Source organism: Pogona vitticeps, chromosome 5 (assembly GCF_051106095.1).
Source record: "Pogona vitticeps strain Pit_001003342236 chromosome 5, PviZW2.1, whole genome shotgun sequence".
NCBI lineage: Eukaryota > Metazoa > Chordata > Lepidosauria > Squamata > Agamidae > Pogona > Pogona vitticeps.
In genome coordinates, this window is record NC_135787.1 from 41,039,522 (window position 1) to 41,327,879 (window position 288,358).

A 288,358-nucleotide genomic window follows, 5' to 3' on the forward strand; every position below is an offset into this window, starting at 1 on the left:
CAAGGTTACACAGGCTGGTTCCTCTCCCAGAAGGCTCAGTGGGGAATCGAACTCCCAACCTCACTCGCTGAGTTAAACTCTTCCAAAAAGCCACTACAGTATCTAGCCAAGTACTTTGTTCCAGCGCCTCTATCCTCACTTTGCCATTTCTCCTGCTAAACAGAAAGTCATTTCAAAAGCTTGCCCCTTTGTGTTTGCCTTAATAAAGGCATGACCTTAGCACGAATTTTAAAAGCGATGGATTCGAATTCTGAGAGCGGAGAAGCCAAAAGTTACTTTTTGAAAACGGGAACGGTTCACGGGACTTTGTAACTATAATTGTAACGCATCCACTTTAAGAAGTTCATGTGCAAGTTTTGGCCCCGAGACGTACGGGAAGGAATTAGTGATGAACGAGGAGTTGAAGGGAAACCCCTTATGCAATCAGCTTGACTTCCATGCCGTCCCCGTCTCGAGACATGCGAAAGGGCCTCCCCGATGCCATGACGCAATTGGCCTCGCGCCCCCACCCCCGCGGCGCGCGCCAGCCCCACTTTCTTCTTCTTTAGCCAAACGCAGCGGCGGAAGTTGCGGGCCAACCGGCACCAAACGGTCCCGCCTACTTTGTTTCCCTTCCCCGTAGCCCAATCAGGATTCGAAGCCGAAGAGCGTCAGCGTAGTACCTCGTTCTCCGTCCGTCTCTCCCCCCCCCTTTCTCTGGGCTTCGACCTCCTCCTTCCCCCGCCCGCCCCGAGCCGTCCACGAGGAGGAGTCTCGCGAGATTCGAGAGCCGGCTCGGTTCCTGGTTGGTGGGCTCGCGCTGAGAAAGCCGGGGCGGCAGCGCTGAGGGGTCCCTGAGAGAAGACTCCGAAGAAGAAAAGAAGAGAGAGAGAGAGAGCGAGCGGCCCGAGCGACGTTGAGGGCCGGTCGCGCCTCGCGTCGAGAAGAAGTGCCCGAGCCCTCGGGCGCCGCCGCCGCCGCCGTTGCCGCCGCCACCAACACCACGACCCGTGGGGACGCGTATCCATGATGTCTGCGGTGGGGCAAGAGGATGAGAACGGGAGCTGCCTCCCTACCAGCCCTTCCGTGCCCGGCACGGAGAACTCGGGAGGGCCCCCGCCGCTGGCCGCCGAAGGGACGCCCGGCAGAGACGCCGAAGGAGCGGTAAGCGACGGAGGGCGGCAGGGAGGGTGAAGGGACCTGAAGGAGCCCGCCAGCCTGCCATTTCCCTCTTCCTTCCTCACCGGCGCGATGGAGAGGCGCCTCACTCCCTGTTCCCCCGAGTATTTTTTTAATGGGGCGGGTGGGGAGGGAAAGGGAAGCGGAGGCAATCGACAACCCCCCCCCCCCTTCAGCCCTCCGAGGGTGCTCCCCAGGCTTCTCTCCTCTCCGATCGAGAGCGTGACGGAGGAGGAGATCCCCTTCGGAGGTGGCGGCGGCTCGGGCCCCGAGCGAGCCGCGTGGGTCGGAGACAATAGCGAGAGGCGGCGGCCGCCGCCGCGAACCCGCTGCTTTCGGGCAGCCCCGCCTGTCCCGTCTCTCCCGCCTGCGCTCCCCTTCCTCCGAAGGAGGCTCGCGACGGGCGGCGGCGGCGGCGGCGGGTGGGGAGGGGGAAAGAAGAGAACGGGACAAGTCAGGCGCGCGCTGGCGTGTGGCGTCTCGTGAGTCGAGAGAGCCGTTGTTTCTCTCGCCTGCCTTCAATCCCAGCAGCTTGGAGGCTTTGTTATCCCGCCCGGGAACTCGGGAGGCAGCGGCCTTGCAAGCGAAGTCTTCCCGCAAGAGGAGGGCGCGCGCACAACCTTTACCTATTTAAGAAGCATCATCCCTCGTCCTCCTCGTCATCCCTCTCCCTACTCCCCCTCCCCCCCCTAAGATCCTCAGAATTAGAGTCGGGCCGACAAACCGTGCAAGTTTTTGCTATTGGTAAAGTGTGCCTCTCAGGGGATTTGTTCTCCCAGACCCTTGCCGTGGATGTGCAATGGGATGCAGAGCAAAAGATCGGATGAGGGTGAATAAACTGGAACCTAATCCAGACTAGACAGAGGCGCTCCTGGTCAGTCAGAAGGCAGAACAGGGACTAGGGATGCAGTCTGTGTTGGATGAGATTGCATTCCTTCTGAAAACCCAGGTGCGCAGCTTGGGGTTGGCCCTGGATATATCTCTGAGCCTGGATGCCCAGGTTTTGGGGTTGTAGCGGTGGCCAGATGTCTGTCAGCTGCACCCATTCTGTGAGAGGTCTGATCTCAAAGGCCTTAGTTACATCTCAGCTCTCTACGTGGGCCTGTCTTTGGAATGTTTGGAAACTTTAGTGGATCCAAAATTCAGCAGCCAGATTACTGACTGGGGCTGGTATCAGGGATTGCATAACCCACCAACCCCTGATCTGTTTCCAGGCTGAATTCAAGGTGTTGGTTATAACCTATAAAGCCCGAAAAGGCTTGGGCCCAAGCTATCTTAAGGACCACATCCCCCCTCATGAGCCCCTTTGAGTGTTAAGATCACCAGGAGAGGCCTTTCTCTCGGTCCTGCCACATTCACAGGTGCATTTGGTGGGGACACGGGAGAGGGCTTTATCTGTTGCTGCTCCAGTCTTTGAAACTCATTTCTACAGGAGGCTAGGCTGGCCCCATTATTGCTATCCTTTAATGAGTCAATGAAAACCTGTCTCTTCAGGTAGGCTTTCCCTGAATTGCTGCCTAAGTGGGGTTTTTTAATGGACTGTTGGACCTAAATGCTTTGAATGTGTTTTGTTGTTGTTTATGGTTTTTGTGTGGTGTTTGCTTGAGCTTTGTTGGTATTTGTATACTCACTCTTGTTAAGCTTTAATACGGTCTTCTAATGATGTAAGTTGCCTTGGGTCCTTCTAAGAAGAATGGTAGGGTAGAAATATTTTAAAACAAACAAACAAATGAATTGCAGCCTATTGCAGGTCTTTAATGCTCTGGACCTGCAGCACAAGGGGAGCTGGAGTACTTTGGATACTTTGATGTAGCAGCTGTCCCATCCTTGTGCTGCTCCTATCTCTCTATTTGTTTTTGTTGTCATTATGTGCCGTCAAGTCAGAACTGACTTACAGTCATCCTAAAAGGTTTTTCAGATAAATGAGGCATTTAATGAGTGGTTTTACTAATTCCATATGCACACCCAGTGAGTTTTTATTGCAGAACCAGGAAATGGAACTCAAATTTTCTGAGACCTAGTCCATTACTCTGTACATTACACTAAACTGCCTCCTCCACTGGTTCTAATTTCCAATGATGAAAACCGAATAAACTAAACTTCCCACCAAACAAAAATTAAGAAAACTGGTTTTGATGGTGAAAGATCATTTGAATACAATTCTTGATAAAGTTTCTTTCTTATTTACAAAAGGAGATGTTGCCTACCATTTTGGTAGACACCATTTTTTGCTGTCTGGTTATGCACCTGTTTGCTGAATATACATTTCCCAGGCTTCCCTTTAATTTGTTGAAAAGGCTAGGAACAATGATGTATTGGAGCCAGTGACCATAAAGTCACAACTCTAGGTTTGATTACTAGGAACACTGCCATAATTTTCCCCACCTCCCCAGCTCCACTGTTCCCTCTGAGTTTAGCAGCATATTGCACAGTACTTGTGGGGAGCAGGATGGATTTTTTTCCCAGAAGTACAGTAGTATAGTATTATGAGCTCCTCTCATTTATTGCAAAAGTGGTTTGGTCTTAAATGAGCTTATAAGAACTATTTACAAACAACATGTTATTGTGGAGAGGGGATCTGCTTGCATTTTTGAATTCAGGTTTCGGGTGGTTATGAAGACTTACATGATTGTTGCTGTTTAGTCGTTAAGTCATGTCCGACTCTTTGTGACCCCATGGATCAGAGCACGCCAGGCCCTCCTGTCTTCCACTGCCTCCTGGAGTTTGGTCAAATTCATGTTGGTAGATTCGATGACACTGTCCAATCATCTCCTCCTCTGTCATCCCCTTCTTCTCTTGCCTTCACACTTTCCCAACATCAGGGTCTTTTCCAGGGAGTCTTATCTTATCATGACATGGCCAAAGTATTGGAGCCTTGGCTTCAGGATATGTCCTTCCAGTGAGCACTCAGGGTTGATTTCCTTCAGAATAGATAGGTTTGATCTCCTCAAGAGCCTCCTTCAGTAGCACAATTCAAAAGCATCAATTCTTCAGTGGTCAGCCTTCTTTATGGTCCAGCTCTCACTTCCATATATTGCTACTGGAAAAACCATAGCTTTGACTATGCGGACCTTTGTCGGCAAGGTGATGTTTTTGCTTTTTAAGATGCTATCTAGATTTGTCATTGCTTTCCTCTCAAGAAGCAGGCGTCATGACTTTCATCATGGCTCTTGCAAAATTGTTGACTAGAGATTATAGTCACTAATCTGAGTGTGGAGCATTCTCCAAATTCATAGTCACTTATCTAAAAGCATGGATTATGAACACAATTATTGTCCTAAATTTTACTGAAGTATTCATTGTATGTAAGTATGTTTTAGAAGATCAGCCTTAGTGGTGGTAGATAGAAATATTTTCTTGACTTTCACATTGATGTGTGCTTTTTATTTTATTTTGAGTCATAATGATACAGTAATACTAAGCCACTGAGGGGTTGTAGCTTATTATTTTCATTAATTATTATTTTTCTATTTATATTTTCTCCTTTAAGAACTCAGGATTACAAACAGTTCACATAAAAATCCAGTTAAAACCACAAATTAGAAACACTTGAAAACCCCAAATTATATGCATCCCAAACTGGAAGTGTTAAAATTGCAAATTACAAATGCTTTCTAAAGTATAGTTAGACCCCTGTATCTGCACAGAATCTGTTCCACAGTGTATTGCAAATTTCTGAAACCACGGATAGTAGCAGACCTTATATACAATATACAAAGAGGCAAGACAAAGGCCACAAGTATGTTTTATATAGGGCTGAAGTAAGCCGCAGGTACTGATTTTGTGGATACTGGGGTCCTACTATACAACAAAAGTTCCACAGAAGTGGCAGTCAGAGTCAACTAAAATTTTGAATGTCCCCTGAAAGGTGATATGTTATAAAAATAGGTATGTTTTTCACAGGGGCCTGAAAAATAGAAGTGTGGAAGACAACTGGATATCTGATGGAAAGAAATTCCATAACCAGAATGCCACCACCAAGGAAGACCTCTTCCTTGTGGTAATGCTGTAGGTCAAATTCTCTGGAACACCACAGAGATTTCTTGACTTGGTAGTCCCTGCTGTGTCTCTTGCCACCTGGAGAGCAGACCTCTGAACCAGGTACAACACACACACCACATGATGAGAATCCTCATTGCAGTAATGGGATCAGGAAGTTGTAAGAACATGGAATGGGAAACTGGTCGGATTATCCCCAGCAAGGAAATGGTGGTGAACCAGCATTTAAGCATCCTCCATCACTCATTCCACTTGATCATCCAGTGACAGTTTTAAGTCTGTCTACTCCCAGACACGTACCTGCTGTGGAAGAGGAATGCTACATTCCAAAACAAGCCACCTGCTTAATTCATGGACCTGGAAACTATCTACTCACATTATGGGCTACCGGGTTGTTTATCTGCATCTTCCTGTATATTCTTGAGAAGCAAGGTTTCTCACAGATCCTTGGCTTGTCATGTCATGTGTCCGTCTGAAGTAAATGATGTTAAACAACTGAGGCCTTGTGCAATTTGATGAATCCACATTGTTCTTGGATTGCAACTCCCAGAAACCCTGTACAGCACAGCTAGGCTTCTTGGAGTTAGAGTCCAAGAACACCTGGATTACCCAAAGTTGAGAGCTACTGATTTAAAGTGTTAGCCTGAAGCTCCATCAAAGAAAAGTGTCTAGCCTCTGCTTGCCTCTTTTAATCCATCTTTAATTTTTGCTTCACTATCTATATCTACATAGTCCAAGCCAGCTATCAAAATGCTTTGATTTTCTTACTGGTTGGAAGTAGATGGAAATCAACTTAAATTATCCATTTTCTCCAGTTTCATTCTTAATTTCATTTTTTGGTTATTCTAAAAATTTGATTTGTGTTGCTAATAGAACTGACGGTTTCGGATCGTCATATCATTACAATGACTGTTGTCTCCTTTGTTATAGGTGTAGACTAGGAAACATAGTTGAGCTAGAAAATCTATGAAAATAGTCCTTCTCAGAGACTAATGGATCTCGATAAGTTTCTGGTTTCTCTGAGAAATATATGTGTGGCTGGCAGTCCTTTTTGTTTTAACTGACCCCTAAAATGATGAAATATCATAGTAGTTGACCCTAGTTGTTAATTAATGTCAACTCTTGTCTTTTAAACTCTGATTTTCTTCTGAGAGCTTGGAGCAATAATTAGGGCCAACAATTGCAGCAGATTCATAAACAAGTATTAGCAATCATAGATGAGATTTATCTTAGCACCTGTTCTGTGACAGCCATAACAGCAAAGAAGCCATACTTCGTCACTATTACACTTGCGTGGTCCCCTCTGAAGGAATTGTTCCAAGTGGTTAGTTAGTTCATAGTCTTTTACATATTGACTTGTGAGGAGGATTTGGAGGAACTGTCAGTGGCGTATTGTTACATTTCTGCATTGCATGCCAAAATTCCTTGATTCAGTTCTAACTTGAATGCCATTGCCATTATATGAAAGGAAGTTTCATTTTGGATACCTTTTAATTTGTATGTGGTCCTTAGAACTATAGGATCAATACAGTATGTGAGATACATGCCCATCATTTTTAATTAATTGCTAACTGACTGTTTTTGTAAAGGCAACTTCATCAAACCCTTCTAACTTTATATAACATTTGGACAGCATTATTCATCTTTATTTGAGAATGATGTTGGTGTGTATGACAGTAATTGAGCTGCAGGGTTCTATGACTGGTGCTGATTATATAGGTTCTTTCACTCTTGCTTTTAATATAGTTATGGAACAGAAACAGACTTAGATACCTTCTGCTGGAGGTCTCATAAGGTACAGATGAGAATCTGATGGAGTGGATAAAGGTGAACAAGCTGCAGCTTAATTCTGACACAATAATTGATTTGGTTATGTATTCAGTTGATTCTGGAACTGGAATACAAGTTACTTTGGGTGGGATTGCATTCTGTTTGAAAGCTCTGCGTCTGTTCTTGGAACTGTCATTTTCCCGATGCTTAGGTAATAACAAGCAAATAGTACCTTCGTGCTCTTCTTAATCTTTTGTCTTTCTTCATCTCCCACAATTGCACATTTTATTATTTTCCACAGTTCCTGTCCAGTTTTCTAAGCCACAGAAAAAGCAAGTGTTTGGTGTAGGAATTCTGGTAACTTATATAATCACCTTCACACTGCCCTAGATATTTGTTGTGTGCAAAGCTTCTTGTTGTTCATGCCAGTCTTGCAGTATTGCTATAGCACCAGTGTTAGATGAAAAACTGAATACTGAATTGTATGTCCTGCAATATTCTGAAGTTGCTAGCTTAAACATTTCAAAGGGATGCTGAAAACAGACTTCTGCCAAAATATATACTAATATAAAATTTATAGACAATTTTTATATTAATTTTTTAGTAGAAGCTTCATAAGGACTAGAAACTTGGTGATAATAACATTCAGTAAAGATTGGAAGAAAGTAATTTAATCATGGGTAATTCAAACTGGAAAAATTGAGATAAAAGCAAATCATTTTATCTGCCATTAGAGCTAGAAAAGGTAGATGTTAAAAATAGATTAGAAGTAGAATTTTAATTTTCTCCCATGCTCCTGAAGTAATATGGTGTAGTATGTGATTTTGGATGTCAACAGCTGGTGGAGACGTGCTGTTTTTTCAAAGTATTTCATCTAGTTCCAATTTTTAAGTGTAAGAAATAATAAAGTAAAAATAGCCATTTAAAAATGCTGTTTCTCTCTTAGGATGTGGTTGATGATGAATCAGCAGGAAAACAAAAAGAGAACCAGGAACCAGATCCTACATATGAAGAAAAAATGGTTTGTAATTTTTATTTATGGGCCATGGTTCATCTGGCTGCTTTCAGTACATAAATAGGAAGTTGATAAATAAATTAATCTGCTATTTTCTCATGTTTCCTTTTAAAAATTGAGCATATCAGTGGTGCCAATGAAATAGTAGAGAATTATTGTATATCCCTTCTCACTGAGTTTTGTTCCCAAAACTCTGTTCTTTTGTCCTTCATCTTCACTTCCTTGCCTCATGGTTTTCTGCTCCACCATGCCCTCAGTATTCATAAATGCAAATTATTGTTTATATTAGAACAAAGCAGAAAGTGTGTTTTAAGCAGAGGTCCCCAACCCTTCGTCTGTGGACCATTGCTGGTCCGTGGCCTGAGCTGGACCAGGCTGCTGAGACAGACCTCCCACCTCACCCCCTGCACACATTCACCCCCTGCACAGCCCGTTTGCACCTGCACGCACACTCTGCCATTTGCACCCAGACAGGCGCCGCACCACCATTTGCACATGCATATGGGTGCATGTGCATGCTCACATGCATGCACAATTGGTGCCGCAGCACTTGCATGGGGGCTTGCTCGTGCAAGAGAGTGCTGCGCTTGTTCACACGTGTGCGAGCACAGGGGGTGCCCCGCCTTCCCCAGCCAGTCCGCGGACCAAAAAACGTTGGGGACTGCTGTTTTAGCGTGTGCTTCTGGAGGCCCCCAAGGAGTGCATTTCACCTCTGAATGAAGCTTCTTCCAAGCATCTTCGTTTGCCTGGAGAATGCTATTCAAGGATTTCAGAAATATTTTGTTTCCCTTTCCTACGCTGCCCTGTGAAAATTAGAGTAGATCAACAGCAGGGACAAATGACCCACAGTAGGAGTCATGGGGGATTGACCTTGAACACATCAGAGATGCAAATTCTTCAACTTCAAGAATGCACATTTATGAATATACCAACATATGTGATGAATTTTGAACTAGAAGAACATGTATCCATACATAAGTACATATACAATTATTTAGCACTTAGTGTATTTGGGTTATGATCTTTTCTGTTAATGGTACATATTGACTGAAATCCTGTTGTACTTGGCATAGCATAAAGTTATGCCTGTGACAGTTTGTGGGAAATTGTGCCTAGGCAGTCTGAGTGTCTCATTGCTCAACTATTTACACAAATAATTATGCAGCTGCCTGTGGAACTGCTTGCTGGATATGACTTCTGCGTTGGTGCATATTTCACATCTGCTTAGACAATTTACCCAGTTGTAGCTGTGTAACAGTTTGGCCACTGGAAATGCATTTATCCTTTTCACCTCTGAATTCTTGATCCTACCTGCAAAACCTGGGCTGATCAAGGTGACATAAAATGCAAACTCTGTGGACCTTCCTCCCCCATGCAAATATAAATCAGTGCTTTGAGCCATGGTAGTTTCAAAAGATTTGTTTCACTGAAAACAACTGTCTTTAAAATTAAGTTTGAATGTTGCGGGGGAAGTTTGTTTTTAGATTAACTAGAGGTCTGTTTTTAATTGACATAGTAGTGCCAACCTGAGCTGAATGCTAATATAATTCTCTGAATTCTTCATATAAACCTTTTGTTTTTGTGCATCCTTCCCACAGCAAACAGACCGAGCAAATAGATTTGAGTATCTGTTGAAGCAGACCGAGTTGTTTGCTCATTTTATTCAACCTGCTGCACAAAAAACTCCAACTTCACCCTTGAAAATGAAGCCCGGACGGCCACGTATAAAGAAGGATGAGAAACAAAACCTGCTGTCAGTTGGAGAGTGAGTACTGCCTGTTGTAATGGATGTTACCAAAGTTATGGCTTCTTTTGCAATTACTGTAATTGTCAATCTCACCTCCCAAAGACCAACTCCATAGTCCTTCTTGAAAGTTCCGGGTAAACGCAGACTCATTTTATAGAGCTATGGGATCAACACTGATTCCTTGCTCACTTTTGCCTCTGATGGAGCCAAGCATTTGATTAAAGAAAAAAAAAATCAGTCTTTGCTCTAAGTGGCTGGATTTGTGTGCCATCTCACAAATGTCGTATTCTCATTGGTTCCCTCAGTACAAAACATTGTTTGGTTTGGAGAATTATTTTCTTTAGCTAACCTTAGCCCCTTTAAGAAAAGTATTCACATCTTTGTATTTTCAGTTTATGCTTTCCATTATTTATTAGGTTGCCCTTTATATGAGCACCCCAGAAGCCAACTTCTTGCTGACATTCTTAGACTCCTATGTGATAGAACCCCCCCCCCCCCGGCTCAACTTTTCATGCTGCTTGTGGGTAGGGATGCAAATACTACCTGTTAAGTAGCAAAATTGCTTTGACAGCAAAGAAAATACATGCGAAGCATCAAAAAGTCTTAAGAAAAAAGGGAGGTTATGTCACCTTGAATTTATGTATAGATATATGGGGTCATTGCAGTTTTGTGTTGCTGTTGATATTGCAGAGACCTATGGTTTTAAACAATGAAGCTTGTTCTGATACGACATTTACATGCATTTATATGCATTTGAACAGAACAGAATAAAACCAGAAAACCTCATAGCTCAGAAAAGAAAAAAGGCCCACACAGAGAACATTTTGGGGAAATGCATTCTTGATATTATTTTTCTAATAATTAAGACCTTTGTTTCTGTGAAGCTTTGTGAGTGAAAAGAATTAAAAGAAAAGCAAATCTCTCTTGTGTTTGGGGACAGACACATTGCAGTATTTGTCATGAATTGAAGCCTGCTGGAGCCCAAACCTGTAACCTTTAATTTTCCATGGTGGTGTATGTGTGAAACTGACTTAAATTTGAAGTGCATTGCAGTTTCAAAAGTTATACTTCTCTTCTAACACAGTGATTCCAAGCCTAAGGTAAGCCAGTTGTTCTTGGACTGCAGTTCCAGAAGCCTTTATCGCCAGCTGTGCTGGCTGGAGTTTCTGGGAGCTGCAGTCCAAGAACGATTGGACTTCTGCCTGGGTTACTTGAGGCAGAACGACTGTTCTAACATAGTTTTTAAATGAATTTCTGTTTGTGTGCACTTTTGGGTGTTGGCATGATGGCCTTTTATTAAGATCCTTCAAATTAGCTTTTCTACATACCTTGATGAAATGAATTTTTTTGTGAATGTTATACTGTGGCTTTCCTTAAGGCTGGATTTTAGGAAGCTGTCTACTCCACTGAATGAAATCAGCATTTCTTAGCATCACATACTGGGAAAACTTTTAAATTCAGAAATAATTGTTGCTACTACACAATACAGTGGTGCCTCGCAAGACAGCTTCTTCTATGGTCATGCTTTGTAAGACTTTTTTTTTTGCAATGCATTCCTATGGGAAACCACTTTTTGCAAGACGATTTTTTCGCAAGACAACACTTCTCACGGAACGAATTACATTCGTCTTGCAAGGCAACACTGTATAAAATAAATGCACATGTTGCAGGAACCTACTATGTTTTGGCTGCCCACATAGTTGATCAGCCCAAAATGTATTGTTACCAGGATCTTGTAGCCTTGGATGGAGAGCAGGGACTTTGCCCAGACTCCATGCCAATGCCTGCTGTAATATGGATTCCAGAGGTTACCCTTAATACTGTACTTGCCAAAAACCCTACATCTGACAAAGAGCTGTGTTGATTAATGCAGGGTGCTCTTTAAACAGGGGAGTGAATTAGGTAGATTGTAGTGATTGGTAAGTTATTCTAGTTTTTATAATTATATTGGAATGCATTGTAGCAGTTACTGTAGAGTAATGTCTTTTTTAGCTATCGCCATCGTAGAACTGAACAAGAAGAGGATGAAGAGTTGTTAACAGAAAGTTCAAAGACCACTAATGTGTGCACTCGATTTGAAGAATCTCCATCATGTATGTAAAACCTTGTACTCTTACCAGTGTTATTCTGTGTCTTTCACTTTTAATTAAAATTGAGATAATTCAGTATTAATTTTTCTCTAGATTTCACTAAATACCGTATTTTTCGCTCCATGAGATGCACCTTTCCATAAGACGCACCAATTTTTTAGGAGAAGAAAACAGGAAAATATAATCTGTTTTCTTTGCTCCATAAGACGCACAGACTTTCCACCCCCCTGTTTTGTGAGGAAAAAGTGTGTCTTATGGTGCGAAAAATACAGTGACTTCATATTTTAGTAATGTCTCTTACTGTCTTTCCTGCAGATGTGAAATGGGGAAAACTGCGTGATTATCAAGTCCGAGGATTGAACTGGCTCATCTCTTTGTATGAAAATGGTATTAATGGCATTTTAGCAGATGAAATGGTATGTGAATTAACTGCATTTGTTTACAGTATTTGTGGCAAAGTTTCTGTTGTGAATTGAAGCTTAAAACGTGTTGTTGATTAAAAGGAGATACATCATAACAAGCAATGTAGTCAACAGCAATTAACTTTGCACCACAGAATAACTCATATGGTGTTCTTCAAAAAAAAAAAAAAAAAAAAAAAAAAAAAAAAAGCCAAACACAGAGGATTGTGACTTCAGATATTTACAGAATTCAGTAGCTTTAAAATGTGGTTTCTGGTTACTGAAGGAAATCTAAATTAATGGCTTCATAAACGTTCTTTCTTTAGCAGAGCTCTTATCTGTTCTTCATCTACAGTGATGTGTAGCAGGAAATGGAGCAGGAATCTTAGTTGAAAATTTAGTGTACTTGTATATAGAAACCTTAGCTTGCTGTTTTGATTAATGTATGTGTAAAGGAAGAAATCATGTTGATTTCCCTGTGATATAATGTATCATAGCTTTGAACTGAATGTTTCTAGGGGAGGGGGGTCCTATGTCAACATATGCATGTTCTACCATAGGTTTGGGAGCTTTCTTCAAATTTCAGATTTTTAGAACAATTTGCTCTAAGAACCTGTTATTGTTGAAGGGACAAGTAAAAACCTTCAGATGAATATACATTTTAGTATAGTCTTTACCTCATTCACTGATAGGAATTCCCTGGATGTTTCTGAAAATAATGTTGAAACATATCTTGTTACCAGGGCCTAGGAAAGACACTGCAAACCATTTCTCTCCTTGGGTACATGAAACACTACAGAAACATACCTGGTCCTCACATGGTATTGGTTCCCAAGTCCACTTTACATAACTGGATGAATGAGTTCAAACGATGGGTGCCAACTCTTCGGGCAGTATGTCTGATAGGTGACAAGGATCAGAGAGTGAGTATAAACCTTCTGTGCCATCTGCAGTATGTTGTTGTGCCAAACTGTTGCCATAGGTTGCCTTAAGAGTCCCTGTCAAGTGGAGTTCAGTTTTATGAATGGTGTCACAGACACAATTTGCACTGTGGCTTCATTGAATTTTAAGATTCAAGGTAGTATGATGTAGTATTGACAATACTTAAATATTGTCAATTGCCAATGTGAAAATTAAAGTAAATGAAGGAAAACTGTTATTCAGTCATGAATAAAGACACGTTGTGCATGTTTTAGGATAACGTTAGGGGTTCTTTTGCAGTATTTCAACTCCTTCTTTCCTTTTGTAATAGGCTGCTTTTGTGCGAGATGTCTTGTTGCCAGGAGAGTGGGATGTTTGTGTAACATCATATGAAATGCTCATTAAAGAGAAATCAGTGTTCAAAAAATTTAACTGGAGATACCTGGTTATTGACGAAGCTCACCGGATTAAAAATGAAAAATCTAAGGTAGTTTTCAATACACAGTGTATGTAATTGTTTGAATCGGAATGATAATAATTGGAACATTTTACTGTAAATACTCAATTACAATTCTTGTCTCTTAAGTTGTCAGAAATTGTGAGAGAATTCAAGACTACAAACAGATTGTTGTTAACTGGAACACCACTTCAGAACAATTTACACGAACTCTGGGCACTTCTTAACTTTTTATTGCCGGATGTCTTTAATTCAGCTGAGGTAAAATCTTCTGGTTTCTAAAGTTCAATATACATTTTCACTGCTGTGTAGACATGAATGCTCACTTTTGGTGTACATGTTCATGAGAACTTGTCACAGATTACAGGAGTTCTAAGTCGCAGACATCTGAAGGGCACCAGCTTGCCTTCTCTAGGCCAATAGTTTATGTAATTTATTAAGATTTTTTTAACCTTTAATTTTAAATTCATGCATTTATGATTTAAGCTGTTAGAGCAATGGCAATGCAGTTCTTGGCTAAACAGGTTGCAGTCCTATTCTATGAAGAGATTTTGGACAAGACAGCATATGATGCCCAGCAGATTGCCAGTTATAAAAACTTTTAGCTTTATGTGCACAATCTTATCTTTAGAGTTTGATCAAGATGTGAGCTACAATAGATTTTTCCTCACTGATGCAGCGATCCTGTGCATTTACCTAGTTACAGTGCATTTGAGAACTGAAGGCCAGTTAGTATCACTGTCAGAGCTGAGACTATGCTTGTGGATGTATCTTAAAAATAATATTCCATGGGAACTGCTTGAAAAGAGAACATTTCTCATCAAAGAGACTGATTTTATGTCTGAGCTAATTTGTTAGGAGAAATCAAATTTGCAGATTCCTAGAGTGCATGTAAGAGAAAAATAAGCCTTCTAATGCTGGCTTTGCTGATGGAGCAACTGGCTATTCTGACTCTCTGGAAACCCTGGTTTGCAAGTCAGGCACAAGCTTTTTAAACAAAAACTTTCTCTGTTCTCAATGTTAATGTTGCTTTTGCATACGAACCGATATCAGTTATAGCTCCTTTATAAATTTCTGATATATGATGGTTTGAGGAGATATGCCAAGAGTTTTTAGGGAGGAATCGAACAAGTCTAGAGTTGGAAGGAATTGAAAGTTCATCTAGTCCAATTTCCTGCCAATGCAGGAACCTGGGTTGTACGTGTCATTCTGTGTTTTATTGTGAAGCTGTGGTTAATACAAGGAGGGGGAGAACATCAGTTCACATTTCTAACTGTGACTCTGCTGCACGTTCTTGTACAGACTTTCAGAAGAGAATCAGGGTACAGTCAAAAATTTTCCTATGGGAATGTTGACGTGTGTGGTAGTTTCAGAGAAAAATGTATATATGCTTAATGGAAATTTATGTTTAGGTTTTGCTCATTTCTGTTATTAGATAAATCGGGGAATTTAAATGCTATGTTTACTATGACCATTATGTTTTAATACTTCAATACAGGATTTTGATTCATGGTTTGATACTAACAACTGCCTTGGGGATCAAAAACTAGTGGAACGGCTTCATATGGTGAGTTTTTTGAATGGGTTACTTCAGTCTGTTGAACTGTCCAAAAATACTGTATTTTTTATTGTGTAGCCTGCAGAAGTTGGGTTCCGTTTTTGATACAAATGCCTATGTGCGCATTGAGATTTCAGATTCCTCCCACCCAAACATCATCAGATAGCTGAAGACCTGTGAGCGCTCTGTGAAGCTGTAGTTAGAACTTAAAAATCAGGCAAACCCTTAGGTGGCAAAGCATTTATATATGTGCACTTGCTTCTTTTGATTCTCGTTCTTATAACCTGGCTTCAGTAGTGATGCTCTGTCATCTTGAAAAGGAGAATTAAAATGTTTTCAAGTACCAGTAATGTGGAGACGTTGTAGCCCAAGGCTATCATGTTATGTATAATGTCAGATGGTGTGTACTGTTATGGACTGAAAGGTTGTATTGTAATTTTCAGGTGCTACGGCCATTCCTCTTGCGTCGTATAAAAGCTGATGTAGAGAAGAGCTTGCCTCCAAAAAAGGAAGTTAAAATATATGTTGGCCTTAGCAAAATGCAGAGAGAATGGTAGGTAATAAAAATTATTATATTACTGGTTGCATATGCAAACACAGTGAAATGATTGTGATCCGCGCTTTCACTGCTTTTTTAAAATGCAGGTACACAAGGATCTTAATGAAAGATATAGATATTTTGAACTCTGCTGGAAAACTGGACAAAATGAGGCTGCTGAACATTCTTATGCAATTACGAAAATGTTGCAACCATCCATATCTTTTTGATGGGGCAGAGCCAGGCCCACCCTACACTACAGACATGCATTTGGTTACTAACAGTGGCAAAATGGTGGTTTTGGACAAACTGTTGCCAAAGCTAAAAGAACAAGGTAATGTCTGTTTTAATGGAAAATAGTAAAAAGTAAAAGTAAAATAGTAAAAAGGAAGCACAGTGGCTTCTCTCTCTCTCTATTTGAGGAAAATCAGGAAATTTCTTATTAATATTTTAGTCCTGTTGTCCCTCATTCTCTACTTAGGGCTCATTGGAATTGTGTTTGATGGGAAGCAGATCTCTATGCCTGCATCAACTATAGCTTAGATTGCGCTGGGATTGCTTCTGTATTATAGCTCCTGGTGTGAGGCTGTTTCCTGTTATTTGGGAAAGTCAGGGCACTGGCCATCTCAGCTTTTCCTATTCTTGCCTGATGTATAAAAATAATATTCCTGATGCTCTTAATGTTCTTATGTATGAATAGGTTCCCCTAGAGCAGGGGGTGTCAACCCCTGGTCCACGGCCCAGTGCCCCTGTCCCCCCATGCATGGAGCTCACTCCCCTCAGCCGGTCCGCGGCCCAAAAAAGGTTGGGAACTGCTGCCCTAGAGTACATTTTATATTGGCTTTGAAGTCATTTTGAAATCTTTTTTCTTGAATTAGGAATTGGAATTCTAATCAGTTTCACTCTAAATCTTGAAACAGGATCACGAGTCCTAATCTTCAGTCAAATGACCAGAGTGCTGGATATCTTAGAAGATTACTGCATGTGGCGAAATTATGAATATTGTAGGCTTGATGGGCAGACACCTCATGATGAGAGACAAGTATGTCTTCAGAAGAATTCAATTTATATTTCTATATTTTCCGACTACTGATATACATTGACTGACTCCTTTAAAAAATTCTTATTTATGTAGGCTTCCATCAATGCCTACAATGAACCTGGCAGCTCAAAGTTTGTGTTCATGCTTAGTACACGTGCTGGTGGTTTGGGAATCAACCTGGCTACAGCTGATGTCGTAATTCTATATGATTCTGACTGGAACCCACAAGTAGATCTCCAGGCTATGGTAAGAATTACAAGAGTGCCTTTAGAAACCATGAACCTGAGTCTGAGTTTCAGTTTGGCTCACAATGTTTCTGTTCAAAGTATGTGGCATGGCAGCTTCATATTTTGACTGTTCACATATGTGAAAGGTCGGAAAAGAGTACACAAACTCTAAGATTAAAATTAAAGCTTTTCTCAGGATGATTTTATGTAAACTGAAAATTTTCACTTATCGGTTTGAATAGTATTTAACTTGATGCATTAGTTAGATAAAATTATAGTTATAAATGTAAAGAGTGGCATCGTAATATAAATAACCTGAGTACTGGGTGTGTGTGTGTGTATGTAGGATCGAGCACATAGAATTGGACAGACAAAGACTGTCAGAGTATTTAGATTCATCACAGACAACACGGTAGAAGAAAGGATAGTAGAAAGAGCAGAAATGAAACTTCGTTTGGATTCTATAGTTATTCAACAAGGTAAACAGGATTTTGTTTCCTTTGATATATGTATACTGTTTTATAACTAGTGTGCTTGATAATTTGCTATATAACTGTTTTATGATGCATATTTCAGAAAAATACATATCTGGCAAATTTGGGAAACTGATAAAAGATACTGAAAGTCTTGGGGAGGTTATGTTAGGACTATGACATGAAAGTAGAATTCTTGATGGCAAAGAGAATTACTTGACTTTAAGTGCAAAAAAGTGATAATCTGCAACCAGTTGTCAGCCTTTATTCAGTACAGTACCTTTATTTTGGATGTGTTTTGTTCATTATTGGAGTAGCTATTCGGGATATTATGAATTAATGACTTTATCCCAGGGTTTTGCATGAGAAAACTTTTTTCTGGAGTAGTATTGTCAATTAAAAAAGGGACGTGGTGGCGCTGCGGGCTAAACCACAGAAGCCTCTGTGCTGCAGGGTCAGAAGACCAGCAGTCATAAGATCGAATCCACACAACGGAGTGAGCTCCCACCGCTTGTCCCAGCTCCTGTCAACCTAGCAGTTCGAAAGCATGCAAATGCGAGTAGATAAATAGGTACCACCTTGGTGGGAATGTAAAAAAGCGTTCCCTAGTCACGCTGGTCATGTAACTACGGAAACTGCCTTCGGACAAGCGCTGGCTCTACAGCTTGAAAACGGGATGAGCGCCGCCCCCTAGAGTTGGACACGACTGGACAAAAAATGTCAAGGGGAACCTTTACCTTTACCTTACTGTCAATTAAACAGGAATAGATTAGAAATTATACTTAAGGTAGAGAATGCTTTGTTTTAAAAATAGTTTAATGGCACTTGAAATAAACAGCACTGCTTATGCAATAGCCCAGATTTCCATTGCATACTTAAAAACAGAAACAGCAAACCAACCCAAGACTGGCAAGCATCAAACTGTAGCTTATATGTCATGATATTAAAGAATTGTGTTTATTGATGACTTCAAACTCTTCTGTCTTTGGCTTTTTGACAACTACCTGTTTTCATATTCAGGAAGATTGGTGGATCAAAATCTAAATAAACTGGGGAAAGATGAAATGTTGCAGATGATTCGACATGGAGCTACTCATGTCTTTGCTTCCAAGGACAGTGAAATTACAGATGATGATATTGATGGTATTCTAGAAAGAGGTGCAAAGAAAGTAAGTTGGTTTTTTTTTTTAGGGAGTGCCATAACCCAGAAGAATGTCAGTTTGTTTTCCCCCAACTATCTGAAACTTACAAAAACAAGAACTCTTACTTGATTTTTTTGTATAATCTAGCAGATGTTATTTTCATCATCGTTTCTAATTTGGGTGTGAGAACTTTGTACCACATTTGACTGAAAATTGTTTTTGTATTTGTAGACAGCAGAAATGAATGAGAAACTCTCCAAAATGGGTGAAAGCTCACTCAGAAACTTTACCATGGATACAGAGTCTAGTGTGTATAACTTTGAAGGGGAAGATTATCGAGAGAAACAAAAGGTAGTGATGACGTTCCAGTGTCAATAATATTTCACACATTGCCATGAGGCTCTGTTGATTGCTCTTGATTTTCATTATAACATTTCAATAAAATTGCCTATTGCAGATGGCATTCACAGAATGGATTGAGCCACCGAAGCGTGAAAGGAAAGCAAATTATGCTGTTGATGCTTATTTCAGGGAAGCGCTTCGTGTCAGTGAACCAAAGGCACCCAAAGTGAGTTATATAAACCTTTTTCAGGTCAGAAATAATTTAAGGAACAGTTAGCATTCTTATTCAGAGATTAGAGGGCAGGGAGGCGGAGATAATACTTTGCATTTCCAAAATGTTCATTTTGTGTTGATGAAAGTATAAGGAGAAAAATGCAGTTTGCTTTTTAAAAAGTTTTCTCAGCTGAAGCTGCCATTAGTTGGTTCTATAACACTGCATCCAGAAGGCTCTTTGTTCTAGCAGAGTCTCCTATGAAAAGAAAGGGGGAATAATTTAAGCAATTCCCCGTTTTTATTGTACCACCCATGCCAACTTTCTGCTGTTCCAGTAAAACCTTCAACCCTTTAGATGCAGGGACAGCAAAAGGAAGACGTATCTGCTAAAATCACCTCCCTCTCTCATTCAGGGAAGCTCAGTTGGACTGGTGTTCTCTTTGACCAGAGAGAAACAAATTATATATGGTTGTTCCAACTGAAAACTCTTCTCTGATGGACACTTCAGCAAAATGGTTTAGGAGTAATTTGTTAACGTGTAGTTCTTTTTCTCTAGTACATATAAAGAATGTGTTTTCCACTGTTGCCTTACTTCATTCATGGATTCGATTTTCAGATGCTAGGTTGTTCTCTCTCTTTGCTTTAAAGGCTCCGCGACCTCCAAAGCAGCCTAATGTTCAGGATTTCCAGTTCTTTCCACCACGTTTATTTGAGTTGTTGGAAAAAGAGATTCTTTATTATAGAAAAACAATTGGATACAAGGTAATTACACAATGGCCTATGTTTTGTTTTCATTTTAAACATTTAAGAAGTTGGTATATTATTTTGGTTCTATATTTGACACAGATTTATTTTATCTTGCTCATAAAGCCAAAGAATATATCCTGTAGAAAATCCTAGCTACTACTAGCTGAGCTGTATGAATAATGACATTTGGAAATCTGTATGTTTTAGGTACCTCGTAATCCTGACCTGCCAAATGCAGCTCAGGCACAAAAGGAAGAGCAGATTAAAATTGATGAAGCTGAGCCACTTAATGAAGAAGAGTTAGAAGAAAAGGAGAAGTTACTTACCCAGGTATGGTCAGCATTCTGTGGCAGTTCTGACTAAATTTGCATTTTATTCTTTCTCTGATGAAATGTCAATAGTGCCAGAAAAACAGTGATGGTCTCGAAAGGACAACAGATAAATTCAGTCTTTATATATTGAAGCAGGCCATCATGAAGAAAGAGTTTTTCCTCCTCCTTGCTAAAACAGGCGTGATTTGAAAACAAACTAGATTTGTTCAGGGCTCCCTGTTCCTTTCTCTGTTTTGCATAGGTTCTGTTTACTTTGCTTCCAGCTCATCACTTCTTTTTCACTTCCCTTATGTATTCGAAGAAAAAACATCCACAACAACAACTTACCCTTTCTTGAATTTCTGTCTTCTTCTCTACCATCTGTTAAAAATCTACCAGTGGATACAGATCATGGCTGAGGCTGGAAATGAGGAGACCACCTCAGATTGTGGCAGAACTCACTGTCTTTGGAAGAAGTGATTATATTGGTCCTGGCTATGTTAATCAAGGACACAAGAGGGAGTTGTGAAGATGCTTGATTTCATTGGATCCCTAGTAGTTATCTCCCATTTTTGTTGAGCCAGTTTCACCAACTGTGCCAGAATTCCTTTTTGGCTTCTTCTAGGGCTACAGGAAAAAACACATGGAGCACTGACTGCCTATTCTTCATATCCCTTATATTCTTCCATTTTAAAAGAGACAAAATAAAAATGTATTTTTCTCTACAATACTGTCATCCCATGCCAGGTTATCTTAAGAGGACAATTTTGAGTATGTTTTAAACTTTTAACTCTTAAAATTGGCTCCTGTACTGCTCTAGATTTCACTCTTCTCATCTTTGCTCTTGTGCAGTCTTTGTTGAAGTGAAGATAGACAGAAATTATAAATAATGATTTCATAATTTCCCAACATTTCAATGAATTGATGCAAAATAAATGTTGCACACAGTGCAAAAGAGCAATGGGTTTGAATGCTACTGATGTTATAATCACCAGAATCAGTGGGAGAGTGTTTTTGATCTGCCAAGGAAATTTTGGATCTTTAGGGAAGTTTTTAGAACAAAATGGTTGAAATAGGACCAAAGCAAGGAAGGAGCAACACTAACACTAATATTCCTGAATATGATATTAGATTTAGGAAAGATTCCCATTGGAATCAGTAGTTTCGGCTTCGTATTAGCAATTGGAAGCAAAAGTGTTCTTTATGCTGTAGCTTGAAATATTGTTGTAGATTAACAGACTGGAATTTGTTTTGGCAAAAAACACTTTTGCTAATGATGGGTTTGTACTTCTACTGTGTAAAGTAGCAGTAGTTTGTAGTTTACGTAGCTTATAGCCTGTTTGCTGCACACGCCACTGCTATAATCAAGCTAGGAGTGGTCCAGCCTGAATAAGAGTAATTGCTAGGGTATTGCCCAGTTCTTGGAGTCTTCTGTCCTTGAACCTGTAGACGTTACTTGAATTCCGTTTAGGCTGTGCCATTAATTATTGCCAAGCAGTATCAGTCTGGTATGTTATAAATATGGAAAGAATTATAAATGCCTTGGGAAACCTAACTGGAATCCAGAATCTTTTAAAAAATCTGTTACTGTCAGCTGAGAAGGCAAAATTCAGTAAAGATTAATGGATATGTATCCCCTGAGAAGAAACCAAAATGGAATTGGACTGAAAGGAAAATGTGACTAAACAGTTTGCCTGTCTTTCTGTGGGTAGAATGTAGAATTGGCAGCTGTGTATGGTGGTGAAAGTTTACTTGTACAGCATAATATTCGCATGCAGAGCGCAGATACTCTGTTTAACACTGGTGCCTTGTTTACCAATCAACTCTGATTTCTACTGTGGTGCTTTCAGATCTGGCAGAGTAGGTCCCTAAATTTTCTGTATTGGCTGAACTTAACAATAACAATTACAGTCTTGCTCCGCTGGACGATTACCCCGCTCTACGATGAATCCGCTTTACGTTGACATTTTTGCGATCGCTTTTGCAATCACAAAACGATGTTTTAAATGTGCAGTGATTGGTTCCCTGCTTCTGGAGCTGATTTTCACTTTACGACGATCAGCAAACAGCTGATCGTCAGGTTTCAAAATGGCCGCCGGCTGAAGAAAATGGCCCCCCGCTGTTTTCTAGGACGGATTCCTCACTTTACAGGCACCGAAAATGGCTGCCGTATGGAGGATCTTCACTGGATGAGCAGGTATTCAGCCCATTGGAATGCACTGAGCAATTTTCAATGCCTTTCAATGGGTTTTTTTATTTTGACGACGTTTTAGCTCTACAGTGATTTCGCTGGAACAAATTAACGTCATCAAGCAAGGCACCACTGTATCATCATTTTATGGCAAATGTCCTCTAATAGCAGCCCTGCTCAACTGTATGGCTTCCTTTATGGAGTCACTCAACAGCCGGATGTACTATTTCATTTATGCCTTTGCTTTCCAAGCTCCATCCTATACCACTGGAGGTGTTGCCATTCTCTGTACTGAGTTGTTTAATAGCTCTACCTGCCTAAAAGAAAATAAATATGTTTAGGTTTTTAAAATTTCTGATTCAGCTATTTTAACCTTTTTTTCTTACTATGTGGTTTCCTTGTTTTTATTATGTTAAGCTTTTTTGCCAACTACCTTGGAGATGTTTTACATGAGACACAGATATATGTGAAAAAAGCTAATCTGATTAGGTTTATCACAAATGGATTGCTGTAAGGCAGCAGCCAAGTAAGTTAAACCTTATGTTTTTTAAAGAAAACACAAATGTCAAACACCTTTGTTTCTAATTTTTGAAGGGATTTACAAACTGGAATAAGAGAGACTTCAATCAGTTCATCAAAGCAAATGAAAAATGGGGTCGTGATGATATTGAAAATATAGCCCGAGAAGTAGAAGGAAAAACTCCTGAGGAAGTCATTGAATATTCTGGTAGTGTTTTCTTTTTCTTTTTAAGACATTTGGTGCACTTGTAATTTAATGCTATAGCCATACAGACGTAAACCCCACTGGCTTGTGCATGCAGATATTTCTATTGCTTGCAGTGCTGTCCCCAGCTGGCCAGGTAGGGGATCCTGATGAATACAATATACTGTAAACTGGAGAATAAGGGAAGTCCCTTAAAATTGGGTAGAAGCACTTTCTGCTCACAAAAAGGATTGAAAACATGTGGATTCCATTTAAAAATATTTTATAATTAACTGTAACAGGTAATTTTGAGTAAGGATTTGACTAAATTATTTTTCCCTAGTGGATATTTCTAAGCTAGTACATGTTTTTCTAGAGAAAGCCTTTCCTAAGTGTCTTCATGTGGTCCCTTTTTGCTTCTTAGTGACAAGTTACAGGAAAGAGGTGATGTAACAATAGCACTGACAGCTTTGGTAAAGTCAGTGTGACCAGTTACTGAAAAAAGTATGCTTGCTTCTCTGATTACCTAGATGGGAACTAAAATACAAATCTGGGTATCGAGAAGCATTTTTCAGGGGTCGATCTGGGTTTTCAATTGCATTAGCCAACCTGTTTTCCAAATGACAGTTAACCCTCATTTGGCAGCCAAAGGAAACCCTAACAGCCAAAACATAACTCTAGTAACATTGCTAAAAATGCCAGCAGCAGAGTAACACCTTCTTCTTGTTTTTCAATCACATAATGAAGCTGTTATGAATAGTGCTGTAAGTATGAATGTTTTCAAAGCAAGAGATACCGTGGGCAAACTTCACACATAATTAATGGCCTTAGATTTGATCGTCTGTTTCAGAGAAGCAAGGGAACTTCAATTTCCCCGCTGATGAGTTGAAATGTAGAAGTATTTGCGCTGTCCTGAAACAGAGCTCTCACATAAACTACTTTTAGGCCTTTATCCCCAGATTATACTTACCTATGCAGAATTTCTCACAGCTGCATGCAAGATATGCAAAGATTTAATGGATAATTATTTTAAGTTATAACTTTCCTTTAACTCTCTCCCCCCCCCCCGTTTTAGCACTGTGACTGTTTTATAAATGTAATATGTACAGTGGTGCCTTGCATAACGAGCGCACCGTTTAACGACGAATCCGCATAGCGATCTATTTTTGCGATCGCTAATGCGATCGCATTGCGATGTTTAGATAGGGAAAACATCGCATTGTGATGATCGGTAAGCGTTTCGTTTGCGATGTTTTTAGAACAGCTGATCGGCGGTTCCAAAATGGCCGCTGCAAGCATTTTCGCACGCTGCCCTCGCTTACCGAGGCGGCGAAAATGGCAGCGCTATGGAGGATCTTCGCTGAACTGTGAGTTTTTGCCCCATAGGAACGTTTAATGCGTTCCTATGGGGTTTACCTATCCGTATAGCCATATTTCCGGATAGCGATGATTAATCCGGAATGGATTGATGTCGCAGTGGGAGGGGCACCACTGTATTATGTTCTTTTTTTTTGCTGGTCACAGACTGTAACAATAAATGAACTGAACTGAAGTATTTCACAATAGCTGCCACTATGCTTTTTATGGTAAAGAATGAGTTCATGTTTGAGAATAATCTTAATAGATGAGTAGTTTGAAGCCCACATGCACAACAGATGTATCAGTTTACAGCTGCAAATCCTTGAGACTTGACTTAATAAATGACTTCTTTTTCAAGCTGTTTTCTGGGAACGATGTAATGAACTTCAGGATATAGAAAAGATCATGGCACAGATTGAGAGAGGTGAAGCTCGAATTCAAAGGAGGATTAGTATCAAAAAAGCACTTGACACAAAGGTAAGTGAGTTTTTTAATTGTTAGAGGAAACTCTACTATTAGAAATAACTAGCACTTTGCTACAGTAATAATTGTATTGTACCAGGTAACTTTGTGGATATCATTCAGATGTTGTCTTTCTGATTTTTTAACTGATGTAATAATTTTGGTGAATTTGTAAATTGTTAGTCCATTTTAAGAAGATAAAGCTATCCCTTTCAGAAATGTAGTTTGACTTCTCCAGGCTGATTGGCTGCAAGAGATGATTTTCAGAATTTTCAGAAGAGTTTAATAAAATATTAAGAAAAACCAAGCTTCCTGTGTTAGTGTAGCACATATAAGGTTCTTTACGCTCTATTGAATTGTTGTGTTTCTAGTTCTGCAGCTTAAATTCTAAATTTGTTTAGATTGGCAGATACAAAGCACCTTTTCATCAGCTGAGAATATCTTATGGTACTAACAAAGGGAAGAATTACACAGAAGAAGAAGATCGCTTTTTGATCTGTATGCTTCACAAGCTGGGATTTGACAAAGAAAATGTTTATGATGAATTGAGACAGTGTATTCGCAACTCTCCCCAATTCAGATTTGACTGGTTCCTCAAGTCTAGAACTGCAATGGTATGTTTTCGTTTATGTCCATATTATACATATTTTAAAGAGTAGTCCTTTGATAAGCCTGTTAACTAGCATTTACACTTACGTCTTTTGGTGAGCAAGATCTGTGGCACATCAAGCTTTAAAAAGAGCATTTGCAGCAGTAGTCTAAAACTCGTCTTCTGAGATACATTCTAGTAGAGGACTGTATCTTCCCATTGAAAATTATATTGCAGTCAATAGCCATAGGAGCTAGAATGTTGCCTCCTCCTGTGTGTTTATTTTATTTATTCCCATTACAGGCAAGGTTAACAGCCAGGTCTTCTCCAAACTCAAATGTAAAAATGTTTTAGCTTTCTAATCAAGGAAAATGTATCCTATAGCAAATTTTAGGTTTGAGCTTTGCATATGCAATTGTCTAATGCTTAGCTCTAGTCTGACTCTTTGAATGCCATTGTTTCATACAATGTTGGTCCAGAAGGATCAACATTGTTACTGCTTAGAGAATCATGGCCTTCTTCCTAGTTCTGTCATTCCTTCTTATCCTTATAAAATGGTGTTTCTTTATTATTACTGTGTGTGATGGGTATCATTTGCGAAAAATAACTTTCATCCCTATAACTCATTCTTCAGAAATGTCATGCCGTCCAGCTCTTTGGGCTGAGACCTACCTTAGCAGCCCACAGCTCAGTTCTAGCACAATCTATACTAAGTACAAGGGGCTCTTCCACCTTTTCTTTGTAGAATGTTGCCTTGTTCAGGCTGCTGTCTAGTTCTGGCTACAGTGCAGTGGAAGTCACTGAATGGACAACTTCCAAGAAAAGAGTTACAGAAAATCACAACTGTCCGCTTTCCCTCACCAATGAGGATACTTTGATTTTGTAGCCTCTCTGGCTTCATCTGCATTGTGGAAGGAAGTGGTTCTAACTAGGAATAGGACAGAGAAAATTGTTCGATGGCCACTGGATATGTTTTCTATCTTCATGTTTCAGGAGTTGCAGAGAAGATGCAATACTTTAATAACTTTGATTGAAAGGGAAAATATGGAGTTAGAAGAAAAGGAAAAGGCAGAGAAGAAAAAACGTGGACCAAAACCATCTTTGGTAAGCTTTAAAATGTGTTCCAGCTGCTTGGTGTGAAAATAAGCTGCTAGTTTCTGCAAATAACTTGAAATCAAAATCCTTCCTGCCCGCCTCCCCAACGTCTGAGTTCCTAATGGAACTTAATGTTTACCCCTGAGGTAGTATTTGTACAACATTGACTCTGCTTAGAAGTATGAGATTTAATGTGCATATTAGCTCCATTTTTAATGGCTAGTGTTAACTGCCATACTTTTAAAGGCCCATTTAGTGCTTTAAAAACTCCCCTCAAATTCAAAAGCACTGTGCAGTTTTCTCTTTGATTACCAAAAGTTTAAAACCTTGGTTTCTTTTCAGGGTAGTTGTGGCTCACTGAATCATGGCCAATTTTCTTCTCTTTCTTTCGTCCTGCACAGGCACAGAAACGCAAATTGGATGGCACTCCTGATGGTAGAGGACGAAAAAAGAAATTAAAGCTGTGAATACTGAATCCTTGTAATCACTAAATTGAAAGTAGTTCTTTAATTTTACGGGTCTTCATAAGATGTACTGTACAATTCTCAACTATTATGTCATTAAAGGACATCAGGTTCATGCGTTTACTTACTGAACTAGAAAAATAGTAATGTAGTTTCACTTTTTTAAATAAAACAGCTGTGCTGAACTTTTTTTTACCATTAACACTTGAAATAAAAAATAGGATTCATGTACCTGTTGTTAATCCTTTTATGTAGTGTCTCAATGTTTGTCTTTCAATAATAATAGAATGTTGCAAGTCAAGGTACATTTACCATGTAAATCTTTGGACCATTCATACTGTGCCCTAGAGTATAAGTCTTACACAGAGCGACATGATGGGGTATCCCTGGTTAGCTCAAACACACCGTGAAACGAAGTGTCTATATCTGTATAGGTATCATTATTCAGTTAAATGAGAGAAGATAAGAAATATGCTTAAGAAATGAAGCCAGCTTGAGAAAGTGTAATGCCTTATATTTGAAATATAAAAATAGGCTACAGACACAGGTATGAAAGAAAACACTTTTATAAAACAATTATCTGAAAACATTTTGGCAATTCCACAATAAAAAGTATACAGTTACGATTATAGACTGATTAATATTATACAGTACAGGTCAGCAATCAAGGGTTTCAGTGCTTTACATAATGCTTGACTAAACCTGCTTCATTTACATCTTGAAACAAGTAGCGTAACAATATTTTAGACATATTACACCATTGTAATGTATATTTTTCTTCCCTCCAATTACATAAACCTCAGGAAACAGCTGTTCAGTACAGCCAGAATCATATACTACAGAAAGGTGATGAAGGAATGCTTGCATTTTAGTCCCTTTGCATCTCCTAAGCTTCCAGAGAAGGAAGCAGACTCCAACTGCTGTACACTGAGTGGATTGGTGGAGTTTCTTGGATGATCAAGTTTGTGTTCTAAGACACCTTGGAGGGAACAAGAGTCCCACTGCAATTAAAAGGAACAGCAGCTGCTTACTTGATTTAAAATGCACAGTGTAGTCCTGTATGCATTTATTAGTGGTTATAAGTTTAACAGTACTTAAAGATAAGAAGTCTATCTGTGAAGATTCTCAGATAAGAAGGTGTGGCACTGCAGCCTGAAACAGCTAGCAGTTGCTCTTGGAGGTATAAGCAGGTGCAAAAATGTGTCGGAATACCATTTGCAAACAAAGAGTATGAAGGGCTCTGTGATCTCTGGCTTGCAGTTATGGAAGCTGGCAATCTTTCTGTTGAAAGCAGCGGGGATTTATATTTGCATGGTGGGTTAGTGGATTTTCCCAAGAGCAAGCAGTATTGAAAGAGCCTGCTTGTGGTTCATAAGCAACAGGGGACTGGGGACAATTATAAATAAGGGAAGTAGCAATGACTCTTCTGGGCAGGCAAAGCAAGGGAAAGCATTCCTTAAAGCCCCTCTGCTACAGTCACACTTTTCCTTCCTGTTGCTGAAATACATGCTCCTTCCTCTAATAAGACAGGCTGAAAGGAAATACATACACACGTGCACCTTATTTAGAGGGGGCAGTAATGTGAACCAGTCCAACACAACATGGCTCTTGGAGGTAGGCAGATTGTTGAGTAACGTGCCCCATACTGGAAAATTGGATTCATGAAGGCGCACAGCTAATATGCTATTGTAAAAAATATATATAATTGAAGCATGTGAATCAATGATGGGACAATGATAGTATTCCTTCCACACACACCCCATTACAGTGATTTTAACAGAAGCACCAAATTTGAGCCGATTATTAAAATTAAAAGGAAGCCAAGCTTGCAGAAAGCTAGTTGTTCATAATAAGTAATTGCCCCCAGCTAGAGGAATTCTCTAACCTGCAGAGCCCTCCCTCCCCCAAACTAATTTTGTACAAATTACTAAGGAATCTAAGGCAGCTGCATGCCATAATGAAATAGTTGTTGACTTCCAACTCTACTATGCTGTCTCTTCCTTTTTCTGGCCAGCAGAAGGCAGATCTGAGAAAGTACTTAACCTTCCCTTCGCCATTTAAAAATATTTACAGTGTTTAAGGTTTTTACCACTGAAGATCCAGATTTTAAGTCAGTTAAGCTGCATATATTTGCATACACAAAACTGCTAACTATGCAGTAATGCAGACATGTTTCTCTATTCAACATCGAGAGGATTCCTTTCTAAATGAGAAAAAATGTTGCATTATTAATAACTTAAAATTTAAATCATTAAAATGTCTGATTACTATCAGGTCTAGCTAATTAAGATATTTCTTGTGCATAGAGCTCATCTGAAGCCACAACATATCCCAGACTCCTGGGCAAACATGCATGAACTGGAAAATTTGTAAAACTTCTTGACTGCATTTCAATAATTTGTTCTGCAAATTTTCAGTCTTTGAAATAAAGTCTTAAAAAACAAAGAGTAGCATCTAACATTCCTTCAGAAGGGTGAGTGCTTTTCCACATTAACAAACAGAAGATGAATTTATCAAGAAAATGGGCTAAACCCTTAAACACATGGTGCTGCTGCACAATAAACAGAATGAGTGAGGAAGCTAAGCTGCACAAGGATTCCTCTTCAGTGACTGAACATTAGAAGAGAACCATTACCAAGTAACCTGTTCATCCAGTATTTGATAACAATTCTAAGTCCCTTCGTTGCAACAATTGTATTTGATTACCTAGAATTCTGTATGACTGCAACCTTCAGAACACTGCCAAAGAGCCCGAAAAACCCACAACAACCATGAATAAGAATTATTTGTGCGGACTGAATTTGACAACAAATTACAGGAAATCAATACCTTAAGTTATTCACACTATCTTACAGTAGTTGTCAAGTTCCCTTTAAATGGAACTATTTGAAACAAAATCAAGATTTTACTAACTGCAGGCAGTCCAGAAAGAAGGGCCATCCAATAATGATTTCAATTTCTCTTCAGACATACGATACAATACTAAGGATTATCATGGAAGTCATGATATATGTCAACTTTGGGACTTTGTATTAAGATGTATTCAGAATACCTTTAGGTTAAAACACTCAAGAAATAATCATGAAATAAGCTTAGCATTTTTCCAGGGCAGTTATCTCTGTCATCCACACAGACAATACAAATTCTACACAAAGATATGATTTCATTTATTTTGCTTCTACCCAATCTAGTTTAAACTCTTCTCTCAGTTCTCTCCACCCTCTTTCCTTATACAAGGGTATACCTCTAGACACTATGACCAGTTAAACAAAAATAATTCCAATTACGATCCATTTGAAGAGCACCAGGCTTTTGTGATGGTAGGTAAGGCACACGTATAGCTGCTAATTTGTGGGGTTTTTTTAGCACCATTTATTTTAAAAATAATAACACTAGGTTTTCGTTTATTCCACGAGCAGGAAGAAGTTATAAATAAGTCACTCACACTTCTATACATTTCACCTTACTTCCTTTTTCTTTTCATATGCTGGAACTAGACACAACCTAGCAACAAAATTTCAGCAGCCAGTTATAACTGTGCAAATACAGCTCCCTAAATACTGGTTTCAATGATGAAACAAAGTATCTTCTAAGGATAACCCTCACCTTTGCAATGTAATTAGACTTCAGAGCTGTCACTGTTGCTGCGTTGTGTAGTCACCGTTTCATTGCTGTTGGAATAGTTGATGCATGTGTTTGTCTTCCCATCAGCGGAACGCCGTCTTCGCTTCAGAAGGAAGACAATAATCAAAACAGTGCAGCACAGAAGTAGGAGCCCTGCTCCTCCTCCAATAATAGGTACAACTGTGTCCTCCATATCGCTTCCAGTGATTTCTAATATTGGTTTTTCATAAGATTTACCTTCTAGAGACTGATCTTTCTGTTTGGTAATGATCTTGTTAGACCGGTCCAGAGCTATATGCTGGATATTGGTGCCCCTGTTCTTATCTGCGCCAATGTCTTGTGCAAGAGCAGGTGTGTCTGAGATGGCCCTCCGACTGCGGCCAAGAGGTACAGCACCAGGACTTCCATTAGTTGAATGCAAAATGTTGCGATACTCAACACTTCTCTTTCCTAGGCCTTTGTGGGCATTTTCACGTGATCGAACCATGTAGATAGTGTGAATGTACCACTCCCTACCTGCTGCTACCTGTTAAATTACAAACACATGAAAAGGATAAGTAAGAGAAATTCTCAGCTAATTCCTCATGTTTCTGCTCTCACACATAAAAATAACATGACAAGGGATGTACCCACTATAGCATGAACGTTTTAACCATGCTTTAATCTGAACAAGATTATTGGGAGCTGGTCACAAATAGAATATCCTGGCTTATGTCCAATATTCTCAGAAAAACACCCAAAGGATAGTCAATTCTTTTTGGTTTTGAGAATACAGTAGCTCCTTCCACTTCCTCCTATTGTTATGGCACAAAATGACTGGTCTTCTCAGGCCAGCAGGCAAGATTTTATAAAAGAATCTTCTCCAATAAGAACGAAATTCAGAAACGTGTCTGTTTTTGAAATGACATAACTCACATAACTTACCTGGAATAGAGGAGTTGACAACAAACTGAATCCATCAGAACCAGGCTGCTTTACTAAAGGATAACCATCTACATGATCAGCTGCTAATTTAGCATAGAAGGGCATATTTCCAAATACTTTTGCCTGAGTATCAGGTTGAGCTTTGTCCTAGAAAATAACAATCAGACACTGGTTATTATGTTCATGATTTCAATTTTGACTTGTTGGGTCTGAGTTATACTATGTTTTACATTCATATACATACCAGAATCTTGAATCTGTACAACAGGGAAGGAGAATCGGCTAAGCAACCATACTCTTTGTTATCTGGATTATACTTTGGGATGTATCCATCAGCCCCAGTGCACAGAAACACCTTCTCAATGTTACAAATGAAGGATTCCCCTAAATTCTGAACAGGATCCACCATGACCCGACCATAAATTTCCGAGTCTAAAAATAAAGAGTATTTTCATTTATATCATTTATGGCCCACACCCTCAAGCACTATAATGTGCACAGCATTTTACATGATAAAAACAATATACAAATAATGACCAGAATCCCACTGGTGTTCATGTGAAGTCTGCCTAGCTTACCACAGGCAATTGACAAGGTATCAATCAGGATGTGTCTCAATGGTATGCCACTCACACACCTGTGCAACTGAGATGCACCCCAGCACTTAGTGAATTAACTGCAAATAGGCTCAGCAAGTTATGCAAATCTTACATTAATTCATTAATCTTCATTAATCAACCAATTAACATAGCAAAAACATACAAAATCCTTGACAACTGTGTGAAAACTGCAGAACTGCTTAGAATTTTTAAAAACTGCAACTGTCTTAAAGACTCTCAAAAGCCTGAGGGGAAAATGAACAGTTTTGCCTATTGGCCCAATGATAACAGCCTGGGCCTTACCCCCTAAGCCGCTCAGAGAGGCAATTCAGAGGCAAAGAGCCATCACAGCAAAAGCTCTCTCTCAGGTCACTAGCCAGCACGCTTCAGAGAGCAGAGCACTCTGCAAAAGGACAGAAATGAAGATCTCACTGATTACAATGGGAGAAGATAGATGGGACCTCAGCTGTATAGTTTTAAAGACTGAAACCACCAGTTAAAAATGAGATTAGAAATATTCCATCAGCCAATAAAATTGTTTCATTAATGTTGTGATATGATATTTTCATTTTGCTCCCACTGACAGTCTAGTCACAGTATTGGAGATAAGCTGCAGGTTTCAAAGTCTTCAAAGGCAGCTCCCATATTTGAATGCATTGCAGTAACACAGTCCAGAAATAACTGGGCATGGATGACTAAGGCCATTATGTTTCTTTCCAGAAAGGAGTCATAAATGTATAACTTCAGGTAATAAAAATGGTACTTCAGGCATTTGTGTTTCCTGAGCCTCAAGTTTAAAAGATACATCTACCAGCAGCCGACAGCACAAATGATCCCTTGAGGAATGATCCCTCTCCTTCCTGCAGAGGAAATGTTGTAGTAATCCTGTCATTCAACAGGGAGTGGTGGGACCACAACAATGGGGTTATCAAGAGGTCATCACTCAGAACTGCTCAGAAAACATCAAGTTCTGCCCAAAGGGTGCTCTGCTGCATATGTCAGTTTGGCTGTTACTGGGACAACCCTACATTTGTTGTAGAAGCCATGAGGGCCTAAGCCAACCCTGATGAGACTGGTCCAGCACGTATGTGAAATCCCTCAGAACTATCTTGGAGTCCTCAGCCCTAAGCCCAAGAAATCTCATTTAACTCAAGGAAAGAGACTTCCGGGCAGCAAAGTTGCTTGTGCCATACCAGGTAACCTCTAAACAGGTATGTGATTGGGTAGAAAGCTTGAGGAGGGAGACAGAATCCCTTTACAAGTAATGTCACATTTCTGACCGCTGGTTAAGTAATGCAGTAATGAAGTGAGATTTTTTTTCCAATATAAACTCTTGGTATTGCTAATGACTTTCCCCAGAGCTTGGAAAAGGTACTTTTATGGACTATAACTCATAGAATATTTTAGCCAGCATGATCTTTTTGGCTGATTTATTCTGGAAGCTGCAGTCCAAGGAGAAACTTTCCCAAGCCCTGACTCTCCCACCCCATTTCAAGTAGAAAAAAAATCTTGAAAAATAAAGGAATTATTGTGTGCCAATACCTATTATTTACACAGAAACCTGTCCATGGGAATTTGAAATCATGGCAGCAGAATCAGTTCCCCTCCTGTCAATGCTGCTTCTTGTTTAATATTCTCTTTTTTAAAAACGGGACACAACCACATGAGACTAATGCTTAACTCTCAGTTCTGTTCTTCCTCACTAGGGGGCAACCGATACCCAACAACACAAGCCCAAATGGTTTATTAGTCTGAAGTTTCTTAACTGAGGGATCTTTCTGGACCCTTTCATCCAAAGTATTTTAAAACTCAACAATCAGTACAAGTATAAAAATAAACAGAAAATAGTGCTTTGCACTAATGGGGCAATATATAAAACAAACATTTCTATTTCTATAGCTCTACGATTTTTTTAATGCTTAACCAAATCTTACAGTAGCTTTTTATTATGACATTTTATTCCTGTAACTATTTGCCTATCCGAAGCAATAATATTAAACCATGACAAACCAGATCATAGAAAATGGTCGGTTTATAACTCTTGAGCTACCTTGTTCTGGACCCTAAGGTTGGATATTGGCATAAAACTAGGGCACTAACTTGGTAACTGTCATTGCTGCATGTTAGAACACATCCCCAACTTTTTGCAGCCCACTTGTGCTAGACCTGTCACAGTAGGGTGGGAATTATGGGGCCCACAGGCCAAGGTGTGATGTCCAGAATCTTAGGAAATTCAATCCACAAATGATAACTTGCTGCCCTGGAAGTCTCCAGGAGGGACTCTCCTATTTAATGAGGTGAGTGTGGATGGACAATGAATGGGGAGGGGAATCAAGCCCAAATTAGAGTATTGTTTCACCAGAAGTCTCCAGTGAGCTCAACTCTCCTAATTCAAAGCTACAATAAACCACATTTTACTAATTACCTTTTGGTAATTTCCAGTTTGGTAGAAAGGGGTGGGTGCAGCCTGTGGGGATATGGAATTATGGACATGACATTGGGTACGGGCAGTCTTTGGTCTCTCTGCATTTGTCCACTACAGGGTCTACTCTACCTGATCTCATTTTATGTTACTTCTCACTTCAGTCAGTTCAATCTAAATTTAGACTTAGAAAGGGGGAAAATATTTGTGGGCTACCCGTGCATGCAAAATGGCACTGTGGATTGAGTGAATGACTGAACAAGAGTCCAAAAGTAAGGCACTATTATCTAGAATTCCTCTATGTAGATATGTCAGGCATGCACTAGAAAGCTAAAGCTAGTGGTTCCTGACACCTGCTTTGTATTCAACCAATGTATGCACAAATTCAGGAGTTGAGCAGAAGAAGGGTCTAGGTTTTTATTTTGAAATTACTTTGGGAACAACCCAAGACCTTCAATTGTAGAGGCAGAAGTTCAGACCATTCCCAACTTTCAATATTCTTCAATAAGATAATCAGGCAACATTAGAAGTAGCTTGATTCCACTTCTGTAATACATAGGGAATAAAGCTAAATTTACCTTCTGTGAATGCAACATCAGTTCCTTCTCCAAACCCTACGGACCCATCAGATAGCCAAAGGTCCTTCTTAGACAGCAGGAACATTTTGGTATTGAGATTAAATTCAGCTGCTACTGGATCACTGACCTGCATGAAAGAAAACAGTTGTTGGGATTCATTTCACATCCTGCTTTATGACATCCAAAGTTTCCTAAATTTCAGCTCTTTCATATGTTCACGTCATACGTCACCTTGGCCTCTCAAATGAAGCTAAAGCAAAAAGTGCAACACATGTTTACAGGCAGAAATAAAATGCTTCACGATCTGAGAGTTTCAGCTCCTGTTGATTCTACCAGCAATATCCAGCAAAATCACATCTTTAAATGGCAGCATAATCTGTAAAGGTACGCTGAATCCATGAGTTGATTTAGTAGAAATATACTTGCCAGAAGGAATTTTGCTCACAAACAAGTGCCTGATTTATGCATGCACGTGCGTGCGCGCGCACGCACACACACACACACGCACACACACACACACACACACACACACACACACACACACACACACACACACACACACACACACGTGTGCAGACACACTCTTTATGAAACGGTCTCATTCCCAGTCAGAAGGCTGACCAAAGCTGACTGTCAGTTATGTCCAGCAGAAGCTTTCCAGGGTGTCTAGAAGGAACTTTCCGTAAGAAAGCAAGAAAAGCCCTAGGAAGGAAGAACAGCTCTATGGCTGCAAACTGCAAGCCTGTCCAGTTTACTATCCTGTTTCCTACTGATGCCTCATGCCCACCAGCAGAACACAAGTGCAAGACACTAGAAATGGATGTAAATGCCTCCAGTAGTTGAGGTAATATACAGTCATCATCAACAGCAGTCATTATTTTTTACCACTTGATTGTCTGGTCCTTTAAACTGGAGATGTCAAGAATGGAACATGGGGGGGCGTTGCTTTCTCTACAAATGGCAAAGGTGTGCCTTTCTTTACCTTCTTTACACTTGACACAGCTCTTATCTCAAATCTGATCCCTCCCAGTTTATGACACTTTGAGATGAATGGCTCTACTTTGAGATGAATGGGTCTACAAAGTGATTGTGCCACTTTCCACGCTCATTCTCCCAGACTGGGGATTGGTGATCATCAGTGGCACAGTTTAATCTGTTTACTGCAATCTCCTTACTTTAATTAACACCCTTCCTGGCACTTGTATTTCTCCCACCTGCAGGGTGGACTGGGATCTGAAGCTGCTGTCAAAATGGGAGACATGTGCCAGGTCTTTCCCTCACTCTCTGCTACAGTTTAGGCACACATACCTGAGCCTTCCCATACTCTTGATAACAAAAGGTAAGGGGAAGAGGCAGAGAAATACAACACAACAATATATGCAGAAAAGTGTGCCACATGTGACAGCAAAGAATTTGCCTGAGGGTCATAACTTCCAGTGGCAGCTTTAAGTCAAGAGTAGTTGGTGGGACTCAGTGGCCTTATAGGCCCATTCTAACTCCATTATTAGAACTATGGATGGAGGCCTGTAACACTGTACAGGAGGCAGCACCAAAACCATCCCAAAGAAAAGGAAATGCAAGAAAGCAAAGTGGCTATCCAACGAGGCCTTACAAATAGCAGAGAAGAGAAGGGAAACAAAATGCAAGGAAGATAGGGAAAGTTACAGAAAATTGAATGTTGACTTCCAAAGATAGCAAGGAGAGACAAGAGGGCTTTCTTAAATGAACAGTGCAAAGAAATAGAGGAAAATAATAGAAAGGGAAAAACCAGAGATCTATTCAAGAAAATTGGAGATATTAAAGGAACCTTTTGTGCAAAGATGGACATGATAAAGGACAAAAATGGTAGGGACCTCACAGAAGCTGAAGGCATAAAGAAGAGATTACAAGAATACAGAGGGATTATACCAGAAAGATCTGGATGTCCCAGACAACCCAGATAGTGTGGTTGCTGACCTTGAGCCAGACATCCTGGAGAGTGAAGTCAAGCTGGCCTTAGAAAGTATGGCTAACAACAAGGCCAGTGGAGGTGATGGCATTCCAGTTGAACTATTTAAAATCTTAAAAGATGACGCTGTTAAGGTGCTACCCTCAATATGCCAGCAAGCTTGGAAAACTCAGCAGTGGCAAAAGGATTGGAAAAGATCACTCTACATCCCAATCCCAAAAAAGGGCTGTGCCAAAGAATGCTCCAACTACCATACAATTGGACTCATTTCACACACTAGCAGTTATGCTCAAAATCCTCCAAGGTAGGCTTCAGCAGTATGTGGACCGAGAACTCCCAGAAGTACAAGCTGGATTCTGAAGGGGCAGAGGAAGTAGAGACCAAATTGCTAACATGCGCTGGATGATGGAGAAAGCCAGAGAGTTCCAGAAAAACATCTACTTCTGCTTCATTGACTATGCAAAAGCCTTTGACTATGTGGTCCACAACAAACTATGGCAAGTTCTTAAATAAATGTGTCTGAACACCTTATCTATCTCCTGAGAAATCTATATGTGGGACAGGAAGCAACAGTTAGAACTGGATATGGAACAACTGATAGGGTCAAAATTGGGAAAGGAGTACGACAAGGCTGTATATTGTCCCCCGGCTTATTTAACTTATATGCAGAATACATAATGCAAAAGGCTGGACTGGAGGAATCCCAAACCGGAATTAAGATTGCCGGAAGAAATATCAACAACCTTAGATGTGCAGATGATACCAGTCTGATGGCAGAAAGTGAGGAGGAATTAAAGAACCTCATAATAAGGGTGAAAGAGGAGAGTGCAAAAAACAGTCTGAAGCTCAACATCAAAAAACCGAAGATCATGGCCACTGGTCCCATCAACTCCTGGCAAATAGAAGGGGAAGATATGGAGGCAGTGACAGATTTTACTTTCTTGGGCTCCATAATCACTGCAGATGGTGACAGCAGCCACAAAATTAAAAGATACCTGCTTCTTGGGAGGAAAGTGATGACAAACCTAGACAGCATCTTAAAAAGCAGAAACATCACCTTGCCGACAAAAGTCCACATAGTCAAAGCTATGGTTTTTCCAGTAGCGATGTATGGAAGTGAAAGCTGAACCATAAAGAAGGCTGACCGCCAAAGAATTCATGCTTTCGAATTGTGATGCTGGAGGAGACTCTTGAGAGTCCCCTGGACTGCAAAGGAGAACAAACCTATCCATTTTGAAAGAAATCAACCCTGAGTGCTCACTGGAAGGACAGATCCTGAAGTTGAGGCTTCAATACATGAATTTGACCCAACTCCGGGAGGCAGTGGAAGACAGCAGGGCCTGGTGTGCTCTGGTCCAGGGGTCAAGAAGAGTCAGACATGACTTGACTAAACAACAACAAAACTCCATTATTATATGATTCTACGATAATCATCCAAAGCTGGGTGTGAAATTCTCTGTACTGATGCAGCTTCAATGATAACAGAAATATCTAGATTGAGTAGGTGTGAAAATATACTCTCAGTTGTTGTGCTTTTATGTATTAATCACCAGCTCTTTTAAGTTAGTTGAAAAAGTTTGTTGTAAAATTACTTCATATGATCTGGTACTGATTATCTCCACAAGAAAGCAATTATAGGCACTTTAATTATCAGGGGAGTGTATGTAATGTGTCAGATAAATGCAGCTACAATACTTGTGTTAGCTGAACACACTGAAGTGCTGAGAGGATTTACCTGCTGAAATCTGATATCTAGATCAAAGGTGATTGGTTCCCGTGGGCTACAGATGACAGCCTGAGTATATTCTTGGCTGGGGGCAGCAATACAGGGAATAAGTTTCACCGTATAAGTACCAGAGTAGTCGCGCACCTAAAAAAAAAAAGGAATATAGTATCAGAACATGAACAGTTTTGGGTTTAAAAGTGCTTCTGCTTAAAAAGAAGAAAATAAATTGGCTGGATAAAAAAGAGGTATATTTCTCAGTGAGATCTTTGGCACAATATTGTTTCCCTCCACCCCTGTCTATAATTGGATTTTCTCCTTCTCAAGCAACCATGAGGACACTCATGAATAAAACATCAGCAGCTTTAGCTGTTTCGTATTTCCACATAACAAAGTGATTCTAATGTACAAGACACGAAATATTCAACTTTCAACCTTCTAACTATCTGGAAGTAACTCTCAGTGCATTCCAATGAATATTGCCTAAGAAGAAATTCTACTGAACTCAATAAGATGTAGTTCTGAGAAAACATGCTTACAGCTGGGCATGCTAAAGATTCAGGATTTAAACTTTCCACATGTACCAAAAGCTAGCATGTATTTTACATGCTACATTTTAATTAAGGCAAACTCACCATAGCTTTCCTTCTAAACGTAGTAATATATATAAAAAAGAGGGAACTAAAGTTCTAAATTGAAATAAGTGCTGATACATCTTTTTAAAAAGCTATACCCTTCTTTCTCTTCTCTCAAAAAGCTTCATGGAAACATGTATTGACTGAAATCTAGTGATAAGTTGTACCTGTATTCAGTGGGGATTTGGTGAGTCAATTTCTATGCAAGTTCCACTAATTCAATGGGCCTCCTTTACTTGCAACTTACTACTGGATTTCAGCCATTAATTTGTAGTTTAATATTTTAAAGTCAGATGATTAATCTTTAATCAGCTGATATCACCCTGATACGCCTTACCCATCAAGAGATGGTATAAGCACTGGGCATATCATGCTTCAAAATCAGTGTATTTTGTTGGGGCTGAATAGCAATATTGAAATGCCCAACAATTTCTATTTATTTTATTTATTTTTTTATTTATCTATTTCCAAAACAAATACAAGAATACAAAATACTTACTAATACAATCTAAAACACAGTGCACCCCCATACCCACAGGACCCTTTGGAGCAATACTTTTATTGTGAACCTCCTTTCCCAAAATTGTATTGTTGCTTGGAGATTTTCCCCTTTCCTTTCAAATAATGCAAATTCAATAAATCTACCCCAAATAGGATAAAAATATTTAAACTTATTTCCTCTTTTTTCATCTTAAGTTCAGTAGTCAATTTAACACAATGTCCCATAGTTCATTATACCAATCTTCTAATTTAATATCATTTTTATCTTTCCAGAATCTAGCGATTAATATTCTAGCACTTGTCATAAAATTGAAAATCAATTCCTTTGAGCAATAATCACATTCTATCTTATCAAAAATTGACAAGAAAGCAATTTTAGAATTGAATTTGATATCTTTTCCAAATATATCACATATTTCCTTAAAAATCAGTTTCCAAAATTTCTTAATCCATTTATACTCCCACCACATATGATAATACGTGCTAATTTCTTCATCACATTTCCAACAGGCCTTAGAATACTATGAATTTATTATGTTCAATTTCATCAGAGTCATGTACCACCTTATACTAATTTTTTAAAATTTTTCTTTTATTTTTACCGACCTTAATCTTAAAACTCTCATCTTCCAATTTTTTGTCCAATTCTCTGTTTTAATTTCTGTCCTTAAATCATGTTCCCAATTTGATTTCAAACCTTCTATTTCAGTCTCTTTTTCCTCTTGTTCCAAAATTAGGTTATAAATTCTACTTACTACTCCGTTCCTCAAAGCATCTTTCTGCAGAAACATTTTCTATTTCTAATATACACGTTACTGTCTGATTCTGATATAAAAGATGCACATGTTCCACTTTCTTTTCTTTATTACAGTCCCTAAGTAAAATTTACTATATAATTATGATGGAACAAACAGGTGGCCATGTTGGTCTTGAGCAATTCAGTCTTTCAGATAAATCAATCAATAAGCTAGAATCCTGTTGATGTTTATGTAAGTTTTGCCTAACTTCCTGTAACTAATTTTGGCTAACTGATGACATTGCTAGGGCAAACCTCAATTGCACAACTGGGCACATGAGCAGCCATATGACTGAGACATGCTGCAGCACTTCTTCAATTAACCATAATCGTCATAACAAGTTATACAAGCCTTACCAGAACACCAATAGGATTCGAACACAAGAATAAATGATACAAAAACCATACACTTTTTTTTAAAAAAAACAGTGAATTGTATTACAGAATATATCATGTTGTAAACTTACAGCAAAATCAGAGACAAATTTCCATTGCTGCATGGGCTGGTGGAAGGTTTGCTCACTTTGTGAAAGGCTCAGTGTGAATGTGAGACCAGGGTGATCAGCAGACATGACCATAGATGAGAGAGATGTTCCTGCAAAAATTAAAGACACATTTTTATGATGGAATGAACAGTGATGTCCTTTACCTGTTCTCCCTTCCCCATGCAACCACATACACCCTCAGAAAATTTGGTCTGGATGGATGGTGGAGTCTATAAGGTGAGGAACCTCTTTCCGTAGAAGGGCCAAAATCAGTTCTAAAGGTTTTCTCAGGCCTATAGTGTGTATTCCAAAGGTAAAAAGAAAAAAGCCTTTACTGACAGTCAAGTTGTTTTGCATGGGAAAAATAACACATATAGAAGGTGAGAAATCAGCCAACACTACTGTCAGGAGAAAGGGGTTATGTCCATCTCTCTAAAGTAAAACTGAAAAGCCAAGGAGGAGAAATGTTCACTTTTTCCAACTTTAAAACTGGGTAAAAGAAAAAAACACTTTTGCCTGTAAGGAAGAGCAAAATGTTTCTTAAGAGATGGGTTTGCTTACTTAAAATGCTAGGATTTCCACAGAATAGAGATTTGTATGAAAGACAGATAGAGAATAATCTTTCTTCACATACCATAGACATGGTTAATTCTCAAATCCAAGATCCATTTCTTTATCTAATGGCCCCTGCCTTCTCCATGACAGAAGCATAGGTGGTCTGGGATAAGGGGAAAGCTTTATGACTTGTAGACGGCAATGAACAGGAATCAACAGTTTGCTGCTCTCTCTTTATTGTAACACATAATCAGTTTCTTTGCTTTTATAATTTTAAATATCATAAATATATTGAAAATTATTATTTCATATTTTAAGTTATGAAAGAAAGATTTTATGTTGTTAAAGAGGTACCATAAGTTTAGGTTGATATGAAAATAAGTACTGCATATATTTTTCATCTTCCCACAAATACTTAATTGCCCCTGAACACTACTCTACCTAGAAGAAAAATAAACTTTTTCACCCAAATAAAAAATAAAAAAATAAATAAACTCTGATCATATCTGCCTCTCCTCAACCTCTCTGTTCTCTGGAACAATACTACCAATACTACTCACAATACTACCAAGGTTTAATTAATAATTACGATTCGTATGTACTGCCAAATCAATTTTGACTTATGGCAACCTTTCCCAGGGTTTTCCAAGTTAAGAGTAGTCAAAAATGGCACACGATTCTCTTCTTCCAGGGGCTCCCTGGGACTGTACAGCTTCCCCATGGCTACACAGACTGGATCTTCTCCAAGGAGGCCCAGTAGGGAACTGAATTCCCAACCTTCAGCAACCAGATACCTAACTCACCGAGCTTCAGTGTTCACTCAGGAGGCAAAACAAAAAGCTGGTTTTACCTGGATGAGACATTACAAACAGCCCCCTGAATCGAATTTCAGTCCTGAAATAGACCACTAGTCTCCCATCTTCGTTGATCTGCATGCTGGTTGGGTAGAGAGCACCTGGATCCAAACAGTCATCATAATTATTATGCAAAACAAACAAACAAACAAATAAGTTTTGCTAACAACATTCTAAAGCACAGGCTTCCACATCTGAGTTTATTATGTGCTATTTAAATTGTTTCTCTTTCATCAACGATTAAAGTAACAGACTTTTAGGTTACATGCAAAAATGTGGGGCTAATCCCTTCTGGCCCAAGTTCCTCCCCACCCACTCCTCTATACTAGCATAAGCATGCAAAGAAGTGAGACTTTTAAAGATTTTATCTTCTCATTCAAAATATCTGCTATGATCCCTAAGCCATTGGCACAATTTCTGAAGAGCAGTCGTAAACAGGAATTTTACATCTCTACTCTTCAGAGCCAGACTGGAGGAAATGCAACAGAAGGAAAGTGGGAAAGGTCTTTGGGTTCAAATTAGGAAAGGCAAACAGCACATCATTCAAACTCTTCAAGTACTGACTGACTTTTATTGTCATGGCAAGAGCTTTTCACATCTCCAGTAGTTTGTAAATGAGCTTACTTTGTTTTGTGACCTGCCTTCAAGACATTCAGTGGCCTTCCTTTGTAAGTTTGGTTTTTCAGACATAAATATCTGCCTGATTTGCTTTTCTGGAAAACTGATTATTTCATCTTCTAATGATGTGCTGTCTGTAAACTACAACTTGGTACTTAAGAACATTACACATGAGGAAAGGAGTTTCTAATAAGGCACCCTCATTCCTGCTTTACACACACACACACACACAGAGAGAGAACAACAGTAGATCTGCCTTTACACTGGTTCACGTTTCATTCTAGAGGTAAGAGATACAACTTAGTTCAGTTACACACTCCCTTTGTGGGTCTAAGTCCAATTTAGCAGTGGTGGAATCAAAATCCATGCTATGCAGAATTCTGTGCAAGTAGGTTTAATTGTCTTTCCTCTCTGGTGTGTGTTTGCTCTGGAGTTGCTGATCTTCAATAACCAGGATTTAAAAACAAGCTGCTCACTTGGGAGAAGTGAACACTACAGCAAAGAGAGAGAATGTCCAGCTAACTACAACAAGCAGCTACTTAAACATCCACACGATATAAGGCACAAACAAGGGCTATGGAGATATAGCTGTGAAGATTCTCAGTCATCCAAATGAGGTTATCTGGAAGGTGAGTCATGGCAACTGGATTTCTTTTTTATTAGGTTGAAACGTTTCACTTGAATGCTGCTTGGCACCATTCAAGTAGTTTCTTCAGTCTGAGGAGAGTTGGTAGGAGACACCCCCCCCCCCCCTTAGATCCCTGTCTAAGGCCTCCACTCCTGTTGAGTGAGAGATTTTCTATATACACATGTATGGCCTCCCTGAACCCTCTCTCAAATCACCTATCTTCCCAGTCCAAAATGTTCCTTCATTTGAAGGGCAAAGGACCCTCATTTGAGGACCAAGATGTACTCATTTTGGAGGCCTTAGACACAATTTGTTTCCTATTTATCATGCTGCCCTTTCATCCATTCCCAGAAAGATCAGGACCACACCTACCAGAAAGACCACTGTTAATTACAATTAATGACAATGGGTGGAGAAGGACTGCAGAGGTGGGATTTTCACTCTGCCTCCCCCGCCCTTTGTCCATAACGAACCTATTCAGACCCGGGGGGGGGGGAATGAAACCAACATGGAGGATATATCAGGGGTCTCTTACCAACTCTCCTTCTAATAAGAAAGAAGTCCAGTTGTCATGACTCAACTTGGAAGGGGTAGGGAAGATAACAGGGAGTAATCCTTCCATATGAACCTACCTGGCAGTTAAGAGCTAGCCAGGGGGGCCTTTTGAAAGAGCCGTCCCTCAAGGAGGTAAGGGGGATGGCTTGTAGGAAAAGGGCCTTTTCGGCAGCTGCCCCCAGACTATGGAATGCTCCAGAGGGAGATTGGTCTGGCACTGACACTTATGACATTTCAGCGCCAGGTCAAAACCTTCCTCTTCCAGAAGGCTTTTAACTGAAATATATCAACTGCGGATCCAGATGGCAATTTTTAGAGTATATATTTTATTGTATTTTAGTTGTTTTCTTTTTTATTGCATTTTAATTATTGTAAGCCGCGCAGAGAACTTTGGGTAGTGTAGGCGGCATACAAGTTAAATAAAAATAAATAAATAAACTGCTCATGAATGTAAAGTGGAAAGCAGCACTTCTCTAAGGAATGCTTCCTTGCATAAGCCTGGGAAAGTTATAACTGCTCCCCCAACTGGAAACAGACAAGCATATGGCCATGACTGCACCTGAACTAAAAAGTATAATTAGTTCAGTGCTATCACATCCCAATTGAAACCTACAACTTGGAGTGAAGGCATTAGCTTTTTGCCACTGTTTCCTCCAAACCAATGGTATTCAGTGATACACTATCTCTTAAAATGAAGGTGACATTTACTCATAATAGCTCGGCATCCCTGATAAACTTCATCACCACAAACCTGTCTACCCATCTTAGCGATCAGCTCTCACCCCACCCTCTGGCAGCCAGTTCCATAAACTAATTAGATTGATGTATTCACCTTGGAGCTCTGCTTCTGGTGGGCTTCCTATACCATCCTTCCATAGGATGGCCGTATCGTACACAAACGTGAGCCGCAGTTCAGACTGGAGGTCAAAGTGTTGCCAGCCTCCAACAGCAGCGGGCGAGTGGAAGACGTAGGAGACATAGAGGGGTACTCGCAGTGTTACATACGACTGAACTAGATTCAACACCTGCAAAACACCAAGAGCTCTAGGTTATGCAAGGTTCTAAGAAGATCTCCAGGTGTTTGGTTCACAGTTATCCCTAGAATGGGATGAAATATTGTCACCATTCCCTTCCAGCTATTCTCAGTTTGACAGATGTTCTGGCCTGTTCTGCTTTTCTCCTTCTGGTCTCGTGTTGGCTCCTGAACAAGCTTTATTAGCTTGAATGAATGAATTACAGTTTGCATTGATGGGTGAGAGAATGAAACGCGGACCAAATCCAAGCAGAGAGACAGGCAGGCAGGAAGAGACTCTTGCTGGCTTCTAAGATAAAACCCTGGCACAAAACAGGAAAAAAACCATAGAAAAAACTCTAGAATTGACTTGACAAGTCATCCACAAGGATATGGTAATCCGAGGTTACAGCAAAGTCTCTATTATAGGATTAAGTAGATACTAACAATCTTGCATTCATGTGTAACCTCCGGTTCATTTTGGCCCAGCTTTCAGGAATTGAAAGGGTAATGACTGAGCCCTTGTTCAACAAAAGCTCCTTTTTGGAACATTACAATGCTGATGGTTTCTGGGAGTTAACCATAAGCCCACTCCCATTTCTCCTTCAATTGATTTCAGAATTGACTACAAATGAGATGGTGGTTAAGAAAGTCCAGATTCTAACAAGTACATACTTCAGCTTGCTTAAAATCCAAACAATAACTAGAACCCAGCAGTGAAGGGAGACACTAGGTTTGCAAGCAACTGAAATGAACAAAATCAAACTACCAATGAAACAAAACAAAACAAAAAAACAACCTAATTTGTTCTTCCCTTATTTCAGCTACACAATCAATTCAACATTCACTCTGAAGATACAGTAATACATATTTCTCTTCAGGAATCATTCTGGAGATTGGGAATCCAGGATATTTATGTTAACATTGCATAGGGGGAGTTTGTGCAGTATTAGCTTTATTATGTTAATCAAAAACCATAGAATTCACAAAGAAAATGGCATGCTACATTTTGGTAAATGCTGCTGCCTAGGAGTGGCATGTTTTGTTGTTGGCGTCTTCAGAAGTGTTTTTTCAGGAGTTTTAAATTGCCTTTCCAAATCATGTAAATGCATATACATTTCCAGATGTATATAATTCCTATACATAATCTGACTGCTAGCTGAGGATGGTGAGACTTGTCATCCAACACATCCAGGAAGTACAAGATTGGGAAGGGCAGTTTTGAAGCCACTGAAACAGTAAGGTGTCAGGGCTCATCAGCTGCATCTCTTCTCCTTGTTCCTCCACTGCAAGATACTGTATATTTTATACACTCAGCCTTCACCTATGGACTGTTTAAGAGAGAGAAAATCTGAAAAACTGCTGGCAGAAAGTCTGTAAAAATGTCCTGTACAATTTTTTTTTTTAATAAGACGTTTTCATGTTTCAGCAGAAATATAAGTACCAAAAATGGCTAGATTCCCTCTTTTTCATCTGGAACACTGCTGCTGTTGTGCCCCAGGTGCAAAAGGATGACAGAGTCAAAAAACAAGGATTTCACCTAGGGGAAAAAACCCAAAAGAAATCCAGTTTACCTATAGATCTAGCACACATCTTTTAGTAAAGTACAATTTAAAAGTTTAGTATCATGTGTCCTAAATAAAAAGCATAGTGTTTTTGATCCTTTTGTTTGCCTTTGAAACAGAATCCATCTGGTCTTGAAGGGAAAAAAATCTAGTTTTCTTGCTACAAAACTTCACAATTTATTTATTTTAAATATTTTTATCCTACTTTTCTCCTTAAAAAGGACCCAAGGTGGCTTACATCACTAAAAAGACAATATTGAAAAGCTAAAAACAATAAGCATATAATATTAAAAAAAAATTAAACAAGAATTAAAAATGGTAAATAAAATAAATGCTAAAACACATTTAAAACAACAGTGCACAACAATCCATTTAACAATCCCTCTCAGACCATTAAGGAAAAGACTGCCTGAAAAGAAAGGCATTTGCCTGCTTGCGGAAGAACAACAAAGATGGGGTCAGCTTAGCTTCCCATGGGAGGGAGTTCCAGAGTCTGGGAGCAGCTACAGAGAAGGCCCTCTCCTGTGTCCTCACCCAGCACACCTGTGAGGGTGGTGGGACTGAGTGATCTTAATGCCCTGGCAGGCTCACAGAGGAAGATGCAGTCTTTTAGATAGCTTGGACACAGACCACTTAGGGCTTTGTAGGTTAAAACCAGCACTTTGAATGGTGCTTTCTACAATTGTTCTTGGAGGGAGGGAGGGAGGGTGTGCATATGAATAGAATCAAGTGGATGTGGCTATGTGGAAGTGACTAAAATGGGAGCCATACACCTTTGGAAATGACTGAAAAGCTGAACTGCAGACATAATGCTAGAGCAATAGCCAACCAGGTTTTTTTTTTCCACTTGCAAAGTGAACAAGACTGCACAGGTGAGTTTTCCATTATCTTCATCTTGTTTTGCCTACAATTATGAAAGAACTGTTGATTTTGCAGCAAGATGCAATGTCATATCTTTGTTGAAAGATGTCAGCTTTCACTAATCAACGGAAAGCTGCCAAGATTTAAGCTGGGAACCAGCCTTGCTATGCACTGGCTAAGGACAGATCATATTTGTCTATCATTCCTTTCCTTTTTCTTTAGGGCTGGCTCTTTACATGGGTACAAAGTAGTGTATCCCTTCCTTGTCAATCACAGATATGTAATCGACCAGCACAGTCTGCTTGGGCAGAGCTTACTCTGACATTTTTATAATGAATTACCATTAATAATTTTTATTTTATCATATGCCGTCAAATCAATTCTGATTATGACAACCATTTTTTCAGGATCTTCCAGGTAGCAAATACTCAGAAGTGGTTCACCATTCCATTCTTCTGGGGGCGTCCTGGGATTGTGGAACTTGCCAGGGCCAAACAGGTTGGCTACACTCGTAGGAGACACAGTGGAAATCAAACTCCCAATCTCTGGCTCTGCAGGCAGATATTTAAACTACTGAGCTATCCAGCCAGCAACCCTTGATATTAGTGATGCAAAAATAACAAACACAATTATCAGTACATCTAACTTTAATATTTTGAATAGCTAAGAAAGTGGCAGAAAAGTGTCTTATAAATGGTTGTTGTGGGTTTTTCGGGCTCTTTGGCCGTGTTCTGAAGGTTGTTCTTCCTAACGTTTCGCCAATCTCTGTGGCCGGCATCTTCAGAGGACAGCACTCTGTGCTCAGAGTGACAAAAAGAACCAAAGAGCATAGAGAGCTGTCCTCTGAAGTTGCCGGCCACAGAGACTGGCGAAATGTGAGGAAGAACAACCTTCAGAACACAGCCAAAGAGCCCGAAAAACCCACAACAACCATTAGATCCCGGCTGTGAAAGCCTTTGCGAATACATTGTCTTGTAAATGATTGCGAAAACATCCTCTCTGGAAACATGTGTGTGTTTTATATTAAAACCAGGGGAAGGGGATTTTGACAGAAAATTAGCATCCAGACAAATGTGCATTTCAGAGGGCAAAATCTAAGCTTGTTCTAATATACCTGTCCATCTGTGCCAATGGAGCCACTGCAGTCTGTCAGGAGTTCTGACATGTCATAGTAGCTGTTGAACTCCCAAAGGCAGGCCTCAAGGTTGAGGTTACGGTAGAAACGCAAAGTCTTAGCAGACCGCATGGCGCTGCTATACTGGTAGGGTGACGCTTCCCCAATCACTTCTGGGTTCTTGATATTCTCTGTGATGAATCCACGTGTTGTTTCAATCTCATTATAATCAAGGAGGTTGGAGCATTTGTGGTTGCCAACACGAGTGCCATCAGGACTAAGAGTCAGCTCGAAGTTGGAAAGAGGTCTGGTTGAGACAACTGGCAGCATCCCTGAAACCACAAGCACACAATAAGTATCTGCAAAATAACACTATTACCTGGTATGCACAAGAGTTTATTCTCCCTAAGTATTCAGGGTACTTTATATGTAAATATCATCTCAAGGGTCATTAAAGCAATCCACACTGCAGAATGAGAGGGGTTGGCTTCTGATTTGTGAAGTGGCGAAGCACAGACTTCACCCTGATCTGCCTCTACAGTATATAAAAAGGCTGCCTCAGCATGGAGAGACATGTGTCAAAAACTTGTCTGACATGTCATAGTAGCTGTTATCTTATCTTAAATCTTATCTTATCTTAAATATCAATTGTGCTGATAACTTGTGTAGCATCCATGCAATACTTTCATGTCTAAACAAACTGACGCAACCGATACTCACCATCCATATGAGGCATTGTAACAGTTAATTTGATCAGATTAGGGTAATCAGGATCATCAGGACCCGTGTAACGTATTTTGGCTGAGAAGGGTTCTGCTCCAACAGTGCCTGGTATACGTGGCTGGCACAAGCCTATGGGAAAAAGAGTAAAGTGGGAAGAGTGGGTTAAAAGAAAAATTCTGTCATGTCTTTCTTTGGAAGACTTTGGTGCTTTAATCACAGAAGCCATCCTATGATTTACACCAATTTCCTCCAACCTGGTTTCCTCCAGATATGTTGGATTTCTGTTCTAATCATCCACAAGCAATGGTGGTTATTTTGCACAGTAATAATGGGAGTTATTTTTGTTGTTGTTTCATTGTTAAATCATGTCCAACTCTTCGTGACCCCATGGACCAGAGCACGCCAGGCTCTCCTGTCTTCCACTGCCTTCTGGAGTTGGGTCAAATTCATGTTGGTAGCATCGGTGACCATGTCCGACCATCTCGTCCTCTGTCGTCCCTTTTTCCTCTTGCCTTCACACTTTCCCAACATCAGCATCTTTTCCAGGGAGTCTTCTCTTCTCATGAGATGGCCAAAGTATTGGAGCCTCAGCTTCAGGGTTTGTCCTTCCAGTGAAGGGAGTTATAATGGAAGTTATAGTCAAACTTATCTGAAAGGCACTGGATTGGGGAAGATTGATTCATTCCCTATATTCTTAAAATGATTATGATTTCTGCCTGATTGAGTGTGACCTCTGTTTACTGAAGAGCAGAAGTGATACAACAATTTCTGATTCCACACAACCAATGAGAAGATGATGCCTTCTCTATTCAACAATATAGGATGGGGACAATGTTCACCTTTCTTCGCCTTCTTTCTTGAAAATATCTCAGGGATTGGATGAATGGATGAAGATTGCCATTTATCCCAATTCTTGGTAATGAATGTCTGCAATTCATGGAGTTCCTATTAAGTCACATTGTACTCATTTTATGACTTTTCTCTTTTATAAGCACTCCAATGCTAGCCAATGCCTCCTCACCACCTCAGTTTTAGGACCTATACAACCAGGACATGGATGTCAGGAAGTTGAATAGAGAGAAGAAGCAAAGAGGGCAGCGTACAATAGATACATGGAAGGGGAAGACTGTCAAGGGTGATTAAAAGAAAAAGGAAGACAGCAAAGTATGGATGGAAGAAAAGGGAGGATGTCAGAGGAGGTTAGAAAGAGCAAGCAAGACAGCAGAGGATGGAAGGGGAGAGGAGGGCAGAGATTTGTCTGGAAATGAAAACCCTTATTTTAACACTGACTGCAGAAATGATGGCTTACTTCACAACCGGTTAAGTTTTAAGCATGTGAGTCTCATGTACAAAGAACTGCACATATGTAGATGTGAACAGTATGGTTTAGTTGTTCTGTTTCATTTTGAAAAAGTTTCAAAACAATGGAGTAGTAATGTGTAAGTGAAATATTATCTTCTGCTAGGGCAGTGGTTCTTAAACTTGGGTCCCCAGATGTTCTTGGACTGCAACTCCCAGAAAGCCTGGCCAGCACAGCAAGTGATGAAGGCTTCTGGGAACTGAAGTCCAAGAACATCTGGGGACCCCAGTTTGGGAACCTACTGAGACTAACACCAAGGACAGTAAACAATAATATAATTGAAATAACGAAGAATATGACTGGACAGGTGGAGAAGGCAGGATAGGAGGAGGGATATGTGCAAAGGGTTTTTTCCCTCCAGGATTTGGTTCAAGGACTCGACTTGCGGGTGCACTAGTGTTTGGGGGGGGCAGGGCATGGGGAGCGAGACCTGCCTGACTGGGGGGGGAGGGAGGAAGAGAGGGGTGTCAGAAGTCTGCAAATGCAGAGAATGCAAAGGAATTGAGGGGGGGGGGGAGAGAGAGAGACTATTCCACTAGTGCTGGTTTTTGATGGAGAGAAAGTGTTCCTGTACCGCTTCCTGCTTTGAAGTAAATGCCTTCATACAGTCAAGGGTCTTGGATCCTCTTTGCAACCTCTACAAATACTGGCTCAGAAAAATACTGTTCTTGTTCTGTACCCTCCAGTTGCCCCTGATTTATGGCAACCCTAACAGGGCTTTTAACCCTAAAATGGTCTTACATTGTTAACAAGTGTAAGAAGCCCACCTTTTCCAACCCCCCCCCCCCCAAAATAAGTGTTCCTATCCATGTGAGAGTTTGAACCCTGGTCTCTAGTGTCTCTGTCCTACATAACATCTGGATGGAGGGATGGAGAAGCAGCTCTAATATTGCTCTTATTTATGAGTTTTAATATGACATCTGTTTAATGCTTTAACATTGCAATAATTTATTTTCGCTTATAATTTTCTTTTAATACTGTAAGCCGCCCTGGACCCTTGGGGAGAAAAGTAGCATGTAAATATTTTAAATAAATAAATAAATATTTCCTGAATAGCATATAAGATTCAATGGGATCATTTAATCAGAAGGTGGTCAGTGCAGAGAATCTAAGGAAGAAAGAGGAAGCCAGTAGGAAGCAACCACTGAAGGAAGAGGTTAGAAGATGTTGGAAAAAGTCTAGATTTCAGACTACCATCATTAGTAGATGAAGTCTGAGGACAAACCAATGGGCAAAGCTGATACAGTGATGCCTCGACTTATGAACATCTTGACTTGCAAACATTTTGAGTTATGACTGGCTCCGGCCGCAAAATTTTGCTTTGACTTGCGATTGGAGCTTTGAGTTACAACCGGAAAAAAGGTGGGGAACTCAAATTGCTAACCATTGGTGGCGAAGAGGCTGCTTCTTTGTAGCTTTTTTGCCCCAGCAGTTAGAGTGTGTGTGTTCGGAAAAGGCTTTGGACTGCCTGGTGCTGCTTTCTGCTTTTTAAAATGCCAGTTCTGAGTGAGTACAGGGATTTGCAGTGTGGGTTTGGGCTGAGAAGTTTGCATTGTGGGTTTGGGCTATGCTGTGATGGGTCTTGCAGTCTTTGTTTGCTTTTTGATGGGTTTTTTTCCATATTTCTGATGGGTCTTCCAGACTTTGTTAGCTTTGGTAGTTTTTTGTTTTTTTTTGCATTTCCAATGGGTCTTTCAGTCTTTGATTTTTGGTGTGTGTGTGTGGGTTGTGTTTCCGATGGGTCTTGCAGTGTTTCGTTTTTGGGGTTTCCCCCCTGCATTTCCAATGAGTCTTGCAGTGTTTGCTTTTTGGTTTTTTTTTCTCCAGCCAGAACGGATCAATCACATTTCCAATGGGTCTTGCAGTCTTTGTTTGCTTTTCTGTGTTTTTTCCCCCAGCAGGAATGGATCAATCGTGTTTCAATGTATTCCTATGGGAAATGGTGCTTTGAGTTATGACCAATTTGAGTTATGACCATCTTCTGGAACCAATTAAGTTCGTAACTCAAGGAACCACTGTACTGCTCAAGAAGACAATTGGAGAGGCAATCTTCGAGATAAGAAATGCAGGCAGAGGTCAGCAAAAGGCAGTAAACCTGAAGCAACAGCACATAGTAGACCACAACAAAGATTGGCGAAGCAGCCTTGTACATCCATGTGCACAGTAACCTAAACAGAGGAAAAACTGTAATCTAAGACCTCCTAGCCAGTCAATGAGTGAAATAGGATTAGATGATAACTGGATGAAAGTTGATAAGAGAGGAGAATCAGCTTTTTGATACAGTCAACTTCTTGGAAGCGATAGTAAAATATTTAGTAGGTTTTGAGATATTATTGAATTTTTCATGTTGCAGTCACACAGACGAGCAAACATTAGTATCTAAAACTCTAACCCATTTTATTAGGAGAAAAAAGGCCCTAGTTTGTAGTAACGATGTGTCAAATTCTTGTTACATAATCACACAGAAAACTCCTGATGAGAGTTTCTCTGATCAAGCAGGATTTCCTGACACCCCTGCAAGAAGGCTTTTGGTCATGTTCTTTCCCCCATTCCCTCTTCCATTTCCTGCAATTCAATCGCCAGTACCTCAACTATTTCTGTGCCCCTTCAGAAATACAGTAACTTCCTGCTTAGTTCTCAGGAGATGACCCAAGAAAATGGAGTGGCAACTGAATCAGCACTAAATGGGGTCATTTTAAAAAACTGTAACAGAGCAGGTAGGTGGACCAAGCCTCTGCTGAACATTACAAAACAGCCGCCCAAGCATGTACACTGTCGTGAATCAGCATTGAGCAGTGCTATGCAAGGCATTGTTGTACTTTCTAAAATTTCCTGGAGGTTAGTGAGACTCCTTTCCTGGGTGATCTGACTATGGGGAAATCTCAGGGAAGTAATTAAAACTGATCCCACTCTTTGTTTTTTGGGTAGAATGACAAGCAAGAAGATTCACACTCCTAGTTCGTAAAACAGCAAGTCTGGCAATTATTTTATGCAACATTTCTGGGATATAATTTTCATGTTAGGAGCAAGCTTACCTTCTTCTCTATTAATTGTGTAAATTGGGCTCAACAGTTCTAAACCCACATCTCCATTGGCATTGACAGCACGTGCTGCACATTGAACCCTTGAACCAGCCTGGAAATATATGGAATCTAAGGCAATTGACTTGGTGTTGGTGAAGAAAGTGTTGGAGTCCACTTCACGCATGGGGCTGGTGACACCATCAGAACCACTTGGAGCACTGACAAGCCAGCGATACAAAGTCAAGGTGTCATTGATGTTTTCAGCAGCACAAATAGATCCCGTCTTGTCATAGTCTGAATACTTAGGGTTACATGCCTGAGGTTTAATAAGAACACACAATAAAGCCACTTAATCATATTTAAATCAGGTTCAGGAAAATTAATTATTAAGATCAAATACTACAAATAAGTTTCCCACAACCACCACCTTAGTATTTAACAAATCTTCTTGCTTTTGAGTTTTAACCATTGCAAACACTGCATTTTAATTTCTTCTAACACAAGTATTAAATAGTAATGTTTGTAGCACTAAATTTATAAATCCGATAGTGTGCAGGGAGTATATCATTGTTTGGCAAAGGAATATGTTGTGCTACTTATGAAAATCACATTGTACTTTAACCCTTCAGAAAGAACAAGACAGTGAAGGGTCATAGCACCACTACAAGATTACTAAATGTCCAAAATGGAGGAGAATGTGAAAACTAAATACAGAACAGTAAGACCTGGATCACATTCCAATTCTGTGGAGGACTTGGGGTGCACTTCTGATCAGCTTAATATCTCTTGGCCTCAGATTCCCACTGGTGAAGTGGAAGAGAAATGTTTTCATCTCTAGCTCTTTCATAAAGCACCGTTGTCAGAACATACACACCACCACTCATAAAATCATCTGGGAAGTGGAAATATCAAGGAAATGCTTGCTTGGTTCTGAATATTGAAATGGAATGAAGTACTTTAAACTTCTCAGTAGTCTGGAAGACTGTATGCCCCCATTCCTGAATTTTCTAGTCAGCAGGAGACATTGAGATATTATAATCTGGAGAAAAGGTGGAAGGAACAAATCATACCGTTACACAAACAACAGGATATCCATTTGGAGGCTGTGAGTTTTCTTTGCTTTTAGCAGTGTCATCATACAGCAAGAGAGACACAACCTGGGGCACAGCTGGGAAGGTCACATCTGCCACACTGTCCATTTCTTCGATATACACAATAGCTTTATTCATCTGAATTGAAAAACAGGGGAAAATATTCATGAATGGAAAAGGGATATAAAAGGCATGCTTCTGTGTAAAGAAATCCTTCCAATAGTTTGTCCTTTATGATAAAATTGATGCACAAATATTATCAGAATGCAACATATTGACTTGTGGGAAAGAAAATCATTCTATAGCACAAGCCAACCCAAGAAATTTTACTGCCTCAGCCAGGCTAGCCACTGACATCCCTCTTGCATAATCAAGATACACAGTATTCCCCAAATACTGTACAATACAAATGTAATAACAGATCACATAGCTTTAAAATATGCTGCCTTTCATCATACTGAAAACCAGCTGCCTAAGGTGTCTGCTTCTTTCTGTCTAATTCTCCAAATCCATGCAAAGGTCTGAACCCAAAAGTTCCTCTCCACTGGGGAAAGGGATATTTAGATCCAGAATAAAAGAATATCAGTAACAATAACAACTTCACCAGTGGCGTGATTCAAAAAAATTAACAACAGGTTCTATGTCCTCCCTTCTTGTCCTCCTCCTGCTTCTGCCCCACCTCCCATGGGGCAAGGCGGGCCCACTTCCTCTGATTGGTCGGCGGCAGCAAAGGGGGCCGGCAGCTCCCACAGGCCAATCGGGGCGGAGGAGCTGACCGAGAGAGAGGGATTCTGGGAGTTGTAGTTCCTCCTCCCCCAGGCAGCACCTCTGAGGGGCGGCCCTCACCTCTTTCAGAGGCACGAGGGAAGGAGAGGCTGCCTTTCCCTGGGGAGGGAGAGAGGGTGCCCCCCTCTGGTGGCCAGCCCACTGAAACAACCCTGAAAAGGAACACAAAAGAGGTGTGGGTGCGTCTGGCTGGGGGCTCCCTTCTGCATCACACCGGTGGTGGAGCTTCATGCCCCATGGCCAGGGCAGTGGGAGAGGTGGAGTCTGAGTCGAGGGCAGCTGTTGCTGCTGCTGACCGCCCACTCCACCCCAAAACAACTCAAAAGCTCCTTTAAATGCCCCCCTCCTCATCTTCCTCCTCCTCCTCCTTCCACCACGGTGGGAAGAAGCGCATGGCTGCCTTGCGCCTAGCATGCTGGTGAGAGCGCTCACGGGCAGGCGAGGGAGCACTCAGGCACCAAACTGCCCAAGTGGCTGATGGGGCAGCCAGCCGGAGGCACTGTGCTTCCTCTCGCCCTCTCTGAGGTGGCCGCCCCTCCTGCTTTCTTCCTCTTCCTCCCTTTCTCGTCGGTTGGCTCTTGTGTCTTCTTCGCCCTGAGAGTGCGCCGTTCTCCCTTCACACCTCCACACCCTCCCTTCCCCTCTTCTGCCCATGTCTTGGCTTCCTACTCCTCCTTGCTCTGCTCTGGGTAGATGGGAGGGAGGCGAGAGGGTGAGAGAGGAGGGGGAGGCAGGGAAGCTGGCACTTGGGCGCGGTGGGGGGAGGCACCAGCAGCAGCAGGAGGCAGGTGTTGGCTGCTGCCGCCGCTGCGGTGGTGAGATTCAGCAAGCCAACAAACGGTTCTGCAGAACCGATCGTACATTAGCTACCAGTTCTATAGAACTGGTGCGAACCTGCTGAATCCCACCACTACTTCAGACCCACAGTGCATACAGGAAATTATTTCTAAAACAACAGGAACATTCATAGCTCATTTGACTCTAAATGTCTAAGTTTCATGTGTGAAAAATATCAGGTTATTTTAAAAAAAGCTGGCATTCAAGCAATGAATTAAAGCATAATCAAAATGGGCATTTGTAAAATATGCAAATACATACTACTGTATTGTATGTGTTGGTACTACCGGATGGTTTGTATCTATTTGTCCTGCTCAAGTAGATAGACTCTTGGTATGGGATTTTAAATCAAGGGCCCATACATTTTAAAAAAATCAACAAAAACAATAGGATCTCTGATCATAGGTCTCCTCTCCAGTTTGGTCTTTAAAATTGGCATTCTAGAAATTCAGAGAACAGAAAGCCTTTTATGCTTTGATGTTTCCAAATCAAATGCAAACTGACCCAAGCATGATATATCAAATCACTCAGTTCTTACCTGTGTCTCAGCTACCATATTCTCATCAGGTTTCAAATGTACTGTAAATGCTTCACGCATTTCTCTCACTCCATCGTACAAAACTTCAACTTCAACAAAGTGCTCTGTTTCCCCTTCTTTGAATTCAATATCTGAAATGAAAAGCAGCTTTTTTTCCCCCAAGAAAAATGGAAATCCTTTGCTCAAATCATCAGCAGACTTGGGCTAGGATCCAAAAAAGCAACAGGCTTGGCTTCTCACTGAGAGTGCCAAATTTACTTTGGGCCCATAGCCAGCAGAATGGCAGTTCATAAAACCTAAAAACAAAAACAATATATCTAGGCTATTTATTCTGCATTATGCCAAATTTGTTTTTTTTTTCATTGTTATGATCATGAAGGGATGAGAAATGGTTATGTTCTGGTCATGCCTGCATAGTATTGTTGTCTTGTTTTTCATAGGTTTGTATCCATACTTTATAGGCATGCCGCAATTTCCAGACCTTATTGTTTCACACCAGCCTTCTAAAACTGACGTGTTGGACTATAACTCCCATTATCCTCCTCCAGCACACTAGCTGAGGGTGACAGAAGTTGTAAACTGCCCAACACCACCACAGGGCACCACGCTTGGGAAAGCCATAATAGATTTCTGTAATTTTCCTAAAGTTCAGGTCAGCATCTTACCATCAGACATTGGATTGTAGTCTTCTCCAGAGACAGCGGAACCGTCTTTTGTATGAATTCTCACAATGGAAACTTTAGAACTGTCCCCAAGACGCAGGACAGGAATCCTTACAACTGCAATTTCCCCAGGTTCCTGAGGTTCTTGAATGCTGTATTTGATTTCAGAGAATTTAATCACTGGTTCTGGAAAAGAACTGAAAAGCGTCAATCTCTCTTATTTAATCAAGTGTAAATTTTATTTACAGACAGACAGAGAGGCCTGAGGGAGAAGAACAGATAAAAACAAAACAAAACAGGCAAAACAACATTTTTGTTAATCCTCCAGTTTTGTTTATTGCCTAGCTACACAATGTATTTGTTGGCAGAGAGAATGCTAATTATGAGCATCCATTAATCTGCTCAACAGTGACAACAACATGATAGTGTGAGTACTGCTTAAAGAGGAAGAGTGAAAGATAGATAATAAACTCACTGTCTTCTTCATCTTTAATCTTCACTAAAGTCTCTTTTTGCTCCCCAACAGAGGCACCAAATGCAGAAGTAGTGCTTTTTGGTGTTCCAAGCACTAGTCTGAACTCTTCCTCTTCTTCATAGATAGCATCATCCTCCAGAATTACCACACAAGGCTTCTCAATCTCTCCTGTGATAGTAAAAAGAAACAGCTTCTATGGGCATCTTTGGTAGCACCTAACATTGATGATGACATCCATTTAAACATAAAAGGGTTAAATCCTATGGTTCACTAACATAAACATATTGAAGCAATGAAACTTCCACAAATTTTTACTTTAAAAGTACTGTTTATTCAACGGATGTAGTCTAGCTGAGATTAACACACGTTTAGTTTGTATAATCACCATATTCACAGATAAAGTAATCACTGGATGCTGGTACAAAGGTAAATAATCTAATTTTGGGAAACTGCAAACACATATACCTCTCATTTAGTGTTTTCTGGATTATTTAATTTACTTACATTGTTTATATTATAACATTTACATCCCACCTTTCCCCTAAGGAAGTTAGAGTTAATTTAAAACAAATGTAATATAACAAACCAGCAAAAGTGACAGAAGATGAAACCTAGAAAGTACAATCATTGAAAGCAACTTGACCTGACAACTTCCAGAAAGTTAAAGACAGTTCAGCAAAGAAGTTCAAAAACCATTCATGGCCCAAAGGCCTTTCTAAAGAATGGTTTCCCATGAAAGTGGATTAGTAACAAGTACTCTGGCTTAATTGGTTTATAGATACCATCTTAGGAAACATCCTTATTAACGGAAAAGAAGAAAAAGAAGACAGTCACTGAACAAGTCACAATGGGCATGTTAACATCAGTGAAAAACCCAAACTGTGAAAAACCATACCCATCTGTATGAAGCAGTTAGTCACTTCCCTTCGTATTAGCACACAAACACTGAAAAGGCACATACCACGATTTAAAGATATTGCCCATTCACATGATCAGAATCTGTCTTGGGGCTGGCCTAGGGTAATTTCAAGCTCTGTTTTTCTATTGGTTCTAATAAATGCACAGGTGAGTAGGTGGTAGCCAATTACATGCCTATAATCTGAAGACCTGCTTACACCATTTTGGTTTTGATCAAGGCAGGAGAAGCAGCAGGAAAGGATATCTTTAGTATTGTCGTCTTTCTTTCAAAGACTAACATTTAAGATTAGGAAGCATAATCCACTGAACTTCACTGGATTTCCTTCTGAGCAAACATGTTTAGATTTGTGAATCATATATCAAATATAAACTTGGTACACATGCCTGCTTGGATATTTGCTTGAAGAAGGTCCTAAAACACAGAGTCTGGTCCTAGGTTCTAACACACACACACAGCATAGCTCCTTAAGGTGTGCACAAGTCATTTCTGAATAGTTTCCAAGAAAAAACTACAACTTATTAAGGTTTTATAGCAGAACAAATGGGTTAAAGAAATAAAAATAAAATCTTGAGATTAGATATTGGTACTTGAACCTGGAATCTCTGTTGCTGTCAATGTCATTGACTTTTATAAACTGCATCTGAACATTGCTTTCCAAGAACAACCAGAGGCATTTATTTATATACACCAGCCTGTATATGTCCCATTCAATTTAGTGGCAATCACTGCCTAGTAAATGCACATAGCACTGAAATCATAGTTATCTATAGTGCCTATCAGTGCTTCTGAGAGACAAACTAAATGATATTTTAATGATATACAGTAGTAACAGCAATGTTCTCTCCCTTACTCGAAGACAGAGATAGTGCATTCAATCCAGATAGCACATGGAAAAAGCACTGTGGGCTTTAACTTCTTGTTCTCCAAAGTGATTCCCAAATAAATGCACCCAAATAAATGCATAATCATACTGTTATAAGCTGCACAACTGAAAAACAATATTTTTTTTAAAATCCATTTTTAAAGGAATGCAAATTGCAGACATGGACCCTCAGCACAGACAAAGGGATACTATCCCCACTCCCTCATGCTAGCTTCAATCTGGATTAATTGCTCATGTTTACATGGGAGACAACAAAGAGATGTCACTGCTTGCTACACCCTTCAAGCATCATATAGGCTGCTGTAATCCAAAAATTTCCAGGACAAATTCTGAGAATGCAACAGTTTGATTATATAGGAAACTTCTTTTAAAAAACAAAAAAAGATGAGATCTTACCTGGAAGAAATACTACTATGGAATCATCTGTGTTTGGTCTCTCTTCATAATCCATCATAACCTGGGCAGAACCCTGGCGAGTATAGCAGCGCACTGTAGATTTATGGTTAACATCACCACTACGGTAAATTATAGCTGACAGCTTCCCATCTTTTTCATTTACTGTGTACAATGGTTCCTTAAATTGGACTTTTGGTACTACCAAAAAAAAATAAAAAATAAAAAAAAATTCCAGAAGAATGAATAGTTTTATTCACATTCCTCTTTGATCTCTATACAATTCAGAGGCACATAGAGTGAGGTCCCTGAACTCATGGAACATTTGTCTTATATCAAGCATAGAAAATAAATTATCTATAGCTACATATGCACTGTAATGTATATATAGAGAAGTGCCTATAGTATACTGACTGGGAAATGGTGATACGGAACTTGCTAACTATAAATCAGTCTTCAGTTCAATGGTGCCTCTACTCTAGTAGTAAGTATACAGAAGACTGCAGTCTAATACTTTGGTAGATGGTCATAGATGATGGAAGTATTCTTACAGTCACAGAATTTTTATTTAAAATGATAGCTAATCTTTGTATTCTCTCCCAGCAACCAGAGTAACTATTGCTCAGGAACTGCAAAACCAGTATCAAGGGATGGGAGGCTACATGAGGCTACTTTATTGTGCTAAGATTGTACTGTTATTTGAAAAGACCTAGAAAGGTTCCAGAGTCATGAATAAACAAGCATGTCAAAGGCAATGCAGAGTGACTTCATGCCCACTTACAAATGCTTTGAAATGCTTCCGCTTTATATTGCCAACATGCATTGCTAGCAGTTGCTGTTGCATTTAGCATTGATGCTTCCAGCAGCCCTAGACTCATTCCCTACTGCAAGTTTTCATAGCCAGGGAGGCTATTTTTGCCAGGTTGAAATAAGTATTGGTACGGGGTTTATAAATTGTGTGTCCTTTTAAGGAGAAAGGTGGGGTAAAATATTTTTAATAAATATGTGGCAACAACCTTGTGATATCTTCTACTATACTTGCAGCACAGCAATGAAATGTAATATTAAAGAGGCTTCTAAATCTACTAGAAAATGTGAGGAGACACCATCAAAGCAAAATAGCAAAGTGTGCTGCTTATATACTACCCTTTCTGGGTGGTTCACAAGTTAATTATGCAGGCTACACATTGCTCCCCCACCCCGCCAGTGAGCAGGGTACTCATTTTACCAACCTCGGAAGGATAGAACTTTAGGCACCAGCTCTGAATAGGATAAGGGGGGAATAATTTCTAACATTTGCTTTTATTTGATTGCTTTCTTTTTTAAAATCTTAACATCAGTTCTGGTATGAATTTGAATTTGCTTTCCTGAGAATTTTAAGTGTGCAGGACAGAATCTATAGTACTTACAATCAGTGATGGTATCGTTGATAAATATGGTAGTTTTGCTTGGCTCCCCAAGTACTGCATTCAAAGGCATACGAAGTACTAGTTCAAATTTTTCTGGACCTTCGAGGACAGGCTGCCCCAAATCATCCAAGATTGTCACACGGAAAGTCTGCATATTTACACCGGGAGCAAAATCCAGGTTTCGACTGATCCCGACATAATCAACACCAGCTATATAAAAAGCAGGAACGGTATTCAATTATTTGCAGGATATAATCATAACATCAAGATATGCTGGGGCATATCCAGGGGCAGCTTTTGTCACAGAAAAGCATTCTTGCTTAATTAAGCAAATAAGAGCTCCTGGTCTTTTGCTGATCTACCTAAGTAACTTAACCCTGTTAACCCTGAAAAGATGCTCTTGAGGGTTAACTACACAGGAGGGATACAGAACAAAATCTTTCCAGAATGAGACATGTCAGGGAGGTCTGCCCTGAGGGGAAGGGTCAGGAAAAATTATGCCTTGACTTATGCAAGCAAAAGGACTTCCTTCTATGACAGAGCCATCTCCGGGGACAAGCAACTGTTTTTGTTTCACCTTGATATCATTCGTTTGAACTCATGCCATGAAATCAACACGACTTCACAGAAATCATGAATGTCTTTTTCCAAAAATAAAATAAAAACATTTGCAGTCACAAAGTCTCACTTGAATCAAAACTATTTTTCCTTTCTTTTTTTCCTTCATGAGAATTTGCATTAATCACACATAGACTGACATACCTTACCTTACCCTAGTTTTTCTCTAGTGTCTTTGTAATACAGGAGAAGCTGACATATAATATTTTTGGCAGGTTTCTGTGTTATAGTTTGTGCTTAACTGATGTAGATCAGTTCTGTGCAGACACCTGCACTATAATACAGATAACTCCCATGGCTTTCAGTAAATTCAAAGTTTATCTCTCTTCATCTCTTACAAACAGTACACATATGCACAAGTTAAGGATCGCCCTTGAAAAAAATCTGCTCATCTTTTCCCTGACTAAAAAAACTCAAAGCAGACAATTATGTATGACTTCATAGAACCTAAATCAGTGGGAAGAAAAACCCCACATTTATTCTTCTATCCTTCCATGCTGTCTCCATGTCCCTCAGAAACGGCTCTTCTCCTTTCATGTTTTCCTTAGCTTCTTACTTTGCTCAAATTTTCTTTCCTGGCTTTCCCCTCCCCTTTTTCTGCACTTCATGCATCCCTTTCCTTTCTGCCCTCCCACTGAAAACATTTTGTTCATCCACAGTCTTATTTTCTTAACCCATCTATTTTCTGTGACTTCTCTACTTTTCTTCCTGAATTACTTCAGTCAACATCTAAGGTGACATTAACCAACTGACAAATAGCAGCAGCCTGTGTTTACTGCCCTAAGCAGAAAGAAATCCTGTATATTATTTTTATATTTCTCAGTTACTTTTACATCTTACCTTTTCTCCAGTGAAATGCTGGTATAGCTCAGTGGGTTGGGGTGTCTTGCTATGGACTATGCAACACTGTGCAAGACACTGTGCAAGAACTATGTGAGTTCAAATCCTCACTGTGTTTCCTGGGATAGAGACTAACCAAGATTACCCATACCATATGTGGCTGATGGGGCAGTGTTTCCTGCCACCTATGCAACCTTAAGAAAGCTGCATGACCCTAGATCTCCATGAGAATGAGGGAGTGATTATCATTTCTTGAATATTTTATACCTAGCAAACCAGGGATGTTGGCAAGTCTTCGCGTCCAAGGCTTGAGGGCCAACCCCCAAGTCCAAGTCCCAAGTCGTTTTGGAAAAACAAAAACCCAAGTTGCCTGTGTAACTTAAGTTGAACTCAGCCATGAGTCACATGTCATGAGTCCCCATCACTGCAGCAAACACAGAAGGGTCACCATAAGTCAAAGTCAACTCCATAGAATATTCTTCCTAAGAGTTCAAGATGGCTCTTCTGGCTCCCCATTTCATACCCTGAAAGGTAGTCTAAGACGTGTCTGAGTAACCCATAAGGAAAGAATGTATTGGTTATACTATATAACCAAATGGTACCTTCCCCACACAACAAGGAATATCTGCAAGTTGTGGGCAATCCTTACATTACCAAGAGAAAGAAAAATATATATTTTTTAAAAAATATTATATCAGATCAGCCTAAAAAGAGGTGAGTGTGTTCTGTGGTTACAAAATGTGGACAGGTGGGGCTGGGTAGATGGAACAAAGCAGTCCTTGCTGCTCAAACTCTAAAACAGAAGCACTCCATGTTTCATAATTTTGTTCTAGAGCCCACTATTATAATCAGAAAACACAAAGATCAGAAAAATATTCTAAAAGTAAGTATCTGGCGTTCACATTTTGCAAACGTTTTCAGAATGGTCTATATTACATGCTTCCTTGCTTCCATTCAAACTGAGGAAGAGACTTTTCCCTTTCTAGTCTTCTCTACTATCACCTATGTTTTCACATTCTGGACTAACAACGTACATACTAAAGCCTAGACTGAGAGACAAGGAAGACATTTATTGAAACTGGAGCCAAACTTCACTTCTGTATCACTTTCCTGTATATCTGCAAGTTTTTTGAACAATGCATAAGGATGCGAGGTTAGAAACTATATACAAAAAGTGATACCAGGGAAAATAATTCACCTTCTGCAGATATTGGTTCTGTTTTTCTGGAACGCACAGTGACAGTGGCTGCTTTGGACAAGTCTGTACCCGTTCTCCAAACACGAACTTCCACATAACCAGCACTCTCAGATACATGATATTCGGTATCCCCAAAATAAAAAGCAGGTTCTAGATACAGACACAGAAAAGAGAGATAAAAAATACTAATTAATTTTTCAAAAGACAGTAATCCCACATCTTCTTATGTGAGAGACAGAAACTAGACATCTGGTCAAAAAACTGAGCTCAGTATGGAAAATTTGCCTAGCTATATATATTCCTAACAATAAAGTGCAGAGACTGTTTACTAGCTGACTTTTAAATAATCAGATATTTTCACAGGGTGACAAGATGTCCATGTTAAGTGGTGGGAATCACTCTGTATTTTATATACACACACACTATACTGTATATATCTGGTGCAAAAAATTGGGACCTAAATGACCAGAGGCCAATCTCACCTCTTTTTTTCTGTGATAGAAAACCTTTCCTCACATATGAGGAAAGGTATTCTATCACAGAAAAGGCTTTGAGATATTAGTACTGTATTTACAAAATATGTGACTAAAAGATGACACAGCAGTAGTTTATAAATATTTTAATTAATTGTTGGATGTATATTTCCCAGTAAAATGGGACTCAAGGCAGTTCACAATAATACTGAATAAAAAGAACAATTAAAGCACAAAATAAGGTAAAATATTGAAAAACAGGAATTAATTAAAGTCCCATAATGTCCATATATCTCCAACTGCATATATCCAACTGGGAAGAAACCCTACCCTCAGCAACCAGTCAATTGCCCACAGCCTGCCTGAATGGAAAAAAATTCACCAGCCAGAGGTGATTTTTTCCCCCCATTAGCCAGTACAACAGGGAAGGAGGCATCTTAGCCCTTCTTGGTATGCAGGTTGCAGACCCTGGAAGCAACACTCAGAAAGCCCTCTGCTGCATTATTGCCAGGCATGACTCCAAGACTGTAAGAGGACCAAAAGAAAGGACACCATGGAAGATCTCATATCCTGGGGCATATGGGAGAACATGAGTCCTCAGATAAACCTATGCATTGCATGAAGTAAATAGAGGAACAAGTTTCAATCAGTTTCAATCAGTTCACAATAGTAGTGCTTTAAAGGAGCTACAATGATGGCTGCACATTACATCTAGTATTGGAAGGGGTATGTATGCCTCTCTGATTACCACTGATTTGGGGAATATGAACAGATTAGACATGTCTGCACTTCTGCATAACACATAAACTCTTCGGAATATCTGTAAATGCACAAGGAAAATAACAAATTTTGGAAACCTGCAGAAAATAAATCTGGTCTACTTATGGGTTTTCTTTGCTCATAAGATTAAATTTTAGCAACATAGTTACCAGAAACTTTGAGGAAATGATTAAAATAATAATGAGCTTAAACCAACAAAGTAATGAATCAATCAAGGGAGCAATTCCTTTGAAAAAATATTGGAAAGATAAGACTATGCCAATCAAAGGAACAAAATGAAGTTAATTCCTGCTTTTTTTTTCTTTTTTAAAGCGGGGTTCAGCAATTAACAAAAGTTGTTACCAAAATATCATCCAATATTGACTATACACATTGTATTGTACGAGTTTGATCATTCTTAATTCCTCGGAATGAAAAAGTGACCTTGCCTTTTGTAGGAAAGAAACCAAAATCTTGCTATTCAGGTCAGGGAAAAGGTCATAGTAAAATGGGCTTAAGTAGTCACCCTATTGTTTAGTGGTGGAGATCAAACATCACAAGACTGACTGAAGGCGGCACTAATTTAGCAGCTCAGCACATTAATTAGCTTGGCCTGTGGAAGCAGAGCATCTTCATCTCCAGTGAAGAGTCAACAGTCCCCAATGGGACCCTGCAATACCAGTCGCAAGATAAAATGCCTCCAGCTACAGGAGGTGCAACAAAACTGATTTAATTGAAGGCCAGATCTGTAATACAACAACTCTGGAGGTCAATACTGTAATTTGAAAGACAGCGTACACCCTCCAAAATCACACTTTCTTTTCATCTTGCTGTGTAGCTCAGGCCCCTTATCTCTCCTTGCCTAGCTCATTCTCTGAGAGGTTCTCTGAATCAATCAGTGTCTCAACAGGGAAGTGCATTTTATGCACTGAGTGTCTTCCCTCTTGCATTATTTTTTTCAGTTAAACTCATATTTACCCTCCATTGGCCAATCACAAAAGTTAAGTAAGCTGGAGGACAACATATGGAGGTGAGAAAAAGTACTTGTCATGGCAGAGTGTGATGTCTTTCATTATTTGTGCTAAGCAGAGATACATCATCTAGTTTGATCCTCCATGCTAATTATCAGAGATAATCCAGTTCTCTTACTAAAAAGAGGATAATGTTCCCATGGAGGCTAACAAAAATCTATTGTATCTTGCGAGTAAAAAGGTTACGTAATTTTGAACTCTAGGCCTCAACTAACTTGTGCATGTAGGATGTAATGTTATACCATAATGTAGGCCAATAAACTGTGATCATCGGTGTTATCAAGGGTAACAGATTGTTTCCATTTATTCCATGGGATATTCTGCCTGTCACAGGATATTTTTCCCATTTTAAGATTTAACTTCCTGCAATTTGGCAAACTGCACCATAGACACAACAAGAATAAAAGGCAAAGGAACTGCTATTTTCCAAAACAGCAGCCTGGAACTCACATTGTAAATTGCAATGAACAGCTGCTGGGATATAAATATGTCTCTGCTTCTGTTGCTATGTGCATATGCTATGAGGTATTTATGTTGCGCATATTTTCATTTGTGGCAACCCTCTGCAATTAAGATCCATTTTCAGAATAATATATTTATATCAATATTTGTGGGCACAAGGCCAGATCCTGATCTCATTCGTAAATCATTCCCCCAAAGGTAACCCCTCACCCAACAGCTGCATCAATGTAACTGCACTGAAACATCTGCACAAAGTTTTTGAAGCTGACACATAACGACTTAAATAGTTATGCTCTCTTCTATCTTGTCAGTGATCAAGCATTAGCATAAACAGAATGAGACAGAGTCGGTTCCAAATTAAGCCTGATGTGTGAACATTAGTCTTATATCTTGTTCCCAACTTTTATCTTTCAGAAGTGAGGATGGGTCCCTAATTTTTGTGCCTTGAGTGCACAATCATATCTTAAACAAGCAAACACACATATTTGTTAGCTCCTCCTTCAGAAAAATCACACAATTTAATTATCATGAAATCTCAAGAGTTGGAAGAAACACAGGTTAAAGCCTTGTTCAAAGAGAGAACCTTCTGCCTGCTACTTGCACATTGACCAGCAGGAAGGATGGCCAGCTGGAACCCTCTAGATCAGGGGTTTTAAACTCAGTTTACCTGGGGGCCGCTGGAGGCAGAGTCTGGGTGAGGCTGGGCCGCATCAGATTTTCCGCCAAGCGGAGCAAGAGCCCGAGGAAGCCGCCCAGGAGTTTCCTTAGCTGACAGACAGGTGGGCTGGCTGGCAGGCTGCAGTTCTGGATGGAGGGTGCAAGAGGTGCTGTCTTGGGAGAGAGCCAGCAAGCAAGGCAAGGTTTTTTTTAAACTCTTGACAGCAGAGAATGTGTGGGCGCTTTGGGGGGGCAGGCAAGGCGAGGGCCACAAACTATCATCTGGGGGCCTGCAAATGGCCCCCGGGCCGCATGTTTGAGACCCCTGCTCTAGATGTTGTAGAACTGCTATTGCCCAAGCAGCCCTAGTCAGCATTGTCAGTAATGAAGCACAATGATAACTGCAGTTAAGGGTACCTGAAAGGCTAGTTGCTCCCCTTCATTTATATACTGTAATTCCAACTCATTAGAATGATGAGACTATGGAAAGGAACGTTCAAAGCTAAGTGATCTAATCAAGAGAAACAAACTAAAGCGGATAGCAAAATGTTGCTAACACTTCTAATCAACTAATAATGTAAGGTCCTCATTTGAAAAGACAATATATTTCAACATGCTGAACTGTTCATATTATGTTATAGCCTGAATATATGACCAAGAATAGACAGAAACGGCTCTTAAATGCTCTCCTAGCTGAGTCAGTGTCATTTATCCATGAGACTCTGATCTAGGGCTACATACCCTGATGGGTGACATTTGATCATGTTCACTGAAAAAAAATGGTTCATATGAGCTTGGGAGAACATTTAAACGGCACTGGAGAGAGTGATATGGAACTTATGGGTCTCCATGTGTCTCCACTGTTATCTTCAAACCCAAACCACAGCTTTGGTCTTTCATCACGTTATGGTAAACTGGGTTAAATGGCTAATCGTGGTTCAGAATTATGCTTCTATGCTACTGTGGTGGTGGAGACCTAACTTTTAATTCTAATACAAACAATAAGCACTATTTTAAAAGGGGATTTAAAAATGATTTCTTTTTCTTTTAACTGTACAAGTGTACTTGCTGGTATAGTACATACACTGCCATGTGGACAACAGTTTCTTGTATTCTTTTTATACACTTTGTTCATTCAGGACAGATGAACCCACTTAATCTATTATAATGCTGTCACTAGGCCCCTTCCATTCCAGTAGGAGGGCTCCATTCTGGGCCTCCTAAACAAGCAGCAACAACAACCTTTAATGAGCAGATTGCAAAACATGCAAGCCACAGTGAGCAGGTTGTGTGCAAAAACTACGGAGACTATCACAGCGCAATTCTTTGGTTTCATCAATGTTTTAATTAGACATACTTACACTTCCCCCTATATCAGAATTTTCTTTAAAAAAATTAATTAGGCAACTATAAAACAGACATAACTGGAGGCCTTAAGAACATGACACTAGTCATGCCTCAGTTGTTACAAGGATTTAATCACTTGTCTCTGAAATATAATCCACCTTGCTAGGTGGACCCAAACATAACTGCCAGCAAGCTTTGAGGCGGAACCCACTAATAACTGGAAGAGAACAGTTATCTCCTCATCTGTCTTGGCAATAAATAACCAGCTTAGCGAGAGCTACATTCCTGATAGAAGAGAAAATCGCTTTTCTAATTTGTTCTTTTCACATTTCTATCAAGCAAAACCAATATAGTTAAATTACATTAAATTAAAGCTGAGATGGTATGTCATGATTGATTTCAATTGGTTTCTTTCTCTCATATATATGCAAATGCTGACATGTAAGTAGTATTTACATGTCAAAATTTGCATAAATGTAAACAAATCAGACTGCCAAATTTCTTGCTTCTTCCACTAATATCATACTATTAACAATGAAATCAACTGAACTTTTTGTGCCTATGGCCCTCCAACATAGATGTTTGAAGACATGTTACTACAAACAAGAAGTTTCTTATTTTTCATCCTACAAGAAACATTTATATAGTATGAAACAATTTCCTTGCTACGTCCTAATAAAGTTGTCAGTAATGTATTATTAGAAAACCAAAATAAATAGACCAGTACTACCAAATCATACAAGATACAAATTTTGATAACAGATTCCTGTCTCTTGTATGGGACTGTAGTTTAAATTAGTATGGGGGAGGAAGGCTAACACTTTAGCCTCTGCTGCCCTATCAATCTGAATCATTCTACTGTTCCTCTTTCCTAAAAGGAAAGTTTAATGGGGCAATTAAAAATTGAGACATTATCTTTCTAATCTAGGCCACAAACATAACAAAGTTAATGTATTAAACTATTCCCTTATTAGGGCTGCAATATGGATTATATCTCCTATGTTCACTCTGAAGAAAGAAAAAATGGAACTGCTAGCTATCCTTTTAAAACACTGACTAATCTGGGCCCCATTCTTAGCAAAACTTAGTAATAAGTAGGTTTAAGGAAAGATAGCAGCCATTTCTCTCTGCAGCTTGGATTCCATATACAATCATGTACATATTATCTCAAATTAATGGCTGAAGTCCTGCCGTACAACTTTATACCATGCAGCAAGGATGATGTCATCAACTATTCTGAGGCCCTCACCCCACCCGCAGGTTTTGGGAATCCCAAGGGATCATCTTCTTCTTGGGGAAGCCTTGGAGAGCTGGGAATCAGAATGGGAATGATCTAAAGCTGGAAAATAGCTGCAGGATTGGGACCAGCAGCAGTGCTTTTCCAGTTTTAAATAGTTCTCCTCCTGTTCTACAGCTCCCAAAGGCTGCCCTAGGATGAAGGGGATCCCTTAGGGTCCTCCAGACTTGGTAGGACTCTAGAACGTTTTTTTATTGGCCCAAAAAGGCCATGGCAGAGCCATGTCTGATGATATCATCCTTGTTCATGGTGTGAACTCACACAACAGTATGTTATTTATTCTGACTGTACACTAGCACATGTTTTAAAATGCCTTTATACTTAGCAGGAAATTTATCAGTAACAGCACAGTTAAATTTAAAAGCGCCAGAGCTATAGAGTAATGAATAGAACAGACTAATACTAAAAGCAAACATACAAATGGAGAAAATGCCCAACAGGTATCTGTGTTATGTCTGTTGCAGTGAAAATATCATCTATTGATTTTGCATCCAATCTGATCTGATGAAGTGGCAGCAGTCCATGAAAAACCTGAATTTTTTAAAGATATCAAAGATAGTAATTCTCTTAAAACAGCTTATTGATTTTTCCATATTTTTCCATCCATCCATCAGCCACTTTAGTGTGTAAGAATAGTTTCAAAAATTAGTTCACCACTTCTTCAATGGCAAAGAAAGTGTCTTGAACAAACTGCTCACTTACAAAGTATTCAGTATTTTAAAAAGAGGCCTTTAAAGTGTTTGCTCAGGTTGAATATTCCTGTTATTTTTCTTCATTATTCAGAAATACACGTGCTGTTCTCAGAACCTGTTCTACCTGCCATGCCACTTAAACATTGCTGTGGAGAGCCATGGTAAGATTTCCACTTCCTTATAAAATCAAAAGTTGTTTGCATCTCTGTCTTCAAAGCTCATTACCGTACAACTGGACCCATTGTTCAGTTATACATGATCAGAGAGCATGCTTCTGTGTAGTGGGAAAATAATACATAACCCACAGTTTACTAGTGTATGATCAAGGGCCTATCACAAAACCGATATTGTTCAGTTCTATGTAGAAAATTAAGATCAAAGAGTTGGCTTTTCCCACATCACTACCTAATTATGCTATGTGCCTTTTTTTTCAAGGAAACACACACCGTTTCCTGCACTTAAAGATTAGAAAACAATTCCCCAACTACCTTTTGAAATATTCATAATTTGAGTTTTTCATAAATTACGTGCATTACTGGAATTCAATGTGAAGTGTATATAAGTATACCAATAGCACACTGTTGAATTGTATATTAATATTGATCCAACTAGTGATTTACACGTGTGCAAGTTAAACTGTGCAACTCATCAAGGCAAATCACCATCAACTTATGAGGAACCGACTGCATTACAAAGCACGCGCCTGCAATGCAAGCAGCTCTCAGTTAGTTAGCAGCTATTCATCATGGTGTGCCACAGAATTTAACTTATATATATGTAAATCACCAGCAGGTATTTGGACACTATAACCTATTAGCTGAAATCCTATTGTGCAGTTACACAAATGTCATAACTTTTGGAAGCAAAGTGCCATAAATTATCAAATCTCTGTAGACATTTTCTGCTGCCTACTGTAATTACACAACTGTGTGCAACAAATAATGTCTCAGGAGCTTTCAGAATTTAACAGCAATTCGTGCCTAAAATAATTGGGCAACAGGGTTTCAGCCATTGTTGTTTTGTGTGTTTCTATTTTTAATAGATTAACCAGGGATAGGGCAAGTGTTGTATCTTTGACTTTCAAAATCATACATATACAATGGACATTGTATTTAAAATAATCCATTAAGGGGCATATTTTAAATCTATAATAAGAAAATGAAAAAACATTAATAGCTTTAAAATATATTAATAAAACTACATTATTGGAAGAGTTCAGAAAATATGCAATGATTTCTACATGTGGTAATTTATTTTATTCGTTTACATTTCACCTTTCTCCCCATGCAGACTAACAGAGTACACCAGCTATTACTTGTGTTTACAAGAAAGACTATGCAAATCACCCTTGCTTAATCCCCTACTTGAGCTTGGTTTCATTCCAAATGTAAACCTATAAATGCATTTATTAAACAATATTATGCATAGAAGATTGAAAAACAGTACTTTTCAGTTGTATAAATTCCCATGGAGGTGGTAGGTGTAGTAGAAACTTGATCAATGTGACTTCAATAGTCATGCAGGTGATTAATGTTGGGGAAGGGGGCTGGATAATTTTTATTTAAGGCAGTGCTTTCATTAACAAAAAGAGTACTTATGAAGGAACCACTATTAAACCTGCTATTAGTGGTCAACAGTGATCATCTACTCCCCAGTCCTGGTAAATCCTACTATTTATTTCAGAACTAAAGATTCAACAATGAATAGCTCTCCTAATGTCTTCAATTTAATATTAATAAATTAGTGTCCAATTCTAATGTTCTAAGCTCTGGTAAAAAAAAAATCTAAGACTTAAAATGGATGAGAGTGGCACACTTTGGTTCTCCAGATGTTTTGGACTACAACTTTCCCTTACTGCTGGCCATCCCAGCTGGGATTTCTGGGATGAGAGCCAAATGTGTTGGCTTGAAGAAATGCTTTCTAATGACCAAGGTAATAACATACTCTCTATTTTCTTTAAGATTTGGTTTCTCAGATCTTATATCATACAAATCATGTAGTACATCATTAGAGGTTAGCAGCAACTTTCTCTCAAGGGATATAACTCTTTAGAAAACTCTGTGTCTGAGCAATCAATTTGAAAATGATCCCTGTGCTTACCTCCTGATGATCAATCAAAAACAAGATTAAGTTAATTTGCAACATGCTGAAGCAAAGAAATCTCATGCTCATGCAAGCAGCTATCTCTTAACTCATTAGGGAGCTCCACTTCTAATGACAGCCAACTACAGTGGTGCCCCGCTTGACGACAATAATCTGTTCCAGGAAAATTGCTGTTAAGCGAAATCATCATCAAATGGGAAAAAAAAACCACTGGAATGCATTGAAAACAGGTCAATGTGTTCCAATGGGGAAATACCTCATCATCCAGCAAAGATTGCCCATAGAGAACTGCTGATCAGCTGTTTAAAAACACTGTCTTTCGAAGCAGGGGTCCGGAAAGCAGCCATTTTGAGAAGGGAGGGAAGCCATTTTACGAAGAGAAGCCATTTTGAGGAGCCGGAAAAATCATTGTTTAGCAAACAAACAGTTCGCGAAGCAGGCTCCTAATCAACGTCAAGTAAAAAAACCCATTGGAACCATTGTTTTGCAATTGCAATAGTGATCGCAAAAAATTCATCGTAAAGTGATTTCGACGTCATGCAGGGTAAGCATCAAGCGGGGCACCACTGTATATTGTATCATCTGTTCCTCGCTTTCAGATGGATACTTAGAAAGAGGCATTAGATGTCTGAGGAGCAAGATGAATTCTGGGATCTTGGGAGGGACTTGCTGTGGTGACCAAGGTTCTTTCCTCTGTAACTTTATATGGAAAATTGATACAGGATTATTTGGGCTTAGTCTGAAACTCATTCAAATTACTTATAATAACAAATAAGCATTATACAGCTAGATCAATAGTAACAGATAGTCCAGTTTAATACTGCTTTTAATAATGGATAGAGATCTTACATTTGAACAATTTCCTTATGAGTTTCTTACTTCTGCATCTAGCCTCAATAAACTCAACACTATAATATTTTCCTGCCTAGATACAGCAATGCAACATGATACTTCGTGTATTTTAATCTTCCTGATACACCTCAAGTTTTATTTAGGATTTTTTTTGCCACTTAATATTATCTCTTTCAAGCTCTAATACCAGATTTACAGAAAGGAAATATGGTGTATAATTACTTTGTTGCTGAGTGAATAGCAGGTAGGTACCAGATAGTGATCTTTGAATTACAATGCTGTCTGCTCTCCGAACTTCCCCCCTCTTCAGTCACCATTCAGGTAAATGGAAATAACTGCAGTTTTGCATCTTTCTACAAACACCTGAATACTTATTAATGACAAGTAAAAGCTACTTCCCATATATCCTTTCCTAAATTTTACTAAAATTGTATGAAACTGAATCCTGGATTTTTGAAAGCAATTGTTATAAGCCAATCCCATGAAAACAAGATAAAAGGATATTCACTGCATTGTTCTTCACTGTGTTGTAAATGTACACATCTATGCTTTTTTTTCTTAGATTTATTTTATAATAGATTTGTACAGAATTTCAAAATGTTTTTTTTTGAAAAAGCGCTAAAGAAATGGATGACATAAGTACAGAATGTTCTTCATATTCAGTGGATATTTATAAACCCATTTAATTATTACTGTTTTCTTAATTAAAACACGCTTTTCTTTTCTAACATAGACTAATTTGTCAAGGAAATATTTATATTCCAAATTAAAATGATTACTCCTGGATTCCCACCATTGACACAATGCCAAATTCCAATCTGGATTTCATATTAAGTGCACGGTATGCAAGCAGCACTTGACATCACAGTTTCCTGATTTGAACATCATAGACAACTGGAGTTTACCAAGTCACAGTATATCATCATGGCCGCAACAAAGGTGAGGAGATAAAGATGGTTGGAGGGAAGCAGGAGGCCAGGAAATAAGGCTTTTTAACTACATCTGAAAGAAGCCAATTCACAATAAAAGTCCAAGGTTTTTGCATATAGCAACAATTTGAATTCACATTATTTAATATTTCTTGTTATATGTCACTAAGTTCCTTACAATTCATGGCAACACTATGATATCTGTGACATCCTATTATTAACAGCCTAATTCAGGTCTTACAACTAAAGGCTGGGCCTTCTTTTACTGGGTTAATCAATCTCATGTTAGCTCTTCCTCTTTCCTACAGCCTTTTTCAGTGAGTCTTGCCTTATGATGGTATGACCTCAGTTTAGTTGATTTAACTTCTAGTGAGAGTTCAGGCTTTGTCCCTTGTTAAGTTCTTTCTACTCATATCAGATTTGGTAGAAAGTGGGAAGAGTTTTCCTTTCCTCTCTGTAATATTCAAATATTTAGATAATGAACTATTCATATACCATTGTTGTGATATTTTATAATAAAATTATTTGCTTTCCAATTGCCATATTTAAAAATGCACTCATTTCCAAACTCATTTTTTTATTATCAGTCCAAATATCTTATTGCCAGTCTTTTCTCTTTGGGGGTTTAAAATATTACAGAAATTGACAAAAAGGAATGACCGTTGCCTGAATGATATGCATCACTTGTTTGGTCTTCATTTAAGATTTGCCAAACACCTGTCACTCCTTTGTTGGAAAGGCTATGGTAATTTAGGACAATGTGCACAACCTGCAACCAATTTTGATTTATTAAATTTTTCATTTATCACTCCATTAAAATCTTCTACCAGTAACTTCCCCTCCCTACACATACTTAACTGATCTCTCAAAAAAGTGCCTGCCACAGCAAATGTAGGAGGCATTATTCTTTCCCAATGTTTCAGTATCAAAAACATACCCTTCCTTAGTCTTCACAAAATCCTTTATTATAGGTAATCCAACAAGTTTTAGCAAAAATCCAAGATTTGTATTTTTTTCTGTTTGTAACATGATGGTGAAGAGATATGATCCACTACATATGTAGGATGGTAATCTCTTAATAATAAAGTTTTGGTTCAGTGAAAGTTTATGCTATATGCTTTGATCTAGTTCTGAAATGCTATAAGCAATCATTTTCCATTAGTTATATGACAGATTGTCTCAATCCTTATATCTATACAGTATTTTGCTGTTTTAGCTTCCACTATTTTACCTTAGTCTTCCAAACGTATTATTCATTTCAATAATATTTTCTTTTTCTTTACATCTGTAAGAACACTTTCCTCCCTCCATCTTTATTAGGTTGAAATTCTGCTGTGTAATATATGCCTGCAGAAGAGTGTTGATGTCACTGTCATGGGGAGGAGTTGGTAATTAAAAAGACTATAAAGGGACGTGGTGGCGCTGCGGGTTAAACCGCAGAAGCCTCTGTGCTGTAAGGTCTGCAGATCTTCAACTGTAAGATTGAATCCACGTGACGAAGTGAGCGCCCGTCGCTTGTCCCAGCTCCCGCCAACCTAGTGGTTCAAAAGCATGCAAATGCGAGTAGATAAATAGGGACCAACTCGGTGGGAAGGTAACAGCGTTCTGTGTCTAAGCCGCATTGGCTATGTGACCATGGAAGATTGTCTTCGGACAACGCTGGCTCTATGGCTTGGAAACAGGGATGAGCACTGCCCCCTAGAGTCGAAGACGACTGGACAAAAATTGTCAAGGGCAACCTTTACCTATACTTCTGTCCAACAACTTTTCTTAATCTTGTGTAATCGCATTTCATCACATAGAATGATGGGAGCTTCAGGGTGGAAAAACAAAGTCTTTACTGAAAATCATCCCCTCCTAGTAATCTCCACTGCCAATTTCCAGTAATCAAATACTTTCTCCTTTTATTTCATAGGTAAAGGTAAAGGTTCCCCTTGACATTTAGTCCAGTCATGTCCAACTCTAGGGTGCGGTGTTCATCCCTGTCTCCAAGCTGTACAGCCAGCGTTTGTCTGTAGACAATTTACCGTGGCCATGTGGCCAGCACGACTAGCCATGGAACACCGTTACCTTCCCACCGTGGTGGTACCTATTTATCTACTTGCATTTTTACATGCTTTCAAATTGCTAGGTTGGCAGGAGCTGGGACAAGCGACGGGAGCACACTCTGTTGCGTGGATTCGATCTTACAACTGCTGGTCCTCTGACCTTGCAGCACAGAGGCTTCTGCGGTGTAACCCACCGCACCACCACATCCCTATTTTATTTCATAGCTTCCACGTAATTAAAAGGATTACATGGGAGATGGAAAGGCCATGGGATAGAGGTAGGAAGTTTTTAATTATCAGAAATTATGCCTTGTGGGTTACTGCACCATCCTGTCACAAAGGCAAGATGCCAATCAAGATTTTAGCCTTAATCTTTTCTTAATTTTTTTTTCCATGTCATTTATTGCCTTTAAAATGGATTAGACCCCCCAAAAGAAGGAAATGTGTCCCCCCTGTTCAAAACAGGTGATTAAGCAATTGTATATTTTGGCCAAGTCATGTATTGTATACAATCTGAAGTCTCAAAAGCAACCAATTAAACAGCAAAGGAGTGATATATTTTGAGAGACTACGAATATGTACAAACCTACTCAACAAGTACAGTAAAAGCCATGAATAAGACTTTCATGACAGGATGTTTTCATGTATTTTTAGTGTAGACGCCCTTCAAACTTCTGATCCACAGATACAGATGCCAAGAAGAGAAAAGCAATAAACGAAGCAAATAAATCCCTCTAGAAATAAACACAAGGGGGTTTCATTCAGTTTTGTAATTCCAAATGACCATTCCTGACAGGAATTCATCTATCACCAGGCCCAGTGTTAGGAATCTCAAATTCTACTTTGAGTGAAACATAACAATTGGGATCTAAATTAAGTGCATGTAGCTGGGCTCATGAAAATAGAGTTTCTACCACCATTACTCTCCCACAGACCACCTATCAGACTCTTGGAAATGTTATACAGGGGATCCAGCTGAAAAAGAGTTAGCTGTGGGGGTGGTGGTAAATCCCTGAAAAATCAGGTGGAGGCATTTTTCACTAAGGGAGTTCTGATCTTCTTTCATTTTGAAAGCTAAATTAGGTTTGTCCCAATAATTATGTGGCTGCGAGACATTACAGAATACTAGGAATCTCCAGATATAGGTAAGATAGAAAACATGTCTTAAACCCATTGCCAGTCAATGCTAACAACCATGGGGTAAATGGACTGAAAATCTGATTCGGTATAAGGTAGTTTCCTGTCTTCTGACCATGGAAGACTGACCTTGTATCTCACCCAACTTCCTTATATCTCCCATGAATCCAAGCTGTTGCAAACAAGTAGAGAAGAACTTGGTGTCTATTAGTGAATTTTGTGTGGCTGTTATTTTTTCTGTGAGTTGTGTTACAATCCTAATGAGGTGACCACTGCCCTGGTTCCTCATCTAGCTTCACTGACAGATCTTGCTGCACAAAGGGGTTGAATTCACATGGCACAGGAGAGAAATAAGTACTGTAGGCCTTTTCTTCGATTTCTTCTCCATATTGGAAGGATGGAACAATCTCTTGTGAGTCAGTGAGAGACAGAACAGAAGGGCCAGTAGCAGCCAGTATAACAAGCTACAGTTATGCTAGGGAGAATTTCTCACTTACATGCCCATGCGTTATCAGACACCTGACTCATTGGACTATGCGTGAGAATTCCAGCACTCAAGAATATCTGTTTCTGGTTATAAATTGGAATGAGAGTCAGCAGACAGAAGTATTCAGAGTGGTCGCAAGACCAGATGGGCAGGGTATAAATAAAATAAAATAAAATAAAATAAATAAAATAAATAAATAAATAGTCCAAAGCCAATTTGAGAAGTGCAGCTCCCATTATTCTCTCTTTTCTCTCTCCTTTTTTAAAATCATTCACACACATTATAAAACTTTCTCCAAGCTGTTAATTCCTTCTGCTCGTGCAGGGATCTCTTGTGCAAGTGGCTGGACAGTTTCCAGGTTTGTGCAATGAGGTATTGCCGGATACCTCCTTTCACAAGCTTAGAAACTGTCCAACCATTCACACAACAATCTGTTGTTAGTTAATGAAACAGAAAGAACAGTAATGGCTTAGCACAAGAGGAACAGTGTTTGGCTTCCTTGAATTTGACAGGACAGATTGGTTTGGGAGAAGCTTCCCTCCCCCCCCAATTCACTTGCCCATCACTTTCTCCACTGTGTTAAAATGGCTATTTTTGTTGTTCAGCAGTATTTCATTCTGAAATATAAATTTCTTCTTTCCCATTCACAATGTTAATGTAAAAATTGTTTTTAAATTCTCTTCCCACAGAATCTCTTGTAGCTGCTTGTACTCAAGAGATTCTCCCTCCCCCCCCCCCCCCGTGAAATCCTATGGAAAATAATTGCTTTAGGATACAGTAGCTGTAAATTCATTTGTGAATTCTTTCTTTTAAACATGACATGATATATGAAGTGCATTTTTAAAGGACACCACACTCTAGTAAACACTAAAACCCTGCAACTGGTCAACAGAGCTACTCTTCTGCCTAAGAGGATGTGCAAATGAAATAGAAGGCAGACAGCTCTCTGCAGAAGTCAGACAGGCAGACTACCCTGACGCCAAATCAAGTTGAGATAAGAAACATACTGTGGAACATTGGTTACTCTGCCCATTAATGCCATTAGTTTTGAGACAAGCACACAGCATGGGAAGCAGCTTTATCCGTTCTTGCCAAGTGGACTTTTTCAGGAAGTCAAGAAAATCCTGGCCTTTTAAATCTGGGAGAAGAAAAAAAACCTCTCTTATTTCACAATGGCTTAATTCTCTTTTTATTTTCCCTTCCTGTTAGCAAAAACAGGATAAAGAAGCAGGGATGCCATGCAAGTGAAAAGTATAATGGCCTTTAGACAACTTTTGTCTAATTAAAAGCCCATAATGGCTTGATTAACTGTGCTCTTTGAGGATTTGTGTAAGCCATTCTATGTCCCTTTCCATTGAGCAAATTAAAATATTATCTTTCTGTCTATTAGTCTATTATTCTTAATAAAGAATCTCTAGGTTTCAGGTCAGCTGCAGCCAAATTTTTATCAATATGTTGTATTCTTGTTTGAATTAGCATCATAAAGTCACTACAACCAGTTTGTTACTATTTACAGAGAAAGTCAACCTCAAAAAAATGGGCAGCATTCAATGGGTGCTGCTCAGTGCCACAAGACATAAAGGGTGCAGATGTTTTTCCACACAGGAATGCAAGGATATACAGAAAGAAGCACTTAAAGTTTACGCATGCTGGAGCTGACTTTAAACCCCACATTTTAAAAAAGTTTTTATATGTATTGATCTGTGCCTTAACACTGCCTGTTGACTGATGTAAGATGTCCCCTTATTCATTGTTCATAATTTTTATATTTTGTTTTTTTATTATGTTAGTCAATGTTTTATACTCATTATTTTCAACTTTAAATATTGTCTTTCATTGTTGTAAGTCGCCTTGGGTCCTCTTCACGGAGAAAGGTGGGGTAAAATATTTAATACTAATACTAATACTAATACTGCTGCTGCTACTACTAATACTACTAATACTACTAATACTACTAATACTAATGCTGCTGCTGCTGCTGCTGCTGCTACTACTACTACTACTACTACTACTACTACTACTACTACTACTACTACTACTACTACTAATAATAATAATAATAATAATAATAATAATAATAATAATAATATGCAGTGCTACACTGGAAAAGGCTAACTCATTGTTTTTAAAAGTTTGAATTCAAAATCTGCTTTACCGTAAAGGATTGGTTCTGTAGGCCAAGTTGAAACCTTATTAACTCTTATTATCTGAACTTCAGCTACAGGTGCTCTGAAGTTAGCTTTATACAAATCAATGGAGCTTTCTTCCAAGAAAAAAAAAATGCTTCATAATGAAAATTTTAAAAATCCAATTAGTTAAATCATACCAACTTATTAAGGGACTTCCTTCTTAATGAAGACTGAGGCTGAAATCCTATATATACACACTTGGAAGTAAGCCCCAGAAAATTCAATGCAAGTTCATTCTGAGTAGGCAGCTATAGGATTGTATTTGTGTCTTAACTGCCAAAGAATTCAAGTCATAATCAACTGTTCACATTGATTTCTGTTTGATCTTAGATCAATTTAAGTGAAATCCACTGGTGTCCCATCAGTCAACACAGACTTCCCCTTCCCTGCTATGCCATGCCCTGGAGATTTGAAAGGGGTGCTCAGAGGGAAGGGCTGAAAGAAGGGGAAGTCTCATTGCATGAGCAAATATGGAAGCACTTTGCAGTAGATGTTGTTGGTCTGGATCTAATTTATTTCCCTTCTGAACCTAGGTAGCCTCCAGAGTTCCCATGGTCATATAGATGCACCCTTAGATCTTGGAGGCCTACAGCAAAAAGCCTCCTCTTCCTCTCTAGTGGCTGCAAGGTGGGGGCAATTACTGCATGTTTTTGAGCATGAAAGAGCTTTTGGCTGAAAGAGCTCAAAGCATAGCAGAATGTATTAGGGGACTTTCTGAGCTAAACAAATACATATTCATTGGGGGTGTTGAGAGTTTTGGGGAGATTCATTCTGCTCAGTTTGGAGGAGATACACTCTGTTCACTCTTAACTTAAGTGGTAATTTTAGCACCCTAAATAGAAAGTTTAGAGGAAGGATAGACAACTTGATGCCTTCCTGAAGTTTTGAACACAATTCACATAAGTGTGAAAATTCCCACTACCACCAGGGATGTGGTGGCACTGTGGGTTAAACCACAGAAGCCTCTGTGCTGCAAGGTCAGAAGACCAGCAGTCGTAAGATCGAATCCACATGACGGAGTGAGCTCCAATTGCTTGTCCAAGCTCCTGCCAACCTAGTAGTTTGAAAGCATGCAAAATGCAAAATGCAAGTAGATAAATAGGTACCACCATGGTGGGAAGGTAAAGGCGTTCCATGTCTAGTTACGCTGGCCATGTGACCACGGAAGATTGTCTTCGGACAAATGCTAGCTCTATGGGTTGGAAACAGAAATGAACACCGCCCCTAGAGTCAGACACGACTGGACAAATTGTCAAGGGGAACCTTTACCTTTACCTTACTAGCTTGGTTGCCAAGGAACTTATGGCAGCCATGGTTTGTAAAATTTGAAAAACCACAAGATTCCTATATCTGGTTTAGAACACATTTTTCCAGTTCTCTTGTTACCTGAACTTGGAGGCAACTAATTACAAATAATGAATTCATTTTAGCAATACAACAAAAAAATGGCTTGCTACACCTAAGTACAATTTAAAGTAATTAAAAGTAACTAATACAAGTATTTCTGAGAAATATTGTAGTAAAGAACTAAATTTCTTGAGAAGTACAAATATAACAGTACCTAGCATTTTTGAAGACTTTTTGGAAGTTTCACAGTAACTGATTACTTTTTCAATGTAACTTTTCAAACTTTTATGTGGTAACTACTATACCTGCCATAGCTTACTTCTAAGAAAAGGGAAGATGGGTTTCAAGAACAACTAAGCGGATACCCAAATTAAATATAGTATCTACCCAGGGAAAATATAATATACACCTAATACAGGCACAGGCTGATTGTTTAATTAAATATGTGACCAAGACCTCATGCTTTATCATAGTAAGATTATCTAAAAGCGTAAACAGATTTTAAAAAAGCATTGAGTACCATTTGAAGAAGCAAATCTTTTGGATGGTTCTTCCTACTCACCATCATCGGTGTCAGCTAAAATAATAACTTTGGTGCTGGGGAATTCTGTTCCGACTTGCCCTCCCATTGGCATACTTAACGTGATATTGAAAGTTTCATCCTCCTCATAAAGTGAATCATCAATAATGATGACACGACATGTCTTCTCTGTCTCATCCTTATCAAAGCGAATGAGGCTCGTGTGGTCTTCAGGACGAGAGATATAATCAGAATAAGACAAGACAGTGGAAGGGGTTGTACCACTGGCAGAGCCTAAAAGAAAAGGACAAAAAATTAATGGCAAACATTAAAACTGTATTATAGGGAATCCTGAGATCTACTACTATAGTATTTAAAAAGACTGTCTTTCCCCTTAAATCTCTGTCCCTTTCTATGCCTATAAAATCCAATTTCTGAATCTTTCCTCTTTATGGCCCTCTACAGGTTTATTATATAAAGACTTATGATTCATATTGCAGTGCCTCCACCCATATATGCCCCTGCACCAACAGAGAGATGTTGTCTCGAACTGCCCTTCTAAAGGTGCCAACTGTTAAAGCTGTTCTGCTTGTATATACCAGGAAAAGATATTCTCGTGTTGCTGTGCCTACACACTTTGGAAATCTTTTCTAGTGTCCCTGTGAAGTACGACACCCCTGCAAAGGTTCAAGAGGGAATATAAAGGGGGAAATATTTTTGTGAGCCTTTGTTTATTAGAAAAAGTGCTATTCTAGCCAGCTGGATAGCTCAGTTAATGAGATAATTGGCTGCAGACCCAGAAGTTGGGAGTTTTATTTGCCATTGTTCCTTCTTCTGAGTACAGCCAATCTGCGTGGCGTTGGGCAAGCTGCACAGTCCCATGGTGCCCTCAGAAAAAGGGAATGGTAAACCACTAGAAAAGCTACCTGGAAAGACCCTGGAAAGGAACACCATGTCAGAATTGACTTGACATCACATGATCTTTAAACTGCTATTCCACCACATTACGTTATAATGTGTATAATATGAAATCGTTTAATGGGTTTTAGTTTTTTGCTAATTTTTGTTTGTATTTTTGCCATTTATGTGAAATATTATATTATCTAATTCTCGTGTTTGTTATATGTGTAATAGTTGTTCGTGCTGCGGTGTGTGCCATTCTGGGCATCTCTGGACAAAAGAATGACATATAAATAAAAAATAAAATAAAATACTGGATCAAATGCCTATCTAACCTAAAATATTCCCCCAGTGACCAATCAGATCTCTGTGGGAGTTTTCCATCACTTTTTACTGCAAAGGAAATTTAAAAACAAAAAATAGCACAATATATATTAGTAATGGGTTCTTTACAAAGTGTGCTATGTAACTGCAATGTAATGAGCAATTAGTTTCTCTTAAAACAGTAGCACCAAGTATCTATGTTTTTGCAATAAAGTCCTCAAGGTCTATCTGAACGCTAAGGCTATTCTCCACTGAGGCTGCTACTCCCCTTTTATTTTCCACAGGCATGCTTCACCTCCCAAGAAAGCTGCTTTGGCTCAAAAAGAGAGAATACGATGGCAGGAGGGGGAGGATAACTTGTCCCTCCCCCTTGCAATTGTAGGCTGTGGAATTGTTTCTGTAGCTTATAAACCTGCCTGGGGTTATACCATGACTAGAGATGGGGATGACTCATGAAGCATGAAGTTGCCCCCATGAAGATACAAATAACAAAGTTATTCGTCGTTTCGTGGGGGGTTACTAAAAAAACACCCCGGCACCTGCCCCCCTGCTGCCACCACACCCCCCTGCTGCCAAAATATGGATCAGCTGATAACACCCCAAATAAAATTTTCCCTGTGCAATCCCAGGAATATAACTGCAACAAGGGAAAGAAATCAATTCTGTACCAAATATATTCTTTTCTGTAACCTGTCTGCATTACACAGGACATGAATGCCTCTGTCAAATAAATAAATAAATAAATAAATAAATAAATAAATAAATAAATAAATAAATAAATAAATAAATAAATAAATAAATAAATAAATAAATAAATACTTTTTTTAAAAAATCTGGCACTGTAGCACTGTATAGCAAAACTAATCTCTGTACAAGATCTATTGCTGAATTGCACAAAAGGCATAGTCTGTACAAGATGAATTATCTTCAAGTCACTGCTTGCTGGTTGCCCTGAGATCTTAAGATTAATAGACATAATAATAAATGAATAGGTTTCACTGAAATTAATTGTTATTTTTGCAGAAAGATATACTAGTTTTTGAAGTAGCTGTTTCATGCATCATTACTCTACCAGGAAAAATACAGTGGATATAAGTGAAGTCATGAAATACAATTAAAGGCACATCAGATATATATACATAGTTTACAGTACCCCCCCCCATATGAGTCAAAGATGTCAGGATTCAAATATGCTTAACACAGAATTAATTTTTTCGCAAAAATTACTATGAGTTCAGTGTATTTGCTATGGTATGCAAATGATGAAAAATGGTTCAACTTTTTCCTTCCACATGAGAGGCTATGAAAGGTTATAACTAGAACATTTTGACGACTGAATGAGCCTCAATTTAGAAACAGTAAGCATCACCTTCAAAATGAACTGAATATATTTCATTTTCTTACTATTTAGTAGAATAGTATTCTTACTATTATCAGTATATGAATTCTAAATGCTGAAGGTCTTACTTGTCAATGTTGAACTAATGTTTACCATCATCTACTGAGGACCTGATCCAGGTACTGTGTTCTCTGAAATGAGCCTAACCTGGGATAGGAATCTTTCATGGAACACTTTCTGTGGAAATACCAGTTTAGCATCAAAACGTATCTTTTAGGTACCATCAAGCCTATTTTTCTCTCTTAGGTATTTAGAGGGCAAATCCTATGCATGCCTATTCAGAGGTCAGTCACACTGATTTCAGTGTGTTTTTTTCCTAAGAAAGTGGGCACAGAATTAACAGATAACTGTTTTGCTCCTGTTGACTGTTTCAGCTATAAAGTTGGATGTTTGTGTTGTGTATTTGGACTTCCATTGATTCCGCATATAGAAAGGCAACTTTAAAGAGTTTCAAATATATTTGTTCCCCCAACAATTTTTAAACAAGAAGAGCATAATTAAACTGTAAACTGCCCAGAGCACTACAGGATGGTATATAAGCAGCACACTTTGCTATTGAGCATCACGCATGTAGTCCATGGGCTGTTCTCAGTATAGGAGGAAGCAAGATCTTTTGCAGTACTAAGCAAGTCTAAGATCAGTTTCTCAGGTTTGAAATGACCATGTTTTAATATGTTTCTAATGCATGCAAATACAGTGGTGCCTCGCTTAACGGGCGCCCCATTTAACGACTAAATCGCATAGCGATTAACTTTTTGCGATCGCTTTTGCGATCACTTTGCGATGTTCCCTATGGGGAAAAATCGCTTTGCGATGATCGGTACCCTGTTTCGCTTACCGATCATTGCAAAGTGATGATTTTTAATAGCTGATCGGCAGATACATGACCTCCTCCTTGACCCGAGAAAACAGTGCCAAATTCACTTGCATGTTCACATACTTATATACTGCATGCCACCAATGGGATTTTGGGCAATAAAAGCTTATGTCATAATTTTTTCATGTTCACCTGCTCTATCCTACTATGGCAAAGGTGGGCAACTCTGGTTCTCTAGGAGCTTTTTTAGGCCTATAACTCCCTTACCACCGGCTAGGCTGGCTAGAAGTGCTCAGGGCTGCAGGGCATCTAGAGAGCTACAGTTGGTCATTCCTGGTATTCTAGGATGATATACAGTTACATATAGACAATAGAGGACCCTTTTGGAACAGGCTGTTGCAATCTGGAAAGAGTTGCCTGATTGTTGGGGGAAGAAGCGATATACCATTTAATGTGAGCCTCACATCTAAATGACATACCAACCTCAGGCAATTCTTGTGTGTAGCATCGATCAAGAAACAGCTTGAAGCCACATTTTCTATCAGCACATCACACAAAGGCAGATAATTAAAAAATAATAATCTAAGTGATTCAGCCTATCAGTGATGCTCTAGAACACTGGTTCTTAACCTTGGGTTACTCAGGAGTTTTGGACTGCAACTCCCAGAAGCCTTCACCACCAGCTGTCCTGACTGGGTTTCTGGGAGTTGCAGTTCAAAAGCATCCGAGTAACAAAGGTTAAGAACCACTGCTCTAGAAGAAGCAAAAAATAAAATAAGATCATTCCCCTTACTCCTCCAATGACTTGCCTATATCCTGAAGTAGTCTGCTTATTAAGCCACTTCACAATACTGGAAATTGACAGTAGAAGGAGCTTTGGCAACTTTGACAGCTGCAAGGCTTGATTTTGGTCCATTCCCAGATATCGCACATGCTGGAAATGGACAAAACTAGAGAGCAGCTACCCATACCCAGAAAGGTGCAAGTAGGGGCATGCAAGGGACAGATCAGTTTGCTCTAGCAATCAGGTCATCAGATCACAGGAAAAAGGAGTGAAGCAACCCACCATCATAGCACACCAAACAGCCAGACAAAATGCTCATTTGATTGACTCCTCATTTTAGTCCACAATAGAGAGCTTGGAACAATGTAACAGGATTGCTGTGTGTATCTGCAAGAGGAGAATCCTTAATTTTACTAACAGCAAAAAAGAGTCAACAACTTGCAGGATTTCCTCTGCCCAGTACAGTACATAGGAAAAAGTGTAATGGGAGAAGAACAAATGGCATTAAGAGTATGTAATAACTCACTGATTAAAGAATGTATGACCTTTGAGTCCCAAACTTTTAAAAAAGATTCCAGCCTAGCAGAATGGCAGAACACAGACAGAGTTCTAACTCCTGTCCTCTGAAGATGCCGGCCAGAGACTGCCGAAACATTACGAAGAAAAACCTCCAGAACATGACCAAACAGCCCGAAAAACCTACAACAACCATAAGAATGGATTCTCTTTTTGTTTTTGTTTTGCATTTATAGCAAAACTACCAGTAGGCAGCACAGTAGTAGAAGACATTAAGAGAAAGAAAAGAAAAGAAAAGGACTTCATGAACTGCAAGAAAGATCTGGCAAACTTGAGACTTAATTTCCATTTTTGTGATCTTGGAATGTGCAGGCTGTTACTCTTTCGGGCTAATTAGTGGGCAGATTATCCCCAACACTGAAAAATCGAAAATCTCACAAAAATCTCTACCCTTCACTGATCAGAGCAAATTCTGGCATTCAGAATAATTTAGATGCAACATCAGAGATGTAGAAATGCATCTGCCAATACATATGTTTCAGTTTATACGGTTTTGGCTTTAAACAGCCACAAGGGCCACTTCATTCTAGGGCTGTGTCCACAATGAAAAGTGACTCAAGGTGGGAAGAGCAAACATAGGACATATTTTAATGTGTGCCTTTATATATTCCCCTTCCACAATTAATAGCTGCTCTGGAGTAGGGTATCAACATACACAGTGGTGGGATAAGGGTTAAAATCCTCTCCCTTATACTTTGACCCTGATTTAAATCACTGTGCTGAAATCAGCTTTTGCCCAACAAAATAATATAATAAATTTGTAAGTCACCTTTTTACTTCTCCAACATCATTTCTAGTTTGCCCAGGTTTCATCCATATGCTATTTTTCCCTTTACTTTTATAAATTTCTTTTACCAATTAGTCATTTTAAATAAACGGTCTCTTCTCCACCTCCCCGTGCATCCAGGGCACTGTATGGAGCCCAGTAAGTGGCCTGGCTAGTTCTGGCAGATGGGATTGGCCAGGATTGGGCCATGGTGGCACCTGTGGCCCAATCCTGCCAGAGGAAAAATGATAGTGAAGTGCCCATATCTAATTACTTAGACAGCATTCTCTGCCATGTTCCTTCCTTTTCCAAATGTATCTATGCTATACAGTTATATTAGTTTCATATCATAGTTACCGCCTATGGAATCCCAAAATATATAATCTCCTAGATGGCTTTAGTTCGCTCCCCTTGAATACAGCACCAGCATTCTCTAGACCTAATTTCTAACTCTCAGGATTCCATTAGATGGAACAATGCCAGGTAAAATGGCATCAAATACTTATAAACTATAACTTTTAATCTGCTTGTGTTCACTGCTAACACCTGACAGCATGGGGTCAGTTCATTAAAGTTTCAGCTGCACATGAGAGGCAGCTGTGAACATGCAATTGTTCTCTCAATTTATTGCCAAGAAGTTCTAGTTTGCAATGCAAAATTTAGTCAAAGGAGAAATTGGCAACTATAGTAAGTATGCACTAGCTTTAAAAAGCCCTTCTACTAAACATCTGTCCAACAAAGTATGCCAAATCCACGCTACTTTAGGCACAATTCAATCTGCTTTAAGTCCAAGAACTTTCAACAGGACTAAGGCATAACTAATCAAGTGCGCAAGTGATGGTTTTATTTTATTGAAAAACAGTAGCTTGCATCTCCTCCTAGGTAGTTTCCAACAGGACACAAATGAACTGGCCATATGAAAAAAGTAAAACTTCAAGCTACTGCCTGCCTCATCCTAGATAAAGAAAGATGTAAAAGAAATACAAAAAGAAACATAATTTCCCTTTGGTCTAACTCTAAACTACATTTTCTTATTTTTTTCCCTCCTTTTCCACTGGCTCATATAACAGAGTCTGGTCATAGGGAAATTCTAATCTAACAGTTAACTTATGTCTCTTATGTGTATTTTTCTTTCAATACGTTTGACAAGAAAAATCACTTTTTCATCAGTCACTCCATTCCCAAATCTAGTGGGGAGTGAAAGTTCTATTTGAAGAACATAGAAAGCTGGACAAGAAATGTCTGGAATGTAAAGATGAACTGTTATCTCTAGAAGGAGCAAACATACAAAGAAAGGAATTTATTTGTGATACGAGTTTTCAATTAACACAAGAAGTCAAATGAAGGTGGATGAAAACCAAAGATACCAACAGTAACCCCCCCCCCCAAAAAAAGCCTGTTTTCTGGGCAATAAACTGGACTTGCTACAAACTACACATATTTAGGCTTCTTTAGGAGCACATCATTTGCTCAGGCATGCAATAAGTGCACAATTTGGTGTGCAATCTGGGCACATCTAAGAGTGTAGTGGACAACTGACAAGATCACTCACATTGCTGACTGGTTTGGTTTACACTACACTAATTCCATTAAGATTATGGCAAGTATGTTTTTCTTTCAAGAAAATATGCATTGGGCTGCATAATGGTTAAAAAAAAGGGAGAGTCAAAAGGTAGATTAGTTGCTTTTCAAAACTTATTGTCTTTAGCTAAACTGATACCAAAACACAGTTCCAAGTTCTAAAATGGTTATATACGGTACTGAGAACAGCAACTTTATCGTCTACAGAGCAAACAGTGTCTGCAGTATATAAAAATAGTTTAATATGTGCTCCTTTCTCAATTTCATTTTTTGTTGATAAAATTCATCAGACAAGGCTGGAAAGTACTGTAACTGTGTTGTATCCCAAGCCCCTCAAGCACATCCTGGAATATTCTAGGCCCAGACTCAAGGTTGTTCAAACAGGAATGAACTTCTCTCATTTGCTCTGCTTCACATAATGTATTCTGAACTTTTAAAAATCAAGTATTTTCCAAGTGTAAGTGAAATTCTATTATGAAAAAGAGACTGCCCTAGCAATCTTACATCTCTACTCAGAGGTTAAGTCCCACTGAGTTCAGCAAGACTTACTCTTAATTAAGTGTGTATAAGCCTGCAAGGCCAAAAGCAATCAACAGGTTTACACCAAAAGTTCTCTCTCTGTCAAGGCCACCAAGCAAGCCTGAACGTAAAAACTGTAAAGTCAAAGCAATCTTATCTCGGCAAAGCAGGGCTAGTTTCTCAATACTTTCATCTTCGTATTACATCCCACAGTTGTGCTGAAATACTTAACATCTGAGACTGACCAACAGCTGTTGTGCTTCATAAACACAACTTCACTCGCTGTCTAACCTATGGAAGGATAAATCTTTCAGCATGTGCACCACACAGAAGAGAAGCCTTGAGAATAAGGAAACAACGAATTTTATAAAAATCACTTTGGAAACATTTTTCACCAGCCCCTGGTTCTCCAGGAAAATATGAAGAAGTTGAACAAGAGGGGGGAAAGGGCGGCTCACTGTATTATGTTAGACTATCCAGCATAAATTTTGCCATTCATATTACATAGTCTGCATTTAATACATGCCATCTGGCTTTTCAAAATCATTATTTTGTAGATCACTAGCCGTCTCTAGGTTTATTCTGAAATAAATGTCACAAACTAGGTTTCAAGTAAATATGGATAGCATAATAATTAAATAATCCCCTGGGGAAAGTAGTCTATCAAGACTTTTAATCTGAACAGTTTAAAGAACTCTGAAATCTTTAGTCTGAAATATCTAGAGGTGAGCATATATAAATTGGTTAGGTATACAGTACAGTAATATTTTATCATTCATAATCTATTTTCCACCATAGAGACTACATAATTTGTACAGAAAGGAAAAAGGAGAGAGAGAGAAAATAAAGTTTTAGGATTCTACTGGACAGGAAGGAAAGAAAGAAAAAAACCTTTAAGATTATATTCCTTAAGAAATACAACAATTGTCTGACCATCTATCAAATTGGTGTTTTTAATTCCAAGGCCAGTATCTTATTAAATATTTACACACATGAAACGCCAACTGTGAAAACTGCTGTAGTGATAAGATGAGCTGCTGATTGCAGCCAGTTGTGTGACTGACTGTGGCCTAGATGTGCAACACAGCATGCAACCACACACAACCAACACAATGCACAAATATTGTTCAATATTTGAACAATCCACTTGTCTTAGTATCAAAGCTCTTAATATTCAATGCTATCTATCAGATGCACATGAGAATATGTCCTGCAAAAGCAAAATTCTGCTATACAGTACACATTTCTTGACTACAGAGGCCTACAACAGTTGACACAACACATAGCTTAGTAATAAGGATCACCCTACCTTGGTGCGTAGAACAAATGACCATTAATTCATGGCTCACATCTCCTGATCTTCTGACAGGAATTAGCAGCTCACCAACATCTTCTTCTATTCTGTATTCTGACCCAGGAATATACACAGTTGATTCTGGAGGAAAATGTAAGGATAATTTTATATATAACTAAATATTAAGATAAATATTAAGTAACTTACACCATCTGTAAGACTATCATTTCGAATTCATTTAGAAACATAATTATGAACTCCCTCTAAGGAAAAAAAGAATAAAGTAAGACAGGGGGATAGTACCAGAAATGCAGCACCTACCATCACCTGGATCCACAATTTCCACTGTTGCCCTATCTGGAAATTCCAGGGCAGCCATAACTGGATCTGACAAAATAATCTGGAAAATCTCAGATTCCTCATATTCGTTATCTACGATTATCCTTACTCGCCAGGTAGCCACGGTCTGTCCTGGGTTGAACTGAACCTGTTTCTGGGCTTTCCCTTTGAAATCTTTATCCTTTTCTGCTGTTCCATCTTTTGTTCCAATACCTGAAAAAATATTTGAAACCAAGCAAACAAACAAGTGAATAAGAAAAAAAGAGGTTACTTACTGTAACTTTGGTTCTTCGAGTGGTCATCTGTGAATTCACACTACTGGGTTTAGTCTGCGCTTGTGCAGAGATTTCCGTAAGCTTCTAGAGCTTAAACATTGTTCAGTAGGACCACCCCTGCAGTACACATGGTCCGCCCATCCTGGAAAGTACCTCAGTTCCCACAAAGTCCGCCGCTGTGTAAAAACTGTGTGATGTAACGGACAGAGGGGAGGATGGGCGGGAAGTGTGAATTCACAGATGACCACCAGAGTTACGGTAAGTAACCTCTCTTTCTTCTCGTGGTCTCTGTGAATGCACACTAATGGGTGATTAACAAGCTTACCTGCTCGGAGGAGGTACGTCACGGAAGACCAGCTGATAAGACCGCTCATCCAAATGCTGAGTCTGACTTTGCCTGGAGGTCTAAATGATAATGGGTGGCAAAGGTGGATGGAGTGGACCATGTGGCAGCCCTGCAGATGTCAGGGACAGAAACGCCTCTAAGGAATGCCGTAGAGGCAGCCATTGCTCTTGTGGAATGAGCCCTAATTCCAACAGGAAGAGGCTTTTTGGCTAACTGATATGCAAGGTGTATGGTTGCCACAATCCATTTAGATATGGTCTGGGAAGAGACAAGGGATCGTCTATGTGGTAAATGCGGGGAAATAAATAGTCATTGAGACTTGCGGAAGGAAGCAGTTCTGGAAACAGAAAGCCAGTACTCTACAAATATCTAAGAGGTAGAGAGAGCGTTCTAGGTCAGTAGTTGGTGATGGGAAAAAAAGAAGGTAAGATGATAGGTTGCTTATGATGGAATTTGGAGACAACTTTAGGTAAGATATTTGGGTAAAGGGTGACTTTATTGGTGTGAAATTGAAGAAATGGAGGATCTCCTTGGAGAGCAGCAATTTCTGAGGCTCTACGAGTGGAGGTAATGGCCACCAGGAAGACAGTTTTGAGAGCCAAGAGATAGTCAGAAGTCATGGCAAGGGGTTCAAATGGAGGCAGCATAAGCCGGTGAAGGATGGTGTGCAAGGACCATTGTGGAGGAGGAAGTGTCCTCGTAGGTTGGAGGTTGGACACCCCTTTAAGAAACTGTTTCACAGTAGGATGCTGAAAAAGCATAGTGGAGTCCGAACCGTGTGGTTGATGGGCTATCATAGTTGATAGATAGACCTTGAGTATAGATAGAGATGTCTATTGAATAAGTGAGTAAGAAATTGGAGTACAGTGTGAAGCGTTGTAGGTGCAGTAGGGAGACAATGTTGAGATGCAAACTTGATGAAGGCAGACCATTTGCACCCTGGTGAACCATGGCTGTCTTGGACACCATGGGGCGATGAGGATTGTGTTGGATTGTTCTTGATGCAATTTGACAACTGAGGAGGAGGGGAATGGGAGGGAAGAGATAGATCAGGCCTGGTGTCCATGGTATCATGAGGGCATCGCCAAGGGAGCTGGGGCCGATTCCTGCTTGGAAGCAGTAGTGGGGACATCTTGCATTTTCTGCGGTTGCAAAGATGTCTATGTGTGGATGTCCCCATAGGTTGGAAAGACGACAGAATATGATATCGTTGATGGACCACTTGTGCATTTGAGTGGTGCGCCTGCTCAGGGAATCTCCAAGTTGATTGTGATGGGTAGAAACATGAATTGCTATTAGGAATATATGGCATTCAATACATCATTTCCAGATCTGTACCGTGAGATAGAGAAGTGGGAGAGAATGAGTGCCACCTTGTTTGTTCAGGTAGAAAAGAATTCTGGTACTGTCCGTTGTTATTTGGACGACAGTGCTGGTTACTAGTGTGTCAGAGTATAGAAATTTTATAAGCCTGAACCTGTATATGTGTTTCATTAACGAGCTGCCATTGTGCACAGATGTGAGAATGCTGAATCACTCTGGAGCTGATGCAATGACTTGAAATCAAAAGAAGACCAGGTGCAAGAGGATGAAGTCACCTGCATTCTGATTGGACTGAACAAAGCCATGTACATGTATATAAGTGGACTGTGTCTTTGCTTCTTTCTCTTCCTCCACTATCACTTGCTGCCATGCATGCTGTCAGACTGTACAAAGAGTTCCTGCCGTGCTGTTAAGAAACCTGTCTGTATATAACTGTAAATACATGTAAATACAACCGTCTTGCAACAAAAGAATAACTCTGCATTTTCTACTGTCGCCAAAACCGTGACATAGTGGTTCAAAGGTGCGGAGTGCTTTGAAAACGGCCAAGAGTTCAAGGTTTTTGATGTGAAGGCATCTCTCTGAGGGAAACAAAGGGCATGAATGTGGAGGTTGTTGCAATGAGCCCCCCAGCTGGTTGGGCTTGCATCCGTGGTTATCTGTATGGTGAGTCGAAGGAGAGCAAACGGTCTGCCTATGAATAGATTGTTTGGTGTGTTCCACCAGTGGAATTGTGCCACAAGTTTGGGTGTAACTCTTAATAACACTGCGGGCAAACTGGACATTGGATTGAGGAGGGAGAGGTACCATGCCTGCAGAGAACGCATTTTTAGGCATGCATGTTGAATCACCGATGTTGTGGAAGCTATGAGGCTGAGTAGGCGCCTCATAGTACATGGTGTGCCATGACCAGTACATGTGGTTGAAATTGTTGGAGTGCATTGTAGATTTTCGTCGCTCATTCTTGGGGAAGAAAGGCTTGTGCTGCTTGGGAATCTAAAACAGCTCTGATATAAGTCACTCGTTGTGAGGGAGTGAGCGTGGACTTGGTTATGTTGACCTTGAGGCCGAGATTGTCTAGGAGACAAAGAGTGAAATTTATGTCTTGTACTGCTTGATACCGGGAGGGGGCCACGAGCAGCCAGTCGTCGATGTAAGGGAATATGGTAATTCCTTGGGTGCATAGGTAGGCTGCCACTGGAATCATGCATTTTGTGAATACGCGAGGAGCAGTAGAGAACCCAAATGTTAGGGCCTTGAATTTGTAGATGGTGTTGCATAGAGAAAATCTGAGAAACTTTCTATGATTGTAATGGATGTTGATGTGGAAGCATGCATCGGTTAAGTCTATCACTGCAAACCAGTCGCCCTCTTGGAGGAGGGGTAAGATGCATTCCAGAGTTACCATGTGGAAATGTGTGTGGAAGATATAGTAATTTAGGTCCCCTTAGGTCGAGGATGGGGCAAAGGCCTCCATCTCTTTTGGGTACCATGAAGTACCCGGAGAAAAACCCTGGGCTGTCCTCTGATAGGATGATAGGTGATATAGCGTCCCTTGAGAGGAGGGATTGAACCTCAAGGTTGAGAGCAATACTGGTGTGGTGAAATCCGATAATATGTGGGTGACTCGTACAGAGTACCCTCTTAAGATGATGGTACCATGTAAGGGAATCGTGGGATGCTAGCAAACCCGTGGACTCCTGAGGACGTGAGGTTTTGACATCTGAAAGACCAGTCTCCGGTGTATGATGTGTCTTCCTGGTCCGCTTACGCGGAGGATGCGGATCAGGCAAGTTCGATTCTGAATCCAACTGACACATGGAGACGGAGCAACCCGAAGGGCTCGAATGGTCATATCGAGGAAGTACAGTAACCTCAGCCGAGGTATTAGCCCACGAAGGGGACTGTGCCAGTAAAGGAGATGATGGTTGTCCAGAAGGTGGGGGAAGATAGTCATCACTCTCGATGGAGACCGAGTCAGCACAAATGGTCTGTTGGTCCTGAATAGGGACTGAAGAGGGCACTTTATCCTTTTGATGTTTAGAGGATTGTAAAGTAGATGGCAACTTCTTAGGCTTAGGTTTCAACTGCTGGTCTGGTACTGAAGGAGACTTTGATAATAGTGTCAACTTAGGGGTCGAGCCATCCGCCCTAGGTTTGGAAGGCAGTTTTGCTTTAGATTTAGACTTAACTGAAGAGCCCACTGAAGCATCCGGAGACGGTAGTTGAGCTGGAGGCGGTTGTGCGGGCTCCATAGATGAAACAGGGAAAAGAGATCTTTCCCACAAATAGGATCATAGACACTGCTGTCTCAATTTAAGAGCTTGTTTAGTTAATTTCTTGCAAGTGGAGCAAGAGGCTGGCTGATGGGATTCACCAAGGCAAAAGAGACAAGCGTTGTGGCCATCAGTAAAGGGGATTTTACTAGGGCACAAGGTGCACCATTTAAATAGTACAGAGGAGGCCATAAACTAGCAAAAAATAAAAAATAAAAAAACAAGAAAAAAGGATTTAAAAGGGGGACTAGGGAGGGGGAAGCGACAAGGGAGGTAGAACAGGAAAAATCTTACAGAAGTCCCTTTTGAACACGCTAGAAACCTCAGCGGTGGCAAAAAGGAACTGAGGCACTTGCCAGGATGGGTGGACCACGTGTACTGCGGGGGCAGTCGTAGCGAACAATGTTTAAGCTCTAGAAGATTCCTGAAACCTCTGCGCAAGCACAGACTAAACCCATTAGTGTGCATTCACAGAGACCAGATTTTCATTCATCATTACTTGATAATCTTCAGTACAAATGCTGATTAAAAAGCTGACATGCCTAATTGGAAGAAAACAAATACTGTCTACAGAATCCATTTCTAATGAAGTTAACCATATGTCAAATAGCAACCATTATTTAGAATATAAAATGGGAGATGGCCTCCTCTCATACATAATTGAAGACTTGGGAGAGTTGCAGTTTTCCTTTTCTCTGCATGAACTTGTGTGGAAGATTTGTTTGCCAAGCTGCCTGGAAGATAATTTAAATATATATTTAACCTTCACCTTCCCTGCTTCCAGAAGGAGTAACTGTCAATAAGCTATACAGTATAGGAGTATCAGTTCCCGGGTCAATAAATTGGGGGCTGAGTATGTCAGCATGCTATATCCCAAAGTTGAGACATGCTTGAGAAATATTTTTTCTATCAAACCACACTTCCCCTCAAAACCTTGGGCAAACACTTATATCTCTACAGATGTTTTTGCTCTCCAGCTTTCATCACCCCTAGTCAGAGAGGGCTTTGGTTGCATACTCTTGCACTAGGCTAATGAATATCATCACTGGTGCCTTTCCCACCCCAACCTGCATCTGTAATACAACAGCATTTTGAAAGTATTCTTGAAGAATTTTGAAACTTGAAGGGGGAGCATCTTTTTCTGAGGTGAAATTTTTCAGTGGGACAATAATTGTGTGTAGGAAGCAACTGTCATATAACCAAAGTGCACAAGACAGATTGTGAAATGCCTTCATAGCTTTTGGGAAAAGAAAACAACTTCGGGTTAAACTAGGCATTAAGAGAAATGTGAGAGTAACACATTTACCTTCCAGTTAGGGAACTTCCTTAGAGACTTGTGTTCTAGTAATCAAACTTGCAAATAAATTTATGTTTACCTCCCAGTAACCAATAGCAAAATAAAACATGGTTAAATGCAAGATGTGGAGGTGAAAGAAAGCACATGCTACGACCAACAGTTCTCTTCTGCCACTTGAGGGAGCATCACTTCTAAATACAGGCTAAGCATATTGTAATGTTTGACTCTAGTTTGTGAGAATATAAAATTACAGTTAAAACTCAACTGTTTTAATTAGAACACATGGGTTTCTTGGGAGGCAGAGACTTCAATAGATGTATACTATTGTCAGTATCCTCCTGCTCAAAATTTAGATGCTCAGAATTCTAACTGCAGAAATCAGTGCAATGATCTGATGAGGTCTTTCTCATGCTCTTGGCTGCATATAACTTTTACCTTACTAGAACACTGCACTAGCTTCATGCATTCTGGAGCTCCATGCGTGCATGAATACTGAACTGGATATCAACCCGGATTGTCAAACTTTCAACAGTATTTGAAAACTGAAGACAGAGTGCAAGTGTATCTTAATATTACTATTTTGATCATACAAAGGGAATCTAAATTTTAATGGTTCTCAGTTCTGTTCTTGCAATCTCTGTAAAGCTTCAGTTCAGCAATAGGTCTCAAGAACTAGCTGAACTGATTTACTGAAAACGCACTTATTATCTTGTGTGGCACCTTAAAATCCATGCAAGTGACAAAAGGCATAATTAATTCTTCAAAAACAAAGTGAAAACTATTTACAACATCAGTCATTGTTTCAATTCTGACTTCCAGATAGAAATGTATGAATTTGATGATGGTTGTAATTTTAAACAAAACAGAAAATTCTAGCAAATGTATGCATATCGTAACATCCATGAGGATGGATTTTTAGTTTGTCAATTTTTTACTGCAAATTAACATAAAACAAATGGCCTATTATGTTTAATTTATGGTTTTATCTCTCTAAGCAAGTACAATAAGTCATGTTGAATCTGTCCCCCAGGGCTCAGAGAACCTAATATCCTGCAAGAAGCTTCTAAAAGATGTGAAGTGTGAAATCTTTTCCACATTAAGACCCCCAATTCCTCATGCTTCAGCCTTATTTAGAAACACCTGATGTAATGCACAGAAAAATCTGATTCAGCATTATGCTTGCTCTACATAGATCGCTGTGAAACACTGGTTAAATGTTGTCTTTGTTAAAAAGTCAAAATGACTGAAAAGGAAGAAGAGATATCTGGACAGGGAATCTTTTTGTTTCTTTGTTTTCCTTCACCACCGCCCTTTGCGCCTAATGAGGCATTGTTATCTACAGTACGAAGAGGGTGGACGGGCATCCCCTTTTTACTGAAGGAAATGCAATGCCAAAGGAAAACAAGTTTGATGTTTTATTTCACTTTGGCAAAATGGGATCCCTATACTGGGTGGTGAAATGAACCATGAACCAGCCTGCTTTGTCAGGTTTTTTTGGTTCGTGGTTCATTTTGTACCTATCTCTAATGTTAGCATTTTAAAAATTAGTGGGTCAATGTTGCTATACAATTGTTACCCCCTGAAATCAACATAATGGCCGGAATCCAATTTGGTGCTGCATAATGTAAAGTTATGCCAGTATAACTTTGCTGGACATTACATCCAGGTAAAGCAATTTGCACAATTCAACTGCACAATTTACTTTACCTGGGTGTAATGCTGAGCAAAATTGCTGTGGCAACTGATCACACAATATACTAGTGGAAGAGGTTTGTTGATAGCAATTTCACCTTGGCACTACTGTAGCTACCACAAGAATAGCATCCCTTGCAGCTATGCGACAGGACTGTGACCATTGCCATGTAATGTGTGACACACTAGTTCTAAGCCCTAAGAATGGCATTCCCCCGAGGTTACCAGGAGGCAGATTTTTCTCCTCCCAGAAGAAAGAAGATCCCAGATGCTCCACTGACATTATTATTATTATTATTATTATTATTATTATTATTATTATTATTATTATTATTATTATTATTATTATTATTATTATTATTATTGACTGGGCTTTGGACACATCTTGCAATAATACGGGGTAATTTGGTTACTTGTAGCAGCTGGCAACATGGTACTGGCCAGCATCCCAAGACCCCTGCTAGTGATGGCATGCTTATATAACTATATCTTGGTGACCAGTTTGAGATACAAGAGGAAGGCATGGCTTTTGGACCAATGACAGCAATGTCAGGGGAAAATCAGCATGACTCCCTTGATTTGCCTTTTAAGGTAACAGGCAAGGATAAGTTCATGCTGCCAAAATGGGCATGCATGATTTGCAGCCAAATGGGGATTATCCCCCAGGGAGCCTTCATAAAATAGCAAGTCTCACAGTAGCACCCTTTCACCTTTTCCTTATTGCAATTAATTTTAATATCACTTGTGACTTTTCCCCCATATTGCTATCTGGTGTCTCTAGTAAGTGAGCAATGTTTACTTCATTTTAAAAAAATCATCTCTGTCTTTTGCTGTGATTTAGAGGTATGTATGTCCTAAGGATGGAGTTGTCACTCACAAAGAAGATAGACCCTCCTTCCACAAACAACAGAAGGTAGGCCACCATTATGAAATTGCCATAAACCAGACTAGTACTACATGCCACAAGCATAAAGTAGACACTAGGAATATGTGTAGGCTTAGTTTTATAACAAAACCTTTTGATATAGTGATTTCCATTTCCTTGGTGTAGGGCTATCCGAGTACAAAACAGGTCAGAAAACAGTCAATACGTTTCCTCCTCAACTACCTCACTGCATGGCTTTTGGAGGGCTCCTATTTAATTTCAGTTCATTTGACTTTACACATATTCATACAATATAAGCCTAAACACCACATTTCTTCATCTCAAGCTTTAATGATAAAAGTATTTTCAAATCTCTACTTGTCCCATGCTTTATCAGGCGGTAGACTGGAATGTTCCACTTCACATTTATCTCAGTACTTGTGAAAAGCATCTGATAAAGAAACTTCAGCATTTTTATTGACTTTGTGTCTCCCCCCCCCCATTTCCTAAAGGAATGTATTGAGGCACAGTTAAACAAAGGCGGTCAAAGCATTTTGATGGGAAAGTTCTCTGACTTCTTTGAAACATTAAGCATTAGCTGACTACAAATGGGTCACTAATCATATTGTTATTCACTATGCATTACAACTTTTTAATGCTAATATTCATTGTCTCACTTTTTACAGAGGCCATGAGACTCAAAATGGAACTGAACCACTTAAAATTTATTATATTGAAGTGTTCCTAAGTAACAATACTCCAGAGTTAGAAAGATTCTGACATACTTCTTGAAAAGTAAGTCAGAATCTAAAGAATATATTAGTAATTTCCCAAATAACAAAACTTGGCTCCCAGCTCTCAAAAACGCAGCGTGCAAAAGGTCAACAAACTCCACCCAGCCACAAGGACAGGGGATCACTACACACAAAAGACCAGCTAATAACACCCATCAACCACAGGGACAGATAATCTCTTCTCCTTAGCACAATAAGACACGCACAACAAGACACACTAATCACCCATCTACAGAAAAAGACAAAAGCCTATCTCACAGCCATAAATACTGCACTCCCTAGCCAACTACACCAGAGCACAGAGTGCTGTCCTCTGAAGATGCCAGCCAAAGAGACTGGCGAAACGTTAGGAAGAATAACCTTCAGAACACGGCCAAAGAGCCTGAAAAACCCACAACAACTAATTTCCCAAATAGTTATGTATAATCCATACCAATATTCTCTGGTATCAACAACATTCCTAAATGTGTGCACATCTGGCTACAGAGCCTTAGCAAAACCAAACCTCTGTACTAAACTGGAAAAGTCCATGGAGGTGACCAATACAGCCTAACCAACTGAAAAGAAGGATTGTCTAAATTCATTACTGCTTGTGTTTTACAGAAGGAAGGCATTTACTAAATATAGCATACTTATCACCATAGTTGGTGTGATATCACACACTTGAAAGGTTTATTTAAGATATACAACTCTTCATGCTGTAAGGTTTCTGTAACTGAGTTACATAGTTGATCTCTGTATATTCAGACAGATCAAAGCCATACTCACTTACGAATGATGTCTCTCCCAGATATCCTCTGCGCTTGAGAGTTATTTCCAGGACTCTGGAATCCTCATCTATAATATAATATTCTTTCTCCAAAGAAATCCAAGCCCAGTTCAAACGGAAAGGCTGGCTCTTCAACTTGTTTCCTCCTAAAAGACATTAGAAGAACATTAATGTTACCATAAAAACATGCAATCTGGAAGAAATCCAAAAGTCTACACCTTTGGAAACTAAAAAAATTCACATGCATTATATGAATAACTACTACTTTAGCTTTTAAAATTAGTATTTTAAATTAAATTATTTTAGTATTTAGCTTTTAGTTTTTCTTCAAACAAATACCACTAACAGAAACAAAGAGAATTATAAATTGGAGCGGTAGTTCTCTTCCTTTTGAATCTCTCTCTTCACCTACCACTCGATCAAAGAACGTGAGTCCCACTATCTTAACAATGAGAAAATCACTTTTCCCCAAAAGAAGATGTCTATGCTCACATGCATTGTGCTATACTTATCGTTTAAAATAGCCACCCTCCACAAGGGCCATATGGCCCCTGGAAAGACCCTGACACATTTGAAAAGGGCCACAGACAATTCTTCACACATCACCTTATAAAGCTCATTATGCAAATTATACAATCTTCATTTACTCTATATTCAGTTTATGGTCAGGGTCTGTCAGAATGATTGATTTAATGTAGGTTGGAAGGCAGAGCCAATGGTGGATTGTGGGAAACACTATGTCCAATGTCATATCAAGCATGCCAAATGGTTACAAATGGCAGGCTGGTTGGTAGGAGATAGTATATCATACTTGCAAGAATACTTAGAATTGTTATGAAAAGTTTCCATCCCACCTAGAGTATTCCTGCGTCTCATCACCATTTGTAAGTGTAGCACTGGTAGAGAACAAATGCAACGAAGGCAGTAATAGACGATAATGATCCTTGTGAGGATGGGTTCATAAAAGGGATGGCCTTTGCCTCCACCTGCTTCCTGAACTTAAGTTTTTTAAACAGATTTAAAACTGCAGTCAGATCAACAATATGTACATGTCATTAATAGAGTCCCCCCTACTCCAAATGATTTCTGCACATGGCATTGTCTTGATTGTTCCTTTTTTGAAAAATGTGATTTAAATAAAATAAAAAATTACAGGAAAATCATGGGATTGTATATATCCAATATATATAATCATACTTAAAGGAATTATGTTTGTATCTAAATATCTTTCAATGTAACAATAAATGTCTATGATGTTATAAGCATTTGTACTAATTATATGCATACGTATTTGTAAAGAAAAACATTTGCATATAGTTGCTCTAACTAAATATAAGCACAATAGATATCCTGAATGTAAAATCTTCATTGGCTTAGATTTACTGATCTAGTTAGTCACATGCCATCAAGCTGATTTCATCTTATAGTTTTCTAGGGTACTCCAAAGTAGTTTACCAGTCCCTTCTTCTAGGGCCACTTTGGGATTGTGAAGCTTGCCCAAGGCTGTACACACCAGATCTTCAACTGGGAGCCACAGTGGGGAATCAAACTCCTGACCTCTGTAGCCAACTTTCCAACTCACTGAGCTACCCAACAAGTGTACCGGAGGACTAGGAAAGACTTAAAATGCTTTTGTAAAAAATAATGAAATCTTGCTTGGCATACTGGTATGTTCCCTGTACATATTTTCCAGCACTTACCAGAGACAGGAAGCTTCAAGCATAAAAAATATTCAGTTCTTCATTTTATGAAGAGGTTTATGAATGTAGGATATTGTACCTCTGTATTTATGATTCAAAACACCAGGAAATGGTCTGATATTACTGCAAAATATTATGCCTGTGTTACCAGCAGGAAAAAGGATGCTAAGCTTTACATAAGAAAGGGCAACCTGAGTTGACAACAATGGCAGTACTCAAGTTGATCTGTAGCAGTGGTTCACAACCTTGTCCCAACCTTCCTCAGATGTTCTTGGACTACAATTCCCAGAAATCCTGGTCAGCACAGCTAGTGGTGAAACCTTCTGGGAGTTTTAGTCCAAGAACAATTGAGGACGCAAGGTTGGGAACCACTGGTCTACAGCAGGGATCTTCAAAGTTTTTGCATGGAGGGCCACATAATATATATGCAATATTTTCAAGGGCCAAAGGAACACACGTGCATGTACGCACATGTGCATGCACTCCTGCCTGCACACACTCTTGCCCACCCTGACACCCTCACGCCCTCCTGAACACCCACCCGCCCTTGTACCCACACGTACGCACACATGCACAGACAGACTGGATAAAAAGACCAGGCTGGCTGGATGTGACCTTCAGGCTGTACTTTGGAGACCCTTAGTCTACAGGATACCCTCTAGTGTTCAGTATCATTCACAAAGTGACACCAAGCAAAGGAAAATCCCAGAAGCTGATTCCTTTTTTCCATCACTTAATTACTTCTCACCCAAACATAAAGCAATTATCATGGCTGGTTTCTAACAAGTTTCAAATTATTATTATTTGTTTGGGCTTCCTCCCTTTTTAGAACTGCCTATAGAATCTTGAATGGCTCTGCCAGCAGAATAATATCATTGGACTGCCATGTAATGGTAATCATTCTAAATCTTCCCTTCTAATTCCTGTTCAAAAGGGGGAAATGTCACAGAACAAGCACTGCATGTAACCACAAATGAGATTATCAAAATTTGCATTTTTAACAAAAGGATGAAAACACCCTGCATTTTTTCAAATAAGCACACATGCCTTTATCTCAAAGAACATTACGATAAAAAAATATACTCAAATCAGAAGGGATGACAACCATATGGCTCTTACTGAAAAAACTGCATCACTTTTACTAGGCTATTACGTTAATAAGATCTCTGATTTTTCTCCTGTGGAGCCACAAGGGCTCTGACAGCTTAATGCACCCCTCCTAGAGATGACAGATGTTGGAAGCTGCTCATGACAAGTGGTCTGTGAATTTTCCTTCTTTCAAAAGAGAGATAGAGATAGCTAAAGAGAGAGAGAGAACTTTTTGATAAAGAGAGGGGGGATCTTGAGTTTCAGTGCAAGCAAAGAGAAATGCGCTTATTTCAGATTTTTAAAAAATTCTTCCCCCCCCCCCAAACATATTTCCTACATCCATCCTGAACACTGAATGTCAGATCAAGGTAAGGCAAAGAGATCTGATAGCACAGAAAATGATCTCTTTCATCTTTCCTGATGTATGGTTAAAAGAAACCCCAGATAGTTCTGACATGCATTGTATTGTGTGCATGTACATCTGTGTAAGAGAGAGATGGACTTTCATTTTTCTCATTCTCCTTTCTCACTATAATCCTGCTGCGGTATTATATTAATTTTCCCTGTATATAGGTGACCTTCATAAATAGCTTTTAGACTTTATGGTATTTTAATAATTTATTCAGTTAATAAATTGGATCCAGAGCTAGGACTCAATGTTTTCTTTGGCAAGATGAAATAATGAAATAAACCTGGAATGTTTCCTCACAGAGCACTGGATCCTGACTGAAATGACAACACATAAACAAAAAGAGGATATATCAGATATTTGGAGCAACGTCTTGTATGTAATTATATTAAATTTAACATGCTGCTTTAAGGTGTAATGAGAGGACCAATAAAGTTACAGTAATTTAAAAATGAAGGCAACCTATTTCTGGCATATATTTGATACAGAAAAACTCTATTCTGGAAGATTCCTAGGTACTGTAAATGGAATCAAGTTATACCAGGAATTCCAAGCTAATAATGTACCAACTTTGTCAAAGACAAAATAGTTGGCTTCATTCAGTAAATGGAATCGCTGGTTTCATTTAATATAATTCTATCACGATTAAGTCACTCCTCTTGAGACAATCCAGATTCAAAACTACAATCTACCAGTGACACAAGTACTGTATTTTAACCATTTCAGATATCTGATACCCTCCTTTGACTAAGATTACAACAGATGTAGAATTATATATAGCTGTATACACAATAAAAATTTAGAGCAGACATTAGGGGGTCTCTTAATCCATCACATTATTTAAAACTGACTTACATTCGCAGGCTCTGGGCCATGTTAATATCTTAACATGTTGACAGAACACATTCCCTCGTTGATACATTGGCTATACAGTGAAACATGAAGAGTTATTGTTTATTTTGATAATAGCAAATGGAGTTTCTATAAATGATTGTCACATATTAAAGAAGAAAGTTCAAGTTATCATGCCTCCAGATTTTAAACATATGCAATGAGGTAATGTTTCTGCAACAAGCTTGGAAGTTATGGTAACATAACAGTGAGTAAAATTAGAGATGGCAAAACAGATTTCCCGTTCTGTTGTTGAGCCAATATCCCATCCCATTTTCAAATATCTTAAGTATTATACATCTACACCTGGTATATATGCCGCAAGCTATGAATTGTTCATTAGAAATAGTTCTACTTTAAAAAGATACATGTCCCCCCCCCCCCCGAGTCTCAGACGGAAGCATGATTCTCCTTTAAAATGAGGCCACCTGCATCTTGCTTTATCCAAAAAGAAAAGAAAGAGTGTTTTGTTTTCATCTGGAAATCAGAATTCAACAAGGCCACTTACAACCCAGTCCAACCCAGCCTTGCCCAACCCAGCCTTCGCTAATGGATGGATAGCAGTGCAGTCTCATGGTACACTGCCAATTACTTAACTGGACAAATAATCAGTATTACAGCTGACCATACCTTTTATGACAGAGGTGAGTAGAAGCTAGATCTAAATCTACAGATACGTCTCTCAATGATTTCAGTGATTTCAGATCTGTATGACTTTTGAGTTGGAATATCTTCTTAGGCTTAACATTCTCAAACTGCATGCCTTTTGCACCAGGTTCAAGCTGGTGGATCTCAGGATTCTACCAGAAAAAGAGAGCTGATCCCACAAGCCTGTGGCTTGCCTACTCCATCTTCACTACCATCTTCATTCACTAGAAGAATACAGTGATGGATATGTGGTATGGTGAGCAATCGGTAGCTTTCCAGATTGTCAGACTGCAATTGCTATTACTTTACCATCGGCCAAGTTGGCTGGAAGCTACAGTCTGCAAGGATCTAGAAGGCTGTAATATGTCCTTACTGACTTGTAAACTTGTGTCAGTTTTAAACATCTAATAAGAATTCAAATAAAGATCAAGGTTAACATCCATCTTATTCAAGGAGGCAAGGTGGCATAGTTGCATAGGCTCACATTAAGATCTTATACATAGGTTTATAGAGAGGCTGCACTACTAAGTAGGGGCTGAAGGCAGTAAAGGGGGGAGTCCACATTTGTGAGGTAAAAGACATTAACAGGCATCCTTCTGCCCCCCTCCACAACAGTCAGCTTTCTTCATTATCTCTATTCATAGCAATTAGGAAAGCCACAGCATGGATGATCATGGTCTATTTAGATCCATATTGTTTATAATACAGTAGGTTTCTCAACTTTGGTCTCCTGATATTGTTGGAATACAAGTCCCAGCATCCCTGATCAATGGCTTTGCTGACTAGAGCTTCTCGAGACTGTTGCTGACAAACATTTCTACGTGTAAGTTTATGCTTCTTTGCATTCTTAACTAGCACAGAGAGAGGACAGAGGCAGCCAGCCAGAAGGCAATTCAGATCCAGTGAGGAGTTCCACAGTGGCCTCCCCAAGGTATAGGGATATATTGGCTCACGGGGAGGGGTTGAAGCTGTGCTTGGACAGTGGGCTAGCATGTAAACCAAGCTTTTGTCCAGCCAGGTGAAGGCAAATGTTTATGCAACAACAACAACAACAACAACAACAACAACAACAACAATAGCAATAGCAATATTATTATAGTTATTGTTATGATGATGATGATGATTACTGCACTCTATACCAGGGCACATTCCAAAAGTCAAAACAGTTAAAATACAAGCATAACATAATTTCAACGATAAAAACATGCAGCAAACTATTATCATTCCATAAAACAATAAAAATGATCAAAATATCTATAATAACAATATAATAATTGAAATACAGTAATTCTGTTCCAATAATTGCCTATTTCCATGCAAGGATGGTTTTGATACTTCCTTATACACACTTAGAAAAAAAAAGTACTATTGCTTGGGCAATGTAAGGCTCCTCAGTGAGATCATCACACAGATCTGATGCTGGGACAGACCTTCTCCCTCTTCTATCTTGGTATGTGTGCGTGCAAAATCATTTTGAACAGAACAAAAAGATAAAATATGACATGATATATGAAAGATAAATCTTATTAAAAGCAACATTCTTCTGAACACAATGCATACTTCCATTGTTACCTGTCAGGCATGAGCAACTTGGAACAGGTCTAAAATATGTGCTTTGCCAGCCACATTCAATTCAAAAACAACAGAGTCCAAGAGTAATATATGTAAAAGTCATGAAAAAACATAACTTTACAAATTATGGCAAAGGTGAGGTGAGTAGTTCAAGGGAGCTGCAATTTTTAAAAAATGGTATATATATAAAAAACAAAGACAACCCATTCTATAAGCACCTTGTCCATATGTGAGCTGCTGCTTTGTGATGCAGTCCCTCAGCATTTACTGTGTATGCAGTACATGAGATCCAGAGATGGAACACATTACATTTTTAGACTATAGCTCCCAGAATAACTCAACAGGACTCCAATTATGTTCATCTTTCCTCCCCAGTCCTTGCCCTCCCACCAATCTGCAGTTAATTCAGGAGGACTCACACAGTCTGACAGAAAATATAGGGAGCTGCCTTATATCAAATCAGTCAATCTGATTTTAATTTATGAGTTATCAAGTTGCTTCTGATTTACGATGAAGCCATGAATTAGTGATCACCAAAGGGTCCTACCATTGAAAACCCTGACTCATATTTTGTGAACTAAAAGTTGTCACCTCCTTTATGGTCAATTCATCTCATACTGGGTATTCCTCTTCCACTGCCTTCAACTTTTCCTAGCATAACTGTCTCTTCCCGTGAGACTTGTCTTCTCATGGTACTGTATGTGCAAAATAATGACAACCGCATTTTTGTTATTTCAGTTCTCAAGCTTGATTTAATGTACATATGATGAACTTAGTTATCTTCCCAAAGCTCCATGATATTCATAAAGATCTGTTCCAGCATTGCATTTCAAATTATTCCCCTTCCCAACAGTTGGCTTTCTTCATTATCCGTTCACAGTAATCAGGAAAGCCACTGCATGGATGGACATAGTCTATCTAGTTCCATATTGTCTACAATAGGTTTCCCAACTTTGGTCTCCTGATATTGGTCAGAAGCCCTGACCAATGGCCTTACTGGCTAGAGCTTCTGGCTAAACAACATCTACGGACTTCAGTCTGGAGCTCTCTGACCAATGACTGGCAGTAGCTTTCTTGAAGTATCCAACAGAGTCTTTCTGAGCCACTCCTTTACATGCTCTATCACTGAGCCACTGTTCCTCTCCCAAATGGATGTTCTGACTGGCAGGGGATTACCAAGATCCCAGGCATAGATCTTTTCCATCTTATTCATGAGGAAATATCCTCCTGGACCTTCTGTTCATAAACCATACTACTAAATTACAGTCTTCCTTCCAAAAATATTTTTCATCCCTATGAGTACACTAAGAGGAAGGAGATGTTGAATGAAAATCAAAACCATTTAAAAACAAAATTACCAATATCAAAATGCCCTTATAAGTATCTATGAGCTAACTGAGCTGGGCTACCTGACAGCAGAGCCAGGGGTAAGGAATTAAATTCCCCTCTGTGCCTATAGGAGAGGTAAAAGCCAGCCTGTCATCTTGGGAAAGCTATAAGGCCCTAGAGCAGTGATGGTGAACCTATGGCACATATGCCACAGCTGGCATGAGAACCCTTTCTGCAGGCATGCGAGCCATAAGTTGTTGGAACGCTACTACCCTCCTCACAGCCAAACCTCAGAAGGCAGCTGCAGCCGCAGTGCTGGCACTTTGACAGGTGGATTGGGAGCAGCTAGCACTCACAGTGGATCCAGAGTGGGGTCTTGAGGCACCTCCGTGCCCGGGATTCCCCCTTCCGCTGCCACCTCCGGTTCTGCCGCCGCTGTGGCATGCCACCCGGTGTTTTTCCCCCCCAGTTTGGGCATGTGAGCCTAAAAAGGTTCGCTGCCACTGCCCTAGAGTGCCCTCAGAAGAAGGCAACAGTAAACCACTTCTGAGTAAGTCTTTAAAAACCCTGGAAAAAGTTGCTGTAAGCCAGAATTGACTCAACGGCATATAATTATCACAATGATGCAACCTAATCTGAAATACTTTGTCAGTTCAAAAAAGAAGATGTTAGCGAGAAAAGATACCGAAAAAGATTGTTGGGATGAGGAAAATCCCTTATGCGAAAAAGCTAAAACTTTTCAATCTTTTTGGCTTTGGAAAAAAGACAATTTACTTTGGTCCAAACATTGATACATGGGATTTTGCAAGGAGTGCAGCATGGTTGGCTTGAAACAGAGAGGATACTCCTTCCCGCCACTTGGGAGAGCACTCCCTCCCATTCAGCCTATGGGCCACACCTGATGCAAAGAAAGTGGACACAGAGAAATCTTCTTCCTCTCATAATACAGGCAGTGATGGTCTGATAAAACTTTGTTTCAAATCATAGCCTTCTTTAATAATAAAGTATGAAAACAAAGAGAACAATAATTCTTAGATATTAGTCTTTTTAACACTACCAATACAAGTACAAAAATGTTTGTGGATCTAAATAATTTAGGAAATAATATTAATTTATATAAAATGATGATGACAACAATGACAACTATGTTATTACCTTATAAATAGGATGGTGAACTAGATCAGTTATTTTCAATGGGGGCCATATGGCCCCCCGAGGGCCCCTGGCATATTTGAAGGGGGACACAGACTGGGAACAATTTTTCACACACAGCCCAATAAAGTTCATTATCCAATGATTCATTCTACAGTGGTGCCTCGCTTAACAAGCGCACTGTATAACGACGAATCCGCATAGCGATCCCCTTTTCGGGATCGCTAATGCGGAGGCATACCGATCGTTCCAATGGGCAAAACTCGCATAGCGACGATCAATCTTCGCTTTGCGATGCCCGCGGATCAGCTGTTCAGTGGTTCTAAATGGCCGCTGGACACCCGAAATGGCCGTGCGCAGCGTTTTCGTGCCCTCCCCTCACTTACCGAGGGCGCGAAAATGGCTGCCACTATGTAGGAAACTTGGCTGAACGGTAAGTTTAGGGCCCACTCGAATGCATTAAACGATGTTTAATGCGTTCCAATGGGTTTTTACGTTCCGTTTAGCGATGTTTTCACATAGCGAGGGTTAATCCGGAACGGATTAACCTCGCTATGTGAGGCACCACTGTATATTTCTTTCATATTGTGTTTTGGCCATGGCAAAAAAAAAAAAAAAGGTTGAGAATGGCTAAACTAGATAGGCCTTTACTCCAATCCAGCAGAATCATTGCCACATTCTTACAGAGGTGAGGACTGGAGTATTGAGGGTTGAGAGTATTGAGAGTTCAGCCACAAATAATCTGGAGAAAGCTTCAAAAAAAAAAAACAAACTACTTTTTTGAACAAATGTTCCCAGAATCCTCCAACCAGGATGGCAAACTCTGAATCTGATTTTGATCACCACAAAGGTGACTGTGTGCTAATAATTAGGAGCCAACAAGCATCCTAGCAGGAAAACATTGCCCATTTTCGACAGACTTTAACACCTAGATATATTTCATACCTGCCAATACATACATACATACATACATACATACATACATACATACATACATACATACATACATACATACATACATACATACATACATACATTTACTTATTTACTGCCCACTAGTGCGATGTACTATTCTGAATGGTTAATGAATAATAAAATGAAACAAGCAATAAGAAAACTATGTATAGGTGCTCTGAGACATCAGGACCTTCAAATGCATGTTGCTATCTTAACAAAATGTCTGCCTGAACATCTATCCATGAACTCAAAAGCTAACAAAGAATGTGAAAGAACACTCAATTAAACAGCACTGGTATTATTAACACACACGTGCACACTCACAGTGTACCTTAATGATACTTTAAGCCTTAGACAAAATATGATAAATAGCCTTTATGGATGCCAGAACAGTGTATTCAAGTGAAATGAATACAGGATGATGTAAAAATAAACCTGCTATAAGAATAGATAGCTATTCATAAAACTCTGAAGAACTTGCTAGGATTCTGGAAGGGTTCCAAGAGCTGTGACAGAAATATAAGTTCCTTCACATGCCAGAGAACCATTTGCCAGATAATGTTCTGTTCAATGAGGAGACAGTGAAAGAAAAGAAAAGGAAAGGAATGACCACTTTTTTGGAGGTTCCATTTGACTCTTAAAGCCTTACTCTTATTGGCATCGGCTAGTGACACTGCCATGAAGTCCGACACTAATTGTTATTCTGGCAACAGTTACTGGCAGCATAACAGAAGTTCCAATCTCTGCTTCTTCCTGCAATCCAACAAATTCTCAGGGGCTTGTTTGCACCTGGCTTGCTTGAACAACACTACACAACAATTTGCTCATTATCTAGTTCATTATTTTGCTATTCTTGTGTGTTCAACAAATATGGTTACATTTGTAACTAAGCCTGCAAGTTTATTGTACAGTATGGTATTATTAGTACAGTACTAATAAAACATTAGAACAGTCTTCCTAAGTACTTCCAGTCCATTTCTATACACATCTACAAAAAGGCAGGCCCCACGGAGTTCAATAAAAGTTATTCACAGGTGTGTATAGGATTATAGTATGCACCCTGTTTTTCTGTTCAAAAAGACACTTGAAACAGCTCAACACAGTGACACAAATACAAATGCACTAATTTGGAAAATTAAAAGGAACAGTAGGAAATTAATTGAAGAAAAAATGTCACAGTAATCTATGCACAGCCTGTTAATTTAACACTAAAACAAAGGCTGCAATTTATTTCATAAGCATAATACAAAATGTTTAAACATTAATATCTGTAAATTCTTGGAATGCAAGCACTTAAAAAAAAATAAGCTAACAAGAAAGCAAATCAGGCATACAACCATTTATACAATTAAAATCAACCAACCAGCAGGATGCTCAGAACTTCCACCTACCCTCTTACTACAAGTTAGAACAGGCAAAATGAAAGAAGAGCCCTGTGGGCCCTATGGACCCAGAGGGCTCCTTTCAACTGTAGCCTTGCCTGGATAGTCTATCCTGGAGTCTACTGCAGTAATCACAGCAACTTTGTAAAGTAAGCTAGTATTTCACAAATACTCTTGTATTTGTGAAAGCATTCAGCTTTGCACCAGTTGGACTATCTCTCCATCTGAAATTTCAAAGCCTTCAAGTAAAGCTAACCAGCTATCAGAATTTGAATACTATCCCTGTCCTGTTCCACAGCCACCGACAGCCCCTGGTGTGCTCCCTGGGATGGTCCTGAATTTGGAAGCACTGCTGTTTGAGCTAATTTGCTACTGTTAATTTGGAAATTAATTCTCTAATGTTAATCATAATTGAAAATTCTAAAACTAATTTGACCATTGTTAACAAAGAGCACAGTTATACTATGAAAATAAATTGGGAGGTATTTTTGAAGTTAGTTTCAAGTCACATGGTAGTCACATGATTTTGGGTCAGTGTGAGAATCCTCTTGGGAAAAATTTTAATCTGTTTTTAAACTATATTGTACAATGGTTGAGGGGGCTACGTCTTTGCATTTGAGGCTTTGTCCTATGCCTGCCTTCACACTGCCTGCTTCCCACAGCCACTCGCTGTGGTGCTATTTTTAATATTTGCTTTACTTCTTTCAAAGTGAGATAGCACTAGATCAATATTACAAAGGGTCCTACCATTGACAACTCAGATAGAAAAAATAAAACAGCTCAGACTGCAAGGTTTTCCTATACAGTAATCCAAAACAATGACATCCATTGCTTGACAAGTCCCACAGACGTAACTTACATTGTCAGAAGCATCCAATAAGTTGAATCCATATAAAATAAAATCAATTTCACAAATGATTTAAAATAAATGACCCCCGCACAGCTGATTAAAATATCTCAATTACCAAATGAAAAATATGATTCCCAGGCCAAAGAAAATCTGTGCTTCCCTGTGCATCATGTAATTCGAATTTTAAAAAAGTATTTCAAGCATGACAAATCTGATTCAAAAACAGGTGTACTGTATTTTACTTGTAACCACACCAAAAACATTAGTGAAATCCTCCCTTAAATTGATTAAAATTACCCAAAAAGATCGAAATGGTCAACCTTTGAAATGATAAATTAAATTATCCTGAAACATAAATTGTTTTTGTACATTTTAATATAGCTATCACTTAACAAGTTCAATAACTATCTTTAAAGCCACTGTTACAATTCTTTAATGAACTGGGGACAGTGTACTGTACCAACATTTGTGAATTATTTTCAAGCACTATTATTTAAATGATACATTCATTCACTTTCATGTGGGAGGAATCTGGCCACTCCATGCCTTGTAAGACTGCATGCTTTATAACAAGTGTTGTTCTCAGTTGTCCAAAGACCAAGCTATATCTTAGAGATAATCCTTCTGAGGAGAAAGAGTTCAGTAAATGCTGACAATATCTATTGCCACAATAGGTGTTTCATACCTCCTGTAATCTGCATATCTGCTTGCTTTATGATTGTTCATCAGGAGCTAAGTACAGGCTCCATTTCCAGCTATGATTGTTCAGTCACAACCATCTGCCTGAACTACATTTCTCAAACTTTAAATGCTTGTTTACACAGGCTCAATTTGAATGGGATGGATCAATCTAAATAGGGTCTCTACAGATCACAGAGTGCCAGTATGCCATTTGGTGCAATTCTTGCATCTAAACAGCATAAGCACTTCAGACCTCTTTGGGCTGGCTCCTTCTGCTGTCAATTTGCCATCCGGTGAAGTGGCTTAAGACAAAATCCATTTCAGAATATTGGCAAATTAAACTCTTACTCTGTGCCCTCATTTTTCCCCTTCCCTTGTCTTAAAGCTCTAGTCAAGAACCTGCCCACAGCTGAATCTACCATGAAGAAGAATACCTATCTTCTTTAGCTATTTCACAATATAACAAATTGACATCTCAACAGAGGAAGAACCTTTGACAGCCTTGCTTTGGTTTATTTCCAGAGATCACACATGTTGAAAAGAAACCATAACGGAGTTATCCTACCCACACTGAAAAGGCCCCTGAGAGGGGCTCAGAAAGATGCAGGTAGGAATGCTCTGGGAAAAATTTGGTTCATTCTAGTGATTACACAACGTGATCCTGGGAAACACAGGTGTGAACCAATCCATCTTTACAATGGTCCAAACAGTGGGCCAAATGCTGATCTAATTGCAGCCTAAGTTATTTTACTTTCTAATGATGGGATATCTAGAATTGGGAAGAACATCTCAACTGAGAAGGCTTACTTAGGACTACAGTTGTGCCTCGCTTAATGATTGCCTCACTTAACGAGGAAATCGCTTGACGATTAGGTTTTTGCGATCGCAAAACGATGTTTTAAATGGGCTTTTTTCGCTTCCCAACGATCGGTTCCCTGCTTCGGGAACCGATTCTTCGCATTACGACGACCTAAAAACAGCTGATCATCGGGTTTCAAAATGGCCACCGGGTGTACAAAATGGCCCCCTGCTGTTTTCTAGGACGGATTCCTCGCTTTACAGGCAGAGAAAATTGCTGCCCCTATGGAGGATCTTCGCTGGATGGTGAGTTTTCAGCCCATTGGAACACATTGAACGGTTTTCAACGCATTTCAATTGGCTTTTTTATTTCGCTTAACGAGGATTTCGTTCTACAGCGATTTCGCTGGAACGGATTATCCTTGTTAAGCGAGGCACCACTGTAATTCTGTCTTATCTTCTTCTTGTTCGGGACAAAAGCTCTCAGCACTGGACTAGGAACCTTGGGAGGAGCTAGGCTAGCTCAAAGCCTTCTAGTTGAGTCTTTTCTCCAGGGAAACCACATTTAGGAATCAAGTAGAACTCCTGGAATGGAGAGTTATGGGGGGAAATAATGCAAAAAATAAAATCCAAAAATCCCATCCCTAGGGATATCTGTAACATACAGTTACAATACCTGAGCTTCATACTATTGGAACAAACAATATTTACAGGTGGCCTGTAAAGCACTTTGAACATTCTCTCCCTTTCCCATTTTCTGCTCCCACTCAGGAATCAGATCTTACACAAGCAACCTGTTGCTTTCAAAATCAAGTTGGTTGTGTATTGTGTGCAATTCTGAAGAAATACAAATTACAGATTTTTGTAAGAAAAGTCAAATTGAAACAGACAATGTGTGTTATCTGCCACAGAGTTGGAAATGACTTACAGTGACCTTGACAGGACTTTCAAGGTGAGTAAGATATTCAAAAAGAGGTTTCACTAGCTTCACATGCCCCCCCCACATGAGTTTTCAGGGTCAAGCAATGATTCAAACCTAGATCTCCTGAGTCTTAGTTCATCAATCTGTCTAGTACATCACAGAGGGCATCAAATGGATATTCATAAAAAGCTCAGAGGGATTAACTGGAATGGGAAGTCTCCATAAGAACTCAAAATCTGTCTTCCCCCCTTAAGACGTATTAAGTAAGATAATATTTCCTTCCTACCAGTTCTTGAAAACACAGCGGAAATTGAAAGGACGAGTGGAACGATTTCTCTAACTGATTAGCTAATACATAATGCATTACATTTTGATTTAACTGCTGCGGAAACATCATCAAGTATAACAAATCTTTATTTCTGGCTTACTGTCAAATACAGCCTCTCTGCTAATGTCTTCCAAAGGAACAAATTTCAGCCAGCTTCATTTGTATTATTAGATGACTACAATGGCGTTAAACCACAGAGGTAACATTTCAACCACTAACAGTGCAATCTTACACTCAGTTATCAATGTCACTGATTTCAGTTGAGTGGCCATGCGATTGTAGCTCCAGTGGTTTATTCAGCAACAGTTCGAACTAGTAATACATACATGCATAGAAGAAATTTTTTTATATAAAGCCAAAAAGAGAAATAAATGTTTAGACTAGTAGTTCTCAGCCTTTATCTTACATCGTAGCAGTCTATTAAAGCAGGGGTCCCCAACCCCCAGAAGATATTCTGCCCCCCTGCATGCATGGACACACACATGCCCCCCCACATGCACGCATAGATACACACATGCCCCCAGCCACCCACGGACGCGCCACACACGCACTCTAAAACAGTCTGCAGTGCAAAAAAGTTTGGGGACCACTGAATTCAAGAACCTGAGTCTTACCATGATAGAAGCAAAACTCCAACATTCTGTTATTCTATTTGTCATTTTTGGTTAAGTTTTGAGGACATTAAAATGTTAATTTTGCTTTTACTTTAAAGCACTAATATTAGTAGTAAATGGAACTATAACGATTCCATTAGTAGCTGAAATCTACTACTTTTGGGTACACCTTTTACTGTGATGGCAACTATAAAAAAAACCCTGGACAAAATGGTGTGTCACACTTGCATGGGAACTGAGAAATGAATTCTTAAGAAGCATTACAAAAACACTTCAAAACTGTTATAAACACTTCTCAACATACACTACTAACTGAGAATCACATTCACTACCAGGATAAGCCATCTACAATTTGTGTATTTGAAATATGCTTAGTCCTTGCACACAAAACTTTTTTTAAAAAAACCAAAGTAAGTGTATTGTGGGGTATTTCTGGCTACATCGTGCCAAGAACTCCAGTGCAGCAAGGCTTCTCAGTAGGACAGGCAATGTGGTCAGGGTCAGGGAACAAGGTTTAATGTTCACATCATATTTCCTGAACTCAGTGAGAATTCAAAAACCTGCTTGGAATGCTAAAGCCACGTGGGGCGAACTTAATAATATCTAGACTACTGTAAGACCGCTGTATCCATGAGATCAGTACTCAAAGTTTCAGATATCCACTGTCTGAAAATATTAAATAAAAAAGCCAGATATACATATTTTAAGGTGTATTACCAGTACTAGCCATCAGAGGGAAACAGAGATTATGCTATTTATAGTGTTTGCATATTTGCTGTTTTCAGCATCTACAGGCTGACTTGGAACCGATTTCCTGTGGATACCGCAGTTCTACTATACATAACTCCTGTATCTCAGCATCAGAGTCCATCTCAAAACAGCATAGGACATTTACTATCCTATTAAATTATCGGAGCTGGAACAAAACTGCCTCAAGGACAGAAAGCAATATATTTCCTGGAAAACATTTTGACTGTTTCTTTAAAAAAACGAAACCTATGAATAGCAAGTGACTGAAACGTGGAGGTACTCTGAAGATGACAATACCGCACTCACAAAGTGTCAAGGCTATAGCTCTAGTCTACATGATAGAATCGATGAAAATACCTTGGTGCACAAGGTTAACTCAGTTTATTTGTTACAAAAGGACGTTACCAGTGCATAGCAGTATTTCTTTTGTCATTTTTTTATTGAACTCAGACTAGTGGAATTCTGAGGAAAAAGTTAGCAGCATTGTTATTTATCAATATGGATATCCCCCCTCCATGTTTGAGGCCTAGAAAAACTGTGTCCAGCCCCTAAATTACCTATAGGTGATAATATTTCAAGCCTGATGGATTTAACTGCTCGAGAGAAAATATGTAGGTTTCTTACAACTACTATAATCTGGAATTATCCTGTTGTCTTTTTAAGGAAAAGGAAATTATTTCTTTCATGGTTTTCCTTATAGTTTTTTCTCCTGCTACCACATATAGATAGATATATTCATGTCCTATATTAATCCTTAAATATTCATTTATAATATGGTTTAGCATATTTTTGCATGTTTATTTTGTGAAAGTAATACATGTATCTAGTGTCTTTAAGCTGGTTCCCAAGGTTGATTTTACAGTTTGACCCCTTACGTTTAATAACAATCTGCTCAACTCATGACTTAAGGTGATTTCCCCAAGAACAGCTGTCACCTTGGAACATTCCTAATTCTGAAAATTCCAGAAATTCAGGTTGATTGGGTATCTCTTCATTAGTTCTTGATTGAACAGCTCCCTCAGGGGGTAGGGATAGAAGGAATGGGGAAAAATGTTTCCGTTCAGGTGGAGACTCCAAAGACACAAGACAAATGAGCCAACAAATTTTATATTACTAATAATACTCATATACCCAGTCACAAGGAGGAAGGCAGGTACAACAGTAACATACATTTGGTTACTGCCAACTGATTTAAGTTTGGAGGGTTTTGGGGAATACCTTGGAGCTGGATTTTAATATTCAAAATTTGAGAGGATGCTTTAAAAACCACGGGCAACTTTACAACTTTCAGGATCCTAGTTCCGCTGCTTTTCAGTCAATGATTAAAAAAAAATGGCAACATCTGAGTGGGGACTTGGGGCCAAGACACTGTGGGAAGGGTGACCAAATATTGATTCTGCCATCTTTTCCACAATGCCCTGTCAGAACTAAGCTTTTAAAAAAAGCCATCTGAAAAGCAGCCGGACTGGAGGGAATGTTACAGAGCAGCAAAAGCCCTCTGGGGCAGCAGCTGCTCTGTGTTTTCCTTTGTGAGATCAGGTGATTGCTGCTGTGCACAAGAAAGCTACAGAAGTGGTCTTTACCTAGACACTGCAAGAAGAGTACCTTTCAAGGAAACCTGTAGTGAACTTATTCATAATATTCACAGTGTATCTAGATAGTGATTTTTTTGGTACTGTGTTTTCCCCAAAATAAGACAGGGTCTTATATTAATTTTTGCTCCAAAAATGTATTAGGGATAATTTTCATGGGATGTTTTATTTTACAGTCATGTCATCTTCTGGTGGCTGCAGAATGCTGCACAAGGGTGGAGGGCGGGGTTTCACTTAACTGGGACTTATTTTGGGGGGTAGGGTTTAGATTACAAGCATCCTGAAAAATCATACTAGGGCTTATTTTCAGGTTAGGTCTTATTTTCAGGGAAACAGTGTATCTATATAATCAACTCAGTGAAAGAAAGTTATGACTGGGAAAGAGAAAACACATTATGTAAAAAAAAAAAAAACCTCAATGGACATCCAAGAATTTGACATTATTCATTACACAAAATGCAAATTGTATTTTAAACAGCAGTAGCTCCAAATGCCTTAAGGCTCTACAGACCAAAGAGCATGTAGATGCTCAGTCAATTCTTTTTTTTAAAAAAAGGCTGTATTTTCTTTGTAAATTGTGTTTTTGTTGCAAGTTCTTTATTGCCTGCCTTTTCACTATAAATAACACTCATACTTATGTCAAGTTAAATTACTAGAGCTTGGAAGGCTACTTTAGAAAAAAGGATTTTTTAAATGTTATTTATTATTTTCTGCTATTCCACAAATAATTCATTGCATTTCATGTTATTAATCCTTAAACTGTCCTTATCAACAGGCTACTAAATTACAAAGAAATACTCTCTGGTATGTATTCGCGAAGGCTTTCACGGCTGGGATCTAATAGTTGTTGTGGGTTTTTTAGTCTCTTTGGCCGTGTTCTGAAGGTTGTTGTTCCTAACGTTTCGTCAGTCTTTCTGGCCGGCATCTTCAGAGGACAGCACTCTGAATACGGCCAAAGAGCCCGAAAAACCCACAACAACCGCTCTCTGGTATCTTTACTGTTCCTTCAGTCAACTGTGATATTCCATCTTGCAATTATATACAAAAAATAAAAACTACAATTACTGAAATCCTGTTGCCCTGTTATAAAGACAGAAGCCAAGCAGCATAATTTTCAGTGCCTTCTGACTGGCAATTAAGACGAACTGATGCTTTTGAACTGTGGTGCTGGAGGAGACTCTTGAGAGTCCCCTGGACTGCAAAGAGAACAAACCTATACATTTTGAAGGAAATCAACCTTGAGTGCTCACTGGAAGGATAGATCCTGAAGCTGAGGCTCCAATACTTTGGCCATCTCATGAGAAGAGAAGAGTCCCTGGAAAAGACCCTGATGTTGAGAAAGTGTGAAGGCAAGAGGAGAAGGAGACAACAGAGGATGAGATGGATGGACAGTATCATCAAAGCTACCAACATGAATTTGACCCAACTCTGGGAGGCAGTGGAAGACAGGAGGGCCTGGCGTGCTCTGGTCCATGGGGTCACGAAGAGTTGGGCACGACTAACTGACTAAACAACAACTGGGATTCCAGATTGTAGCTAGGGTTTGGGAAACATTATATAATTTTATATTAAATGAATGGTTTAGAGATGTTTGGGATATAGCTATTAATGACAACATATGCTGGCCAGATAGCTCTGTGGTTTAGATAGCTGGCTGCGGAGCGAGATGTTGTGAGTTTGATTCTCCAATGTGACACCTGCAAGTAGAGCCAGCCTGTACGGCCGTGGGCATGCCACAGTTCCGGGGCACCTACAGGAAAAGGGAATGGTTAACCCACTTCTGAGTATTCTCTATCAGGAAAACCCTGAACAGGGTCACCATAAGTCAGAATTGACTTGACAGCACATTATTATTATTAACATGTAATATTATAGTTAAGAAGAGATTGGTAACAAAGAGCATATTTATAGATATACAGAGATAATTCATTGACTCATTGATTACATATTAATAAAGGAGAAAGGAATAATGTTTTTGCAAGAGTCAATGCAATTTTGGAAGAGGAGCAGGGCTCCACAGGATGGAAAAATGTAACTCCCAAATGGAGAGGAGAATGATAATTTTTGTTGTGTGTTACATGTCATTAGATTTTTTAGATTCGTATAATTTTGTTTAATAATTTGCTTTTAAAAAAGCACTTTTGCTCTTTGTGAAAGAGTGCTTTCAAAAGAAATAAAGTCTTACTGTTTTACTACTGAGATTCGCCCTGTGTTTGTTTTGCAACACCCAGCCAGTGAACAAGACCTGGAGTGCTTGTCGGTCTTCTGTCCTCCAACAGCTGCAGGTAATCACAATTTATGGTAGTGTACTTGAACTGCATCTTGATTCTGCAACTGGATGCATGACCAGGCACATGTTCTGACATTTCATCGCTTAGCTACAACTACCTGCAGCAAGTTATGCAAACTTTACATAAACACCAACAGGACTCAAAAGTTTCTTCAAAAGTCAATACAAATGACTATTTATTCTCTAACACAATTATACAGTACATGCTAAGTTACAAACCTCACCTCTGGCTATTAGGGGAAAAACCCTGAAACATTTGACATAGACATTTCAAAATGCTGCACTCGGATTTGCCCTTTGCAATTTGTGTCTTTTCCTTTCCTTTGCACATTTTCCTCTTCTTCCCTTTTCCTTTTTCATACAGAGAACAGGGTTTTTGACTCATATTGGAGGCAGAAGTACTGAATTAAAGATCACGTCACTGAGTTCCAGTCCAACAGAGCAGTGCATATCCTGAGTCACAACTGAGACACAACCAGTCCTTTATAGCTGTGTCCACTTTTGAAAGACAAGAAAGTGTAACTTGTCCAACAGGGTGGTGCTGGCAGATAACAGAGTCTAAATCAGCAAACGTAGGAGGAACAAAAATGCCAGCAAAATTTAATTTTTCTTATTCTATGGAACAACAAAGGGATAAATCTTGAATTTTAAAAACATTATGTAAAAAATAGATTTCTTAACACATTACGTGGACTGCCTGCTTTTTATCGATGTTTGTTGGTTTATAAATTCTGCATTGTTTAGGCACCATAAGCCATAATCCTAAATTCACACCAACTCATTTGTGCATAGCATTAAATTCTCTGCCTCAAGATGCAGTGATGGCTGCCAACCTGAAAGCTTTAAAAGAGGTTTATATAAATTCATGACGTTTAGGGACATCTATCACCTCTAGAGTTGGAGGCAATCTGCCTTTATGATCATTTCCCAAAACAAAATGAGATGGGGAGTGCCATGTATTCTTGCCCGGCTGGCAGTCTTAACATAAACAATGATATGTTGGATAAAATAGGCCGTCGATCCAGTCCACCATGTCTCTGAATGCTCTTATACTTACCTACTCAAGGGAGCAGCAAAGCAGAAACAAATGGGTTGTGTGTACCAGCAAACAACCCATGAACATTTCAGTTTAATAAGCCAAAATTGACTGGTTAATTCAACCACTGTGAATTCAGCCCAAGTTCTGGGCATGGCTAGGAATGGCATAACCACTGACTAACCTGTGTAACTGGATCTTACACATGATAAGTCTTTCCATGTTACAATTTCAGGTAGGGATATTATTTTGTGACCCCAGCCACAGATATAATGCCTACATATTAGCATTATTTTGTAAAGCTGTGATTTATATTCCTGCAGTGTCTAATGAAACGAGATTATGAAAATGTTTTGTTTGTAATACCACTGGATAAGTCTGAAGAATTTCTCCCCATATAACAGAAAGGTCCTATAGTCTTGTCCCACTTTAGAAACTACTTTGATTTCTTAAAATAAACTTATTTCAACGTACTTCACGGCTTTACAAAGCAAGTAAGAAATCTAAATCAAAACTGATTACTGTGCAGAGTCCTTAAAAGACAAATGTCCCAGGTTACTTATTTTCCTCCCCACACAAAGAAAATATGTTGAATAGCAGCAGGAGAGCTATATAAATAAAATCTGTTAACTGGCAATGGTAATACAGTAATGTAAGTCTAATTAGTAAACAATTATTATTTGGGATTTTTTTAAATCCTGCCCTTCTAATTTACACAAATGTTCAAGGCAATGTAGCATCAATAAAAGATAATAGGAACATAACACACATTTTAAAAACACTAAAAAGTAGGAGACAAAGAAGCAATAAAGTATTAAACAAGTTGTCAAGATGCTCTGATTTGTAAATATAACATGTAATATTTTAAGCTACTCGCATAGGGCACTCCTGACTTAAGGATTGCATTCACGTATGAGACTCCATCCTATGGGTCAGAAAACTACCAGTGTAATGGACTGAGAAATTTGTTGCAGCTAATTGAGAAGGTACCAAGTCATGTGGCCAACTACACAACTACCCCAAATTGGCATGAGGTACGTTAGTCACAATTAGCTATGGTAAGCTGGATAAAGGTAAAGGTACAGGTAAAGGTTCCCCTTGACAATTTTTGTCCAGTCGTGTTTGACTCTAGGGGGCAGTGCTCATCCCCATTTCCAAGCCATAGAGCCAGCGTTTTGTCCGAAGACAATCTTCCGTGGTCACATGGCCAGTGCGACTTAGACACGGAACGCTGTTACCTTCCCACCGAGGTGGTCCCTATTTATCTACTCGCATTTACATGCTTTCGAACCGCTAGGTTGGCGGGAGCTGGGACAAGTGATGGGCCCTCACTCCGTCATGTGGATTCAATCTTACGACTGCTTGGTCTTCTGACCCTGCAGCACAGGCGTCTGCGGTTTAGCCCACAGCGCCACCACGTCCCTTATGGTAAGCTGGATAAACCTTACAAAAATATGAACAGAAATCTACCAGTGAATCAATGGAACTGTGGTGTGGTGAGCTACAGTTCTCTGCTGTAGTTCAGGGGAATGAACTGGAGCTCTCAGTCAGAGAATTCTAAGTGCCTTATCACTTGCTAAAATCCTATTCTGTATGTCATGTCATACAATGTAATTTTTGGGAAATAAAACATTTCTGATTTTCTAAGGCTCAAAGTCCTGAGGCTCCCATGCAACCACTTCCATCACTGGAAAGCCATGGGGGGTGCAAGATGGGAGGGGGAAGTCTTTCATTGCTGAAAATTGCTGCTACTTGTAAAATACTACTAAGTTTGTTTGTCAATTTTATAATAACAAGGATTTTCTTTACAGACTGTGTAATGAGTAAAAACAATATATTGCTTTTAAAAATAACTTGCCAAGCTCTGAAGAAATGCAACTACCACCAAGTAAGCCGTAGCTGATGTTTTAAGCCACTTTGTTAAAAGTGTTAAAAATGCTTTCAACCCCAGGGAACTCATTTAGTGTCCCCCCCCCAAACATACTATATTTATGACAAGACCACTTTTAGGCCATAAATGGCTTGAATATCTATTAACGGCTTTTAAAAATATGGTGAAAACCAAGAAACATACACAGAGCAACAGGCAACTGCATATAAGGACATATATAGGAATGTCTCCTGCACAGTAAAACATTTAGCTAGAGGAATTCAGAATTGCACTCCTCACCTTACTAAAGTAAATAACTCCATTTGATGTTTAACTTCATCAGTTACAGAAAGGGCTCAAGGCTCTCGTCTTTTTTGTTCCAGCTGGCTTAGGATCAATGTTTTTCTTTCATTGCTATCAGGGGAAGCACAGACCATTTACACTGCCACAGCTTTGTCTATTGATTAGCGCATTGACTTCGTTCTAAAAAGGAAGATCCTTCCAGCTGTAAGACTGCCAGGGATTCAGAAGTGCCAGCTGCAAGGTATAGCTCAGACAATTCTTTGATTAATCAAGTAGAAGAATTCTTATTATTTGCAATCTAAAGTCGGCAAATTAATGTGAGGCAAAACAAACTAGATTCCCTTCATTCAACAGGATGAATATACTGTACTGTGTCACTGACTTCAAAAAGTTCCCATTAAATCCTTCTTTACAAAATGAGTAAACTTTCTGCGTCTTGTTATCAATCAGGATACAAAGAGAAATTTGGCACATGGAGAAGAAACAAACTGGCTATATCCAATTGTTGGTGTCAAATAAGCTACTGAACCACTGGGGCTTACACAAGCACTGACTTACACTTCATTTTTTCTATAGAACTACTACAGTTGGGACTAACAATTTGATCTAGCCCCATATTTTAAAATTATAACATTTTGCTTTCTGAATACTCTATAAATCAAAACACCAGAAAACAGAACAATGGGCTTGGAAAGCACATCAAGTCCAATTCTTGCTTCAAAGAGCAATCATCCATATTAACCAAGCACTTCTGTACTGAGAATATGGTTATGCCAGACAATAGAGATGCCTATGGTATAATTCTGTCCTACAGAAGCCAGCCATTCATTCTTGCAAGAACTCCATAAAGAGGAAGGTAGGCACCTCCCCATCACTGTACCCATTTTACTTGACATCACCAGCATCTATGTCTGTGGAGGGAAGCTCATCTGGGTTCCTTCTGTGATTTAAAACCCAGATCACAGATGGTTTCAAATACTGGGTGATGCTTTATGTATAGAGCAGGTTTACTCAATGCAGACCTTTTCCCACAATGGACAGGGACAGTATGTACAATGGCAGGGTGCAGCCACTAACTGCACATAATGACTGAAATTAGTAATAAGTTGCAACTAGATTAGGCCCACTAATCAGTGGGGATTTGATAATGTGCACTGTTGCATATTTTATCTAAGTTACATATCCTTGATCAGTAGAGAGCACTTGTGTGTATCATTCATTCAGATTTTAAACTGTCTGCACTATTCTGGGTGTTCTTTATTCTTTCAGAATGCCCTGTAAACCTTGCAAATGTGGGAATGTCTAGTATTCAATTCATCATCATCACGATTATTGTTGTTTTTGCTGTTGTTGGTAATAATTGTGGGATGTGCCATTGTGATTTTCTGCCTCAAGTGACAAAATGTCTTGAGACATCTGCGACTGAGATAGCAGTGGGGAAGACAGTTTCAGCCTTAGTTTTCAAAATTATGAAACAAGGGAGAAATCTTTCTGTTGTAAAGAACTGCGTCCTCCTTCTTGAATATAATCCTATCTACCACTCTCAGAAGGCATCCCAAAAGGTAATATGAGTCTCCCTTCATGTTGTTAGAGAGGAGGCTGGCTGATAGATAAAGGAGGAGCTCTCTCATCAGAGACCTTCTGGCAGCAACAGCAGCATCAAAAACATCTGCTACAAGTGCTTCCCCACAGTCAGTAGTGTTAGGGTGGCACAGGCTAAAAAGAGACATATTAAGGTCAGACCAAGGGATTCTTTGGAGCCACCACATATAGGCACTTCCCATTTCCCTCTTATTCTTGAAACCATCAAGCCTCTGCTCATGGCCTGAGTTCAATCCCAATGGATTCAGGCAGCCAGCTCAAGGTTAACTCAGCCTTCCATCCTTCTGAGGTCGGTAGAATGAGTACCCAGCTTACTGGGGGGCAAAGTGTTGTTGGCATAATTATGTTGTAAACTGCCCAGAGTTTCAGCACTATGGACTGTATATAGGATGAAACAACAACAGCGGTGTCATGTTTCCTCGGAAGGAAATTAGAAAAATTCCTGTGGCAGAGGAATAAACTTACTTTCTTCCTCCCTCTTCTGACCTGATTGATGCAAGCTAACAGGTCTCAAGAATTGGCTGTGTCTCCACAGAGGAATCCCCCATCCCTTGGACTCCAAAAATCAGCTCTGCCTGACATAATTTATATAAGCCATGGGCTAACAAGAAAGTGCTTACTACATAAGCTTTCCATCTATGTCCAGTTGATTTTGAACGTACTTACCTCACTTACAGACTCACTTGTGCATTAACATTAGTAAACTATAGTCAACGTTAGTAAAACCAGGTCAACACTTATCTTGCAACCTATGTTCCCTCTCATCTGTTTCTTTATTCCCTCCCACCTGCTGGAAGTAATGGGTAAATTGTAGCATTCAGGTCCACCTGAAAGTAAACTGAGCCCACAGCTGGGCAAATTCTGAATGAGATGTATATGAGATAACACCAACTTTAGGACTGTAACAAGACATTGCATGTGAAACATTTTAATGCACTTAAACATTATATAAGCACAAAATAACATTAACTATGAATATCATAGTTATTTGATACGTAGTTGGAAGACCAAACATGAGATGGTAACCACAGGCTTGAGTTTGCAAGAGCTGAACAGGGCAGCTGAAGATTATTCATTCATAGGGCTACCATGAGTTGGAGGCGACAAGACAATACATATAACAACATCATGAATACCAAAGTTACTGCCCATAAGCCCCACAAAGCACCTCTGCCTTACTCATTCCATGTCTGCATCAGTCAAACAGCTGCTATGGAAGTGATAACTGTGGTCACACAAATGTTTCTAGCCTACATCTCCCACTGCCCCAAACACAAGGGGGCATAGTCACCAATATAAAACATGATAACCCCCTTCTTCTATTCTCTTTCTGCTATGATCTTTCTCACACATAATATTATATATCATATCATATGTGTTGTCAAGTCATTCCTGACTTATGGCGACCCTATGAATGAGCAATCTCCAAAATCTCTGGCCTCAACAGCCCTGCTCAGCTCTTGTAAACTCAAGCTTGTACCTTCCTTTTAGGGAGTCACTCCATCTTGCATTTAGTTTTTCCTCTTTTCTTGCTGCCTTCAACTTTTCCGAGCATCATTGTATTTTCCAGAAAACCCTACCTTTTCCCAATGTGCCTTAAGTAGGACAGCCTCAGTTTCAACATTTCTGCCTCCAGAGATAGGTCAGTCTTGATTTGATCTAGGATCCACCTATTTGCCTTTCTGGCAGTGCACCATATCTGCAAAGCTCTTCTCCAGTATCACATTTCAAATGAATCATGTTGTTTTTTCCTGTCAGCTTTCTTCATTGTCCAGATTTCACACCAGTACATGGTGACTGGAATACAAGAGTATGGACGATCTTTGTCTTGGTTTCCAATGACACATCCTTACACTTGATGATCTTTTATAATGTAATGTAAGGTAACAGAAATGGTTCCTCATCTTCTTTTTGCAACTTTCCCATTCCTACACTAATAATTTTAAAGTATTTGGCAATTGCACAATATAGCAATTTTTAGCTACTCTGCCACTGAACCAAAAGAATACTCTATCCACAAAGGATCATGAGAACTTTTCTGCATAGCATCAGTACATTCCCACCAACGCCAGAGTCATCTATCAAGATATGAAAAACCAATGCTACACAGATTATCACCTACTACAAGTTTATCACCATGACGTTCACAGGTCTCAAGACTCACCAAGAAACCTATGATAAATGCACATGTTTTCATTCCAAACAATCTCAGCTGTTAACCCTACTCAAATCTGGTACTTAGGATCCAACATTGTATAATACATAATCAGTCAGTGCTAGATCCAAAGAATTTGCATGCCACTGATTCGTTTTCATCAGCTTCACACATTTATAACTGAGAACACATTCTGGATTAACAACATTTTCTATACCTCAACAGCAGTTGGATTTTTGCTATTATTTTAAGTTAATGATAAATATTTCTGCTACCTCTGGGCTAGCTTTCATGTAGGCATGATTCTACTGTTAATTTGAGGAGCTACTGATGATAATAATAACAATCATCATCATCTTCGAACTGCATGCAGAGCTGGAATGGACCTTATGCATCTTTGAGTCCAATCACTGTCAAGGAGGAATAGTGGAGAGTTATTTTAGTACTTATGTTGTTCAGTTCTTTAGACCTCAAACATTTATATTTTTTCGGGGGGGGGGGGGGGAACCTAGCTAGTACAATATAACTAAAGTGCAAGGAGCAGGTACCATATTTTGTTTTATCTCTACAATATCCAGAATAACGAAATCTTCAACTCAATCAGTGACCACATATGGTAATAATACCTTTGCCTACAGATAGAAACAGTCATCAACTAGAGTTAAGAAAACTAACTTCCCCAGGGATGACGTAATTAACTACAGTCAGTTAATTTTTGAGCCCTAGGAGTATAGAAGAGATAAATACAATAAAACCTTCTATCTTCATTCTCTATCACTAAATAGCACAGAAGTAAGCCTTAACAGTTAGGAGTCATATAAACACTTTTAAAAAAATCTTCACAGATTCCTGAGCAGGCAAAACAATCCTATGTATATCTATACAAATGTAGGCACCACTGCATCCTGTGAAACCTAGAGGCTGACTACATGAGCACTTAGCTCACTATTTGGACCACTGCAGGGGTGGGGTGCTCCTAAAGATGGTAATCAGAGAACGGCTTTGCTAGAGTGCACCAGCCTAATCCCAGAGCATTCCTACTTGCACCTTTCTGGCGCTGTTATTTTTAGTGCAGGTAGGATCACTCTGGTTTGGATCATTTCCAGTGCATGTAATCACTGGAATAAAACCAAAGCAGGCCTTCCAGTTTGATTTTGCCAGTAACATGAAGTGGATTATAAGCAAGTCATTTCAGGATATTGGCAAACTAACCATTTTCCTGTTTGGCAGACTGCAGGGGAAATTAATTTTTTCCAACTATATATAGACTATTATTAAGTCAAAGAATATATAATCTTTTCTTTGACTCATCTTAAAGGGCCAGTCAAAAAACTGCCCACAGTCAAATCCACAGCAATGGCTTTGGATGCAGGAAGTTTCTCGACTAGCCCTTTAAGAGAAGGGAAAGAAAAAATATTTTTAACTGACACAGTGTATCAGTGATAGTCTATATACAAAAGGAAAAAAAGCACTTCTCCTGCCCTCTGCTGAGAAAGGGTGGTGATTAATTTGCCAGTATCATTAAGTAGCTCATTTATTAAGCCACTCCACAATATTGCCAGGAGCCATTTCTGTGGGAACAGCTGGGTTTAATTAAACCAAACAAGGCCAAACACTAGTTCACTCCTTGCTGCTATTGCAGCCAAACCCTTAGGCCCTAGTGTGTCCAGAATTGCATCATATATAGATGTGAGGCTATGACTTCTTGGAAGAAGTAACTATCTATGGCTACTAGTTATGGAGGCCATAATTTCCACTATGCGAAGCAGGCTTTGTCTCAAAACAGTATCAGCTGCTGAAGAACACAAGGGGGAAAGTGATATTCCATTTCTGACCTGCTTGCCAGAAATGATCATTTTTAATATGCTAATTGCAACTCAGGAGTGGGTATTATTGTTACTGTTGTTTTTCAAGTTGGAACTGACTTATAGTGACCCTAATAAGGCTTTCAAGGTAAGTGGGTTTTTTAAAGAGTGGTTTTACCAATTCCACTCCCCCAATGAGTTTCCATGGCGAGGGGGGGATCAAACCCTGGACTCTTGAGTCCTAGCCCATCACTTTCTCCTCTACAGCTGATCTGGATAACTCAATGATATCTGGCTGTGGAGCCAGAGATTGGAAATTCAATTCCTCACTATGTCTCCTGTGAATAGAGTCAGCCTATGTGGCCTTGGGCAAGCTGTATGGTCCCAGGTTGCCCACAGGAATGGTAAACCACTTCTGAGTATTCTCTACTTGGAAAACCTTTGAAAAAGAAGCCATAAGACACAATTAACTTGACTTATTATTATTGTTTTAATTTCAACCTGCATACAGTTTTATAAAAGCATATAATTTTGAGAGGAATCTTGTAGAATGCCTTTATGTTCTGATATTGATCTAGCAGTATTATTACTGTATGTGTTATAACATGTTGCACATTTTCCTCGCTGTTTTGTCTCTTCCTTCCTTCCTTCTATTAATTCCTCCTTTTTAGGGAGAACAGACATGCATTTAGCATGGTTCTGCTGATTTATTCTTAAGCACTATGCAAGTTACAAAGACTGTACAAATATTTAGTAATAATTCTTATAACATAGTCTAGAACTGCACAGCAGCATCCTTTAGAAAACTAGTATTATCAACTACTGTATCAAATGCTTTGATCAGCCTTTCCCAAACTTGGATCCCTAGATATTCTAAGATTCTAATGCTCACCAATTTTAGTCAACATGGCCAGCAGCAAGGGCTAAGGTTGGAAGGCTACAGAAGTGTTGCTAATCACTGTGGAACCAGTATCATAGCCAGTGTGGCTATTCAGTGATGACCGGGTAAGGAAAGGATGATGTATGTAAACAAAACTGAGCTTGATTGTCTGGATTGTCCATAAGGAAACTTCCTGCATTCCTAACTGACCTACTAGTCTACAAAGTCAGATAATAAAGATATATTCAATGTTCAAAGTGACACTTCATTGTACTATTGTCTTTTTTTTTTTTTTTTTTGACATGCCAAGCTGGTGAGAATTCTTACAGAAAGAACATAAAATGCAGAGTGGAATCACTCTACCAAACTTATCAAATTGTGCAATTCACACAATGGCTGAAATCCTATTGTGCAACTGCACGCATATAAATCCTGATGATGTCATCAACCATCAACCATGGATACTGACCTTTATTTTCAAGTTTCCTGTCACCTCCAAGGCTTTGAAGCTCCTTAGAGATTGGGAGTGGTGGTGGTGATTTTTTTGGCATTAAATCACCTCTCCCCCACATCCCAAAACCTTCTTTAGGTTGAAATGGATTGCAGCTTCAAAACATGTGGAGGGAATAGGAAACTTTAAAATAACGAGTAGCATCTGATGACTGATGACATCATCAGGATTTGTGTGTATGCAGTTGCGCAACAGGATTTTTACTGGTGAGTTCTGTTTACAGCATAAGCATGTGAACATAAACATGCTAGTATTATACATAAATGCCAAAAAGACACATGTTTAAGAGTCATAGGCTGAAATTCTGTTGATTAGCATCTTAAGTCACAACTAGAGTTGAATCAATGGAACTTATGGAGGAGTTGAGTTACCAAATCCCCAGTGACTCAATGGGCCTACTCAATTTGCGACTTTCTATACTAAGCAACAGGATTTCTGCCATAGTCTGAGAAATAAGTAGTATTGCCACCATTAAAAATATGCCTGCCCCATCTTTTAAGAGAAACCTCACACGTAAAAATACAGAAAGCAAAGAATTTTCTAAGTGTTTGTCTCTACGTTAGAAAAATCTATTCTTACTTAGCTTTCAGTACTGAACACAACTGGTGCAAGGTATTCCACAAGTTACTCCACAAAACAAAATATTTCTATGTTACTTTACACAATCTATACAGTTAAACATTTTATACAAATCAATTCACTTAGTTTTAATGGAGTTTAATGGAGTTGGATTATACACAATGACCAAATTTGGTACCTCCTATATGAGGCATTGCAGTGCTGGGGATCCCCCCAAATCAAGAAACTAAAGAAATCAATTTTCTCCTCAAGTCACAATGTACAAGAACTTCATGTATCCTCACACAGGCCCCTCTCCTCACTCATCTCTCTGATAAAGAAGGGAAAATCCATGCACTAAGAGACTGAGATCATTGTTAAATGTTTATGCTTGAGGCTGTTCTCAAAGATGCAGCAGTAGGCCAGTTTAAAACAAAAGTGCTATTCTTAGATATTAAAAGTACATTGAAACAGACACATCTTACAGCATTAAATCCACAAGAAATATCCAACAGCACTCATATAGTTTACTGTGATGTAAGGATTTCAGGAAGTTAACAGATATATGGAGTACCCTTCTCAGTCCATTTAATCATAAATCGCTGGGCACCCTGCAAGAATCTGATGTTGTTTGAAAGTGATTATTGCCACCTTAGTTAAAAACACAAATGTACAAACTAAACAGAATCACAGACACAATATCAAATCCACATATGGAATGCAAGGTAGCAATTTGTGTGATCAGAGACAGGGCACATACAATCTCAGAGTTTCCATTCTCTATTCCTACAAAGCAGTACATTACATAGTCTGCATCAAGTTAACTGCAACTGCTTAGTAACAATTCTATGCCTACCTCATTGGGAATCAATGCCATTACACACATGGTAATATGCTTGTAAACAGAAGTGCCCAGATATGAATTGTGATTAAGTTAAAGTATACACAACATACTTCTTGCAAACAAATTTGTTTGCTTTGCTGTTTATTCTGCCCAAGTAGTAACACTCACAATAAAACATTACTTCAATTGACTCCAATATTCATATATGAATACTGTAACTGAGTTTAAGAAATTGATTGCCTTACCACTGTCTTCTACTGAGAAGTAGAAAATATCACTGGTTGCATTTTCACCTTCCCTCAAGACATAGCAGATCTTCATATCATCAATATCAGCTGGCAGGAGGGAGAAAAAAAGTTAGATCAGTTACTAGATCACCTTAGTACAAACACTAAAGCTTTCCCAGAGGAGGCTGAATTTTAAGACTGCAACTGTAGAGACATACTTGGGAGTAAGTCCTGTTGAAGTTGGAGGAACTTACTCCTAAGCACAGCTATATGGGAACACATTGTAAAAAAACATTCTTAAGGCTAAGTTCACAATTTAAAAACATTATTTGCAGATTCATTTCTCTTTCTAATTTACTTTTGATATTTAAGCAAAGATAGTTCTCAGAATCTTCTGTTAGGTTAGTTGAGGCTACATGAGCTGATGTAACAGAAAGAACGTGAAAGTAAAATCTGCATCTAAATGCATGCTGTTTTTCAAAGGATTTATTATGCAATCCTAAACACACTAACCCATTTTAATTCAATTGAATTTTTCAATTGCATTTTTCAAGGAAAATATGCACTAGTGCATATTGTTACTGAAAGCAGCCCCCTGCATGTTCAGTCAAAAAGAAACCTAGATGAGAAAGGGGGAACTTTCTTCCAGGTCAGCTTCACAGAACTACTGCCTTAATACACAATACCTGTGAAGCACCTGGGACAAAGACCTAAATGAGAAGACTTTGAAGCTTTGTGAGGCCAAGCTTCACCTAAGTGTCTTGCTGAAAAATAAATCTCCCAGCTAGCGCTGGGGCAAGAACAAGACACTTGAGCGGAGCTTCGCCTAGCTAAGGCCTCAAACCCTTTGTTAATTTAGGCCTTTCTTTCAAGTGCATCTCATTCAAATATTTCAACAGTGCCTATAAATTAAATAGTACTCCCAGAATGCAGAATTATATTATCTGTAGTTGAGAAAATTCAAAAATCTCATCCCCAACCTGGATGCCCAGAACCAATGAGTTCATGAAGGCATAATTCTTGGCCTGCAAATGCAATCCTGTTTGTCCCTCCCATGTTCTGAGTCAACAAAGATGTCAAACAATGAAAAGGGCTATTTTTTCCTTCATTCAAATCATCTAGATTTTGATACTCATCTAATTAGGCCAGAGTCCTGTTTGTGTAGCTCTGCTTGAGCAAGGCTGATGATGTCATTAGCTGCAACCTTTTATCTTTAATTAAAAGTTTCTTATTCCTCCTCATTTTGAGGTTCTGAGATTCACTGGGAATTCCTTTTGACTGGGGAAGACTTTGAGTACCTGAGAAGGGGGGGTGGTGGTTAGCGTCCAAAAATAGCTATTATTGCCAGTCCCGGCAAGTTTCAAACATTAAAGATTTTCCTCTCGTTCTGTGGCCCTCAAAGGCTTCCCAAAGTCAAAACAGATCCCTAAGCAGCCTCTGAACCAGGAGGGAGTACAATAGGAAACTGATGACCTCATCAGCCTTATGTGTGGAGAGCTATGCCAACAGGAGGAGGAGGGTGAGAACAATCACCACCACCACCACCTTTGGACTACAGAGCTGGAAGGGACCCTAGGATTCTAGTCTATGTGTAACTAGCTTGAGGTGTCTTTTTTTAAAAGACAAAACTATGCATTTTATATAGTCCAAGAGCAAATTTGGGATGAAAATATGACAATTCCAACATTTTCTGCCAGACTGTAATCCCCTGGACAATATATATTAAGGATATTAATAAATGTAAATATCTCTAACAGGCTTCTAGAACGTGAAAATATTTTTGCAAAGCAACTTATACAAGCTTTTCAAAATCAAAATGTCCAAAGGCTCAAAGAAATAGTCAATGGTAAACATTTGAAATGTCATTGTCATTTTACAAATATACCTACAGTATATACAATTTTACTGCAATCTAAAAAATGCATTTCACAGCTGAATTCTTCCCTAGAGCACATGGTCTGTTGACCCGAGTCTGTGCATGAGACAAGATCTTAAAACAATCTTCCAGTTACATGAAATTAAAATTCCAAAGAAGCTGATAAATAAGGTGGTAATAAATTAATGCTAACCTTGTGTGAAGGCTTTAACACTTCCATTTCCTAAGCCCGTGTTAATGAGAAGCCCATGTTGTGGTCCATCTGTGATCCTGAACTTCAGCAATTTGTGTGGACTGTCTCTATCTTCTGCCTTCAAAGACTTGCTGGTAATTAAGAAGCCCAGGTGCCCGGTTGGAATACTTCTCAGGGTTGAGGCACCCTTATTTATTACTATCTGTGGCACACCGTTGTCTAGGGAATTGATCAGAATCTTCATCATCTGTGGGCGATGTGTTTCAAGGATAGTATCAGGAAAAACATAGAAATCCGAATGGGTCCCATCAGTAACAGTGAAAGAGAAGCTATCTTGGCTAGTTTCTGTGCCATCATGCCTATAGCTAATCATATTTTCATTCAAGTCTTGCTTAGTGAAGCTTGTCACAGCATAGCTGTTGTTATAAATGATCTGGCCATGCACTGGGACTTGGGTAATTATAAAACGGAGTAGATGGTCAGGTGTGTCCCGATCATCCACGTTCAGTTCAAACGGGGTGATCAGTTTGGTTTCCCCTTCCTGAATAGTAAGGTCATGGATGGTTAAAATTGGCTTTTTATTGTCCACATCAGTAATGGAGACTCTAAAAGTGCGGAAGACTGGATTATAGCCATCTGTCACTTCAAATTCAAAGCTGTCCATCTTCACCTCATCTACTGCAGTATGGATGTAATAAATCTTATTTCCTGCTAGCTGGAGCTGAGTGAAGGTAGTGACTGGAACTCCAGGGTTGTCAGTGTTCTCCAGATGACCTCTGATTGGGGCTCGGGTGATACTGAACTGGAGATGCTCATCAGGGCTGTTAATGTCACTTGTGCTGAGAAGGTCGGTAGTGAGAGTTACTTTCCCACCTTCCTTCAGAGTCACACCTTTATTGATCACCTCAGGGAAGACCCTATCAATACCACTAATGGTAATGTAGAAGTATCTGTCTATCAAAGGATTGATACCATCAGTGACATCAAATTTAACTAAGTCACGGACTCCCTGCTGGCCAGTGTGAATGTAGCATATATAACCTTGGTCTATGTCATCCTGTGTGAAATTCATACCCAATGTAATGTTGCTTAACACCCCTCTTTCTTTGTTCATGCGCTGCAGAAGGCCCTGCCTGGGTAGCAAACGAACAATATAAGTGAGTGTCTTGTCCTCTGAGTCTATATCTGTGGCCTTGAGGTCCTTGTTGGTGATAATTTTGGACTCACCAATCTCCACTTCTAATCCATCATTGATAGACATCCTGGGTGTCTCATCATCAACCAAGATGATCATAATCAATATGTCTTGCTCTACTATGTGCAAACCATCAGTCAACTGGATTCTGAAAGTGTCTTCTTTAGTTTCAGAGTCATCATGTTCATACACAATGCTGGAAGCTTCTCGGATTTCTTCCAGAGTGAAATTGTGCACAGACACAGTACCAGTGGGTAGCTGGTTAACAATCTGTCCATGTTTAGGAGGAACAGTGATGAAGAAGCGCAACTCATCTGGAGGAATATCAGCATCAGCACCATTGAGAATGGGAGTGTCAATCACCAAGCTCATCCCTTCCAGCACTACAAACTCCCGGACATACAGTTCAGGTTTCTCATCATTGGTTGGGATAATAACAATAGGAAAGAACTGCTGAGGTGAGAAGTTGATACCATCAGAGCAATGGAAAGTGAATCTGTCTTCCACAGGTTCTACCCCTTTATGGATGCTCTGCACATAGTTGATGTGCCCAAGACGAACATCTTTTATTGAAAATGCACTAATGGCAATCCCAGCTCTGGACTTTTCAGACCCAGGGGCTGGAGAGATATTCTCCAGGTATCCAGAAGTGGACTGGATTAAGATTGTACACAGGATGTCATCTTTGGGTGTATCTACATCCTCCACATCCAGTAGGTTTAAGCTTAGCACATTTTTCCCTCCCTCATAAACAGCAAATGGTTCTTCTCCCACCATAACTTCAGGAGCAATGTTGTCCACTGGCAAAATAGTTACAGTCACACGTACCCCCTCCACTGTGCTGCCTCCCACCACCCACTCATTAGAAAGGTCTGAGATAGTAAGATTGAAAGAATCAGAACGCTTTTTCAAACCAATCTCGCCATCAGTGTGAGCATAGACTACTGTCCCACTAATGAGGTCCTGCTGTGTGAATCTTTTAGAAGGTACCCCGTCTACTAAAATGTCACCCAACCTAGGTGGATCCTCTACAATAAAAGTTAATGCCAGTTCATCAGTATCCTCATCTGTCCCCTGGATAAGAGAAGTTGTTATTTCAGTGGCACTATTTTCCAGCACATCAATAAAGGCTCCCAAAAGTCCATGACTACCAGGGAGGGTTATGCTGGGGCGCTCATCATCCACTGGCTGGACAGCAATTTTCACAGTAATTGGCACTTGGTGGACTCCATCACTGACTTCCAACTGGAAGGAATCACTTGTGTACTCATCACCATTGTGCTGATAGGATATGCGACCATTAATAATGTCATCTAAGATGAAAGATTCACCCTGTACCATTGATCCTTCTTCCAAATAGCGGAGGTGGCCATGCTGTGGTGCCTCAGCTAAGGTGAAGACAATCCGATCAGTGTCTGTATCCTTGTCAGTGGCATCTAGCTGACTGCTGGTAAGAAGGAAGCTGCCACCCTCAAACACAGTGAAACCAGCATTGGTGATTTGTGGGGGTTGATTATCCACTGGCTGCAGAAAAAGGGTGAAGGTACCTAGAGCAGAATTACCAGCTGTATCTTCTACCCTGTAAGTGAACTGCACTACTCTTGGGGTGATGCCAAGCTCCTGGTCTGGTGGCTTATAAGCCACCTTGTGATGATTTATTTGAGCTTGAGTGAAATGTGTAACAGCTACCAAAGGGTTGTCACTCAGCACAATCTGCCCAGCCACCACAGGATGGTTTTCATCAGTGTCTGTTGGTGGTGTGAGCACAGTGTATTTCAGCTCCCTGTCATCTGTGTCCAAATCGGTGTAGCGCAGGAAACGCTTCCTGAAGTGGGTCACCTGATATTCAAGGACAGTCATCTGTAAGCTTGTACCTGGGTACAGTTCTGGGGGCAGGTTATCTACAGGTTGGACCTTGATGAGGAATACCTGCTCTCCAGATTGATTGGGCGGGTCATTGTCATCCTGGAGATAGAACACAAACTGGTCCATTGTCAGGCTAGTGCTATGTGAACCTGTGTGCCTGTAGTATAACTTTCCATCCAAGATATCTTGTTGCAACCACTCAGTCACCTCCTTCTCGTACACACCCTCACTTTCCAGAAAGCGCCAAGAGGATGCAGCATTGAGGTCTCTCCCTGTATCCTCCTCATTTTCATAAGACAATGCTATCTCCGCCTGACGCAGCAGAAGCACACCAAGACGGGGCATTTCTGGAGACCCTTCAACTTCCTTAAGTACAAATCGGATGGTTGAGTCATCTGAGTCTATGTCTGTGGCACTGAGGACAAATGGAGAGATCTGGACCACTTGGTGCTCACTCAGGACCAGCCCAGTGTTGGCATTAAGAAGGGGTGGCTGGTCATCCTCGGGGGCTATAGTGATTGGATAAAGAAACTCCACCTGGTGCTGTCCATCTCCCATACGGAAAACAACATTATCACTGTAACTGTGCTCGCTGCCATCATGCTGGTAGATCACCTGTCCAGCTTCCAACTCAGCGGCAGTAAAAAACTGACGACCAGGGGATGCGCCCAACACCCTGAGCTCCCCATGTTTCAATCCCCTTGTAACCCATATCTTCACATCATCCAGGTTGTCCTCATCACTGATTTCAAGGTTGCTGGAAAGCGGCCTTGACTGGCCTTCAAAAAGCATCATTTGGGGCCCAACAACTCTGTTAAAGATAGCCACTGGTGCCAATGTGTTCATAGGTTTAACAACCACCATGAAGGCAAAGGGCTCTGACGAGGCCCCTTCAGGATCCAAAACCTCCATCTCAAGTTGGAAAAGCCGCTCGTGGTCAGAGTCCACTGTGGGAGGCTGGTAAGCAATCTTCAGCTCCCTCACCTCTCGCTGAGTGAAAGAAGTGAGTGGCCGGCTTGGGTCATCTGTGCTGATCAAGTAACCCCGCAACTGGGGATCATCCCCCGCTGTCCTCTCCTGACCCCCTGGGCTGGGCCAGGGCGAGGTGAGATTGAACAGCAGCAGATCTGAAGGGGTCTCCAGGTCCTCGGCAGCCAACATGTCAGGGGTGATGGCAGTGAGCACAAACTGGTCCACCTCCATCATGAGCAAAGCCACAAAGCTGGGTTTGGGTGGGGTGTTCTCAGCACCTTCCCGGATGCGAACCACGACCTGGAAATACTCCTGCTCGCTCTGGCTGCCCTCCAAGGAGGAGTCGCTCCCCTCCTCCGCCGCCGCCTCCTCTCCCCACACTTCGACCCGCATCGGGATGTAGTCGCGGTTGGGCGACGGGCCGGTGGCCGTGTGCTCATAGCGGATCCCGTCGTCCAGGAAGCGGCTGCACTCGTTGCTGTAGCCCTGCGGCAGAGGGCGCCCGCTGGCGTCCAACAGGCGCCCGTAGGCGGGCAAGTGGCTCCCGCTGCCCGGAGGGTGAGGCAAGGCGGTGAGGCGGCAGCGGCGCCGGCCGGGCTCGCCCGCCTCGGCGAAGGCCAGCACTTTGGCATCGAGGGGCGCGCTGAGGCCGCGCAGCTTCTCCACGGCCAGGGGCAGGTTGCGGCTGAGCAGGCGCAGCTGCTGCGAGAGCACCTCGGCCTCGAGGGTGAAGGGCGCCACCAGCGTGCGGCTGGGCGAGTCGTAGCGGAGCTGGAGGCTGAGGCGCTCCCGGCCGGGGCTGCGCGACCCGTAGTGCGTGTAGGTCACCTCGCCGGGGCCGAAGTCGCACGGGAAGCGCTTGGGGGAAAGGGCGCCGGGGCGGTGAGGGGCAGGCGGCGGCGGCCCGCTCTCCAACACGGTCACCACGCACTTGTCGCCGGGCTGCACGCGCAGCACCAAGTCCCGGGCCGGGTCCAGCCAGACGGAGCGGCCGAAAGGCACTCGCAGCCCCCGGTTGGCCACCAGGATGCCGGAGGCGCCGCCGCCGCCGCCGCCGTCGAGCGCGCTCGGCTGGGAGTCGTCGGCTGGCAGGAGGAGAAGCGACGGCTCGGCAGGGTCCGCCTCTCGCTGGCTGTTGGCGGGCGCTGCCAGGCTGCAGAAGACGAGCACGGTCCCGACCAGCAGCGCCCGGGAGCGTCGGAGGCGCCTCGTTGCTTCGGCCATGCCGCTCCGGCGGGGTCCGCCGCTGCCTCTTTCTTGGACGCCGGGCTGAGCTTGTACGGCGGAGTTTCGGCGGGCTTTGGGACCCGGAGGCGGCCGGCCGGGCGGGTTCGGGGGGGGGTTCGGGAGAGGGAGTCGACGGCAAAGGTGCACAACCCCGCCGTTTGCGCCGCTCCGGAGCGGGGCTCTCTGGCTTCGGCCGCTGCCGGCTGCAGGTAGTAAAGGGAAGGCGAGGGGGGTGGGAGGTGGGCGGCGCGAGGAGCTCCCAGGAACACCCTCGCGCCCCCCCTCCCACGCACGGCCCACCCAGGAGCCGAGGAGGACCTTCCTGGCAGCTTCAAGCGGCGAGGAAAGTTTCCCTCGCCGACGAAGTCAGCCCGCTCCCACCTACCCACCCCCCAAAGCAGCAGGAGCAGCGAGGGGCTGCCAGGGGACCCTCCGGGTCGTCCGAGAAAGCCTCCCTGTTTTGCCCGAGTGGCCGCTTGTGGCGATTTGGAACGATGCTGAGGAGCCATCCTTGGCGGGCGGGGAAGTCCCTTTGCAGAAAACACCGTCCCCGGGGGTGTGCCTTTTCGCTCATTCAGAGAGAGAGGGTGGGGAGTATATACTATATTTAAGTCACTGCACTTTAAAGTTCTTTCCTCTCTGTTAAGGTCAGTTAGGAAAGGTAATCTCCTTCTTTATTATTATAATATCTGGATAGATTCTCGCCAACACAAGTTACTGTGGTAAAACTGGAGTTACTCCACTTTAAAAAAAACACACAATACAATTTCCTCCAGTGAACTGTCTTACAAAGAAGATCTTTTCTATTTTCATTACCTTGTACATACACACCCACACCCTTTCTCTCATGTTTGAGCAGATGTTTGTCTAAGCAGACTGTACTCCACCATCTGCAAAAGGTGGGCTGCCGGTCAGGAAAATTTATGTCAAATAAAAGGTGTTGGGTTTTTAAGGTGTTACAAGATTTTTTTGCTGTTTTAGTAAAAGAGAGGGACTTGCTTTGTGTGTAGATTGTTATTGTACTGTAGGGAGAGCTACAAGGAATAGTGAAGTGTGTTACAGTACAAATAGGCTGTGCTTTGCCTGCTTAAAGATGAGTTCGTTTACTCTCAAGAACGTGTCTACAGGATTGTAACTGTGGGACATCATACTTCTTTTGTCAGTTGGCACCCATTCTGAAGAGGAAGATGGGACAGGGACAATGTTATGTTATTTTGCATGGATGTGGCTGCTTTGAAGCAAACATTGCATACACGTGACATGTATTATTTTTGTCAGTACTGTTATGAATGTAAACTTATGATCATATACATATTGGCTTGGGAAGTGATGCCGAACTCTGTGTGGATTAGATCTAAGCTTGCCTGTGAAGGTGTGAAGGGTCAGGGGAAGTGAAATTAATTTTTGTCTCATCTCTCCCGACATAGAGAGAGCGAGAGAGAGAGAGAGAGAGGTGCTATCAAGCCAGAACACACAGCAATATAACAGAGCTTTCAAGATAACTGAAATATTTAAGGGATGGTTTTATCAGCTCCATCCCACCCACCCCCCATGAGTTTCCATGGCCAAGCTGAGATCTACTGAATTCTAGTCCATCACTCTATCCACTACTAGACCACACTGAGTATCAAAATTATAGAATAATTGATTTTAAAAGCAATCATTCCAAACATCTAAGGGTCAAAATACACATGACACTGAGTGCATGATGATAAGTATGAATGAATTTATTTATTACAGTCAAGTGACCAGCTCATAAAACATATTTATGTTTAAAATATACAAAATGCAGTTTAAAAATATACAACCAATTCATAAACCATTATGTGGCTAAAATATACAAAATGCAGTTTAAAAATATAAAATCAGTTCATAAAACATATTATGTGGTTAAAATACACAAAATGCAATTAAAAAGGTGTACAGCCAGTTCATAAAACATATATGGTTAAAATATAAATATTTCCTCCCTTCAGTTGGGGCCACAACATTTCTCTACGCTTGACAGTAAACCACCCTCATGTTAAAACCAGTCAACCTGTGAACTCAGGAGAGTATAAGGGAGCGCATGATGAGAAGTAGAATCCTTCTTTAAGAGGAAAATTCTTTTTTCAAAAAACAAAAACAAAAACACAAACCCTATAAGTCTATAAGACACGCGGGTTTCCTTGGAAAGTTGACTGTAGACCTGGTGGCTTAGAAAGCTTACACAACACACGTGCCAACACATATTTCTCATGAAACATGCATAGGATCAGGCTCCAGATAGGTAGTTGTGTTTAACTATGTTGTAAACAAAAACAACAAAAGGACTGTACAGTCCAGTTCATAAGATGTAAAGATCAAGCTGGAGTCCTGTGCACAGTCAAAATTAAGTCAGGTTGAATACAATTTATTTTGTGATAAATCTGTGTAGAATTAGGCTGTAGATGTAATGCATCTATTTTTGCTGCTTTTCCCATTGCCTTCTTGTATTTTACTTTTGTTAAAGAACTCTGTAATTGACTACGCCAGCGATGGCGAGCCTATGGCATGCGTGCCACAGCTGGCGCGCAGAGCCCTTTCTGCGGGCACACCAACAATTAGTCGCCGGATTGCTACTCTCCCTCCACACACACACACATAAAGCCAAACCTCAGGAAGTGGCTGCAGCTCATGCTTCGACAGGTGGTGGGCCAGGATCCAGAGCAGCTGGCACTGGTGGCGGATCCGGAGTGGGGTCTTGAGGCACCTCCATGCCTGGGATTCCCCCTTCCGCCATTGCCCAGTGGGTTGTTTTTTCTTTTTTCAGTTTGGGCACTTGGGCCCAAAAAGGTTCGCTGCCACTGGACTAGGCAATTTAAAATGTTCTTTACTTCTAGTTTGTGTTTATTTCATTTATCACGTGAGATATGGCTGATACGGTTATGCGTATTTTAATTTTTTTTCCTCTCTCAAAGGAACTTTCAAAGCCAGCAATTAGAACATGCTCTGTTGAAGTTGTCTCTGAAGCACTGGTTCTTATTTCTAGACTGTCTCTTGTGGCTTCATTAACTTTGAATCTAAGAAAACAAGCTTCAAATGTGTTCAGCCTACATAAGGTCCATTTAAATAATTAATTCTTAGAAGTGCCAATCAGTATGTGTTGATTTTTCCATTCAAAATCCAGTTACTCTAATGAATCGACACAATTCTTTGATTAAAATAGAGCCTTTTTAAAACCAAGTTAGCCTGCAATCCTGTATATACTTACTGGAAGTAAGTTCTGTTGAATTTCATGCAGTATGCTTCTGAACAGACAAGTGTTGGATTGTATTGTTAATTGTGTTTCCTGATTTTCTAGTTGCCAGAGCTGAGTTATGAGAAAAACTGAACTTTGCTTGGTTCTCGAGACCTTACAGAGAAAGAATAAATAAGGCAGTGTGTGTTTAGACTCCAAGAATAATTGCTATATAGAAGGAAAACAGGCTGAATTGCACAGGGGTGTGGGTGTTAGCAGGTAGCCTTTTGCTCTGCAAAGACTTGTGTTTGCCTATGCAAACACTGGAGTCCATGCCTAACCCATTCTGGTTCCAAAGCTTTTATCAGGCACCATTTCTGTGTTATGGAGACTTTCCTGCTAACAGTGCAAGTTATAGGCCAGAGAAAAATTCAAGGGTCACAACATGGCATTGAGTGAGATAACTTAAAGCCCAATGGGATGGTTCATCAGAAAGGGAGCATTGAGATGAACATGCTCATGCAAGCAAGGAGTCCTTTGGGAGGTTTGCAGGCGGATTGCATATGGTATTCCTCTCTCTGCTTTAGACGCATATGATGGCCACATGCACTCTTTCTGTATGAAAGGTGCTGCATGAGATTGTGCCCTGTACTCCTGTGTTGGTGTGTTTAATCCATAGCAGGGGATGTGGCCTCTGGATGCATTAGCAAGCAGCGATCAGGGCCAGCACTGAGACTCCCTTGCACATGTTCTTTGATTAGAAGTGGGGGAGGAGCAGCTGCTATCCTACACATCTATTTTAAAATTCATGTGCCCAATAGCTGCATTTTTGGGAGAGCAATTCTTTATGTGAATCAACTCCTTCAGTCTCTTCTATTCCAGCATTCATTGAGTAACACCTGCTACTAAGTGTCTTCCTGGATTTTCTTTTCTACCAAATGTTCTACAAACTTTGCATGACTGATGTTTTTATCAAGCAGTCTCCATAACTCTGATTTCTTCCTGTACTACTCTCTTTTTCATGCAATATCAGTGATCATTCTCAGCAACGGCATATACTTGGGGGGCTACAGCATCTTCTGCTGCTCTTCCTTGATTCCACTCTTGTGATCAGAGAAGCAAAGACAAGTACTTAGGTCTTGGGTGGACAAGCTTCAAGGATCCACAGACGGAACAATTTCTTGGCTGCAGAACCCACTTGAAGTTGCACTGGGTTCCCTAAAATAAATGAAAATTGAAAAACAAAACAAGAAGTGTCACAGGTCCAATTTGGGTTTGTTAAAAAGAACTTTAAGTTTAAAAGGGGAGGGCTGCAAGTTATGATGTAAAACTTCATGGGAGTGGCAATCCACATTTCTTGCGGGGTGGGGGTGGAAATGGGTGGAGGGATCTGGAGGCCTCAAACCTGGCATTTGGCATATTTTGCCCACCTATGGTTTATGCCATCTCAAACAAAGATAATATTTTATTTTGGCTTCATGTGGCTGGGACTAGAATTCTCAGCGGCTTCAGTAAATATAAGAGGAGGATCACAACCCTAATCCTCAATACATTAGGATTCTCATGGTGCCAAAAAACACTCTACAGTTCCCTTAGTGCAACTGGTGGATGACACTTAAACCCACAATTACAAACAACCCAGCATACAGTTTGGGTTAACTTTGCATAATTAAATAAGAATTGAATTATATTAGAAGCTGTTTTCATTTATGTTTCTTTTTTGGGTGGGAAAAAGAAAAAAGGGAGTGGACACTGATGCCTAATTCTGGCTACATGAAAATCTGGATTTCTCCATAGATTTCTATGGACAGTTTTCATTTCTGCCACTGGGGGCATGGAAACCTTTCATTATGAATCAGGGATAGAGATGGGTACACACTTTGGTTCTAAGTCTGGCCAAATTTGTTGCCATGCTCACACGTGCTGTGTGGGCATGGCCCTCTTCCCCCTCCCTTGCATGTTCACCTGTTTCTCAGGTGACACGTGCTTCCCTCCCTGCCTCCCCAACACAATTGCCCACTCAGATAAGGAGGCAAAGCAGGAATTCCTGCAGCACTACAAAAGCTAAGTGGGCAATCATGATGGGGAAGTGAGGAGGGAAGTGCACATCGCTCAAGGAATGGGTGCATGTCCAGTGGGGAGGGCGCCATGCTTGCACAACACCTATGTGAGTGTAGTGACAAATAGGGCCAGACCTCCAAACCAAGGTTCGTGCCCATCTCTAATCAGGAAACTACCTGTGCTGACAACTGATCTATATATCTATATATATATATCTATATATATATATATGTCTATTGTAATATGTGAGTGATTGATAGACAGATAGAATTTCTTAGGAGGTACCCCAGATTCACCAAACAGTGAATGGCTGTTGCTCGTGGTTCCACTTGTGCATGGCTGTTGCTGTTTTGATTGCAGTGTCAAAGATCAGAAATAGAAGATACAATTGTTCCAGAAAATATGCTTGGCCTGTTGTGCAACAAATTTAGTTCTTTTTAACATTTTGACCAGAGCCAAGTCTGGAATCCAGGATGAAATCATAGTGTTCCTTGGAAATGCAGGTACGTGGCTCATGCTTCTCTCATGTAATGGCTTTGAAATTATAGTAATGAATGAATTGTTATATGCCACCAAGTTAGAACTGACTTACAGTAACCCTAATAGGGCTTTTAGGGTAAAAGAGTGGTAAAAGGAGTGGCTTTACCAATTCCACTCCCCCAATGAATTTCCATGGCTAGGTGGGGATTTGAACCCAGATTTGAGTCCTAGTCCATCACTGTTTCTGCTACACCCCACTAGGTACCAGTGAAGGAATTAGTAATGAGTCATTCTTCAAAACTGTGTACGTACTGAAATTGTTTGGGAATACTTTGTTTTGGATATATTACATGAACAAGAAATTGCTTGGGACAAATAATAACATAAATGTTTCCTCTACCAATCTAAGTTTATTGACAGCAGTATTTAAAATATTCTTTGCTTTCTAGCTGAGCATGAAAAAAAATTGATTATTAGCCATTCTTTCTGGTTAACATGGGACTGATTTCTATCACCTTAGTAAAGATTACTTTGGCTGTGAAAACACTGCTGTACACAAATTAACCTTTAGGCGGTGAGTAAGAAGAGTAGCACACTGTGGTGGCTCTTTGATGTATTTGGAGGTTGATATTTCAGAGTAGATTACCATGGTAATTACCAACTGCAGGCCATGTGAACAGAAAGGTCTTTCACAAAACCTGATTTATGGTAATGCACCATTCCGTCACACTATGATCCTTTATTCACAGTCACATCAAGAACAGACATCAAGTCGACAGATGGGAAGAACTATGAATGTATTGAGTTATTTACTGCACAGGCAGATACCTGATTCTTCATTTAACTTTGACAAATTGTGGGAAGATTTTCATGAGACTGAAGCTATTTCAGATAGCTTAAGAAAATCCAGATTGTACAATGAAATTGCAGACAGGTGCCTGGCTTCAAACACTGTTTTTCACACAGCTGATAACAGTTTACTTATGATTGAAGGGGTTTGTGGTAAATGTACACAAATACAGTACACCATTTTTAAATTTAGTGCCATTTTTCATTTTAGCATTGAATTGGCCACCATGAACACAGCTGAAATGTCAAATTCTTAGACAGGCAAAAACATCCAGAAAGCCAATGCTCTTATTATTTTTTTGGTGTCTGTTACTTATCAGAGTGTGTGTGGATTGGTTCCAAGTTTCCTCCCAACAATCGGTGCCTTCCAGGTGGTGGAAAAGGGAAGAGACAATTTCTGGTATTTTCATCTTATCCCTGCAGTCTTTAACACCAACTCCCATCCTGATCAGGTGCAGACCCCCAATTGTCTATAGCTTGTTGGAGGGTTAGGGGACTACAGAAAGAAGAAGGAAACAGGGGGAAATAATTCCTCATTTCACCAGCAGAAATGCTGGGGATAATGGGAATCAGCCCAACACACTGGGAGAGCAGCACGTTAGGGAAGCCTCTTGTCCACAACAATCACAACTAGTCTGAGTGCTGGTAAAACATGTTGCGTACTGAAGAGGAAGACATCTCTGGCTTTGGGTGTGCAGCAGTCTTCTCAGTGAAAATTCAATTTTGGAACCACATTCTTTGCTGAGAACATCCAGAAGAACAGCAACAACTACCAATATCTAAGCAAAGCAACACAGAAAGGAACAGCAGAATCCCGATTACAGGAGTACAGTATTGTGATATATAACAGAAACTATGTCACTGCTTCAGTTCTTATTTAAAGGTAAGCCGGTAAGCATAGAGATCCCGATCTAGATCAGGATCCTGATGTGTTGGTTCAGGGGCTTTAACCCTTCGCCCAGCTGTGTTCCTGATCCAAATTTTTGTGAGGCAATTCCTGATGTTTACAAAGGGGAAAGCACTCCAATTGCCTCAATGGATGCTTTCCCTTTCCACATAGATTGCAGATAAAGAAATGCGGATAAGAACCCCATAATTAAGAGTTGGAAGCATGGTTATGTTGCAGATAGGTAATTTGGTCACTATGTGTTTTTGAAAGCAAACTTCAAAAGCGTCCCAGGCCTAAATCTTCCAAAACCCGTCTTCAAATCAAGCAAGCTAATTTGCATAATTGCAGAGGCCAGAGAAGCTCATATTAATTAAGAATTTTCCTTAACCAGTTCCTGGCTATCACTAATGTCTGTTTCTGGCTTCGTGGGTGTAGAAAAGCTCTGCACCAACTTTCCAACTTCACCATTGTTAGCTGTGATCAAATGTGCTTTAGCAGACAGGTGAACCTATTGCACATCCCTCCACCTTCTCTGGAAATTTCCAACATCAGAAGCAAACCAAAGCGCAAGTTGTCCTTTTACTACAGCAGGAAGTACTCCAGAAAAAGCTATGGTTAAAGAAATCACAAATATACCCAAACATATAAAAGCTTAGATTGCATTGCAGCAAAGCGTTAAGGGTCTATTGGCATTGGAACATTTTGCTAGTTGGACTCGGAGGGAAAGGGTGGCATTTTGTGTCATTTCAGTGACTAGAACATATCACTTTATAGCCAGTTGAAGCACACTTAACATTGTTCTTCAATACAGCAAAATAGACACATAAAACCACACCTACCCATGTAATGATACAGTATGTTTTTGTTACACAGTATTCTGAGTATTTAAAGGGTAACTTTGCTGGCATGCTTCCAGTTAATTCCGAGGTGTTGTACTGACATGCTACTTCTGAGTTTCAAAGTAGCTTTTAGCCATGTAATTGGTACTGTGTGGGATAAATTATCTCTAGATAATTCAATTCAGTCTCTTTCAAGTATTGCACGTCTTTTATACATTATCTAGAGATAGCGTACCAAGTAATGAGAACTAGCTGATACAAATAAACAGGGAAGGAAACATGGAAGTCCCTACGTGCACAATAGGTGTTCCATTATGATAAGTACTTGCCATAAATCAGGTTAAAATTAAGCATTTTAAGACTAGTTGATTAAAATGGGAGAGATATAGTATAAGAAAGGAATGCTGAAAAAAACAGATTTGACATGATTCTGTGCTCTAATTAACACAAGATATTCAAGTAGAGATAAGACTCTATGTAGTCTACTTTAAAAAGGCAGTGGAACACATGGAAAGTTAACTGCTACATATGGAACACCTGTAGCCAGAACAGGAGTTCCGAGTTCCAAGTACCGCTCAATCACCCATTTTGGCTATAATGCAAAAATTGTAATACAAAATTCCAAAAATAGTATTACAAAAATGGTGGGAAGGGGGGATTGTGATGCTTCACCCTTTTGACTATTTCTTCCTTTTACGTAGAAACGTAGTCCTTGTTTTGATCTGCGTAGGTTTTGTTGTTATTTCTGACTTGGGGAAATCTTCTTAATTTTGGGTCCAAGCCAGGATCATAAATTATGGCCAGAAACACAATTTCATATGTAGAGTGGCCATTTATGCCCTGCCCCCTTCAGAAACAAAAGAATCAAATGTGCATGAACTTTCATGTGCTAATTGATGTTGTTAGAAATAATGTAGATTAACTAGAAATACAGTAAATCAAACAATAGAGCAGAGTACCATTACTAGATGAGATATGAGCCTGATTCTCTTCCCAGAGTGGCCACATGAAAAATAGGACAGGACTCTTGTGCCTTCAATACTGTAGTCTAAAAGAAAGAAATTTGGCAGATGAAGATTTCACATAAGCTACATTTACTAAGGTTTTGTCTTCTATACAACTATGAAATGTACAGGAGCCCTGGTCTTTTCATGAGGCCATCTTAATACTCCTGTATATTTCTACATGTGTGATTTGACACATTTCAAAGATAGAATTTCTTGAAACAGAGCAGCAGTTGGTTATGTTTAGAGCTCTGGGGGTGCAGGTGGTTGGTGTGAGGACTGCACACACACATTTCCCCTGTTCATACATATATGCACACTGACCCATCCAGTCACTCATTGTGCTGATCACAGCGAGGGTTCAGTTGCTTTAACAGCTCCTGGTTGTTTGGTGGGCACTCAGTTCTACAAGGAAATGGAATGCCTAAGGACAGTAATCCTTATACACTCTGTTTCTATCTGTCCATTCAGTGAGTGGGCAGAAGAGAATGCATTGAGATAACCCCTTCCATGTGGGGGTACTAGCTGCAATGTAATGGGAAGGATGGAGCAAGGTTCACATGGCTGGTTACAGAAGCTGTCTCCAAGGACTTCATGCAGCTCATGGACTGACCACTTCCAAAACTGAGGAACATCCTGCTATATCAAACTGTCCTTGTACATTAAGACGTTAATACCATCCAGTCCAACTTACGGTGACACTAATATTTATTGCATTTCACTTCGTGTTATTTAAAATATTTTTACTCCACCTTTCTCCTTAAAAAGGACCCAGGATAGCTTACATAATTAAAATATAATGTTTAAAGCTAGAAACAGTAAATATACAAATACCACACAAAAAAAGGTAGACAAAAAGCAACACCCAAAACACATTGAAAGCACAACAATCCATTTAAAAACCTCACTCAGGCAGCCAGCCTCTGAAGGAAGAGTCTGAAGAGAAAGGTCTTTTCCTGCTTGCAGAAGGACAGCAAAGACCTCTTGTGGGAGGGAGTTCCAAAGTCTGGGAGCAGTTACAGAGCAGTCACTCTCCCATGTACTCACCAAATGCACCTGTAAAGATGGTGGGATTGAGAGAAAGCCTTCTCTTGGTGATCTTAACACCTGAGCAGGCTCCTACAGGGTGACACGCTCCTTAAAGTAGCTTGGACTCATACTATTTAGGGCTTTATAGTTTAGAACCAGAGAACCAGTACTTTGAATTATGCTTGGAAATGGATCAACAGCCAGTGCAGTTATGTGATGCTTGTGAGCAGCCCCAGTTAACAATCTGGCTGCTGGAAATTTTTGGACCTGCTGAAATTTCCAAACACTTTCCAGAGGCAGCCCCATATAGAACATATTACAGTAATCCAACCACAATGTAACTAAGGCATATGCCACCATGGCCAGATCAGACCTCTCCAGCAACAGGAACAGCTGCATTTTTAATTGTCCAAATGTACTCCTGGCCACTGCCAAAGTCTGTGGGCATCCAGACTCAGAGACAAATACAGGAGCACTCACAATATGAACACCTGTGTTTTCAGAGGGAGTATAACCCCATCCAGCATAGGCTGCATCCCTAGACCTTGATTTGCCTTTTGAATGACCAAGAGTACCTCTGTTTTGTCTGGATTAAGTTTCCATTTATTCAGCTTCATCCAGTCCGTTTCTGATACCAGACACTGATCTAGAACTGAAAAACAGCTTCCTTGGATTTAGATAGAAAGGAGAGAGAGAGTTGGATGTCATCTGTGCAAGTATGGGTGACACCAAACCCCCAAATTCTGTACAACCTGTCCCAGCAGTTCCATGTAGATGTTAAATGAAATAGGAGACAAAACAGAATCCTGAGTGACCCCACAGACCAGTGTCCAGAGGGTTGAACAGGAGTCCTCCAGCACCACATTCTGAGTTCTCTCCTCCAGGAAGGACCAAAGCCACCATAAAACAGTGCCTCCCAGGCTCGTTCCAGAGAGAGAGATCAGAAGGATTCCATTGTTGATGGTACTGAAAGCCACTAACAGGTCCAGCAAACCCAACAGGGACACACTCTCCCTGTCCAGTTTCTGGTGTAGGTCATCAACCAAGGTGACCAAAGCAGTCTCCCTCCCATAACCAGTCCTAGAGCCAGATTAAAATGAGTCTACGTAATCTGTCTCATCCTGCTCCTGAACTTTGCTCAAGAATGGAATACTAGAGACTGGTAAGTAAACTATTCAGTATTGTTTTATTCACTAAGGTTTTCGAGATATGTGAGACAATTAAGTGTGATTCTGCTAGAGTGGGTTTCCATGGCCAAGTAGAGATTTGAACCCAGGTCTGCAGATTTCTAGTCTGTTACTCTATCCACTACACCACACTGGCTCTCTAAGCAAATCCAAAATAGAGGAACATCTTGTTAAATAATATCATCCTTTTAAAATTAGACTTCATTCACTGTGGCTTGAAAAAACTAACAGCATAATTTAAACTCAACAGAGTTCCTCCTTCTCTCACTATAGGGAAGAAGAAGCATCTCCTTTCAAATAACTTTTTGTTGTTGAATTCACATGTGACAGGTGTAGATGTTTCAAAATCTTGGGTAAATCTCTGAAAAATTCATGTGTGAAAAAGCCTTAGTTCCACTGCTAAGAAACCTGGTGGGCCTGCTCAGGTTTTCTTTTTATAGATTAGCATATTGAAATGGGCATCTTTGCTTCGGTACTACACTCAGATTGTGGCCATTATCTAAAAAAGATGTTAACCCCCCCCCCCTTATTTTCTCAATGGGCTGCTTTCCAAGAAGGGAGTTTCCCTTCCCTGAGGCATAGCCTGCATTCTTTGTTCCCAGATGTACAACCCTGTATTTAGCTGTTTAAAAACACACGGTTTGTTTGATTGTAAGCTTTTAACCAAACAACCCAGGGATTCCACACAAAGCAAGCGCCTGGCTGTGCGTAGGAGGGAAGTCTCCCTTTAGAAATGTTTTGGCCACATGAAATTCCACATTCCAGTTCAGGGGAAACCACACCAGTTCTGCTCTGTCCAAGTACCTCAATACCTTTGATCAGCAGAGCATCAGACCTGTCATCCTCAGCTTTCTAATCAGTTTTGTACAAACGTCACTCACGTAATTGCCTTACAATTTATTAAAACAGGGAGCAAAACAGACAGCTGACACAGAAACTGTATATTCTGTATTGAACAGAATATACCCAGCCTCCCTCCACTTGAGTGATTATTTTTAACAGCTGCCAGATTTAATTGGCTATTAATATGTCAGGAAGATAAAATGATGGAGAAAAGTTTTGCCCATACAAGTTAACAAAAACTATAAATAGAGGGTCATTGCTCATTATATTATGTAATGACAAATATTACATATGATACTATTATATAGTATTATAAATAATATTTTATAAATAATATTTTTTTAAAAAATAAAAATATCAATAGAGAAAAGTTCTCATGGTAAAAAATAATGGTTTAAATTTTACTTAGAATTGCTAAACCTTGATCAATGTGTGCCAATTTAAAATGACACTTTAGTAATAAATCACCATCTGTCTGTATGTATATGCATTCTTTCTATAATTTCTATCCTGTTTATTTATATATTTGGAGTCTGACATGCATTTAAAATACACAATCAACAAATCACAGCTCTAGAAAAAAATGCGATTAAAGTCATAATTTAAAAACATACCATAAATTTAATTTTTTTCAACAGAATAAAGGAGTTTTCAGGACTCTCCTAAAAGCTGGCCCTGTCCTTTATACTTGTCCATTACACATCTGCCAGTGCAGGTAGAATGAGGAGTGAAGATAAGTATGTATCCCAAACTTCTAAGGCAGTTTCAGATGAAGAGAGAGAGTATCTAAACAGCATCTCACACAGTAAGGTACAGATAGCTCGAATTGTCTATGTACATGGTGTTTTACAAAGAATAAGAGAACACAAGGAGCCTATCCATAGTAAGTAACTAATTTATTCATTTTTTTAAAAAAATCATACTCCACTTTTCTTCTGATCATGAGAGTCAAAGTGGCTTACATATTTTGAAAAAACAAGTACAGCAAAAACACTATAAGCTGCAAAAACAAAAACAAAACCCAAAGACAAAAACCCAGACTCAATAAATGTCAATATTAAAGAGCAGTTAAGTATATTACTATTAAAATAACAAGAGTGACACAATATCAAGAAATTCGAAAGCACTTTTAAAGGTTGTTAATACAACATCCCCTTTGTTCCCATTTGAGCCCTCTTGCTTGGTAGCCAGTGACTTCCCCAAGTCTTTTTGAACAGAATGGTCTTTGCCTGCTAGAGGAAGGTCAGCAAAGTGTGTGTGTGTGTGTGTGTGTGTGTGTGTGTGTGTGTGTGTGTGTGTAGCCCAGTCTCCCTTGGGAAAGAGGTGCACAGTGTGAGACCAACTACAGAAAATATCTCTTTTGGGGCCTTACCATGGATACCTCTGAAGGTGGTAGAGCTGAGAGAAAGGCCTCTCAAGGAGATCCTAAAACCTAGGAAAGTTCATATGGTAAGATACAGATACCTACTGTATGTTGTTTAAGATTTTATAGATCACAATCAGTACTTTGAATTGTGCCCCAAAATAGACCACTGGGCAGTTAAGCTGTTGTTAAAAGGAAGGACCTGTCCAAACAGGGGAAGTTAGAGTGGACTGATTCATGCTTTAAAGGTTCCTATCTTTAGTACAAACTGTTTTATTTCACAATTCAGCAATCCTTCCTTTCACACTGATTGACATTTCTTCTCCCGTGAGAAGGGTCCCCCTTGCAATTAAAGACACGCCTCTTCTTGCCCCTTTCCAAACTTTTTTCCTGTGACTGTGTTTTTGTTAAATAAAGTGAGTGACATAGCGAAACAGCAATACATCTATGTAGTATGGTACACATAATACCACAAATGTACCGTATTTTTCGCACCATAAGACACACTTTCCCCCCACAAAACAGGGGGGTGGAAAGTCTGTGCGTCTTATGGAGCGAAGAAAACAGATTATATTTTCCTGTTTTCTTCTCCTAAAAAATTGGTGCGTCTTATGGAAAGGTGCATCTTATGGAGTGAAAAATACGGTATCTCATTTATCATTCTTATTTTAAAGGAGGGAAGTGGTGCAATTCGTCAAGAGCCTAAGTTCAGGAGAAGAGATAGGCAAAACTCACCTTTCTCCAGCAGGTGACAACTAGACCAGCAACAGAGAGCTATGAAACTAGAAAGACATTGGAAATCATCCATAGTTATAGATAGGTCTAAAATACCTCATCAGTTGCGGTTCTTAACTATAATGCAAAAGCAAGGCACCATGATTTCAATGTGGGCAATCAAATGTTAGTCCTCAGCCCAGTGAATCAATAGTAAGCTCCAAACAATGTAGGAAGATCCTTTTGTGATGAAGAAAAATCTTAATGATATAAATTACTTAACTGAAAGATCTGGAACTGGACTTATGCTCAAAGTTTATCATGTCAGTAGTGTAAAAATCATATGTGATGAGAAATGAAGTGACTCTTACATGCATTACTTGAAAGTAAGGGAAAAGAGTAACAGATAGGAGGTGGAACATGGTGATCCTATTCTGACATGTGAATTATGACGTATGTTGCAAAATTACTGTTCAAATTTTTTCTGATCTGTGCTCTCCAAATGCTAGGTATCTTCCAATATTATTTTTCCTATAGAAAGGTTTTTGATAAATGTAGTAGTCTGAGAACAAACCTATCAGTTCTAAAGGAAATCAACCCTGAGTGCTCACTGGAAGGACAGATCCTGAAGCTGAGGCTCCAGTACTTTGGCCATCTAATGAGAAGAAAAGACTCCCTGGAAAAGACCCTGATGTTGGGAAAGTGTGATGGCAAGAGGAGAAGGGGACGACCGAGGATGAGATGGCTGGACAGTGTCTGCGAAGCAACCAACATGAACCTGACACAACTCCGGGAGGCAGTAGAAGACAGGAGGGCCTGGCGTGCTCTGGTCCATGGGGTCACGAAGAGTCGGACACGACTAAACGACTAAACACACACAGTAGTCTGAAACTTTAAATGTTAATTTTAGTCATAATGCATTGCATTGACTATAATGGCATTTTTTATGTGTTAGAACCATGGTAGTTTTATATGTAACACGGAAAGGACTGGATGTGGACCGTGCTATCACTTTGACTTAAAATTAAAAAAAGGCTTTTTGTGCGCTTTATTTTTTGCAAGAACGGGGCATAGATTCTTATTTTTTTACAGATTAATTTCTCTACGTTTTCCCCCCCAAATAATTGATCTTGTGTTGGGGGTGGGGTACACCAATCAATAGAAAAAAGAGGCAAGGTAGGAAAGGGGGAAAATTTATTATTAGCTAACTGTGTGCATGGTGGCGCTGGGGGCTAAACCACAGAAGCCTTTGTGTGCTGCAGGTTCAGAAGACCAGCAGTCGTAAGATTGAATCCATGCGACAGAGTGAGCTCCCGTCGCTTTGTCCCAGCTCCTCGCCAACCTAGCAGTCCGAAAGCATGTAAATGCAAGTAGATTAATAGGTACCACCTTGGTGGGAAGGTAAAACAGCGTTCCGTGTAAAGCCACTCTGGCCACGTGAGAAAGGAAACAGTCTCTGGACAAACGCTGGTTCTATGGCTTGGAAACAGGGATGAGCACCGCCCCCTAGCGTCGAATATGACTGACTAAAATGGCAAGGGGAACCTTTACGTTTACCTTTAACTGTGTGCATGTGTTAGCTATGTGTAGAATTGACTGTGGCTACTGGATTTCCATCGTGTTAGCAAAGAAAGAAAAGACACTTTTTATAATACCACCAATGTATCCTGTTTATCTAGAATAGCACTGCATCAATAGGAAAATATATTTTAAAATTTCAAAATAGTAGAAGAAAATAAAGAAGAATGGGGTTTCTCCATCATCCCTTTCAATTCCACAATGTATCAAATATATCATAGGGTTGTCACCTCAGGTAACATCAACTACACCTCTATTTTCGTGTGGACTAACCATCTACATGGACTACACAATGAGATATGAGACTATACAATGTGCCAGGGCCCTACCAGGCCAGCATTTCTGCCTGCAGAGTTGTTGTTGTCATCTGCCGTCTCACAGGGCACTGGGTGTGAGAGAGTGTTGTTGCTGTTGTCGGCTGCTTGCTTCCCCTGTGGGAGTCTGGTTCCAGACTCCTACTGCCCTGCAGGGCTGGGTTGGTGTATCTGGCTGCTTCCCACCCCCTCGTCAACATCTGCCACCTGGCTCCAGGGGAGAAGGGACCTTAAAGCAGAGACTTTTCAGCAAAGAGGAGGATTGGTGGGGTGTTGGTTGGTTGGTTGGTTTGGAGATTGAGAAATAAGGGTGACATCTATTCTTCTTGCCTAGAGGGGTTCCTTTTTATTTGCCTGCCTGTTGCTGCTGTCTGTCTGGGGGAGGAGGGATGTGTCTTCGAAATAAGGAGGCCAGTGAGGGGGAGCAGAGAGCTGCCATTGGCACTACGCTGAGCAGAAGGAGATATGGGGAGAGGAGACAAGGGAATCATTGTAGGAGAGGGGGAAGGAACAGGATGCTAGTCACCCCAAAATTGTCTCCCCATTCAGACTGCCTGGATAGCTGTGATAATAGTCCCCCTGGGTTAAAAATGCTGCTGCTGAATGCCAGGTCAGTAAAAGGGAAAACATCAGCCATCCAGGACCTGATCCTGGATGAACATGCTGACCTGGCCTGTATTACAGAGACCTGGCTGGATGAAGCTGGGGGAGTTAATCTTTCCCAGATTTGCCCACCTGGGTTCTCTGTGCAGCAGCAACAGGCCAGACCTGGGGGGCGGGGAGGTGAGTTGCAGTACTCTATCGTGATTCCTTCCCCCTTACCAGGTGCCTTGTCCCACAGTTTTCTGGGTTCAAGTTTGTACATTGAAAAGTGGGTGCCTGGGACAGAATAGGGATTCTGCTGGTGTACCATCCACCCCGCTGCTCAACAGTCTCCCTTCCTGGGCTGACTGAGTTGGTATTGGAGGTGATGTTGGAGTCCTCTAGGCCAGTGGTCCCCAACCTTGGGCCTCCAGATGTTCTCAGACTACAACTCCCAGAAGCCTTCACCACCACCTCTGCTGGCCAGTATTTCTGGGAGTTGAAGTCCAAGAACATCTGGAGGCCCAAGGTTGGGGACCACTGCTCTAGGCTGATAGTACTGGGGGACTTCAATGACCACACAGACACCAACTTATTAGGAGCGGCTCAGGACTTCATCTGCTCCATGACAACCATGGGTCTGTCTCAAGTGGTTTCTGGCCCCACATATATAGCAGGACACACTCTGGATCTTGTATTTCATGCTGGGTAGGACGATGGTGATCTTGGTGCGGAGGAACTCTCTGTAGTACCTGGTGAGGTTTAGACTTACTGGAACTCTTAATCTCTGAAGGGGTAGAGGACCTATTAGAATGGTCCGCCTCAGGATCCAAGTGGTTTTGTGATGGCTCTTCGGGAGTTTCTTGTTGCCTTGGCAGGCGATCCTGTCAAATCTCTGGCTGATCTCTGGAATGGGGAAATGGCCAGGGCAGTGGACACAATCGCTCCTAAGCGTCCTGTCCCATAAAGTAGAGCCAGGCAAGCCCCTGAATCCCTGAACTGAATCCCTGAACCCGATTTTAGCAGACAATTTTAATATTTTTCATGTTTTCATGTTTTAATCTTTTAATTTTATTTTAAACCATATATTGTTCAATTTGTCTTTTAATATTTAAATTATTGTGTTTTAATTGTTTGAATTTTAATGTTGTGAGCTGCTTTGGAACCCTTGTTGGGAGAAATGTGCCATATAAAACAACAACAACAACAACAACAACAACAACAACAACAACAACTACTACTACTACTACTACTACTACTACTACTACTACTACTAGAACTAGAACTAGAACTACAACTACAACTACTACAACTACAACTACAACAACTACAACTACAACTACAACAACAACTACTACTACTACTACTACTACTACTACTACTACTACTACTACTACTACTAATAATAATAATAATAATAATAATAATAATAATAATAATAATAATAATAATAATAATGAGGAGGAGCAGGAGCAGGAGCAGGAGCAGGAGCAGGAGCAGGAGCAGGAGCAGGAGCAGGAGGACATTGAATCATACCAAAATACCAGAAGCCCTAGCGCTGTGCCAGAAAGGAGTGGGACAGGTCTAAAAGGGAAGGATTGATTGCCCTAAGTCAAAACGTGTGTGGACGCCCTAGTTGGATTCAAACCAAACCAGACCCAAAGTGATCCAAATAGTGCTCTATATACCCATCTGGACTGTTTGATTCTCCTTATTACCAGCTCCTGCTAGCATCTTAGATCTCTTCCAAGCACTTTGCAAAAGCATTTCCATGGAGAGTATGTTACAGTAATCCAGGTGGAATCAAATAAGATGAGTGTCACAATGCCCAGCTCAGAGTTCTCCAGAAACGGGTGCACCTGGTGCACTAGTTTTAACTGTTTAGATGAATTCCTAGTCACTGTCAAGATGTGGGCATCTACCTGCAGAAAGGAATCTATGAACATGTGTAAGCTACAAACCTGAGTTTCCAAGTTAAAAAAAAATCTGGAAAAATAAATAAAAAAATACACAAGATTTCCTCCAAATCTGAAGTTGTACAGGATATCTGTATCGTTACTCTAGCTGTCATTTCTTGCACAGAGAATACTACTGTATATGGGAATCAATTGAAGAACAGATTTTAGCACCAAACAAAAGCTCACCCCTTTCATGTACTGTTCTGGGAGTTATCAACTTCTTTGCTTTTTATTTTTATCAGGCTTTGCACATGGACACACTGGCCTTCAACAGCATACTGCAGATTCTTGGCAAGCAATGTATGACATTATTTCAAGTGATATGTTTGGTAAAGACCTATGAAACCAGATGCTGGTCTTACTGTATTTGCCACTTGCCCTGTCACAGATACTTGAGAACCTAGCTCATATCTACTGTATGTTAAATATAGAGAGGATTTAGTTGGCTCCACGTCAGGCTTGCCTACAATTTGCTCTAGGAAGACTACTGTGATCACTTCTCTCTAATTTTAGAACTATTCATATTTTCCAGCTCTACTCCATTTTGTGGAAACTTCTGTAAATGGAATGGGAAGGAAAGGAAGGAAAAGGATCCACCAGAATTTCGATGGATATTGCTGGCTTTCAACCTCACCCACCCACCCCATGAGTTTTCTCTTAGCATGGCTGGATTGTTCAGTGTATTACTTTTGTGTGTGTTTAGTCGTTTAGTCGTGTCCGACTCTTCGTGACCCCATGGACCAGAGCACGCCAGGCCCTCCTGTCTTCTACTGCCTCCCGGAGTTGTGTCAGGTTCATGTTAGTTGCTTCGCAGACACTGTCCAGCCATCTCATCCTCGGTCGTCCCCTTCTCCTCTTGCCATCACACCTTCCTAACATCAAGGTTTTTTCCAAGGACTCTTTTCTTCTCATGAGATGGCCAAAGTACTGGAGCCTCAGCTTCAGGATCTGTCCTTCCAGTGAGCACTCAGGGTTGATTTCCTTTAGAACTGATAGGTTTGTTCTCCTTGCAGTCCAGGGGATTCTCAAGAGCCTCCTCCAGCACCACAGTTCAAAGGCATCAATTCTTCGGCGGTCTGCTTTCTTTATGGTCCAGCTCTCGCTTCCATACATCACTATAGGAAAAACCATAGCTTTGACTATTCGGACTTTTGTTGGCAAGGTGATGTCTCTGCTTTTCAAGATGATGTCAAGATTTGTCATCGCTTTCCTCCCAAGAAGCAGGCGTCTTTTAATTTCAGGGCTGCTGTCTCCATCTGCAGTGATCATGGAGCCCAGGAAGATAAAATTTGACACTGCCTCCATATCTTCCCCTGCTATTTCCCAGGAGGTGATGGGACCAGTGGCCATGATCTTAGTTTTTTTGATGTTGAGTTTCAGACCGTTTTTTGCACTCTCCTCTTTCACTCTCATTACAAGGTTCTTTAATTCCTCCTCACTTTCTGCCATCAGAGTGGTATCATCTGCATATCGGAGGTTGTTGATATTTCTTCCGGCAATCTTAATTCCGGCTTGGGTTTCTTCCAGTCCAGCCTTCCGCATGATGTATTCCGCATATAAGTTAAATAAGCTGGGGGACAATATACAGCCTTGCCGTACTCCTTTCCCAATTTTGAACCACTCAGTTGTTCCATGACCAGTTCTAACTGTTGCCTCCTGTCCCACATATAGGTTTCTCAGGAGACAGATAAAGTGGTCAGGCACTCCCATTTCTTTAAGAACTTGCCATAGTTTGCTGTGGTCCACACAGTCAAAGGCTTTCGCATAATCAATGAAGCAGAAGTAGATATTTTTCTGGAATTCTCTGGCTTTTTCCATAATCCAGCGCAAGTTAGCAATTTGGTCTCGAGTTCCTCTGCCTCTTCGGAATCCAGCTTGTACTTCTGGGAGTTCTCGGTCCACATACTGCTGAAGCCTACCTTGCAGGATTTTGAGCATTACCTTGCTAGCGTGTGAAATGAGTGCAATTGTACGGTAGTTGGAGCATTCTTTGGCACTGCCTTTCTTTGGGATTGGGATGTAGACTGATCTTTTCCAATCCTCTGGCCACTGTTGAGTTTTCCAAACTTGCTGGCATATTGAATGTAGCACCTTAACAGCATCATCTTTCAAGATTTTAAATAGTTCAACTGGAATGCCATCACCTCCACTGGCCTTGTTGTTAGCCAGGCTTTCTAAGGCCCACTTGACTTCGCTCTCCAGGATGTCTGGCTCAAGGTCAGCAACTACATTGTCTGGGTTGTCCGGGATATCCAAATCTTTCTGATATAATTCCTCTGTGTATTCTTGCCACCTCTTCTTGACGTCTTCTGCTTCTGTTAGGTCCCTCCCATTTTTGTCTTTTATCATGTTCATCTTTGCGCAAAATGTTCCTTTAATATCTCCAATTTTCCTGAACAGATCTCTGGTCTTTCCCTTTCTGTTATCTTCCTCTATTTCTTTGCATTGTTCATTTAAGAAGGCCCTCTTGTCTCTCCTTGCTATTCTTTGGAAGTCTGCATTCAATTTTCTGTAACTTTCCCTATCTCCCTTGCATTTTGCTTCCCTTCTCCTCTCTGCTATTTCTAAGGCCTCGTTGGACAGCCACTTTGCTTTCTTGCATTTCCTTTTCTTTGGGATGGTTTTCGTTGCTGCCTCCTGGACAATGTTACGAGCCTCTATCCAAAGTTCTTCAGGCACTCTGTCCACCAAATCTAGTTCCTTAAATCTGTTCTTTACTTCCACTGTGTATTCATAAGGGATTTGGTTTAGATTATACCTGAGTGGCCCAGTGGTTTTTCCTACTCTCTTCAGTCTAAGCTTGAATTTTGCTATGAGAAGCTGATGATCAGAACCGCAGTCAGCTCCAGGTCTTGTTTTTGCTGACTGTATAGAGCTTCTCCATCTTTGGCTGCAGAGAATATAATCAATCTGATTTCGATATTGCCCATCTGGTGATTTCCATGTATAGAGTCGCCTCTTGTGTTGTTGGAAAAGAGTGTTTGTGATGACCAGCTTATTCTCTTGACAAAACTCTATTAGCCTTTGTCCTGCTTCGTTCTGAACTCCAAGGCCAAACTTCCCTGTTGTTCCTTTTATCTCTTGGCTCCCTACTTTAGCATTCCAGTCCCCTAGAATGAGAAGAACATCTTTCTTTGGTGTCAGTTCTAGAAGGTGTTGTAAATCTTCATAGAATTGTTCAATTTCAGTCTCCTCAGCAATGCTGGTTGGTGCATAAACTTGGATTATTGTGATGTTGAATGGTCTGCCTTGTATTCGTATTGACATCATTCTATCATTTTTGAGATTGTATCCCATTACAGCTTTTCCCACTCTTTTGTTGACTATGAGGGCTACTCCATTCCTTCTACGGGATTCTTGCCCACAGTAGTAGATATGATAATCATCTGAGCTGAATTCGCCCATTCCTGTCCATTTTAGTTCACTGATGCCCAGGATGTCGATGTTTATTCTTGCCATCTCCTTTTTGACCACCTCCAGCTTCCCAAGGTTCATAGATCTTACATTCCAGGTTCCTATGCAGTATTTTTCTTTACAGCATTGGACTTTCCTTTCACTTCCAGGCACGTCCACAGCTGAGCGTCCTTTCGGCTTTGGCCCAACCACTTCATTAGCTCTGGAGCTACTTGTACTTGTCCTCCACTCTTCCTCAGTAGCATGTTGGACGCCTTCCGACCTGAGGGGCCCATCTTCCAGCGTCATATCTTTTAGCCTTTTGTTTCTGATCATGGGGCGTTCTTGGCAAAGATACTGGAGTGGCTTGCCATTTCCTACTCCAGGTGGATTGCGTTTAGTCGGAACTCTCCACTATGTCCTGTCCGTCTTGGGTGTCCCTGCACGGCATAGCCCATAGCTTCTCTGAGTTACTCAAGCCCCTTCGCCACGACAAGGCAGCAATCCATGAAGGAGCTATTACTTTTAGCGCCAGAGATTGAGAATTCAGTTCCCCACTTTGCCTTGTAGTTGCAGAGACTATCTGTGCAGCCTGGGACAAACTGCAGCTCCAGGGAGCCTTCAGAAAATGGGAATGGTAAACCGCTTTTTGGCACTCTATACCTGGAAAATCCTGGAAAGGATTGCAGTAAATCAGAATTGATTTGACAGCACAAAATTATTATTTTACTGTTACACCATAGTTTACCAGCTCCACTCTAATCCCATGAGTTTCCATAGTTGAGCAAAGATTAAAAACCATGTCTGTTGTGTCCTACTGGTCTGTCACTCTATCCACCACAGAACTTGGTTATCCCTGCAAATCATTTTATTCAACTGCTTTTCTAGATAGTGCACAGTGGTATTTCTATAGAAACCAAATGTGCAATACAAAGTTGATAACCTTTACCACTTCCTGCTAAGGGCCATATACCCTTGCAGGGAAAGTTTTTAGGGTCTGCATACCAACAGAGGGTGCATTTACATTTGTGCCATTTATACTCCACCACCACAGACAGACACTTCTCTGTTTCCTACCCCATTGGCTTTTCTTAGCTTCTCCACTGACTTTCCCTTGTTCAATGATGCTGCATGGCTGGGGTGAGTTTTAACTATTCCTAAGGTCAGTTATTTGTTTGAATGCCAACTCCCAGGATACACCAGCCAGCATGGCCAGTTAAGTTCCCACCCTCTTTCCCCTGGCGATGCTGCCTGGAAAATTCTGAGACTCCCAGTCCAAAAAAGGAACTTCCACAAACTGTGGTTTAAACTTCACTTTCCTTGCAGCCTTTACTTTCCTGTGCTATTCAGTCGATCCCTGTTAAGCAGCTGAGGAGTCGGTAGAAGTGGAAGTTTTATCCTGCTGCACCTCTCTGTTGTGTGGCAGGATTCTAGAGTCCATTACAGGGAGGGAAGAGCCTAAGGAGAAACAGTTTAGGCCTTTTCCTGCAATCTCACCCATAGACACACTGCTTGGCCTGGCAGTGGGGAAATGTACATAAAAAAAGAGAGTGCTAGTAGGGATGGAAGGAGAGACCCCTGAAGCAGATGGGGATTCTGAATCACCACACTGAAGTGCTAGTATTGCCTGGTCTCCCCCACAAAAAAACACTACAGTTTCCACATCGTCATATTGTTGTACCAATTAAACTGATGGTGAAAAGCATCACATTAATTCGTATTGGAAAGGCGTTCATAAGTCAAAATGTAAGTCAAAGCACCATTGTCTATAGGAATGCACTGAAAACCCATTAATCCGTTCCGGCTGAAGAAAAAAATCCCACCCAAATAAAAATAAAAATCTGCAAGCCCCTGGGGCTTCAAAAAAAACAACAACAACACACACAACATAACCCCACCAGCCCAATTCCACCCTGCAAAAGCCACCCAAAACAGTAAAAAGCAGCACACTTATCTCCCCACAAAGCCTCCTCTCAAGCCTCCCAGCCATGGTCAGCTGCCCAGGTCAGAAACCACCATCGGCGGGGAGCCATCCGATAGCTCACCCAGCGTTCTTCCACTGATGATGATTTTGGCGGTGGTGGGTGGTTTTGGCGGTGGTGGGGAAGACTGGGTGAGTTCCTGGATGGTGGTTTTGGTGGCGGTGGGGTGGTTTCATCATCAGCAGGGATGTCTGTGTGTGCGTGCGCGCGTACGGGTGTGTTCTTGGCTGATAAGGGCCGCCTGGGGACCCCTGAGGCTAGACGCGGCTGAGGCCCAGCTGGCGCCCACAAGGGCCGACCATGACAGCTTCTCCCCCCACGAAGAACTCACCCCCCCTGGAGCTTTGGACTACGAACAAAAAAAGGCAGGGGAAAGGCCAGGCTCCCTGCCCCTGCCCTGCTGCTGGGACGAAGGCTCTGGCCCTGGAGACCAGGATCCCCATTCTCCCTGCCAGGAAGGAAGGAAGGAACCAACCACCCTCCCCACCACCACCTGGCCTGGGAAATGGGACACCCCCCCACACACCTTCCTTCTCCTCCCTTGCTCCCCCACCGTTGGCCCTGCTCACACTGGGAGCCGTCCGGCCAGGAGCCAGAGCCCGGCTGGGATGGGTCTTCACCTCCCAGCTGGAGCCCTGCCACTGCCGCCACATCCCTTTCCCTAACCATTGGGGCGAAAGAACTACAAAGAAGCAGCCTCTTCACCACCAACAGTTAGTTTTTTTGAATTTTCCGCCCCTTTCCCCTGCCTTTTTTTTGTTTGTAGGTCAAAGCTCTGGCCGCAAGTCAAAGCAAAATTCTGCGGCCAGAGCTTTTTCTAAGTCAATTTGTTTGTAGGTCAGGGCGTTCATAAGTCAAGGCACCACTGTATAGCCAGCTGATAAAAACCCTTTAGAACAGGAAGGAAATGCATGTTATAAGTGCTTTTCTACCTTTATTTGCCAAAGTCTGGAAGCAAGCTGTTATCAAGGCCTGGCAGCAAACTGTAACATATTTTAGGCGGCTTTGACTTCTAGTTTGTTTGTGAATCCCGGCAGAGTGGCTTGCTGCTAAGGTTTGGTGGTGTGGTTGTCTCTGTAGCCTGTGAGACCACAAAAAAGGCTTTGTAAGCTGTATTATACTTCCCCTGAGGCAAGTATTGTTCATATCTGTTTTAAATGGTATCAAACAGGGCTGTTCAGGTGTCCTTCAATCCAATCCAGTGGCCATTTTGGAACTTTGGAGGTATCCTGAATCAGTCTGAGTGATCTGTGTTACATCCTCTTTAGGTTGTGCCTGTAATCCATGTCCATTTCTAAGCCTTCCATCAACTTGCCCTGGAAAATAATAATAATAAAAAAATGCTTACAGCTTTTTTTATTTTTGGAGGCATAGTAGATACTAAAGTTGGTAGTAAACTTTCCAAATTTGAGACAGCTATCTTCAGGGACTTGTTTAGTAATAATCTTCAAAATTTGCTTTTTTCAAAATAAAGAAATATAGAGGCAGAAACAATTCCAGCCCCTGTTGTTGTTTTTTTGGGGGGGAGTAACAACTGCTACAATACAGTATATATGTTTGTTTCACTTAGCACAACAACTCTGGCCATTGTGCTTTCATCCAGACCTCATACAAATTAGTCTGAATCATGCCAATTTGATTCCATTTTGGGGATTTGTCTAAATCTTGTGCACAGCCTTAATACAGGGAAAAACCTTTAAAAGAAATAAGTATGCTGACATTTTACAATATTTTCCCCATTTTCTTAATTTTAAAGGAAGGGCCTTGTAGATTCTGTATTTTTACACACTGTTATCTTTCCTTTTAGATTATGAGGCTGATGAACCATGAACGCCTCCCTGTAAAAAGAGATGAAGTTAGCTTTTTTGTACTTGAGTTTATCTAAGCCGCACATAGTGTTTTTTTTCCTCTTGTATGCAAATAACTACAGGAAAATGTGGGGCTTAGCTTTTTAATTAAGGCTGCAATACTGTGCAGCATTCTTTGGAACTGGAAGCATGTCTTATTGAAGTCAGTCGTCTTTCATCTGAGCAAACCTGCATAGGATCAAGTAGTGTGTGCATTTGTTTAAAGTTCCAGGGACTTCAGTAGATGTCCTGTATTTAAACAATTGCCCGAAACATTTGGGAGGATTAATTTTAAACAGCTGGTATAGTTTGAAAGAGACATCAGAATGTCAGTGATTCAAAAGGCTCAAAAACAGATTGCATAGATCAGAGAATATGCCTTTAACACAAATCTTTGTTCTATCATATTCTGTATTGACAGATTAAATTACGTGTAATTTACATTTCAGTGGTGCAGCACCCCCACTGTTTTTTTTAACAAATCTGTTTGATTTTGACTGCATTGGGAAATATTTAGGACTGATTCTTAATCTAATTACAATTTTGTTTTACTGATTTTACTTTGGTTGTTGTGGGTTTTTCGGGCTCTTTGGCTGTGTTCTGAAGGTTGTTCTTCCTAACGTTTCGCCAGTCTCTGTGGCTGGCATCTTCAGAGGACAGCACTCTGTGCTCCTCTGAAGATGCCAGCCACAGAGACTGGCGAAACGTTAGGAAGAACAACCTTCAGAACATGGCCAAAGAGCCCGAAAAACCCACAACAACCATTAGATCCCAGCCGTGAAATCCTTCGCGAATATATTGATTTTACTTTATTTATTGGCTTTTAAAACTACTTTCCAACATCTGTCCTCAGTGTGGTGTACCTAAACAGCAAAAAAAACGGAAATTGAAATCAAACTGAAATCCGAGTTACTGTTTTCTAAAATAAAAATGAATGGAATAAGTAAGAATTAACTCAAATAGCATTTCAGAGTTGCCTCAGTCTCCCTGTTTTATGAAAGGCTATCAGTTTGTCTCTGAAATGAGCCAAGTAGGGCATGGAAGGTATTTCAGAGCCCTGGAGCCCTTGAAAAGCCCTTGCTTCCCATGTTATTTCATTCTTACTTTTAAATATGAGATACTACTGTACCATGCGTTTGAATAATTTTATCTAAAACCACGAAAATGATACAATAAATGTTTGCACTTGGGCATGCCTACAGGGACTGTAATGGTGGGTGCCTGTACTTCAGAATTTAAACCGCTGAAGACAGGGCAGTGTAAGGCAAAGTGGAAAAGAGACAGGGGCAGCAGGGAAAACAGGAAGTACAAAAATGCGAGTGACATTGATTTTACTTGTGTTTGACCCTTTCTTAATGACTGAAGCCCATCCCACCTCTGATACAGAGGCAAACAGGAGTGGAGAGGCTAAGCATAACCTGAGGTAAGACAGAATCCCATTTGTCCTAATGGACCAGTTGTCACTGTCTGAAGGACTCTAGGCTGAGAAAGATTGATGTAGAAGATGTACCGTCTCTCCTTCATCTTGTGACCACAGAGTACATTCATATTTTTAAGGCAAACAAAAAATTAATAGTTCTCTTTCTAACACTTGCTTTTGTTATGAAAGCAAACAGGAATTAAAATTCATGGAAAAATCTATTTTAAAAGCTGCTTGCTTCTCATTTTGTAAGCTTTTTGCTGGTTCCTCCCTTGTCAGCTTCTGTGAATTGAATGGGAGGAGATGCCATTGAGCCTTGAGCCAGCCCTACAGTATGCCTATAACAGGGCACAGAATATATTGAGTTTTCACTAAAAAGTCATCTAAATGGCCTTCTATGTGTCATTTCTCCCTATTTTATTTTTCCTGAATTCCCACCCACCCCCACCCCGTTCCCGCTAACATTTTCCTTGGTCTCCTTTTTTAAAATGTAAAGTGCCCTGGCAACATGATTTAATGGTGACATTAAAATATTTTCATTATTTACATAAATACTGTAACGATATGACCTTCAATATAACAGACTACAAGAGGCACCCACTTTAACTAAACATGTGAAGTTACAATTCCTTTCTGGTGAAGAATATTCATTTCCTTGAGTAATTTCAAGTACTGAATGCCACTAGAAGTATAAACTCTGTAAATAAACCATTTATGTCATGATGGCTAATCAAATGCTCATTCTTTCACTATTAAAAGTGCAGTGCACAGTTCATGAGGTATACCTTGAAAGGCTATTTCAGACCTACCAAAATGTAAACATTCCCTATTATAGAATCTAATAGCCAACTCTTACAACAAAAACGCAACAACTTATTTTAAACCTATTCCACTGCATGAAGATGTGAAGGGCCTGTTTTTTTTTAAACTGTGGGAAAGTGTTTGATAACTGAAGAAATACAATGTTTGCATTGCTCTGACCTTGCTGTCTGGCCTGTAGATGATGACAATGAACTGATAGTTTAGACCAATTTCAGAGGATCAAGGTAGCTTATGCTGGGAATAAGATAAACCTCACAGGCTCAAGTAACATAGCTTTCTAAATGTGATATTTTTTATTAATGGCACATAAAGAAGAGGATTAAATTTGTTGTCTGTGACACTCAACTCTTTAGGAGTTATTTGTAACCTATTGTTTGCAGAAGCCTTTTCAGACATCTGGGTATTATGGCTTCATCACAGACTAACGGTTATGAAGGAAAGGCTGCAACTCAGGGACTGAGAACATGTTTTACATGAAGGAGGTCCAAATTCAACCCACGACTTCTCTGGGTAGGGTGAGGAGAGCTGCTGCCTGATCCTTTGGAAAGCTATGACCAGTCTGGGTTGTCTAGAGATGGACGAATGGTCTGATTCAGTGTATGGCAGGTTCCTAATTTCTGTGAAGAGGCCCAAGCTGAATGAAGATGGCAAGTAATGAAAGCAAAAGACCAATACATCTGGAGTCCACTAAAATGGGAAAGATTGCTCTCATAAATGCTTTTAGCATTTATCTATGTGTTATAGATGGATGTTTGGTCTTGAGGCTCCTCTGATCACAGGAGACTTAATTTGAAAGAAATGTACACAGAAGTGAAATGTTTCTAGTTTTCAACAGTCTAATACAGTACACTAATCCTGTGTTCTTATGGTGCTTTATATAAATAAAATGAATTTGTACATATTAAGAAAGAAAATGAATTACTGTACTATCCATTGCAGAGATGTAAAGAAATATTTTTCCCATTGAAAATAAACTGAATGACGAGATGTCTTGAGATGTCTTAAAAAGTAACACTGCTGCCCTGAACTTATTTTTCTCCAGTGCTCTGATGAATGCCAGGTGTTATGTGTTAGGCAAATAGCATGACTGTGTCATCTTAGAGTAGTTCTTTACAACGAGGAGGTTGGTACTGTCCATGTGTCAGTTCAATTAGGTCAGTCACCTCAAACCTAAGATGAATGCTTCAGAATATGAAAAAGGGCAAGTGAGGAATGAGCTCTTATCCACAAATCTAGGGTGTTACCTGCTTATGCACTCCAAGGTGGTTTACGAAATGGAATCTGAGAGTGTGCGGTGAATGCGTCTAATAGGCGGCAGTAGAGCAAGCTGCACTATGTAAACCAAGAGGTTATATATCTATTGTTTCCAATTTAGTAATAACGTAGAGTCAGTTTATTGTTGTGGTTAAAGTCTACTGTGAAACTTATTAAGAGTGTCCTGGGAGATACACATTCACACTTTACCTAGGAATGAAGCTCACTGAGCAATTTCATACCAGTCACTGGTTTCAGTTCATTTGCTAGTGTCAGCTAAAGTACACTCAATGAATTAACTTGTTCGTTCATTTAGTTGTTTAGTCATATCCGACTCTTTGTGACCCCATGGACCAGAGCATGCCAGGCCCTCCTATCTTCCACTGCCTCATGGAGTTGTGTCAAATTCATTTTAGTTGCTTTGATGACAGTGTCCAACCATCTCAATGAATTAACTGCCAAGTGGTAAATCAACAATTATGTAAATCCCATTGACCCAGTGGGTCTACTCTAGTTGAGATTCACAAATAGTTATAGCTCATAATATTTCAGCCTAATGTATCCCAGAGGGTTGTTTTGATGGTAAAATTACAAATTAGGTAATCATATACAGTGCCTCAAAGTGGAGAAAGCTTATTATAGCATCTTCAATATTATGACAGGTTTCAAAAGCTGGAATGAAACCATGAGAGTACAGGGGTGTGTATTGGTTCTTTCCATTTGGCACATTTGATATGCAGTGCAGATCACCATGCAACCACAATGTCATCCAGTTCTCATACTATGAGGAAGTGCGTAAGAAATTTTCCTTGCTCCATTGTGCATGCATACATGCATGCACTCATGCACATGCAGCTCATGTTGGTAGTTCAGTGCTAAGTCTCCTTCTTCTAGTTTTATATTTCTGTCTTTCCAGGCAACAGCTCTGACTTAGACCTTCATAATGTTTTAAAAAACCCCAAATGATGTGGTGAGGAAATGGAAGCGCTGGTGTGGAAAATCCATCCCGTGCATAGTGGTTTAATGAGAAACCTGTTGAAAGAGGGAACGATTAACACTTCAATGCATAATGCATATAATAACAGGTTTCAAAGAGCAGGACTTACCGTTCTCCATTTTTGATGATTTGCAATGTGATAAACTTCTAAAAGTGTGCTACAAGGTTTTCTTTCTTTCTTTCTTTCTTTCTTTCTTTCTTTCTTTCTTTCTTTCTTTCTTTCTTTCTTTCTTTCTTTCTTTCTTTCTTTCTTTCTTTCTTTGAGAAGGCAGAGATTGAGGAAAGGAGTTGTGGAACCAAAGGTCAAGATCAGTATTTATCATTTGACCTGCTTATTATCGTAAAGAGTGCTAAAAGAAATAGGACCTTTATGGAAATTGCCAAGCTTCTCTTTTCTCATAGCAGCTTCACATTTCCTACAAAGATTCCATTTTGTGCAGGAACAAAAGTGTTTGGATGTTGTGTAGAAATGGTTTGCTTGTTTGTTTTCAACTGCCAATTTAACACCAGGGATAAGGTACACCATTTTGATTCCACTATGTTTGAGAATAAAAGCATTCAGGGTGAGCGTAGATCATCATGAATGGCAACTACGTATGTTTAACATTGTTTTTCATTTGTAAAAAATATTTCTTGTCCTTATTTCAAGGGCCTCAGGGCATCATAGATACAATTATATTTATGTTGCTGCTTTTGCAGTAATTCCTCTGATAGTAATCGGTGGAATTGTGATAGCATGGGATGAACAACTGTTAATGGAACACAAATGTTTGCAGAACAAGTTCTGTCTGAAAAAGGAAAATTTGTCAGTTTGATGAGAATTAAAAGCTCTGTTTTGATGCTGCCAGCTTGATGAGAATTAAAAGCTCAGTAGGGATATGATGAGGACTGGCCAGACGTCTCAAACCAAGCAAGCTTTAGAACAGGGTGCCCTGAGGCACAGAAACTGAAGGATGAGGGTGATAGGCAATGGTCTGAGAAAGAGGAACCAGAAGGGAGGGTTGTGAGTGATGCCAGAAGATGGAACAAAAGCCACTTGTCCACACATGACATCTGTTATTAAAACTGGAAATAAACCAAAAGCTCAAGGTGAAACAAAAGCAATTGTCAAACTGAAAAGCCCCTCGGGAGAAATTCTGCTGGCAACAAGTGTTTCAGTCTACTCCAGCGGGGTTAACTAGAGGCGAAGAGCTGCAAAAGAGACTCAAGGCTAATGATTGGCACAGAACCTGTTGGTGGACTGGAAGAGGATCAGGTGGACCTCACTGTTGTGACTTGTGTTTCTGCAAAAAGCCCATTTAGCACCATTTATTGAATCCAGAGCCTATGGAAATAATGACTGAGGAAACTTCCCCCACCACCACAGCAGTGGTTAAACCGCTGTACTGCAGCTAAAACTGTGCTCACGACCTGGGGTTCAAATCCCAGGTAGCCGGCTCAAGGTTGACTCAGCCTTCCATCCTTCCGAGGTCGGTAAAATGAGTACCCAGCTTGCTGGGGGGGCAATGTGTAGCCTGTATAATTAAAAATTGTAAACCACCCGGAGAGTGCTTGTAGTGCTATGGGGTGGTATATAAGTCCAATAAATAAATAAACTCTAGGTGGGGATGAAGTAGCACACACTATCAGATACTTATTAATCTACTGGCATAAAGCACTTCACCCGCACCCACTCACACACCCTCACATTCATATATGATATGCGGGTGTTACACAACAATGAAACAAACTTTATGACATTTACAGAATGGCTAACTATATGATTGACTGCATTTGCAAGATAAAATTGTGAATAAAAATGCATTTACAATAATATAAAGGCATCTTAATTCTCAGTTCATTCATTGAGCACCAAGATAAAAAGGGGGATTTATTATTCATAATGTCAAAGTGAAATTATTTAATTACATTAGAACATACTTCAAATGCTAACACACCTTATAGTTGTAATTCTGTACCTTCATGTACCAGCAGGTTAATTCTCTGCTGGCACTTGACAATCTCTTTTATGTATAGTTTTTAATCTAGCTGTAACACATGCATTTACGGTTTACAGTACAGTCCTATACATGTCCATTTACAAGTCAGCCCTACTGAGTTCAGTAGGATTTACTCTCTGATAAGCATTTTTAGAACAGAGGCCAAGCTTCTTTGCAGTGTAGGCCAAACTACCCTCACCAGATAGTGATTCTGGAGAAATAAATCATTCCTCTTACTTTGCAATCACATCTTGACACATTGGAATTAGAGAAAATAGTAATGATCTTTCAGTTCACAGTGACTATGGAAAATAATGTACTGTACCTCTTTAGCAAATGTTTATGTGAAGAAGCTGATTGCACCATGCCATATGTGTCCACTCAAAAGTAAGTCCCACTAAATTCAACAGATTTATTCCCAGGTAAGTGTGTATGGGTGGGCTGGGTAGCTCAGTGGTTTAGGTACAGTGGTGCCTCGCTTAACAATGATAATCCGTTCCAGGAAAATCACCGTTAAGTGAAAACATCATAAAGCGAAATTAAAAACCCCATTGAAACGCAAACTAGTTCAATGCGTTCCAATGGGGTAAAAACTCACCGTCCAGCGAAGATCCTCCATACAGAAACCATTTTCACTGCCTGTATAGCAAGGAATCCATCCCTAAGCACAGCGGAGAGCCATTTTAAGCACCTGGTGGCCATTTTGAAAACCCGACGATCAGCTCTTTTTGATCGTCGTAAAGCGAAAATCAGTTCCCGAATCAGGGAACCAATCATCTCTAAGCGAAATTCCCCCATTTAGACCATCGTTTTGCGATAGCAATTGTGACCGCAAAAAGATCGTCGTAAAGCAGATTCATCATAATGCGGGGCAATTGTTAAGCGAGGCACCACTGTATTTGGCTGTGGAACCAGAGGTTGGCAGTCCAATTCCCCACTGTCCATTCTGTGGGTAGAGCCAGCCTGTGTGGCCTTGGGCAAGCTGCACAGTTCCAGGACGCCCTCAGAAGAACAGCATGGCAAACCACTTCTGAGTACTCTCTACATATAAAATGCTGGAAAGGGTCACCATAAGCCAGAATTGACTTGACAGCACACAATTATTATTATAAGTGTATGATATTGTTTTAGAGACCAAATTGCTAACACGCGCTAGATTATGGAGAAAGCCAGAGAGTTCCAGAAAAACATCTACTTCTGCTTCATTGACTACGCAAAAGCCTTTGACTGTGTGGACCACAACAAACTATGGCAAGTTCTTAAAGAAATGAGAGTGCCTGATCACCTTATCTATCTCCTGAGAAATCTATATGTGGGACAGGAAGCAACAGTTAAATCTGGATATGGAACAACTGATTGGTTCAAAATTGGGAAAGGAATACCACAAGGCTGTATATTTTACTTTCTTGGGCTCCAGATGGTGACAGCAGCCACGAAATTAAAAGACACCTGCTTCTCTGGAGGAAAGCGATGACAAATCTCGACAGCATCTTAAAAAGCAGAGACATCACCTTGCCGACAAAGGTACGGATAGTCAAAGCTATGGTTTTTCCAGTAGCGATGTATGGAAGTGAGAGCTGGACCATGAAGAAGGCTGACTGCCAAAGAATTGATGCTTTTGAATTGTGGTGCTGGAGAAGACTCTTGAGAGTCTTCTGGACTACAAGGAGAACAAGCCTATCCATTTTGAACGAAATCAACCCTGAGTGCTCACTGGAAGGACAGATCCTGAAGCTGAGGCTCCAATACTTTGGCCATCTCATGAGAAGAGAAGACTCCCTGGAAAAGACCCTGATGTTGGCAAAGTGTGAAGGCAAGAGGAGAAGGGACAACAGAGGATGAGATGGTTGGACAGTGTTATCGAAGCTACCAACATGAATTTGACCAAACTCTGGGAGGCAGTGGAAGGCAGGAGGGCCTGGCGTGCTCTAGTCCATGGGGCCACGAAGAGTCAGCCACAACTTAACGACTAAACAACATGATATTGTTTGATCTATATAGATAAAATTAGGAGGGACAATGAGAAATGGATCACAACAGGTGCTATGGGCAGTACCAACTTCTTGACTAATTATTGTAGAAGGTAATGGGGTGTGGGGATAAAATCTGAAGTTCAACTGTTCACCATTATTGTCTATGTAATGCTTTTCCTAAGAAGATAAATAAATGGACCACTGCGTTGACAGTTTGTTGATCAACAAACTAATTCCAACATTTTTCTTCTTCACAAGAAACAGGCCTTTTGTAATGCTAATGGATCTTCAATATCCCTCAAGAGCAATCATCCCCAAATATGTTTTTCCCATCTATAAGATGCTACTTTTTCCTAAAATCATTACCCTAAAAAGTAAAGGACATCTTTTACACAGAGGTAAGCTGAGATAGCTGAAGAGAGAACAAAACAGCCTCTCTAAACAGCCTTGCTTCAGCCATGAGGCTTAGTTTCCTATAGTCAGGAGGCTTAGCTTCCTCCAATCATGAGACTTATGGAACTGACGTCAGCTGATCCTGAACAAATCAATTGGAATACACCTCCTTGGAGATGGAGACTATAGGCTCAGGATTCAACAGAGACAAAATGTCCGACGTTCTGAACAAATATATGTTTTCTTAATTTTGGGTTTAGAAAATGGGGGGGGGTGTCTTATAAATGGGGGTGTGTTATAAATGGAAAAATACAGTAATAATAATCTTAAAACTGCAGAGCGGGAAGGGATCCTATGGATCATCAAGTCCAACCTTTGTCAAGGAGGCACAGTGGGGAATTGAACTTCCAACCATACCGAAACCAGCAAGCTATCCAGCAGTCTACGTATTGTTGTTGGGAAATGCATATTTTCCTTCAGCTACTCTGATGGCTGCAGATAAGCTCAGCAGAATAAAGAAGCCCAAGGAAGGTGACCAATAGTACCATCATGTGGAGGCCAGAGGGGAATAGTGTAGGTCTGTGCTGGGGGCCCTGGAGTGGCTGCATGGGTCCTGTGGGCTACCCTGTGCTCACCTTAGTATGTGTGGTTGGGGTTGGGATAAGAATGAAATTGGCTGAAAAAAGCACATCTATAGTATATGGAGACAACAAACATTAAAACCCAGAAGGATAGCAAACTGAAATATTCCAATGCAGTTTTTGACACACTCTAAATTTCATGGCATCATCAATAAAGAAAATGATAGTCAGAGATTTTGTATACCTTGGTTCAGTCATCAGTCCAAATGAAGACTGCAGCCAAGAAATCAGAAGACTAATGCTAGGAAGGGTAGCAACAAAGGAATTAGAAAACATCAAGTTTAAGACTGTGTCACTGTAGACAAAGGCCAAGCTCACCCACACTCTTGTATTTCTGATCATAATATATGGGTGTGAAAGCTGGACAGTTAAGAAAGCTGACAGGGAAAAATGATTTGTTTGAAATGTGGTGCTGGAGGAGAGCCTTGTGGATACCCAGGACTGTTAGAAAGAAACAAGTGGGTCCTAGAACAAGTCAAGCATGAACTATCCCTGGAGGCATAAATGTTAAAGCTGAGGCTGTTTTACTTTGGGCACATCACAAGAAAACAAGATTCTCAGGAAGAGACAATAATGCTGGGGGGAAATGGAAAGGAGCAAGAAAAGAGGAAAACCACTATTTCAGTGCAGAAGTTGTAATATAAAGAACATTCTGATGTGGTGTGCTAAATATACAAGTGCTATTGTGCCCATGGTGCAAGCTCTTTCTCAGTGAATGTTACTCTGAAGACACAGAAAATGCCTAACAACAGCAAGGTTCTGATTCAGTGAAATCTGAATGAATTCCACATATTAAAGTATGCCTTATGTGGTCATGATTAGCCTGAGACACTAACTGGCAGTCATTTAGTTGTATTTGCTGTAAAGATGGGTCTTTATAAAAACTAGTAGCTCATGTTTTATCTAATATATATAATATAATCTACAGAATGCAAAATCTTGATCTGGGGTGGGGGTAAAGAGGCTTGGTTAGACCTAATTACTTATTCAGAGAACAAAATACACAGATGGAGAAGGGGAATGACAGGGAGAGACCTGGCTGACCAACAACACACTCTTACCAGAGAAAATTCACATGCTCATTATTTTAGGAATCCATCCTATACTATGTTAAAAAAAAAGTCCATCTTATAACCCAATTCTGACCTAGACCTTATTAAATGCCAGCCTCGCCAGCATAGAAATGTGGGGTCGCCACTCCTTGCTGTTGTGGAAGCAGTGGTTGACTTCTACTCACACAAGGAAGTCCTCAATGCCTTTGTGTGTTAGTAGGGAAAATGCCAAACCACTCATGCTGTCATCTGTCGCGTGAGTGGTTTGACACAATTAAGATCTTAGCTATGGTTTGCGGTGACTGGCAGTAGCTCCCCAGGACTTTCACATCACATGCTACTTAATCCTTCTAACTGGTGGTGGCAGAGAACTGGAACCATCGGCAGGCACCTTCCGTGTAACAGCAAATTAGCAGAGCTTGGGAAAATTTCCTCTTTGGAATACAAACCACAGAAGAACTGGTAGCCACATTGGCTAGGGGATTCTGGAGGTTGTAGTCCAACAAAGTTGCTTTCCCAGTCTCTACAGGTAATACCGGGAAAATCTTCTGAAGCAATTAATCCTGATTATACCTTCATTCTGGTTCCAATAGTGATGTTCAGTGAACAGAATGCCACAAATATAAATGGAGACCAGAGATACCACCTGATGCAACAGATGTTCCTGGATCCCCCCCCCCCTTTTTGCTTTCTTTCTTTGTGCTTGCACTGCACAGCATGTTTGCACTTGTGGAAGAATTTCAGAACCCTCTTCCCAAGACGATCTGTGTTGTGACCTGGATGCATCCTGAACTTAAGAGTTCACATTTGGATCAAAGCTAGGCATTAAAATAATGAGTCAGAATAAATTCCAGTCTTGTTCTATTAATTTGCAAGGCCTCTGGACATACACTCATGATGCATTTAGAAACCATAAGTTTAGTTTTACTGTTTGAAGAAGTAATAAAAGATGAACTGATTAACCTTCTGATGAAGAGCCATATATATATATATTTACAAATGCACACTTCTTACCTGTTAGGAATAAATAAATGTTGTGAGTCGTTTAAAATTATATTGGAGCTACTGTCAGATTGGCAGGTCTGAAATAATTGAATTTTATTTTTAAAACAATGTCACTCATTTCACACTGCCCACATTTAGTAAAGAAGAAGAAATGGCATGGTTTGGTCACCTTGGTATGAATTGCTATAATGTATGCTGCAAGAAGGCACACATTACAACATTCCACATGATTAAAAATTTAATCACTGTAAAAATCCATTCTGTATAAGGGTGGATATGAGATAGACTAAGTCAAGATCTTTCACCAAGCAGGAATATTTTTGTATTTAGTTGCCTGATTAAATAATCCTCAGCACATTGTTAAATTCTGTCATACACAAAAAGCCACACCATCTGTTCCGTATCAGATCTTCCAGGGGACGTGGGCAGAGACTGTTTTGTTTTGTGGGGTTTTTTTTGGCTATAAAATCAACATCATAGGTATGGTGTGTGGTACAGAATTAGAGGCTTGGAGCAAAAACTGGTATATGTTTTGACCAATAGAGATTCTCTCTCTGTGTGTAAGACTTAATTATGTAGGCTTTAATGCAATTGGCAGCCTCCAACTAGAGTAGATCACTTAATTCAACATTCAGCAATTGATTCAGTGGTCTAGTCAGAGTAGCTACTGGATTAAGACGGGATGTGGTGGCACTGCGGGTTAAACCGCAGAAGCCTCTGTGCTGCAAGGTCAGAAGACCAGCAGTCATAAGATTGAGCTCCTGTCGCTTGTCCCAGCTTCTGCCAACCTAGCAATTTGAAAGCATGTAAATACGAGTAGATAAATAGGTACCACCTCGGTGGGAAGGTAAGAGCGTTTCATGTCTAGTTGCACTGGCCACGTGACCACGGAAACTGTCTACAGAAAAAACGCTGGGTCTATGGCTTGGAAATGGGGATGAACACTGCCCCCTAGAGTCGGACATGACTGGACTAAATGTCAAGGGGGACCTTTACCTTTACTGGATTAAGGCCTTGTTTATTTATTTGTTTTTACATTTTGGACACATTTATTTGCCTTTATGTGACACATGTTCCCTACTTACTGCAGTTATAGTTCTCAAGGTGGTTTACAACAGTCTAAAAGCATTCCTAAAACTTGCTCTACCTTTCAAAATAACCCAACAAGCTGTTATACATAAGTAATTTTTTAAACTGAAACCGTAGTTTTGACTTAGGGCTTGTTCAGATAAAACACTGCTCTGGAAAAAATACCCAGTAGAGATTGGGCACAAACCACTGGTCCAACAGTTCAGCACCATTTGTTTCCTGGCCAAACAACTGATCTAGGATTTGGTGCCCTGCCCCCTCTGCCCATTCAGCAGGAGCAGCACAGGGCAGGGTGCTTATGTTGAATGGGTGCTTGCTGGAGGAGGCAGGGTGCTGAACCATGGATCAGCTGTTTGTTCAGAAAACAAACCATGCCAAACCACCAAACCAGGTTCATGCCCATTTCTAGTACCCAGTTCTGCATTGTCTGCTTTGGGATTTTTTTTCCTGCCATCCAGATGACACAGGGCTTGATCTGATACGATCAGTACATTTCTTCAGCCTTCTATAATTTGTTTGTTAGTTCTCCATGAAAGGGCAGTGTATTTTTGTTCCACCATTTATTCTAGTGTTAAAGGGATCCCTATGAACCATTCATCTCAGTTTCAGAGGCTCCTAATTAGAAGCCTTGATCTAGCTCATAAAAGTAGCATTTAAAATGGAAAGAAAAGCTTAACAACACAAGTCATATTAAATGTCTACACAACTGTGTATACACTGAACATGTGCGAAAAGGGCAGAGGACATGTGTCAGCTAGTTCTGCTCCCATGCCTCTGTACGTACAAACAATATGTTGAAACTATATTTTTTTCAATTTTAAGAGACACGTACCACTTTCCTACTCTATAAAGCTCCTCTGTCTCGTGTTCCAGATGGACACTAATTCAAGATTAGTTAAGGACTTAGCAAAGGCATTGTATATGTGAGATGAAAGTGGTGGTGGGTTTTACCATTTCTTCTGCCCACTGCTCAGAGATCTGCCTTTTTTCTGTCTCTGCCCTTGGAGGAAAAAAAAACACCTTAAATTCTCAAAAATTACAGGAGCAGGGGCTTCTTTCGTCTTTGCTGCTCTTAAAAGGAGAGCAAGAAGTTACACTTAACTAGTGGTTATGTTGTATCTGAGTAAACAGAAAATGTTAAAATTATTTCTAACATGTTCTTTAGGACACTAACAATGCGGTTTTATTAAACATCCATGGAGAAGTCTGAGTTCAGTGGGGGACTTACTCTTAAATATAAATATTTCCCCAGAAGTCCTACTAACTTTAATGACCCTTAATCCCAAGGATGGCTGCAATCCTTGAGTTCTCCTAGCTTCCTCGAGTCCCCTCAAGGTGACCTACAAATGACACTAAAACATATTAATGAATAAAATAAAACCTGGAAACAATTACAAATAAATCAAGTCCCACTAATGCAGTAAAAAATGTGAATGGTTTTTCTCTCTGTTAATGTTGATAGGGTTTTACTATCAAGCAATATAGTGCTATTAAAACTACACATTTAAAACTAGTTATAGTGTTAAATAATATTTTGAGACTGTTGTGTTTGTTTCTCTTGGATCCTTGGAAGGAATAAATAATATACCCTGTTTCCCCAAAAATAAGACCTAACCTGAAAATAAGCCCTAGTAGGATTTTTCAGGTTGCTTGTAATATAAGCCCTACCCCCAAAATAAGCCCTAATTAAGTGAAACCCCGCCCTCCACCATTGTGCAGCAACCAGAAGAAGATATGACTGTATTTGAATAAATGTAGATTGTTGTACATGAAAAAATAAACATTCCCTGAAAATAAGCCCTAATGTGTTTTTGGAGCAAAAATTAATATAAGACCCTATCTTATTTTCGGGGAAATAGGGTAATCGGGATGCTTTAAGCAGAATGTTTAGAGCTGTTGCACTTGAAATGCAGTTATATCACTTAATGCCATCCCAACTGTATATATTTATTTTTGGCCCATACTAGTAAAGGAGTAAATTAATTTAAAAGAAAGATAGTAAATCTCTCTTACTTGCTCAGTCAGTCATTTTTTTAAAAAAAGTTACATTCTCTCTTTCCACAAAATAGCAAAAGTCTTCTGGTACCTTCAAGGTTATTTTTTTAATATAACTTTTACAGTTTAGAGATTACTTCCTTCGACTTTTTTTCTGAAAGTTTTTAAGAAAGAAGAATTATTATGTTTGACATTAATGAGGCTGTTGTATTCAGATGGTGGATTGATATTATTGTCTTCCAAATTTGAAAACACACAGCAAATTCCTTTTATTCCATTGCTGACAGAAACTTGGTAAAAAAAGTGGTATTTACCAAGAATGTTTGTTCAAGAAACTGCCTACAGCTCAAGAACTGAGCGGTCAAGTGAGCTTTTGCCCTTTAATCATGACTTAATGAACTCCTAGTATGTTAGTTCCCTCAGGTCTCCAAAGGTCAAAGAACCAAAGCAAAAGGCATACTCAGCTAGTCATTGTACTATAATATGATAACATCACTCCAAGTATCCAGGGAAGTTTCCTGTTGACAATAATCAGAAGAGAGTTTTTAAATTGGTAGTGTTTAGAAAAACTGACTTGCTAATCTTTTTAGCTTTTGCCCTTTCAATAGCAAACTGAAATGGCAATCTCCTAATTTATTTTAATTAAGAAACCAAGCTCTGAGCAGCTTTGGAATTAAATAGCCCCCTTTTTGGCCAGCTTAAATAAATTTATGTACATATTTGGAGAACATCCAGTTTACCAGTACAGAGTTGTTTATATTCATGTTGTTTCGATGTAAGTCCTTTAGGACAAAAATCCTATCACAAAATATCACGTGCATAAAGGCAGTTGTGTAAGCTGTTCTTGTATGGTGCTGCCTGATTGTCATGCCCAGGTGTGCAACCCAGGAGTTTTGAAGTGTGTGACAGAAAGCTGGAAAGATGTCACACAAGCACTTACATGATTGCTGGTTTATGCTGTGTGGTTCCATCAGGATTTCGGTCTCTGTGTTCAGAATTGTTTAGTTCCTAATTAAATGTGTTCAGGATTACAGCCTTGTTTATCTCCCTAACATTCTGTTTTCAAATACCAGTTCATCAGCAGCCCTAATTTACAGTTTCCCCAAGCAAGCATTTAACTACTAGTTTAGACCTATATGTAGCACACCCAGTTACCTAAACTTTATATCCATGGCTTTCAAATTACGTTTAATGGATGATTATGCATTTGCCTGTCAAAAAAGCTTAATTATTAACTTTTACCTAGAATGAAATAAAATGTAATTCTACTGGAGACCTGTAACTGCATGCAGTACTGTGTGAAAACCTAATCTCACCCTTATGGAAAAAAGAAACTTTTCATAGACATGTCAGTTGTTAGGAAAGAAAACCTTTGAAATACAAACTACTGAAGTCCAGTTTCCACAAGTTCCACATTATCAGGAAGAAGGTGCAGGAAACCCCTGTTCTAAATATCCATGCATGTGCTTGATTTTAGCTTCAATTCTGTGAAGTATACTAATCCCAGCCAGCAATATGTTTTGTTGTGCAAAGTACAGAATCAATGTCATGAAGGCAGCCTTACTTAATTTACTATCAGATCTGGATATGCTATGGATTTTGATTAATTGATTAAATATAGTGTATTCAAAGATTTAGGCTGTGTTACTACAGCTTAAGGAGGTACAGTAGATTAATCAGGTTCCAGGTGTGTTGTAGTGGATAGAGTGATAGACTAGGACTCTGGAGACCAGGATTTGAATCCCTGCTCAGCCACAGAAACTCATTGGAGGCATGAAACTGGTAAAATCACTCAGATATCTGAGTTGCCTTGAAAACTTTGTTAGAGTCTCTGTAAGTCATTTCTGACTTGACAGCACTGCAAGTGTGTTTAGGATGGCAGTATTTTCTGGAATAATTTCTCATCTTCATTCTTGAATAGTGACAGCGATAGGGTTAGTAGTAGTGTTTAATGTACATTGCTCATATTTCCTGAAACCACTGAGAATTCCAGTCTCTCTCTCACACACACACCAAATGGGCCAGCCTAATAAGAAACAGAACCCATCACTTCTGCTGTCATCAGTATGGTCTGGGACAAGTTGGGTTTGAGTCATACCGACTGGGACAAAAGGGAGCACAGTGGCACAGCACAGATCTGTTGGGACAATATTTGTGTGAGCTATATATAGGTTTTGTCTGTAAGAAAACAAGCAGTTGCTGCATGGGAATAAACGTGCTTGCAGTCCTTGTAATATAACCCAGAAGCTGGATGAAAGATTCCTTTCTCTGTGCTCCAATTATTGTGGTTGTCTAAACACTCATTTTTCTTGTGCAGCAGGCAAATGAAGTAGGGTGTATAAAACTTTCTTTGATCTTCACAAAGAATTAATCAAGCCCTGCTGTCAGGTTCAGGTGAAATAAAAGTGGTACTTTCTGTGCAACAAAAGAGAATGTACGTCAAAGAGAAAAATGAACTGAAGAGTCTGACCTGATCTTACCATTTACTCGTTGTTGTTGTGCTATTTACGGAACAGAGACCTCTGAGATACAGTATAACAGCGCTTTCCATACATGTTTCTTATTGAAAACATTGATGCAGCTACACTAAACCTCCAGTTTAAGGTTGTGAAAATCTCATAATTCCTGTTCAATTGTGTTTTTTGATACGTGGAGCCTATACATGTTGAGGGGAGCATGTGGGCCTCCTCCAGTTCTCTCTTTGATAATGGTAATGGGACTATGTGAAATGAAGAGGAGGAGGTTGGTAGCCTTTCCACATGAGCCAGAACACTGATGGGGGAGTGTTCATATAGATAGTGTCCCTGGATATAGCAACCTCTCCCTTTACTGACAACTATGTTTATGGGGTCAAAAGATAAGAGGTGTTTGATATTAACATGCGCCCCTCAATCGGTGTGGGCTGTACATGCTTTAAACCAGTGGTTCTTAACCTTGGGTCACTCAGGTACTTTTGAACTGCAACTCCCAGAAACCCCAGCCAGCATAGCTGGTGGTGAAGACTTCTGGGAGTTGCAGTCCAAAAACACCTGAGTAACCCAAGGTTAAGAACCACTGCTTTAAACCACTGGTTCTTAACCTTGGGTTACTCAGGAGTTTTGGACTGCAACTCCCAGAAGCCTTCACCACCAGCTGTCCTGACTGGGGTTTCTGGGAGTTGCAGTTCAAAAGCATCTGAGTAACAAAGGTTAAGAACCACTGCTTTAAACCACAACTGAATAGGGCTACAGTCCAACTTTTTTTTGCATTTCGCCTGTATTTCCTTTTGGTCCTTGGTTCAAAGGTGTGTGAGACATTGAGGGGCATTCTGCATACACATTTACATGTGTTTCAGTACATACTAATAGCTCTGCAGACCATGAATTGTAATAGAATAGTTAATGTGAATTTTTATCCATCCTTCAGTCTGTTTTTATTCCACCTTTCAGGATCAGTATGTCAATTTTCACTAACCAGCTGACAGAAATATTAAACAAAGGTGAGAGTAATATTTTATATTTTCCCCTACTCTAAATATTTTTATTCAGATTAACATACATAGTTATTACACAGATCTCTTCTTCATATAAACATACTCAAATGTGGACATACAGACACATAAAGTCACTCAGTCAGTCAGTCAGACAGATGAATATTTAGAAATAATTACTGATTTAAATAGCAATGCATCTCACCACAATGCATGTTTGTGTAAGAATCTCCCTGGTCTGTCTGCTGTACAGATGTTGCAAAGGGGCAACTTTGAGAATCCTTTTTGTGGCTTTTTACCTTTAAACAGGAGTGTCTTTCACAAGAGGACATCTCCAAACAGAAAACCATGCTCTGACGGGTCTCCAAAGAGAGAGCTTTCCTCCGTAACAAAGGGCATTTGTAGATCTCTGCCAACCATCTTTCTTTTCAGTACTGTGTCGACATGGTGGATGTGACATGCTTGGATAAATAACAGATCCCACTTCTGGATAGGGTTTTTTTAAAAAATTATTGTGTACTGAGAAGCAGGGTACAGGTTCAGGGTTCACCTTCAAACACCTGCTTTAGTCTCTGATCACAGAGAATTTTCTTTCTCTCTTCTGCCCATCTTCTAAGCCTAAGAACAAGCAGGAAGCAAAAAGCATCATGGAAATCTAATTCTGGAAGAAGGTTCAGATGATCTGTTGAGGTGTCATGTTCAAAGTACATCTTCAAGTTTCTAAGCTACAAAAATAGAGGCATTTGTAAAATTGTGTTAAATTCCTAAAGCACCCTTTATTCTATTCCTGACCACCAACCAGAAATAACCTTAGCCCAAGGAATATAATAGGATAACGCTTGGGATTCCCTCATTTCATAGAGCTGCTTATCACTGTTCGAACATTCGGTGGATGTATATTAAAAAGAGACAACATTGTTAACTGGAAACTGCTTATTTTGTCTAGCATGGACATTTACAGAACCTTTTATCACTAGTGCGAGCAGACAACATGAACATTACTCTCTGCTGTTTTCTAGCCTTGGATCAGAAATTGACTGCATCCAAACAGCGCAAGAGTCTCGTAGTAATTTCTACCATGAGTTTTAGTTCACTAATATGTAAGGCCTAGATATGAGTAGTGGCAATGCCATTTATGAAGACCCACAACATTATGGTTGTCTATTAATAGTACTGTGTGTAGTTGTCTACTTTGGGCGTTGTCAGTTGACACTTCTAGTGCTGACAGTGGTAGTTTTCCTACCTAATTACTGTAAAACAAGCAAGGTTTTCTTGGACTTCAGTTCCCAGAGTCTCCCAGTATGACTACCTGGCAGTTTTTTTTGTTTTAAAGAAACAATAACAATTTCCCAAGCTACAGGAAAAATGATAAACTGACCTCAGATACAAATTCATTCTATGCATTGCTATGTTTGCTCATCTTCTTTCAGAGCATTCCATGAGATTTGAAGAGTTCAAACTAAACATTAAGGGGATTGGATATTGTTTCCTGTTAGCACACTTGTCTTTGTACAATGGGATTTCCTTATATATGCATACCTCTTCAAATTAAATCTGTGTTTACATTCCAATGACCAATCATGAACCACAGTACAATATCCGGAATGCAAGGTACAGAAACAAGGAAAAGTGCATACTAAAAATTAACACAAGTCCTCTCCTAATTAAAGCATTAGCACTTCTAAGTACAGTATCGGTTAAACATATTAAATAGTTTGACCCTCAGAAAAGAGTGGTGTTATTGAACTGATAAGGCATAATTCATGCAAACAGCTGGACTTAAGCTGACCATTCTCCCATTCTCCTAACCTAGCTATTGAGGAAACTTTTAAAATCTCTTAGAGAGTAGTAGGTATTTCTTGCAGTATCCTTCCAATGAAACCTTCAGAATGTCCTCAAATTGTGAGCTTTCCTATTGTACTGTGAATTCCTCCTTATATTTGCTTTAGAACCTTAAATGCCCTTTCGTTCAGCAATATTCCTTACAGTATATTTACTTTTTTTGTGTGCAAATACTGTCTATTAAAATGGATGGGAAACCTCTACTGCTGGATTTCCTTTCCCTTTGGAAAAGGAAAATAGGAGGAATACACAAATCTGAAGGGTCACAGATCCCCCTGAGTTTTACATCATGATCCAAAAAGTTACTTTTAGAAATAATTTATATATTTATTGTCACAAACACCCCAAATGGTACCACTTTAAGAGTGTCTATATAGATATGCTGTGGTCTTTGCCTTGGTTTATTTATTTATTTATTTATTTATTTATTTATTTATTTATTTATTTATTTATTTATTTATTTATTTATTTATTTATTTATTTGATTTGATTTCTATCCTGCCCATCTGGTCTGGTCGACCACTCTGGGCGGCTTAATTTAATCACATATGGCAGAAAATATCACATTAGGAATAAATCAACACAAACTTCTATATGTGGTTTTATTAGCAGCAAAACACAGTCACTCAAAAGTGAGATCTGTGGTTGTCATATCAAGACATTTCAGACCAAAGTTTTATTTATCTTCTTGAGAATTATTTTTGAAATGAATCATACAAAGCCTTGGAACAGGACAAGGCTTCTCATGGGACCGTGTTTTATGTCAAGATAAAAATATGGTTAAGTAATAAATATAAAGCAAAGCAAAACTTTTTAAGCCAAGCAAATGAAAGTTTTAAAATAACGAAATTCATACAGAATGTGAAAAGTTCTATCAATCTGTTCATTAGGCTGAGCAGAATACTTTCAAGTAGTCAGCCAAAACAAAACATTATGACTGTTAAACTGGACTCTGAATCAGCACCAAATTTAATACAAACATAGCGGACAATCTGTTCTAGTTCTGTGCCAAATTTAGAGACATTAGGGCAAAGGGCTTTCAAGTTATAATTTGTTTTAAAGTAAAACTGTTTTGCCCCCACCCCATACAGAAACAAGGGGTCTTAAACAGCCCCAGATTTAAAATAGGTCATACAAATTGAGAAGACCAATCTTTCTTATTTTGAAAGAAAATAGCCCACCCCTTTTTAAGTGGAAAGAATCCAGGCTGCAGGGGCTGAAATATTGATTCTCAAAAAAGGCCTTTCAAAAGGGGAAAAACAACCATTTTGTTATAAGACTGAACATGCATGGAACAGGCTTACCAGCAAGAGCATTTCAAAGTAGATATATTGTTGCAGCCTCATGAGCAGGGAAGGGAGATTTTGGAGGACAATGTAAGGCCACAGAAACAGTCAAAAACAGGATGCATGTTTTTGAAGAGTCAAAAACAGGCTTTCTTTAAAGATAAATATACAGTGCTAGTCCTCAAGAAAAGGACATTGCACGATGTATCTCCAGGGACTTTGCATACAATTTTGTAAGGTCTATTCAAAATAAAGAACAGAGAGGTTGTGTTTGTCTCAGCCATGAGTGTTATCTCAAGATATCTGAGACCAGACTTCTGACCAAGGTTTCTGCTAAGCTAGGCATGGGCACAACTCTGCTTCCCTCCACACAGCTCTTTTCCTTCTCCATGTAGCGATTGTGTTAGGTTCTGGTTGTGACAGAACCCAGTGCAGGTGGGCAGAGTCACACGCACACACAAGGGTGAAGTTGCATGCATGAGAGAGGTGAAGCCCCACCCAGTAGGGCTGAAAATTAGAGGGTACATTACTCCTGACACAAGTTTTCTAAAGAGAAACCAGCTCTGGGGCAATCTGAACATTTGAACCTGTCAATCAGGATCCAGTTGAATTTTTAACTGCCTCTCAGCAAGCAAGTGTTTGTGCTGGGAAAGAGAATCTGCATTTGATTGTTAAAATACCTTAAAAAGTATTTTTAAAAGAACAGTGAACAAATATTCAGAAGCTTACTTATTTAACCTGTGAAATTACTGGTTTTTTGCTTTGTGGCTGAGGATGGTTTTACTCAATATCAGCAAAGCTTTTTTGCCTATATCTTGACATAATTTCAACTGTTCAACCTGTCTTATCACTATACAATTGCCTGTATAAGGGGAAAAACGCCAAAGATGTCATGTGCCATCAAGTCACTTCTGATGTGTGGTGATTATATGAGTTAATGACATCCAGAATGTCATATCATTCTCTGCTCAGCTCTTGCAATTGAACAGCATCTCATGTTAGGCTGTTTTCTCTTCACACTGTCAGTAAGTTCTGCGTAGGTCTTTCAAACTAACAGCTGTGGCTTCCAGTGACAGTTTTTGCTAACCCCAGCTCCTTTTTTTTAATTACTTTAAAAGGCAAGGGGACATCTTTTGGAAAACATTCACACAACATGTTTGTAGATTTTTTGGTCCAATACAGCTTTTCTTCCTCATGCTGCCTACCCCAAGGAAAGGGTTTGGAAACTGGAATATAATGTCCTATTCTGCATTCTGTGGAGCAGGCATGGCAACATTAGTTTACCTGTGAGATTAAAGGGTCTGTATGTTTCTCCATTGTATGTGTTGCACTTACTTTGCTTCACCATTTCATCAAGTCCAAAAATAGCTTTTTATAATATTTTGATGCAGATCACATGTTAATCTTCTGGAATTCACTAGCACCAGGAAATTCTACACGAGGGAAGTTTTTGTTGGAATTTGTGTGCAGGGTCTGTATATGTAAACATCCATTTAATATCCAGGACATTCAATTCTTCCAAACATGCCCCCTTGCAGAAAAACAAACAAACAAACAAAACACAACAAAACAAATATCTGGTTTATGAATGTGGAATATTGTGCTTCGGTATCCACAGTTCAAAATGCCAGGAAATGGCACAATACTGCTGCACAGTATTGTGCCCACGTTGCCAGCAGGATAAAGGATGCCAAGCTTTACATAGCAAAGGACAGCAGTCAGGATGGTCTACAGCAGTAGACCATGGGCAATCCAGGTGTTCTTGGACTGTGGTTTCCAGAAGCTTTTAGCAGCAGCTGTACTGCCCAGGGTTTCTGTGGGTTGCAATCCAAGAACACCTGGTATATAGGATGTGCTCTTGTTCTCACTACCATTCACGAAAACGAGTCAGCTTCTGGGATTTTGCCTTGCTTGGGAATTTTCACTTTGTGAATGGTAGTGAGCATATCTGTAGACCACCTTGACTGTTGCCACGAGTCTGTCATGACTGCCCTTTGCTATCTAAAACTCAGGATCCTTTTCCTACTGACAATGCGGGCACAATGTTATGCGACAATATCAGACTATTTCCTGGAGTTTTGAATCTGGGGGCAATGCATATTTATTATATTGCCCCCTGAGAAAGGTTCTGAGCAGTATAACACTGAGTACAGAAGAAAGAGTACACAGCAGCAAAAGAGTTCTCTCCAGATTCTTGCCATGTAAGTTTAGTATTACCAAGCTGATTGTGAATTGTGCAGAAGGGAACTCACCCATCACTAATTCCATATAGAACACGATTAATGACATTTACAAGCGAGTGGATTTATGACTGCATTTCCAAGTTGTCTCTAAATTTCTAGACAACAAGCTTTTGCAATAAAAGCTATTGCCCAAATTCCTCCATGCCTTATTCTGCCTTCTGGGACAAGTTACTGCCTGCTCACTAGGAATATGCCTACAGGATATTACTGGTGTTTGATACAAGGCATTTCCATAGTATTTCTACCTGACAATTTTAACATATATTTTGATTTACTACTGGGAGCTTCTTGGATTGAAACAAAAAACAAACAGCCCCCCTTGCAAGATATAACTAAACATGCCCTTTCATTTCTTATGATGTCTCAAATACTCAGCCATAATTGTGATCCCTGCTTGCTTCTGTGTGATGCAATAAAAGTGTTAAGTGTAGTTCAGAATTTGATACTGGAATTGTCAGAATTTGGGAAAGTTACTTTTCTGGGCTGCAGAAAAGTACAGTAACTGCATCACCACCCAGCCAGCATGACTAGCTGAGGGGTTGTGGGACCTACTATCCAAAAAAGTTACTTCTTAAGTTGAATTTGAATTGAAATTAAAGTTCAACTCTAAACCTCTTTGTGAATAGTCACTTTGTATATTACACATTTCTTACATGGAAAGTACTTCCATGTAGAAATCCATGTATCTAATGATCAAGACTTTTTTCTTCAGGCAAGTGAATGCCTGCCAAGTGGGATTTTAAAAACAGGTTGTTGTACCTTACAACATTTAATGTGTTTTGTGTTGCTTCTGTTTTTTGGTATTGAATTCACTGATTCTTTCTGAATTGTATATTCATTGTAATTAACTTATATACTGTCTTTTAATTGTTGTAAGCCACCTTGAGTCCTTTTAAAGACAAAAGATAGGGTAAAAATATTGTAAATAAATAAATAAATAAATAAATAAATAAATAAATAAATAAATAAATAAATAAATAAATAAATACAAACGTACGTACGTACGTACGAACATAAATACTTCCTTTTACACTGTATATGATATATGTGCAGGTGATTAGATGCTGTGGTGATCTGGATCTTTAACAAAGAGGCAAGCAAAGTGTTAGTTATGTGCTGTCAAATTAGGACTCATAATGATTCTAATAGGGCTTTCAAGGTAAGAGAGATGTTTTAGGAGTGGTTTTAGCAGTTCCACCCCCTCATTGAGTATCCATAGCCAAGTGGGGGTAGTCTCCAAAGTTCTAGTCCATCTCTCTACCCACATTACATTGGGTACTCAAGCAAATTGTTACCCTCCAGACATAGCATTCCTCACCATTGTGCTTGCTAGGGCTGAAGATCCTGACTTTGCCCACCTTGCTTTAATAGAAGGAGGGATGTGGGTGAAAGACCGGCAAAAGGAACATGGATAAGAACATGCTGAATGCCCTACAAAACTGCGTACATCCAGAATCCTTCTCTAATCATATCGGGTTCTCCTTTGCAGGACATGTATGTCTATTGTGTGCACGTACCACAAATACGGACCTGCTCTGGATGAAACCCCAGCTCATGCATTCTTCTTCTTCTTCTTCTTCTTCTTCTTCTTCTTCTTCTTCTTCTTCTTCTTCTTCTTCTTCTTCTTCTCCTCCTCCTCCTCCTCCTCCTCCTCCTCCTCCTCCTCCTCCTCCTCCTCCTCCTCCTCCTCCTCTTCTTCTTCTTCTTCTTCTTCTTCTTCTTCTTCTTCTTCTTCTTCTTCTTCTTCTTCTTCTTCTCCTCCTCCTCCTCCTCCTCCTTCATAAAAAAAAAAAAACACAACTACCAAAAATCTACATATACACTTATTATGTTCCCCTTCACCAGGACCAGTGGAGACAATATATTCCTTCCTTTCATGAAGCCCCATTCCCCTTCCAAAAATATATTGATTCTTGGGAAGGTACAAAACCCTTCACCTTTATTAATACAAAATGCATGATTTTCCCCCATATATCCCCAAATTAATTCTTAAATAACATTCCTTTTGTTAAACTCTCATTTCATGTTAAATTATCATTAATAGCTATATTCCACACTTCTTTATACCATTCATTTAGTTGGAGATTGCACTTAACCTTCCAGTTCTTTGTTCTTACTAATATAGCCACTGTTACTAAATTTATAATCAATTCTTTCTTTATCAACTCCCATTGTTCCCTCTCAAATATCAGTAAAAGTGCTATTTCTGGACATATTCCTAGATTTAAATGTAATATTATTTCTTTGAAAACCAACTTCCACAATTTAATTATGTATTTGCATTTCTACCACACATGGAGGTAGCTCACACATTCTAATGCTTATAAAGATTCAAATATCAAGCAGATTGATGGAGACTGCAAGGGAAGAAATGACACAAAATAATGTTTGATGTGCATCCTAAATTTGGTACGTCACATGTTTGTAGCTTTCATAAATGGTGCTTTGGAAGGAAATCCAACAGAATGAATTGAATTGACTGAACCGATACCATAAAGGCAGACTAGAAAAAACACGTGAAAGGTTTCCAAAAGGAAAGCTCTACTTCTGTGCATATTCTTAGATTGCTACTCCAAAGGCTACTGAATAAATAGGACATGTTCACTCAACACTTATGTAAATCCTACTGATGTGATGGGTCTGCTCTAACTGGGACTAACAATTGAATTTAGCCTGTACTTTTTACTCAGAAGAAATTAACTTCAGTTGGACTTATTTCCCCTGTGATGTATTTATGGCTGTTGTGTTACAAACTGACAATAAAAGAACTACTTGCAATGTTGTGGTTTGTAGATAACTGTCTTTCTTTGTATCTTTCTGATATCCAAGAGAAAAAAAGAATATTTGAAATGCCTCTCTGTCAAAGATAGAATACTATCTATTTCTTTTATGAGTCTTTATAGCTTTGCTGTAAATAAGATAAGACTTCTCATTAAAAGGCAGGAAGTAATATTATACCTTCCCCTCGGGATGAGAAAATGAAAGCAAAGCCAGATTCATTATCAGTACACTGAAAACAAATAAAGAAGGCAAGGCAGAAAGAGACTAACATGCCAAAGGGGTAGTAAGGCTTCTTCTCGGGCAGATGTATTGCCATTTGATGAAGACATGAAGATTGTATCGAGCTTCCTCCTCCTTCCCACAGCCCTCTTCTACCAATAACTCTGTTTACCATTTTCACATAAACTAGTCATGTCAACAAATGAAGACATGAAAACCCCCAAACAGAAAAGAAACAATTTAATTAGCAGCAATCTGCCACTGACAATGATGCCATGCCCACTGCACTAGCAACGCTCTCCAAAAGGAAACTAGCTGTTACGTGGCATCATTCAGCAAGATGTCTGGGGGGGGGGAGGGTAAATGCTTTTTAATAAAGGTGTTTGTGGTTGTTGCTGTCCAGAGGAATTCTGGGGATTGTGTGTCAAGAAAGACACTGTATTAAGTTCTGGAACCTAGCAGACTCTTAGATATTTGTATATCTATTGCGCAAAGAGTGGGGGCACTTCCTTTTGCAAATGGCAAAGGATGAAATGTGATGTATATTTGGTTTGTTGCTATGTCTATCTATGTTTTGGCTTTGCATTTGTTTCCCAGACCAGTTGGGTAACTGCAGACCCTAATCCACCAGCCAACAGGAACAGCTCCAGCCAACAGGAACAGCAGTCCAAGAACAAAGGTGGAAGTCTTAGGGTAGGAGATAATAAAGGGCGGTAAGGCCAAGTTTCTCAGCAGTTGGAACTTCTGGATTTACAGGAAGCATAGTCATACATGCCAGCTGCTGGATTACAAGGACAAGGAGGAATGTCACTTTAAGGACCTGATTGTGGGGTTTCAAAGATCATCTAGATCAGTGCTTCTCAACCTTGGGTAACCGAGGTGTTCTTGGACTACAACTCCCAAAAACCAAGGCCAGTACAGCTGGTGGTGAAGGCTTCTGGGAATTCCAGTCCAAAAACACCTGCGTTATCCAAAGTTTGGAACCACTGATCTAGATACAACTAGAGATGGGCATAAATCACCAGGTAGTCAGTTCATGCTAGTTTGCTTTTCAGACTAACAGGTGTTCGTCGCTTTCTAGCCCTGCCTCCTCTGACAGGCACCCACTCACAGGCAGTGCCTGAAGGAGGGAAGGCAGGGAAGCTCGGATGCTACCTCTGTGTGGGCACACATTCCAGTAGGCTCAGCTGGGAAGCGCCAAATACCCGTTCAGACAAGAAATAACCTGGCACAAACGGCTATCTGTGCCCATCTCTAGATACAACTATTGCAAACAAGATGCTGGTTCTAAAAGATCTTTGGTGTGATCAGGAAAATTCTTCTCATGTTCCAGCAGTTGTAATTTTTCACTCTTCTAATTTCTTGCAGATAATGTATGGTGTTTCAGCAAAAACATGCTAGTCTTTGAGGTGTCACCAGTTTCTTCTATGTAATACACATGGTTACTAGCAAAAAATGTCTCCAGTAAAAAGAGCTGTCAGTGCAGTGTTATAGCTTTTAAAGTCTGAAAAGCCTTTCGCAGAGCTAGGTCAAGCAAAGGGCGCTTGGTGGTGACATCAACTTAACCACGAAGAAGGAGAGCAGATGCTACATAAAGAAGTTGCTACGCCCAGCAGTTGAACTGGGAGATAGCAACTCATCACATTAGGGTAGAGCTGCTTCCTTATGTAGTAATTGTTTAAACCAAATGAGTTAATTTTAAGATTGAATCAAGGAACATGCATACACCTGGAGGCTGAGGCTTATCTATCTCTGGCTGCAGTGAAACCTTCAATTTCCTGCTGTTCTTCTCTAGAGCACTTATAATTCAGTGTTTATTCCTCTTTTCTCTTGCAGCCTGTTTAATTATCAATGTGCCATAATAAGTAAGGAAAAGGGAAATAACACCTTTCGAAAGATGTTACTGTAAACTGGCTCATAACTAGGCCTCAAAATGTTGTCACAAACACTTGACAGTTTGGGCAGTGAAATTTAGTAAACACCACTTCATTCACAGCGAGAGTGTTGTCTGATATAATCTGTATTACCTGGTGCATGGTGATCTTTGTATTATTTTTTCTCAGAACAATCATTCCTGTTGTATAGGTTACAGAACAGATTTATTGCTAAGAATTTCTTGGATCGTAACAGGCAACTAAGAGTACTAAAGTGAATGAATACTAAGAAACCCTAAAACAACAGATCAAAGAAAGCTAGAAGATTTTGGTTGTGTTAGGAAAATGTGCACGCAAAGTAGACTGGGAATAAATACAAAAATATTTACAGTGTTGGCCCAAATCCCATTGTTTAGTTCTGAGATATCAGCCAAAATCCAAATAAACAAAACAAGACAAAAACATGTGGTACCACCTTAAAGACTATTATATTTTAATGTGAGCTTTCGTGAACATGTCCACTTCGTCAGACACATGGAAACTGAATGAAATGGGAGAGATGTTACCACCAGTAGTAGATTGCTGATAATTAAAATCCTTCTGTTTCAGTTTTAGGCTGTGCATGACTTCTTCTCATTGCATGTAATTCACTTGCAACCTGAAATTGGAGCTGGAGCTTTGATTAGTAGCACTCTGTCGCTGCCAGTGGCATAATTCTCATTGTGCTAGCAGAGCTACACAACAGGATATTTTTCAATGTATTTTAAAATACTATCACTTGTACTATTTTCCATAGATGATAGCTAGAATCATATTGCAGATTTAAGTTGGCATAAGCATAATTGCATACATCTCATGGGTGAATACTGTTAATTAATGAGTTGCTGTTGACATTCCTAGTTGCACACCAAGCCTTGTGACTAGCATGTGACTTAGAAGGTGATTAGTGACTTACATACATTGTTAAACCATTTTCAACAATGGTTTAGGTAGTTACACATGCATCAGTTAAATCCACAATAGAATTTTGGCCAATACATTTATAAAGTAAAAAAGTATGGGAATCTGTATTAACAATGGAAGATGTGCGGAATCTTTCTCCAGAACCATTTCCTCAATGATGCAGTAGTTTTTTTTTGTCTTATCTTTTTAAAATTATACTTAAATAAAAAACAAAACAAAATGAAAACACACAAAGCAGGGGAGGGGAGCCAAAATGGGGGCAAAGAATAAAACTACAGCAGTGACTACAATTGCAATAGAAAAGAGAATAATGTTCAATTTTCCTATCTGAGTAGACTTGTTTAATCAAATTTATTTTTAACACACTTTTTTTTAAAAAAAATCTCAAGTTCTTTCCATCCCACTTATTTAAAAAAATGTGGATGTTAATAGGTTGTTCTTAAAATATGAGAATTCTCACCCATCTGTAGCAGCCAGATTCAGTAGGTATTCATGGTATTTGGAAGGCTGCGGTAGACGTACCTGAGACAGAGTCTGATGAAGACAAGGAGAATGAAGAGTTGACAAATCTAATCTAGCACCACACAAAGGACTGAACTCACACTCAGTTGTTTCAGATCTTACACACTCCAGACTCTCTAGTTAGATGGAGAGATCGAACAGTTTTGCTAGCTCCCCACACTCTGTTTTCTAAAATCTCAGTTTCTTCCCATTTTGCATATGAAGAGGTTTGTGATTATTGCCAAGTTCTAGTTAAAAAATCAAACCAAATGAATTTGTCAACCATTCTGACTTAATATTAGTATAATGATACAATTATGCTGGTGCAAAGTTACAATGGCAAGACATTTTTGTGTTTTGTCAATGCAAGAAGATTTAGGAGCGCTACTATCCTGGCTAGCCGATAATTCAGATTTTTTAAAAAATTATTTTCCATTTCATGACATTTCCAAGGTTCAGGTACTATTGATGTTAATCTTACCAGTCCCATATGCCAGTTACTATGCATATTTATTTATTTACTTATTTATTGTTTATACTTATATACCACCCTATAGTGCTTGGAACGCTCTCTGGGTGAATTACAACATAATTAGGCAAGGAACGTTTTGCCCTCCAGCTAGCTGGGTACTCATTTTACCTACCGTGGAAAGATGGAAGGCTGAATGAACCTTGAGCAAGCTACCCGAACCCTTCAAGATTGAACTCAGGTCCTGAACAGAGACTGGGCTGCAGTACTGCAGTCTAACTACTGCAGCACAGAGCTTTCTCATTTAAACTAGAGCTAATTTTTGGACTACCCAAATTGCCCAGAATACAGTTGCCATCCAAAAAATTATTTTCTACCTCTGATTTAAACTGGCTTTGTATTAAACTGAAAAAACCCCACCCTGGATTAAACTGTGAAAATCTCAACTAAAGTAAATGAAGAATGTGCAAGAGCTGCTTTTACTTGGTACATGGAAGTTCAAGACCACTTCCTTTTTGGTAAATCAACTGTCTGGCAGACAGAGATAAAAAGGTGAATCATTGTTTTGATAAACATTATTATGAAGTTGAACAGCATCAATTTGTGGTAAGACAAAAATGATTGTTTTGCTCAGTAGTGTCAGACGACCCCTGCGCCAGGTAGGCTTCTAAGAGAATTAGAGTTAAAGCAAAAGTGAATTATAAGAAACTGGGTTCAGCATGTGGTGGATAGCTCAGACGTTTAGGGATCTGTCTGCAGAGCTAGAGGTTGGGAGTTTGATTCCCCATTGCGGTTCCTGAAAGAAGAGCCAGCCTGTGTAGCCATGGGCAAGCTGTACAAGTCCCAGGACACCCACTTCTGAGTATTCTCTACCTGGATAACTCAGAATTGACTTGATGGCACATGAGGCTGATGATTAAGATGTGGCTGATTAAGGAAAACAGACTTCAGGTTTCAGATAAACATAATGAATTCTGTGTTTCTAAATGGAAAATGCTCATAAACTGTATTAGAACCACGAGTCTTCCTATATCTTGCGAATGTAAGTAACACAGTTTAAGTGTCCAGGATATCTTCTGAACCATGTTTAGCTCAAAGTTGATGTTTTTATTTTTATGTATTAATTTAAAATCCCTGTTCTATTCTTCTTAGGCCAGGCTGTCTAAGTGTGGTGCTCCAGATGTTTTTGGAGAACAGCTCTCATGATCTTTCACCGTTGGGTATGCTGGCTAGGGTTGATGGGAACTGCATGCGATAACATCTGGAGGACTCCCAGTTGCCCACCCTTTCCTTGGGCTCATGATACATAGCAATAATTTTAAAATATCAATAATATTTTGGTGGGCTCCACTTTCCTCCAGCCAACCTTCACAGATTTGTGTTGCATAATTTTGTATCTGTTGCTTGATATGATGGTGATGATAACTGCAATAAGAAAGTGAACAACTCACATATATGTAAAGCCTTGCTATTCTGCTCCAAATCTTTACAGCATGCCAAGCTACTTTAGTTGTTTTCTTTAAAAATACAGTCTTGGCAAAGGGAAAGAAATACATTTACTCCTTTTCCCAGGAGGTTTCCAAAAGAGACTTGCTTTTATATAGACCTCAATCATTTGATCCTGATCCTCACAAATATGTGTGATGCCATCATTTGCAAGTATCACTGAATCTCAAAATGCACAACTATCCTTAACTAGTAAAGCTATTCATATCATTATATTTATATCAGCACCACCCTCAGCAGGATTAAATTGCCATGCCAGGAAGAAGAAGAAAAAAAATCCCCACAGATGCTCAGAACACTTTCTCCTTGATCTTTCTTGGCCCTGTATGGTGAACCAGGGGTAATACTTTTTCTTAGCTATTTTGGGTTACTAATTACAGGGACTGTGCATATTTGGTAATGAATAATGGACTACAGAAGTACAGAAAGCATATGCAAAACTAGCACAATGCTTCTCTCCCTGGAGACTCAGGGTTTGTTGTCATGGCAGCTGTTTATGCTACAACTTCAATGCTTCAGTGCAGGAAGCGTCCTTGAAAAAAGCCATGGCAATTTCTCCTGGGAAATTCCTGCACAGAACTGTAGAATTGTAATCATGCAGGCTGCAGATGGAGGCATGACACTGCAACTTGCACTCAGTGATGCAGGATCACCAGGGAAAGTAACCAGGAGGATTGTGGGGGGCAAAGTATATAAAACCACTGTACATAAATATTGAGTAGAAGAGGGTGGTTTGGGGGCTTGGAATCGTGGGGCTACTCCTTGATTACATGCAACCCAATAGGCACCTGGTCTGGCCAAATCTGTGGCACTTGGAAATGTGGTCATCTATAGGGACTGCTGTACTGTTGACCATTATGGGGGTAGAGACAGAAGTCAGTGGGTTTTAAAGTCAGAAGATTGGCTTGTACTGCCTGGGAAGCTCGTTCTTGGGAGAGGGTGGGACAGAGGGATGGAGGCAATCATTGGGAATGAGTCAGATGACTTTCTAACTTCTGCCCTCTCTGCCTTGAAAAATATTCTGCAGGTAAAGAATCCTGTGGAATCTTAACAACTAACAAACACTGATGGCTTGTAACTGGAGTGCGGAACCTCCCTTGATTTTTTTTTTTGGGGGGGAAGGTCCATCCCTTCCCATTCCACAAACTATCCATGTTAACCAGTACCTTTCCTAACTGCATAGCATCATAAAGAAGTGTGGAATGCAAACACCACATTTTAAAAAGCCATTAGAAGTCTAGGAAATCTAGATCAAGGATACTTGCTGATAAAGTATTCATATGCAAAAGTGGTATCTCCAGCATAGCATTTTACAAAGGTTCTGAATGCCATGTGCTGGTGAACATGTGTTCCTGTGTTTTTGGACAGCTTGTTTCTTCTGTCTCTCTCCCTCCCTCTCTCTTTTTTTTTTTACCAAGGAAAATCTTTCAGGAAAAGAGGAGGAGGTGCTTTTGGACTGACATCATTCAGAATTGTCCATCTGGAATATTTGGAAAAAAAAGGCCAGATCAAAAGCTACATATTATACTATCATAGTATTATTTCTTAACAGTTCTTGGTAAGAATGGTAGGAATGTGGTAATAAGAAATGGCAGTGTGGTCAGGAAATCTGAGGAGTTCGAGATGGTGAGTTCAAGGACCAGTGACTGCTCCTTTTCCTGCAATCTGGTCAGATTTACTCAGAAATAAATTTCAATATCCAAAGTTTCTCAGTGCTTTCGTGTTTCTGTTGCTACCTTAGTACATCCCTAAATTGCTTTTTAAGCTGTCATCTAAATTACTTTGTAACCCATGATGACTGCTGTATTAAACCTTCAAGAGATTTTAGTTTTGCATTTATATCCTGGTTTTCCTCCAGGGACTTCATGGTGGCACCTGTGACTTCCTTTCTCCCTATTCTGTCTACAGAAGAACCCTGTGGGATAGGTCAGGCTGAGAGTGAGTGACTGGGCCAAGAGAAGACAATATGTTTCATGGCTTCGTGAAGACTAGAATGCAAACCTCCCAAGTCCTGGTCCCATACCTTAAAAATAGCTCCACTAGCTCTTGAGACAGAGGAACGTATGAAAAGTAAGTCTATCTGCTACAAAGAGTGCTTCTCGAGAGATTATGCCTAGTGCTTTCCATCAAAAAAGCATGGTGCATCTATTCCATTTTTTCTTTTTTACTGATTTTTTTAATGATCAGGAGTCAAAAATAAGATTTGGTAGAAAAATGGATGTCAAACCTTATGAAAAATTCTTCGTCTGAGACAAGACGAGACAAAAATATCACCCAGAAGCACCACAAGAGCTAAAAAAACCCCCTATATTTTACAATCAGAGTCATCTAAAACCAAAATGCACTTTCTCAAATTCAAGCCGCCATCCATGGAAATGCCAATATGCATTTTTTTTTAAAAAAGGAGGGAATATTCTGAGTAAACACTGCCCCCTGGTGCATTTGTTTCCTTATCTGCAAAACTCAAATGATCCTTTGTGTTTCACTGTGGGTATTTGTATTTGTCTCTTTGCATAAGCAGCAGTGGTAAATTTCATTAACGTTTAAATTTGACTTGCTAAACTGAGGAAGATGTACATCAAGTAATTCAGTCTGGATAATGTGAAAAAAATGAGATGGCTATTCAGACTGGACATGGTAGAGGGGCTCTTCTGATACAAAGTTTTTATGATGTGTAAATGGAGCATTTTAGGTACTTTTGCTAAGGCTGCCATAATCACTTAATATATGTAGCAAGCCTTCAGATTATTTAGAATCATTCATCACGGGTGATGGTAAACAAAAGTAAGGAAGAAGGGATTTGGTCCAATACTCCCCCAATCAATTTTTTTTTGCTTAGCAATGGCTAATTGAGGGCTGTTTCAGAAGGAGAATTTCTTCTCCATAACTTACAGTACTGGGTTCTACACTGACGTAATGGGTATTTCTCCTCCCAGTGATATGTTCTTTTTACCTTTCTTCAACTTTCTTTTTCCCATGATTTTCACCCCTTTTCATTCCTCCTAAAATCATGGTTTGGTTCAATATCGCTCTGCATAGATGTATGTGTGTGCAGTGCTCCACAGTTATGTCCATGGTGACAGCTTCCCATGAACAGTTTTCAATTAACGCTAAAAAAAGTAGCTTTCTTGAAGAGAAGTGGATTTTTACAGAGGTGTCCAGATGCAAATTCTGATGAACTGTCTGCTCCTTTGGAATTACTAAGTGATAGAAAGGCAGGTAGAATAAATACTCCATCTGGATGAGGTCTAAATTATGGACACTACCCTACAGTTAATTCCAGCTGGAGCTGACTTATGGATTCTATGGGTCTACTCTTAGTGGAGATTAGCAATAGCATAACAATGACAATGTAGACACAATTCCTTCTGTTGAGATCATTATAGCCTATAGTTTTCACAAATGCACAAAGGGCAGGTAACATGGGAGGTAGTCCGGAGAAAAGTAAATCAGAGGAAGGAACAACATTTAGCACAGAGGAGGTGAGCAGAGCCAGCTTACTCTGCTATTCTAAAGCAGGGCTAATGTAGGCAATTTCAGTGTGTTGAGGGACCTGCTCCTACAGTATGTACTTCTGGACCCTGCTGTACTCCTGCCCCCCACATTCCTGAAATGCAGTGGCAACCAACTAGAAACATGGCTTTAGAACATGTAAGAAATCCAAAAACGTACAAAGAAATATTTTAAAATATTGAAAAATCTAAAAACGATTTTTTTAAAAAAGGTGAGTGCTGCCAAATTTGGGTGAAGTGATGAGGGCTGCAAAAATGCCTTTAGCCTACAAGCTGTATGTTTTTAAAAGGATAATCCAGCCTACCTATTTATTATTGTTGGGTTTTCAGTCTGTGATCTTCTACTTTTACTTACAGAAAGCAAGATAAATGGTTCACAAATCTAATGTCACATTTATATTTCACAAACATACTTGTCTGTCTGAGAAACACAGTTTCATGATGGAATAAACTGTCTGCAAGGTGGTGGACCTTCATTGGAAGTTTTTTTTTAACAGTAGTTGGACAACTATTTGCTAGGGATCCTTCAGGATTTCTGACACTGGCAGAGTTGGAGTAAGTGGGAGATCTTCCCAGTCTACAGTTTTGCTGTTCTATTATTCTGTCTTTGCTTTATGCACATGCTCATGAAATAGACTACAAGAGGCTTCAGAATACCACCGTTATTCCCCCACCCCCAAATGTTGCAATGTATGTTTCACTCACCTGTTGCTCTGATGTGGTGACGTCATATAATCTGTGAAGAACTGCTATCCTTTCCTGGCCTTGGTGTACCAAGGATTGCTAAGCTAACTCCCCCCAAAATGCCTTTCTTCCTTTTTTTTGTTTTTCTGCACTAGACTCATACCAATGTCTCATAAGCTGGTTTCCTAATATCCTACATCATAGTAATGAAGCTTATTAATGACACAGCCCCCCCCCCCCCGCTCAACAATTTGCTGCTTTTTATCATACAAGCGGCTTGTTTCCCTACCTGCTCCTATGCTTTTGTTCTGTTTTGGTTGAATTGATTGATTCATTCATTCGACTGATATACTGCCGAAGAGTATGATACACACTCTCCGGGAGGTTAATTGCTAAGATTTTTTCACAGAAACTCTCTTAAAGGCTTCAGCTATTGTTGCCAGTTTCCCTGCTGCTAGCAATGTAGTCAGTTTCATGTCCAGCAGGTGTCGAAGGTTAGTTGAATTATTTCTCAGTCAAGCACTGGCATCCATTTCTTTGGAGGCAGACTGTACAAGCTATGTGCTTCATGTAATTGTTAATTCCAGACTGGAATCAATTTGTCATTTCCTTAATGACTCAACTATTCCAATCCTCTTTCAATAACTCTTGCTTTGAATAGCATTTCCCCTGTCAGGGGGAACGTGCCTTCCTTTACAGAGATATATCTTATATTGGAATCAATGTCAGAGGACACTCCTCTATTTGAGGTAATTATCTGGTTCAGGAGCAATCCAGTCCAAGTCCTAAAGATAAAGTGTCCTAATGAAGAGGAGCAGAGGCCTGGAAGTTTCCATAAATAATTAGCACCCCTATAGCAAACTGGGGAGCAAATTAGACAATGGCCCACATCCTCTTACCTGATTATGCAGGCATAAAACAAATGGTATAATTTTTGGAGGCAAACTGCCTTAAGTTAAGAAATCACAGTAGACATTATCTGTTGTGTATTGACTTTTGTGACTCAGGGAGGAATTGATCATGTCTATAGTGATTTCTTAATTTGTGCTATTTGCCACCAAAAGTTACACCATTTGCGTAGCTACACAAGAAGATTTCTAACTAGGCAAGAGATGGCCTTGTTGCAAGCTTCCATGGATCCCAGAGACATGTTGCCCTTCTCAAAGAGCTGCACACCTCCAATTTCCCCCCATTGTAGACCTTTAAATCCAAATTGCACTCTCCCTGATGCCCCTGGAGAGTGTGATTCTCAGAGTTGCCAGTTTGGAGTTTTAAGAGACCTTTGCAAGGCACAGGAAATTGTGTCAAAGTAGCCCTGAGTAATGTATGTCCAGGGCACATCATGGCCACCAGAGTCATCTGGACTTGTGATTTGCATTTTGAGAGTGAAAAATGAGGAGGTAGGTTTGTGGGGTTCTAAAACAACTGAAGAGGTTTGGTGAGTTTGTATTAGCCCCCGGGGGGGGCTACCTGTGGTCTGCACTTTGCCCATCCTCATCTAAAGATCTCACAATAAGACCATGACAACCAGACTTTATTTACCTAATCACACCATGTTTCTGAATGAATCATCACCATGTCTCTGATCATGTTTAATATACCCCAGAGTTGCATTTGCCTTATTTATATTTGCAGGGTGGCTGCCCATCCTCTGATATCCATCATCTGTGTTTAAAATAAATAATTTCTTTTAACAAAAGATGCCACTAATATGCTAACTGGAAGCTGGACAAAAACACTCCGTAACTAGCACTCTCTCACACATACACTTATGTTGGACACACCACTGGATTGGTGTGCCTGCCTTCATATTTGATGTCACCATCGTAGGGGATGTCACCGCAAGTCATTAGAAGAGATGATGAATCAGAATTTTGGGTGGAATAGAGACATTTTCAAGCTGGTTGCTAGCTCTCTATTTTGGTCAAATATGCAGAAGCATATGTCATGGGAAGGGCAGCAGCTCAGTGACAGAGCACATGCTTTCTAAGTAAGAAATTCCAGGTCCAGTCCCTATTGTGTCCAGTTTTAAAAAAATATAAGACAGCAGAGAATGTGAAAAAACTCTGGCTGTGGCCTTGGAGAAATGCTGCCAGTCAGAGAACACAATACTAAGCTAGGTATGCATAGGAAGAATATAATACAGATTGAATGACGACCTGGAACTGAAATAAGCCCACATACCAAAAACAATGTTCGAACTATTCTAGAGTGTAAATCAGAAGCACAAAGATACTGTGTCTCTGAGTTCCACTATGACGGTGTCAGCTACAAAGAGTAACTTTCTCCATATGAAGTCTGAAGATGAGAGCCTCCTTTATCAGAGGAGGTTCTCTATGTGAGTCAGGATGCCTTCTCTTTACCCTCGCTAAAAACAATGATGTATTGGGAAGTGAAAGGAAAATTGTGCTTTTTGGTTCAAGTGATAAAACCAATATTTCATAAAAATGTTGCTTTATTTGTGGTAAAGGCTGGCAGATGCAGGGAGAAATATGTAAACTCTTTCTCTGTAAACCAATATGGAGATCTGAAAACTTAACAATATGACCATAACCTGATAAAACACATTAATGATGCTCCCTAATAGTTTTATTTGCATTTGTAGTTTTATCCATTTAAAAGATATTTAACAAGTTGTTGTTATTTAGTCTTTAAGTTGTGTCCGACTCTTTGTGACCCCATGGACCAGAGCACACCAGGCCCTCCTGTCTTCCACTGCCTCCCGGAGTTCAGTCAAATTCATTTTGGTAGCTTCGGTGACACTGTCCAACCATCTCATCCTCTGTCGTCCCCTTCTCCTTTTGCCTTCACACTTTCCCAACATCAGTGGCTTTTCCAGGGAGTCTTCTCTTCTCATGAGATGGCCAAAGTATTGGAGCCTCAGCTTCAGGATCTGTCCTTCCAGTGAGCACATTTAACAAGTAGGCATACGTAATATGTACTAATTATAATTGTGTCCATTTTAGCAGTTGTATTGTCATTTTTATAGTAGTTTGATTAACTGTAATTTTTTATTTTGAGGTGGTCCATGACAGGTATAATAAATATTCAGATTTTTTTTCATTAGAAAAATCTCTGCCGACAGATATAGATGAGCACCTGAATATTATTTTGAGTATTTGCTTAGATGTAGGAAACCTTTCTATCATCTGTTATGCAAAACCAAAGCAAATGCACAGCATTTTAATACCCAGAAGACTCTAAAAGGGACTTCCCAATGTGGCTTCAGTAAAAAGAGACATATGGGAAACATTTGTCATTTACGAAATAGCAATGCAACCTTCTTCTTCTTCTTCTTTTTAATTGGACATGGCACCAAATCTTGATATTTTTGGAATGTCCGAGGAAGAATCTAGACCAACACCAGCATATACAAATTTGGGTTTCTTGACAGTTGCACAACAGTACTGTTCTTTGTAACCCAGTAAAATGTCATAAAGGAATGAAAGATCTGGAAATAGAGTGAGCCCCTTCATTTTTCCTTCAAGATTGCTTCATTTGCTACGAAATGAGGCCTTTGACTCACATGTTTGAGGACTCCCTTGTGTTCAGAATAGCTGTGGGGGAAGAGATCTTTGCCATTAGATTGTAGCACACAAACCTCCAAGGAAGGAAAAATATGAAGAGGCACTCTGACCCGAAATGAACGAGAGAGGCAATGCCAAATATACATCAGCAGTCAAAGAACAACTTCTTACTTCTACCATCCTGGTTATTCTTTGCAAGGATATAATTTGCTTGGCTTCTATTTGGCAACCAGAGACTCTTTGGAAGAGTTTCTCCCTTTTATTTCCCATAATTTTGTACTTATTAATCTGTCGTGGTGGTTTGCTCATCAGACTTGAATTAGCCTTTTCAGAACATGGCCTTCCTCTTCCTCACGAGGGAAGCCATCGCTCCTTCATCCTGTGATTAAACTATTGCAGATGCACATGCAATGTGTGTGAGGTTATGAAGAAATTGTCTAGGATATGTTGTAAAGCAACTGAAATAGTAAACGATGTTGAAAATAGCTGAATAGTCATTTTTTTTGCAATTGGGAGTCAACTAGTTTTCGTTCCTTACTCCCACAAACTTTCCTAAGTATTCTAAGTACAAACTGGAAACAATCTCTGGGATCTTCTGAAATTTAATTTGAATGTCTGCAGCATCCTCCCACATAGAGTTTGGAAATGATTGTAACTCAGACTATACCTCTCATCATCTTCCAGGCACAATGGTCATGCTGGCTGGGGGATTATAGAGGCTGTTGTTCAAACTTTGTTCCCACATTTCATCTTCACATGTAACTAAACAGAGACTCAGTGGCTTGAACATCAGGTAAGTTATTCCAACCCTTTTGTTTACTATCTTGCTTGGGGAGAGTGCTTGGGGAGAGTGCAGAGGAATTTAAGAGCTTGCACAATGTAATACTGTATAGGCATTGGATTTTTCTCTCTTTCTGTCCAGTTCTTCTGGGCTACTGTTGTTATATGTGTAACTTCATAAAGTTTGTTTTCTCTCATTTCTTTCTAGAATCTAACCCTCATCCAAAGCCTAAAGATTTTCCTTTTAATATTATTTCTAACATCTACACGCCAGCAGGGAAGAGAGTACCTGCAGCTGGCAGGTATTCCTATTTAAATACTAAGCAAACAGACCAGCGTAAATGCTCTGGCCTGACTGTCTTCCCTCTGCCTTCCTCAACCCCATAGGCCAACAGGGACCCAGCAGGAGGGACTCTGGGGTAGTATTTCTGCCAGTGCCCTAAGAGCACTGCTGAGACACAGATAGAAGCTGCCATCAGTCCTCTCGGTTGGTCCAGGCACAACACTGGCAGCACCAGATATTTATTATTCATTTATTTAAAACATTTATAGCTCATCCTATATCACAGGATCTCAGGATGGGTTACAGAGCTATATGAAACATTTTGAAAACATGAGATGTCTAGGACAATTTGGAATCAAACAGTTTAGAACACAAAATTAACATGTCAAACCATTAAAACTGTTGCAGACCATGATCCTCAACCTCTAAAGCTCTAATAAATAAGTTGGTTTTGAACTGGTGCCACAATGATGCCCACGTTGGCACCATTCAAGACTCTAAGGGTTGCCTCAGAAAATAACCCTGGGCTCAGGATTTCTAGCAATATTTCCACCTGTATGCAATTCAGCAAAACTCACATCTCTTATCTTGTTTCAGGTGTGTGAGAGCTACTGTAGTAGAACATCTGGGTGTCTAGTTGCACTTTATATCACTGTGATTCGCTGCGCTTTGGATCATTAGTTGCACTTTGGATTACTGTGTAATCCATTCTGAGATCACTGTGCTACTTTTGCTTTACAGTATCCTTCCGTATTCCCCCATCATTGCCTTCTGTCAATCCCCAAACACTCCTTCTATGTACAAAGCAGCCTTCTCCTTCCCCACTCACAGTGTAGGCCCCCTGATTCAGTGATCTTTCTATTTTAGATGTCTCCTAATATGATAAGCAGCCCCGTTGAGAAAGAACAAAGGGAGGAAGAAAGACAGCAGGTTAGAGGCTAATGAGCGACTGAGTGATGAGAAGGGAGAGGCAAAGAATGTCCTGGATCATAGCCAACACTAATCCATGTCTGTTTTTGAAAGGTATGGCGTGAAGAAGTGAGCTGCAACATTTATATAGATGGCTGTATATGTCTGAACTAAATGTGTACTCATGCCTGAGTAAAGGACTGTTTGAGAGGACACAGATGCTTATTTTTAACCCACCAGGAAGGAAGGGGCTTTGTTTTGTTCTGTTTAATCTTGTAGGGAGTTCAGCTTTTTTGAGAGTTGGCACACTGACTGAGAGGGCAAGAAGGAACAGCTCTGCTTTGAACAGAGCTATGGCCATGTGGAGTGAGGTATAGATTCCAGATGCAGGCATGTTCACATCATATTTCTCCTCCTTATAAAAATGGGGTCCTGGATAATTTTTCTCTTGGATCACACCATTTCCCACGCTGGTTCTTGCGACGATCCATCTTGCCAATAATGGAACAATGTGAAATGAAGAATCCCGTCCATCAATAGTCCATCCTACAAAGGAAGGATTATTGAAATGTCTAACTGGGTTAGTCTTTTAAGTAGGTGTTGTGTTCCAGTACTCAACAGTTTCATGGTAAAAATGAAAGCATATACTGCATTAGATCTCACACCAAACTTACAATATACATTTGTGTTTCAAAGGCTTGTAGTTTTTAGTAAAATCACCACAAGCAATTGAAATCTTAAAAACATGCATGAATCTGAGATCACAGAAAATGCAATTTTAAAATCAGAGGTACATTTTAGTCAGTGTAGATTAATATCTTTCAGATGAAGGAAATACAAAAAGCATTTCAGAATGACACATGTACACAGGTATAGATCATGAAGGCACACCTGCTTGGAGACTGGTTTGAACAACATTATTGTTTAAAGCTACTGCATCAGTTGTCATGATAATGTCCAACCATTATAAAAAAAGGCCTGAGAAAAAGAGAAGAATAAGACAAAAATATTGTTGGAATTAGTATGAGCTTTGCTTTTGAGTGAGAATTCAGTTACTAATATATTTCAGAAATATGCAAATTCTTGCACTGTTCTTACCATAAAGCACATACCATACATTTAAAAACCAAATCATCTAAAATTTCAAGCAAAGCAGTTCCCAATCTCCATATTTATAGTTATAACATTTATATATGCTGGAGCTGGCATCTGATTAAAAATAAGTTGACTGACTAAGGATATTAACTTTAGTCAATGAAACTGCTTGATTAATTGTATCAGTTTATGTATAAGCATAAATAATGGTTCTTGGTAAATAAACTAAGAACTATAAATTTTTGGGGTGCAGCTGAAGTGCCTACAGGGATGGCTCTATTTGTTCGGTCTTTCTCTTGGTCCCACTGCCCTCACAGACACACTTGGTGGGGACTTAAGAGAAGGCCTTCTTGGTGGTTGCTCCGAGACTGTGGCACCTTTCCACAGGACGCCAGGCTGGCTTCTTCCCTGCCAGTAAGCAAAGCATTTTCTTATTAGGGAGGCTTTCAGTAAGCGATGAACTGCCAAGAAAGGAGTTTAAACCTTTTAATGTATAACAAAGTGTTCAATTTTTTTTTTTTAAAGAGGAAGGTGTTACTAGGGCAATTTTGTGTTTTTAATCTTTTAAAGTAGGTTTTAAATTGTTTTTATTCAATACTTCTAATTGTAATATGTACTCAATTGTATTTAATACAGTAATTTATTGCATTTTAGCTCTTTTATTATTTGTTTTTCAATAATACTGTGTAAGCCATCTTGGATCCCTCACTGGAAGAAAGGCAGGTGGTACAGAATAAAATCAGTGGGTAAATATTGAGTGAGGCAGCAGCCGTAGGGTAAAAGCATGCTGCTTATATACTGCCCCACAACTCTTAAAACACTATCTGGGCAGTTTACAAGTTAATTAAGCCGGCTATACAGTACATTGCACGCTCTCCCTCCTAGCGAGCTGGGTACTCATTTTAACCAACCTTGAAAGGACAGAAGGCTGAGTCAACCATGACCCAGCTACGTGGGATTGAACCCCCAGGTCGTGAGCACAGTTTCAGCTGCAGTACAACAAGGGTATCATGAAAAGGCATACAGTACAATAGTTATTTTTAAATAACTCTGTGTCCAAAGAGAGAGGGAGAGAGGGAGAGAAAGAGAGCGAGAGAGAGAGAGAGAGCTTTGAGTATAATAAACCTTAATTTGGATGAGAGGAGTACTTTTTGGTGCTCAAGAAATTAAAATGTCTTTGACTGCCCTTGTGCACTCAAATGTTATATGTAGCTAGAGATTGGGGGAAAAAAAATACTTTTCAGACTATTGTTCTTTCTCAAAATCCTGTAGCCAGCATGGTTCCTGACCACACGAGAAGGGCAGTCCAATGTTACCAAATTCTGATTGTATCAAATGGCGTCTTATAAAAGGTGTCCCATCCCACATGAGAATAAAAAGGTGACAGCTCTTAAGACAGTCTTGCGATCTGCAGTTTTTGCAAGTACTTCTTTTTGCATGTGCATGTGCACCAAAACCGACGAACACATACAACTGTTCAGTTAATCAGTGATATATCTATAGTTCAGTATCCTATTTAGGGATACTGTATGTAAGAGAAAACAGAAGTTGCCATGGCTAATTACAGCTTATGGATGGAGTGCCATGTGCATGCTAAACAGACAGCAAGCATGTGACCAGGTGCCGAGCCAGGCACACAGACAATATGCAACCAGTACCTTGTTGATAAGCCATGACAACCTCTGCATATTCTTTTATGTTCATGCAAATAACCAACAAGATTCTGGCCATAGTGAATCCAATATACTGTATTTCAATTGCATCACAGTCTTTAAGCATACCTAAGATTTTCCTGTTTGGTTTTAAATCCTATTCTAGTCTTCAATGCTTGCCTTTGTTATAGCTCCTGCCCATTTTCCCATCATCATCAAGGTGTATTATGAAACTGATGAAAGTAAGTCAATCATGCAACTTAGTCCATGCTTACATACCTTCAAGCAGAAAACACAACTGCTGTGAATTCTTTTTCTCATCAGGACTAGGGACTATCTTCATAATCGCCCCTGCAATAATTCCATCTCTAAAGATTATTAACTTCTCTTTAAGATTGTGCAGGATATCTGCAAAAGAATGTATTTGTGGGTTGCAATGGGTTGCTTGTAACAAGGTACAGAAAAGACTTTGGTTTGTATAATGAGTCTGATGGATGTTTAACAATGTCTCCATTCACAAACCCTGACCTAGTTATGCTGAAAGAAAATTGATCTAACTAAAACTGTTGCTTTAGAGGAATAGCCTGTACTGGATGGTATGTTTCTCCTTTTGTCTATAATCATCTGATTTTATATTGCTTAACAAAAGTGGTTTTTTTTAATTGTAAGAGCAAAGAACAAATGATAAAACAACTAGAAATTACGCAAAACTCTTCTTTGCAGGTCTGTCGTGAAACATTTTGAAGGTGTGAAAGCATGACGTAACTGTTAACTATTCATCATCATTATTACTAAATATTTAAAAATTGGGTTGTTGCTTCAATTTTGGTAGAATCCTGAACTATGTTGAGCTGATCTAAAGAGACTCAATTAATGTCTCAACTGAAGGCGGGAGTCATTCAAATTGATCTGAGTTTTCTCATACCTCTTTTGGTTCTTCAAGCAGTGACTGAGACAGTGCATTTGCAAAATTTGATGTATTTCTCTCCAAACTCTATATTCATCTGAAACAAGGCAGGCTGGCTCTCCTCAAAGGGCAACTATCCTCATATATTTCATCTAGTTCTCCTGAGAATTAAAGAACATCAGCATTTTAATGTTAAATGTTTGTGTTCACTCATAACTGAACATAAAGATTTAGCATAAAAAAACTGCACCTATGTTTCTGAGTATTGACTGGTAGTCCCCTCATGAAATCTACTACACCTGTGAATTACACCTAATTTTGAAAAGAAGGGGAGGAAATGGCATGAAGAACTGAATTTTGGAATTGAGACTCAGATTTCAGTTTGAGACAAACTGGGTTTCTTTTTAAATCAAGGTTCCAATGGAATCTTGTATTTGGTACTATGATGTCTTTATAATTTCCATATCAAGATTATAAAAATGTTATAATGAAGTGACTGAGTTTTCTTGTGATGCAGCACAAGTCACAAAATGCTAATTTCCTTTTACATCTTCTTTCCCAAATGACTGCTAATGATTAATTTCCAGAATATACATGACAAATATTTACAGAATATACATTTTATATATTTACCGAATATATGTGGCATATATTTCCACTTAGGGGTATCTCGTGATACACTCGCATAGCTGAAGTGCCATGCTTGGATTATATCAGCAAGAACATTCTTGTATAGTCTATGATGCTGCCACATGAATTTTTGTAGTGTCAGCTATATTGAGTGATATTTATAAGCAACACTACTCACAAGAGTATGCTGATTCCATGCAAATCCTGCTGAATCACTAACAGGATCAGTATCATTGGTATGCATCACCTAGAATAGTGCCTCCCAGCTTTGGGTCCCCAGATGTTCTTGGACTACAACTCTCAGAAATCCTGGCCAATACAGCTAGTGGTGAAGGCTTCTGGCAGTTGTAGTCCAAGAACATCTGGGGATCCAAGATTGGGAACCATGCCCAGGAACAATAGTCCTCCCTTTAGACACAGTCCATAGAGCTGCTCAGAGAGAATGGGCAAGGAATATTGGCAATGAGAAAAGAAAGGGACTCTAGAGTGGCATTGAGTGGATGTCCGCAGATGGCCAACAATACATATGCCCAGTGTCACCGGTGGGAATATGAAATATGTGCATAGACCTCCAAATACGCTTAATGGCCATTTCACATCCAGTGAGGGGGAAAGGGAAAAAAGCGGCTCCATTGAATCTTACATGGTTCTCTCTGCATGTGGCCACCACACCCACATAAGAAAGAACCATGCCCATTTAAAGTAAAGAAAGATTCATGAACATTCCCATGTTTCATGCGGCTTCTCCTCTTGATATTTCATTGACCACCGTCAATGGATGACCTGCAGCTGCTGTCATTTCAGATTAGTCTTCCTTACGTGTCTTTTCATCCATACTTATGCAGCCACTTTCTGTTCACTTTGATCTCCATCCATGGGTTAAAGCTGCTAACGAGAGACAATATCTCTACATGTAATCAGCTCGTCTTTATAGTCGTTGTCTTGAAAGATGACCTGATGCACTTGAGCATTATAGAAAAGATTAATGTGACACATCAAGAGCTATGAAATAATTCCTTGCTAGTTCTATTCAAGTAACAAAAAACCTCCCATGTGCTTATTTCAGATTGTTCCTCAACATCTATCCCTTCTATTTATAAGGAGCATTTTCATATTTCCAGAGATGGCAAATAACCAATCAGGGTAAAAATATTAATGTACTGTATTTTAAAATCACATGAATTAACATATGCACAGTATGTGTAATAACGTTTAGCAATCTTCAGATTACCAAATTAAAATGTCTTCCTGGTTTAAAAAGCAGATACCCATAAGGAATGAAAAATTGTCAAGATAACTCCACATTCTTTTTGTTCTACAGCTGAACCTCGTGGCGCAGTGGTTAAACCACTGTACTGCAGCCAAAACTGTGCTCACGACATGGGGTTCAATCCCAGATAGCCAGCTCAAGGTTGACTCAGCCTTCTATCCTTCTGAGGTCAGTAAAATGAGTATCCAGCTCGCTAGGGGGGGGGCAATGTGTCATCTGCATAATTAACTTGTAAACTGCCTGGAGAGTGCTTGAAATGCTGTGGGGCGGTATATAAGCAACATGCTCTTTTTTTTTTTTTTTTACAGTTTTTATAAAAAGTATTTTTTTTCTTAAAAATCTACAGCAGGTGTAGGGAAACTGTGCCTCTAAGATTCAAATGGTGAAAACTGGATCTACCTGAATGGTATAGCTCATATTTCATTCATTCCTAAAATGTTACATTGGATGTTTGTACAGATGTGAACTCGGTCCCAGACTGAGTCTAGGTTTGTCCTAGAACACTAAATAGCTTGAGACTGAAATACTCAGCATGCCCATAGATTCTTTTGTTTTGTTTTTAGTTTTAATTACATTTTATTATACTAAAACATGAAAAACATGAAAACATAAAAAAGAATATCTGTGAAGATTCTCAGTCATCCAGGTGAGATTATCTGGAAGTAAATGACTCAATTTCCAGATAAAAATGAATGCAATCAAACAAAAAGCAGCTGAATAGGCCACACAATTGAAAGACAGATAGGACAGCAGCAGCAGCAGCAAATACATGTATACATAAACATCTACTATATAAAAGGCTACCCATGTCTTAAGATTGTTAAACCCAGGGTGAAGCACAGTTTAAAAATACTGCTACTGCTACAACTAATGTTGTCATCATTGTTCTATATATATATAGTTGGACAATAATTCCCACGATTACTAATTATCGATCATGCTGGCTGTACCTAGGAGGACAGAGTCCAACTCTCTCTCTCTCTCTGTAAACATATTCCAATTTTTTTTAATAAAGAAGGCAGGCTGTTCCTGGCCATGAGTGCCTCAGTATCAAATTCACAATGGAACAGATAATGCTCTAAGGCTGAACAGTTTTTGTCTCTCATAATGGGAGAGATCTTCCCAGCTGATATTCCTGGACCAGAACAGGATGCTGCCATTGTCATCAGAAAAGCTACTTGCCACTTTACACAACTTTTTGTTTTGTTTTATAAGAGCAAAATTAGCTGGGGCAAAAATTGTCCCAATAAATATTTTGCATTTTGCTTCTGAGGTCCTTTTTAAAATTTCTGCCAGAACAACGTATTGGGATACACCCAAAAAAGTTCATTCCTGTTTTTTAGACAAGCATCATGTTGATAATCTTTCTTAAGGGGGAACATGGGAATTTTCCATGGGCTTAGGAAGTGCACGATGTGTAAATTTAGGCACTTTGCTGAACCTGGCTAATCTCTCAGTAATGAGAATCCTCATGGGTTCAAGAAGCAGTCCAGAGGTTTTCATCCATCTAAATGGGGGTGGTTAAAATTAAATATGAACTCAAATGTTTTAGAAAAAAATCATAATCCAGTGACTGTGTGTGCACTGAGCCTGAGGGGTTACCCCCATATGGTGGTGAAGAGGTGGCAAGGTAGCTTATGGATCACAGGATCACTTCTTCCCAAACGTTCAGATGTGTGCCTCCTCTGCCCAGCTTATAAAATCCCTATGCAAGCAATCTCCTCCTTCATTAATCAACCATGGTACAGTACATACTCTCCATAGTACATACTCTTAATGGGAAACTCAGAGTTATCTGAGTTTCCCATTAAGAATATTAAATTCTTCTTTAAGAACCTGAAGAGTATTGTCAGTTCTACAGAGTAGACCAGCGGTCCCCAACGTTGGGCCTCCAAATGTTCTTGGACTTCAACTCCCAGAAATCCTGGCCAGCAGAAGTGGTGGTGAAGGCTTCTGGGAGTTGTAGTCCAAGAACATCTGGAGGCCCAACGTTGGGGACCACTGGAGTAGACAATACTGCATGAGACAGACAAAAATGACTTCTTATAAATCAGATTATTTTCTTCTTCCACTGAAATTAAAAACTGGAATCATTCTCTTAGGCTATGACTCGTCCAGAAGCTATACAGTGGGGTCTTGACTTAAGAACGGCTTGAGTTAAGAACATTTTGACTTAAGAACCGCTCTCATAGGAAAATATTGACTTGACTTAAGTACTTAGATTTGAGTTAAGAACTGAAAAAAACCCACGTGGGAGGCAGGGAAAGTGCAAAAAGTGAACTTTCAGTTAACTGTTGGCCAGTGAAAAGGGTGCCTGTCTGCTTCCTCACTCCTCCCAGTGTTTAGAGAGTGGATTGGGAGACAGTCTTCGGACTGCCTGGTACTGTACTGCCTGGACTGTATTTTCCCTGCCTTCCCTGAACCTTTCTTGACCTAAGAAAAAAAGAAACAAAATATCCCCCTCTAGTGGTCGAAGGCGGAATAGCAGCTTCCCATTACTTTCTATGGATGGAAAAGAGCAGATACGGATCAAATGGTTTTCAGTGCATTCCTATGGGAAATGCAGATTTGACTTGAGAACTTTTTGACTTGAGAACCGCCTTCCAATATGGATTAAGTTCTCAAGTCAAGACCCCACTGTACCCACCTTTTGTTGTTGTTGTTTAATCATTAAGTCGTGTCTGACTCTTCGTGACCCCATGGACCACAGCATGCCAGGCCCTCCTGTCTTCCACTGCCTTCTGGAATTGGGTCAAATTCATGTTGGTAGCTTTGATGACACTGTCCAACTGTCACGTCCTCTGTCATCCCCTTCTCCTCTTGCCTTCAGACTTTCCTAACACCAGGGTCTTTTCCAGGGAGTCTTTTCTTCTCATGAGATGGCCAAAGTATTGGAGCCTCAGCTTCAGGATCTGTCCTTCCAGTGAGCACTCAGGGTTAATTTCCTTTAAAGGTGGGTTGATACCCACCTTTAGTCTTTCTTTACTGCCAAGGATTATTTTTAAGCTTCAATTTATTTTATTTTATTTTCCAAACATAATTATAGACAAGGTGATACCTTTCAAATTTACTGTAGAACTGAAGGTAATAATTTCTTTTAAAAGATGTGGGCAAGTGATTTCCCCCCCCCCCTCAACATAAGCATTAATTATGTTTTTCTGTGCTCTCTCTAGAGGTTTCTAGTGAAAGGCAATAAAAGGAAAGTTACTATAGAATTAGAGATTATTTGTAGTAGGCATGTGTGAAAGGAAGTGGTATGCTTTATACTTACCACATCATATATATGTACCCATTGCCAAACGTAAAAGACAAACAATCTGGTCTAGTGTATAGGAAGCTGAGCTCTAATGAACATTATGGAGAAATAAATACTACTGCAAAAAACTTAGAAAAGGTATGTGCGTGTGTGGTTAATTCGCACTCTTGACATGAAAATTGGGTGGTTATCACCATTTCCCCCAAAGAATAGTAACTGTAAGCTCTAAAAAGAGACTTGTGCTTGGAAATAGTTGTGCTTCTTGAAAGAAAAAAGGGGGGCCAAACCTCTACATACAAAAAGAATTAGAAATGCACAATGAAACAAAATTGTCCATAAATCTCTTTGTTTCTTGGACAAAATGAAACATCAGCAGGTCATTAAAAAAAAAATAAACTCAGCAAGAAGTTTTTTTAAAAAAAAAGGAATGAGGAAGAGAAAGACATTTTTCTGCCCAGCCAGGCCCCACTTTGTCGTTTAGAAATAAAATGAATAAGAGATTTATGTTCCTATAATTTAAGATCTAACAAAGCTGACCAGCTTCACTAAGCAGTTGTAACAGAAGTACTTAGAAATTATTTATTGCTTAAAGGAAAAAGACTGCTGTTCCTGCTCCCGTTTCTCTGTTTGCTGACTGTGTAGTGAACTAGTCAGGATGCCCACTCCTATCATTTATCAGCATTTCCCACTGAATGTCTTCCTCCTAAACCGTATTTGGGTCCTACAGATCTCCTCTTATGCCCTTTTCCCTTCCACAGGATGGATTCTCATCAGGGGTTGGCAAAGTGTGCCCCTTCACAGGCAATGAGCTGCTGTCACAGCATTCCTCACTATCTACCCTGGCTCAGGCTGATGGGGAATTATTGCCTGACTGTTTGGAGGGCTACACTTTACTGACTACGAGTCTAGATTTAGTCATATGTAAGAGCAGAGCCAATGGAGTAAATGGGACTTCAGTTACTCTGCTATAACTTACAGTATTCTCTGCTGGATCTATTTTCAAGTTTTCCTTTTAACCAAGGAGCAGTTTGCATATATGTAGAAGAACAATAACTGAAGGCAGAGAATGATTAGATGGGAAGAGAAGCCTAAGAAATGGGAAATTGTTTTTCCCCTTTCTTTCTGTGTTTCAGATTTAATATGTATATTCTTCAGGAGCAACTCTGCCTGCTTCTTGACCCTCAGACATATATACTGAGAGACTGCTAAAGTTAAACAGGTTGTAGGTGACGAGCTATCCTATGTAACCTTGGGCAAGCTTTGCAGTTCCAGAATGCCACCCCCAGACTGGTAAATTAGAGTTGATTTGACACCATATAATAATTATTATTGGGTGAGGATGCCAAAGTTAAATGTCATCTGCCCCAAATCAACCCCATAACAGAGCTATTGCCATTGCTGAAGCTTCATCTCCTCTTCTGCAATCTCTTCCTGGTCCTGAAATCTGAATTTGGAGCCCAGATGGGACCCAGTTTTTCTAGACCGACATGAATCTCTCTGTGTGTATCCCTCTCTCACTCTCACTCACTCCCATACACTTGCTATCTCCAGAGTACTACTAATAAAGCAAACCACAAACATTTTCCTAACCATACCTGAATGTCACATGTACCTTCCAGGCAAAAGGCCAATTATCCTGGTGGGATAAGGCTGTGCACCTCAGACTCTGGCATTCACTATATGTAGGAATTACAGCTGAAGTGACTTATATCAGACCGTCACCTCAGCAAACACAGCAGTGATTTGCCATGGGCCACCTGGTGTGCCCAGACCCCAAACCCAGATCTCTCAGCAGTGCCAAGACCACTAACCCTTGACAGAACCATACTGATTCCTAGGCTCAAAGAGCAGAATTGTGTGGAGACCATACTCTGTAACTCCTTATTATGATATTCAGTGAGAATTCTTTCTATTAAACACTAGAGGTCACCAAAGTCACAGATACGGTTACATTTCTGAAACCATGCCCTTGGAAGAGAAACCGTCTCTGCTGGCAATTTTGATGAAGGCCGTTCCTGGAACCAGGTTGACAACTCAACTGTAAGGACACTGAACAGCTCAGGGCATTTCTTTCAGCTATTAAACACATTTCTTTCAGTTATTAAACACACATTGACTCACAGTTTTTCTGTGTGTCGATGTGTGTGAAAAAAACAGATGTTTTATGTCTCTCTTCTGATATTCCAAAACCCTTCGGTTGATACCTGGTGTATTTGAATTCTGAGTAATGTTGTTGTGACAGGACCACAGAACACCCAGCAGAAACACTTTTGAAAGGAGACAGCATGGCACATTTCATTAAAGAAACAGCTCTCTTTTTGTGACTCCATGTGCGGTAGGCAAAAGTATCGAGGGAACAGAACATTTCAGGAGCATGTTTGAATAAGAAAACCCTCCACCTTTTCATATCTTGGAGAGCTTTAAAAATGGAGGACTCTGGATGATCTCTGGGAGGAGAGAGTTATAAGAAGCTTTGAACTTTGTATGTGTTTAATATATATTTTTCTACAAGAAAAGAAAAGAAACCAATCCTTTTAATTATACTCCCTAATTGCGTCTTTTTATTTGCTCAACCAAGCAAAAGATGAGAATCCACTTGAAGAAAACATTCATTTCTTTTGGCCCACAAGAAGAACCCAGTTCAGTAAGGGAGCTCTTTGTATAGAAAGCAAACTGGCCCCATGTTTTCACAGACAAGGTTGCTGCAAACCCACAGTAAGTCTTCAGTAATGATCAGTAGGACCACCAGTGGTTCTTAGATGGCTTTCTCAGAGATGTTGCCTTTTTTAAAAAATCAAAGGAACACTATCTAATAGTTACTACACACTACATAAATATAGTGCATGATCAGGCATCACATTTTTGTTTTGAAAAGTTCTCATAATAAGGGACATGAGAGTATGCATGTGTTTGTATGTTCGTTCCTGCTCAAGGACTCAACCATTTTATTATGGAGCAGATCCAAATGTTCTGTCCAAATATCAGACTACAATATTTCAGGATTGCTTGTCTGAATAAGCCTCCTTTCCGATGCATTGACATTTCTCTGGCAGGGAGATTAAGATGTTTCAAACTAGTCATTGTCTATATGTTGCTCCCAGCTGAGCTTATATTAACTGCTTCAAGTGAAAAGGGTAGCAGCTGCCTCTGAATGTAGATACGCACATGTCAGCTTTCCTGGCAATCACAGTGGTCAAACTCCTGTTACACATCTACTTATGCATAATGCAAAGCTTCAGAAGCGCAAACAAAAAAATATGTTAGTGTGTAAGTAGTATCCATGAAGCACTTGGGCAGGCATGCTGCATGCATGACATCTAAATTCTTCAGCCTCTGCAGCTGAGTCATTTGGTATTCCCTTTCCTAGTGGTTTTCTACCATTAGTATTACTTCTCATTATCTACACATTATTTAACAGAATGTTCATGCCACCTAGAGTCATGTGAAAAAGAAAGTACGCCCTCTTTGAATGCTATGGTTTTACATGTCAAGACATAATATAAATCATCTGGTTCTTAGCAGGTCTGAAAAATGAGGTAAATACAAGCTCAGATGAATAACAACACATGACATATTACACCATGCCATCATTTATATAACAAAAATAAAACCAAAATGGAGAAGCCATGTGTGAAAAACTAAGTCCATCTTTACTGCTTCCATCAGAATTAAGAGGCTAAGTAGCAGTCAGGTGCCGCTAACCAAATGCCCATCGTCAGAAAATGTGACCACTTCTACAAAAGCCAAAGTTTTAACAGTTTGCTGGTTTGGAGCAGTCAGGTGTGTGTTAACACAATACCAAGGAGGAAATACATCAGCAACGATTGTACAGAAGCAATTGTTGCTACACATCAATCTGAGAAGAGTTCTGAGGCTGCTTCCAAACAATTTAAAGTCCATCATTCTACAGTGAAAATTATTCACAAGTGGAAACCATTCAAGAGAGTTGCCAATCTTCCCAGGAGTGGGAAAGCAAATTGACCCCAAGGTCAGACTATGCAATGTTCAGAGAAAATGCAAAAAACCCAAGAGTTACATCTCAGACTCTACAGGCCTTAGTTAGCATGTGAAATGTTCATGACAGTACAATTAGAAAAAGACTGAACCAGTATGGTTTGTTTGGAAGGGCTGCCAGGAGAAAGCCTCATCTCTCCGAAAAGAACATGGTGGCATGGCTTAGGTTTGCAAGCTGCATCTGTACAAACCACAAGACTTCTGGAACAATGTTGTTTGAACAGATGTGGCCAAAGTAGACATGTATGGCCATAATGCACAGTACCATACTTGACAAAAACCAAACACTGCATATCAGCACAAACACCTCATACCAGCTGTCAAGCATGGTAGTAGAGGGGTGATGATTTGGGCTTGTTTTGCAGCCATAGGACCTGGGCACCTTGCAGTCATTGAGTCAACCATGAACTCCTCTGTATACATTTAAGTGGCCATCCTACCCCACAGTGAGTTTCCCTGGCCGAGTACGGAAAGTATAGAGGCTTTGATTGGTCAATGAATCTAATCTTCTTTCATTTTAAAAGTAAAATAGTTCAGGCTTTTAAGAAAAGACGTAAACCAAACACATTGATATAACTACTTATTAAAGGATATAGTATTTGTCAATTCTGAATGAAAGCCCTCATTTTAAATCACTCTCACCAGTGTTTAAGGTGGCTCTTTCTTTGTAAAATGATGCTCACTGGGGATTTACTTGAACCTTTGGGAGAGAAGGGAAATGGCTTAAATTAGGGCATCTGATTGGCTGACTACTTCGATTGAAAAATTTATGGTAAATCAGATTCAACCCCCTTACCTTTCTGAATTTGTTGAGTTGCTGCTCTACATCAAGATGAATGGAGCAGCAAATACTGTATTGTCAATTACTCTCAGCCAGCTCCTTAATACCAGGATTTAGGAATCTCCATCTTGTGTTTGAAATACTGGCGGCATCCAGATTCAAAAACAAGAGCAGCAACAAAGATCAAGTTCATCAGAAAAAAAGAGGAAGGTTCCTTATGCAGAAAACAAAACAGAAAGACTTCCATCGTCTGAGTCTGCAAAGCCCAAGATCTGAAATGTGAAATCAAAGCTGCCTCACTCCATACATATCTGCAATCAGTTCAAGGGCCAGTTTACTCATGAGTTTGACTGAGGAGCTGGATGTAACCCTGTCAATTACCTTCCCCCAAAGCAGAGGATTCATCATAGGACTTGATGACCATCCATATTTCCAAAGCAATAGATACCTAGAGAATTTGCTGAAAAACAACCCTGAGAATTGTTTTGTGTTTGGGTGAGAAGTGGTTAATTGATGAAAGCTTCTGGGATTTTCCTCTGCTTGGTGCCTCTTTGTGAATGGTGCTGAACACAAGAGGGTATCCTATAGACCAGAGGTGTCATTCTCAATTTCATATTGGGCCGCATAGGCATTATGGTTGTCCTCAAGGGACCGGTTGTATCTGTAAGGCTATATAAATGTATCTATTCATTATCATATTAAATATAATCCTCATCATTCGATTATTACTGTTTTTAGTAATAACATAAGTAATAACTAGCTCTGAAAGTAAACATTTATGATCAAAGTCAAGAAATAATGGCAGGCAGATATTCAAGTGTACAACTATTGTACAATTTATTAAAAAGTGAGTTTTGGTAACACCCATTGACACCCGCTCCATAACCCCACCTGTGTTTGTTGGTTTTGTTAATTGTTCACGGAAGTCTCCCACCTTTCCCTCATGCTTGCCATTGTCTTCATCCCTCGTTATCACCTGGTTCCTCACTCGCTTCCATAGCCATTGCGGGAGAGGAGGTGGAGATGGCCACTGCTAGGTGATGCCATCGAACAGTCCTCACTGGGAGCTGTAGGAATGGGAGTGGGCAATAGCAAGGACTACATTTCCCAAGGTGCTACATTTTCTGAGTCTTTGCTGTTTGGAATGCTGGAATTAGAAGTCCTGCTGGGTGGATTCTCAGCATCCTTATGGAACATTATGGGTGACCAAGTAAGAGCCTGTGTTTTGTATGCTTCACAGTAGCAGGCGACACTGCAATGGCCACATGAAATGGCCCATGCTGTAGATTACCTTGACTGGTGTCATCAACAATCAGGCTGCCCTTTGTTAAGACATATTATTCCTGCTGGCAATGCAGGCGCAATATCATGCAGCAATATTGGTCCATTTCCTGGCATCTTCTTGAATTGAAGATACAGAAGTATAGTATCCCACATTCATAAACTGGAGGGGTCTTTGTTTTGTTTTTTGCTTTAAAGAACTGAATATATATTGGGCTGATTCCAAAAGGTGTCCTTCCATGTTGCCTGTAGAAGGTATATTCTAAGGGTAAAAGAGCTGATTAATATCTCATGCTAAAACATTATAGGAAAGAAAGATGAAACTGAACTCAAATACTGTAATTTAATTTTCTAGTGTCAGCACATGTTTTCATCCAACAGGAAGAACTGGAACTACAACAGGATCTTACTATGATGCTGTTTTGTGAACACTTGCAGAAGGTCTTCTGGAACACTCAGTTAGTGGCTGTTCTCTCTCTACATAGTTATTGGGCTCCAAACCATTGTCCCAAAGAAAATAAATCAGGCATTGGAGTTTCATGAGATGTTCTGATCTATGGCATATTCAAAGGAAATCAGTGGGTCTTGGCTCAACCTCATTTTCAATTTTTTCCAGATATTTGCTTTTGATCCTCCTGAATCACTTCGGTTTGGCTCAAAAAAAAAGTTGCTTAAACTTTTCTTGTTGCCTTCCTGTGATATGTCAAAATCTTCATGCTAAACTCCTCCTCTCCAATGTTCGCCACATCAATAATCCATCTCAACAGCTAAGATTTCATTTACATAGAATTGTGATGAATTATAGTACTGTATAAGTTGAGTTACAGAAACTTCAATCTTTTAGGAAAGGTTACCCTTGAAAAGCAAGCTCTATATCTGACTTTTCCCCGCCTTGGATCCCCAGCTGTAGTTGGACTATATCTCCTTTAATACCAAACTGTTGCTTATGCCAGCTTGGGGTTCAGCTGCATCTCAAACCCTCAACTGGGAAAGGCTGAGCATTTGAAAGTGAGTGGAAGAAAGCAAGCTTAGTTGCAATATATCTCAATACAATTATTCAACGTATTAAAATATAATTAGATGGAAAGAAGTGGAGTTGGGTGCTATCAGCATACTGATGACACTAGACCCCCACACTCCGGACAACCAGGGAACAAAGGCCAGTGTGGCAAACAGGAGTTCCTCAGAACTACCTTCTGAGTTTATCCCTCTAGGAAGAGCCAGAGCCATACAGGACAGTACCGCCAAGTTTCATTCCAGTGAGGTGGTCGATGGTATCAAAAGCTATCAGGGGGTCCAGCAGAACCAAAAATGAAACACTCCCCCTGTTCAGTTTCTGGCACAGACAGTCCAACAAGGCAACCAAAGCTTCCTTTATCTCATAACCTGAAACCAGAATGAAGAAGATCTAGTTACAGTGGGGTCTCGACTTATGAACTTAATCTATATTGGAAGGCAGTTCTCAGGTCGAAAAGTTCTTAAGTCGAATCTGCATTTCCCATAGGAATGCATTGAAAACCATTTAATTTGTATCTGCTCTTTTCGTCCATAGAAACTAATGGGAAGCTGCTATTCCGCCTTCTGCCACTAGAGGGGGATATTTTTCTTTTTTTCCTTTTAACCTAAGATGACTTAGCTTTTAAAAAAAGGGAAAAAAAGAGTTCGTAACTCGAATCTAAGTTCGTAAGTCGAGTCCATATATTCCTATGAGAGCGGTTCGTAAGTCGAAACGTTCGTATGTCGAGACCCCACTGTAATCTGTTCCATCTGGCAAACCATGGAGATGAGAGACTACCACGGGCTCCAGCACTTTGCCCAAGAATAGGACATTGGAGACTTGCTGATAGTTGTCCAATATAATAAGTTCCAGAGAGGGTTCCCCCCCCCAAAAAAAGAGATCTTATAGTTGGTTTTTTTAAAGCAGGATGGAATTATGACTTCAGCCATTGAGCTCTAAACTACTGAATACTAATTTTATTGTAGCAGTAATGATGGGCTAGCTATCCACAATGAACAGTATAGTTTGGCTTGAACAGAACCTACCTATTTAGCAAGTTGTCACCTTTCAGATGGATGAATGAAGTGAAATGGCGCCAGTACATCACTTTAGCTATGTGGTGTTTTAGGCTTTAGAATTAATAAGTATAGCATTTTCCTGTATCATACAATTAACCCTACAGAAATGTGTAACTCCGCTTGTTTATTGCAGCTCGTGCTACAACTACCTCTGTCTCCTTCCTTTTCAAAAAGGATCAGCCGTGGTTAAAATAAGACTTCTCACGATATTAAAAGAAAACTAATTCCCAATTTGGTTATTAAAGACTTGCATTGTCACAAGAATATCTTTCAGAGAACAGAAAACTGTTGGAAATTCAGACACATGATATCACACCGTTTGTATTTATGCTTCATTTTATTTCAGCAGTCTCCCTTTGACTTTGAACTTCATTTCACTTTGAGGTATAGTGCACCTCAAGAAAAAAAGTTATGCAAAATACAAAGGTAAATAAAAATGTTGGTGTGTGGTGTGGGGGAAATATTACCCTTGGAATAAGAAAAAATAACTGGGCAGGGTGTGTTATTTATTTTCACAACTTTGTTTAAAGTAGCACATTTGTGTATGGTCACAGTGCTTTAAGTGCACTGCTGTACTTAAAACACTTCACATCACTGTATTATTTATGATGCTGTAAACATATGGAGACACATGAGAGTTGGTTTTCCATGGCATCCAAGGAGACAAATGGAAAGCTCCAGCTATTAGAGATCTGTTATATGAGTCGTCTGAAAGGTGTAAATAAATGCAATGCTGTAGGCTGTAGACTGCAATACCATAAACATTGCCAAGAATTTGGGAGTCATTAACTGAGGGAAAACACACTGAGCAGGCATGAGTCCAGAAAAGGCTAAAGTTTGCCTGGCTGAGCGGGAGAGGCTTTTTAGTGGTATCTCTGAAGTGACATTGAAAACTGGCAGCTTAAATAAGGTAGGCAAGAACAAATGTGAAGGGAGAAGACACGGCTTGTTACATCAAAAAGAACAGTAGTACTAATATTTAAGATCTATGTAGCACTTTTATGCCAATAGGTTAAAAGAAGACATGTGCCTTAAAAAAAAGAGAGAGAGAGAATCACAGTTCTTGGAAGTTTCGTGGCACACAATTTTTCTTTAAAGGAAAGGAACACAATTTTCCTTTAAAATTAGATGTAGAAATGGGTAAGAACCACACTCCAGCAGTACAGCCCAGGTTGGTGCAGCCCCCACATAAGTGTTCTGCAGGCACCAGGCACTTCCCTCCTCTTACTCCTTGGGTGATCTTCCACTCACATGCAGCAGCATGGGCTTTCCTGTCCCACCTCCTCATATGAATGGGTGATCGCCTGAACAGGTGAACAGGGAAGTACGTGTGTGACTGGGTGGTTGCCCAAGGAGGCAGAGGAAGGAAGGGTGCTCCTGCTGGTGGGTGGGCAATCTCCCAGAGGAGGCAGGGGAGGGAAGTGTGTGGTGCCCGCAAAACACCTGTGCGAAAGTCATGCTGAGCCAGGCCAAACCACTTAAGCGCAGTTCGTGCCCATCTCTAATTAGATGTTTCCTCCATATGGGTCTCTCAGAATACAAGCGCAGAACACTTCTGCCACTTAATTTTTAATAGCGTGACATGTAATCTAGCTGTGAGGAAGACTCCAGAAGCATGAGTGGGTCACAGCATCACATTTTGTTAAGTATGTATTGGAACATGAATATTCATGTGTTCCTTTAATGTTTGGGTTATCGTAATCCTGACTAACTTTGTATGACAGTCCATTGCCATCATCATCATCTAGGGCAGTGTCCCAAGGTGATTACTTAGTCACAATCTCCAGAACACTCCCAAATTGTTGTCCCTTCATGTGTTTTTTGAGTTTGGGGAACAGATGATAGTCAGAAGGAGCCAGATTGGGAGAATAGGGTGGATGGGACATCACTTGGAAGCCTAAGGAGGTCAGTTGCCATTGTTTCACCTGCAGTATCAGAGTTGGAGACTCTTACATATAAATAAAGCTAAATATTGCCTGAAATCTTGTCCCATAATATATTCTCATGTATGACTATAACATTATCAAAAAGGGTAATTATTCAGAAATTAAACATTTCCTATTTCTATCCTGAGGGAGTGAGAGCCAAATGACAAAAGGAGGAAGTCTTCAGTTACAAAAAATTGCTGCTAATAATCCTACTAGTGGCATTTTTTGGTAACTGAAATCTTCTTTTTCTTGTCCTGCATCTCCTATGTCTTCTTAAAGATGAAAGAGATTACATGGGAGCTATGATGCCTTAGAACAGGAGTAGGAAATGTTTAATTTCTGACTAATCATCTTGGATGATGACATCATTAGCTTTACATGGGTGTAAATTACAAAACAGAATTCCAGCCACTTTTTCCCCAGCCTTAGATGCTAAACCTCTTCTGAAAAGCACAAGGACATGAGCTTTGAAATCTTGGCTCGGTATTGGGGCCACATTGTATGGGGCTATACTACAAAAATAACTATCAAAAGTCAGGGATAGGGACTTGAGTCACAGGATTCACATTCAAGTCAGACTTAAGTCACACTGTTGAGTCAACTCAGACTTGACTTGGTTTCCCCACCCCCAATGACTCAGGCTTGGTTCATGACTCAGACACCACCCACCCTTCCCTTTCTTCTCTTGGGGAAAATTGCTCTTAATAGGGTATCGGACTTGAGACTTGGTACCAAAGACTTCCCAACATCCATGTCTAAAGTACATTTGCTGGATGCAATGAAACCGGAGAACAAAATCAGACTGCTGACCAGTAACTCTTCGATTAGTCTCCAGTGGAAATCCACGTGCCACATATGACATTAACTAAACAATGAACCATTGCAGTAATGGCCACCTACTGCATAAAGAGGAGTAGAAAAAGGTGTATTATTTTTGTTTCTTTGGCAATTGTAGGACTGCTGGTAGACATTATCCTAATTTAAAGCATTTTTTCCTGCACCAGAGTCCTTTCAAGTGGTTTTTGCATGGAAAAGAGTTATGGTATTTGTCCCCCACAGAAGTATAACTGGCTAATACATTTTAAAGACTTCTAATGGTTTTTAAGCCAGACAGGTTAAACCAGCCTGGCCTGATATAGCACAATGTTTGACTCCAACTACCATATCTATCAACCAATATGGCCAAATGGCTGAGGATAATGGAAGTTGTAATATGTTTGGAGGGTGCTGAGCTCCACAAGGCTGTTAAACAGTTGCTGCATGTTCACGTATTTTGTGCAGAAAAATACAGATGAAATGCGAAGAAGATATTATGCTGGTACCAAAAATAGTATGAAAAGAATGTCTGGACTAAGAAATCTAGGCCCTGATCCAATTAAAGTTAGTAATAACTAGGTCCTATTAAAACTAATGGGAAATAACTGAGGTCATGATTAAGTTCTTCCACTAGGCTGAATGAAACTTTATTACAAATAATTTTAACTCAATTGGTGCCATAGGCTGCAATCCAAAGTATAGTTAGATTTAGGAAGACTATAGGATTTTTAAAAAAATTGTGCAAGACTGAAATCATGCTAATTGCTTCTGATACAGAATAACTAATCCCCAGGAAAGGGGACTTTCAACTCGCTGTTGAGTCCAACTTAAGTCACATCAACTCAAATTCGACTCGGATCTCTTTTTTTTAAAGACTCTGATTCAACTCGTGATTTGGAATCATTTTTCCGTGTCATCACATTTCAAGTCCCTCCCTTTCCTCCCCAAATTTTAAAAAATCAGGGATGTTTGGGGGAGCAGTGTGCAGGGTGTCTCAAAAATGCCACAAGGGGACATTTTGAGCTAATTTCTTCTGCAACGTTTTAAATTGGGGGGATATGGGGTACTGGAGGCCCATATGAATTTTTGCCACATGCATCTCAGGGTCCTAAGAAGATAAATGTTAGCAACATGCCTTTCCTACTTTTTCATTCACCTGACTACTTTATATAGATTCCTTTACTAAAGATCCCATTGACCAACTTGCAGCTTTGCTAGACATGAGGCTAGAGTGATATAACCTATGCCTTATTGTCCGGGTTATATGCTGTGGTTGGATCCTATACATTGCTGTGAGTACAGCGGTGTCTCGCATTACGACGTTAATTCATTCCAGCGAAATCGCTGTAGAATGAAAACGTCGTAATGCAAAAATAAAAAGCCCATTGAAACGCATTGAAACCCCTTCAATGCGTTCCAATGGGCTGGAAACTCACCGTCCAGCGAAGATCCTCCATAGGGCGGCCATTTTCAGTGCCTGTGCAGCGAGGAATCCATCCCAGAAAACAGCAGGGAGCCATTTTATTTTCCCGGCGGCCATTTTGAAACCACTGATCAGCTGTAGGAAAATCATCATTTTGCAAAGAATCGGTTCTCGAAGCAGGGAACCAATCATCGCAAAGCGAAAAAACCCTATTCAGACCATTGCAAAACATCGTCGTAATGTGGTTTCGTCGTAATGCAGGGCAATCGTAAAGCGGGGCACGACTGTATGCTGTGATTGGCTGCAGAGCTAGTCAGAATTTGATTCTCTACTGTGGTTCTGACAATGGAGCAGAAGAAGATGGTGCAAAACAATTATTTGGGCTCTCTGCTGATTTCCAGATGAAACCCTGAAATGTGTTGGCCACACTCCCTTGGCCATTGGCCAAACCCACTACAGTATTGAAATACTGTGGAAGTTGAAGAGAGATGCTTGTGGGATCTTCTGCCTTACTTGCCAGAATACCATGGAGGATTTTGGGTACCATGCATATTGACATGAATGGGTGAGGGGACATCATTTGCTGTTCCACTTGAGGTGTCAAAATACTTTATGCCAGCTCTGCACCATGGTTTGTTGTAGGGTGAAGAAGAAGAAGAATTGATTATGATTGTACTGTTGTATAATAGGGGGGTGATTGTAGCCTTCTGAAACTGCCAACACAGAAGTTGACAAACATCAGAAAATTTGATTTGTATATACCTCCACTCAAGTTGTTCTTTTCTTTTAAGATACCCATGACTAAATGTAACTCCTTCTCATCTGAAAAATGGGCTTAGATCACTTTTCCTCTGACTATTCTAAACAGGACATTATGAGAACTAAACAGTTTTATGAGAACTAAGTGATCCAAAAAATTTCCAGCCATGGAAATTAAATTCTGCACATTCCACTCTTTTTCCAGGAACTTCTTCAAAATTAATACAGCATGCAAAAAACAGAAGGCCACCCTTAAGTTTATAATATGTAGAAACGTTTATGAATACAATGAACCAGCACTTCCAACCAATGGCAGGAGTCTGCCACTGTTTAATCATCCTATTACATGTGTATTCCTACATCCTCTTCTTGTTCCTTGCGCAACTCCATCTAAAGACTCTTGACCACAATCTGAAAGAATTCCCACTCAATTCAATTCTTGACTACAGCCAATAATTTTTAAAAAGTGAAACAAAAAATCCTACCCCAAATAATTTATGAGAGTACCTTGTTACCATTTATGATTAAAATGAACCTCCTTCCCATTCAGTGCTAACATTTTTTTCTTGTGAGTTATGTTTACTTTTTGCGTATGTGTGAAAGATCATAAGATTATTATGACTTCCCCTGGCATTTGCACATAGGGAGACATTGCAAATACTTGTAAAAGTCAGCTTTTTTTCTGGAAGTGAAACTCCTGGGGATGTCTGTCTGAGACTTTATACTCTGCCTTTCTATGAAACAGGGGCGGAGGCGACTTGTCACTGATGGCCTTTTATCAAGGCCTTCATGCCAGAGCAATTATGGCATTGCCAAACCTAAAACATGATGGACCCAAAATTTTAAGTTCTGGGCACATGGGGACCACACATCTTAAAATGAGGCCTTTGCACCCTGTGTGCCTAGTTCTTAAAGAAAAATGTAAGCGTATCAGCTGCAACCATCACACCCCCAAATTTCAAAGATTTAACAGCTGTTCCAACAAAAAGACTGGCTTTTTTTTTTGCTGCTGCACTACTAATATTTGGTGACATGTTGTTAGCTTGCATTGACAGAATCTAATGAAGATCTACCTGCCAGTCTAGGAAGCAGGAGAGCTGCCCTCCTCTATGATACATTAACCCTAGCACAACTTTAGGACCAGAATGAGCAGCTTCTGTGCTCTTCTGCTCTGAGCCATTTCTGGTGCCGGAGGAAGAGTTTCAACCAAGAGGAGAGTCGACTTCTCAGATGGAGCTGGCCATGGTGTTTCCGGAGGGGGGGGGCGCTCAGTCCCCCCTCCCTTCCCCACATACTATACTAGGGGTGACCTCACAGTGTTTTTAAAAAGATGTTTACCAGCAGTAATAATGGCCAAATAGTAACAGCCCACAGTCCCCAAAAAGTGAAACAACAATCTTCAGACTAAGTGGTTGCTTTAGAATATCCAGCTTGCACTTTTTCTGGCTTCCAACACGATTGCCTGGGAAGAACATAACTCAGCTGGTGATTTCACTTTAGGTGTATATTTACATGAGGAGACAACACAGCATCAAGAAATGATTATCAAGTTTGTTGATGATTCCTTCATTGCACAGGGTATTGAACGTGATGGACTTATAGGCTCCTTCAAACTCCACTACTATACGAGTCTAAGATTAACCTCTCTCCTACCTATAACAATAAAATACTAAATCAAAGAACTAGCCATCGGCTATCTTTTAGCGACACTCCTAATCTGCTGAGTGATGGGGCAGCCCCGATGAAATTGATATCTGACAATTTTCATTGTCTTAAGTTTTTGCACAAGATGGCTGAGCAGATGGCACTTGTGTGGCAAAAACTGCACTAACAATGATCATTCACCTATTCTGTACAAGTTATCAGTGACGCTACTAAATTATTTCTTTCTGTAAACTCAGAAGTAGGTGTCTTTCAGGAGAGTGAGGGAAAGAGAGAGACAAAGAGAGTGCTGAGCAACCATCTGATGTTTGCATCCCACATGTCCTCACTTGCACTGTAGCTTTACTACACGAAGTATAATTCATGGCTTTAGAGGCTTGGTGTGATCTTGTTCATGCTGTGAATTGGCCACTTGTAGATAGACATGGAATGCCTGGATTTAATTGCAAGCCTAGGAATGGAAATAAACTCTGGGTGTTGAACTCTCCATAAAGTTTATAGACTTTGATGAACATCAGGCATTACATTTCCAGATGCAGTTGTCCGTGACTTGGGATCTCTAGTTTCTTGGCAGTAAAGAATAGCAATTATCTCTTGACTGACTATGTGTCATTAAACTTCCTTAAAAAATAATAAAATAAAAGTAGTTAGCAGCTTCAAGTGACTGAAAGAGAAGTGATGGTACCAGCTAATAAGGAACTTCACAGCAAAATTAAGTGATGGAACTTCACCAGATGATAAACCATTTTACGTCATTCTCATCTGTCCAAGGCAGGACAATGGAGAAGAGGGTGCATTACTTTGGTTATCAATGTTAGAGCCTATATGGCAGCTTTCCTCTCCAGATATTTTGGCTTGTGACAGGGGATGATGGGAACTGTAGGCTAACATATCTGGAGCAGGAGCAAGTTTGGGAAAGCTGCTAAGAGTTATTCCTCACCCCATCCCCACAAACGCTATTTTCCAGAATTCCTCTCCAAGGGACCTCAAATGTGTAGCCCTCCAAAGGTGGAGGGACTGCAACTTTGATCATCCTTCACCTTTGGCTGTACTGCCTCAGACGATGGGAGTTGCATCTGGAACAACAGCCTCTGGAATGCCTTGGCATATAGTTTGCTGTTGTGGTGATATGATAGGATCTTAGACACAGAAGACGTTTGAAATTTATAAGACAAATGCTTTATCTTTTATGAACTATTTTGTTGAGTATGTTCCCATTGGCAGCACTACCATGTCCAGTAAAATATCACATGAAAACAATCTGAACGTTGTTTAGGTCTTAAACTCTACACAGAATCCTGTCTCACACATACCACCTCTTTTTCAGCTTATTTACTTTGCACCATGCACATTTCATATTGGACTGTTTACTGGAAAAATAATCACATTCAGGAGAAAACAAAGAAATGGTGGGGGTGGGGGTGGGAGAGCAAAGATTACTCTGTGGTCAGTTTTAAGGCAGCCCTTACTGCCATTCAATATTGTCTGGAAGGTGATTATTTTTAAAGCATACAAGCTAGCAACCCACTGCTGGTATAGCCAGTTCACAGAGAAATAGCTTTTTCAGGCAGCTTCTATTAGTTTTGACACATCAGGGAGGTGGTGAGCACTCTAATGCTGGAGACATTCAAGAGAAAATTAGACAACCATCTGTCAGATCTGCTTTGATTTGAATTCCTGCATTGAGCAAGGGGTTGGACTTGATGGCCTTAGAGGCCCCTTCCAATTCAGTTGTTCTATGATCCTATGATCTATTGATGAGGTTAGTACCAGGACTCTGCAGCTGGTTCACCAAAATCATGAAGCCAAAACCAAAGTGATGAGGGGAGCTTGTGCAGTGCTGCTAAGCTCTAACACAGTCTGAGCAACTAGACCGACATCTGGCAGCAACTCTTCTACCTTTGTATATGGAACATGGATGCAACTTTTGTTCCAAAGGGTTATCATTGTGGTCAGCACAATTAATAGCAGTGTAAGCTGCTACTGTGATTTGCCATGAAGCATAATAATTCCTGAGACTTCAAGGAGGTATCTTCTTGTTTTTCTCCTACCAGAAGATGGACGTTATTGTGGCTATTCTGACTTTGAAATGTGACAGCTTTAAACAATACTGTATGTTGCGTTGCATCCAAACCAGCTTGTCAGATTGTTCAGCCAGGACATTCTTCTCTTTTCTACACTTTCCCCATTTATTTTATCTTGAACTTTTTAACTACTAAGAGAAGAATCCCTGGAAAAAACCCTGATGTTGAGAAAGTGTGAAGGCAAGAGAAGAAGGGGACGACAGAGGACAAGATGGTTGGACAGTGTCATCGAAGTACCAACATGAATTTGACCCAACTCCGGGAGGCAGTGGAAGACAGGAGGGCCTGGTCCATGGGGACACGAAGAGTCGGATACGACTTAAAGACTAAACAACAACATCTGTACTTTTCATTTTTTATTAGGTAGTCAATATATTTTTGCTTTCTACATTTTATGTCTTTTATTATTCCTTGGTGTTTAATCTTTCACCTTCATTTGTTGCCCTCTTGATCCAGATATCCTTAACATCCTGCAATAAATCCAAATTTCAAATCCTTATTTTTAATAGTAACTTGTTTTAAATCCTACAACTCCATGCCATACAGAAGGACTGAAAATATATAAAACTGTACATTGTAAATTCCCAGTTTCCCAAAGCTAATTTTTAGTTTATGTTCACCATCTTACAGAAGTTGCTCTGAACTATCTCTTTTCTAATTGCATAGCTACAAATAATCCACATCCATTTAACCAAATACCAAGGTACATATATTTGTCAAAATACTCTACATTTCTATAACTCCATTTCTTGAGTTGCTTCTTTTTATTGATTACCATTAATACGAATATCTTAAAATCAATTTTAAAATCATGGTCATTACTTACTTCACTGACTTTATCAAGTCATCTTTGCAGACCATCTAAATTGTCAGGCAGTAATATAATTTCAACACTGATGTCATCATTAGAATCAGCAAGTGCTTTTCCAAAGATGTTCTCTTTCCTAGGATCTTCTGTTTCCTATGATCTTCAACATTCACTGCAGCTTTTTGTCACTGGTACATATATAAGTACCTCTTGAACCAAGATCTTTGTTTAACATTAGCTTGCCGTTATGGATTTTGTTAAAGTTATTCCCACAGCCAGCAAAGGAAGATGTGGTATTGTGTTTTAAAATAATTAAGACAGTGTAGAAAAAGTAGCCATAGAAATATACACAATACTTTTAGAAAGGAGGTTTGAACAGCAGTTTACTAAAAGTCACTGGGAAATAATCAGCCCACTTTCCAGCTGAGACCAAGGTCATTGTACATAAACAATACCTTGCGAAGGAATTTCATTCATGGCTGACAATTTAAAAAATGAAATCAAAGTGTACTAAAATAATTAAGGCTTCATAAAACATTAATATGATAGATAAGTGGTGTTTATGAGTCATAACTTGTCCTCTTTGCAATTGTAGAACTCTGGTTTTATTGTACTGAAGTAAAAATTTTAGTTTGTTATGTCTGGCTGGACTAAGTCATTTAGACCAGTGGTTCTTAACCTTTGTTACTCGGATGCTTTTGAACTGCAACTCCCAGAAACCCCAGTCAGGACAGCTGGTGGTGAAGGCTTCTGGGAGTTGCAGTCCAAAACTCCCGAGTAACCCAAGGTTAAGAACCAGTGATTTAGACTCCTGAGAGAGAGAAAGAGAGAAAATACTACCAAACATGCAAGATTATCTTTATAAAACAGGGTTGGGTTTTATTGGAAATAACCTGCAGGTCAGGAGACAAATGGGGCAACAGTCCAAATCATTCCATCTCCAGTCTAGGCTAGTCCATCCTTTCTTAGGCAACTTGGTAGCCCCCAGCTCCCCAGGGATCACTATAATGATGCCAAACTTAGCGTTGACACCCAATCAGCATAGCCCACTGAATCCAGAACTCATGTGCTCAAGCGATTTGCCAGCCTCAGACTCCCAAGCAGCTTAATTGCAGGTAGCACCACCAAAAGAATTGATCCTACTTCAGTACCTTGGTGTACCAGATCCTTTATTTTATAGGCCTTTATTCCTCCAGGCTTTGCAAATCTTAGTCACAATAGCTTATCATCATAATGGCATCTTGCCAGATTCTGAGTTGGAAGTCCTTGTAGTTACAGGATTTATTTATTTATTTATTTATTTATTTTATTTTATTTATATCCCGCCTATCTAGTCACGATGGACTACTCTAGGCGGCCAACAACAAAGATAAAATACAATAAAATAAAACAACAAATTACAAAACAATTAAAGTAAAGAAACAATAAAGGAGAAAAGAAAATCAAAAGTAATCTGGTGAGAAGGCCTGCTGAAACAACCAGGTCTTTAATAGGTTCTTAAAGGTACCCAGCGAGGAAGCTCCGCGAATACCAGGAGGTAAATTATTCCACAAGCGAGGAGCCACCGCCGAGAAGGCCCTATTTCTTGTTTTCTCTTTTCGGGCCTCCCTCGGCGTTAAGCTCCTCAGCCTCACCTCCTGGCTCGCCCGTGTGATCCGGGTAGAACTTGGTGGGAATAGGCGTTCCGCCAGGTATCGAGGCCCTAAACCGTTTAGGGCTTTATACGTAAGCGTTAACACTTTGAAGTCGATGCGGAACCTGATGGGCAGCCAATGCAATGCAGCCAGAGTGGGCGAAATATGTTGGAACTTTTTCACTCCACTGAGTAATCTGGCCGCCGCATTCTGCACCACCTGTAATTTCCGCAGCAACCTCAAAGGAAGCCCCACGTAGAGCGCATTACAGTGGTCTAATCTTGAGATTACGAGCGCATGTACTAAGATGGTGAGCGCCCCCACGTCCAGGTAGGGCCGCAGCTGGGCTATCCGCCTGAGGTGAAAAAAGGCGGTGCGGACCACCGACGCCACCTGTGACTCCATGGAGAGCACCGGGTCCAGATGGATCCCCAAGCTGCGTACCCCATCCTTTGCAGGGAGAGTCACCCCCCCAAAAGAGAGGGAGTTTCCCAGAACCCCGACTGTGGGAGGGCCCACCCTCAGTACTTCCGTCTTGTCCGGGTTCAGCCTAAGCCCGTTCTCCTGCATCCATTCCAGTATAGTCCCCAGGCAGCGCTGAAGGCACAGGACGGCTTCTCCTGCAGTTGGCAAAAAGGAGATGTAGAGCTGCGTGTCGTCCGCATACTGGTGACACGAAGCACCACACCCCCTGATGACCCCACCCAGCGGCCTCATATAGATGTTAAATAGCATTGGGGAGATAATCGACCCCTGTGGAACCCCACAATTGAGGCTCCACGGGGCCGAGACTCTCTCCCCAAGCTGGACTCTCTGGGGACGGTCCTCCAAGAAGGAACGGAGCCAGGACAATGCCAGGCCACCTATTCCCAACTCGGAGAGCCTCCCCAGGAGGATACCGTGGTCAATGGTATCAAAGGCCGCTGAGATGTCGAGGAGGACCAACAGGGACACTTTGCCCCTATCGGCCTCCCTCAATAGGTCATCACACAGGGCGACCAAAGCCGTTTCTGTGCCGTGGCGCGGCCTGAAGCCCGACTGGAATGGATCCAGGGCATCTGTTTCATCCAGGAGCGCCTGAAGCTGGTCGGCCACCACCCTCTCGACTACCTTGCTAAGGAAAGAAACATTGGCGACGGGCCTGTAACTGCCAATTTCGTCCGCCGCCAAGCTAGGTTTCTTCCTGATGGGCCTAATGAGTGTGTCCTTCAGGGCAGATGGAAATCTGCCCTCAAGGAGAGACCCATTTATTATAGCCGTGGCCCATTCCGTTGTTAGCGGCCTGGCTGCTTTGATTAGCCAGGCCGGACAAGGGTCCAAAGAGGAGGTGGTGGCACGACAGCGGTCAAGCGCCCTGGAAACAGTGTCAGGCGTAACAGGCTGAAAGGTGTCCAAAATCACCGGACAAGACGGAGCGCTGGACATCTCAGCTCGACTCACTGTGCTCAAAAAAGGTGAGAGGTCCCGGCGGATGGCCTCCACTTTTGATTTAAAAAATGCTGCAAATTGGTCCGGCGAAAAACTAGGGGGAGGCCCATCGCCCAGACCAATTCCGGAAAGGTCGCGTACTATACGGAATAACTCCGTCTGCTGGTTGGACGCCTCGCTTATCCGGTTAGCGAGGTATGATCTACTAGCAGCCTTTACCTTAGCAAGATAAAGGTTAGTAGCGACCCTGACAGCTATCCTGTTAAAATCCGTCGGGACCTTTCTCCATTTGCGCTCTAGCCGTCTCCTGACCCGCTTCCTCGCCCGGAGGTCCCGGTTAAACCAGGGGGCCGGGCGGTCTCTGCGGCGGAGAGGGCGTTTAGGTGCGATCATGTCAACAGCCCTAGTCGCGGCAGCAAACCAGCCATCTACCAGAGCCTTGACAGGAGCGCCAGCCAGGTCAGCCATAACACCTCTCATGGCATCCTGGAATCCAACCGGATCCAGTAGCCTTCGAGGGCGGACCATAACAATAGATCCCTGCTCCCTGCAGGGGGGGAGGGCCATTTTAATGGTACACTTTATTAGGTGGTGATCCGACCATGACAAGGGTACCGACTCAAGGTCAGTCACCATCGGACCACTCTCACTCCCATTGGTAGAAAAAACCAGGTCAAGTGTATGACCCCCCACGTGAGTGGGGCCGTTGACATGTTGGGACATGTTCAAGAAGGCCATGGTCTCCAGGAACTCAAGAGCTGGACCAGAGGTCTCCGCCCCCGCGTGCACATTGAAGTCCCCCAGAACCAATAGGTTCGGGGAACCCAACAGTGCCGCGGAGACGAAGTCCACCAGCTCCGGTAGGGAGGTGGCTGGGTCGCGGGGAGCACGGTAGCCCAGCAAGATCCCAATACCATCCCTGGCCCCGATAGACACGTGGAGGGCCTCAAGACCCGGCTTTATCACCGAGGAGCGCCTAGTGACCTCCAAGCTTGATTTATGGACAATGGCTACTCCCCCCCGACCCTCCAGTCTACCCTGGTGTTGGACAGCATAACCGGGCGGACAGATGAGAGCTAGAGGGGGACCCCCCTCTCCGCCAATCCAAGTTTCGGTTATGCAAGCCAGGTCTGCATCCTCCTCCAGGATAAGGTCTTGAATTACCTGGGCCTTATTGGATACAGACCTGGCGTTCAACAACACCAGGCGTAGAGTGGAAGGCTGGCTGGTCTGGTTACCTCGATGCTGGGGGCTGGTCTCCGTCTCAGAACAAGGAACAGCCTTCAAACATCTGTCCCTAGTTCTTCTAACACGAGCAGGGACGGAGCCAACGCCATATTTCCCCCTACCCGTAATCACAGAAATATTCTGGGGCCCCTCGCTGGGAGGGCAGGCCTTCCATACCATATCAGAAGGGGAAAAGAAAAAAAATAAATAAATAAAGAGAAAAAAGAGGGGAAAAAGAAAAAACAACTAAGTACAAACAATCAAATTAACCCAAAGTAAATAACTTATACAATTATAAAATAAACAAAATTAATCTAACTAAGAATAATAATAGTATCAAATAAAGAAACATTTAAATAAAATAAAGAAAAAAAATCACAGTATAATAACTAAGTAGCTACAGTATTCCCCCAAAGGTTATCCCCCACATAAATCCAAAAACTGTTTTTTGGATGTGCAGGAACAAAAAAAAAGTCTATTATAACATTTTTGTTGGTGCATCAGGCCCTTGTACCTGCAGGCCCAGTAGAAAGGACTGTGCAGGGTTGATGAATGAAAACTAAGAGTATAAATAACAAACTGTAATGATAGTCAGGGAAGGAGCCTCACACTGCAAGACAACTCGACATGCACATTGGTTGTCAACAAAAAATCATGTAGCAGTAGCAGCAACAACGACAGCTGATGAGGACAAGATGGATTTTCCTCCATCACTTCAAGCTGGTTTGGCTGGGTGAGCATTTAGAATTATTGTGTCTTTGTTCTTAATATACTTAGAAGCTAAGAAATTCATTTTTTTTAAAAAAAATATTTTTTCTTAAGCACTTTGATATTTGTGATGCTTTTTGAATGTGCCCTTTAAGACTAGAAGTGCTTGCATTTTTAAGAATGTAATTAGAATTTTCTTTCTTGTATCCTTGTACTTTAAATGCTATTGTAGTTTGGACTGAATTCTGACTTAAGTTCTGCTTACAGCTTAAGTTTTGTTTTTGAATATACTTTTGTTTGCAACTTCTCATAGTTGTTATCACATCTGCAGCTTTTTACAAGCTGCAAGGATAGAGCATGTAGCACAAGGATATACCACAAGAATGTAAAGTTGGTGCCTCTGCTTTTTTCCGTAGCTCTAAGACTTTGGGATATCAATAAACTCTGAAGCATTTTTGTGCTTATGAAACGCAGAAGCAATGTATATAGGTAAAGCTTGTAGAGTTAGACAAGCTGATGTTATCTTGATACCCAGATGAATTTTGGTATGATTGGAAATGATTGCCTGACTTCATTCTGGAATTAACCTTTTTTGGGATAAATGCCAGCTGTGCTGAACACATAGAGATCTATAAAGTAGGGATCTTAGGGAGATGTCTAGGTGTCTAACTCCCTGACCTGACACAAGCATATGTGTCTATGTTTATATCATGACATTTCTCCCCAATTACCTATAAACAGAACAGGGGTTTCCTGGTCCCTAATCCTCCTCTGAATTCCCCATTTTGTGTCTCCTACCTATTAATTTTAGTTCCTGGAAAATTAGCCATGGGTTATTATAAACAAATGGTTTGTTTGAGTATATCACTCTGTAGCACTACACATTTGGGCATTTTCCTTTTTTATTAAAATAATAGATGTTGATCTGAGCCAAACTGCAGGAAGGATTCCTGAATGAAAAAGATGTACAAAACAGAAGACCTAGAGAAGATCCACAACTCTTCCCACGTGCATAAAAAGATCAAGAAGCTTTTGGGAATATTTTAAAAAGCAGCAATGCATATTATTGAGGGGCAGTACATTTAATGTCAGGGTTAAGTTATGTTACCCCTGGTTAAGTTAAAATATGATCTGAAGATAGCAGAGCAACAAAATTTATTGTAACCAGAAAGTGATACTGGTCTGGAAAGTCAGAAGACTAAAACTTGAACTGCAAGATGGCTAACCAAAAAAATGGATGTGGGTGTGTGATGTTTCATGTGGTTTCTTTTCCATTTTCCTCTTCTCTTTGAATATGGGTGTTGGGGGAAAAGCAGCTTGTACAACTAAACAAGCTGTTGTTGCCTGTTGCCATCTTTATAAAAGCAATTTCAGAAGGAGGACTGAACTGTGTAGTTCTAACATATCAGCATTCACTGAACATGTTACATTACACATGGTTGAATGAAACCAAAGCCCTTATTTTGCTCAGCCATGAACGATCATACATTTATCCATAGTGCAAGAGAAGTGTGAAGGCAGACATTACTCTTAGTCGTAGCTTAGACTTCAGTTATACTTTGTATACACGATTTTGAATAAAGCCATCGTTCTTACTGTTGAATATACTCTTTCAAACACAGGAGCTTAACTGAGGCTCCCTTCGCCCCACCTCTCCTCTCTGACTCTAACAGAGGGACATGTTCCTACCGGAATGCTAAATACATATCCTGAGAATTAACATGAACTTGATGTGGGCATGTGCCTCTCAGCACCATAGAGAGAGGCAATGAGGTTGCCTTTGGAAAAAAATTAGACACATTACTAGTTTACTGAAGGAAAGTGCCACAGTTATTATGCATACTTCTAAATCTGCTCATATATCACATTGACTAATTTTACCACCTATGGAGAAATTTGAATACCTCAGCACCAATATAACTTGACTTACTCATTTATGATGAATGATGTTATGGGGTGGCTGCCTCATAATATCCATCTAATAACATCAAGTACATATATAGACATGAGATCTTATGGTCAAAGAGTTAAAACCATGGTAAAATAGAAAATTCTGGCATTGAAGAGACCATAAAGATGGTAGCATGCAAGTGTTTTGGGTCATTTCCTGGAGCTTGGAAATATTATTTTTGGACTACAATTCACATCATATGTTAGCCAGCATGCTAGCTGATGCATTCAGAGAACTGTAGTTCAAAAAAGTAAGGTTCCTAGGTTTTAGCTATTCCCAGGCTGGGATGCCAACATTCAGAAGGTATTCTTCCTGATAGTCACCCATCTCATTTCTCTTGGCATGAGAGCTCAGAGTCAAGACTCAAGAAAATCTCAAATTTTGAATAGCTATGTGAGTGGAAGTGAATGATTTTTCAGGACCTGGTCCCCAGATATTTAGGACTTTCAAACCTAAATTTTTAACTGGGAACATGTTGTGGGAAATGGAAATAGTTTGGGAGCCAGTGTACATGACAAAGAGTTGTTGCTGTTGTTGTTTAGTTGTTTAGTCATATCTGACTCTTCGTGACCCCATGGACCAGAGCACGCCAGGCCCTCCTGTCTTCCACTGCCTCCCGGAGTTGGGTTAAATTCATGTTGGTTGCTTTGATGACCATCTCATCCTCTGTCCAACCATCTTATCCTCTGTCTCCTTCTCCTCCCGCCTTCACACTTTCCCAACATCAGCGTCTTTTCCAGGGAATCTTTTCTTCTCATGAGATGGCCAAAGTATTGGAGGCTCAGCTTCAGGATCTGTCGTTCCAGTGAGCACTCAGGCTTGATTTCCTTTAGAATGGGTAGGTTTGTTCTCCTTGCAGTCCAGGGGACTCTCAAGAGCCTCCTCCAACACCACAATTCAAAAGCATCAATCCTTCGGTGGTCAGCTTTCTTTATGGTCCAGCTCTCACTTCCGTACATCACTATAGGGAAAACCCTAGCTCTGAGTATTCGGACTTTTGCTGGCAAGGTGATGTCTCTGCTTTTTAAGATGCTATTGAGGTTTGTCATCACTTTCCTCCCAAGAAGTAGGCGTCTTTTAATTTCGGGGCTGCTGTCACCATCTCCAGTGATCATGGAGCCCAAGAAAGTGAAATCTGTCACTGCCTCCATATCTTCCCCTTTTATTTGCCAGGAGGTGATGGGACCAGTAGCCGTGATCTTAGTTTTTTTTTATGTTGAGCTTCAGACCGTTTTTTGCACTCTCCTCTTTCACCCTCATTACAAGGTTCCTTAATTCCTCCTCACTTTCTGCCATCAGTGTGATATCATCTGCATATCGGAGGTTGTTGATATTTCTTCCGGCAATCTTAATTCTGGCTTGGGATTCCTCCAGTCTGGCTTTTTGCATGATGTATTCTGCATATAAGTTACATAAGCCGGGGGACAATATACAGCCTTGTCATACTCCTTTCCCAATTTTGAACCAATCAGTGTCAATGACAAACGGTAGTATTGTTTTAAAATCCTAATTTTAGTAATTTGGTTGCCTAATTTTGGACTACCTGCAGTTCCCAGGGTATTTGAAAAGGCAGTCTCATGTTACAACACATAGGGATAGTCCAAATGGAAGATTACCATTACCAGCCAAGCCATTTCCATCCAGGTGTGGTCATGTCTGTCTGGCATATTAGTCAAGGCTGATAGAGACTTACACCAGTTTCTTAAGATGGTGTCCCAGATCTTTCATGTTCTAGGTCTTCCAGAATTGGCATAACTCAAGTGGTGAAACCACTAGCCAGAATTACTTCCATCTTGTTTTCTGGATTGTGCCTCAGCTTCTTCACATTCATCCAGTACATTATTGCACTTATCTGGGATATTCACAGAGACAGCTGCATCGCCAGATATTTGGCTTCTAACTTTCATTGCTACTGGTAGAAACTTAGCTACTGCTGGAGATATTCCAGGATTCTGGGCCAGTAGCAGAAATTAGGGATAAAAAGAAGCAAATGGATGGATGGTAAGAGAGAAAAGGGACGTGGTGGTACTGCGGGCTAAACCGCAGACGCCTGTGCTGCAGGGTCAGAAGACCAAGCAGTCGTAAGATCGAATCCACGTGATGGAGTGAGCGCCCGTCGCTTGTCCCAGCTCCCGCCAACCTAGCGGTTCGAAAGCATGCAAATGCGAGTAGATCAATAGGGACCACCTTGGTGGGAAGGTAACAGCGTTCCGCGTCTAAGTCGCACTGGCCATGTGACCATGGAAGATTGTCTTCGGACAAAAACGCTGGCTCTATGGCTTGGAAATAGGGATGAGCACCACCCCCTAGAGTCGAACACGACTGGACAAAAATTGTGAAAGGGAACCTTTACCTTTAAGAGGGAAAAACTAATTGATTGTCAAATTCCAATAAGCAATCCGTACTGTACTGATGCCACCTTGTAGATATTACATGTGCAGATCCTTGGAGGTAGAGGAGTACCAGCATATTGTGGACTTAGCAACTGAGAAGGCAAAAATATTATAATGAAGGACAAGCAGTATATAAATGTATTATCGAATACATATAAATGTATATAAATGTATACAAGTTACCCATGCAGAGAGTTGCCTGAAAATTTCATTTCATATGAGATTTCAAAATAAATAAATTTCAGAGAATGAGGTGAACATTTCAGAGAATGAGGTGGGAGGAAAAACATATCCCAAACCTTTGCTTTATTGTGGTGAGTCCAGTCTTCATACAGTACATGTAGATTAGTAAGAGCAAGTAGTAGAACTTTGCTGATAAGTCTGGGCAACATTTTAAAGGGAACTTGTCCGTTGTGCCTGGCACTGAGGACCATTCAGAGCTAGGCACTTGGCATTTGGCTGGTTCCACAGAACAAGGCTCTTCAGAGTAGCAGCAGCTCCATTCCCAGCAGGAGACAGTGCAGTTTGTAATTGCTGGCCCTCCATAGCCTGTAGCAACCACCTTCCCCTGTCTGTTGGAGGAAATCTCCCTCTCATATTTTAAAAAAAGAAAATGAAAAACAAATCAGATCCCTTTGGTCCAAGCTTACATATGCACAGGAGGTTCTCCACACCTGTAGAAGCTTCCATACAATTTTTAATGGATGAAATAGCTTCAAGGTTCTCTCACTCTTATGAAATAAATGGAGAATCACATACATGCAACAACTTTATACCACAGCTGACATGAAATTCTGCAGTAGATTAGAAATGCTTATTTTCTCCATTAGACCTCAGTCTTTCTAATCAAATCATGGTATTTGTATCCATGGATCCCTGATAATGATTCTAAAATATGTTGTGTTTCAGCATATTATTAGAAGCTACAGAATAACACAAAGGCACTCTTGTGTGCACTCTTGAATGGGCATTCTCCCCCCCACCCCATCATTTTTCTAATTACGAGCTCCTGAAACAGGTTGGTCCATGAATACCTTCTGCATCAGTGGCTCATCCTTGCAGACCACCAGGGTTCTAGTTTGTATGTACAAATCTGAGTTAAATTGAGGCATAACCACAAAATGTTGGGTGCTGTTAGCCTCAGAATTCTGATGAATCACTGACAAACAAATCTTAACACACTGGAAACCTATACTTCCCTCTAATAAACACATGTTGTTCATGAAATGTCTGTAACAGACTAGAGTAATTTGAATTTTGAAGGTTTGCCTTAACTGACAAGATTATGTTTTACTAAGTGGGCTAAAACAAGCAATATAAATAGCTGTGTGTTTTTTTTACAATGATGCAAGAGGATGTTTAAATATGACATGATGTATATATTGCAGATCCACATACTGAACTGATTTCTCTTCCAGCATCCAGAGATTTCCAGACGCTCAGTTGCTCAGAGAATGATCTGTTATGAATCAATATGTAGCTCTGAACAGGGAAAGGAGCTCTCTCTCTCTCTCTCTCTCTCTCTCTGTATGTGTGTGTGTGCGCGTACCTGTGAGTGTGAATAATGGCATAGATTTGCTATTGCATGAGGTGCAATATAGTGTAAGGATCCTTAAGTGTTTGTTGTGATCTGACTCACTTTTCATAGACAAATAGCTAATCAGGATGTGGCTCCCTTTCAGATTTTGCATACCTTTGAATTTTGCTTCGAGCTCATTGTAATTATCATCAACACTATTTATTATTCAAAGTTTTATTTGGCCAAAATCCAGTTGTTAGACCTGACTAGAGTAGGCCCACCAAATCCATCTGAAATGGCAATTTAACATTTAAGTAAATTCCTCCAATTCATGCTGTCTACTCCAGTGAGGGCTTGGCAATAAATGTTAATATACCTGTCATTTCTGTTAGGGAATGCTAAAGCAGGCAAATGCTTGGCTTGTCACTACTAAACAGGGACTCCTACACAGGAAATTCACAATTAAATAAAAATAAATACGTACACTTACTGGATGAAATCCTGTTGTGCAGTACACAAACGTCGTGACCTTTTGAAATGAAGTGCTATAAATTAAGAAATCAACTTGGATAGCACAGTGGTTTAAATATCTGGCTGTAGAATCAGAGTTCGGAGGTTTGATTTCCCTCCGTGCCTCTTTGACAGGGGCTGGATTCGATGATCCTTAGGGTCCCTTCCATCTTTGCCTTTCTAAGAGTGTGATGATGATTAAATAGATATGATCAGTTGTATACCGACATTTCTTAATTTACAGCAATTTACCTCTAAGTTACACTTTTTGTGTCATTGTGCAAAAGGATTCCAGCCATTGTTTCAAAAAATCCCTTCAGAGATAGTACAGAAGGTTACCGAATCTTTTAAATTGACTTCTGTGCATGAGGGCATGCTGGTTGCCACCCCTCTCTAACAAAAGAGAGCAATGGCAGTAAATTCCAAGAAGAAGGAGGAAGGAAAACTGTTTATTCCAGTACAATGTTGCCTCAATCCAGATCTGGCAAATTAGCTTGCTCTGGTTTTATACTTGGTCATCTGAGAGACAGCATGGCTTTATTTGCGTGTTTTACATCTCAAACACTTAAAGCGAAAGATTTGTGTTGTCTGGGGGTAACAACACAAATCTGAGTGGTCGTAAGACCAGATGGATGGGGTATGTATAAATAAATAAATAAATAAATAAATAAATAAATAAATAAATAAATAAATAAATAAATAAATAAATAAATAAAGGAAGGAAGGAAGGAAGGAAGGAAGGAAGGAAGGAAGGAAGGAAGGAAGGAAGAAAGAAAGAAAGAAAGAAAGAAAGAAAGAAAGAAAGAAAGAAAGAAAGAAAGAAAGAAAGAAAGTGTTGCAAGAGGAGGAAATATGCTTTTGCCTTAATGCGTGATCTAACCCTTAATCCCCTCTTGGCATTCATCTTTTCCATAATAAATTGCTGATCAGACCCCAGTGTGCTCATAGCAGAGAATGCTGGAAAAACTGGATACTAGAAAGGTGCTGCAAAGCCCTACAGAATCTAGTGAAAATCTTCCCCCCCCCCCACTATCCTTGTCTGTTTTTAAATTATCTTGTCTCCATTGGATGCACTAATTGGAGCTTCCCAAAATTGCTTTACTAAATTCAGGTTCTCCAGAATGTATTTTCTCTCAGCAAGTGATGAGAATGAGGATGAGGATGATAATTGGGGGGGGGGGGGGGAATCCTGACCGAAATTGAAACCAGCTTCCTTCCTTACTTTTCTTTCATGTTGAAATTTCAAGACAGCTTTCATATAGTAAAAAAAAACAACAACTCAGAGACCACCCTAGTGAACGGCGGCTGATTTATTCAGGATTGCAGGGCGTTTCTGCTGGCATCGGAGGCTGTAACAGATCGGTGTAATTCAGCTTTTATCTTATAGGAAAGCCCTCTGTAAGAATACTGTGTGGTCCGCTGTGGTGTGTTTTTATGCACCTAAAACGAGTGCTGGGCAAAGGATTTCATTGCTCTGAGAGACGGCATAATTTTATGACAGCTGACCTAACTTCAGACTAGACAGCTCTAAAAACTCTCATTCTGCTTTAGAAGAGATTGCAGGCAGAGAAACAGCCTTTCTAGATGCTGCCAAGGATCCTCTTGGACCCATGGAAGCTTTGGGAAAATTCTAGGTCCCTCCTCACACCTGCTTTCAGTTCTCCTTCTTTGGCTTGCTGCCAGTGTCATAATGCAGAAGCATCATTGAAGCAGGCATCAGTGCTTAAGATCCAGGAGCAACAAAAAGCTCAGATCCCAGGCTTACCCCTGCAGTCTTGTCACAGGGCTAGGTGGGCAAAACCTGTAGCATAGCATTCCTAAAGTGACACTGATATTAACCATTATACCCAGGCAACAGACCTGGGTATCTTGATGAAAGGGTAGCCCATGGTTAGCTGTTTAATGGATGAAGACTGCATTTTGATTTTTTCCTGCTTTGATGATGGAGAGCTCGACATGACTTTTTAAACTACAGCTGCCAAAAAAAACTTGGGCCCTGGGTACTCTGTGCCTTAACTTTGGGAAGGAAGGCATTTGATGCTCTACTTTGGGCAGAAGGACATGGCCCTGGTTCTTAGATACGCACAAGGGAATCCCACTTGCTAACATGCCTTAGGTGCAAATTCTTGTCCTTAGTTTAGCCAGCACAGAAGTGAAGAGACTGTGAGTTGGATCAGGATGGGGTGGTGGTTTAAATTTCTGCTCACATTATGGTCCTGACCAAATCCCATTTATAGCGACATGTCCATTCTCAATTAGATGCTTATTCCAGCTGGGGCCACAAGGCAAATAAAGGGCTAAATTCCCACCTTATCCTGATGCCACAGTCAAAGTCTGCCTAGCCCTACACATACTGGCTAGTTTCCTTTTTGCCAGGTAAGGTGAATGTCACATCTACTTTGGCCCTAAATGTGTGGTCCTAAATGTACTTGTAATACTGAGCATGCAGTCCTAAATATACAAAGGAAGGAGAGCCATTGAGCATAATTAAACATGGTACTACTGTAGAAGTATACAGAGCTGACAGAACCTAGAAGCAGAAAGGTATAAGATTGTAGTCTTCTCTTCCTTAGAATTCCCAGGAAAAGAAGTAAAAATTCAAGATAAAAAAAATCAGAAGAGAGTTTCTCCTACCTGCTTTGTTCCCATATCCGTAAGCATTATCTTCCATTGATGTCACAGAGACAGGGCAGTTGTGGGAAAAGTAGTCATGAACAAAAGGTATTTCAGAGCAGTCAAAATTTTAAAGGCTAATATGTTTTTATTTATCATGACTTCAAATTTTGAAATAGCAACTAATATTAAGACTATAATATGATAATACGGTAGATGTAACCAGTGTGGCGCAGTGGACAAAAGGACAAACTAGGACTCAGGAGACTGGTTTAAATCCCTGCGCTGCCATGGAAATTCACAGGGATGGTGACACTGGTAAAACCATTCCTTAAATATCTCATTAACATTGAAAACCCTATTAGGGTTGATGTAATTTGGATGCAACTGGACAGCACACGACATACACACAACACAATAGATCACTACAGTAGTTTTGAAAGCAGTAGCCTTGTTGGTATGACAAAAGCAAAATAAAAAAATGAAGTTGTGGCATCTTAAAGACTGCAGTCAGAATCCTGTTGCTTAGTTATGCCAGTGTAAATGCAACAGTGTAAAATGCAAGAGCAAATTGCCTGTGAAACAACAGTAAATTAATGAGTTGCTGGTAGTAGACCTCATTGACCCTGACTCATATGACTGGCATGGACTGAGGATACAAGTGATGATTTATTCATTAGTACCAGTTCACCACTGCAATTTACATTTTCCTGACAAAATCTATGCAGTATTAGACTGATGATGTCATCAGCCATGGCAATTTTTATTTCCAATTTCCAAAATATTCAGATCTCCCAACCCCACCCTCAAAGGTTATGAAGCTCACATGGAATCTCTTTCATTGTGAGGAAGCCATTGGGGGCCATGGGACCTTTGATGAGGGGTGAGAAATGTTTTATTTGTGAAAAATTCCAGTGGCTGATGACATAATCAGGTTTATGCAGTGTAACTGCACAAACAGGATTTCATCTAATGCTTGAGTACTTTGGAGCCTTCTGAAGGAATGCAATTGGCTGGCGAAAATATACAGATATTTGCACCAAAGATCCTTGAAGGATGCAGTATTTCACAGTTGGATTTCTGTCCAGTTACACGTGTCAGTAACAAAAGTACCCCACCAAATATAAGAGACATGATTTTTAAAAAATCAGGAAGCGGTATATGGTAAACCTTTCCTAGTGCTGAAACTTCCTTTTGCACATAGTTTTTGAAAAATGTATCATACTTCTAGGCTACTTTTCAAAATAAAAATAAAATCCAAAGCACCTTTCAAAACAGAGCAATGAAATAATCTTGCTGCTAACCATAAACAGAAGGGTACAATCACATGGAGTGTTATTAAGAAGTAGGATGATATGATAGTGGATCTACGGGCCCGGTGAAGCACCTAACCTTGTACACAAGTTTGGAGAAATTGTGGAGTGACATAATATGGGAGTCTGCATGGGTGCATAATCACTGCATAGCTCCCCATCCTCTGGGAGTGAAGCAGGACCCACAACCTTTCTGTTGGGCATGTTCTCTGAGGCCTACTTTCCCAAGTACCGTAGATCTGTACTAGACCTAGAGATATAGGCAAGTACCTGCTCATATCACCATAATTATTGAGCAATTGGAGTTTTGTTATCTTTTGGTTGATTTAATAACATTTGCTTATGTATTGTGGGAGTCGTCAATGCTATAAATCAAAAAGAATTCAGTACTTATATTGCTTTGATATCATACATTGAAGATGCAGTGTTTTATATACAACCATTTGTATATTTCAGCAGCAGTGAAATAAAAGATAGCCAATTAGTATCTACAGTATCTACAAATGCTACAGATGCTACACTATCTTCATATTAATAGAGGGATATGGCACATCTAATTGAAATCCCGGACAAAATCCATGAAAAACTTGTCTTTGTTCTTGAAGTATGTCTATTCATTTCCAATGGATCATGTCCTTTGAAGCTTGGGGATGGGGAGCTAAACCTTTCTCAACCATGAAAGGTTTAACCTTTCCAGAACATATGTGATTGGTTGTAACTTCTGACAGTTTTCAATAATTTCATGTTTTACTGGAATCTGCAAACAATATGAAAGATCAGCTGCTATTCAAGAGTTAATGATCAAGACAAAATACTGGCTACAGCTTTAGTAACCTTGAAATCTTGGCTGGTCTTAAGCATTTGAAATCAACAGCCCCTTACTTATATATTAACCCAGACGGGTAAACTAACTGTTACTGAAAGTAATGGATGATTTTATTGAAGGCCTTGTCTTTCCTGTGCAGCGCCTGCCAATTGTGTTAATGTGCTAAAGCGAGAACAGTGGGAGCTCATTTGTCTGCTAAATTAATTTTCATTTGCTGTTTATGCCAATTTTTTAACAGAGTGGCGACAAGTTCGTATATTGCACTGGCAGAACAGTTGCATTTTCTATCTTCAAAACCCCCTGAATCCAATTGCAAAACCAGTTCATACTGAGTTTATATACCATTGTTGATTTATTTAATCCACAAGCTACTTTCATTTCATAAGCTGAATTCCACCCTAAAACATGGAATCCAAAAATCCCCATGGAGGCCATGTCTGTACACAACAGGAAGGAAATATTTCCTAATGGATTATTTACTGGAAACATGGTAAATGCAGGGACCACACTACAGAGGAATGGTAAGTCAATTCAGCGCCTACAGGAGGGATGAAGAGCAAAGCCAAGTAGGCGTCCAGTTACTTTAGAGCTTTCCCTGCCCCTAATCGGGTTGAAAAGCTGAGGTTTGATCATAAAGGGAACGAACTGCAAACTGAGTGGATTGCAGTCCTGACGGAATGGCACCAACATCTGTTTCTGGTGTTCTTTTGCTGCAGAATCCTTCCAGTTGGGATAATTTGGATTGGAAGCAACTTCGTTGTTTTCATAGATCCTTTTCTTCCCAGCTCAGATAAAACAAACCTCTCCTGTGGGTCTAATGGTTTGTGTTCTGAATCCGTGGTTTACATGGCAAGGGTACTCTGTATTATATTGCTGACATATTCTCTATCTCAAAGAAAGCAGAATGGGTGGGGTCTTGGACAAGACTTTCCCAGATGTAAGTTCATCGAACAAGGAAATACTTTTGTAAAAGGGTAAGAGCAAGTATCCTATGGGCAATCATAACTCAAAGGCCATTTAAATTCCCATCTTTTTTAAACTGAATGTTTCAGCTGGAGCGGGGGGGGATCCCTTTGAATTTCTCAGCAGTCACAGGCTCATCTAAGCCCCTCTTTAAATCAGTTGTGGTGGGAAACAAACCTATCCTAGGATCAAGGTGTATGAGCAAGTTATTGTAAAGCCATCTAATTACGACAAAATAGCCCAGGCCCAACAGCATTGTGCACTATGGATTACTGGCCCACAGTACAAATTGCCACTGATTTAGACTTATTGTGACCCTTTCCAGAGCTTGCTAGATATAGAGCATTCACAAATTATTTGCCATTCCTTTCTTATGCAGGCACTCCGGGCTTGTTCAGCTTGTGCAAGGCTAGCTTTTCTCCTGGGAAGCAGAGCAGAGAATTGAACTCCCAGCCTCTAATTCTGCACCCAAATGTACTCAATTCACTGAACTATCAAGTCAGCTCTACAATTGTCATTCTCATAGTGTTATCAATATAGGAAGCCAGTATACCACAACATGTATTTGTCACAACTGTCTGGAATGTGGATCAAAGGTAAACTTAGATTCACCTTTGATTAGACATCCATAGGATTTCACTTACCATACTAATGAAAACCCAGACATTGTACCCTAATTACTTAATGACATTATGAGGAAGGAAAATGGACCACACAGACTATTCTTGGAGCATATTGTTATGTTACTATAGTTTTGTGCTGTTCAGTGTAACTCTGATGCAAACTGAGGAAACTCATTGAGGGCTGGCGGTGGTAAAAGCACCCCTTCAATATCTCACATACCCTGCACATCCTACTGGGATTGCCATAAATCAGAAGTGACTTGACAGCACATAACTCAGTTGGTTGAGTTATACAAATTTGTTCCCTTATTCCCTAACAAAAAAAGTAATCTATGCATCGAGACCATCCCAAAATATGGCTGTTCACATCTTCAGCTGAACATAGTTACAAACTGCAGTTGCATACACTGAATAGTGTGTAAGAAAGAGTCTCCTCATGTTGATTGTTTAAACTACTGTGTGTACCTAATCCTGGAAGAACATTCCTCTCACTCATGCATAAGTCTTTACCCCTACTATGTCCAAGTGGGTTTGATCATGTGACATGCCCTAATGCTAACCAGAGTTTCATGTACCCACCATTTAACCCCCCTGCAACCCTCTTCTGCTTTATTTGTAGACTTTACCAATCTGATCTATAAAATGTTTTTTTAATAAAAAAATAAATTGTCCACAATCATTAATACCAGTTTAAGGTGAATTAGCATTAGCAGTGTTGGGAGGTCTAGTGTGGACAGGTTTCTGGCTACGTTCACACTTTTCAGCACTCTAGTTGTCAGAACAGTTTCAGCCTGTCCAAGAAATCATGTGCCAGAGAAAGGTGTTAACAGCCAGCAGTCTACACCAAATTGCACAACCTGTTTAGCCTTACTTGGTGCTAATAACAGTGGAAAATTAATAAGAAAAATATTTCATGTAAAAAGAAAGAAATTATGGGAGCTGCATTTCACCCAGAATTCAAAACTTCCATTTATATTGAAAATAATTTCTCAAAGTGAAGTACTAAATTAATTACATATGAAATTTATGTGCAAAAAAACCCCGATGAAGTGATTCATGAACTAAGAGGTTGGAGCCAACCAATCCAGTTTATTCCGATTAAAATCTGTAAATGTGGCTGGCCTGCTTCTGTTCCATTCTCTGTACTGTCCCTTCATCTAGTCTGTGTCATCAGTTTTTATTTACTTTCTTTTGATGCTTTTGGAAATGTCTTCAGCTGGGTCAGTGCAACACTGCATTACATAAACAATGCCAAACCTGCTTTTAGGTAAAATTTGGCAGTTGCCTCAGGCAGCTAATGACAGGTGTAATAAAAGGGTACAAAATGGTTGGCTATTGAATTTATTATTGTTGTACTTTTAGTGCCAAGGAGGCAGAGCGCTACGAGTGCAATTTTCTGCTTCTGGTGCTAAATTAATCCAACAGATCTTCAGTCCAAACCTCTTAGCATATGGTAATGATACCACCTGCTGCTTATCTCTAGACAGCAAAATGTTTAGGGTCAGCCCCATGTAAGAGGTCATACTCATAAATGTACATCTCTTCATCAGGTATGTAGGATTGACTCTTTTATCTTCCAACATTCATCCTTGGAAGGATTCTCTGTTTTACCAAATCCTTTGTAAATAAGACCAGCAAACATAATCATGGGGGTGGTAGTTTTTATGAGAGATTTGATTCAATCTTCATTCAATTTGAGCTTCTCATCTGATTATATCCCAAAGAGCACAGAATACAGATATTAACTGTCTTGTTTGTTTGTTTTTTCTCTTCTATATCACCCCATAGTGCGAGAGCATTCTCTGGGCAGTTTGTTGTTATGTGTCATCAAGTCACGAATGTCATGAATTTGATTATGAAAATAGAATAGTGTTGTATTTCATAGGATTTAGTTCAGAGCTGCAACGAAAAAGCTAGAAATCTGCTTATGCCCAGGTGCTAATTAGAGAGAAAATGTACAAGGTCAGTTCTTCTCCAGCTAAAGAAAAAAAAAAAGTTAAGAAGAGCAAGCTGACCTTATCTTATCTCAACTCCTCGATGGACAAGGACATAACTGCTTAATTTAAGGAAGATGGAAGAGAAGGAGAAGGAGAAGGACGGAGAAGAGAGATGGGGGGGAAGAGTTTGCTTTCACGACAGCCAGAGACGATACATGGAGAAAGATGCGTCTGGCAGAACTTTAATCAGAAGACTGCGTAAGAATGCTTATTTAAGATATAGCTAGACTGTTTTATTGTTTTCACTTTATAGAGGAAATGACTGGTGGCTAAGGCTGGGGGTTATTTTGGAAATACTAAATGGCGTTAAACTAAGCTTGTTGAAATGATATCTTTTGTAATAAAATATAAAAAGACAAATTGTCTGTAAGCTGTCTCCTTGTATAGACCAAGCTACTATAGTAAATTGGATATTTTAGAACTAAGATTGTTTTGATCCGGCCACATTACGCTACCAAAAGAGGGTCCTGAAGTAATAAAAGAGGAAGAGCAGACCTTCCAGATGGTTTATTTAAAATCGAGACAGACTTGGGTGAAGGAGTGTGAAGTCGCCTAGAGCAAAATTATAGGACCCGATTTTTGCTGGCATTAGGGACTAATCATTCTGAATCCCTCTCTGTCTCGTGTAAAGGCAGTTCTAAGGAACGCTTTTACCACATGGTGGCAGCGGTGGGATCTGAGCCTTACGTGCCGTGTTTACAGTATAGTGGCAGATGGGATTTGGTTTGCGCTTTGCTCAAGGGCTGAATTAGCGCTTGTAATTGTTTTATGAAGGCAGATGTGTGAGCAAGCAGATACACACTGCTAAATAAAGGACAAGAGAAACTTCTCTGGCATGAGCTTCAGAGCAAAGCAGGGAAGGTTGTAAATTATTGTGACTGGAGAAGACTCCTATGCAGAAAGCTCAGGCTAAAGTAATGCAAGGAGAGATTCTGCCAGTGGCTTAAGAGCTCTAAGGAACAAGCATTGTGCTGTTTAAAAAGTGCCAGCTCGTTTCACTCAGGTGACAGAGTGGCAAAATTGTTTTGAGTGTAGCAGGAGTCTATAAGGAGCAGCCAGGATAATAAAAGTAATTTAAAAGTAATTAAATAAAATTAAAAAAGGGAAAATTTCCTACCCCAAGCCAGAGCCAAAAGGATTTCCTGGAGGGAAAGTAGGATCAGTCAAAGCTGACAGTTTAATTGTTTTATTGCTCCTCCCGTGCTTCGGCCAAGGCTGCAGGGAGAGAAGGAAAAAAAAAAAAAGGAAAAATGGCTTTTAGCAGTCGGTTTTCACTGCCTGAAGTATCAGTGGATAAGGAGATTTTGGAAGCAGTGGAACACTGGGTAGTAGATAACCCAGAGGATGAAGAATATGCCCAAAGATTAATAGAAGCAAATCCAGTAGTTGTTAAACCAAAAGTGAAGCCAAGAAGGACACAGCAGTACACTGGGGCGGAACAAGTTCCAACTCAGCAGGACCTGCTAACAGGAGAAATAACCATGCAGAGGGGAACAGCTGGAGCAGAGGCCAGCAGCAGTCCAGTAGATGCAAAGGATATAAGTCTCAAGTTGCAAGAACAGCTTACCCTGATGATGGCAGACTTCATGGAGAGCCAGAAACAATGGGTGAATGCACACACAGCAAATGAACTTCAAGTAAGAAGATACCACGAAATGAAACTACAGATTTTAGAGAAGCAAATTGCTGAGAAACAACAAGCCAGAGACTCAATATCTAACACTGACAGGAGAAACCTACCATATTACCAAGAGGGCGATGACATTTTTTCATTTTTATCACTTTTTGAATCTTCGTGTGCTGATCTGAACGTGCCAACACAATTATATTTAAAACTTCTACGATCACAAGTTTCCGGAGAGTTAGCCACCATTTTAGCAAGAAGTTCCAGGCAAAATTTAACTTGGGAACAGTTTAAAATTTTGGTTTACCAAAGAGAAGGTTTTACACCGGAATTGCTAAGACAACAGTTTAGAAAATTGAGGAAGACCCCTCAAACGAGTTATTCTGCCCTTGCTGATCAAATAGAGGTGTTAGGCGACCGTTGGTTAGAGGCTGCCAAGGTCAATACATTCAAGGACTTAAGAATGCTACTATATATAGAACATTTTCTAAATTTAGTACCACCAGAGTTAAAGAGTAGCTTATTGGAGAAAAATTGCACAGACCTCCAAACGTTGGCGCTCAAAACCGATGAATTAATTTCCTTCAAGAAGAGTGAACCTATTACCAGAGGAAGGCCTATTCCAGAAGTGCTTAGAAGGCAGAGTCAATACGAATCCAAGAAGACAGTGGTTCCTGAACCAAGACAGTCTTTTGCTGGAGAGCGAAGAAGCATGAGCCCTAGCCAAACTAGGTCACCCTTGACTTGCTTTCAATGCGGAGGAGCCCATTTAAAAAGGGATTGTCCACGACTGGCGGGATCAACTAGTCAAGAGGAGAAGCCAGTTGGCAAAACCCCGTTACCTGCCCCACGGAGATTTCGGCAGACACCCTTACCAGCACCAAGGAGATTCGAGAAGGCACCCATACCGGCTCAACGGAAATACAAATCAACAACCCCGAAGGTCAACTATCTCAGTGCAACATCGCTAGAAATACCAGAACAACCAACAGAACCACATGTAGTTAATCAACTAAGGAATGTGCCACCCCAGAGACAAGGAGGAGTCAAGCCAAATTTTTCTGAAACCAGTGAAATGCAAGCAACGGAGCCAAGGATTGTGCCAAGGATAATGGGCTTACAAGTAGCTCAAATCTCTACAACAGTAAACCAGCAGACACCCTCAGGGGAGAAATTTTCAGTTATAGAGCCTAGTAGCATCCTACCGGAAGAACAGTTATATTGGTCACTGAAAAGTTTTTCAGAACCGGTAACCCTACATTTTTCTACAGGAGATTTAACCATAAACGCCTCTAGGGATACCGCTGCAGATATCTCATCGATTAACAAACAGTTTGTGGATCCGGCACTAATTTTGAATAACCTGAGATGTCCAGTGAAAACATATGGATCAGGAGAAATAATCGAGCGATTCGTACCACTCGTGTATGTGCAAATTAGCTACAAGAATTGGAAAGGTGCAAAATATTTATTAGTGCATGAAGGTAAACCTGATTTTTTATTGGGAAACGATCTAGCATTTCTTAACCACCAACACACTTTAAAATCAGCTTCCATACAAGCAGTGACACGTGCGCGAAGCAAAGCAATAGAGCAAGTCCCAACTGAAGATAACTCTGAGGAGCAATCAGATGGACATGTAACGCAACATCAACCCCTTGCAGATGAAACGGATAGTACAACTGAGATAAAAACTGAACCAGAGGATTTACTAGTACCAATGGGATCAGAGGAATTCAAACGAAAACAGATGGAAGACCCTACATTGGATTCTTTGAGGTCTCAAGCCGACAGTTACGCGGTACAACCGGTACAACAAAAAGTAACCTTTTTGTGGGGACAAAATGGACTATTGTACCGAGAATATTTTCCCAAATCAAATGAACAGGCGGAACCAGTACAACAACTAGTCATTCCAAGAGAGTACAGAGAAAGAATTCTGCAACTTGCCCATGATAGTCCAAGTAGCGGACATCTTGGAATTCAAAAAACTTTAAGTAGGATTTCGCAGCATTTTTATTGGCCCGGCATTTCCAAAAACGTCAAGGACTATGTTAATTCCTGCAATTATTGTCAGAGAACGGGGAAACAGACCGACAGTACAAAAGCTAATATGCAACTAACTGAAATTCCCGATCAAGTGTTCCAATTTCTTCAAATGGACGTACTCGGACCTTTTGTACCCACGAAGTCAAAGAAAAAATACATCATATCGTTCATCTGTCAAGCCAGCAGATGGATCGAGGCATACGCCATCAGCAATCTTTCGGCCCAAACTATTGCTAGAGTGGTAGTGGATTTATGCTCTAGAATAGGGATACCAACTCAAATTATTTGCGATCAAGCCGGTGCTTTTAAAAGCGAATTGATGAGCCGAATTTGTGAGATCAGCGGAATTAAATTAAACTTTAGTATTCCTTATCATCCAGAATCTCACGGAATGGTGGAAAGAGGACAACAAACCTTGTTGAGGATGATTAAAACCCTAGTCCAAGAATATGGGAACATTTGGGACGAACTATTACCTTTTGTTTTGTTTGCGTACAGAAGTGCACCTCATGTTTCTCTGGGAGGTTTTTCGCCGAGTGAGGTAGTGTTTGGGAAAAACCTACAAGGACCATTAGATCTACTATGATCAGACTGGGAAGGTGTGGTCAGAAGTAGCACGGTTCCAGTCGCGGATTTCGTCCGGAAACTACAAGAAAAACTTCTAGCAGTGCAAGAATTGGCAAGAGACAATTTGTTGAAATCCCAAATAAAACAAAAATACTATCATGACAAGAAGGCCCGTCACCGAGAGTTTGCAGTGGGTGATATGGTACTTGTACTAAACCCGCTCAGACCTTCAAAATTGGAAGTAGTTTGGGAAGGTCCAGGGGAAATCATACAAAAAGTAGGAAATGTGAATTATCTTGTGAAAATGTTAAATTCATCCAAGAAACCAATAATGTATCATGTGAATAGTTTAAAAATGTATAGAGACAGATCGGCAATGGTGTACCAGTGTCATGTGGCGTGTTTTCAACCAGAAAGCGAACCTGCTGATATGCTAACTGAATTAGAAAATGCGGGTACTTGGTCTGATAATATTGTCCTATCTGGTACCACAGACCAAAAAGAGAAACTTTATCAAGTTTTAGAAAAATACCAAACAGTTTTTTCAGACCAACCTGGTTATACAAATATGATTAGTCATGAAATTAATACTGAAGCCAGCCCTCCAATTCGGTCAAGTCCATACCGAGCAATTGGAAATCATGCCACTCAAATTGAAGAGGAGATTAAAAAAATGTTATCTTTGGGGGTGATTGAAGAATCATTTTCCCCATGGGCATCGCCAGTGGTTCTGGTCCCTAAAAAGAACGCACTAGGCGAGATCCTCGATGAGGTGAGATTTTGCGTAGATTACCGGAAATTAAATAGTGTCACAGTTACCGATCCATACCCATTACCTAGAATGGATGACTTAATAGAACGCCTTTCACAGGCTAAGTTCATCAGCATAATCGATCTCAAAAATGCATATTGGCAACTCGATCTGGCAGAGGAGTCTCGTGATAAGACCGCATTTATCACTCACGTGGGAACTTATAGATTCCGACGTTTACCATTTGGGTTAAAGAATGCAGGAGCTTCTTTTCAAAGAATGATTGATAAACTGTTACAGGGGTTACCATTCGCTAGTGCTTATCTCGATGACGTTGCAATTTTCAGTTCAGATTTTGACTCACACTTGGTTCATATTGAAACTGTTTTGGCAAGAATCCATCGAGCAGGGCTAACAGTCAAAGCGAGTAAATGTCAGTGGATGAAAGGAAAAGTTATGTATTTAGGTCACTTAATTGGGCAGGGAGAAATTCAACCCCTGCAAGTGAAAATACAAGCTATAAATGATTGGCCTATACCTAAAACAAAGAAACAAGTGCGATCATTCTTAGGTTTAATTGGTTATTACCGAAAATTCATACCCAATTTTAGTCATTTGGCTACGCCTTTGACGGAGCTAACTAAGAAAAGGCAGCCTGTCAAGGTAAAATGGACCCCTGAATGTCAAAATGCTTTTGATGCATTAAAGACCAAAGCCATCAATGCACCTATTCTAAAATCACCTGATTTTAACAAGTCTTTTGTTTTACAAACAGACGCCTCAGAATTGGGTCTCGGAGCAGTATTATTACAACAAGGAGAAGATGGGAACCTGTATCCTATTTCCTACTTCTCCAGAAAACTCTTAGAACGAGAAAAACATTATGCCGTACCGGAAAAGGAGGCACTTTCTGTTGTCTGGGCATTAAATCTATTAAGACCTTATTTATGGGGGCGCAAATTCACTCTGCAAACTGATCACCGAGCTTTGGTTTGGTTACAAAAAATCAAATCTCACAACCAGAGATTGCTAAGATGGAGTCTATCCCTGCAAGACTTTGATTTTGAAATACAACATATTCCGGGAAAATTAAATATTGTTGCAGATAGTCTTTCACGAATGTACGCTGATAATGAAACTGAGTAATTAAGATAACTGTATATACACATGTGATATTGTAAATAGTCACTTGCATAATCAAATGTTAAGTTAGTAACAAAATAAGAACTTTAATAGTCCTATATTTTGTATCTTTAAGGGGGGCGTGTCATGAATTTGATTATGAAAATAGAATAGTGTTGTATTTCATAGGATTTAGTTCAGAGCTGCAACGAAAAAGCTAGAAATCTGCTTATGCCCAGGTGCTAATTAGAGAGAAAATGTACAAGGTCAGTTCTTCTCCAGCTAAAGAAAAAAAAAAGTTAAGAAGAGCAAGCTGACCTTATCTTATCTCAACTCCTCGATGGACAAGGACATAACTGCTTAATTTAAGGAAGATGGAAGAGAAGGAGAAGGAGAAGGACGGAGAAGAGAGATGGGGGGAAGAGTTTGCTTTCACGACAGCCAGAGACGATACATGGAGAAAGATGCGTCTGGCAGAACTTTAATCAGAAGACTGCGTAAGAATGCTTATTTAAGATATAGCTAGACTGTTTTATTGTTTTCACTTTATAGAGGAAATGACTGGTGGCTAAGGCTGGGGGTTATTTTGGAAATACTAAATGACGTTAAACTAAGCTTGTTGAAATGATATCTTTTGTAATAAAATATAAAAAGACAAATTGTCTGTAAGCTGTCTCCTTGTATAGACCAAGCTACTATAGTAAATTGGATATTTTAGAACTAAGATTGTTTTGATCCGGCCACATTACGCTACCAAAAGAGGGTCCTGAAGTAATAAAAGAGGAAGAGCAGACCTTCCAGATGGTTTATTTAAAATCGAGACAGACTTGGGTGAAGGAGTGTGAAGTCGCCTAGAGCAAAATTATAGGACCCGATTTTTGCTGGCATTAGGGACTAATCATTCTGAATCCCTCTCTGTCTCGTGTAAAGGCAGTTCTAAGGAACGCTTTTACCACAACGAAGACTTGGGGTCACGAAGAGTCGGACATGACTAAACGACTAAACGAACGAACGTCATCAAGTCACTTCCAACACATGGCAACCCTATGAATGAGCACTCTCCAAAATGTCTTTCATCAAGTGTCATGCTCAGCTCTTGTAGACTCATGGAAGTTGAGTGTTCATTTTACTGACCTCAGAAGGATGGAAGGCCGAGTCAATCTTGAGCCATCTACCTGAACCCATTGGGATTAAACTCAGGTTGTGAGCATCAGCTTGACTGCAATACTGCAGTTTAATCACTGCACCATGGGGCTTGCTGTAGGGTTCCAGTCTGCAGAAGTTTCTGGTCAAGCAACAAAAAGGAAGACAGTGTGTGTATACATGCAAAATGGAAACATGCATGCATAGCAATCTGGATGTAGTTTTAAAATTATTTTAAAATGAAATACTTAATTTTTAATTTGTTTTAAAGAGAGAGAGAGAGAGAGAGAGACTGAAAAATCTGCATTCTGGTTTTTTTTCAGAACATCCTGTTTTTCATTGTATGGACTAAAATAGCTGTCACAATAAGTAACCCTGATTACCTTCATAGCAAGTAAAGATATGATGGCCATTTTTGACATACCAAAACTGTGTGCAAGCACAGATGTCTGAAGTTCTCCCATCACAAGTTGGCAGGTTAACATATTTTGCATGCAATGTTCTCCATTGGTGCCAGTTTGATTATCTTACTGTAATCAAGATTTGTATGAATGACATTATGTTTATGCCAGTCTCGTTCCCTGCTTGTTCTTCTTGTGCATAAACAGCTATACCAATGCTAAACAACTATAATTCCACATTACAGGCACAGATGTGGTGAAACCTGAACCTTCCAAGAAGGTCACTCAGGTCAGGAATGATCAGATTTTCATCACCTGATATCTGTATAGAGAAACTCCACTGATACAATGGTACCAGCTGATTCTTCAGTTTAAAGAAGCCATGTAATAAAGGCGGCGGCGGGGGGGGGGGAGAGTCAAGTAGGAATTTCTCCACTTAAGTTTAGATAAAACTCCAATTCAATCTTACATTGCATATATAGGACATATGGAAGCTTTGGCACCCACAAAGAACAGCCCGGGGGGGGGAGAATCCCCCAAAACACAGCTATGACACATGCAGTTCTTTTCATCAATTGTGTTAATTTCTACCCATTGTGATTGGGGTTCTTCTCTTAGAACTTTAACTCAAGCTACTGGAAATTTCTGGCTGGCTGGATAGCTCAGGGGTTTAGGTATCTGGCTGCAGAGCCAGAAGTGGGAACTTCAACTCCACATTGGGCCTCCTGCGAGTAGAGCCAGCCTGTGAGATGCACAGTCCCAGGGAGACCCTAGAAGAAGGGAATCATAAACCACTTCTGAGTATACTTTTCCTGGAAAACCCTGAAAAGGGTTGCCATAAATCAGAATTTCCTTGAAGGCACACGGGCGCACACACTTGATACTTTTAAAGTGAAGGAGTGGGTTGTGCTTGTGTTCCAAAGCAGATAGCAGTACACTTTGAATGTGGCTTTAGTGAGTCCATGACATATGGCTCATGGAACAGGAAACAAGACATCTGGCTTGAGCAATTCTCCATTACTGCTCTTTTCACTTTGATTTCTTCAGTGATCATGGTATCTCCCCTGCCAAGTAAGTATTTCTTCAGCACAGAGATCCTGGTTGCTTTAAACTGGAGTTCCCCTATGTCTAAACTTTTAATGTTGTTTGGCTACATGGGGGTTCTATATATGTCTGCTCAAAAGAAACTCTAATTATTCCTAGGTAATGGAAATTACTCTCAGGTAGGTGGATACAGCAGTAAACAGCCTTAGTCAGAGGCAAGTAATCTAGCCAGGATATTAAGCCGGGATTGACTTGTATCCAAAAGGTCTCTGGAATGTATGTTAGGGGGAGGCAACTGTGGACCTGTAGATGTTTTGTCAACCGCATCTCCCAGTTACCCTAGCCAGCATAGCCAGTGGTGAGGAATTACGAAAGTCATAGCCAAAAATACCTAAAGGGCCACAATAGCCCATGCTTCAGATTTGTGGTTCTCTTAGTTATTATAATTCTTTGTTTATATGAAAAAAGATAGAACACTGACTGTATCTATACTCTTTAAATATGTGTTGTCTCACTGGCTGAACCCCAGTGGATTGCACTGTGCCATTCCATTCACTTCAGCACATTATTCTTTTGTATCGCCTGAAGATTTGCTTCTTCACATATTGATTCTGTTTCTTTTTGAAGAATTCAGCACATTTAAAATAGTTTAGGTCGTATTATCTCATATCTTTCTGTTCCAAAAATATGGCAGAAAAAATAGCTAAGGAAACTTTGTACAGTACAAACTTGATACACATTAGCAACCCCCAGCCCCTGTTGTTAGGGCTCATTCTGTATTTGTATACCACAGTGCATCTGTTTTATAATATATGAATGGTCCTGGTAATATTACTTTGTAATCCTGATAAATATTAATTTCCCACATCCCTTCCCAAAAAGAGGTGAAAATCCCCAAAGGCATAGTTTGTTATCTCTGTGTATACTTGCATGGAACAGCTTGTACAAAAATGTGACATGGGAACCGAAAGCAGTCAATGATTACTGTTAACGAGTGTGGATGTATTGTATACATTTAGCTAAAACTTCAGAGCTCAAAAATTCTCCTTTTTTGGACTGCAGTTTCTAGAATGGCCATGCTGTCCGGGAGTTCTGGTAACTGTAGTCCAAAAATAAAGTATTCCAGGTTCCAAAGTGCTTCGTCTACAAGGTTGAACAATTTTGCTTTCCTCTTCACTAATGACAAGAGTTTATCCATATGTTGGTCAGTGACATGAGATTTACTTCCAGCACTGCAGCCACAAGACATAGAGGAATGGTGATGGACTTTCTCTCCTAAGCTCCAAAGATGGGCAGAATTCTGGAGTTTGTTTAACTCTGTGCTTGCTATAGTCAAAAGAGACAGTCCGAAACAACTCTTGTCAGCCTTGCTGAAGCACTATCGTGCAGGCAATTTCTGCATGTCCCTGCATTTACCAGATGATTGGAGTTCCAAGTACCCAGAAGATGCAGAGAAAGCCACACATTTCTGCCATACTTTTGTAGCTCTGAACTGAAGAGGAACAGCAGTGGTGCTCTTCTGCATTTTTGAAGCTACAGCATTAAAGCCAAGGACCATTCTTTACCCCAGCAAGCTGGTTGCAATGGCAAGGTCTCTGGCAGTTCAAGGTCAAGGGGCATGCAGTGCAAGTAGACAAAGCCAGGAAGGGGAGGCCAGGATCAGAATCAGTAGGCAAAGTAGACATCAAATTAATAGTCCTACAAGTGAGCTAGATAAACTGAAGGTGATTCCAAGTCAACGTCAAGTAGCAGTCCAAGTCTAACCAGTCTAGTTCAGAGTTCAGTTTAGAGCAAGCAATTCAGACCAAGCAGTCTCAGATATTCCAAGGTTTTAGCAGCTTCTGAATCCCCAGGAAGCCTGTTTTTCCAGGAGCCGAGTAAACATCTATATGAGTCCATGCCTTTACTTGGTGTCACTCCCATGGACTGGGAGAGGATCAGGCTTTCCATATGAGTCTGGGGTCATACTTATCCTATGCAAGGTCCTGTGTCCAGAGGAGCAGACAGTTTAACGTATTCGCAAAGTTCTTCACCATCCTTAGACTTGGGAGCTTGAGTTCCTTCTTCCTAAAAGGCTGGAGGACATCTCCAATGGGGACATGACAAGGACAGGCCTTGGACCAGAGCTAAGATGTGGGGAATGATGGTTCTTTGGCTAGTCACCCAAACCTCATGCTCAAATGCAATAGAAATTATCTCATTTTGCTCATGAGACTGAAAGCTTTTTAAAGCCTAACATTAATCCAATTATAAACTTCATTATTTCTACAGGCGCAGGAAGAAAGTGGAAAAGGATACAATGATTTCATAGTCATGTGGCAGCAGAAATATTTACCAATTACATATGCCTGGTTTAAGGGGCAGATTTATGCTGTCTCCCACCTAAACTGATAAAGGCAAGATGCTCGTGTGATTATTCCAATTATCCATTCCATACATTCAGAATATACAATGCACCACATGAAATAAACAATGTATCTCGCCCAACCCCAGGACAGGCATGTAAAAATAAACTGAAGCTACTGGAGGCCTATGTGAGAGAGGGAGAGAAGCTCTCAGAAACCCTCAGCTACCTCTTTAAGGGAGAAAAAGAGCAAAAGAGCAAAAAATATAAACAATGCCATCAATTTACTCCAAACTCTTTATGTTTGACCTGACGATAACATGGTTTCTGTTTGTCTTTGCTGGCTCCTCTGTGTGTGTTTATCTGTAGCTTGAAGCTAACTGATCACATTCCATATCTGTTCCATTGTGGTAAACCAGCAGTATTTGCTTTGTTATTTTTTCCATTTGGAGGTGCCTTTTAAAATACTTCCAGATGACAAGTGGCCAAATCGCTGTAAGAGCTGTATGACCAAGCCATTCTACAGCACAACAATGGCATGGGATGAACAAATTCTCCTCCATATTTCAGTCCACAAATGCAGTTGACTGGGAAAGAAAATGTCATATATCCCCCTCACCAAACAGAGCAGTCATAACTTGGGTGAATACTAAAACTATAGAAAGGGACAGCCCTGCTATTATACAGAGTGGGGCAGCTGCTTAATGTAACAACTATTGAGAAGTAAGATGTGATGATAAAATAATCTTTCCTTCCCTTTCCTTTGCAGCCCCATTCATTCCAGATTTAGTAGCCCTATTTGGTTTGGAGTTTGTTAGGGTTTTTTTTTTTTTTGGTCACCAATATGTCTGATTCCTATGGGGTGGGTGCAGTAGAACCTCCTCTTACGTCAGCTGGAATTTCATCTGTGAGAGTGCTTTAACTTTATTTCTCCCTAAAGAGACAAGGGGTGGCAGGAGATAATGGGGAGAGCATGGGAGGAAGGAGAGTGAAAGGTTGGAGAGAGGGGATGTCTTATAGTGTGGGAATTCAAACTGAAAGAATCCAGATTGCACTCAAGGAAAACTTAAAACAGATACAGAAGCTTGGATTGAGTGAGTGATTCGGATCTGTGGGGAAAAGGGATCACTCTTCAAATTTGCATCAGTCCAAGCAACACACCTCATGTGGAACAGAATTCAGAATTGATTCATAATAGATGTACAGGATTGCTCCATCTTTCGATTTGTATATTATTATTTATGAACATGCAACATGACCACAACAATGTAACATAGACTTTTAAAGCACAAGAAGAAATGAATTAACAGGTAAATATTTCTTTTTTAATACCCACGGTTCTCCATCTCCCTTTCAGTTCAACAAAGAATATATCATATGGAAAGTATGAAAGTTGTATGATATTATGATGAAGGAGGACTGAAATTAATTTGACATATATTGATGATACCACAGTACTGGCAAAAAGGAGCAACTATCTGAAACAATTACTGATGGCAATGAAGAGAGATTAAAGCAAGATTACAGTTGAACATTTAGAGGACAAAAATGATTACTGAAGAATTATGTAACTTTAGTACAGACAATGAAGAATGTGAACATTTTTACAGATTTTTTTATACCTTCACTCATAATTAGAGATGGGGATGAATTTTTAAAAATAGTGTTTCGTTTTGATCTGTTATTCATCAAGGTTAACAAATCAATGAATACTAATATACAAATATTCTTTGATGACTGTTTCCTCCCCGTAGAGACGTTCAATGTATTCGTGAAGGCTTTCACGGCCAGGATCTAATGGTTGTTGTGGGTTTTTCGGGCTCTTTGGCCGTGTTCAGAAAGTTGTTCTTTCTAATGTTTCACCAGTCTCTGTGGCCAGCATCTTCAGAGGATAGCACTCTCGTGAAACGTTAGGAAGAACAACCTTCAGAACATGGCCAAAGAGCCTGAAAAACCCACGACAACCATTTGATCTGTTGATTCATCTACACTTTAAATGGCAATGATCCCACATGACCCCTCTGCCATGTTTACCCAAATGAGGACGTACTGCCTGCCCCTGACTGCTGGCCTGGGAAGAACAGTGTCCTAGGGGTGCTGCTGGTCTGGGGGGAGGGAACAGATGACTCTGGGGACAGGGGTGGGGGCCCCTGTGAAGCCTGCCCTGCCATTACTGGTTCCAAATCAGACTGGGGATCTTTGGAAACCAGTAACTCCTCAGATTCCTCTAGGAAGAGGAGCGGCAGTTCTTTTGGCACCTCTGGAAGCTTTGGTTCCATGCCTGCCTGCAAGGCCACTGGAGGAGAGACAGTGGCTATCATAGGCTGGTTATCATAGACATGGTTGTGTACGTGGTGGTCGTGATGACGGTGCTGCTACCTAGCCTGCAAAGCTTCACAGCCTTCTTCCCCTTGGATTGCCTCTGAAGAAATCCCTTCATTTTCTACTGTCTGCTTAAAAAATCAACTAAACAAATAAAGCAATGGAGATTGAGTAAGGAAACTAATAGAGGGTCAGAGAGTGTGTATAAATTTTATTTTTAGAATGATGATGGTGTAATTCTTTTATTAAAATGTGACCTGCCTGCCTAAACAAAGCCCCTCTCAGTATAATGTAATTAGGAAAAATTTTCCCCAACCCACTGTGGCAGAGAAGCCCCCCCCCAAAAAAATCAAAAAATCAAAAAATCAAAAAAGAAAAGCCCTGCCAGCTAAGTCTGTCAGATACATGCACGCACGCACACGCACACGCACACACACGCGCACACGCGCGCGCACACACACACACACACACACACACACACACACACACACACACACACACACACACACACACACACACAAGTTTTGGAAGAAAAAGGAATGGTGGATCCAGCCACCCACCAAATTCCCTGAGATACACAAGCCTCTCGAAAATGAACTTTTGAAAACTGAATCTAAAGGAAAAGAGGTTCCACAGTCAGACGATGACAGTTCCCCCCCCCCCCGGATGACACACACACACATACACACACACACAAGCCTCCAGGAAAAAAAAGGTTTGATTGATTTGAATTTAAATTAAATTAATCTCTTCTGGAGAAGTAGCCTAAGCTACCTGAAATCCCTCCCCAAATTCCCAGTAAAGTTGATGATGATTGATGAATGATGATGAAAAAAAAATATAAGTCTTTGCTTTGCTGCCGCAAAAGCGAAACCACTAGAGCAGTGAGCAGCAACTGTTCTCACTCCGGAGAGCATGAACAGAAGTGGGGAACAACCGGACGGGAAAAGCTTATATGAAGCATCTGTAAAAGTAGATACACCTTTCAGCAGCGCTATTGGCTGCTGGACATGCCAATCCAGGATCTCTGTCCTGATTGGCCAGAGCTTTGAATTGGCCCCAGTAAGCTCAGAGAGGCCCCCAAAAGGGGTAACAAATATAAACAAATATGAATAGATCAATGAATAAAACCAAGGAAATATTTGTCAAGCCTTATTCATCCCGATTTAAAATTTTACAAATACGGATCGACAAATATATGATGAATCGGCTATATTTGTGAGAAAAACTGATCCATTTTTATATGTGTCCCCATCTCTACTCATAATCAAAATGGAGACTGTGACCAAGAAATGAAAAGAGATTTAGACTTAGAAGGGCAGCCATGAAGAACCTAGACAAGATCCATAAAATTAAAGATCTGTTGCTGGAGACCAAGGTCAAAATAATTTTGACTATGATGTTCTCAATTACTATGCACGGATCCAAAAGTTAGACAATGGAGAAAGCTGATAGAAATAAAGATTGCTGTGAAATGTATGTACTGGTAAAGAGTTTTATTGATACCATGGACTGCAAAAAGATAAATATGTGGGTTCTAGATCAAATTAGGACTGATCTCTCATTGAAAGATAACATGACTACAATGAGCCTGTCCTGCTTTGGGCATATCATGAAAGACAAGACTCACTGGGAAAAAACAACAATGCCAAGGAAAGTTGAAGGTCGCAGGATTAGAAGATTAACATCAGATGGGTTGACTCAGTGAAGAAAGCTGCAGCCTTTAGTTTTTCAAGATCTGAGGAAGGCTGTTGATGATAAGGTCTTCTGAGGTCAGTATTTCATAAAGTTACCCTAAGCTGGAAGCAACTTGATGGTGCATCTCTCTTACATGCACACACCATTTCTCTGGGATATTGTGTTTCCTACTTCCCACAGGCAAATCAAGCCTTTTTGCCAGAACCAGCTCAAGACACACACACAAAAAGACCATTTTTTTCTGGCAGGCCTTCAGCAGCTGACGGTCTGCCAGGGACAGGGGTTTTAACTGGATTTGCTGATTTTTCTCTCAGTTTTAATGTAAACTATCATTAGTATTTTAGCAGCAATATTTCAAAGGGTTTTGTTTTTAATTCTGTTTTACTATTGTATTGGGTTGAATTATGTTTGCAGTTTATTATTTTTTAGCTATACTGTTATTTTAACTAAATGGTTAGCTGCCCAATTAAATACATACATATATATGCATATTTGTTAACTAGATGTTGCTGCCTGAAGCAAAGGATCAGGTTCAGCAACTGATCAGACTGTTAGTTGAATCTTATTTTGACACTAGACCTACTACAGTATCAAGATAAGGCATCAGGCTATCTTAGGAGGCAACAGACAGACCATCAAGTTCTGTCATGTCACCCAACTCATCACTTCCACTCACCCTCTGAGAGTATCTACAGCCAGAGATGGCTGATTCACTCTGACAAATGGTAGGGCTGGCACCACACTTTGCAGATGGTATTTGAAAGACTATGCCAGACACTGCCTTATACACAAGAAACTAATACATATGCAGGGCAAAATTTGCACTCTCAACAGGTCAGTTTCAATCTTTAATTTTTCTAAATATGAAACCTGCTGTATTGGTGTAGGTATATGGTCTGAACCAAAGCAAAGACTGAACAAGGAAAGAAGGCTATTTTCAGCTGAACATCTCGCAGAGAAGGTACATAAAATTACCATGCAAATGAAAAAGTAACTTGACTGGTGCTGAAGACATTTGGAGACATGTGTGGAGGCACTGAAGTGTCATCAAAAATCATCTTTTTGACATTCTTCATTCCTTAATATCCCCTAGCAAAAAAGATCATGAAAGATAACAGAAGAAGGAAAAACTGAGAGTAGAAATCCTTTGTTGTGAACTCTCTGCACATTAATGTTATTGGACATCTCTAACTCTTTGGAATATGGAAACATTTTCTTTGGACAAAAGGATAAAACCAGTGCTATTTTCTTTCTCCAAACTGTGTGCGATCTTTTGGATTTTGAACAATTCTGAGAAACGTGCTAAAACTATTTTTTGGTCGTTGTTGCATCTTGGCCCTGTTGGAATCATTTGCACAGAACCAGGCCTTTTTCCTTTCCACCACTGTGGGGGTCCTTTGGCATTACCTCCAACGCAGGGCTTCATTTGGTCAAGCTAAGTATTAATTTTTTTAAAAAAATATATAGTGGCTCAGGTTCAGAGCTGGGATGTGTACAGTAATAATCAAGACACAATGTGATTACTCGCTACTTAGTAGTCACAACTTCTCACACATCCAGGAAAATGGCCAAGTAGACTGAAATGGCAACATGTGTCATTTTTGCAATTATGCACAGCTCTAGTAATTCATAAACCAAATGCCCTTTTCCGTACACGTTGGCTCTCAAGCCTTTGTAAGCCATTTCCTAGGATTACGACACAATTCTATGCTTCTGTGCTCAGAATGAAGTCCCAGCTTCATATGGCTTATTCCAGGGCTAGTAGCCATAGAGTAGTACCTTCAAAAATTAAGAGTTACTGACTCTGAAACAACATTCCTCATTTGCACTTGTAGACTTAAGAGAGATTTTATACTCACATTCTTTCAGATATTTAACAGCTGCACCTAATTATTAAATTAAAGACAGATGGATGAGTTGTATTTGGAAGCCCACATCAGGCCTGAATTTTCACAAACCACCCCACTGCTAGGTTAGATGCCAGGAGCTGTGGTACAAAACAGGCAGACAGCACCGGGTGAGAGAAGGATTGATCTAGGACAGCTTTTAAATAGGCACTCACCTGATGACATGGGATAGAAAAATATGACCCCCCCCCCCAAGTGATCAAGGACAGTTGGCTTTGCACACTAAAAGAAAGAAAATATATTTTTCATATCTTATTTTGGGTTAGGTTACTAACAAACTAGAAGGTAGTAGCATAGAAATGTCTGTGAACTTATTTGTAATCGTAGATCTAATGTTTTCATTGTGCAGACTTGAGATTGCCGGGTCTCAAGTGCAATTCTTAGAGGATTTCTAACCGAGATGGATAGCAATTATAAAGGACAGGTGAGAAGCAAAAGTGAATGGTGACAGAAACAGGGTCAGAATCTTGAAAGCAGAGTTTCAGTGAATGTTGCATACAGATGAATGGGACTATTATAATGACCATTACAAAAAAAATAGAAGAGAACAAAACAAAATATGTCTTCCAGAAGATTCAAGAAATCAAAGGGAAATTTAAGCCTAGATTAGGAATGCTAAATGACCAACAAGGAAGCACACTAGCTGACCAAGAAAAAATAAAATAAAAAGGAGGAAACAGTATACTGAAGACCTATACAGAAGAAATAAAAGGTTGACAGACTCCTTTGAAGAGAAATTCTATGATAAAGAATCTGCAGTTCTAGAAAGTGAAGTGAAAGCTGCTCTGAAAGCACTGGAAATAGATAAATCACCAGAGCTAGATGGAATACCAATAGAACTATTTCAAACCACAGGATTGAATCTATCCAAATCCTAATAAGAATATGCCAACAAATATGGAAAACAAAACTGACAGACTTAAAAATAATTCCCATCGCCAAGAAATCAGATGCCAAAGAGTGCAGTGACTATAGGACCATTGCTCTAATTTCCCATGCAACAAAGGCTTTCTCCTTACATGGAATAAAAAATGCCTGATGTTCAAGCTGGATTCCGAAATGGAAGAAGCACTTGAGATAATATTGTAAATACTTGCTGGCTAATAGAGGGTACCAAAATATTTCAGAAGATCAGTTGATACTTTATAGACTACAGCAAAGTTTTTGACTGTGTGAATCATGAGAAACTATGGGGTTGTTCTGAAAGAAATGAGTGCGCCTCAGCACTTGATTGTCCTGATGTATAACCTGTATTGTGGACAAGAAGCTACTGTTAGGACAGAATATGAGTCGGAATGGTTTCCTATAGACAAAGGTGTCAGATGTGGGAACATTTTATCCCCTTGTCAATTCAATCTGTGCACAGAACAAATCATACGGAAAGCTGGTCTAGATTCAGATGAAGGAGGAGTGAAAACTGGTAGAAAAAACATCAATAATTTAAGATATGCAGACAACACCATCTCACTGGCAGAAAGCAGCAATGACTTAAAATAACTTAGAGAAAGTGAAAGAAGAAAGTGCCAAAGCAGTACTGCAGCTGGACATTAAGCAAAGCGTGCAGCTTATATACCGCCCCATAGTGCTTCAGGCACTCTCTGGGCGTTTTACAAGTTAATTATGCAGGCTACACATTGCCCCCCCCAGCGAGCAGGGTACTCATTTTACCAATCTCGGAAGGATAGAAGGCTGAGCCAACCTTGAGCTGGCTACCTGGGATTGAACCCAGGTTGTGAGCACAGTTTTAGCTGTAGTATAGCAGTTTAAGCACTGCACCACGAGGACCAAATAATGACTATGAGTACAGTGGTGCCTCACATAACGTTTTTAATTGGTTCCAAAAAAAAAACCTTATGCGAAAAAAACTTTATGCGAAACACCATTTCCCATAGGAATGCATTGGAAACCAGTTAATCCGTTCCAATAGGCACGGATTGGCGTCCTTAAGCGAAAAAACCCATAGGAAACATTGTTAAACGATACAGTGTTTCCTCCATTGGAATGTATTGAAGCCGACTCAATACATTTCAATGGCTTTGCGAAGTCAATTTTTGCAAATTTAAGTGTGTCATAAAAGGGTCAAAAATGGTTTTAAATGCTTGGATTAGCTTCTGCACCCTCTAAAACGGATGCAAAAGTTAATTTGGCTTTGATCTGACTTTTCGTTAATTTATGCTGAATTTCCCCCCCCCAACTTTTGACAGCTGTCAAAATCTGACAGCTCCATTGTTTCCTATGGGGGAGAAAAAAATTCACAAAAAATTAACGAAAAGTCAGATCAACGCCAAATTAAGTATGCACACATTTTAGAAGGTGCACTAACGATTCCAAGCATTTAAAACCGTTTTTCAACATGTTAAGACACTTTTGTAATTGAAAAAATGAACATCGTTAAGTGAAGCAGGGGACCTAAAACCAAAAACGTTAAGCGAAGCATGGTCCCAAAATCGCTATGTGAAAATCGCCCATAGGGAAAAACGTTATACGAAGCACAATCTGACTCTGAAAAAATAAACGTTAAGCGAAAAAAACGTTAAACGAAGCAAATGTTATGCGAGGCACCACTGTATATAAGGTTTAGGCATCCTTCAGTCTCAAGATACTATGGTAACGTGCTCTGTATGGAGGACTTAAAACAGTGTCTAGTGTGGCTGAGAAGGCCGATTTGAGAGTGACAATCCCTTCCACATTGCAGTCAAGTGCAATCTGTCCCCTGTCCAGCTCCCTGACTTTTGCTGCTTTCGGGACTTCCTCTTGGCCTCGGTCTGTTGGACAAGGGTCTCTTCAAATTGGGAGAGGCTGTGATGCACCGCCTGCCTCCAGGCTGAACGCTCAGATGTCAAAGTTTCCCATCTGTTGAGGTCCATTCCTAAGGCCTTCAAATCCTTGTATCGCAGCTGTGGTCTCCCTCCGGGGTGATTTTCCTGCACTAATTCTCCATACAGGAGATCTTTTGGAATCCGACCATCAGCCATTCCCACGACATGTCCGAGCCAATGTAGACGTCACTGTTTCAGTAATGTATACATGCTAAAAATTCCAGCTCATTCTAGGACTACTCTGTTTGGAACTTTGTCCTGGAAAGGACTACTCTATTTGGAACATTGTTATGGAATGAGTACATAAGAAACATACAACTTTAACACTGATAATGAAGAAATTGAAATTGTTAAAGATTTTGTACGCCTTGTTTCAATCACCAATCCAAATTGAGACTGCAGCAAAGAAATCAGGAAAAAAAATCTGGTTTATGACTGTGGGATATTGTGCTTCTGTATCTATAAATCAAAATTCTAGGAAATGGCCCTATATTGCTGCACAATACTGTGCCCATGTTGACAGCAGGTAAAAGGATGCCAAACTTTACATAGCGAAGGGCAGCCTGAATGTTGACAACACCAATGGTAGTAGTCAAGATGGTCTATAGGATACCTTCTTGTGCTCACTACCATTTCTTCTCGGCATTTTGATTACTTTGTGCCTCTAAACAGCAGATACCTAGAGAACGTCTTGAAAAACAGCCCTGACAATTGCTTTTTGTTTGGGTGAGAAGCAGTTAACTGATGAAAAAAAGAGTAAGGTTCTTGGATTTTCTCCTGCTTGGTGTTTCTTTGAGAATGGTAGTAAGCCCAAAAGAGTATCCTGTAGACCAGTGGTTCTTAACCTTTGTTACTCGGATGCTTTTGAACTGCAGCTCCCAGAAACCCCAGTCAGGACAGCTGGTGCTGAAGGCTTCTGGGAGTTGCAGTCCAAAACTCCTGAGTAACCCAAGGTTAAGAACCAGTGCTGTAGACCATTCTTTTCCCTGCTGGCAATGCAGACATAATATGATGCAATATAGTGCAGCAATATTGGACCATTCCTGGCATTTTGAATCATAGATATAGAAGCACAATAAACTAGAGGACCTTCAAAAATTGAATTTCCTGGCTTCCCTCATATAGAATTACTTATTGCTAGAGGATCCCAGAAGATGAACACATGATCTGTTCTATGGTTGCTGGGAGAGGACAGAAGCAAGAATAGCTGGGATGTGTCTGTAGTCCTGTGCCAAAATATTTTGAAGGGCTGTTTTTTGACTTAATGAAATGGTGAAGAAAAGGTGTAAGTGCAACACATACAATGGAGAAATGTGTTGTTGTTGTTGTTGTTGTTGTTTAGTCATTAAGTCATGTCTGATTCTTTGTGACCCCATGAACCAGAGCACGCCAGGTCCTCCTGTCTTCCACTGCCTCCCGGAGTTTGGTACTTCAGTAGCCAGAACAGAGGTAGACAGTCTCAAAGTATTCTTGACTCGCCAGGTGTGCCAGAGGGAGTGTGTCTTGGATCTTGTATTTTAAAGTGAACTACACCTTGCAGCAAGGTGTTTACTTGCTTGTGGGGACATTTTCCGGGGAAGAACATGTGAAAGAAAACCCCACTCAAACTCTGAGACTTCCCACAACAAACCCACAGTCGCCATGGAGAAAAATGTATCTGCAATGTGTCTGTGAATCATGTGCTTCAAATTAAGTATTGCGTTCTAACAGTTTGCTTGGTTAAAGCAATGGCATGCACAGAAGGAGTGAGTTTACTGAATATTCAGACCAAACTGACTTGCATTCTATTTTGGGGAAAAAATGCTTGACCTTTTCTAGCAATTTTAATTTTCTGGTCAGATTGACTCCACAGGCCCAGTTCTGATTCACAACCCTAGACCTGCTTATTTAGAATCAAATATTACTAAATACAGTGGACTTGAATTGAATTAAGCATATTTAGGACTGTGTCCTGTGTTGGGTTTACTTCTGAGTTAGAATGCTTGCTAATATTGTATTCATGAAGGCTTTCACAGCTGGGATCTATTGGTTGTTGTGGGTTTTTGGGGCTCTTTGGCTGTGTTCTGAAGATTGTTCTTCCTAACGTTTTGCCAGTCTCTGTGGCTGGCATCTTCAGAGGACAGGAGTCAGAACTCTGTGCTACTTCAGCACTTCCTCTGAAGATGCTGGCCATAGAGACTGGCGAAACATTAGGAAGAACAACCTTCAGAACACAGCCAAAGAGTCCGAGAAACCCACAACAACCATCAGATCCCGGCCGTGAAAGCCTTCGCGAATACACAAAACTATTTCACTTAAACAAGCAAACAAAAGGGCAAAAGTTCCTCAAAATGTCTAGGAATGGCAGCTCCTGCTAAGTGCTTTCAAACGGATACAGAATTGTCCCCAGAAATGGCAGACTATGATCACATACCATTGTTCCCAGGAGATACACGGAAAGAAAAACAAAAAGTGGAAGGGGAAGTGAAAATAAGGAAGAGTCAGTTTTGGCTCGATATTGAAATATGTGACAGGATCCTCCTTTCTTAGCCTCTCAGAGATGCTGTTATATTTCAATAAGCTAAAGATGAAAATGGGCAAAGAACACAGAGACCATCTATTTTTACTATAAATTTAAATTTCTTATTACTTCAAAATCTTGTTATAATCAGTAGTTTTATCTGCACTCAAAACGGGATCCAGTCAATATATTCTGTGCCCCTCAACATGTAGTATGGAAGTGGCCCCAAATGCCCATTACTGGTGAAAATCATCTGCTTAAATTTATTAGTTTTACCATATACTTCTGACATGAAGACAGAAAACTGATTTATTAGCTGATTGTAATTATCATGAGACAGTTGCTATCATGTGACACAGTGCGGAGAGATTCCCACCCTGGATTGAATTGTCACGGCAAATATATTGATATATTTATTCAATTTATATACTGTCCATCTAGCAGATTGCTACTCTGGGCGGTGTACAAAAACTTAAACATACATTATAAAACATATAGATCATGTCAAAATACTGGTGAAAAGAATAGCTACTGTATTTTCAAGAGCTCCTTTCTGGTTCATAGCTGTTGTTTATTGATCCTATTTCTGGGATGAAGTTAGCATGCAAATCAATCAAACAAAAAAAAAACAATCAAACAAACAAATTAAAAAAATGACATTCCCAATTAAATTTTACTTTTGTAGTGCAAGCTATACTGGTTGGAATCTGGCTGGATACCTACTGAGTTGGAACACATGCAGCCAAGGCCAGGAGTTGAATCCTAGTGTGACTCCTGGAAGAAGAGCCAGTCTATATAGCCTTGGGACAAGTTGCATCGTTTCAGAGTGGCCTCAGAAGAAAGGACTGGTAAACCATTTCTGTGTATACCTAGAAAACTCTGGAAAGTCATGAGTCACACACAATTGATGTGATGACACATATGTCATAGAGCAGGTTAACTGGATCAGTAAGAATTTGGTGAGTCAGTTCTTCCATAAGTCGCATTGATTCATAGAATCATAGAATAATGAGGTTGGAAAGGACCCATAAAGCCACTGAGTCCAAGCCCTGCCCAATGCAGTAATACAAGTCAAAGGATATATGCCAAGTGGTTGTCTAAATTTCTCTTGAATGTCTCCAGTGTTGGAGCACTCACCGTCTTTCGAGGTAAATGATTCCACTGACATACTGCTCTGATAGTTAGGAAGTTTTTTTCTAATATTCAGCCAAAATCTGGCTTCCTGTAACTTTAGCCCATTGTTGCATGCCCTGCACTGTGGAATGATTTAATAACGGATCCTGCCCCTCCTCTGTATGACAGCCTTTCAAGTATTTGAAAAGTGCTATCATCTCTGCCCTCTGCCTTCTTTTCTCAAGGCTAAACATGCCCAGTTCTTTCATTCTTCCCTCATAGCCGCCTAGAGTGGTCCGGCAGGCCAGATAGGCGGGGTATAAATAAATAAATAAATAAATAAATAAATAAATAAATAAATAAATAAATAAACAAACAAACAAACAAATAAATAAATAAATAGGGCTTGGTTTCCAGCCCCCTGAATCACCCTTGTTGCCCCTCCTCTGTTCCAATTTGTCAGCATTCTTCTTGAAGTGCAGTGTCAAAACCAGTGCCAAATAGAGGGGAAGAAGTATCTCATGGGATTCAGCAGGCCTACTCTAGTTACAGCTTACTACCAGATTTCAGCCACTAAACAATAATATGCTGGTTGGGGGGGGGTAGTGAGAGCTGTAGCCCCAAATCTAATTGTTCTAATTTCTAGCCAGAACCATCACACAACAGCAAATAACCCTACATATCCACAATTACAAAAACTGCCCTATTAAATTATGCCACTCCGAGGTTAGTACAATACTGGGATCTTGGTCTCTAGATCTCAACGGGCCTTTCAATTTCTACTGAAATAGCCGTTACCATTGCCTTGAATGTTACTATGGCATTTGCCCTTGTGGTCCCTGCTTGTCTTTCCCTCACAAAGGCTCACATTGCGTTTTCTTCTCACTGCCACCAGTGGATTACCTCAATCCACAATATAAATGACGTTTGTCAGAACACTTGTGCAGGCTGGGTAGGTGGGACTCATTAGCCTGGGAAGGCAGCCCATCTAGGAGAAGGAAAAGTCTGACTTCAAACCTCCACTGCCTTGTGGCTAAATCCACTGATGGAAAAGGCTTCAGGAGTTAACCTCGAGGCAAAATCCAGAGCCGGAGTCCCGGAGGCAGTTCGTGTTCTGTCAACTCCTGCAACTTTGCTGAAACCAGTTGTATTGGCTCTTGCCTTTCCATTGGACTATTTCAGTGACGTGGAGAGGGGGGATTTTCTGCTTGGGTAACAGCCTATCCTCCATATTTTACCCAGGCTTCGTGCCCTGGAGAGGACACTCCAGCTTTGCATACAGCGTCAAAACACTAGACGTTGTTCCAAGTCCTCCATACAGAGCATGTTACCATAGTCTCTCGAGACTGAAGGATTCCTATGTCTTGTGAACAGAAACAGAACTTATTTATTGGAGTGAAGCAGATTGAATAATAACAGAAGTTCTTCAGATACACATTATACATAAGCAGTTCATCAACAGTTCTCTCAGTACACACTTCTTTTCTCTTGCTATAGCATTACCAACTTCTCTACCTATTTTCTTAACCAGCTCTATCTCTCTCAGTATCTGTTCCCTCTCTTTCTGACTAACCCGCCCTATCTGACTCCTCCTTCTCCCGCCAAGCTTCATGTAGCTGCTGACTCCGCCTCTCCAGCCCTCTCATAGGTTCATGCAAATCAGCTCATGAATATGATGGCATGAGTGACATGGGCAATCGCCACAGTTGCCAACCTTAAGCATCAGTTCCTTCCAGCTGCTGAGGTTCGTGCCAGTTATGACCCAATTTAAAAAAAGTACTGTATACACATTGGTTATGCTGCTTGCACTAGATATCCTGAGAAATCAGAAACACTAAACATAGCTTCCAAATTGTTACAAAGGAAAATAGTAAGAAAATACATTAAGTGCACAGATCACAGGAAGGAAGGAAGGAAGGAAGGAAGGAAGGAAGGAAGGAAGGAAGGAAGGAAGGAAGGAAGGAAGGAAGGAAGGAAAAGAAAGAAAGAAAGCATTTTGAGGTTCATCAGGCATAGACATTAAGCCTGCCATATCCCCGTGGAAACAAAAAAACCAAACAAAGTCAGTTTTGTCTTGGTTAATATCAGTTTGCAGTTACAACTAGTCAAAATCAGCTGACACCCAGTTATAACAAACAGTGCTGAGTGCTGTAGTTCTGTTTAGTTATATTCAATGTCAGTTGCATTTTGTAAAAGGGAGCGGGGTGGTGCTCCAGGGTGTTTCTGTTAGCCTATCACATATTGCATCCTTTTAGGGTAAGCTTGCACCAAGGCCTCCACCGTTCATTTAATTATGTCCCTTTTCAGACCTTTGAAATAAAGCAAAACTAGTAACATAAATAGTTGGAATAAGCTACTGTTTCCTCCTTTTCTCTTTTTGTTAGCAAAGGCATAACCAAATTGCATTTAAAAAGTAATGTAACGAATGGGTGTGTAATTACATCATTGGTGTAACCTAACTAGAGCTTAGCCTAAATTTTAGCCTACAATTCCCAGAACATGCCAGTTAACATAGGCAAGGATTCTGGACTGTAGTTTATGTAACTTTTCTGAGCTCTGGGTGTATTCTAGCTGTATTAATTACTTTTAAGTACACAGATTTTTCCAAATTTTATCCTATTCTCTTTTCAAATTTTTTTAAAAAGTCACAAAAAACAATAAAAAAGTTAACAAGCTACACCACATACAATGCATTACTTTTTAAACACTCTGATGGTTAACATCAATTAGCTACTTTTTGTAACACTACAATGAGTATAGTAGTTACTTTTTAACAGTAACGTTCTGAGCTCTGTTCCTTGACGGCCCTTTATAATACTCTCCTCTGTGACTAAATGGGCAGCCTGCAGTAAACTGTTTTATAAATGCACACACCTGCAGGAGGTCATATGGGGATCTGGCATGTGGTAACACCCATATGCTGCTAAGAAACACTCTATTTGTCATTTTCATCTGCTCCAGGTGAGGCTGCTGAAATTCCAAACAGATGTCTGAGGTCACTGAAGGACTAAACCTGAAACGGAATCCAGACAAGACGGGGATTTTGAAGGTGGGTGGCCCAGGTGATTTCAGAATAGATGTACAACCTGTTCTGGCTGGGGTTGCAATCCCCCTTTTGGGGTTGTGTAAGCATTTAAAATTGTAAACAGAATTTCCATCATGAAAAAAAATCACCATAGGAGCCAATATTTTTATATTAGAGGCACTTTTTAAAAGACCATTAAACTGTTTTTTTTTTTTTTAAACATATGTGGTCGTTTTGCAGTTAACAAGGTTTTTAAAAAGGAAGTGAGCACAAAATTGCTTTCAATAATTCCACAACATGTTTTTAAGGTTGATTTCATTTACAAATATACAAATGCTAACACACCAGACATTTCATGCAGTTGACACAACCAAAAGAGTTCAAATTTTATATTCCCTTTGTAAATGGAAAGGTTTAGTTTGTTGAACTACATATTTGAGATGTGTACATCATTGTGTACCAGCATACAAAATGAATTGTGTGTGTATGTGAGTGTACCTATTGCATTTTATATATGAGTAAGAGTAGCTTCTATAATGCAAGTAATGCAAGCTAACATGTTCTGTTAAGGGCCTTCCATGTTCACTCAAGCTCCAAAATCCCAGGAAAATCCAGTTATTAAATGCCACTCACTTAACACATGCATTTTAAAGAGAATATTAATGGTTGTGGGTTTTTCGGGCTCTTTGGCCATGTTCTGAAGGTTGTTCTTCCTAACATTTCACCAGTCTCTGTGGCCGGCATCTTCAGAGGACAGGAGTCAGAACTCTGTGCTCTTGTGCAGTTTATTTGGATAGTTGAGTATTGATAGCTATGGGATCAGTTTTTGTCCTTTTCAGGAGATGAGTGATTGTGGTGATCAGTGTTTTTTGTTGTTGTGAGTGTATTATTATGATGAGGGAGATATCTGTCACTGTGATTGATGGGTGTTGTTAGCTATTTATTTGTATGCAGTGATCTCTGGTCCTTGTAGCTGGGTAGAGTTCGTTGACCTTTTGCAGGCTGTATATTTCAGTGCTGGCAAGCCAGGCTTTCTTGAGTTTTAAACTTTCTTCTTTTTTCTTGAAGCTCTGCTGGTGTTTGTGGATTTCAATGGCTTCCCTCTTCTGACTAACATAATGATTGCTGATGTTGTCCAGTACTTCAGTATTTTGAAATAGAATTTCGTGTCCAGCTTGTTTTAGGGCATGCTCAGCTACCGCTGATTTTTCCAGTTGTTTTAGTCTGCAGTGTCTCTCATGTTCTTTGATTCTGGTGTGGATGCTTTGTTTTGTGGTTCCAATACATACATGGCCACAACTGCAAGGTATCTGGTATACCCCTGCAGTGGTGAGGTGGTCCCTTTTGTCCTTTGCTGATGTAACATTTGTTGTATTTTTGTGGTGGGCTTGAATACTGTTTGTAGGTTGTGTTTTTCCAAAAGTTTCCCCATGCGGTCTGTGACCCCTTTGATGTATGGCAGAAATAATTTATTTGTGGGTGGCTATTTTTCCTCTTCAGTTTGGTGTTGTTTTCTTGGTTTGATGGCTCTTGTGATTTCATTTTTGGAATAGCCATTTGCCTGTAGGGCCCAATTCAGATGGTTCAGTTCAGTGCTGAGAAAGTGAGCTTCACAATTCCGATTTGCACAGTCTACCAGTGTTTTGATTATGCCTCTTTTTTTGCTGTGGTTGGTGTTTGGAGTTTTTGTGTAGGTATCGGTCTGTGCGGATGGGTTTTCTGTAGACCTTGTGTCCCAGTAGAAAGTCAATTTTGCGTATGACCATGACATCTAAGAAAGGGAGTTGGCCCCCTATTTCTTTTTCCATGGTGAATTGTATATTTGGGTGGATGCTGTTGAGATGGTTTAGAAATTCTTCCAGTTTTTCTTCACCGTGGTTCCAAATTGCGAAGGTGTCATCCACATATTGGAACCAGACTGTGGGTGCGAAGGGTACCAAAGCCAGGGCCTGTTTTTTGAAATGTTCCATGTAGAAGTTTGCTATAACCGGGCTGACGGGGCTCCCCATGGCCACTCCATCTGTCTGTTCATAGAATTCATTATCCCACTGGAAATAGCTGGTTGTTAGGCAGTTGGAAAAGGGCCTTGATGTCTTCTGGAAAGATCTGCTGGATGAGTGTCATCAGATCCCGGCTGTGAAAGCCTTCGAGAATATTAATGTGTTGTGCTATAGTAGCTGTCCAGTGGCTATTTCCAGTTTCACTTAGAATAGGGTGGCTTTCAGTGCTAGAATGGTGAAAATACCGTAGGTCCAAGGTTTTTCTGTTCACTGGACTAGACATATGGAATCGATTAGGCCACTGAAATTGCCATTTCATATTTCAGGTACCTCAGTGCCAACCAAAACTGTTCACATGGTATTATAAATTTGGAAAGTACCTTGAACATCACCTAGTCCAACCCACTGCTCAATGAAGGCTAAACCCAGAATACACACAGATTCTTCCTTATTCCTCCTACAAATATCTTGCATAATGTTTTAGTTAGTTTTGTAATACTGACACAAGTTTCTGTACAATAGATCAGTATTTTTGGTAGTGCAGAATGAGTGAAAGTACTGATTAACTGGAGAAAAATAATTTTAAGTGCTTCTTCTCACAGGGAGGATTCAAACTTCATATTCCATAGGTTATAATATATAATAATATAGAAATCTACTCAATTAAAACAGATGTTAAGACTATAGTTATAGTGGAATTTACGTGCCGCCAAGTCATCTCTGCAATCACAGATGTGTGATCCCCAAAATATCCTATCCTCAAGAGCCCTGCTCTGCTCTTGTAAACTCAAGGCTGTGGTTCCTTTAGGGAGCCACTTCGGCTCATATTTACCACCTTATTTTCCTGCTGCCCTCAATTTTTCCTAGCATTATTCTTTTTTCCAGTGAATCTTGTCTTTTGACAATGTGCCCAAAGTATGACAGCCTCAGTTTCATCAGTTTTGCCTCTAGAGAAAGTTCAGGATGGATTTGATCTAGGATTGACTTGTTTGTCTTTCTGGCAGTCCAGGGTATCTGTAAAGCTCTCCCACAGCACCATATACCAAACAAATCAATTTTCTTCCTGTCAGCTTTCTTCACCGTCCACATTTCGCACCTGGAATATAATAGTATGAATGATCTTGGCCTTGGTCTCCAGTGACAGATCCTTACACTTGTTGATCATTTCTAATTCGTTCATAGCTGCCCTTCCAAGTCTCAGTATTCTTCTGATATCTTGGCTAAAGACTTCATTTGGATTGATAATTGTATATACATAATCTTTAACAATTTCAATTTCTTCACCGTCAACATCAAAGTTGTGTAACTGCTGGGTAGCTCAGTGGTTTAGGTCTCTGACTGTAGTAGAGTCAGAGGTTGGGAGTTCATTTCCCCACTATGCCTCTTTGACAGGGTCTTGGACTTGATCTATAGAGTCCCTTCCAGCTCTGATTAGGCATCCTTCAGTCTTGAGAGACTATGGTAACATGCTCTGAATAGAGGTCTTGGAACAGTGTCTAGTGTGGCTGAGGAGGCCAATTCGAGAGTGACAATCCCTTCCACACTGAAGACAAATACAATTTGTTCCCTGGCCCAGCTCCCTCATTTTGCTGGTTTTGGGACTGCCTCTTTGCCTCAGCCTGCTGAACAAGTGTCTCTTCAAAATGGGAGAGGCTATGATGCACCACCTGCCTCCAAGCTGAATGCTTAGATGTCAAGGTTTCCCATCTGTTGAGGTCCATTCCTAAGGCCTTCAGATCCCACTTGTAGATATACTTGTATTGCAGCTGTGGTCTCCCTCTGGGGTGCTTTCCCTCCACTAATTCTCCATACAGGAGATCTTTGGTCCCTGCTAACCAACTCAAAGGCCTTTGTGAGATCTGTGAAGGTCACAAAGAGTGGCTGTCACTGTTCCCTACATTTCTTCTACAACTGTCTGAGGGAAAACCGCCCGGAGAGTGCTTGTAGCGCTATGGGGCGGTATATAAGTCCAATAAATAAATATAAATAAATAAATAAAATAACATGTCAGTGGTCGATCTATTAGCTCAAAATCCACACTGTGATTCTGGATAGACTCTGTCTGCAACCTGGAGTCTGTTCAGCACAACACGGGCAAGCAGCTTCCCTACAATGCTGAGAAAAGAGATGCCATGGTAGTTATTGCAGTCGCCCCTGTCTGCTTTGTTCTTATAGAATGTGATGATGTTTGCATCCTTCATGTCCTGTGGTACTCCACCTTCCCTCCGGCAAAGACAAAAGATTTCACACAGCTCAGTGGTGATGATCTCTTTATAGCACCTTGAAAAGGCTGCAAGTTGTACTCACTAGGACAGGCTTTGTATGCTGCTAGGGCTCTCCTCTTATCCTCGATGGCTGGCATCAACTCCTCCGAATGGGCTTTGAACCAGTCTGCTGTCTTTTTGGTCTTCTTGCCAAATGTGGACAAGGCAGTGTTATAAACAGTGTTCTTGAAATGTTCCCATCGTTCAGGTGCATTTGCATCAGTTGGGGCTGGAAGGGTTTCCTTAAGCACTTGGGCAAATTCCTCCACTTTTCTTGCTGATGTCAATATGTGGTCTTCCTTCTGTTTTTTTGTGATATAATCTTTGTTCGCAGTTTTACTCTACTACACACCAGGGAGTGATCAGTATCACAATCAGCACCCTAATAACTCTAGAGGTCTATGATTATCAGTCATCATGATTTTTCTCTTCTTAATGTTCAACTGCAGCCCTGCTTTTCCACTTCTTTCATTTTCATCAGAAGTTGTTTCAAATCATTCCTTATTTCTGCCAGTAAGAGGGTGTCATCTGCATATCTTAAAGTACTGATGTTTCTTCCATTGATATTCATTCCTGGTTTCATCTGAATCTAATTCAGTTTTCTGCATGAGATCTTCTGTGTATAAATTGAACAAATACATAGACCTTTGTCTGACACCATTGCCTATAGGAAACCATTTTGTCTCTCCATATTCTGTCCTAACAATAGCTTCTTGTCCACCATACAGGTTACAAATCTATAAATATTGATAAATATTTCACTGTCTTCATTATCAATATTAAAATTGTGTAGTTCTTCTACAGTCATTTTTGTCTTCTTCATGTTCAACTGCAGTCCTGCTTTGGCATCTTCTTCATTCACTTTTCCTAAAAATCATTTCAAATCATTGTTGCTTTCTGCTAGTAAGATGTCATCTGCATATCTTCAATTGATTTTTTTTTAGCAAATTTAATTTCTCCTTCATCTGAATCTAGTCCAGCTTTATGTATGATATGTTCTGCATATAGATTGAACAGATATGGAGATAAAGTATACCCTTGTCTGACACCTCTCCTTATTTGAAACTATTCTTTCTCTCCATATTCTGTTATAACAGTAGTTTCTTGTCCACAGTACAGGTCACAGATCAATCAAGTGCTGAGGGACACTCATTTCTTTCAGAATAATCTATAGCTTCTCACAATCCACACAGTCAAAGGCTGTGCCATAAAGTATATAATTTATACTGATCATCTTCTGAAGTTCTTTTGTGTGCTCCAGTAGCCAGTGGATACTTGCAATATGATCTCAAGTGTCTCTTCCTTTTCAGAATCCACCTTGAATTTCAGGTATTACTTTTGACATTAGGAAGACTTCCTAACACTAAGATCCATTTTGATCAGGGAATGAGCTGCTTTAGAAGGTGGTGCCCCCTTTGTTGGAGGTTCTTAAACAATGTTTCAGTTCTGAATGTCCTGCATTGGCAAATGGACTCAGTGACCCTTGGGGTCAGTTCAGCTCTATAACTTTATCAAATATCCCTGTGGTATTATTTATCTGACTATGGTTTTCAGTCTATTTTATCCTGCTAACTATCCTGAAAACACTTTTTTTCTGTTTTAGAGTGGCATGTAAGCACTACAAATAAAATATATGACACAATTCCACCAAAATTGTGGCATTTTACATTAAAATTGTGTATATATATTCACTTTGAAAGATCACTTTGATGCATTTCTCCCCATTATTTTTAATGAAACAAACAAAAATGTTGTCTAACCACATTTCCCAAAACTTAACATACATATTGCCTGGCAAAATGTCATGAATGACATCTCTCTGTAACAGATTCTGTAAACATGGAAAATATCTGTTCTTAAGTCCTCCCCTATGTTTGTGTTGAAGAAGCAAAAATGGACAAGTACTCTTTTGTCTTATTCCATGTTTTGGCAATGGAGACAGAAGCTTTCACTTTGCCAGCTGGTTGGCTCAGTGGGATAAACATCGTGGTCAGTGGCCTGAACCTTTTGTGGCCAAATGTGTCATTAAAGCCTGGTGGTCCATGCGTAAGGTGAAACCACAACCATATAAACATGCATGCCATTTCCCACACGTCCAAAAGAATGCTAGGCCCTCCAAGATCTTCATAACAGAACTGTGTTCTGCATATCAGAGTCAGGATATAAGCATGTAATAGGCCTTTAAAAAAATAGACAGCTGCTTTCCACTAAAATTTACTACTGTGAAGATGACACCTTATGGAGGAATTCCCCATTAAGTAATGATTCCCTGTAATTATTAAACATGAGGGAATTGATTTATATGTTGATTCTGAACAAACAAGTGCTCTCCTCACTAATTTCCGTGGGAATTACAAAGCAAAGTGTAAAGTGTGCTGCTTATGTACCGCCCCATAATGCTTAAAGCACTCTCTGGGAGATTTACAGTTTAATTATGCAGGCTATACAGTGCCCTGCCCCCTTGAGCTGGTTACTCAGTTTACAAACCTTGGAAAAATGGAAGGCTGAATCAACCATGAGCCAGCTATCTGAGCCTGTTAGGATCAAAATCAGGTTGCTAACAGAGTCTTGACTACAGTACTGCAGTTTAATCACTGAGCCACAAGGCTTCTAATTACTTAGCATAGCCACTTTTATGGCATCAAAAAAGAAGAAATGCATTGCAGATTGGCATGAGATGTGCATATGTGTGTACTTAATCATAAGTATAGTTTCCAATTTTTAAACCATTTATATGATTTAAACATAAATACAATATAATTTCCTATAATAGGGAGGCCATAACCAGCTTGCCTATGTGCCTTCTCAGTCTCCTGTCCAGGTACTACTATTG

At 40.1% G+C, this 288,358-nt stretch overlaps 2 protein-coding genes and 1 long non-coding RNA gene across 3 annotated transcripts; 2 read left to right on the plus strand and 1 right to left on the minus strand.

The window, feature by feature from the left end:
• The first annotated feature begins 869 nt into the window (after positions 1 to 869).
• On the plus strand, positions 870 to 27,245 carry SMARCA5 (SNF2 related chromatin remodeling ATPase 5). Its single transcript, XM_020783047.3, has 24 exons — positions 870 to 1,143; positions 7,874 to 7,948; positions 9,541 to 9,707; positions 11,682 to 11,782; positions 12,095 to 12,195; positions 12,924 to 13,103; positions 13,433 to 13,588; positions 13,688 to 13,819; positions 15,057 to 15,125; positions 15,560 to 15,669; positions 15,762 to 15,988; positions 16,575 to 16,696; positions 16,790 to 16,942; positions 17,270 to 17,402; positions 18,417 to 18,565; positions 18,770 to 18,889; positions 18,996 to 19,106; positions 19,742 to 19,855; positions 20,048 to 20,170; positions 22,937 to 23,069; positions 24,763 to 24,881; positions 25,268 to 25,480; positions 26,449 to 26,559; positions 26,952 to 27,245. Exons 1-24 carry the CDS (start codon positions 1,006 to 1,008, stop codon positions 27,015 to 27,017), a joined length of 3,123 nt encoding a protein of 1,040 aa, XP_020638706.2. The 5' UTR covers positions 870 to 1,005; the 3' UTR covers positions 27,018 to 27,245.
• Positions 27,246 to 27,564: 319 nt separating this feature from the next.
• Positions 27,565 to 141,364, minus strand: FREM3 (FRAS1 related extracellular matrix 3). Its single transcript, XM_073001611.2, has 25 exons — positions 135,847 to 141,364; positions 133,796 to 133,885; positions 102,032 to 102,178; positions 92,378 to 92,608; positions 92,072 to 92,197; positions 83,139 to 83,390; positions 64,767 to 64,916; positions 62,111 to 62,320; positions 60,705 to 60,902; positions 58,507 to 58,674; positions 58,035 to 58,217; positions 57,370 to 57,500; positions 55,188 to 55,346; positions 54,130 to 54,433; positions 49,732 to 49,863; positions 49,012 to 49,343; positions 45,292 to 45,484; positions 42,655 to 42,759; positions 41,232 to 41,359; positions 38,845 to 38,979; positions 35,162 to 35,288; positions 31,807 to 31,994; positions 31,563 to 31,709; positions 30,621 to 31,164; positions 27,565 to 28,015 (listed from the first exon to the last, which is right to left on the minus strand). The coding sequence occupies exons 1-24, from the start codon at positions 141,101 to 141,103 to the stop codon at positions 30,634 to 30,636; spliced, it is 9,624 nt and encodes a 3,207-aa protein (XP_072857712.2). The 5' UTR covers positions 141,104 to 141,364; the 3' UTR covers positions 27,565 to 28,015; positions 30,621 to 30,633.
• A 111,768-nt stretch (positions 141,365 to 253,132) lies between these two features.
• Positions 253,133 to 262,824, plus strand: LOC144589631 (uncharacterized). Its single transcript, XR_013545870.1, has 2 exons — positions 253,133 to 254,675; positions 261,909 to 262,824. It is a non-coding gene; the product is annotated as an uncharacterized LOC144589631 (long non-coding RNA).
• The last annotated feature ends 25,534 nt before the right edge of the window (positions 262,825 to 288,358 follow it).

What these genes read in the sequence shown, in the direction of transcription:
- SMARCA5 (XM_020783047.3), top strand. Translation starts at nt 1,006, where the DNA reads ATGATGTCTGCGGTGGGGCAAGAGGATGAGAACGGGAGCTGCCTCCCT. An exon ending in TCAAGTCTAGAACTGCAATG is followed by an intron (nt 25,481 to 26,448) that starts GTATGTTTTCGT and finishes TTCATGTTTCAG; the next exon opens with GAGTTGCAGAGAAGATGCAA. An exon ending in GTGGACCAAAACCATCTTTG is followed by an intron (nt 26,560 to 26,951) that starts GTAAGCTTTAAA and finishes CGTCCTGCACAG; the next exon opens with GCACAGAAACGCAAATTGGA.
- FREM3 (XM_073001611.2), bottom strand. Translation starts at nt 141,103, where the DNA reads ATGGCCGAAGCAACGAGGCGCCTCCGACGCTCCCGGGCGCTGCTGGTC. An exon ending in TTTAGCTGACACCGATGATG is followed by an intron (nt 64,917 to 83,138) that starts GTGAGTAGGAAG and finishes GTCTGTATCTAG; the next exon opens with AACCTGCTTTTTATTTTGGG. An exon ending in TGTACAGATTCAAGATTCTG is followed by an intron (nt 31,710 to 31,806) that starts GTATGTATATGA and finishes GTTATTTTCTAG; the next exon opens with GACAAAGCTCAACCTGATAC.